The sequence below is a fragment of the Erithacus rubecula genome (genome assembly GCF_903797595.1).
Source record: "Erithacus rubecula genome assembly, chromosome: 4".
Classification (NCBI taxonomy): Eukaryota; Metazoa; Chordata; class Aves; order Passeriformes; family Muscicapidae; genus Erithacus; species Erithacus rubecula.
This window is the reverse complement of record NC_136686.1, coordinates 106,513-350,895: the sequence shown is the minus strand read 5'-3', so window position 1 is coordinate 350,895 and position 244,383 is coordinate 106,513. Positions and strand designations below refer to the sequence as shown.

Here is a 244,383-nt window from a genome sequence, read left to right as displayed (position 1 = left end):
AGATTGTGGTGCATGTGTGAACAGGAGGCAGGCTTCCTCCTCAAATTTATGTTTTTGAGGAATTGTTGCTGAAAGCAGTAACATTCTGGAAAACGCTGCTTATATGGGGGCATACTCATCTTGAGCTTGGTAAATTCATGGATGGAAATGTGGAATCTAAATTAAACACTGTTCATTAACATCTGAGAATCCCATGTAAATACATTTTGTTCATCACACTCTAAGTGATTTTCAGGCCTAGATAGAAATGAGAAGCAGGATACCATCAAGAAAGATAAAGAAATATCCACCAAGGCTAAAATCTTAATAACTAATCAATAATAATGGTTGTATGTGCTGTGTATAAAGGCCACTAGTCACTGTTGAAAACATTAGCCAGACTTTTCCTCCATCTCCTTTTACACCAGCAGCCAGTCAGTCTGTTCATGTTTTACCTGATCCTGTAATTTGGCAGCTCTGGAGAAAGGCTGAAGCCAAATCTGAAATTCAAAGTCAATTCAGCAGGTGGGAAGCAGAAAGTCATTGCTTTCCAATAATCCCCAACACTTAACTTTCTTTTCTGAGAAGTAGGTCAGGCACCAATCTGCATGGTAAGCAGTTATTGTCATGTGGAAAATAACATTTTTCTCTCTGAAATCTGTGTTGGCACCATTTGGATTCACTGCAAATATTACTCTAGTTAATGACAGTTTGCTGTTTTCTTCTGACTAACCTGCATTTCTTTGTGCTGTTCACTTAGTTTATCTATCTCTAGACCATCAGGCATTGATTTTCCATGCAGCCTGGGCTGCCAGAGCTCTGAATTTTTTTTTTTTCTGTCATCTTTGTGAGGGCAGAGCCAGTTTTAGGCACAGGCAGAGGTGGTAATGGCCAGGGAGCAAGAGAAGGACTTTTCCAAAGAATACCCATGACCTCACTTCTTTCAACTCTTGCTAAGCTTAATGTGGCTCTGGAGAAAAGAAGGTGTGTGGGGATCTGGGGGAGTTCAAGGAGAAACTTCCACCACTGGTCCTTGGGATGAACTTCAGGAATTCTAGCAGAAAGGGGAATCAGGTACCACGATGTGATAAACTGGGTCACTGAACTAATCCAGGCCAAAAATAACCTGCAAAATCTCAAAAAGATAAGAGACACAAGCTTGATGTTCCCCATTGCTCCATACAGAGTCAGGAACCAACTTTTGGGTTTCCTTAATCCAATTTTCCCTTGAAAGAAAGTGCAGAGCTGTTCCACCTTGCTGGGGAGAATAGCAAAGAGGTTTCAATTCTTTGTGGATTACATGAAATAAATTCTGCTCAGTGTTTTCTATCCTAGCAAAGAGGGCTGCAGGCAAACAAAACAGAGAGGGGGAGAAAACAACTGATACTTGTGTTCTATTTGATTTTAGATGTTATAATTTCAAATAACTCACAGGGAAAATTTGCAGCAGTGACAACACAAAGCTCTGTTTAGATCTAAAGGATGTGATTAATCTGGGTTTTAAAAGTCTTTTAGAATCGTAATGGACTCGTGGAAGGAGCAGTGGTTGTCTGATGCAGGCAGTTCTGTGCAGTGATGATCTCTGAATTAGTGCTAATTTACAAGCTGAGGCCTGTTTTATGGAAATTAAAATGCAGTGTGTTCAGCAAAGTTAATGTGCCTCTGATAGTAATGTGGCAAATTCCCTCACTGCTCTGCTGTAATATGGCCAGTTACAGATTCTATAACCTCATGTCTCAGGGATTTAGGAAATGTTTAAACTACACATTAAATTAAAAAGGAGGAGTTCACTTCTGATGAAGCCTGGTTAATCATCACTGAATTGATTTGGTACTAAGATTTTGAAATGAGATTTGTTTTCTTATTTTACATCAGAGTGTTGTTTTGTTGAATTTATTAAATGGTTTGTATCTGTTTCTGAAGAATGTAGTTAATAATTAAGATAATGAACCAAATCAATCCTGAGGTACCTTTCCTTGTATTAACATAAACATAAACATCTTTCCTCAGTTTACTGTGGCTAATTAGTGTTTGATAAATTCACACACTATTTTGAATAAATCTCAATTTCAGGGGGGCTGAGCCTGCAGGTAGGATATTCCTTATTATTTCTGGCTTGGTTTCCACCTGTGAAGCTACAGACTTTAGCCAGAGCATCTGAGATCAACCCACTCACAGAAACCCATCAATAAAAATCTAATTTGAAATGACAGGTGAAACATTTGCTCAGCTTTGAACAAGGCATGATGAAGGTGGTTAAGGGTGTTTTCATCAATTCAATTAGCAGTTGAATTCAAGGGAGCAAGTGTTTTCTAATGAGTACTGCATCTCTCTCTTCAAAACCTGGGATTATCTTGTGTGTTTCTCAAGTTCACTTTCACGTTTGCAGTGCATATCTGTGTGTTAACCTATGTTCTATGTTTGGGGTTTTTTTATTCTGTCTTTTCTGATGAAAGGTCTCAAACCTCTAGGAAATCAAAAGATTGCACAGGGATGAGATGGAGGGAGATACCAGGAGAAAATTTCTCTCTTTTTTAAAAATTCATCTTAAGCAGTTCCACAGGGATGGAGTTTTTAAGAACTAGGTACAGGATTTAGCAACACATCATGCTCAGCTAAATCAGAAATTAAATCCAAGAGCCCTGTGCAAACACGTGTAAGCCCATGTGAGGGTAGTGTAACCAAAAATAAATAAAACACCAGGCAGACTGATGTTTGCAGGCAGCCAGTTCATTCCCTACAGTGAAAAATAAATCAACAGCTAATTAAAGCATCCAGAAGGAAAGCATGGCACAAAATTAGGAAGCCTGATAGAAATGGGAGGCTGTTCTGTGATGCTTTAATGGTGTGCTATTAGTTTTCACACACTGCAGTGATCTTTCAGAGTTTGAGTTGTATGCTACCCAGGCAGGTTTCTCTTTCCATGCAGCAAAGACTATGAATTACAAACTGAATTCTCTGGCACTTGGCACTACATTAAAGGAAGGTTTTTCTTTGTTAAAATCACCCTATAAATTCTCTTGTATATATATATATTATTTTTTTTTTCCAATATGCCTCTCTGATCATTTCCCTGCTCTGCCTCTCCTTTTTCCCCAACACAGGTATATCTCATCCAGGTGCTGCAATGTGATCACCCTGATGGAAAAACCATTTGACCAGTTCTCCAAACTCCACTCCAGCTCCAGAAGCAACTCCCATCTCATCCCCTCCCAGAGTAAGGCAGCTATATTCACTAATATTATTCTGCTATTAAGTGGTTCTCTTTTCTGTGCTCAGATAAACCTGTGAGAATATTCCCAGCAGTTCTATTTTTAGAAACACAAAGGCATAGTGACATATTCTACCAAGCCTTTTATTTAGCCCCAGAAGAAAGTGAATCACAGACCATTGTGCAGTCCAAGTTTTATATTTTATTGTTCCTTTTTTAATGGAAGGAGAAAAGGGGAACAGCTTGGGCCTGAAAAAAATATTCCTAAAATTAAAGGGTAAATGGTGTTGACTTGATTAAAGGCACCTTTAATAGGTTTTATTTTCATCATGATGTTTATCACAACTTATGGCAAGTCCATATGTTAAAGCCATGTAGGAATGCTCACAGTGGGCAGAACAGAAATCTCTGCCTGTGGCACCATGATGAACATTTTTACAACATGAAGCACATCACACACCCCCAGCAGAGAAAAAGGCAATAATCTTATGTACTGCCCTGCTCCCAAACCCAGCCCTTTGCTCCTCACAGCATTCTGTTTAATACCTTTTGAAAAATCTGCTGTCATTAGTTGCAACAATTCTGAATATTACTTTCTATCCTTGTGCATGTCCATTCCTGCTTTTCATTTGCTGAATGTTATTTCTTTACAGTTTCCTGGGGTTGTGAGTCCCATGGTTTATTTCTGTCTTCTACAAACCAGCTTTGCCTTATGTAAGAGTTGCCCATGGCTTTAGAAATAGAAATGGAGGGGTTTTTTTCCATATCATATAGATTATAGCAGTCTTCTCTTAGACAGTCCTGGTACAAGCCCTTTTTCAAACTCAAAGAACATAAAGCTGGCCTAAAACACAAGCAGCTTCCTTGAACCAAGCTGAGATTCAGGTGATACACCTGAAAAAGAAAAGGTCTTTGGATTGGACATGAAGTAAATAGCACAAACAACATGGTTTGAACTTCAAGTCCATGAATTTCAGACCCAAAGCTGATATTCCCTCGAGCTCATGAGAAGCATTCTGAAAAAATGCCTTAAGGTTGGTTAATGTAGAGAATCTCTCTCCTGCCTGAGGGCATTTTATTGACTCCAATTTGATTCATTATGGTTTTCTCACAAGGACTGGCTGCTGAGAATAGAAATTTCACTAACAAATACTGGAATGGCTTGAATGGTGGTTTTGATTTGGAGATACTTGCAGGCTTAACCATTAGGTTGTAAAATAAAATATTAACAAGTACCTGTTTATGATTTTTTCCTGTGGTGAGCAGAGCCCTTTGAAAGAAAATCCATTTCTCTTCAGAAACACATAAACCTCAGAAACCCTGTAGTGAATTTCAAAAATAGTGCTAGTCATTTTTCAGATAAATCTACCTCTTATAAAACCCTTTGCAACATTTTCACTGCTAAAGAGCACTTTACAGAGGGTTAATCTGCATTTACTGGGGCTGTCTCTAGGAGCTCCAGTGCTTTATTGCCATAATTCAGTCCTAGCAATATCCTGTCACTGTAGGATCTTTCCCTAAGATTGTGCTAAAACAATTCATTTTATGATGGTTTTTCATGTTAAAATTTTGAGTTGTGTTCTAACAGAACTTCATTAATTTGAGCTTTTTCATGTATCCCAGATTTTATTCTAACAATAAAAATCTAATTATTTCTTTATAGGAAGTTATTACTGAAACTGCCATGCTGTATCAGACCATTAATTCAGCCTGTGTGCTACAAAGCTCCAACTCTGGCTGATGCCAGGTGCTTCAAAAGAAAGAAAAAAAACCTTGTTCTACAATGTAATCACAAAATCAGTTTGAAAAGGTCTGATTAAAAAAAAAAATAAATGTTTAATATTGCTAGAATAATTGGAACTGCTAACAGAAAGGATTTGGTTTCTGTTTTGCAATGATTCCATGAAATTGTACATATTCATGTCTCATTAGGAGAAAAACAATGAAATGTGAGAGTGCTTCATCCAAGTGCTAAATACAGAGAATATTGTAAGAAACAAATGGCAAAAGCTCAGAGTTCTGAGAATCTGCAATTTTGTTATTAGCATGTGTTCATTTAGCTCATATTTAAAATTCAGAAACAGCTGCCCTAAGCAAACCCTTGCACCTATTGGGATTGGTGGGTAAAAAAACAACAAAAAAAAAAGGTTTGTAAACAAGACACATTTGAGTTTTTTATTGTGGTGGTGGTGGGACATTAAACACAACCAGATCAACATTTCTGCTTTTCTGTGTCTCTCACATTACAGGGCATAAAGCATCATGTTAATTAGGAATCCTGCAATTAGCAACCCCTATCACAAAACCCATTATGTGCAATTTAGCACAGAGAGTTTTTCTAATGCTCCTTCAGCCTAGGAGATGTAAACCCTTTGGCAGGGCAAGGTTAATGTGAATTGATGATGTGTGTTGTTAAAACTCTAACCTTTTCAATGATCTAATATGCATTGTCTCTAAAATACAAAGATTATTCAAATCCAAAAATGGGAAGTTTTGACATTTTCAACCACCAAAGTGTTTGAAAATTGAGGCCATTCTCTGCATGAGTAATTTATTTACTAACCCCAAATTAAATTCATCTTAATACAAATTCAGCAAGAACATTACTTCTGCTATTTGTATTGTTATTGCTTTTGTTGGGATTGATTTTGTTTAGTATGATGATCATATATTTTTATTATGCTAGTACCTGAAATTAGATATGGGATCAAGACCTACTCTGAAAACCTCATCTACACTCTAAATAACCGAGGCAAAAATGCAATGATATATTCACCAAATGTCACATTATTGCTGAGATCAGAGATATGTTGTGCAAAAAGGCAATTTTTTTCTTGGGATCATAAAGGGCCAGTTATTTAGAGACCATAAAATGCCAATAAGTGTCTTTTAGGATTTGTTTATTTATTTACTCACTTCTAAAATTAATTATTTGGAGAGCAAATATTTTCGGCAAATCCAATTCCAGAATTCTGCTTACCAATATTCTTCTTTTGCAGGTTTCCCCACTCCTGGATTTTACGTCTCATGGATCTTGAGCACACAAGAGTGAAGGATTTGATTCTCTACCTGAAGCAGCTCCAGGAAACTGCCTAATGTGAGCATTTCCAGCATTTCTTTAATTTGCACATTATTTCTAGTAGCATTTACCAAAAAGATTCAGGATATTTCCATTGCCTGTTTAAAAAAAAAAAAAAAAAAAAAAAAACATAAGTGACACATCTTCTAAAGAAGCATTTTGGGATGGAGCCATTGCAGCATTCATCAAAACTTAAGACAGAGAAATAGTTTATTAGACCTGGCAGGGCATTTTTCAGAAAAAAAACCCCAAGTTTTCCTTCCTTTGCTGCCATTGAAAAGTAGTGATTCACTGAATTTTTGACAGTAAGGAGTAGGTTCTAAGGAATGTAATGTCTAAAAAAAGAAGTAAGCTTTGAAATATTGAAAAGTCTGGTTTTGACAGTTGTTAAATGAAAAGTTCCATTCTTTCAGCCCAGAAATACCCTTTTCAAAATGTATTTAACAGGTGGAAGAAAGTTTTGCAACATAAGACCTAACCCAGAATGTTTCAATAATATCAGTGTCCATTAAAATTGGCATTTTCTCAGTTTTTATTCATTATTGCTTTCTGAACTTTCCCTCCTGGTTAAAAATGGAAAGCCAAAATGGTAACAAACATTGAATTTTCATTTTCTGCACCAGCACAAAGGTTTGTTCACCCCAGCAGCATAAAAGTCAGGGCTGAGAGCAGCACAGGGACCACAATTTGCTCTCTGACTATGTAATTTACCCATCTGTGACTTTGTAATGGAGATTAAATAGAAAATTGTCCATATGCAAAGCAAACAGGAGTTTTCTTATTAATATGAATACAAATTCTGAGTTGAAACTGAGATTCCCAAAGAGGATAAAAATCTTTTTGTCTCACTAGTTAGATGTAATTTTTTATGAACAGCTGACTTGGGTGCTTGGCTCCTTAATTGCCACTGCCAAAAAATCTGCTGAATTTTGGGTAGACTGTTGTGCAAATAAACACAAGAAATGCTCAATATGACTATTAGTGGTACTGCATATTAGTGGTGGTTTTGTTTCAGTTTTTTTGTTTGCTTGTTTTTAGTTAAAAATAGAATTGAAGCTTGAGAGATGGATTTTTGTGTTTGGACTTGGTTGTTTATTAATTCTTATTTATAGTATAAAAAGTCTTTTAGTGCTTTTAGCTGACAAGCTACAACTGAGAATGAAGCTGTATTTTGCTTTTTACAAGGTTTTTGAAAGACAAAGTCTAATTAACAGCTAGCATCTATATTATTTATCCTTTTGCCCCAATAACTGTGGGGCTGAAACTATTGAATGAATTGTCAGTTCTCAAGCGTTATCAAACCATCATTCCTATGAATTAGTAAAACTAAGTAGGAGTAAATAATTAATTCTTAAATTTGTGAAGAAATCTAGGAGGATCAGTTGCCTGCAGAAAATGATTCCTTTTACTTGCTAAAGCAATTTCTTTATGCTAAATTGTAGCTGTAATGTCTTTAAGCTGTAGAATAAACTGGAATATTGCCTGAGCTAGGGAGAAGAGTTCAATTTCATTATAAAATACCCTTGTAAGATTTGTAATCACTGTAAACACATTACCCTAAATGACTAGGCACCATTTTCTGCTCTGAAGAATTCAGTCCAGTCCACACAGGACTAAATTCATGCTTGGTTCTATCACTCAAGTAATTCTAAATCCTAGAAATGAGGAAAGAATCAGATTACATCCAAATTCCTTCCTCATCCCTTAAGTGGAAGCTTTTTAGTCCAGACTAAGTTCTGATTATGAAAATTGTATTATAATTAAGAGTAGGTCAGAATGTCACTGACCTTTCCTGCTAAATGGTTGGAATGAAGGAGGAGAGGTGGGAAACAGCTGCCTTCTTATTTACACTGGAGCTCAAGTGGAATTAAATGTTTCTTGAAACCCTTCTTCAATGAACAGAAACATTTTCTTCCTCCAGATCCATCCAGTAAATGCAGAAGCATCAGCTGATGGAAATATTTGTTCTTGGACCTATTCAAGGCATTTTTTTAAGCCTCACTCAGTTACTTGGATTGAAGAATTGCCTAAATATGAGCCCTTTCCTAAATTCAGGTTAGCACTGTTATAAATAACTCCTTCACCAGACTGTGATTCATCAGAATCTTTGAGTTTTGCTCCATTAAATGGCAAAACAACCAAGTGATGTCACCAATAAGAGGTGGAGCACCAAGAAACACTGTACAGAAATTTGGATAACTTGGAAGAGGGAAAATTATTATGGTCTCAAAACATAAAGCAAGTCTGTGGCAAAAGACAGCTGTTATATTTTTATATTATTTTCTTTTTCACTCAGCTCCAAGTAGGTGATAGGCTGGATAGAGACTGCAGCCTAAATATCATCACACTAATTAGGGCTGCCCATCATTTTCTGACTGTATTCTGTGTAAATGGAAATGATTGTAAATGATGCTCACTCATTTTCAAGCACACAGTAAAAACCAGGACCACAGCATTCACTGACCCCAAAATCGACTGAAAAAAGCTGAGAGCAGAGGGGAGGCTGATGCTCTTTGCATCAAAATTAAACCTGGCTTGAGATCTGGCTGTGCTTCCCAAAGTGCAGAGTGTTTTTATGGTTAGTCACTGATGGAGAGCAGCAGACAAATTCTACCAGGCTGCACCAGTGCAGGGCTGTGCCACTAAAATATTTAATTTAAGGTGGATCCTAGTGCACACTTGCAGTCACATTAACAGCTGATGGAGGTCTCACTGCAAAGTTCAGTGTGGTTTTTGGAAAGGAGAGAACTTAATAAGAACATTTTCTGGTGGAAATCTAAGTGGCAGAGCCCTGCAGCAGGCAGGTCAGGGGGAAATGGCTGTATTTTAAATAACCCTGTGCAGAGTGTTTATCCCCACAAACACCCAGGCAAGTTCTGACCAAATGCCTTTTTTTTGTGTATCTTTATTTCCACCTCCTGCCTACTTCTCTCAAGATCTTTGAACTCATAGGGCCACTCAAGTTTCTCTGCTGCCAAAAATACACTCTCAGCCCTGGAGATTTCCTACACTTGGGACTGGTGCAAGGGAAGGTGCCCTAGGGAATAACTCTGCTGTTTAAAGCTCTGGCAGGTGTTTGGGTTTTCTCCTTTAAGCTGTCTTCTTCAGATGAGAGAATAATTGCTCCTGCTCAGTACAGACAGGTGTATTGGCAGTCCACTGCTAATAACTTAAGGATCTGTCATTCAATTCAAGGAAAATAATTATGGTGGGTTTTCTTTCTTTTCTTCTTTTTTTTTTTCTGTTTTTTTTTTTTTTTTCCCCACTTATTTTTCTTTCAAATAAATATCAGTGTAGGAGGGAAAACTCCAAACAGTAGAGTGAAAAATGAAAGACCACTGTTAAAATAAATCCAGATTTCTAAATCTTATCTCTGCACTGAGCATAGACATCTGTTCCTCTGTGCTGCAACCCCATGTTAACTCCTCACTAGCTGCTTTTGTCACTGTCCTTTTCTTTTTTTCCCTTGCACAAAATTCTGCTACATTTTGTCAGATTGAAACAACACAAATACTACACGAAGTACATCTTGCTGATAAAGACATGTTATTTTCCACTGACTGGAATAAACAATGGTGACATTTTAATGATGGAATCTGAAAAGTCTCTTGTCCTAACCATTCATTACAGTGTCAGCCCATGTAAAATCAGCATGAATGTAACAATTCTAACCATCTGAAAGAATGGCCATTCTGAAATATGGCTTTATGAAAAGCTAATAAAATTCTATTACTGTCCAGCTTTGATTCAGTCATCAGAGTCCATTTAAGAATTCACGTTTTTATTACCTTGCAAAATACTGAAATCTGGGGATTTGGTTTATTGTTTTAATTCTCTCCAGCTGGATGTAACTACCTGTTATATATGTTCACTAGAGCAGCACAGGTCAGTACATAAAAATAAAAGTTATAGCAGTACATAAGGTGGATTACCCTTTTTAAACAGGATGGTGCATCAGGAGCATAAATGGTCTCCTTTTATGAAAAAGGTCAGAGGGAAAACTCCCTTTTATTGCCAGCTCTAATACATTAAAATTACCAGCAAGCCTCTTGGAGGGAATGATACAAGGAGCAGAGTGCAGAATGATGTGTTACCCACAGAATTTGTGTTCTCTTTCAGAATAACCTTGTGTTCAGCTTCTTCCTCAATTGGTCCAAAATTACCTTGGCAGAAGATTCATCATCTCTGACCTTAGGTATGTGCACTGCCAATCTTATTTCTTTTATAAGAATTATAATCCTTGATGGTATTATGCAAAGGGGAGTTTAAAGTGTTTAGATGGTTTGGGGTTTTTTAGGGTATAAAGATACCAACAAATAATTCCTGATTTCTCAAGACCTTTGAAAATGTGTTACTAATGCCACCTGTAAATTTCTTTCTCTTTCTCACATTCCTTTCAGTCTTGCTTCATTTCTTTTTGAGCAAAACATGCTAATATGCAAAACAAAAGTTTATTTACACAAATGTGCTCAGTTTCTTGTTTTACTAAACAAAATATTCAAAGATTTTAGAGGAAAGCATGCAAGTCATGACCAAGCACAATGTGTGCTTGCACAAACAAAGAAAATCAGGGGTGACTTCTAAAGTAATTTTCGCAATGAGTGGAGCAAGTAATAACAGAACATTATGTTAATGCTTGGGCATCCATTATTAATGACTCTGGTAATTCACTTTTTGCTAAATGAGATGCTGCACTGTTCCCTTAGCCCATCTAAATACTTAACCCATTTTCCTCTTCTGTCCAGCACCTACTTTAATCTAATTTCTGACATTACAGCATTAAGAGCCAAAGCATAAACCATAAAAAGTAAACTCAGGATGTTTATTGTCTTCCACTGCCTTAGTTCTGTGCTGATAATAATCTCCTGCACTGAGTTTTTAGGCAAAATAAAACCTTATAAAGGAGCCTGCAGCTGCACTCTGCACCACAAACAACAGTTCAGCTGGTTGTTATGTGCTCCAAGTGATAGGAGAGTTTCCAAGATCATCAGTTTTCCACATTTCAGAAAGAATTGTATCTCTGCATATTTAGTTTGCACGTCCATTAAGTTAATTTAATCCCTCTGCAGATAGAGGTTTCATTACCTCTTTTGCTGGGACCATTTTTTTTTTTTTTTTATAATCCATCAGAACAAAATAAATCCCATTCTGGCTTCTCAGCCTTGGGAAGATTCCCCCTGTGTGGAGTTTATTTGATTTATTTGCCATTATCATATTAAACCCATTATGAATATTGAAAATTACTAATGGTTGCTGTAACTTTTACAGAGGATCAAGGAGATGATGCAAAGATGCCCAAGGTGTCAGGAATGTGCAATCTGGGTCCATGGACCTCTGTAGGAGTCTTTAGGCAAAGACACAGATGTCAGAGTGAGCTGAGGCACAAGGCAGTTCAAATCTCAGAATAATTTTGGCATGTCACTGATTTTCAGCTGCCTAATTATTACAGCAAATCTGGATGTCAAAGTTTGATGCAAAATCACGAAGTGAATCTATAATAAAATGGAGAAATAACTTGCAGCATCAGAATTCCTGCAGTGGTGTCCTGAGCCAGGATAGTCTGAAGTTCCCTGCAATTTCATTGCTTTCTGAGGTTATAGGGGGTCTTAATATTTGTCTGGTTTGAAAAATAACTCGAGTTTAATATGGGATGTAACTTTCCATGGGTCTGGCAACTTCTGTCTCAGGGGAAAAAAAAAAAATAATCTCTCTCTTGGTTAGGATCAATATAAAATAAGATTAATGCCCAGTAGGATCAGGTTATGAATTTGGATCAAACCAGCATCTTTCTCTTACACTGCTTTAATTTATAAATGTTGTAGGTAATTACACTTACTGAAGTATAATAAAAATTAAAATTTATGAATTTGTACTCAGCTCCCAGCAACAGAGAGATTAGAAATCAGTGTAAAATTTACTTGACATGAATACTGAATCAGTACTCCCAGTGGGGTGGATTCTGAATTATCCTGGATATTGTCAGCGTTTTTTTTCCCATTAGTACTCAATTTATTGCACAGAAAGAACAAATATTTTAGTAATAGTTGTGCCCATAGTGTGTAAGACTTCACTTTGCATATCAATTAGAAATGCATTTTCCCTTTCTTTTTTTGTGCTTTGTTTTGTTATGTTTTGCTTTGTTTGAAGCTTATTTGCATTTCTTACTTTCAAGGAAAAAGTAAAAACTGGGTATAAGCACCACACTGTAAAAATTAATGAAAAACAGAGGGAAGGTGATCATCTGGATTCTGATGATGTAATTCAGCCCCTGAAATCTGTTGCTCTTGCTAAACCACATGTGGTGACTCACTGCAATTCACAAAATTAACAGAGTCCCACAAGTGAATCGTGCCCTTGTGTTAAAACACAGCTGCCCTTGTGTTCCACTGGGTGTAATAGTCTGGAATTCTACATTTCCTGTTGCAAATTCAAGGCAAAAAGACTCACAGCTTAAGAAAAAAAAGAATGGTAAAGTGGTTTTGCATTTAAAAAAGAAATTAAAAAAAAAAAAAAGAAATTTAATTTTATGGGCTTCTCCTTACCCTGGGAAAAACTCAGCATTGAGTTCATGGGGTTTTCATCCCCCTGTCCCTCCCTGGTCCTATTTGCCCACCACGAGAAATGAAATAAGGTACAAGGGATTTGTCAAGGTTCATAATGGAGAATAACAAATGATGAACTGCTCTCAGTCTTCTAAGTCCCAGCTTAGTGATTTCTTCCTGAGATTTCAATTCTTCAAGAGTGTTTCAAGCCCTTCTCTAGTTAGGTTGTGATTAAAAATGTATTTTTGTGGTCTCTAAAGGGGAGAAATTGGAGATGGATTCATATTCTGAAATCCCTCTCCAAGCATCATAAACTCAGTAGTGTTGGTACCCAGGCTGCCTGGAAAAATGACATTATGGCAGTTGCATGTACAGAATTGATTTTAGCTCCCTTCCTTAGGATAAAAACTCATTGTTTTGGAATTGGTAAGGAAACCTGCTCTTTTTTCCTCTTTTTCTTTTTTATTCTTTCTCTTGGGAACTGGAAAATAAAAAACCCAACCAAAACAGTGTTTTTAACCAGACAGAACTGCAACAATAGTGAATAGTGTCATCAGTGACTGCCAAAAAAAACACCCCAATTATTTGTCACTCAAGCATAAATTTCCCACTGAATTTCAGATTGATGGCAATTAGTAAACAGAAAAATCTCACTGGCACTTAACAAACAGGAAAGAAAATGAGCACTGCATGTCAGACAATTTCTTCCATCACACTCCTTATCCTTGTTTTCTAATTTCACCCTTGATTTAAGCAGGCAGCAGATTTTTATATGTTAGCTAACATGTAGTTCAGATTTTACAGCTCTGCTTCCTCTAAGCTGTTAACTAAAAAAACCCAAATTGTCTGGATGTTTTCAGGTGCTCAGTCAGCTGCCACAAGGCTGGAGTACAAGTGGTCATATCCCATGAGAAAACCCATCTGACTACAATGCTGAAACACAGGAGGGACCTGTGAGTATTTTATCAGAATGTCTAACTCATAAATCCTCTCATTTGCAGAGTACTGTGAACACATTCATCTTCAAACAGCCTTTCTGGGATAACTAATTCCAGCTCAAAGTAATGGTGGTGCTGTCCTGTCATGATTTAACAACTGGTTTTGCCTTTAGAGCTCACTCAATATGATTACAGGTGTGAGTCAGATCCAGAAACTGGGTCTCCTTAATGGCTGCTAATGGCCCTTTCCAAGAAAACCAATTTTGATCCTGTTTTGCCCCTCTCAGCTGCCACATTTTGACAGCAGTCAGACATCAGGCATCATGACTTTTTGCAGCATGTCAGCCTGGCACTGTGGATGGATTATCCAGGCATTTCCTTCCAGTCCAAGCTGTCTGTGAAGGGGGGAGAGCTCAGCAGAGGGAGCAGTGCTGTGCTTTAAGGAGCAGTGTCACTGGGAGGTGTGATGCTCAGATCTGTAACACCCAGGAGGCTGAGAGGAAAATGCTGAGTGTTCCTGGGGCCAGGCTACAGGAGGGGAAGCTGCAGCACAGGATTGGTGCAGCACAGGGCTCCTGCAGCACAGGGCTCCTGCAGCACAGGATTGGTGCAGCACAGGGCTCCTGCAGCACAGGGCTCCTGCAGCACAGGGTTCCTGCAGCACAGGGCTCCTGCAGCACAGGGATGGTGCAGCACAGGGATGGTGCAGCACAGGATTGGTGCAGCACAGGGTTCCTGCAGCACAGGGATGCTGCAGCACAGGGCTCCTGCAGCACAGGGTTCCTGCAGCACAGGGCTCCTGCAGCACAGGGCTCCTGCAGCACAGGGATGCTGCAGCACAGGGCTCCTGCAGCACAGGGCTCCTGCAGCACAGGGATGCTGCAGCACAGGGTTCCTGCAGCACAGGGCTCCTGCAGCACAGGGCTCCTGCAGCACAGGGATGCTGCAGCACAGGGCTCCTGCAGCACAGGGCTCCTGCAGCACAGGGCTCCTGCAGCACAGGGATGCTGCAGCACAGGGCTCCTGCAGCACAGGGCTCCTGCAGCACAGGGTTCCTGCAGCACAGGGCTCCTGCAGCACAGGGCTCCTGCAGCACAGGGTTGGTGCAGCACAGGGTTCCTGCAGCACAGGGATGCTGCAGCACAGGGCTCCTGCAGCACAGGGCTCCTGCAGCACAGGATTGGTGCAGCACAGGGTTCCTGCAGCACAGGGTTCCTGCAGCACAGGGTTCCTGCAGCACAGGGTTCCTGCAGCACAGGGTTCCTGCAGCACAGGGCTCCTGCAGCACAGGGCTCCTGCAGCACAGGGCTCCTGCAGCACAGGGTTCCTGCAGCACAGGGCTCCTGCAGCACAGGGCTCCTGCAGCACAGGGCTCCTGCAGCACAGGGCTCCTGCAGCACAGGGTTCCTGCAGCACAGGGATGCTACAGCACAGGGTTCCTGCAGCACAGGCTCCTGCAGCACAGGGATTCCTGCAGCACAGGGCTCCTGCAGCACAGGGCTCCTGCAGCACAGGGCTCCTGCAGCACAGGGCTCCTGCAGCACAGGGCTCCTGCAGCACAGGGTTGGTGCAGCACAGGGTTCCTGCAGCACAGGGTTCCTGCAGCACAGGGTTCCTGCAGCACAGGGCTCCTGCAGCACAGGGTTGGTGCAGCACAGGGCTCCTGCAGCACAGGGATGCTGCAGCACAGGGTTCCTGCAGCACAGGGCTCCTGCAGCACAGGGCTCCTGCAGCACAGGGTTGGTGCAGCACAGGGCTCCTGCAGCACAGGGATGCTGCAGCACAGGGCTCCTGCAGCACAGGGCTCCTGCAGCACAGGGATGCTGCAGCACAGGGCTCCTGCAGCACAGGGTTGGTGCAGCACAGGGCTCCTGCAGCACAGGGCTCCTGCAGCACAGGGCTCCTGCAGCACAGGGCTCCTGCAGCACAGGGTTCCTGCAGCACAGGGTTCCTGCAGCACAGGGCTCCTGCAGCACAGGGCTCCTGCAGCACAGGGTTGGTGCAGCACAGGGCTCCTGCAGCACAGGGATGCTGCAGCACAGGGCTCCTGCAGCACAGGGCTCCTGCAGCACAGGGCTCCTGCAGCACAGGGCTCCTGCAGCACAGGGCTCCTGCAGGTGAACTGGGCTGAGGGTGACTCTGGAGCTGAGCTGGGGCTCTGTGAGGTGTGATCTGTCACTGCAGGAGTGTGCCAGCTGCTCCACAGTGAATTCCATCCTGGATGTGCTCTTGAATTCCCATGGCTCACATCTCCAGCTGTGGCTGTGGCAAGAGCCTTTCTTTGTCCAGCTAGGGGATTAGAGCATCTATTAGCTGTGGGTTCTTAGTGCCACCTCCATCCCAAACTGCAATCCCTTTTCCTAAATGGGGCCAAACTGAGGGGCTTATGTGAGCACCAGCCAGTAATCAGATGAGGCTGGTAGTTTAATTAGTGGTATGAGGCACATGAGGCTTGCACAGCTCTGACTGTTCCCTGCTGCCCACTCTGGATTCTCATTTGCAATTCAAGCATCTCCATTCTGGTCTATGACAGTCAATGCATCTCTGTCCTGAGACTTGTTTTCTGTGTCCTGTGTGCCACTTTGGCAGGTCAGATCAGCCTCTGCTGACAGGTCCAATTTATACAAACTTTACCTTCAGGATGTAGAGCAAGACTCTCTTGATTTTTTCTGTTCAGCTTTTTTAATCTAAGTGACTTTTAGTGAGTTTACAGAGCAGTGGGAGGAGTTCAGTTCAGTATTTTTAAATCCCAGGCTTGCAATTCCTTCCTTCCACCTGGCCATCCCCCCACTGTTACCTGATTTGAAATATGGATAGTGCTTACTGTGATACTGGACTGCCTTCAGAGCAGGAGCCTGTGATGAGAAGGTTCTTTATCCCATAGTAATCTGCTCAGCTTCCTGGCCATATAAATCAATCTTTCTGATGTGCTCTCTTTTCTTTTTCCTTTCCTCTCCTTTTGTGGTTGAGCTGAACAGGGATTTTAAAATTATGCCAAGATCATATCTTATTCAAGACATGTTAAACCTATTTCAGGTGTATTCAGTCTTTTGCAGGGTCTCACTAATTATATTTTAGTGGTTCATCTGTGCTGAGATTACTTTGCTATCTTGTTTTATTTCATAATTTATAGTAAATAATTTTTGTTCTGCTCTTCCCTATTTAATTTATCTCTATAAAGAGATTTATGATGTGTTCAGATGTGAAAATAATTGTGGTAGGCCAAATTAATCCCAAATGTAGCTTCACAGAACTGACAGGAATTGTGATAGAGACTTTTGATCCACCTAAATAAATTTGATTTAGACAGCTCTGCTTGAAGAAAACTCCATCAAAATTTCTGCAAAGACAAACACCAGAAAACAGCCTTATGGATTTTGTGGCTGCAAAGGACCATTAATCTAATCTAACCTTCTGGATATTTTATCTGAGGAAATACTTGCAGTCAGGGAAACTGTTTGAACACAGAGATTTTAAGACTGGTTGGTAATGTTTGCCTACAGTTTAAGGCTGTGGGTGCACAATGAAGACAAGTTCTGTTAAACAGATATTTATAAGATACTAAAAATGTTGTAGTCTCAAGATTTCCCTCAGCAATTCATAGTTGCATTTGAATCATGAGATTCTCTAAGGTGCCTCACTTTGATTTGAATGGCATCACCATGACTGCTGAGGAAAATAACTTTAAATTCAGTTTTCAAATATGGAAAAGCCATGATGCCACCCAAATGCAGTTTTCCAAATATGTATATTCCATAACTTGAAGTCAAACCAAAATCAGAATGCTCACCTATGAATAAATCATGGAAATTGTGACTTGGATGAGACTCATCTCTCATATGCAGCAGAAGTCTTCAGCATAAATCAATGGGTAAACTTAAATGTCACTGCAACTCAGCAGAATTACAGGGAATTTATGCATTTTTAAATGTTCTGCACTCACACTCCACTGCAGTAAAATACAGACTCTCCACTGAGGTTACAAAAGCTCTAAGTGTATATATAGGATCCTTTTTTTAAACAAATATATTAAACATCACAAGGGACAAACTCCTTTCCATCTGAGAAAAATACCTAAAGCAAGGATCACCTTTGATAGTACCTCCACACAAAATTGCAAAATTTTGGAACCACAGATATATAAAAACTGTCTTTTCCAAGTATAATTCCTCCATGCTTCCAGGCAAAACAATCTACACCAAGAGAAACTTTTTTTTTTTTTTGTCTGAAATTGTATGGAGAATACAGCTCTGATGAGAAATGCAGTTTTTGTCTTTAGAAAACGTGGTAGTGACTTGCCTGTGGTCTCTAAAATGTCTAAATATTAGATAAAATATCTAAATATTAGAAATGGAAAATCCCCATCACTTGACTCCCTCATTGCTTGCCCACAGCAAAGTTCTCTGATGCTGTAAGCTCCAAATCTTAATGCAGTTCAATCAGACTATTTTTTATTTAACTCAGCTAGTTGCATCTCTGAACAAGAAATTTAATCTGCAGTGACAAGAGAAAATTAAGTTTATTTCCACAAAGAACAAATTCATCCAAGGTACTTGCTTCTTATGATTTCAATCTGCATGATTATGTCTTTGTCAGTCTATAATTAATAGCTTAAACTTCTCTTTGAGTGAAAACCAATTTTTATTTAGGTTTCAATTCCCAGAGAACAGAATTAGTAAGACAAAAAAAAAAAAAAAAATGTCATCAATAAGGTCACAGGCAAGCACGTTAGAAGAAAAGATAAGAATTTAGATTTTTCAATTCCATTTTGCTGCTCACTGTGGTGGCTGAACTGCAAATTATCCCATGTGAGAGTGTGGATGGAACTTTAAATCCTCTGAAACCTTAGAATAAAAGGATGTTTAGAAATAAAGCTTATCATTATTTTTATACTATGTTCCTTTGCTGATCTACATTACTGCAGCCTGTTGCTAGTACACACATCAATAAAATATTTTTTTCTTTTATAGATGTCTACATATTCAGCATTTCAGGATGATCTGGGACTGTGGCCTGTTTTTCTAAAAATAAAGGACTGAGTCACTGCTGACATCAAGAACCAGGAGATATTTGACACAAGGTATTTAATTTACTTTTATATAATATTTTCCATGAAAAGCATCATAAAATCCTATTTTGGTATCCTTTTTAAATCTAAAGAAAGGTAGGAAAGTGTGAGATCAAGATTGAAAGGTGGATCTAGGTTTGTTTAACCTGCAAGTTGCACAAGGTGGGTTTCCCACAGTAAATGGGAACAATGAACAGCAAACAAAAGAGATTCCAAAGCAGAATTCTACAGATGGCTCTATAAATTACAGCCTGACCTGCAAACCTATGATATATTTTAATTTCAGGTGTTTGAAAATCTGATGTTGTAGTTATGAGCCAGGCAGGATGTGAGCCCAGGGACCATCCAAAGATGGAATCTGCTGGTGGGAGTGTAATGGTCATTAGCACAGAGGGATTTTTTTATTCCTCATCTCACTCGAAGCTAAATGGATTTTAAAAATCATCAAGGCTTTCAGGTGCTTCTGCAGGAGGTGGGCTGAAGTGCCTCATTAACACAATGCAATAGAACAGCAAATGAAAGCTTTTGACAAACCTGGACAAACTGTCTGCTCTCTGTTCTGACAGCAATTCATCTAATCATTTTGGTCAGAAAAAAAAAAATTGGCTTCACTTTAAGGTTTTTTTTTCTGGATTACAGTGCAGCAGGAGCAGTAGAGTATTTATTCCCTTTGCTGCCTTAGAACTTGGGGAGCTTGTGCTGGAACTCATCCGTGAACAGACTCCAAAGACTTTTCTGGGGAAGAGCCGTGCACAGATCACTGCTAGCAGCTCTGGGAGGAAACCAATTTGCACTTGAAGATAGCCCACACACAGGAAAAAAAATCACCCTGAGGCAGCTCCTCAGGCCCTGCTAAACTCCCCAAGGGATGCTTGGGGTCTGGGGTTTCAGATTTCAGATCCAGGGCTCCACCGGCAGGCAGAAGAAAGGGAGCTGAATCAACAGCACAGGGTGGAATTGCAGCTGCTGAAGTTAGAAATGCAGCTCAGAGCTTGCTGAATGACAGTGACAGAGCAAGGTAAGAAAGCCAAGAACATTATTGACCTTGTTTCACTGCTAATGAGACGTGCAGAGGTTCTACAAGTGCAGGAATTTAAAGAGTCTGCTATTGATGCATTCTCCCCAGCAATGGAAACAAAACTCTTCAACACATACTGCACTGAGTTCACCCATAATACAAACGGTTCATTATTTCCATTTTTTAGCAGTTTCTTTGAAATCAGAAAACATCTTGAAAAAAAATAAATTTAAAAAATCCCTGGTCTTGCTCTGTAAGTAACAGATCTATCTATGACCTGCTTGGTGCTTCAGGGGTTCTAATGATTAACACAGCACTTTACTGTTGCTTTCCCAAAACTGGAATGAGAGAACTCTGGAAATGTTGAAGAGGCAATCTTGGCATCTGTGAACATATGAAGGTTTGTCCTGTGTGCCTGTGTAGGGGTAAAAGTGCCCAAGATGAGGACAGAGCACAGCTAATTTACACATTGTGACACTTGCTCTCACAACTACTCTGCTTTCATTAACCAGACTGACTTGTTCGAGGCTACTTCAGGTCATTTTTACACTTTATATGACTGCTTCTAATATCTTCCCTTCCCATTCTAGACAGGTAATACTTACCTACCCCTTTTTCCACCTCGAACAGGTGAGCTGTGATTCCTGCAGTGCCAGATTAAGAGCACTGCCAACCCTTCTGCTGCAAGCTGCTGTCCACAAAGCCTAGCTGAAAATTCCTGCACTTCATCTGATTCAACACACAACCTGCTCACTTGGGCTGAATTTCACCCGAATTTCAGCTGCCTCAAGCCAAAAAAACAACTGGCTGAGTCCAGCAGTGCTTTCATCCACCCCAAGAGCTTGCCTGGATTAATGTGAGTCAGAGCATTTATTTCCCTGCTTGTAAACTATGTGCATTCAGAAATAACTGCTTTTATGTCTAATGTGTTTTTAACTTGTATTCAGCACCACAGTGCTGAATTTGCTTTGCTACCTCTGCAACTGCAGCTGCATAATACTGTTTCTCCTCTCTTTGGTGATTTTATTTTTTGAGGCTTTGCTTATAATGATGCCTTGGGTTTAGCTTTTATATTTGCAGAATCTCTGCTGTTTAGTGTGTGACTCTGAAACTTCATATTAGGTGTTAATAAGTTCTCTTCACAGGGTAGGTAGACAAAACAATTCCCTTCTAGCTGGAGAATCAAGGATAACTGGTACACAAAATGCAAAAGCAATGGCAAAATAAAGGGGGACAAGCCAGGGGGGCTGAGATTTCACAGCCTGGGGCTGTGGTTGGATAATTGACCCCAACATGGAGATGGACCAGAACTTATAAAAGTGTAAAAACTCCTGACCAGGATCCATCTGGGATTTGATTTGGGTGTTACATCAGCCTGGCTCAAAGTGAATCCTTTCCATAAATTCCTATTTTATTCCTTTTGCTGTGCCTGTCTCTGTCCAGGCACTGTGAGACAGTGAAAGCAGCAGCTCCAACAATTAACAGCTGCTCAAAGCTCCCAGAAAAAGAGGATTTGAACCCTTGCACCTCTCTGCAGAGCACAAGCACCACTTGTTTCAGGACTTTCAGGAACTACCCCTGGAGTGTTTGCAGCCTGACACTCCTCCTGTCCCCCGGCTCTGTTCTCGTGGCTCCTGGCTTAATGAGGTGCTTAGTTTTTGTAAGAATCCATCAGAGCCATAAACACTCATTGCTCCCGGGCTGGGTATTGATTTGTGACACAGAGGATCTCCACAATTCACTGGTGAGTGATACAGCCAGCTGTAAATAAAGATAGCAAGGGAAATTAATAGTGGCTTGCTAGAGACTTGAGCAAAGAAAATAAGTTGGGGTTTGTTTGGTTTGGGTTTTTTTTCTGTAATTCCTAACAACTGCTGCAGACTAGCTCCATCAAGAGGAATTAGATCCAGACACGTTTGATTTTATATATTTATTTAAAATTTTTTCTTTAAATATTCTACCTGACATGGAATCTATGCCCATTTAGAGAAAATGAACAATTTGTTGGGCAGCTGAGTGAAGAAGAGGTGAGCAAAATTCCCAGGAGAAAAAGGAACAGAAAAATGGCATTACTCAAATGTATTTTATATCTGCAATATATTATAATATTTATTACATGTGTAGCCGCATAATAGTATAAAAAAATATACATAATCCCCATAAATTAGGAAGTTCTGTGGCAGTTTGCGTAACCTGCTGTTCAAAAACACTTTAGCATTTTGAGAATTTTCTCCACTTCTACTCCTTTTCCAACAATTGCCAAACATTTCCTCTCTGTCCATTTTAGAAGCATTGATCAAAAATGGTATAGAAATGTAAATAATCCAGAAACATGTCTGAGAAATTTGGTTTTATGGTGGAGGAGATGGGAAGCTTCAGAGAACAGCTGTTATTTCTAGGGGAGGGGTTTATGACAGAAACAAAAATGAAATAAAATAGAGTAGGTTACCATAACTTCCTTTTTGCTTTGGTTGGTTTCCCCCAGGGGATTCAAAAAGCTCTTTTTGAAAATGTTCCATACTAAGCACCCTGCATTCTCTTCTCTTTGTTGGTTCAGGGAAGTATTTGTAGTATTTTGAGTTGGGAGTGCTTTGTCAAGTCTCTGCTAAGAGTATTTTGAAGCCCATAAAATCTTCATTATTCTGTTCCCTCCAGCCTCAGAGCTGCTGCTGGGGTCTCTTAAACAGCCATGTGAACTTCTCCTTTGTGTCTTGCATGAGAAAGGGAAAAAAAACACAACAACAACAACAAAAAAATTGAATAAGCCAGCAGCCTGTTTCTTATCATGCCAAGCCCGGGGTTTGATATTTCAGTGGGGTGAGAGGAAATGAGGCTTGACCAAGAGTGGGATTTATACTGGTGGTCAGAAACTCCAGGGGCTGTTTGGGTGACCTGGGTGGTTGCTGTCACTCGATTTCCTTTGTGCACAAGGCACAGATTTTCCCCTCAAAATGTTTCTGCAAGAAAGACAAGGACTGAATGAAACTGAATTCCTGCACACAGGGCAGGAATCCTCCTCAATTTAGTGGCAGTCACTCCAAAACTAATCAAACTTTATCTCCTTCCCTACCCATGCTCTGCTTATATTTTAGTAAAATGTGCAAGAATGCCTGACAGAGTCTGAATTTTGCATCCTGCCTCTGACATGTGAAACTGCCAGCAACTGGGATTCACAGAGGACTGGGAAGATGCTCATTTGGAAAGACTGATATGTAAGTTATTTGAACATTTATGACATTTTTGTTCTTTTGGTTGTGGGATGCTTTGTCCTAAAAAATGTTTCTCTGTTTATTTAATGGGAGAAAGCAAAAGTTGTTCTTATTTTCTTCTGAAGAGATTGCCCATGACACACACAAAACAAGTTCCTGCAAAACGAGAATGGCTTATTTGTATTTTCCTTTTTATCCCTGTAAATACACTCATCTATTCATAAATCAATATAAAGCTTCCCTTTAATTATAATACTTAGGACATTAAAAAAATCTGAATAGCTGGGAGGAAAGCAGTCATGTGGAATGTGCCTTGATGCATCTCATGGTAGGATTGGGTTGGGGTTCAGTCTGATGAGCTGTGGAAAAGGAAACTGAGACATGCTGGAAGTTTATTTTAATTTCAGTGCAACATCAACTGGGTTGTTTGGTTGGGTTGTTTTGGGTTTTTTCTTTTAAGAGAAGAAGCCTTGGCTGACCTTGAATAAAATCAATTCATTCAAGTCTAATGACAAAATCAGGATTGCATTTTCCAGCTCCTTTCCAGGGGGAAAATCAGGCATTTGTGCTGGCAACTTGAAGTGTGATCAGTGAATATCTACAAAAGCAAAATCATCTGCACAGATGGTCTGAATACTTGTAATTTTTTGTGTGCTTGAATTTCAACACAATTAATTTTTCTGCAGAAGATTAAGAAAGTAAAAAATGTTCTATCCCATTAAGTCCAGACTATTAAATGTAACAGTGAAGTATAATTAAAGTAGGTTTTGTCACTTGCTAAGTCTCACTTTTCATCCTGCCAGTATGTGCAGGATTCTGTTCTCAGTCAGTTCCTCCAGCTCTTATTTTCCTGACCAGAGTTGCATTAATACTGTCCAGGATCATGGCAGGAAAAGGATGGGAGGTGTCACACACTGCAAGCACCAGCAGTGAAGAGTTCAGAGAGTTTATCACTAATAAAGCAGACAGAAGAGAGGATCTTGAGAATTAATGTTCATTTTTAAATGTGCTCCAATTAGACCAAATGAGAAGTGTTCCCTTATTGAAGTGCACAGCCCAGCCCTCAAGCTCCATAAACCTGTCAGGTAAGACCCTAAGAGAAGAGGGAACCAGTGGATTCTACTGAACATGAAGAAAATCCACAATATTTTTGTGAATGGAGAGCAGAGGTTGTGAGCCTGGAGTACTCAGCCAGAACATCATCTCCAGGTAAGAACTTAATGCTATTTATTACATCTGCAAGCCCTTTCTGCTCTGTAGGTGGAGACATTACAAGGCTTAATTGTATTAAAAGCTTTTAAACCCCTTCAGAAAGAGGAGGGATGTGAACTGAGACATGGCAAAAGGTTATTTTATAATTTAAATAATAATTAAGATAAAAGTGCAATATTCATTAAAAGATGCAGGGTGGGAAATGTTACTTATAGTTTAAAAAGATGGGATGATTAAAAAAGATGAGAGATGTGCGGGTGGGAAAATCACAATGGCAGAACTGAAAGCTCCAAAGTCAGAAACCAATGAGACCCAAAACTGATGATATTTATTATTTTCATTACCCACATAAAAGCATTAGCAGAGCTCATATGAAATTTAAAGCACTAAGGGGCATCATCAATAGAAGGGGAAAATTGAAATTGTCTGGTGGAAAAAACAATGGAGAATCCTGAGGGTGTAAATAAAAGTAAAATTAAAATTAGCGCTTGAAACTAACAGTCTATCGTTCTCTGGTTCTAAGAACTGCTGAAGAAATTCAAAATCCAAATTCAAAATTCAAATAACATCTCCACTGGCTTATCCTTTCCATTTGTTTAGGCTGCCTGTTTCATCAGAGAGTATTAAGAACTTCTGGAGGACTATTTAGAAATTTTGAGTGATTTGGTAGCAATGACAGCCTCCCAAAATTACCTATTTATTTAAAAAAAAAGACAACACACAGAAACAAAGGCTCCCTTTTCATCTGGTTCATAGGTTTAGCTTGGTCATGTCCAGAAACTTCAACTTTCTTCTTCTTGCATATAAATATGAAATGTTAATTAGGTGATCACATTATTTTCCAACAGGACTTGATTTCCATGCACTGCAAACATGTTAAAGAAAGCAGAGAATGAGACAGAGTTGTGGATGGAGAGAAGTAATGACCACCAGGATGAAGCCACTGAATGACTGGAATCTGTTTTCATCCCCAGACTTCTCACATTATGCTAATCACCTAAACCATCCTTCCAAATATGACCAATTTTAATGGATTTCTGGAGCACCAAAAGAAAAATAAACCATGATGTTTGGTCTGATGATGGGACTTCAGTGAAGGTATGACTCTTGTTAGTTACTCTGAAAATAGTAGAATCTAAAATTAGATCCTAAATATCATAGGTGGAGTAGTTAAATGTATTAGATACTTTTTAGAGTTTGTTTCAGTTTTCTTTATAATATAGGGAAAAAAAAATCTCCTTTCACTAGGATGTTATGAGTATAGTTATGTTTACTGTTTTTTAACATATAATCTGAAATGATAGGCCAGAAAAACTAATATTTTCTTTATTGCATTGGACATATTTTGATTAGCACCCATTAATACAGCTGCTTCAAGATCTATGGATCAGAATTATCAGTGTGAATATTTCATCTTGCCCATGACCCATCTCAGTTCTAATCTCAGCATCCTTTGTATTTCACTCTCTTATTGTCCCTTACCATCCCCAGGTTCAGCTGCCAGCCCCTTGCCTTGGCTCTTTCTATCCTGACATGGCTTTTTCCCCCCCTGCAGGAATTCCTGCGACCACAGTGAATTTTATGCCACAAATCAATTCACTCCTCTCTCCCATTTCTTCCTCTTGAAACTAAACAGCTCCAACACTTCCCTGACTTCATCAAATCCTCCCACACTTTGGATTGTAGTTGCCCTTGACTCACTCAGCTCTTCCCTCCCCTATAATTCTCTCCTCCTCCCTCACAGAAAGCATTGTGCCTCTTTCTTAAATATTTGCTTCCTCCAGCCCCTCTTCTTCCCATCCCATGATTTCATCTCCTCCTGCTCATTTGTGTCCCACTATTTTCTGCTTTTCTCCTGAGAAGGCTGTTCTTTTACCATCATGTCAGCATGCGTTAGTTTTCCTATCATGACTAAAAAGCAGCAACAGCCTTTTGTCTCCCACCTATTCTTCCCCTCCTCTTTTGTATTCATCACTGAAATTCCAAAATGCAGTGCACAGGATTAATCTTGAGAGTTATTGTCCTCAGATATATTTCCCCCTGCTGCCTACCCATCTGTCTGGGCCTGCTTGTGTTTACTTTTACAGTTCTTGTTATTCAGAGACATAGAAATGAGTCAATCAAGTGTCTCTTCCCCTTTGCTGTGTGATACTGTGATCACTGGGAGCTCAAGGCAGAAGGTGAACCTAAACTCTCTTTTCATATTCATGGTGCAGAGGAGTCCTGTAGGCTATTTCAGCATTCCTAGAGTGATGCAGAATGCTAACAAGGACTGGAGGCAAAGGCAGGTTTTATCATTTTCTTTTCCCTTCTCCATATCAGGATTTTTTGCAACAAAGAAAATGAGGGCAGGTATAACATGACAGAGAGTCATAGGGAGCCCCATAAGACATGGTTATTAAAAATGGCAAAATCACAAGTAGAGCTATGAACAGCTGATGGAGGAGGAAAAAAAGATAAAGGGTTTGCTTCAGACAGCTAAAAGACAGAGTGTGGTGTCGTTCCACAGTCAGAGGAAATGTGCCTATTTTTAGAAAATAATTATCTGTGCACACAGAAGTGCAGGCAGAATATGGTGAAGGTAGGATGGGCTATACATTTAATCTCTCAGGATCAGGGTGTGTCAGACTAGACACAGAGACAGCAATCTGTCTAAAAAACCACAAAAAACCAAAACTAATGAATAAACAAACAAACCAAACACTCCCCACACCAGACTCACATAATGTATTGTTATTTCGAATATCAAGTTTCATATTAGACCATGAAGATTTGCCATCTTATATTTCAAACACAACTTTACTCTACATTTCTGTATTTATCCTTCTCTGGTATTTTATGCTTCAGTGAGCCATAAAATGAGCCTACTGGAGCATTCTAGACCATAATCTAGATTCTCTTCTGGTGTAAAATTCTTTTGCTTCCCCTGAGGCATAAATGTTTTAGTCTTTAAATTAAGTGCTTCTAATCCATGTTGCAGCAATGTGGGTGAATACAAAGTACAAGGACACAAACAACAACAAAAAAAAACAAACTTGAAGCACTGTTAATATCAAAATATCCTAAAATATTGCTCACTCCGTCCTTTCAATCCTCAGGAAAATCTCATAATATTGCCAAAGGTCCAAGAGAGCAACGTTCACAACTGGAGCTCCATCCACTGAAATCAAGCACACAAGGCAAGTTAACCCCCAAAATAGCAATACAATGCAAGCACATGTATTGCTTTAATATTTTCTTAATGTGGAGCTTGATTATTCTTTTGTCTGATCATTTCCAGACACATTATTATTACTGTAGTTGTAATAATAAGAAGAACAACAAATTGCTGCTATTGTTGTTATCCTTGACTCTTAAATAACAGCAACAGGATGCCTGAAATAGCTGATCTAAATGTGAAATCCTAATTCTGACAAATATAAAGAAATCTCTATGTTTTTCCCATCATTTGTACACTTACATAGCATACAATAAGGAAGGAAGACTTGATATTAATAGTTGTTAGTTTCATTCACATTTTCCTCTTTTTATGCCTCCAATTCCTTCATATTCTACCACTTTTTATCAGAGTAATCAGCTGAAAAAAGTCAGGTCAAAGAATATAGAAGACATGGACCTCCAATTACTATTCCCCAAAAGCTAGGAATTTATTTATAAAGGGGGGAGAAGAAATAGATATATCCTTTTTTCAGCCCTTTTTTTTTTATTTTTTTTTTTTTTTTTTTTTCTTGTTGTGCAATGAATTTATTTCAAAGCCTGAGGCTGGACATTTTTTTAGCAAATTAACAGGCAAGGGCATGAGATTGTGCAGCTCCATAATTAATTTTTTTACTAGCAAACTTCCTGATCTGATTTTGGCCTGTTTGTGTATTTACTGATACAGATGTAACCCAAACCCCACAAATAACCCAGAACAGCAAAACCACACTCTGCACACCTAAAAGAAATAGAGAAATCTGATTTAATAATTCAGTAAAAAAAAAATTGTATTCTTGAGCAGAAAATCTATTGAGATAAAAAGTGTGCTCAGAAATTGCTCCACAAGATACTGCATTAGTTTAGATAACAGCACCTTGCAATGAAAATCCATTTTACAACAGAAGATTTCATCCAAATTTTATTATTTTTGTTTCATTTTAAGGCAAACTCTGACATAACCTTCTGTCACCCAGAGTGTGGAATGAGAAATGAAATTAAAACTTAAACAGGGTGAAATAAAACCTGAAATTCAGAGCCTTTCAAACACTGCACTTAATAATTCCATGTGTATCATGCTTTGGTTTGCTTTAACCCTGTTGAAAATAACCAAAATGATGCACACCACTCTGAATGGTGATCTAAAATGCAATTCCAGTTTTGCAGCTTTCTCTCAGAATGAATCCTCAAGCTCACTATGTTTTTAGATTAAAATGACAACATTTAAAAAAAAAAAAAAAAAGCATAACAACAAAAGTTTCTTGTACAAAATTGGGCCTAATTTACAACTTTCTCTGTTTTTCATTTCTACAACAGGTAAACAAAAGAAAGAAAACAAGAAGGAAAATGATATAGCCATTAAATCAAGAAGTACAAGGTATTTCACTCTCTTTTTAACTCATCTTGAAAACTGGACTGTTTCAGGGGAGAAATAGAATATCAAATAATGAAATCTCCCCCAGTCCCCTCTTCCTTTAAAAAGCCTGGCTGTCTGGAAGACTACAAGGCATAGAAAATGCAATATTTTTTACACCATTACAACCAAATATTTCTAAAATATTTTCCTTGCATTTCAAACAAGTTCTGTTTGTGATGGCACAGAAATTGTAAATTTCTGCTCGTTCACCTCTGTGGTTTTCTGTAACCTCTGCACAGGAGCATTTTGTGTCTCTCACAAGGGATGCAAAGTTCAGGGCAGGCTCTGCCTCTTTGCCAGCCACTATTTCACCTTCTGAGTCTTTTCAAGTGATTGATAAAACATTTTCAAAAAGCACTAAGGAGGTAAAATGTATATTTTTTTTTTTTTTATATGATGTGCACGCAGGTTTTTGGGTTAATTTTTTTTTTTTTGTCTCGTGGTTTCTCAATCCAAATTTAATTTTGAAGGTTTTACTTGAAGCCCTCCTTGCCTATGTGAATAACAGCTGTATTTTCACATAATCATGGTGGTTCTGGGATCAGGGCTTTGAAGGGAGAATCCAAATCAATACTGTAAAATATCCTCCATAAATCAAGAGACCTGAGAGTCTCACAGCATCCAGGCACACAATAATACCTTTTCCTTCCTGTTTAACTGGTTTATGGCAGCCAGGATTCTCTTCCCAAATCATCCCTCAGGGAAAATTCCAACTGCAGTAGCAATAAAAAGGTAACACCTTATCTATTCTCTTTCTGATTTGGAAACCCAACCATGCTTTTTACTTTTATTTATATATATATATAGTGGTAGATTATCTCACACTTTCAAGTTTCCAACATGCTTAAAATGACTTTATTAGAGGGAAGGAATTGCCTCTTAGGGAGTTTTGTGCAGCAGAACAGGATGAAAATGTTTTTTCTGCTCCATTTCCAGGCTCCAAGAGGAGCTCCAGTCATGGGCAGGGGACAGTTCCTCAGACAGGAAGAACCTCCCTTAATTTGGGATATTCCCCAGGCACCAGAGAGGGTTTGGCTCTCTGCAAAGAGCCTGAAATGCTGCAGTGAACACAGCCCTGGCCACATCCATCTTGCACAGCCTGCAGGAGCCCAGTGCCCTCCTAAAAAGGGAGCTCAGAGGAGTTCCCTTCATACCATTCCTTAAAAAGTTACACATTGCTCCTTGGAGTGGTTATTCCCCATGCAAGCAACATCCCCAGGCTGGAACAGCAAGAGAATATCCTCAGGAACAGGGAGGGAGGAAGTGCCAACAAACCACTATTTTGGTTATCAAAAGCCATGCAGTAAGAATGAACAGATTAGGACAAAGCAGAGAAAGTTAATAATTAATGTTGGATATCTTATATCTGATAGACTGAAGTTCTAATTTGAAAAGTGATTTAAAAGCAGCTAGACAGGAACAAAAGCTATTTCAGTTGGTGAAAGGTGATGCTTTTTTTTGCCATATATTCTCTTATAATATCAGCTTGTTCTGTGAGCTGTTTTTTGTGCTGCACTGTGCTTATCTGCAAGTGAGCACTGTCAAGTGATGCTGAGACAGAGCCACAGCAGGTTTAGGAGCTGCCCTGTCAGAGGTTCTGTGGTGTTTCTTCACTCACAGGGCTGAAGGAGGATGGAGAGAACAGCAAACACACAAGGGGGCTGCACACAAAATACAGAATGAGCTGGGACCCCTCTGCCTCTGTCCCCATGGTGATTTTATTTCCAGGAGAAGCCTGTAAAGGTTTTCCTTGGGAAACTCAGAATATTTCAGAATTTTCCCAGCTTTTAGGGCGGCTGTAATTTGCCTGTTTTGTGCTATCCATCAAAGGAGCAGACAGGGAATGCTGAGTCACTTTTACCCTAATTCATCCTGGAACTCCCAAGAATTGTCCTCCTCCTCTTTGGCTGGGACAAAGTAACCAGACAATCCCCGGATGTTTCCTTTATTTCCGTTCGATGTTCTCGCTGCTCCACCAGCCGCAGGAGCCGCAGATCCAGGATTTGTAACATATTTCAAATCAGGATTTGATTTAGCTGTGCCAGAGCGTGCTTTTTGGAGCCAGGTCTGAGACAGAGCTGGCAAAAATCACCTCTGCACACCCCCAGAGGGAGGCACGGGATGTGAGCAGGAGCTCTCTGAACAGCACTCGCGTTTGAAGCAATCACAGAGGAATGCAGCAATCCATGGGGATGGGAAACTGGCTAAACAGCGAGGAAACTGCTCCATTCCATGAGATCCATCCTGTGCTCCCATTCTCCAGTGCCACCTACTGCCACCTGCCAACACTGAGCACGGCTGTATCCGATCCTTCGCCTCTGCACCAAGGTCCGAGTTTAACATTCTATTGCTTTAAGAGCCCGCAAGGCCTTCCGTTGGTCACGTACAATTCCTGGGGGGTGACAGCCGAGCCGAGCCGAGCCGAGCTCAAGCCGAGCTCAGCCGAACACAGCCGAACACAGCGAGCGCTGCTCCGGGGCGGCTGCAGTACCGCGCTGTGCCCACAAGGCGCGGCAGCACTGCCGCGCTTCCCGCGCTCTCAGCCTCCTCCCGCCGGCGGGCGGGGCCGGGCGGTGATGGGGGCGGGGCCGAGGTGATTTAAGTGCCGGCAATTGGCCGGGCCCTCATTCCCTCAGGCTCGGCTCGCTGCGGGCGGTGGCTGCGTTGGAGCTCCGAGCACAGGCACAGGTTGGACTTGTGCTTTCCCCTCTCAAACCCTCTCTCTCTCCTCCCTCTCTCTCTTTCTTCCTTTTCTTTCTTCCTCCACCAAACCCGTCCCATCCCCGGGTCCCTCCGCCCCTTCTCCCCGCTCTGTTCCGGCACCGCGCAATACATCCAGGGCTGCTCTTGAGAGCATCGAGTGCCATTGCAGAATGCTGGAATAATGAGAATTAAACTCTGACAGCTTGGGAAACGCAGTTTTCTGCCCCAGCATTTACATGCTTCTTTTTTTCTTTATCTCTGCAATGCAAATTGATGTTGAGAAGACAGAAGTCCCCTGAGCACCATTTGTTGATCAGTGAAATGTTTTCAGGGGAGAAGTTTGCAGAGAAGCATTTTTCAATTACAGTTTCTTAGTCCCTACCTTGTGATGACTGACAAGCCAGCAGGAATGTTAGCAGAGAATTCATCCTCATGTGGCATTTGAGATGATTAGAGAAATTAGGAGGTGGGATTAATGTGAAATATCAGGCACAGGAACATGCTGTAAAGTTGGAGGATCCAATATCAATACTCGGGAAGGAATTGCAGGCTCTGAATCAGAATTGCAGTGGTCTAAAAGAGAAGGCTGAAAGGGCCAAGCATTAATCTGCAGCATCAGAAAGAACACTCTGGGCCTTCAGAGGAAAATGGAAATGCACTATCAGCCTTTAAATATATATATTTCTATTTATTGTTTTTCTATATGTATACAATTATAATTTTCCTAAAATGAGGTGTATATTGATTTCCTCTCTAGAAGCTGGAGATGTGTGGGCATCCTGATGACTGCAACAGATTTTCAAGAGTTGCCTGAAGCATGCACAGAACTGAACTGACACAGAGGTACAGTGACTTTTCATTTAGAAATTCCACTTATGGAAACTGAGGCTGAAGGTGTGTTTGGAGTCAGACCCACAGGACAGGCTTTTTCTTTTATCACAGCTGTTCCCCTGGTAATACAGACATTTTCTTCACAGGAGATTTAATAGGGTACAATTGTCAGAAGGAATGTTTTGTGCTTTAGTGGAAACACTTGTAATCATCTATCAGCCTCTATTCCTCTCACAAGTGTGAATTTCCAGGTTATTTCTGCATGTGCAAAGGACTCTCTGCTTCCCCTACCAAATGTGTGGTGTCCTTGTAAAACAGGTAAAAGCAGCTGAGTCTCCTGAAAATAGTTCTGGTTTTTCACAGTAAACACTTAATTTCATGGTTATATATCAAGGACAAAATATTATTTTTAGGTTCCAAACTGTTTATTTGCCTATTTGATCAATTTAATTTTGTTCTTCAACATTGTAAATTTTCCTTAGGGGTGTTTGCAGCATTTCCCCCTGCTCTGCTCTCAGGGATGTTTTTAGCAAGGATTGGTTTTCATGCTCAGCAGTTCCCCTTGCCCCTTGCTTTGCTGCTTCACTGGAATGTTCTAACTGGAAAACTGCAATATTTCTGGAGCTTTCAGTGTGCTAAGTGCTCAGCTCAGGGGCCAAGTGGGGGCCAGCTGTGCAACTGCAGCAGCACAAGGAGAAATGAGTGCATGCTGCATTTTATTTGTGGGAAAAGCTGCTCCCTGCATCATCCCTGCCAGGCCATTGGAAAAGCTCTGGTTGTACAGTTGGGCTCTCTTGCTCTTGGAGCAGTGGGGTTTACTTTTTGTCCAGCTGGCAGAATATTTCACAGATCCTGCTTGGGATTTTTCACTTGCCTGAGTTTTCTTCTGTTTTACCCTCAGTTCCATGGTCAGGACTGCAATCCTTCTCTGGTTTCCTTTTGGCAACTCCTTGGTTCCTGTGAAAATGCTCCAAAGTCTTGTTTAACATGCTTTTGTTTCCTGGTTTGCTCTTTTTAAAGTCCCCTAGAATAATACAGTGTATTGCTGATTCACACTGGGGCTCACTGTAATGATCCCTGGGGTGGTTTTTTTCCTTGGGTTGGATTTTGTGGCTTTTTGGTTGGTTGGTTTACTTTTTGACTAGGAAAGCCATCATAAAAGCTAAGAACTTTTGGGGTGGAATTGATAGTCTAGCAAGTTCTGCATTCTATATTTTGGGTTTGAAAGATGAAGAATTCAGTCAGAGAACAGAGATGAGTTGAACAATGTGCAGTTCCCTCCACCCAGGAACGTTCACCATGACAGTGGTGCAAGTTCAGCTGTGCCCATAACCAAGGTGATTCTTCCTGTCCTTCCAGAATTCTGCCCAGTGACAGAGAGACTTTATTCTATTGATGAAGCTGCTTTCAGTGGCAGGACATCACTTTTACCTGCACTGGTGCATAACAGATGTCACTGGCACAGGGAGTGTGGCCCACGTTGGGCACAGTCCCAGCTGAGCCTCCCCAGTCAGGGCTTTATTCAGGGAGGAAACAAAGTCTGAACTGGTTCCACTGCTGCCCCTTGAATCCACCTGTTCTGCAGTGAGTCCAGTGTGGGAGTTAAAGCTCCATTAGTCCAGTGCATCAGCTGCTAGAGCACTGCTGAGCACAAAATCCCAAAGCCAGAGTCATGGTCTGAGAACCACGGCCCTGGGTTTAGCAGGATGGCTGCTAATCAGGAGCTCTAATAAATGACATTTCACCTGTTCACTGTCATTCTCAGCCCAGCACACCATCAATGCTTGAAGTGCTTCATTAGTGCTCCAGCTCTGGTTTGCTTCCCTTTCTCTACAGCAAAGAATGCACGGGAAGAGCTCTTGCCAAGGGCCTGCTCTGCAGAAGTAGCTCCCTGAACTCCCTTCCAAATATTGAATTGCACTGACCTTTTTTGGCTTCTTTTCTTCTCCTCGATGCACTTTCCTTCCATGAGAATAGTTCTGGAGTTCTGTGGCTGTGCTGTCACCCTTCATTCAGTCACTGCTGGATGGAAACAGGCACTCCTTGCAGCTGTCCTTGTAAATCAGGGTGCAAAACAGCAAACAGCAGAGGGGCAAAGGGAGAAACAGGCAGGAGAAAGCTAAGGAGGTAAAGGGAGCTTGGCAAAAGTGTTGGAGAAAAGCAGAGAGGAGAGAAATCCTGCAGGGCCAGAGAAAGGCTCAGAGCACTGAGGGGCAGCTGATGTTCTTGCTGTGCTGGTCAGTGGCACTGGCCATGGGGGGTGGCTTTTTTCCCTCAATTCCTTGGAATTTAGTCCACCTAGTGTGAACTATCTGTCCATCAAATCTTGTTTAATTGTTATTTTGTATTTAATAAGTGCCAAAAGATTTGTTGCTGAATGTTTAGGGGTTTTTCCCCCTTTTAAAGTTGCACACCAGTTTAAAGCAGAGCTAGCCCCACTGAGAGAAATGGGATCTGAGCTTGGAATTTTAGAACTGCAGAAGGTGACTGCTTATGTAGCAGCACAACAAAGCTGGTGCAGGTTTCCTTATCCAGAATTCCCTCTGCTTTCTCCTTTCCAGTTTACTCCAACACTGAGCTTCAAGCAAATCCCAGAGGTTGCATTCTAAGAGCTGTGCAGAGAATTTGGGCAGAGAACTGTGCTTCCATACCCACCTGCATCATCCAAGCAATAGCAGGTAAGATGCTTGTTTCTTGGATTTCATGCCCCAGGAGTGAAATTCCTGATTAGAGCTTGTAGGTTTGTGACCCTTTGGAGTTGCTGAAGATCCAGGTGTGTTGCCTGGTGCCTGGATTAGAATGCCAGTGCCATTTGAAACAGACAGAAATGTGTTATCCAAAAAGTGAGTCTGGGTGCTGCACCTGCCTGGCCCCCCTGCACCTGCTCACCCTTGGAAAGCTCTGCAAGATTTTTTGAGTTAGGGAGACACTGGGGGCTTTGTTTGCAAGGGAAACTACATGGAGGGGGAAAAAAAGCTGGGATGGGGGGACAGAAAGAGGAGCCCTTCTGTGCCTGCTGTCTCTGTTTCAAGCTCTGAGGGTGTCACTCCTGTCCTGAGGGTTCAAAGGGATAATAGAAAAATGGATTTTCATTGCCTTGTGCACAGGAGCTGTGCTAGTCCCAGTTTAAAGAGAGGTGAAAAGGGAGAGAGGGAGCTGAATGCTTACCTTATATCCTGGAGAAATTGTTCATTGCTGTGCAATGCTGCCTCTGTCCTGTGCCAAGATGACTGGGCCCTGGGCTGACAACAAGTTAATTCAAAACCTCTGTTTATTTTCATTCTAATAGTTTTTATTCTGGCTGTTTTTCTTCTGCCAGTGCTTTCTCAGTAATAGTAGATTGTTGTACATAATTCCTGCCATAACTGAAATACACCCTTCCTTCTTTTCCTTGTTTGACAGCCTAAGTAAAACCACAGTGTGTATTTTTTTCTCTATGATATAATATCCTAAGAGCCTCATAACTCTCACACTTGAATAATTTCTATTCTAATTGGAAAACAGAGTGAACTATCTGTGCAAGTCATAAAAGAAAAAGGAATAAGATAAAGGAGTAAAATCAAAGGTAAGAATTTGCTTTTTTCTTGACAGAACTGTGATCTTTCCCAGAAAATGCAGGAGGGAATAACCCCACACAAGCCACTCCCCCTGAAAGAAGCCAAAGCCCCTTGGAGGATTGCAGCTCATCCCTGCTGTCATCTCCAGCAATCTCTGGGCACTGAGATGAGATGATCTTGCAATCTGCTCTGGGACAGCAGGAGGGCAGCCAGATCTGACAGATCCTTCACTTCCAGCTGGACTTTTCCAAGCCTCCAGGACTTCACTCCTGCTTCAAACAAGTTCTCCTATGAACTGCAAGGCTCACTTCTGATTTCCTTCTCATTTCTGGAAAACCATGGAGCTTCTCAGCAACCCTGGTGAGTCCCAGTCTGTTTCCTGGCTCCGCATTGTTATCCTTCCCTCACTGGATGGTGTGCTGGCTTTTCTAAATCCTGGGGGAATAGATGCCTTGGCTGTGCCCTGAGGAACAGGGAATGGAGCACAGGTCTCACAGGAGCAAGAGAGCAGGGAGGGTGCACAAGGTAATCAGCTCCTCCATCCCTCCCCAAACATCCCAGATCATCCTGGCTCTGGGGAAATATCACTTGTACAAAGCCTTGGGGTGATTGTACCAAATTCTAGTACTGGATAACAAAGATAATGATGGGGGGGGGGGAAACAAGAAACCCCCAGCACCTTTTTGCATAACAAACTTGTACAGTTATAACTTGTGAATCTCTTCTTTGTATCTAAGGTTGCCCATTCTCCCTAAAGCAGAGAAACAAAGCAGGCAGCAGTAAAGAAGCTGTCTGGGGTACAAGACACTGCCTCCTGCCAGCAAAGCTATTTAGTGTCCATCTCTATTCCATCCAGCTGTAGCCAATTGCACAGTTATGGTAACAGTGCCCTCCACAGGAATTTGGGAGGGATTATAACACTCAGAGCTAATGCAAAAGATGTTCTAGAAATGAGTGCAACAGCAAACTGGAATGTTATTAAAATGATAAAATACTTGAACTTCAGGGGTACAAAATCTCAGTGTCAAAGCTCTTTCTCTTTTGCAGGCACATTTACATCTAAGGAAAGCACAGGCTGCTTCCAATAGGCTTCTTCACAGCCTGATAGCAAAGGTGAAGTTTGCCTAACTCCATTTGCATCAGGGATATAAAAGCAGATGAAGCAAGTGAAGAATGGGAGAGCTATTCCTAGACTGCAGCAGACACCAGCAATGAATTATGAGAGGGCTCCAGCCTCAGCCTGGCACGGCTGGATTTTTCCTTGGACCTGCCTCAATTAACTGAGCTTTGAGCTTTTATGGTTGTGACTTGGTGTTCTCACTGGGGCAATTGGAAATAATTTCAGTATCCTTAGAAAGGAGTAGAAATATGCAGCTAAAAGTCTCACCTGTGTCCCCTGTAAGTTATCCCAGTTTTGCCCAGCTAGGAGCTGCACTGAAGTCAGGCAGGGGAAATGACACCAGGGAACAGCTGTAAAGGTAAAGGCAGAAAGAGAAGATTTACCAGCAAAGGGCAGGGAAGGGGAAAGGGGTCAGAAAACATTTCTGTGGTCTAATGAACAATAATTTCTGTTTCCCCAGTGAGAAGAACAGACTCCCAGCCAGTCAGGCCTGACTGTCCCCTGCAGCGAGGGCTCAGCACACATGCACAGAGACAAGTGCAGCAGCTGAAAGAAAAAAGAAGAAGCAGAAGAAAAAGGTAATTTCTTTTGTTTCCAAGTGGTTTGCAGTTCTTCAAGCCCTAGCAGCATTTGCTCTTGGTTTGGGCTGGGTGAATGATGAGCCCTGGGCACAGCTGATGCCATTCACTCAGCTGGAAGCCCGGGGTGGCTCAGAGGGGACACAGAAGTGTTTGTGTAGGACAATGCCAGGGGATGCCAAGGGCAGGCAGGTGGCATTTGGAGGGGATTGCTGAGGGGCCTGAAGGGAGCCCAGCAGACAGTTTCCCTGGGAAAGGCCAGGCCCCTGGGCAGAGCAGGCAGGGCTCTGCAGGGGCAGCAGGGAGGGCTCAGCTCTGGGCACTCTCTGTGTCCCCCTGGGCTGGCACAGGCAGCCAGGAAGGGAGGAGAGGCTCCCTGGGGATGAGGCAGAGAGAGCCAGCAGGGGAGCGGCCTCGGGCTGCAGAGGGGCAGCAGAAAGGCAAAGGGACCTGCCTGGCCACTGTGGGCAGCAGGATGGACACTGGGCTGAGCAGGGCAGGGCAGGAGGGGCTCTGAGCTCATCTGCAGGGACACAGGGAGGGCATGTTTGGGAGGGAAGAGCTGAGGGGATGAGTTCACTCACCCTGGCACCACTTGTGTTTGCACCAGGTGGCACCAGAGGGGAAGGTCAGAGCCAGCCCTGCTTGACCTCTGAATTCCTGGATCAGTTTCAGAAGCTGCCAGATGAGGGATTAAAAATACACAAGGATGAAACCAAGAGCAATAATGAGGTAAGTGGGACTCCATTACACTGTTGTCATAGAATTCATACCAGAGTTCTGATGACAACAATGCAGTTCTTCATTTGTGTTAGTCACTGAGTGGGATTTGGGGTCTGTCTGGATTTCCAAGCCCTCATGGTGGCCCTGACACTGCTCAGGTGGCAAAAGCAGAGTCAGAGCTCCTGGCAGGCACAGGGTGTGTTCCCCCAGAGTGGGTTGTGGAGGAATTGTTTGGGACTTGGCTTGTCCCTCTGGGTGATCACAGCCCAGTTGCTGTGATTTGTACAATTCCAACATTTGACTGCCCAAACTGCCCAGCCCAGGGGCTTGAGCTGACAGGGCAGCACAAAGATTGTTCTCTGTGCAGCGCCCAGATTTGGGCTCACTGTCAGCTTTGCTGGTTCCCATGAATTATCCCACAGCCCCCAGCTCCCTGCTCAGTTCCTGCTGCCATAACCTCACAGTGCCTCGTGGAGGGTGGATATTCCCATGCAGAGCTGCTGCTTGAACACCAGCTGTGCCAGGAACCAGCAGAGCTCCCAAGGAACCTCAGCAGCATGGGGACAGGGACAGGTGTGTATTGCAAAGAATTTGCTATTTCAGACCCTCATCCCCAGCCCCAGCCATGTCCCTGGGGGCCCTTGACAGAGTTGCTGGAGTTCAGCTGATGCAGCCCCCTGAGCTGGGCTCCAGGTGATATTCCCAAGCAGGAGAAGGCAGGGCCAGGGGCGCTCCCAGCCCGTGCCAAGGCAGCTCCCCGTGCCCAGGGGAGGACATCTCTCCCTGCAGCAGCTCAGCTCCTTCCAGAGCCTCAGCAGGGGCCTCTGCAGGTTCTTTTCCCTCAGCACAGGCTGCACATCCCTGCCTTCAGCACACCTCCAGCGGGACCCACCTGGGAAAGCTTTCCATCCCTTCTGCACCTCCAGCTGGCTCCCTGGAAACTCCCACCTGCATCCAGACACAACTTCATGCCACCCAAACCTCTGGTTTGAAGGCACCTCTGCAGGCTGTTGGCTGGGATTTAGTACCTGTGAGGGAAGATGGCCTTGGCTTTAGTGCTGCTGCTGCTGCTGCTGGGTGATGGGCTCAGGCTGGAAGGGAAGGGATTTGGGGTGGGCAGGACATACCTGGCAGCTGCCTGGCAGCTCTGGGAGGCTGGAACCAGGAATTGCTGCGTGAGCCCCTGGGCACGCAGCCCCTGCTGCCATCCCCAGGAAAGGGCAGCTGTTCCTTGGGCTGCTTCTGGGCTGTCAGTGGCTGTGGCCAGGCTGCAGCATCTCCAGGAGCCCGTTGAGAGCAGCCCCTGGCCCAGGAGCCACGGGCAGCCCTGGAGCCGTGTCCGTGGCAGCGCCGGCCGGGCCCCCAGCGCCCATCCCGGGCCGTGTGCTGGGCACGGGCAGGACACTGCAGGCACAGCCCCTCCCTGAGAGCCCCAGGGCAGGAGGGGCTGGTGCCTGCCAGGGGCTCCTGGCCTCCTCCTGCCCCCCGTTCCCTGCAGCTGGGACACACACAGACACCAAGGAACATTGCTGGCAGCCAGCAGGAGACACCGAGGCCTCTGCGCAGCTCTGGGCCACAAGAGCAGCCCCAGCTCCAGCAGCTGCCTTCATTTTGGCAACACTCACCTGCAGCAAATGCCACCTGCCCCTCTCCAGAAGAGCTCTGGCCACGCAGCAAGGGAAGCCTCAGGACTCCTCCTGCTCATGTTTCTCCCTGCAAAGAAACATGGCAAGAGCAAATCTGCAGCTGCTGGGTAAACCCTGGAAAGGGGCAGGAAAATCAGGGTTATGGGAAGAGTTTGGTGCTGTCCTGTCAGCTGCCAGCCAGTTCTGCCCTACAGCCAGGGCAGGGGCTGGTGTGTGAAGCAGCTTCAGCAGAAGAGAAGGAGCTGCAGTTCCCTCGCTGGTGCCAAGGATTCCTGCACCTGGGGAGGTTCATACCTGGGATGCAGAGACCGGCTCAGTCAGTTGGAGCAGAGTCCTGGTACTGCCCAGCTTGTGAGCTCAATTCTCCCACGGGCTGTGTCCTCCAGAGTCAGATTCCAGCGAGCTCTCTCAACCCCACTACATCCTGCCATCTGGAAATAAAACAAAAGCTTTCAATAAAAGTTTCAATGAAATGTTTTTCTGCTGCAGAGCTTTTTTGGGTTGCAGAGCAAGGGGGAGGGGGAGCATCTCACCCGGCAGGTGCAGCAGAAGCAGCCCGAGTGGAGCCGTGCCCGGCCCCGGCCGAGCGGCTCCTGCCGCGCTCCAGCCCCGCTCGCTGCGCAGGGTTCCGGGCAGGAGCCCCGGGCTGTGCGGGCACGGGGAACGGGGAGCCGGGCGCTGCTCCCCGCTCGGGGCTGCGGGGCCTCCGCACAGCGCGGGACGGGGGCAGCGGCAGCGGCGGCGTTTGGGGCTCCCGGGGCCGGCACGGCGCTGCCCGTGCCCCGGCCGCTTCCAGCCGCGATGCGGCGTCCGCACGGGGAGATGCCGCCGCCGCTGTCCCGGGCGCGGTTCCCGGCACAGCCCCGGCTCCCCGCGGCCGCGGCGGGATCGTGCCCGGAGTCCCGCGGCCGCCGGGCCGGAGCGGCAGCGGCAGCGCCGGGCTCGGCCCCAGCGCCCGTCCGGGGCGGCTGCTGCTGCTGCTGCTGCTGCTGCTGCCCGCGGCGATCCCGGTCCCGATCCCGGCCCCGATCCCGGCCCGGCCCGGGGAGAGGCGGCACCGCTCGGAACCCCCAGCGACACCGGCAGAAGCCCGAGCCGAGCCCCGGTCCCAGCTGAGCACCGCGGGCTCCGCGCAGCACCGGGAGCGGTCCCTGGGTCGGGCTGGGCGCAGCGATCCGGACGAGCATCCCGCAGCATCCCGCAGCATCCCGCAGCATCCCGCAGCATCCCGGCAGAAGCGATCCCGTATGGAGCGGGGCGGGAGCGGATCGGCCGCTTTTAAAGGGCGCGGGAGGGGCGGGGCCGGGGTGGGCGGGGCCTGCACAGGTGCGCGGGGCGGAAGCTGCACAGGTGTGCGGGGCCCCAGAGCGCATGCGCGGGGCGGGGCTGAGGGGGATTTAAGCGGCGGCGCGAGCCCGGCGGAGCCATTTGCTCGTCGGAGGTCGTGGTGCGCGGGTCGGGCTCTGTCTCTCTTTTTCTCTATATTTATGGTTTTTTTTGCTTTTTTTTCTTTTTCTTGTTTCTCCTCTATTCTTCCCTCCCTTCCTCCCCTCCCCTACCCCCCCCCCCCCCCCCCCCCCCCCCCCCCCCCCCCTCTCCCCCCTAGCCCTCCCCTCCCTCCCCCCCAAATTCTCCCTTCCGTCCCCCCCGGCCCGGCGGCCGGCCCCGCCCGGCGGCCCCGCCCACCCCATACCCCGCCCTATACCTATACACACCCTACCCTATCCTATTCTACCCTACCCTACCCTATTCCTTTTTGCTTCTGCTGTTCCTTCTACCGTTCCTTCTCCCCCAACCCTGGGGTCCCCGGGCTCTCTCCCCGCTGCCCCCCACTCCCATCCTCCGTCCCCATTTTTGTTTTTTTTTTGTTTTTTTTTTTTTCCCCGCACGGCGGGGTTCGGGGTGCCGGATAATAAAGGCCGTCGTGCCCTGAGCCGGCGCCCCCCACGGTCCCTGCAGCCCCACACGGGGACCGCCCGCTCTGCGGGGGTCCCCATTCCGGTCCAATACACGGCCCGACACCGCCGGGGTTCCGGCTTTCCCTACATCACACGGGGGGTCCCGGGGTGGGGGGTTCAGGATGGGACCCTCTCACTAGGAGGGGGTCCCGGGGGGTGGGCGGGGTTAGGCGGGGGGGGGTGGGAGGGCCCCCTCCGGGGGGGGGCCCTGGGGGGGGGGCGGGGGGCGGGGCCCCTCCGGGGGGAGGGGCCGGGGTGGGAGGGGTCGGGGGGGTCCGCCCCCCTTGACCCCTCCCACCCTGGCCCCTCCCCTCGGGACGGGCCCCTCCCCCTGGCCCCACCCCAGGACCCTCCCCCGGACGGGGCCCGGGGGAGGGAGGGAGGGGTGGGGGGGCGGGAGGAGGGGTGGGGCGGGTGGGGGGGGGCGGGAGGGTGGGGGGGAAGCAGAGGGGGTCACGTCACTCTGCACCGCGTATGTACACATAAAAAAAAAAAAAAAAAAAAAAAAAAAATTTAAAAAACCGCGCGTCCCCTCCCGTCACCCCCCCCCCCCCCGTCCCTCCCCCCCTCCCGCCCCCCCCCACCCGCCCCACCCCTCCCCTCCCTCCCCCGGGCCCCGTCCGGGGGAGGGTCCTGGGGTGGGGCCAGGGGGAGGGGCCCGTCCCGAGGGAGGGGCCAGGGTGGGAGGGGCCAAGGGGGGCGGACCCCCCCGACCCCTCCCCCCCCGGCCCCTCCCCCCGGAGGGGCCCCGCCCCCCGCCCCTCCCCAGGGCCCCCCCCCGGAGGGGGCCCTCCCACCCCCCCCCCGCCCAACCCCGCCCACCCCCCGGGACCCCCTCCTAGTGAGAGGGTCCCATCCTGAACCCCCCACCCCGGGACCCCCCGTGTGATGTAGGGAAAGCCGGAACCCCGGCGGTGTCGGGCCGTGTATTGGACCGGAATGGGGACCCCCGCAGAGCGGGCGGTCCCCGTGTGGGGCTGCAGGGACCGTGGGGGGCGCCGGCTCAGGGCACGACGGCCTTTATTATCCGGCACCCCGAACCCCGCCGTGCGGGGGAAAAAAAAAAAAACAAAAAAAAAACAAAAATGGGGACGGAGGATGGGAGTGGGGGGCAGCGGGGAGAGAGCCCGGGGACCCCAGGGTTGGGGGAGAAGGAACGGTAGAAGGAACAGCAGAAGCAAAAAGGAATAGGGTAGGGTAGGGTAGAATAGGATAGGGTAGGGTGTGTATAGGTATGGGGCGGGGTATGGGGTGGGCGGGGCCGCCGGGCGGGGCCGGCCGCCGGGCCGGGGGGGACGGAAGGGAGAATTTGGGGGGGAGGGAGGGGAGGGCTAGGGGGGAGAGGGGGGGGGGGGGGGGGGGGGGGGGGTGTAGGGGGTAGGGGAGGGGAGGAAGGGAGGGAAGAATAGAGGAGAAACAAGAAAAAGAAAAAAAAGCAAAAAAACCATAAATATAGAGAAAAAGAGAGACAGAGCCCGACCCGCGCACCACGACCTCCGACGAGCAAATGGCTCCGCCGGGCTCGCGCCGCCGCTTAAATCCCCCTCAGCCCCGCCCCGCGCATGCGCTCTGGGGCCCCGCACACCTGTGCAGCTTCCGCCTCGCGCACCTGTGCAGGCCCCGCCCACCCCGGCCCCGCCCCTCCCGCGCCCTTTAAAAGCGGCCGATCCGCTCCCGCCCCGCTCCATACGGGATCGCTTCTGCCGGGATGCTGCGGGATGCTGCGGGATGCTGCGGGATGCTGCGGGATGCTGCGGGATGCTCGTCGGGATCGCTGCGCCCAGCCCGACCCAGGGACCGCTCCCGGTGCTGCGCGGAGCCCGCGGTGCTCAGCTGGGACCGGGGCTCGGCTCGGGCTTCTGCCGGTGTCGCTGGGGGTTCCGAGCGGTGCCGCCTCTCCCCGGGCCGGGATCGGGACCGGGATCGCCGCGGGCAGCAGCAGCAGCAGCAGCAGCAGCAGCCGCCCCGGACGGGCGCTGGGGCCGAGCCCGGCGCTGCCGCTGCCGCTCCGGCCCGGCGGCCGCGGGACTCCGGGCACGATCCCGCCGCGGCCGCGGGGAGCCGGGGCTGTGCCGGGAACCGCGCCCGGGACAGCGGCGGCGGCATCTCCCCGTGCGGACGCCGCATCGCGGCTGGAAGCGGCCGGGGCACGGGCAGCGCCGTGCCGGCCCCGGGAGCCCCAAACGCCGCCGCTGCCGCTGCCCCCGTCCCGCGCTGTGCGGAGGCCCCGCAGCCCCGAGCGGGGAGCAGCGCCCGGCTCCCCGTTCCCCGTGCCCGCACAGCCCGGGGCTCCTGCCCGGAACCCTGCGCAGCGAGCGGGGCTGGAGCGCGGCAGGAGCCGCTCGGCCGGGGCCGGGCACGGCTCCACTCGGGCTGCTTCTGCTGCACCTGCCGGGTGAGATGCTCCCCCTCCCCCTTGCTCTGCAACCCAAAAAAGCTCTGTACCGGCCAGACATTTCATTGAAACTTTTATTGAAAGCTTTTGTTTTATTTCCAGATGGCAGGATGTAGTGGGGTTGAGAGAGCTCGCTGGAATCTGACTCTGGAGGACACAGCCCGTGGGAGAATTAAGCTCACAAGCTGGGCAGTACCAGGACTCTGCTCCAACTGACTGAGCCGGTCTCTGCATCCCAGGTATGAACCTCCCCAGGTGCAGGAATCCTTGGCACCAGCGAGGGAACTGCAGCTCCTTCTCTTCTGCTGAAGCTGCTTCACACACCAGCCCCTGCCCTGGCTGTAGGGCAGAACTGGCTGGCAGCTGACAGGACAGCACCAAACTCTTCCCATAACCCTGATTTTCCTGCCCCTTTCCAGGGTTTACCCAGCAGCTGCAGATTTGCTCTTGCCATGTTTCTTTGCAGGGAGAAATATGAGCAGGAGGAGTCCTGAGGCTTCCCTTGCTGCGTGGCCAGAGCTCTTCTGGAGAGGGACAGGTGGCATTTGCTGCAGGTGAGTGTTGCCAAAATGAAGGCAGCTGCTGGAGCTGGGGCTGCTCTTGTGGCCCAGAGCTGCGCAGAGGCCTCGGTGTCTCCTGCTGGCTGCCAGCAATGTTCCTTGGTGTCTGTGTGTGTCCCAGCTGCAGGGAACGGGGGGCAGGAGGAGGCCAGGAGCCCCTGGCAGGCACCAGCCCCTCCTGCCCTGGGGCTCTCAGGGAGGGGCTGTGCCTGCAGTGTCCTGCCCGTGCCCAGCACACGGCCCGGGATGGGCGCTGGGGGCCCGGCCGGCGCTGCCACGGACACGGCTCCAGGGCTGCCCGTGGCTCCTGGGCCAGGGGCTGCTCTCAACGGGCTCCTGGAGATGCTGCAGCCTGGCCACAGCCACTGACAGCCCAGAAGCAGCCCCAGGAACAGCTGCCCTTTCCTGGGGATGGCAGCGGGGGCTGCGTGCCCAGGGGCTCACGCAGCAATTCCTGGTTCCAGCCTCCCAGAGCTGCCAGGCAGCTGCCAGGTATGTCCTGCCCACCCCAAATCCCTTCCCTTCCAGCCTGAGCCCATCACCCAGCAGCAGCAGCAGCAGCACTAAAGCCAAGGCCATCTTCCCTCACAGGTACTAAATCCCAGCCAACAGCCTGCAGAGGTGCCTTCAAACCAGAGGTTTGGGTGGCATGAAGTTGTGTCTGGAAGCAGGTGGGAGTTTCCAGGGAGCCAGCTGGAGGTGCAGAAGGGATGGAAAGCTTTCCCAGGTGGGTCCCGCTGGAGGTGTGCTGAAGGCAGGGATGTGCAGCCTGTGCTGAGGGAAAAGAACCTGCAGAGGCCCCTGCTGAGGCTCTGGAAGGAGCTGAGCTGCTGCAGGGAGAGATGTCCTCCCCTGGGCACGGGGAGCTGCCTTGGCACGGGCTGGGAGCGCCCCTGGCCCTGCCTTCTCCTGCTTGGGAATATCACCTGGAGCCCAGCTCAGGGGGCTGCATCAGCTGAACTCCAGCAACTCTGTCAAGGGCCCCCAGGGACATGGCTGGGGCTGGGGATGAGGGTCTGAAATAGCAAATTCTTTGCAATACACACCTGTCCCTGTCCCCATGCTGCTGAGGTTCCTTGGGAGCTCTGCTGGTTCCTGGCACAGCTGGTGTTCAAGCAGCAGCTCTGCATGGGAATATCCACCCTCCACGAGGCACTGTGAGGTTATGGCAGCAGGAACTGAGCAGGGAGCTGGGGGCTGTGGGATAATTCATGGGAACCAGCAAAGCTGACAGTGAGCCCAAATCTGGGCGCTGCACAGAGAACAATCTTTGTGCTGCCCTGTCAGCTCAAGCCCCTGGGCTGGGCAGTTTGGGCAGTCAAATGTTTGGAATTGTACAAATCACAGCAACTGGGCTGTGATCACCCAGAGGGACAAGCCAAGTCCCAAACAATTCCTCCACAACCCACTCTGGGGGAACACACCCTGTGCCTGCCAGGAGCTCTGACTGTGCTCTTGCCACCTGAGCAGTGTCAGGGCCACCATGAGGGCTTGGAAATCCAGACAGACCCCAAATCCCACTCAGTGACTAACACAAATGAAGAACTGCATTGTTGTCATCAGAACTCTGGTATGAATTCTATGACAACAGTGTAATGGAGTCCCCCTTACCTCATTATTGCTCTTGGTTTCATCCTTGTGTATTTTTAATCCCTCATCTGGCAGCTTCTGAAACTGATCCAGGAATTCAGAGGTCAAGCAGGGCTGGCTCTGACCTTCCCCTCTGGTGCCACCTGGTGCAAACACAAGTGGTGCCAGGGTGAGTGAACTCATCCCCTCAGCTCTTCCCTCCCAAACATGCCTTCCCTGTGTCCCTGCAGATGAGCTCAGAGCCCCTCCTGCCCTGCCCTGCTCAGCCCAGTGTCCATCCTGCTGCCCACAGTGGCCAGGCAGGTCCCTTTGCCTTTCTGCTGCCCCTCTGCAGCCCGAGGCCGCTCCCCTGCTGGCTCTCTCTGCCTCATCCCCAGGGAGCCTCTCCTCCCTTCCTGGCTGCCTGTGCCAGCCCAGGGGGACACAGAGAGTGCCCAGAGCTGAGCCCTCCCTGCTGCCCCTGCAGAGCCCTGCCTGCTCTGCCCAGGGGCCTGGCCTTTCCCAGGGAAACTGTCTGCTGGGCTCCCTTCAGGCCCCTCAGCAATCCCCTCCAAATGCCACCTGCCTGCCCTTGGCATCCCCTGGCATTGTCCTACACAAACACTTCTGTGTCCCCTCTGAGCCACCCCGGGCTTCCAGCTGAGTGAATGGCATCAGCTGTGCCCAGGGCTCATCATTCACCCAGCCCAAACCAAGAGCAAATGCTGCTAGGGCTTGAAGAACTGCAAACAACTTGGAAATAAAAGAAATTACCTTTTTCTTCTGCTTCTTTTTCCTTTCAGCTGCTGCACTTGTCTCTGTGCATGTGTGCTGAGCCCTCGCTGCAGGGGACAGTCAGGCCTGACTGGCTGGGAGTCTGTTCTTCTCACTGGGGAAACAGAAATTATTGTTCATTAGACCACAGAAATGTTTTCTGACCCCTTTCCCCTTCCCTGCCCTTTGCTGGTAAATCTTCTCTTTCTGCCTTTACCTTTACAGCTGTTCCCTGGTGTCATTTCCCCTGCCTGACTTCAGTGCAGCTCCTTGCTGGGCAAAACTGGGATAACTTACAGGGGACACAGGTGAGACTTTTAGCTGGATGTTTCTACTCCTTTCTAAGGATACTGAAATGATTTCCAATTGCCCCAGTGAGAACACCAAGTCACAACCGTAACAAGCTCAAAGCTCAGTTAATTGAGGCAGGTCCAAGGAAAAATCCAGCCGTGCCAGGCTGAGGCTGGAGCCCTCTCAGAATTCATTGCTGGTGTCTGCTGCAGTCTAGGAATAGCTCTCCCATTCTTCACTTGCTTCATCTGCTTTTATATCCCTGATGCAAATGGAGTTAGGCAAACTTCACCTTTGCTATCAGGCTGTGAAGAAGCCTACTGGAAGCAGCCTGTGCTTTCCTTAGATGTAAATGTGCCTGCAAAAGAGAAAGAGCTTTGACACTGAGATTTTGTACCCCTGAAGTTCAAGTATTTTATCATTTTAACAACATTCCAGTTTGCTGTTGCACTCATTTTTAGAACATCTTTTGCATTAGCTCTGAGTGTTATAATCCCTCCCAAATTCCTGTGGAGGGCACTGTTACCATAACTGTGCAATTGGCTACAGCTGGATGGAATAGAGATGGACACTAAATAGCTTTGCTGGCAGGAGGCAGTGTCTTGTACCCCAGACAGCTTCTTTACTGCTGCCTGCTTTGTTTCTCTGCTTTAGGGAGAATGGGCAACCTTAGACACAAAGAAGAGATTCACAAGTTATAACTGTACAAGTTTGTTATGCTAAAAGCTGCTGGGGGTTTCTTGTTTCCCCCCCCCCCCATCATTATCTTTGTTATCCAGTACTAGAATTTGGTACAATCACCCCAAGGCTTTGTACAAGTGATATTTCCCCAGAGCCAGGATGATCTGGGATGTTTGGGGAGGGATGGAGGAGCTGATTACCTTGTGCACCCTCCCTGCTCTCTTGCTCCTGTGAGACCTGTGCTCCATTCCCTGTTCCTCAGGGCACAGCCAAGGCATCTATTCCCCCAGGATTCAGAAAAGCCAGCACACCATGCAGTGAGGGAAGGATAACAATGTGGAGCCAGGAAACAGACTGGGACTCACCAGGGTTGCTGAGAAGCTCCATGGTTTTCCAGAAGGGAGAAGGAAATCAGAAGTGAGCCTTGCAGTGCATAGGAAAACTTGTTTGAAGCAGGAGTGAAGTCCTGGAGGCTTGGAAAAGTCCAGCTGGAAGTGAAGGATCTGTCAGATCTGGCTGCCCTCCTGCTGTCCCAGAGCAGATTGCAAGATCATCTCGTCTCAGTGCCCAGAGATTGCTGGAGATGACAGCAGGGATGAGCTGAATCCTCCAAGGGGCTTTGGCTTCTTTCAGGGGGAGTGGCTTGTGTGGGGTTATTCCCTCCTGCATTTTGATGGGAAGCATCACAGTTAGGTAAAGGAAAATTTCTTACCTTTGATTTCACTCCTTTATCTTATTCCTTTTTCTTTTATGACTTGCACACATAGTTCACCTATGTTCCAATTAGAATAGAAATTATTTGTGAGAGTTATGAGGCTCTTAGGATATTATATCATAGAGAAAAAAATACACACTGTGGTTTTACTTAGGCTGTCAAACAAGGAGAAGGAGGAAGGGTGTATTTCAGTTATGGCAGGAATGATGCACAACAATCTACTATTACTGAGAAAGCACTGGTAGAACAAAAACAGCTAGAATAAAAACTATTAGAATGAAAATAAACAGAGGTTTTGAATTAGCTTGTTGTCAACTTGGGTCTGCATTGGTATTTTCAACTAATGAAAACTATCTTTGCTCACTTTTGTGGATTTCTTCTACATTTCAGCCTCAACTCTCATTTTCTCCTTCTCACCTAATTCACAGACAGTCCCCATAGCAGTGTTTTGTTTCAGGCTCTTTCCTCACTGACAGATCTGCATTGCCACACTGAACACTCACAGCCTCTGCTCTCAATCACTGCCCTCCCAGAGCAATGGAAGCATCCTGGCTTAGATGAAAGGATTGGGAAAAGCAGAAAAGTGAATGACATCAACTCTGCAAATAGGGGCAAGGGGGAGGAGAAAAAAACAAGGGGTGAGATTTTGGGTAGACCAACCTTGCCATTGTCCTTGTAAAGCATTCCCCAGGCAACTTTAACTTGTGCCAGCAGCACTCAAGCAGCCTCTCAGCCCAGGGCCCAGTCATCTTGGCACAGGACAGAGGCAGCATTGCACAGCAATGAACAATTTCTCCAGGATATAAGGTAAGCATTCAGCTCCCTCTCTCCCTTTTCACCTCTCTTTAAACTGGGACTAGCACAGCTCCTGTGCACAAGACAATGAAAATCCTTTTTTCTATTATCCCTTTGAACCCTCAGGACAGGAGTGACACCCTCAGAGCTTGAAACAGAGACAGCAGGCACAGAAGGGCTCCTCTTTCTGTCCCCCCATCCCAGCTTTTTTTCCCCCCTCCATGTAGTTTCCCTTGCAAACAAACCCCCCAGTGCCTCCCTAACTCAAAAAATCTTGCACAGCTTTCCAAGGGTGAGCAGGTGCAGGGGGGCCAGGCAGGTGCAGCACCCAGACTCACTTTTTGGATAACACATTTCTTTCTGCTTCAAATGGGACTGGCATTCTAATCCAGGCACCAGGCAACACACCTGGATCTTCAGCAGCTCCAAAGGGTCACAAACCTACAAGCTCTAATCAGGAATTTCACTCCTTGGGCCTGAAATCCAAGAAACAAGCATCTTAGCTGCTATTGCTTGGATGATGCAGGTGGGTATGGAAGCCCAGTTCTCTGCCCAAATTCTCTGCACAGCTCTTAGAATGCAACCTCTGGGATTTGCTTGAAGCTCAGTGTTGGAGTAAACTGGAAAGGAGAAAGCAGAGGGAATTCTGGATAAGGAAACCTGCACCAGCTTTGTTGTGCTGTTACATAAGCAGTCACCTTCTGCAGTTCTAAAATTCCAAACTCAGATCCCATTTCTCTCAGTGGGGCTAGCTCTGCTTTAAACTGGTGTGCAATTTTTTAAGGGGGAAAAAACCCCTAAACATTCAGCAACAAATCTTTTGGCACCTATTAAATAGAAAATAACAATTCAACAAGATTTGATGAACAGATAGTTCACACTTGGTGGACTAAATTCCAAGGAATTGAGGGAAAAAAATCCACCCCCCATGGCCAGTGCCACTGACCAGCACAGCAAGAACATCAGCTGCCCCTCAGTGCTCTGAGCCTTTCTCTGGCCCTGCAGGATTTCTCTCCTCTCTGCTTTTCTCCAACACTTTTGCCAAGCTCCCTTTACCTCCTTAGCTGTCTCCTGCCTGTTTCTCCCTTTGCCCCTCTCCTGTTTGCTCTTTTGCACCCTGATTTACAAGGACAGCTGCAAGGAGTGCCTGTTTCCATCCAGCAGGGACTGAATGAAGGGTGACAGCACAGCCACAGAACTCCAGAACTATTCTCATGGAAGGAAAGTGCATCGAGGAGAAGAAAAGAAGCCAAAAAAGGTCAGTGCAATTCAATATTTGGAAGGGAGTTCAGGGAGCTGCTTCTGCAGAGCAGGCCCTTGGCAAGAGCTCTTCCTGTGCATTCTTTGCTGTAGAGAAAGGGAAGCAAACCAGAGCTGGAGCACTAATGAAGCACTTCAAGCATTGATGGTGTGCTGGGCTGAGAATGACAGTGAACAGGTGAAATGTCATTTATTAGAGCTCCTGATCAGCAGCCATCCTGCTAAACCCAGGGCCGTGGTTCTCAGACCATGACTCTGGGTTTGGGATTTTGTGCTCAGCAGTGCTCTAGCAGCTGATGCACTGGACTAATGGAGCTTTAACTCCCACACTGGACTCACTCCAGAACAGGTGGATTCAAGGGGCAGCAGTGGAACCAGTTCAGACTTTGTTTCCTCCCTGAATAAAGCCCTGACTGGGGAGGCTCAGCTGGGACTGTGCCCAACGTGGGCCACACTCCCTGTGCCAGTGACATCTGTTATGCACCAGTGCAGGTAAAAGTGATGTCCTGCCACTGAAAGCAGCTTCATCAATAGAATAAAGTCTCTCTGTCACTGGGCAGAATTCTGGAAGGACAGCAAGAATCACCTCGGTTATGGGCACAGCTGAACTTGCACCACTGTCATGGTGAACGTTCCTGGATGGAGGGAACTGCACATTGTTCAACTCATCTCTGTTCTCTGACTAAATTCTTCATCTTTCAAACCCAAAATATAGAATGCAGAACTTGCTAGACTATCAATTCCACCCCAAAAGTTCTTAGGTTCTATGATGGCTTTCCTAGTCAAAAAGTAAACCAACCAACCAAAAAGCCACAAAATCCAACCCAAGGAAAAAAACCACCCCAGGGATCATTACAGTGAGCCCCAGTGTGAATCAGCAATACACTGTATTATTCCAGGGGACTTTAAAAAGAGCAAACCAGGAAACAAAAGCATGTCAAACAAGACTTTTGAGCATTTTCACAGGAACCAAGGAGTTCCCAAAAGGAAACCTGAGAAGGATTGCAGTCCTGACCATGGAACTGAGGGTAAAACAGAAGAAAACTCAGGCAAGTGAAAAATCCCAAGCAGGATCTGTGAAATATTCTGCCAGCTGGACAAAAAGTAAACCCCACTGCTCCAAGAGCAAGAGAGCCCAACTGTACAACCAGAGCTTTTCCAATGGCCTGGCAGGGATGATGCAGGGAGCAGCTTTTCCCACAAATAAAATGCAGCATCCACTCATTTCTCCTTGTGCTGCTGCAGTTGCCCAGCTGGCCCCCACTTGGCCCCTGAGCTGAGCACTTAGCACACTGAAAGCTCCAGAAATATTGCAGTTTTCCAGTTAGAACATTCCAGTGAAGCAGCAAAGCAAGGGGCAAGGGGAACTGCTGAGCATGAAAACCAATCCTTGCTAAAAACATCCCTGAGAGCAGAGCAGGGGGAAATGCTGCAAACACCCCTAAGGAAAATTTACAATGTTGAACAACAAAATTAAATTGATCAAATAGGCAAATAAACAGTTTGGAACCTAAAAATAATATTCTGTCTTTAATATATAAGCATGAAATCAAGTGTTTACTGTGAATAAACCAGAACTATTTTCAGGAGACTCAGCTGCTTTTACCTGTTTTACAAGGACAGCACACATTTGGTAGGGGAAGCAGAGAGTCCTTTGCACATGCAGAAATAACCTGGAAATTCACACTTGTGAGAGGAATAGAGGCTGATAGATGATTACAAGTGTTTCCACTAAAGCACAAAACATTCCTTCTGACAATTGTACCTTATGAAATCTCCTGTGAAGAAAATGTCTGTATTACCAGGGGAACAGCTGTGATAAAAGAAAAAGCCTGTCCTGTGGGTCTGACTCCAAACACACCTTCAGCCTCAGTTTCCATAAGTGGAATTTCTGAATGAAAAGTGACTGTACCTCTGTGTCAGTTCAGTTCTGTGCATGCTTCAGGCAACTCTTGAAAATCTGTTGCAGTCATCAGGATGCCCACACATCTCCAGCTTCCAGAGAGGAAATCAATATACACCTCATGTTAGAAAATTAGAATTGTATACAATATAGAACTATAAATAAATAGAAATATATATATTTAAAGGCTGATAGTGCATTTCCATTTTCCTCTGAAGGCCCAGAGTGTTCTTTCTGATGCTGCAGATTAATGCCTGGCCCTTTCAGCCTTCTCTCTTAGACCACTGCAATTCTGATTCAGAGCCTGCAAATCCTTCCCAAATATTGATATTCGATCCTCCAACTTTACAGCAGGTTCCTGTGCCTGATATTTCACATTAATCCCACCTCCTAATTTCTCTAATCATCTCAAATGCCACGTGAGGATGAATTCACTGCTGGCTTGTCAATAATCACAAGAAACTGTAATTGAAAAATGCTTCTCTGCAACTTCTCCCCCTGAAACATTTCACCTGATCAACAAATGGTGCTCAGGGGACTTCTGTCTTCTCAACATCAATTGCATTTCAGAGATAAAAGAAAAAAAGAAGCATGTAAATTGCTGGGGCAGAAAACTGCCGTTTCCCAAGCTGTCAGAGTTTAATTCTCATTATTCCAGCATTCTGCAATGGCACCTCGATGCTCTCAAGAGCAGCCCTGGCTGTTATTGCGCGGTGCCGGAACAGAGCGGGGAGAAGGGGCGGAGGGACCCGGGGATGGGACGGGTTTGGGGGAGAAAGAAAAGGAAGAAAGGAGGAGGGAGGGAGAGAGGGTTTGAGAGGAGGGAAAGCACAAGTCCAACCTGTGCCTGTGCTCGGAGCTCCAACGCAGCCACCGCCCGCAGCGAGCTGAGCCTGAGGGAATGAGGGCCCGGCCAATTGCCGGCACTTAAATCACCTCGGCCCCGCCCCCATCACCGCCCGGCCCCGCCCCGCCGGCGGAGGAGGCTGAGAGCGCGGGAAGCGCGGCAGTGCTGCCGCCTTGTGGGCACAGCGCGGTACTGCAGCCGCCCCGGAGCAGCGCTCGGCTGTGTTCGGCTGTGTTCGGCTGTGTTCGGCTGAGCTCGGCTCGGCTCGGCTCGGCTCGGCTCGGCTGTCACCCCCAGGAATTGTACGTGACACGGAAGGCCTTGCGGGCTCTTAAAGCAATAGAATGTTAAACTCGAGCCTTGGTGCAGAGGCGAAGGATCGGATACAGCCGTGCTCAGTGTTGGCAGGTGGCAGTAGGTGGCACTGGAGAATGGGAGCACAGGGATGGATCTCATGGAATGGAGCAGTTTCCTCGCTGTTTAGCCAGTTTCCCATCCCCATGGATTGCTGCATTCCCTCTGTGATTGCTTCAAACGCGAGTGCTGTTTCAGAGAGCTCCTGCTCAACATCCCGTGCCTCCCTCTGGGGGTGTGCAGAGGTGATTTTTGCCAGCTCTGTCTCAGACCTGGCTCCAAAAAGCACGCTCTGGCACAGCTAAATCAAATCCTGATTATGAATATGTTACAAATCCTGGATCTGCGGCTCCTGCCGGCTGGTGGAGCAGCGAGAACATCGAACGGAAATAAAGGAAACATCCCGGGGATTGTCTGGTTACTTTGTCCCAGCCAAAGAGGAGGAGACAATTCTTGGGAGTTCCAGGATGAATTAGGGTAGAAAGTGACTCAGCATTCCCTGTCTGCTCCTTTGATGGATAGCACAAAACAGGCAAATTACAGCCGCCCTAAAAGCCTGGGAAAATTCTGAAATATTCTGAGTTTCCCAAGGAAAACCTTTACAGGCTTCTCCTGGAAATAAATCACCATGGGGACAGAGGCAGAGGGGTCCCAGCTCATTCTGTATTTTGTGTGCAGCCCCCTTGTGTGTTTGCTGTTCTCTCCATCCTCCTTCAGCCCTGTGAGTGAAGAAACACCACAGAACCTCTGACAGGGCAGCTCCTAAACCTGCTGTGCTGCTCTGTCTCAGCATCACTTGACAGTGCTCACTTGCAGATAAGCACAGTGCAGCACAAAAAACAGCTCACAGAACAAGCTGATATTATAAGAGAATATATGGCAAAAAAAAGCATCACCTTTCACCAACTGAAATAGCTTTTGTTCCTGTCTAGCTGCTTTTAAATCACTTTTCAAATTAGAACTTCAGTCTATCAGATATAAGATATCCAACATTAATTATTAACTTTCTCTGCTTTGTCCTAATCTGTTCATTCTTACTGCATGGCTTTTGATAACCAAAATAGTGGTTTGTTGGCACTTCCTCCCTCCCTGTTCCTGAGGATATTCTCTTGCTGTTCCAGCCTGGGGATGTTGCTTGCATGGGGAATAACCACTCCAAGGAGCAATGTGTAACTTTTTAAGGAATGGTATGAAGGGAACTCCTCTGAGCTCCCTTTTTAGGAGGGCACTGGGCTCCTGCAGGCTGTGCAAGATGGATGTGGCCAGGGCTGTGTTCACTGCAGCATTTCAGGCTCTTTGCAGAGAGCCAAACCCTCTCTGGTGCCTGGGGAATATCCCAAATTAAGGGAGGTTCTTCCTGTCTGAGGAACTGTCCCCTGCCCATGACTGGAGCTCCTCTTGGAGCCTGGAAATGGAGCAGAAAAAACATTTTCATCCTGTTCTGCTGCACAAAACTCCCTAAGAGGCAATTCCTTCCCTCTAATAAAGTCATTTTAAGCATGTTGGAAACTTGAAAGTGTGAGATAATCTACCACTATATATATATATATAAATAAAAGTAAAAAGCATGGTTGGGTTTCCAAATCAGAAAGAGAATAGATAAGGTGTTACCTTTTTATTGCTACTGCAGTTGGAATTTTCCCTGAGGGATGATTTGGGAAGAGAATCCTGGCTGCCATAAACCAGTTAAACAGGAAGGAAAAGGTATTATTGTGTGCCTGGATGCTGTGAGACTCTCAGGTCTCTTGATTTATGGAGGATATTTTACAGTATTGATTTGGATTCTCCCTTCAAAGCCCTGATCCCAGAACCACCATGATTATGTGAAAATACAGCTGTTATTCACATAGGCAAGGAGGGCTTCAAGTAAAACCTTCAAAATTAAATTTGGATTGAGAAACCACGAGACAAAAAAAAAAAAATTAACCCAAAAACCTGCGTGCACATCATATAAAAAAAAAAAAATATACATTTTACCTCCTTAGTGCTTTTTGAAAATGTTTTATCAATCACTTGAAAAGACTCAGAAGGTGAAATAGTGGCTGGCAAAGAGGCAGAGCCTGCCCTGAACTTTGCATCCCTTGTGAGAGACACAAAATGCTCCTGTGCAGAGGTTACAGAAAACCACAGAGGTGAACGAGCAGAAATTTACAATTTCTGTGCCATCACAAACAGAACTTGTTTGAAATGCAAGGAAAATATTTTAGAAATATTTGGTTGTAATGGTGTAAAAAATATTGCATTTTCTATGCCTTGTAGTCTTCCAGACAGCCAGGCTTTTTAAAGGAAGAGGGGACTGGGGGAGATTTCATTATTTGATATTCTATTTCTCCCCTGAAACAGTCCAGTTTTCAAGATGAGTTAAAAAGAGAGTGAAATACCTTGTACTTCTTGATTTAATGGCTATATCATTTTCCTTCTTGTTTTCTTTCTTTTGTTTACCTGTTGTAGAAATGAAAAACAGAGAAAGTTGTAAATTAGGCCCAATTTTGTACAAGAAACTTTTGTTGTTATGCTTTTTTTTTTTTTTTTTTAAATGTTGTCATTTTAATCTAAAAACATAGTGAGCTTGAGGATTCATTCTGAGAGAAAGCTGCAAAACTGGAATTGCATTTTAGATCACCATTCAGAGTGGTGTGCATCATTTTGGTTATTTTCAACAGGGTTAAAGCAAACCAAAGCATGATACACATGGAATTATTAAGTGCAGTGTTTGAAAGGCTCTGAATTTCAGGTTTTATTTCACCCTGTTTAAGTTTTAATTTCATTTCTCATTCCACACTCTGGGTGACAGAAGGTTATGTCAGAGTTTGCCTTAAAATGAAACAAAAATAAATAAAATTTGGATGAATATCTTCTGTTGTAAAATGGATTTTCATTGCAAGGTGCTGTTATCTAAACTAATGCAGTATCTTGTGGAGCAATTTCTGAGCACACTTTTTATCTCAATAGATTTTCTGCTCAAGAATACAATTTTTTTTTTACTGAATTATTAAATCAGATTTCTCTATTTCTTTTAGGTGTGCAGAGTGTGGTTTTGCTGTTCTGGGTTATTTGTGGGGTTTGGGTTACATCTGTATCAGTAAATACACAAACAGGCCAAAATCAGATCAGGAAGTTTGCTAGTAAAAAAAATTAATTATGGAGCTGCACAATCTCATGCCCTTGCCTGTTAATTTGCTAAAAAAATGTCCAGCCTCAGGCTTTGAAATAAATTCATTGCACAACAAGAAACAAAAAAAAAAAAAAAAATAAAAAAAAAAGGGCTGAAAAAAGGATATATCTATTTCTTCTCCCCCCTTTATAAATAAATTCCTAGCTTTTGGGGAATAGTAATTGGAGGTCCATGTCTTCTATATTCTTTGACCTGACTTTTTTCAGCTGATTACTCTGATAAAAAGTGGTAGAATATGAAGGAATTGGAGGCATAAAAAAGAGGAAAATGTGAATGAAACTAACAACTATTAATATCAAGTCTTCCTTCCTTATTGTATGCTATGTAAGTGTACAAATGATGGGAAAAAACATAGAGATTTTCTTTATATTTGTCAGAATTAGGATTTCACATTTAGATCAGCTATTTCAGGCATCCTGTTGCTGTTATTTAAGAGTCAAGGATAACAACAATAGCAGCAATTTGTTGTTCTTCTTATTATTACAACTACAGTAATAATAATGTGTCTGGAAATGATCAGACAAAAGAATAATCAAGCTCCACATTAAGAAAATATTAAGCAAATACAATGTGCTTGCATTGTATTTGCTATTTTGGGGGTTAACTTGCCTTGTGTGCTTGATTTCAGTGGATGGAGCTCCAGTTGTGAACGTTGCTCTCTTGACCTTGGCAATATTATGAGATTTTCCTGAGGATTGAAAGGACTGGAGTGAGCAATATTTTAGGATATTTTGATATTAACAGTGCTTCAAGTTTTGTTTTTTTTTGTTGTTGTTTGTGTCCTTGTACTTTGTATTCACCCACATTGCTGCAACATGGATTAGAAGCACTTAATTTAAAGACTAAAACATTTATGCCTCAGGGGAAGCAAAAGAATTTTACACCAGAAGAGAATCTAGATTATGGTCTAGAATGCTCCAGTAGGCTCATTTTATGGCTCACTGAAGCATAAAACTACCAGAGAAGGATAAATACAGAAATGTAGAGTAAAGTTGTGTTTGAAATATAAGATGGCAAATCTTCATGGTCTAATATGAAACTTGATATTCGAAATAACAATACATTATGTTGAGTCTGGTGTGGGGAGTGTTTGGTTTTGTTTGTTTATTCATTAGTTTTGGTTTTTTGTGGTTTTTTAGACAGATTGCTGTCTCTGTGTCTAGTCTGACACACCCTGATCCTGAGAGATTAAATGTATAGCCCATCCTACCTTCACCATATTCTGCCTGCACTTCTGTGTGCACAGATAATTATTTTCTAAAAATAGGCACATTTCCTCTGACTGTGGAACGACACACACTCTGTCTTTTAGCTGTCTGAAGCAAACCCTTTATCTTTTTTTCCTCCTCCATCAGCTGTTCATAGCTCTACTTGTGATTTTGCCATTTTTAATAACCATGTCTTATGGGGCTCCCATGACTCTCTGTCATGTTATACCTGCCCTCATTTTCTTTGTTGCAAAAATCCTGATATGGAGAAGGGAAAAGAAAATGATAAAACCTGCCTTTGCTCCAGTCCTTGTTAGCATTCTGCATCACTCTAGGAATGCTGAAATAGCCTACAGGACTCCTCTGCACCATGAATATGAAAAGAGAGTTTAGGTTCACCTTCTGCCTTGAGCTCCCAGTGATCACAGTATCACACAGCAAAGGGGAAGAGACACTTGATTGACTCATTTCTATGTCTCTGAATAACAAGAACTGTAAAAGTAAACACAAGCAGGCCCAGACAGATGGGTAGGCAGCAGGGGGAAATATATCTGAGGACAATAACTCTCAAGATTAATCCTGTGCACTGCATTTTGGAATTTCAGTGATGAATACAAAAGAGGAGGGGAAGAATAGGTGGGGAGACAAAAGGCTGTTGCTGCTTTTTAGTCATGATAGGAAAACTAAAGCATGCTGACATGATGGTAAAAAGAACAAGCCTTCTCAGGAGAAAAGCAGAAAATAGTGGGACACAAATGAGCAGGAGGAGATGAAATCATGGGATGGGAAGAAGAGGGGCTGGAGGAAGCAAATATTTAAGAAAGAGGCACAAATGCTTCTGTGAGGGAGGAGGAGAGAATTATAGGGGAGGGAAGAGCTGAGTGAGTCAAGGGCAACTACAATCCAAAGTGTGGGAGGATTTGATGAAGTCAGGGAAGTGTTGGAGCTGTTTAGTTTCAAGAGGAAGAAATGGGAGAGAGGAGTGAATTGATTTGTGGCATAAAATTCACTGTGGTCACAGGAATTCCTGCAGGGGGGAAAAAGCCATGTCAGGATAGAAAGAGCCAAGGCAAGGGGCTGGCAGCTGAACCTGGGGATGGTAAGGGACAATAAGAGAGTGAAATACAAAGGATGCTGAGATTAGAACTGAGATGGGTCATGGGCAAGATGAAATATTCACACTGATAATTCTGATCCATAGATCTTGAAAGCAGCTGTAATTAATGGGTGCTAATCAAAATATGTCCAATGCAATAAAGAAAATATTAGTTTTTCTGGCCTTATCATTTCAGATTATATGTTAAAAAACAGTAAACATAACTATACTCATAACATCCTAGTGAAAGGAGATTTTTTTTCCCTATATTATAAAGAAAACTGAAACAAACTCTAAAAAGTATCTAATACATTTAACTACTCCACCTATGATATTTAGGATCTAATTTTAGATTCTACTATTTTCAGAGTAACTAACAAGAGTCATACCTTCACTGAAGTCCCATCATCAGACCAAACATCATGGTTTATTTTTCTTTTGGTGCTCCAGAAATCCATTAAAATTGGTCATATTTGGAAGGATGGTTTAGGTGATTAGCATAATGTGAGAAGTCTGGGGATGAAAACAGATTCCAGTCATTCAGTGGCTTCATCCTGGTGGTCATTACTTCTCTCCATCCACAACTCTGTCTCATTCTCTGCTTTCTTTAACATGTTTGCAGTGCATGGAAACTCAAGTCCTGTTGGAAAATAATGTGATCACCTAATTAACATTTCATATTTATATGCAAGAAGAAGAAAGTTGAAGTTTCTGGACATGACCAAAGCTAAACCTATGAACCAGGTGAAAAGGGAGCCTTTGTTTCTGTGTGTTGTCTTTTTTTTAAATAAATAGGTAATTTTGGGAGGCTGTCATTGCTACCAAATCACTCAAAATTTCTAAATAGTCCTCCAGAAGTTCTTAATACTCTCTGATGAAACAGGCAGCCTAAACAAAATGGAAAGGATAAGCCAGTGGAGATGTTATTTGAATTTTGAATTTGGATTTTGAATTTCTTCAGCAGTTCTTAGAACCAGAGAACGATAGACTGTTAGTTTCAAGCGCTAATTTTAATTTTACTTTTATTTACACCCTCAGGATTCTCCATTGTTTTTTCCCACCAGACAATTTCAATTTTCCCTTCTATTGATGATGCCCCTTAGTGGCTTTAAATTTCATATGAGCTCTGCTAATGCTTTATGTGGGTAATGAAAATAATAAATATCATCAGTTTTGGGTCTCATTGGTTTCTGACTTTGGAGCTTTCAGTTCTGCCATTGTGATTTTCCCACCAGCACATCTCTCATCTTTTTTAATCATCCCATCTTTTAAACTATAAGTAACATTTCCCACCCTGCATCTTTTAATGAATATTGCACTTTTATCTTAATTATTATTTAAATTATAAAATAAACCTTTTGCCATGTCTCAGTTCACATCCCTCCTCTTTCTGAAGGGGTTTAAAAGCTTTTAATACAATTAAGCCTTGTAATGTCTCCACCTACAAGAGCAGAAAGGGCTTGCAGATGTAATAAATAGCATTAAGTTCTTACCTGGAGATGATGTTCTGGCTGAGTACTCCAGGCTCACACCTCTGCTCTCCATTCACAAAAATATTGTGGATTTTTCTTCATGTTCAGTAGAATCCACTGGTTCCCTCTTCTCTTAGGGTCTTACCTGACAGGTTTATGGAGCTTGAGGGCTGGGCTGTGCACTTCAATAAGGGAACACTTCTCATTTTGGTCTAAATTGGAGCACATTTAAAAATGAACATTAATTCTCAAAGATCCTCTCTTCTGTCTGCTTTATTAGTGATAAACTCTCTGAACTCTTCACTGCTGGTGCTTGCAGTGTGTGACACCTCCCATCCTTTTCCTGCCATGATCCTGGACAGTATTAATGCAACTCTGGTCAGGAAAATAAGAGCTGGAGGAACTGACTGAGAACAGAATCCTGCACATACTGGCAGGATGAAAAGTGAGACTTAGCAAGTGACAAAACCTACTTTAATTATACTTCACTGTTACATTTAATAGTCTGACTTAATGGGATAGAACATTTTTTTACTTTCTTAATCTTCTGCAGAAAAATTAATTGTGTTGAAATTCAAGCACACAAAAAATTACAAGTATTCAGACCATCTGTGCAGATTGATTTTGCTTTTGTAGATATTCACTGATCACACTTCAAGTTGCCAGCACAAATGCCTGATTTTCCCCCCTGGAAAGGAGCTGGAAAATGCAATCCTGATTTTGTCATTAGACTTGAATGAATTGATTTTATTCAAGGTCAGCCAAGGCTTCTTCTCTTAAAAGAAAAAACCCAAAACAACCCAACCAAACAACCCAGTCTGATGTTGCACTGAAATTAAAATAAACTTCCAGCATGTCTCAGTTTCCTTTTCCACAGCTCATCAGACTGAACCCCAACCCAATCCTACCATGAGATGCATCAAGGCACATTCCACATGACTGCTTTCCTCCCAGCTATTCAGATTTTTTTAATGTCTAAATATTATAATTAAAGGGAAAGCTTTATATTGATTTATGAATAGATGAGTGTATTTACAGGGATAAAAAGAAAAATACAAATAAGCCATTCTCGTTTTGCAGGAACTTGTTTTGTGTGTGTCATGGGCAAATTCTCTTCAGAAGAAAATAAGAACAACTTTTGCTTTCTCCCATTAAATAAACAGAGAAACATTTTTTAGGACAAAGCATCACCACAACCAAAAGAACAAAAAATGTCATAAATGTTCAAATAACTTACATATTCAGTCTTTCCAAATGAGCATCTTCCCAGTCCTCTGTGAATCCCAGTTGCTGGCAGTTTCACATGTCAGAGGCAGGATGCAAAATTCAGACTCTGTCAGGCATTCTTGCACATTTTACTAAAATATAAGCAGAGCATGGGTAGGGAAGGAGATAAAGTTTGATTAGTTTTGGAGTGACTGCCACTAAATTGAGGAGGATTCCTGCCCTGTGTGCAGGAATTCAGTTTCATTCAGTCCTTGTCTTTCTTGCAGAAACATTTTGAGGGGAAAATCTGTGCCTTGTGCACAAAGGAAATCGAGTGACAGCAACCACCCAGGTCACCCAAACAGCCCCTGGAGTTTCTGACCACCAGTATAAACCCACTCTTGTCAAGCCTCATTTCCTCTCACCCCACTGAAATATCAAACCCCGGGCTTGGCATGATAAGAAACAGGCTGCTGGCTTATTCAATTTTTTTGTTGTTGTTGTTGTTTTTTTTCCCTTTCTCATGCAAGACACAAAGGAGAAGTTCACATGGCTGTTTAAGAGACCCCAGCAGCAGCTCTGAGGCTGGAGGGAACAGAATAATGAAGATTTTTATGGGCTTCAAAATACTCTTAGCAGAGACTTGACAAAGCACTCCCAACTCAAAATACTACAAAATACTTCCTGAACCAACAAAGAGAAGAGAATGCAGGGTGCTTAGTATGGAACATTTTCAAAAAGAGCTTTTGAATCCCTGGGGGAAACCAACCAAAGCAAAAAGGAAGTTATGGTAACCTACTCTATTTTATTTCATTTTTGTTTCTGTCATAAACCCCTCCCCTAGAAATAACAGCTGTTCTCTGAAGCTTCCCATCTCCTCCACCATAAAACCAAATTTCTCAGACATGTTTCTGGATTATTTACATTTCTATACCATTTTTGATCAATGCTTCTAAAATGGACAGAGAGGAAATGTTTGGCAATTGTTGGAAAAGGAGTAGAAGTGGAGAAAATTCTCAAAATGCTAAAGTGTTTTTGAACAGCAGGTTACGCAAACTGCCACAGAACTTCCTAATTTATGGGGATTATGTATATTTTTATACTATTATGCGGCTACACATGTAATAAATATTATAATATATTGCAGATATAAAATACATTTGAGTAATGCCATTTTTCTGTTCCTTTTTCTCCTGGGAATTTTGCTCACCTCTTCTTCACTCAGCTGCCCAACAAATTGTTCATTTTCTCTAAATGGGCATAGATTCCATGTCAGGTAGAATATTTAAAGAAAAAATTTTAAATAAATATATAAAATCAAACGTGTCTGGATCTAATTCCTCTTGATGGAGCTAGTCTGCAGCAGTTGTTAGGAATTACAGAAAAAAAAACCCAAACCAAACAAACCCCAACTTATTTTCTTTGCTCAAGTCTCTAGCAAGCCACTATTAATTTCTCTTGCTATCTTTATTTACAGCTGGCTGTATCACTCACCAGTGAATTGTGGAGATCCTCTGTGTCACAAATCAATACCCAGCCCGGGAGCAATGAGTGTTTATGGCTCAGATGGATTCTTACAAAAACTAAGCACCTCATTAAGCCAGGAGCCACGAGAACAGAGCCGGGGGACAGGAGGAGTGTCAGGCTGCAAACACTCCAGGGGTAGTTCCTGAAAGTCCTGAAACAAGTGATGCTTGTGCTCTGCAGAGAGGTGCAAGGGTTCAAATCCTCTTTTCTGGGAGCTTTGAGCAGCTGTTAATTGTTGGAGCTGCTGCTTTCACTGTCTCACAGTGCCTGGACAGAGACAGGCACAGCAAAAGGAATAAAATAGGAATTTATGGAAAGGATTCACTTTGAGCCAGGCTGATGTAACACCCAAATCAAATCCCAGATGGATCCTGGTCAGGAGTTTTTACACTTTTATAAGTTCTGGTCCATCTCCATGTTGGGGTCAATTATCCAACCACAGCCCCAGGCTGTGAAATCTCAGCCCCCCTGGCTTGTCCCCCTTTATTTTGCCATTGCTTTTGCATTTTGTGTACCAGTTATCCTTGATTCTCCAGCTAGAAGGGAATTGTTTTGTCTACCTACCCTGTGAAGAGAACTTATTAACACCTAATATGAAGTTTCAGAGTCACACACTAAACAGCAGAGATTCTGCAAAATATAAAAGCTAAAACCCAAGGCATCATTATAAGCAAAGCCTCAAAAAATAAAATCACCAAAGAGAGGAGAAACAGTATTATGCAGCTGCAGTTGCAGAGGTAGCAAAGCAAATTCAGCACTGTGGTGCTGAATACAAGTTAAAAACACATTAGACATAAAAGCAGTTATTTCTGAATGCACATAGTTTACAAGCAGGGAAATAAATGCTCTGACTCACATTAATCCAGGCAAGCTCTTGGGGTGGATGAAAGCACTGCTGGACTCAGCCAGTTGTTTTTTTGGCTTGAGGCAGCTGAAATTCGGGTGAAATTCAGCCCAAGTGAGCAGGTTGTGTGTTGAATCAGATGAAGTGCAGGAATTTTCAGCTAGGCTTTGTGGACAGCAGCTTGCAGCAGAAGGGTTGGCAGTGCTCTTAATCTGGCACTGCAGGAATCACAGCTCACCTGTTCGAGGTGGAAAAAGGGGTAGGTAAAATATTACCTGTCTAGAATGGGAAGGGAAGATATTAGAAGCAGTCATATAAAGTGTAAAAATGACCTGAAGTAGCCTCGAACAAGTCAGTCTGGTTAATGAAAGCAGAGTAGTTGTGAGAGCAAGTGTCACAATGTGTAAATTAGCTGTGCTCTGTCCTCATCTTGGGCACTTTTACCCCTACACAGGCACACAGGACAAACCTTCATATGTTCACAGATGCCAAGATTGCCTCTTCAACATTTCCAGAGTTCTCTCATTCCAGTTTTGGGAAAGCAACAGTAAAGTGCTGTGTTAATCATTAGAACCCCTGAAGCACCAAGCAGGTCATAGATAGATCTGTTACTTACAGAGCAAGACCAGGGATTTTTTAAATTTATTTTTTTTCAAGATGTTTTTCTGATTTCAAAGAAACTGCTAAAAAATGGAAATAATGAACCGTTGTATTATGGGTGAACTCAGTGCAGTATGTGTTGAAGAGTTTTGTTTCCATTGCTGGGGAGAATGCATCAATAGCAGACTCTTTAAATTCCTGCACTTGTAGAACCTCTGCACGTCTCATTAGCAGTGAAACAAGGTCAATAATGTTCTTGGCTTTCTTACCTTGCTCTGTCACTGTCATTCAGCAAGCTCTGAGCTGCATTTCTAACTTCAGCAGCTGCAATTCCACCCTGTGCTGTTGATTCAGCTCCCTTTCTTCTGCCTGCCGGTGGAGCCCTGGATCTGAAATCTGAAACCCCAGACCCCAAGCATCCCTTGGGGAGTTTAGCAGGGCCTGAGGAGCTGCCTCAGGGTGATTTTTTTTCCTGTGTGTGGGCTATCTTCAAGTGCAAATTGGTTTCCTCCCAGAGCTGCTAGCAGTGATCTGTGCACGGCTCTTCCCCAGAAAAGTCTTTGGAGTCTGTTCACGGATGAGTTCCAGCACAAGCTCCCCAAGTTCTAAGGCAGCAAAGGGAATAAATACTCTACTGCTCCTGCTGCACTGTAATCCAGAAAAAAAAACCTTAAAGTGAAGCCAATTTTTTTTTTTCTGACCAAAATGATTAGATGAATTGCTGTCAGAACAGAGAGCAGACAGTTTGTCCAGGTTTGTCAAAAGCTTTCATTTGCTGTTCTATTGCATTGTGTTAATGAGGCACTTCAGCCCACCTCCTGCAGAAGCACCTGAAAGCCTTGATGATTTTTAAAATCCATTTAGCTTCGAGTGAGATGAGGAATAAAAAAATCCCTCTGTGCTAATGACCATTACACTCCCACCAGCAGATTCCATCTTTGGATGGTCCCTGGGCTCACATCCTGCCTGGCTCATAACTACAACATCAGATTTCAAACACCTGAAATTAAAATATATCATAGGTTGCAGGTCAGGCTGTAATTTATAGAGCCATCTGTAGAATTCTGCTTTGGAATCTCTTTTGTTTGCTGTTCATTGTTCCCATTTACTGTGGGAAACCCAACCTTGTGCAACTTGCAGGTTAAACAAACCTAGATCCACCTTTCAATCTTGATCTCACACTTTCCTACCTTTCTTTAGATTTAAAAAGGATACCAAAATAGGATTTTATGATGCTTTTCATGGAAAATATTATATAAAAGTAAATTAAATACCTTGTGTCAAATATCTCCTGGTTCTTGATGTCAGCAGTGACTCAGTCCTTTATTTTTAGAAAAACAGGCCACAGTCCCAGATCATCCTGAAATGCTGAATATGTAGACATCTATAAAAGAAAAAAATATTTTATTGATGTGTGTACTAGCAACAGGCTGCAGTAATGTAGATCAGCAAAGGAACATAGTATAAAAATAATGATAAGCTTTATTTCTAAACATCCTTTTATTCTAAGGTTTCAGAGGATTTAAAGTTCCATCCACACTCTCACATGGGATAATTTGCAGTTCAGCCACCACAGTGAGCAGCAAAATGGAATTGAAAAATCTAAATTCTTATCTTTTCTTCTAACGTGCTTGCCTGTGACCTTATTGATGACATTTTTTTTTTTTTTTTGTCTTACTAATTCTGTTCTCTGGGAATTGAAACCTAAATAAAAATTGGTTTTCACTCAAAGAGAAGTTTAAGCTATTAATTATAGACTGACAAAGACATAATCATGCAGATTGAAATCATAAGAAGCAAGTACCTTTGGATGAATTTGTTCTTTGTGGAAAATAAACTTAATTTTCTCTTGTCACTGCAGATTAAATTTCTTGTTCAGAGATGCAACTAGCTGAGTTAAATAAAAAATAGTCTGATTGAACTGCATTAAGATTTGGAGCTTACAGCATCAGAGAACTTTGCTGTGGGCAAGCAATGAGGGAGTCAAGTGATGGGGATTTTCCATTTCTAATATTTAGATATTTTATCTAATATTTAGACATTTTAGAGACCACAGGCAAGTCACTACCACGTTTTCTAAAGACAAAAACTGCATTTCTCATCAGAGCTGTATTCTCCATACAATTTCAGACAAAAAAAAATAAAAGTTTCTCTTGGTGTAGATTGTTTTGCCTGGAAGCATGGAGGAATTATACTTGGAAAAGACAGTTTTTATATATCTGTGGTTCCAAAATTTTGCAATTTTGTGTGGAGGTACTATCAAAGGTGATCCTTGCTTTAGGTATTTTTCTCAGATGGAAAGGAGTTTGTCCCTTGTGATGTTTAATATATTTGTTTAAAAAAAGGATCCTATATATACACTTAGAGCTTTTGTAACCTCAGTGGAGAGTCTGTATTTTACTGCAGTGGAGTGTGAGTGCAGAACATTTAAAAATGCATAAATTCCCTGTAATTCTGCTGAGTTGCAGTGACATTTAAGTTTACCCATTGATTTATGCTGAAGACTTCTGCTGCCATATGAGAGATGAGTCTCATCCAAGTCACAATTTCCATGATTTATTCATAGGTGAGCATTCTGATTTTGGTTTGACTTCAAGTTATGGAATATACATATTTGGAAAACTGCATTTGGGTGGCATCATGGCTTTTCCATATTTGAAAACTGAATTTAAAGTTATTTTCCTCAGCAGTCATGGTGATGCCATTCAAATCAAAGTGAGGCACCTTAGAGAATCTCATGATTCAAATGCAACTATGAATTGCTGAGGGAAATCTTGAGACTACAACATTTTTAGTATCTTATAAATATCTGTTTAACAGAACTTGTCTTCATTGTGCACCCACAGCCTTAAACTGTAGGCAAACATTACCAACCAGTCTTAAAATCTCTGTGTTCAAACAGTTTCCCTGACTGCAAGTATTTCCTCAGATAAAATATCCAGAAGGTTAGATTAGATTAATGGTCCTTTGCAGCCACAAAATCCATAAGGCTGTTTTCTGGTGTTTGTCTTTGCAGAAATTTTGATGGAGTTTTCTTCAAGCAGAGCTGTCTAAATCAAATTTATTTAGGTGGATCAAAAGTCTCTATCACAATTCCTGTCAGTTCTGTGAAGCTACATTTGGGATTAATTTGGCCTACCACAATTATTTTCACATCTGAACACATCATAAAATCTCTTTATAGAGATAAATTAAATAGGGAAGAGCAGAACAAAAATTATTTACTATAAATTATGAAATAAAACAAGATAGCAAAGTAATCTCAGCACAGATGAACCACTAAAATATAATTAGTGAGACCCTGCAAAAGACTGAATACACCTGAAATAGGTTTAACATGTCTTGAATAAGATATGATCTTGGCATAATTTTAAAATCCCTGTTCAGCTCAACCACAAAAAGGAGAGGAAAGGAAAAAGAAAAGAGAGCACATCAGAAAGATTGATTTATATGGCCAGGAAGCTGAGCAGATTACTAATGGGATAAAGAACCTTCTCATCACAGGCTCCTGCTCTGAAGGCAGTCCAGTATCACAGTAAGCACTATCCATATTTCAAATCAGGTAACAGTGGGGGGATGGCCAGGTGGAAGGAAGGAATTGCAAGCCTGGGATTTAAAAATACTGAACTGAACTCCTCCCACTGCTCTGTAAACTCACTAAAAGTCACTTAGATTAAAAAAGCTGAACAGAAAAAATCAAGAGAGTCTTGCTCTACATCCTGAAGGTAAAGTTTGTATAAATTGGACCTGTCAGCAGAGGCTGATCTGACCTGCCAAAGTGGCACACAGGACACAGAAAACAAGTCTCAGGACAGAGATGCATTGACTGTCATAGACCAGAATGGAGATGCTTGAATTGCAAATGAGAATCCAGAGTGGGCAGCAGGGAACAGTCAGAGCTGTGCAAGCCTCATGTGCCTCATACCACTAATTAAACTACCAGCCTCTGATTACTGGCTGGTGCTCACATAAGCCCCTCAGTTTGGCCCCATTTAGGAAAAGGGATTGCAGTTTGGGATGGAGGTGGCACTAAGAACCCACAGCTAATAGATGCTCTAATCCCCTAGCTGGACAAAGAAAGGCTCTTGCCACAGCCACAGCTGGAGATGTGAGCCATGGGAATTCAAGAGCACATCCAGGATGGAATTCACTGTGGAGCAGCTGGCACACTCCTGCAGTGACAGATCACACCTCACAGAGCCCCAGCTCAGCTCCAGAGTCACCCTCAGCCCAGTGCACCTGCAGGAGCCCTGTGCTGCAGGAGCCCTGTGCTGCAGGAGCCCTGTGCTGCAGGAGCCCTGTGCTGCAGGAACCCTGTGCTGCAGCATCCCTGTGCTGCAGGAGCCCTGTGCTGCACCAACCCTGTGCTGCAGGAGCCCTGTGCTGCAGGAACCCTGTGCTGCAGGAACCCTGTGCTGCAGGAACCCTGTGCTGCAGGAGCCCTGTGCAGCAGGAGCCCTGTGCTGCAGGAGCCCTGTGCTGCAGGAGCCCTGTGCTGCACCAACCCTGTGCTGCAGGAGCCCTGTGCTGCAGGAGCCCTGTGCTGCAGGAGCCCTGTGCTGCAGGAGCCCTGTGCTGCAGCATCCCTGTGCTGCAGGAGCCCTGTGCTGCACCAACCCTGTGCTGCAGGAGCCCTGTGCTGCAGGAGCCCTGTGCTGCAGGAACCCTGTGCTGCAGCATCCCTGTGCTGCAGGAGCCCTGTGCTGCAGGAACCCTGTGCTGCAGGAGCCCTGTGCTGCAGGAACCCTGTGCTGCAGGAGCCCTGTGCTGCAGGAACCCTGTGCTGCACCAACCCTGTGCTGCAGGAGCCCTGTGCTGCAGGAGCCCTGTGCTGCAGGAGCCCTGTGCTGCAGGAGCCCTGTGCTGCAGGAACCCTGTGCTGCAGGAATCCTGTGCTGCAGGAGCCCTGTGCTGCAGGAACCCTGTGCTGTAGCATCCCTGTGCTGCAGGAACCCTGTGCTGCAGGAGCCCTGTGCTGCAGGAGCCCTGTGCTGCAGGAGCCCTGTGCTGCAGGAGCCCTGTGCTGCAGGAACCCTGTGCTGCAGGAGCCCTGTGCTGCACCAATCCTGTGCTGCAGGAGCCCTGTGCTGCAGGAGCCCTGTGCTGCAGGAACCCTGTGCTGCAGGAGCCCTGTGCTGCAGGAACCCTGTGCTGCAGGAACCCTGGCTGCAGGAACCCTGTGCTGACCAATCCTGTGCTGCAGGAGCCCTGTGCTGCAGGAGCCCTGTGGCTGCAGCATCCCTGTGCTGCAGGAACCCTGTGCTGCACCAAGCCCTGTGCTGCAGGAGCCCTGTGCTGCAGGAGCCCTGTGCTGCAGGAACCCTGTGCTGCAGAGCCCTGTGCTGCAGGAGCCCCTGTGCTGCAGCATCCCTGTGCTGCAGGAGCCCTGTGCTGCAGGAGCCCTGTGCTGCAGGAGCCCTGTGCTGCAGCAATCCCTGTGCTGCAGGAGCCCTGGGTGCTGCAGGAGCCCTGTGCTGCAGGAGCCCTGTGCTGCAGGAGCACTGTGCTGCAGCATCCCTGTGTGCTGCAGGAGCCCTGTGCTGCAGGAGCCCTGTGCTGCAGCAACCTGTGCTGCAGAGCCCTGGATGCAGGAGCCCTGTGCTGCAGGAACCCTGTGCTGCAGGAGCCCTGTGCTGCAGCATCCCTGTGCTGCAGGAACCCTGTGCTGCACCAATCCTGTGCTGCACCATCCCTGTGCTGCACCATCCCTGTGCTGCAGGAGCCCTGTGCTGCAGGAACCCTGTGCTGCAGGAGCCCTGTGCTGCAGGAGCCCTGTGCTGCACCAATCCTGTGCTGCAGGAGCCCTGTGCTGCAGGAGCCCTGTGCTGCACCAATCCTGTGCTGCAGCTTCCCCTCCTGTAGCCTGGCCCCAGGAACACTCAGCATTTTCCTCTCAGCCTCCTGGGTGTTACAGATCTGAGCATCACACCTCCCAGTGACACTGCTCCTTAAAGCACAGCACTGCTCCCTCTGCTGAGCTCTCCCCCCTTCACAGACAGCTTGGACTGGAAGGAAATGCCTGGATAATCCATCCACAGTGCCAGGCTGACATGCTGCAAAAAGTCATGATGCCTGATGTCTGACTGCTGTCAAAATGTGGCAGCTGAGAGGGGCAAAACAGGATCAAAATTGGTTTTCTTGGAAAGGGCCATTAGCAGCCATTAAGGAGACCCAGTTTCTGGATCTGACTCACACCTGTAATCATATTGAGTGAGCTCTAAAGGCAAAACCAGTTGTTAAATCATGACAGGACAGCACCACCATTACTTTGAGCTGGAATTAGTTATCCCAGAAAGGCTGTTTGAAGATGAATGTGTTCACAGTACTCTGCAAATGAGAGGATTTATGAGTTAGACATTCTGATAAAATACTCACAGGTCCCTCCTGTGTTTCAGCATTGTAGTCAGATGGGTTTTCTCATGGGATATGACCACTTGTACTCCAGCCTTGTGGCAGCTGACTGAGCACCTGAAAACATCCAGACAATTTGGGTTTTTTTAGTTAACAGCTTAGAGGAAGCAGAGCTGTAAAATCTGAACTACATGTTAGCTAACATATAAAAATCTGCTGCCTGCTTAAATCAAGGGTGAAATTAGAAAACAAGGATAAGGAGTGTGATGGAAGAAATTGTCTGACATGCAGTGCTCATTTTCTTTCCTGTTTGTTAAGTGCCAGTGAGATTTTTCTGTTTACTAATTGCCATCAATCTGAAATTCAGTGGGAAATTTATGCTTGAGTGACAAATAATTGGGGTGTTTTTTTTGGCAGTCACTGATGACACTATTCACTATTGTTGCAGTTCTGTCTGGTTAAAAACACTGTTTTGGTTGGGTTTTTTATTTTCCAGTTCCCAAGAGAAAGAATAAAAAAGAAAAAGAGGAAAAAAGAGCAGGTTTCCTTACCAATTCCAAAACAATGAGTTTTTATCCTAAGGAAGGGAGCTAAAATCAATTCTGTACATGCAACTGCCATAATGTCATTTTTCCAGGCAGCCTGGGTACCAACACTACTGAGTTTATGGTGCTTGGAGAGGGATTTCAGAATATGAATCCATCTCCAATTTCTCCCCTTTAGAGACCACAAAAATACATTTTTAATCACAACCTAACTAGAGAAGGGCTTGAAACACTCTTGAAGAATTGAAATCTCAGGAAGAAATCACTAAGCTGGGACTTAGAAGACTGAGAGCAGTTCATCATTTGTTATTCTCCATTATGAACCTTGACAAATCCCTTGTACCTTATTTCATTTCTCGTGGTGGGCAAATAGGACCAGGGAGGGACAGGGGGATGAAAACCCCATGAACTCAATGCTGAGTTTTTCCCAGGGTAAGGAGAAGCCCATAAAATTAAATTTCTTTTTTTTTTTTTTAATTTCTTTTTTAAATGCAAAACCACTTTACCATTCTTTTTTTTCTTAAGCTGTGAGTCTTTTTGCCTTGAATTTGCAACAGGAAATGTAGAATTCCAGACTATTACACCCAGTGGAACACAAGGGCAGCTGTGTTTTAACACAAGGGCACGATTCACTTGTGGGACTCTGTTAATTTTGTGAATTGCAGTGAGTCACCACATGTGGTTTAGCAAGAGCAACAGATTTCAGGGGCTGAATTACATCATCAGAATCCAGATGATCACCTTCCCTCTGTTTTTCATTAATTTTTACAGTGTGGTGCTTATACCCAGTTTTTACTTTTTCCTTGAAAGTAAGAAATGCAAATAAGCTTCAAACAAAGCAAAACATAACAAAACAAAGCACAAAAAAAGAAAGGGAAAATGCATTTCTAATTGATATGCAAAGTGAAGTCTTACACACTATGGGCACAACTATTACTAAAATATTTGTTCTTTCTGTGCAATAAATTGAGTACTAATGGGAAAAAAACGCTGACAATATCCAGGATAATTCAGAATCCACCCCACTGGGAGTACTGATTGAGTATTCATGTCAAGTAAATTTTACACTGATTTCTAATCTCTCTGTTGCTGGGAGCTGAGTACAAATTCATAAATTTTAATTTTTATTATACTTCAGTAAGTGTAATTACCTACAACATTTATAAATTAAAGCAGTGTAAGAGAAAGATGCTGGTTTGATCCAAATTCATAACCTGATCCTACTGGGCATTAATCTTATTTTATATTGATCCTAACCAAGAGAGAGATGATTTTTTTTTTTTTCCCCTGAGACAGAAGTTGCCAGACCCATGGAAAGTTACATCCCATATTAAACTCGAGTTATTTTTCAAACCAGACAAATATTAAGACCCCCTATAACCTCAGAAAGCAATGAAATTGCAGGGAACTTCAGACTATCCTGGCTCAGGACACCACTGCAGGAATTCTGATGCTGCAAGTTATTTCTCCATTTTATTATAGATTCACTTCGTGATTTTGCATCAAACTTTGACATCCAGATTTGCTGTAATAATTAGGCAGCTGAAAATCAGTGACATGCCAAAATTATTCTGAGATTTGAACTGCCTTGTGCCTCAGCTCACTCTGACATCTGTGTCTTTGCCTAAAGACTCCTACAGAGGTCCATGGACCCAGATTGCACATTCCTGACACCTTGGGCATCTTTGCATCATCTCCTTGATCCTCTGTAAAAGTTACAGCAACCATTAGTAATTTTCAATATTCATAATGGGTTTAATATGATAATGGCAAATAAATCAAATAAACTCCACACAGGGGGAATCTTCCCAAGGCTGAGAAGCCAGAATGGGATTTATTTTGTTCTGATGGATTATAAAAAAAAAAAAAAATGGTCCCAGCAAAAGAGGTAATGAAACCTCTATCTGCAGAGGGATTAAATTAACTTAATGGACGTGCAAACTAAATATGCAGAGATACAATTCTTTCTGAAATGTGGAAAACTGATGATCTTGGAAACTCTCCTATCACTTGGAGCACATAACAACCAGCTGAACTGTTGTTTGTGGTGCAGAGTGCAGCTGCAGGCTCCTTTATAAGGTTTTATTTTGCCTAAAAACTCAGTGCAGGAGATTATTATCAGCACAGAACTAAGGCAGTGGAAGACAATAAACATCCTGAGTTTACTTTTTATGGTTTATGCTTTGGCTCTTAATGCTGTAATGTCAGAAATTAGATTAAAGTAGGTGCTGGACAGAAGAGGAAAATGGGTTAAGTATTTAGATGGGCTAAGGGAACAGTGCAGCATCTCATTTAGCAAAAAGTGAATTACCAGAGTCATTAATAATGGATGCCCAAGCATTAACATAATGTTCTGTTATTTACTTGCTCCACTCATTGCGAAAATTACTTTAGAAGTCACCCCTGATTTTCTTTGTTTGTGCAAGCACACATTGTGCTTGGTCATGACTTGCATGCTTTCCTCTAAAATCTTTGAATATTTTGTTTAGTAAAACAAGAAACTGAGCACATTTGTGTAAATAAACTTTTGTTTTGCATATTAGCATGTTTGCTCAAAAAGAAATGAAGCAAGACTGAAAGGAATGTGAGAAAGAGAAAGAAATTTACAGGTGGCATTAGTAACACATTTTCAAAGGTCTTGAGAAATCAGGAATTATTTGTTGGTATCTTTATACCCTAAAAAACCCCAAACCATCTAAACACTTTAAACTCCCCTTTGCATAATACCATCAAGGATTATAATTTCTTATAAAAGAAATAAGATTGGCAGTGCACATACCTAAGGTCAGAGATGATGAATCTTCTGCCAAGGTAATTTTGGACCAATTGAGGAAGAAGCTGAACACAAGGTTATTCTGAAAGAGAACACAAATTCTGTGGGTAACACATCATTCTGCACTCTGCTCCTTGTATCATTCCCTCCAAGAGGCTTGCTGGTAATTTTTAATGTATTAGAGCTGGCAATAAAAGGGAGTTTTCCCTCTGACCTTTTTCATAAAAGGAGACCATTTATGCTCCTGATGCACCATCCTGTTTAAAAGGGTAATCCACCTTATGTACTGCTATAACTTTTATTTTTATGTACTGACCTGTGCTGCTCTAGTGAACATATATAACAGGTAGTTACATCCAGCTGGAGAGAATTAAAACAATAAACCAAATCCCCAGATTTCAGTATTTTGCAAGGTAATAAAAACGTGAATTCTTAAATGGACTCTGATGACTCTGAATCAAAGCTGGACAGTAATAGAATTTTATTAGCTTTTCATAAAGCCATATTTCAGAATGGCCATTCTTTCAGATGGTTAGAATTGTTACATTCATGCTGATTTTACATGGGCTGACACTGTAATGAATGGTTAGGACAAGAGACTTTTCAGATTCCAGCATTAAAATGTCACCATTGTTTTATTCCAGTCAGTGGAAAATAACATGTCTTTTATCAGCAAGATGTACTTCGTGTAGTATTTGTGTTGTTTCAATCTGACAAAATGTAGCAGAATTTGTGCAAGGGAAAAAAAGAAAAGGAGCAGTGACAAAAGCAGCTAGTGAGGAGTTAACATGTGGTTGCAGCACAGAGGAACAGATGTCTATGCTCAGTGCAGAGATAAGATTTAGAAATCTGGATTTATTTTAACAGTGGTCTTTCATTTTTCACTCTACTGTTTGGAGTTTTCCCTCCTACACTGATATTTATTTGAAAGAAAAATAAGTGGGGAAAAAAAAAAAAACCAGAAAAAAAAAAAAAGAAGAAAAGAAAGAAAACCCACCATAATTATTTTCCTTGAATTGAATGACAGATCCTTAAGTTATTAGCAGTGGACTGCCAATACACCTGTCTGTACTGAGCAGGAGCAATTATTCTCTCATCTGAAGAAGACAGCTTAAAGGAGAAAACCCAAACACCTGCCAGAGCTTTAAACAGCAGAGTTATTCCCTAGGGCACCTTCCCTTGCACCAGTCCCAAGTGTAGGAAATCTCCAGGGCTGAGAGTGTATTTTTGGCAGCAGAGAAACTTGAGTGGCCCTATGAGTTCAAAGATCTTGAGAGAAGTAGGCAGGAGGTGGAAATAAAGATACACAAAAAAAAGGCATTTGGTCAGAACTTGCCTGGGTGTTTGTGGGGATAAACACTCTGCACAGGGTTATTTAAAATACAGCCATTTCCCCCTGACCTGCCTGCTGCAGGGCTCTGCCACTTAGATTTCCACCAGAAAATGTTCTTATTAAGTTCTCTCCTTTCCAAAAACCACACTGAACTTTGCAGTGAGACCTCCATCAGCTGTTAATGTGACTGCAAGTGTGCACTAGGATCCACCTTAAATTAAATATTTTAGTGGCACAGCCCTGCACTGGTGCAGCCTGGTAGAATTTGTCTGCTGCTCTCCATCAGTGACTAACCATAAAAACACTCTGCACTTTGGGAAGCACAGCCAGATCTCAAGCCAGGTTTAATTTTGATGCAAAGAGCATCAGCCTCCCCTCTGCTCTCAGCTTTTTTTCAGTCGATTTTGGGGTCAGTGAATGCTGTGGTCCTGGTTTTTACTGTGTGCTTGAAAATGAGTGAGCATCATTTACAATCATTTCCATTTACACAGAATACAGTCAGAAAATGATGGGCAGCCCTAATTAGTGTGATGATATTTAGGCTGCAGTCTCTATCCAGCCTATCACCTACTTGGAGCTGAGTGAAAAAGAAAATAATATAAAAATATAACAGCTGTCTTTTGCCACAGACTTGCTTTATGTTTTGAGACCATAATAATTTTCCCTCTTCCAAGTTACCAAATTTCTGTACAGTGTTTCTTGGTGCTCCACCTCTTATTGGTGACATCACTTGGTTGTTTTGCCATTTAATGGAGCAAAACTCAAAGATTCTGATGAATCACAGTCTGGTGAAGGAGTTATTTATAACAGTGCTAACCTGAATTTAGGAAAGGGCTCATATTTAGGCAATTCTTCAATCCAAGTAACTGAGTGAGGCTTAAAAAAATGCCTTGAATAGGTCCAAGAACAAATATTTCCATCAGCTGATGCTTCTGCATTTACTGGATGGATCTGGAGGAAGAAAATGTTTCTGTTCATTGAAGAAGGGTTTCAAGAAACATTTAATTCCACTTGAGCTCCAGTGTAAATAAGAAGGCAGCTGTTTCCCACCTCTCCTCCTTCATTCCAACCATTTAGCAGGAAAGGTCAGTGACATTCTGACCTACTCTTAATTATAATACAATTTTCATAATCAGAACTTAGTCTGGACTAAAAAGCTTCCACTTAAGGGATGGCTGAGGAAGGAATTTGGATGTAATCTGATTCTTTCCTCATTTCTAGGATTTAGAATTACTTGAGTGATAGAACCAAGCATGAATTTAGTCCTGTGTGGACTGGACTGAATTCTTCAGAGCAGAAAATGGTGCCTAGTCATTTAGGGTAATGTGTTTACAGTGATTACAAATCTTACAAGGGTATTTTATAATGAAATTGAACTCTTCTCCCTAGCTCAGGCAATATTCCAGTTTATTCTACAGCTTAAAGACATTACAGCTACAATTTAGCATAAAGAAATTGCTTTAGCAAGTAAAAGGAATCATTTTCTGCAGGCAACTGATCCTCCTAGATTTCTTCACAAATTTAAGAATTAATTATTTACTCCTACTTAGTTTTACTAATTCATAGGAATGATGGTTTGATAACGCTTGAGAACTGACAATTCATTCAATAGTTTCAGCCCCACAGTTATTGGGGCAAAAGGATAAATAATATAGATGCTAGCTGTTAATTAGACTTTGTCTTTCAAAAACCTTGTAAAAAGCAAAATACAGCTTCATTCTCAGTTGTAGCTTGTCAGCTAAAAGCACTAAAAGACTTTTTATACTATAAATAAGAATTAATAAACAACCAAGTCCAAACACAAAAATCCATCTCTCAAGCTTCAATTCTATTTTTAACTAAAAACAAGCAAACAAAAAAACTGAAACAAAACCACCACTAATATGCAGTACCACTAATAGTCATATTGAGCATTTCTTGTGTTTTATTTGCACAACAGTCTACCCAAAATTCAGCAGATTTTTTGGCAGTGGCAATTAAAGGAGCCAAGCACCCAAGTCAGCTGTTCATAAAAAATTACATCTAACTAGTGAGACAAAAAGATTTTTATCCTCTTTGGGAATCTCAGTTTCAACTCAGAATTTGTATTCATATTAATAAGAAAACTCCTGTTTGCTTTGCATATGGACAATTTTCTATTTAATCTCCATTACAAAGTCACAGATGGGTAAATTACATAGTCAGAGAGCAAATTGTGGTCCCTGTGCTGCTCTCAGCCCTGACTTTTATGCTGCTGGGGTGAACAAACCTTTGTGCTGGTGCAGAAAATGAAAATTCAATGTTTGTTACCATTTTGGCTTTCCATTTTTAACCAGGAGGGAAAGTTCAGAAAGCAATAATGAATAAAAACTGAGAAAATGCCAATTTTAATGGACACTGATATTATTGAAACATTCTGGGTTAGGTCTTATGTTTGCAAAACTTTCTTCCACCTGTTAAATACATTTTGAAAAGGGTATTTCTGGGCTGAAAGAATGGAACTTTTCATTTAACAACTGTCAAAACCAGACTTTTCAATATTTCAAAGCTTACTTCTTTTTTTTAGACATTACATTCCTTAGAACCTACTCCTTACTGTCAAAAATTCAGTGAATCACTACTTTTCAATGGCAGCAAAGGAAGGAAAACTTGGGGTTTTTTTTCTGAAAAATGCCCTGCCAGGTCTAATAAACTATTTCTCTGTCTTAAGTTTTGATGAATGCTGCAATGGCTCCATCCCAAAATGCTTCTTTAGAAGATGTGTCACTTATGGTTTTTTTTATTTTTTTTTTTTTTTAAACAGGCAATGGAAAATATCCTGAATCTTTTTGGTAAATGCTACTAGAAATAATGTGCAAATTAAAGAAATGCTGGAAATGCTCACATTAGGCAGTTTCCTGGAGCTGCTTCAGGTAGAGAATCAAATCCTTCACTCTTGTGTGCTCAAGATCCATGAGACGTAAAATCCAGGAGTGGGGAAACCTGCAAAAGAAGAATATTGGTAAGCAGAATTCTGGAATTGGATTTGCCGAAAATATTTGCTCTCCAAATAATTAATTTTAGAAGTGAGTAAATAAATAAACAAATCCTAAAAGACACTTATTGGCATTTTATGGTCTCTAAATAACTGGCCCTTTATGATCCCAAGAAAAAAATTGCCTTTTTGCACAACATATCTCTGATCTCAGCAATAATGTGACATTTGGTGAATATATCATTGCATTTTTGCCTCGGTTATTTAGAGTGTAGATGAGGTTTTCAGAGTAGGTCTTGATCCCATATCTAATTTCAGGTACTAGCATAATAAAAATAATATATGATCATCATACTAAACAAAATCAATCCCAACAAAAGCAATAACAATACAAATAGCAGAAGTAATGTTCTTGCTGAATTTGTATTAAGATGAATTTAATTTGGGGTTAGTAAATAAATTACTCATGCAGAGAATGGCCTCAATTTTCAAACACTTTGGTGGTTGAAAATGTCAAAACTTCCCATTTTTGGATTTGAATAATCTTTGTATTTTAGAGACAATGCATATTAGATCATTGAAAAGGTTAGAGTTTTAACAACACACATCATCAATTCACATTAACCTTGCCCTGCCAAAGGGTTTACATCTCCTAGGCTGAAGGAGCATTAGAAAAACTCTCTGTGCTAAATTGCACATAATGGGTTTTGTGATAGGGGTTGCTAATTGCAGGATTCCTAATTAACATGATGCTTTATGCCCTGTAATGTGAGAGACACAGAAAAGCAGAAATGTTGATCTGGTTGTGTTTAATGTCCCACCACCACCACAATAAAAAACTCAAATGTGTCTTGTTTACAAACCTTTTTTTTTTGTTGTTTTTTTACCCACCAATCCCAATAGGTGCAAGGGTTTGCTTAGGGCAGCTGTTTCTGAATTTTAAATATGAGCTGAATGAACACATGCTAATAACAAAATTGCAGATTCTCAGAACTCTGAGCTTTTGCCATTTGTTTCTTACAATATTCTCTGTATTTAGCACTTGGATGAAGCACTCTCACATTTCATTGTTTTTCTCCTAATGAGACATGAATATGTACAATTTCATGGAATCATTGCAAAACAGAAACCAAATCCTTTCTGTTAGCAGTTCCAATTATTCTAGCAATATTAAACATTTATTTTTTTTTTAATCAGACCTTTTCAAACTGATTTTGTGATTACATTGTAGAACAAGGTTTTTTTTCTTTCTTTTGAAGCACCTGGCATCAGCCAGAGTTGGAGCTTTGTAGCACACAGGCTGAATTAATGGTCTGATACAGCATGGCAGTTTCAGTAATAACTTCCTATAAAGAAATAATTAGATTTTTATTGTTAGAATAAAATCTGGGATACATGAAAAAGCTCAAATTAATGAAGTTCTGTTAGAACACAACTCGAAATTTTAACATGAAAAACCATCATAAAATGAATTGTTTTAGCACAATCTTAGGGAAAGATCCTACAGTGACAGGATATTGCTAGGACTGAATTATGGCAATAAAGCACTGGAGCTCCTAGAGACAGCCCCAGTAAATGCAGATTAACCCTCTGTAAAGTGCTCTTTAGCAGTGAAAATGTTGCAAAGGGTTTTATAAGAGGTAGATTTATCTGAAAAATGACTAGCACTATTTTTGAAATTCACTACAGGGTTTCTGAGGTTTATGTGTTTCTGAAGAGAAATGGATTTTCTTTCAAAGGGCTCTGCTCACCACAGGAAAAAATCATAAACAGGTACTTGTTAAATATTTTATTTTACAACCTAATGGTTAAGCCTGCAAGTATCTCCAAATCAAAACCACCATTCAAGCCATTCCAGTATTTGTTCAGTGAAATTTCTATTCTCAGCAGCCAGTCCTTGTGAGAAAACCATAATGAATCAAATTGGAGTCAATAAAATGCCCTCAGGCAGGAGAGAGATTCTCTACATTAACCAACCTTAAGGCATTTTTTCAGAATGCTTCTCATGAGCTCGAGGGAATATCAGCTTTGGGTCTGAAATTCATGGACTTGAAGTTCAAACCATGTTGTTTGTGCTATTTACTTCATGTCCAATCCAAAGACCTTTCTCTTTTTCAGGTGTATCACCTGAATCTCAGCTTGGTTCAAGGAAGCTGCTTGTGTTTTAGGCCAGCTTTATGTTCTTTGAGTTTGAAAAAGGGCTTGTACCAGGACTGTCTAAGAGAAGACTGCTTATAATCTATATGATATATGGAAAAAAAACCCCTCCATTTCTATTTCTAAAGCCATGGGCAACTCTTACATAAGGCAAAGCTGGTTTGTAGAAGACAGAAATAAACCATGGGACTCACAACCCCAGGAAACTGTAAAGAAATAACATTCAGCAAATGAAAAGCAGGAATGGACATGCACAAGGATAGAAAGTAATATTCAGAATTGTTGCAACTAATGACAGCAGATTTTTCAAAAGGTATTAAACAGAATGCTGTGAGGAGCAAAGGGCTGGGTTTGGGAGCAGGGCAGTACATAAGATTATTGCCTTTTTCTCTGCTGGGGGTGTGTGATGTGCTTCATGTTGTAAAAATGTTCATCATGGTGCCACAGGCAGAGATTTCTGTTCTGCCCACTGTGAGCATTCCTACATGGCTTTAACATATGGACTTGCCATAAGTTGTGATAAACATCATGATGAAAATAAAACCTATTAAAGGTGCCTTTAATCAAGTCAACACCATTTACCCTTTAATTTTAGGAATATTTTTTTCAGGCCCAAGCTGTTCCCCTTTTCTCCTTCCATTAAAAAAGGAACAATAAAATATAAAACTTGGACTGCACAATGGTCTGTGATTCACTTTCTTCTGGGGCTAAATAAAAGGCTTGGTAGAATATGTCACTATGCCTTTGTGTTTCTAAAAATAGAACTGCTGGGAATATTCTCACAGGTTTATCTGAGCACAGAAAAGAGAACCACTTAATAGCAGAATAATATTAGTGAATATAGCTGCCTTACTCTGGGAGGGGATGAGATGGGAGTTGCTTCTGGAGCTGGAGTGGAGTTTGGAGAACTGGTCAAATGGTTTTTCCATCAGGGTGATCACATTGCAGCACCTGGATGAGATATACCTGTGTTGGGGAAAAAGGAGAGGCAGAGCAGGGAAATGATCAGAGAGGCATATTGGAAAAAAAAAAAAAATATATATATATACAAGAGAATTTATAGGGTGATTTTAACAAAGAAAAACCTTCCTTTAATGTAGTGCCAAGTGCCAGAGAATTCAGTTTGTAATTCATAGTCTTTGCTGCATGGAAAGAGAAACCTGCCTGGGTAGCATACAACTCAAACTCTGAAAGATCACTGCAGTGTGTGAAAACTAATAGCACACCATTAAAGCATCACAGAACAGCCTCCCATTTCTATCAGGCTTCCTAATTTTGTGCCATGCTTTCCTTCTGGATGCTTTAATTAGCTGTTGATTTATTTTTCACTGTAGGGAATGAACTGGCTGCCTGCAAACATCAGTCTGCCTGGTGTTTTATTTATTTTTGGTTACACTACCCTCACATGGGCTTACACGTGTTTGCACAGGGCTCTTGGATTTAATTTCTGATTTAGCTGAGCATGATGTGTTGCTAAATCCTGTACCTAGTTCTTAAAAACTCCATCCCTGTGGAACTGCTTAAGATGAATTTTTAAAAAAGAGAGAAATTTTCTCCTGGTATCTCCCTCCATCTCATCCCTGTGCAATCTTTTGATTTCCTAGAGGTTTGAGACCTTTCATCAGAAAAGACAGAATAAAAAAACCCCGAAACATAGAACATAGGTTAACACACAGATATGCACTGCAAACGTGAAAGTGAACTTGAGAAACAACACAAGATAATCCCAGGTTTTGAAGAGAGAGATGCAGTACTCATTAGAAAACACTTGCTCCCTTGAATTCAACTGCTAATTGAATTGATGAAAACACCCTTAACCACCTTCATCATGCCTTGTTCAAAGCTGAGCAAATGTTTCACCTGTCATTTCAAATTAGATTTTTATTGATGGGTTTCTGTGAGTGGGTTGATCTCAGATGCTCTGGCTAAAGTCTGTAGCTTCACAGGTGGAAACCAAGCCAGAAATAATAAGGAATATCCTACCTGCAGGCTCAGCCCCCCTGAAATTGAGATTTTATTCAAAATAGTGTGTGAATTTATCAAACACTAATTAGCCACAGTAAACTGAGGAAAGATGTTTATGTTTATGTTAATACAAGGAAAGGTACCTCAGGATTGATTTGGTTCATTATCTTAATTATTAACTACATTCTTCAGAAACAGATACAAACCATTTAATAAATTCAACAAAACACTCTGATGTAAAATAAGAAAACAAATCTCATTTCAAAATCTTAGTACCAAATCAATTCAGTGATGATTAACCAGGCTGCATCAGAAGTGAACTCCTCCTTTTTAATTTAATGTGTAGTTTAAACATTTCCTAAATCCCTGAGACATGAGGTTATAGAATCTGTAACTGGCCATATTACAGCAGAGCAGTGAGGGAATTTGCCACATTACTATCAGAGGCACATTAACTTTGCTGAACACACTGCATTTTAATTTCCATAAAACAGGCCTCAGCTTGTAAATTAGCACTAATTCAGAGATCATCACTGCACAGAACTGCCTGCATCAGACAACCACTGCTCCTTCCACGAGTCCATTACGATTCTAAAAGACTTTTAAAACCCAGATTAATCACATCCTTTAGATCTAAACAGAGCTTTGTGTTGTCACTGCTGCAAATTTTCCCTGTGAGTTATTTGAAATTATAACATCTAAAATCAAATAAGAACACAAGTATCAGTTGTTTTCTCCCCCTCTCTGTTTTGTTTGCCTGCAGCCCTCTTTGCTAGGATAGAAAACACTGAGCAGAATTTATTTCATGTAATCCACAAAGAATTGAAACCTCTTTGCTATTCTCCCCAGCAAGGTGGAACAGCTCTGCACTTTCTTTCAAGGGAAAATTGGATTAAGGAAACCCAAAAGTTGGTTCCTGACTCTGTATGGAGCAATGGGGAACATCAAGCTTGTGTCTCTTATCTTTTTGAGATTTTGCAGGTTATTTTTGGCCTGGATTAGTTCAGTGACCCAGTTTATCACATCGTGGTACCTGATTCCCCTTTCTGCTAGAATTCCTGAAGTTCATCCCAAGGACCAGTGGTGGAAGTTTCTCCTTGAACTCCCCCAGATCCCCACACACCTTCTTTTCTCCAGAGCCACATTAAGCTTAGCAAGAGTTGAAAGAAGTGAGGTCATGGGTATTCTTTGGAAAAGTCCTTCTCTTGCTCCCTGGCCATTACCACCTCTGCCTGTGCCCAAAACTGGCTCTGCCCTCACAAAGATGACAGAAAAAAAAAAATTCAGAGCTCTGGCAGCCCAGGCTGCATGGAAAATCAATGCCTGATGGTCTAGAGATAGATAAACTAAGTGAACAGCACAAAGAAATGCAGGTTAGTCAGAAGAAAACAGCAAACTGTCATTAACTAGAGTAATATTTGCAGTGAATCCAAATGGTGCCAACACAGATTTCAGAGAGAAAAATGTTATTTTCCACATGACAATAACTGCTTACCATGCAGATTGGTGCCTGACCTACTTCTCAGAAAAGAAAGTTAAGTGTTGGGGATTATTGGAAAGCAATGACTTTCTGCTTCCCACCTGCTGAATTGACTTTGAATTTCAGATTTGGCTTCAGCCTTTCTCCAGAGCTGCCAAATTACAGGATCAGGTAAAACATGAACAGACTGACTGGCTGCTGGTGTAAAAGGAGATGGAGGAAAAGTCTGGCTAATGTTTTCAACAGTGACTAGTGGCCTTTATACACAGCACATACAACCATTATTATTGATTAGTTATTAAGATTTTAGCCTTGGTGGATATTTCTTTATCTTTCTTGATGGTATCCTGCTTCTCATTTCTATCTAGGCCTGAAAATCACTTAGAGTGTGATGAACAAAATGTATTTACATGGGATTCTCAGATGTTAATGAACAGTGTTTAATTTAGATTCCACATTTCCATCCATGAATTTACCAAGCTCAAGATGAGTATGCCCCCATATAAGCAGCGTTTTCCAGAATGTTACTGCTTTCAGCAACAATTCCTCAAAAACATAAATTTGAGGAGGAAGCCTGCCTCCTGTTCACACATGCACCACAATCTTTACAAACCACTTGAACATCACTGAAATCAAGTTCAGTGTTGTAGTTCGGTGCATTTCCTGTCAGATGCCACCAACTCTCAGCGTTTCACCTCTTGGGGAAAATTTCTTGCTGAAATTCTCTCCCTGAGAGAGAGAGATTGGCTGATCAGTTTGAGACCAGCAGAGTGTTTTGCAAGGAGTTACTGTGGATTGCCCAGCTGGAACCTGCTGGCATTTGTGGTTTGGAGTGGATAGGGTAGACCTGGGCAAGCACAGGTACCTGAAAAATGAGTCCATGAATAAATCAGCAAAGCAGCTGACCCAGGCAGCACCCCTGCAATCAACTGAAATCAACTCCATTCATTGAATTAGGCTAACTTGATGCTCTAAAAACCCATTTTAAATACACACCCTTGTGCAGGCACATGAAAAATGTCAGGCAGCCTGCCATTTGAAGACATCTGCAGAAAACCAGAGAGGAAATTTAAATCCAGAGGTAAGATGGGTTTCCAGTTTCTGCTCAAACTGTGCTGTCAGGGGAGAGGAAAGGAGGGAGGGTGAGGGTCAGATGGAGCTGCAAGGATCAGGGAGAGGTCAGGGCAGATGCTGGGGAGACAAGGATGTTTCATTTGGCACAGGGCTGGTGAGCAGACACAGCAACTCTTGTCTGACTCTCAAGGGGAGCATTGTTTGTGCACCATGTGAGGCTGTGAGCTGCTCACCAGCTCATCACAAACCTCACCACACACTGCTGCACATGGGAATTTAGCAAAACACAGAATGGTTTATGAGCCTGAAAGGGGTCAGTGCATTGCACTCCAAACTCTGACACAATTGTTCTGCTGCCCAAAGAGGTGATGGCAAAGAGCAAATTAACATCTCCTGCCAGGAGCATTCTGACATCATCCAGCATTTCATCTTGTTTCTGAACAACAGCGGGGCCAATGTCAGCGTTATTGCTAAACCCAACTCAGAAATTGCTGTCAGCAACCCATTTCTGCAGAAATACAGGGGAATGCTGTTCTCCTATTTCCACTAGCAGATTGGGATTTTCAGCAGACACATTGTAGGATTGAATCTGAAAGATTACAATAACCACCTTGTACTTAGAACAAGAAACAACTTTCTGCTGGCAACGTTTGACATTCCAATGACCACCCTCCTTGCCTAGAAAAGGACATTTAAAAAACAATGAAGTGGTTTTGGAAGAAGCTGTAGAGAAAAAGGAGTTACAAATTATGAGGGGTTTGAGAACTACTAGAAGTTGTGCTAATAATGAGAACTAAAAATTCCCTTATCTTGCAGCTTGAAAAATAGATACAGGAATAAGCCAGAGACTGACCATGAAAAATATGTAGCTAGATTTTTTCTCATATCACTATTTTGTATAGCAAGGAGATAAAGAATAAAGATGATTTAGGTAACACAAAGCTCACAAAAATCTTAATATATTTCCATTCCTAAGGCCAGGTTGGACAGTCTCTGCATGGATCCAGGTATCAGGCCATCCCAAAGTCTTTATTTTGTAAAGTGACTGGATACAATTTCCAGAAGTTAAAATCCTACTAGACATGAGGTATGATATTACCCCCATGTTCAAACATGTTGAAATGTTAATATATTTTTTGAATTAATAGAAATAATGTTCAAATGAATAGAAATTAGAATAAAGAAGAAAAGAAGCACCCAGAGAAATTAGATCCATGGAAATTCATGAACTAAAGTAAAGGGATTTTCTTCTAGAAAATGAGCATATATAATACAAACATATCCTAAGAATATTAATGAATAAAATATGCACTCCAGCAATATCTCTCCTTTCTGTGTGATGTAATGATGGAAAATAACAAAGCTTCAGCCTTTTGAAGGAAATTGGAACAACAGCTCTGGTGTTTGCAGAATGCATTTTAGGGGAAAATGTAGTTATAAATTTCCTTCATTTCCTTAATACCATCCCCAACAAGAAACCTGAGAGGAAGATGCCAACCCTAACCCAAGTGACCCAGAGGGGCTCCAGCTCTGAGCTTGGCATGACACTGATGCCATTCTCACTCTGAAGACTCAGATTTTCCTGCTTGTTTTGTGTATCCCAGCCCATTTTCACTAATTAAACAGATTGGATGTTTTACCCAGGAGAGATAGACACAATAACCTGAATTATTTGACAGAATCAAGAGTTACAGTTTGACTAGAAACTGCATTTGAAGTGGAAATGTAAGTCTGTAATTTGGGAATATGTGAAATTTTAAAGGAAAGGATAGAGTAGGAGTAACTTCTCTGAGATTACACAAAAGGTCAAAAGAGGAAGAGAAAAAGGAGTAAAATGCAGGAATTGAAGGTTCTCACTCACACTATGAACAGGCTGAACACTTTAAGCAGTCCAAATCTGTTTGCATGTAGCTGCCATGTTTAAAATCCAATAAATCAGAATGGTTTCATGAAAGCCAAAGAAATCTCCAGGCACTTTTTAAGTGACTTGTTACAATTGTACCAAAAATGCACAACTGCTTCTTCCAGAAATCTGAGCAAATTGGTTATAACAAGCATAAGGAATGACTTCTTAAAAGTAAACATGTGAAGACAAATTATCCTTTTGTGTATTTTCCCTGATTAAGATTCTTAACATAAGAGAAAAATTGCTTTATGCCTGAAGAAGCCAAGGTTTCTGGATTGTGTTCTGGTTTTACCTTGTAAAGCTGCATGTAGCCTGGAGATGTGAGTCCTGAGGATGGAGGTTTTCATACACATATTTCAGATCCTGGAGGCTGCTCAGCTCAGGCAATCCTGCCTGCAGCACCTAAATGGAGAGTAATATCAGATCATTATTCCACTGTTCTATTGGAAAGAAATTAAAATGAAACGGGAATAAGTGGGGAAGAAAGGTTTTACACCAAAACATCTTTGATCTGATGAGTGGTTCTGATGCTAGAGCAATTCCTGGAATAATAAAGTGAATATATTGCATTGCAAACCTTCACACTGAGTCACCTGCAAGAGGCATGGGTCAGAATCAATGACCCATTCCAGATATTTATTTTCTCTTCAGATACCATAACCTCAAGGTGTGCCTTGCTGAGCCTCCTTCAGACCCTTCTAGTGGTGACAAAGGGAAGGTGACCAAATTCAGCCTGAGCAATAGTAACCCCATTCCTGTAATGCTCACAGTGCTGCCTTAGCCCCGATTCCATTGAGCTCCACATCACCCTCTCATTTGATTCACTCCCTTGACAGGCAGAGGAGGGGAAAATGGAGAGGAATGATGGTTTTTCTGTGTGTAATGCAGAAAAACACCACTCCTTCAGATTGCTCAGATGGAAATCTATCTGAATTTGCAGTCACTGCTGTGTATTCTTCACTGATATATTACAGTAACAGAGTTTTCATTCCTTTAAAGTAGTCAGAAGGTGTTTTTGTCCTGCCACCACCCTCTTTAAAGAGTTGACATCAAATGTTTAATGAGAGCATTGACAGAGCTGAGCTGCTGAACCCTGAACTCACAGCACACTCTTGGCTCTCCCACTGGTGTGTCTGTTTTTGGAAATGATGCAAACTTCATGGATTATTTCTTACTCCCAGCAGCAAATGTCAGTACAGCTTTAGAAACATGCTGCTCACCACCAAGAAATAATATTAATTCCCAAACTGGGCCAAAAATCCCTCAAATTTCTTTATGACCATGTTTGCTAGAAACCACTAATTGTCACTGATCACCCAGGGTACAATTTACTATTCTGTGAATACTCTGTGCATTCAGTGTAATATTCTGTGAATTACTCTGGTTTTTAGAAAGCCATTCTTTTTTTTCTTTTTTTTTTTTTTTTTTTAACTATGTTTTACAAATAGAATCACACAATGTGGGAATAGAATTAAAGATTAATGATGCAGGTTTCCAAACAGTGAGAGAAATCTTAGACTTTCACTGATAGAAATGAGCAGTGATTAATTAATCTTATCCTTCCATGATGACATCTGAAATTCTGTATGGAAATTAATTCCAAGTGGAACTTCACTGTCTAATTTTTTTTTCCAACTTGCAGAAGTTGGAGATGATGCAGCAGTGTTTACAGAGCAGCTTTTTTGCTGTGCCCCAGTCTCAGCAGCTCTGTTTATAGATTTTTTTCATGCACAGACTACTCCCTTAGGTCATGGGGCCCTGCATATAAATTTTGGATGCATATCTTAGCCAAGCATCCCAGCAAATATTAATTAATGTAATATTCTCCTACCCATGAAAGGGGAAAATCATTAACCTTTATAAATAGAGGCATCAAGGGGTGTGAAAATGTGCAACACCCCATTCTAAAAGCATCATTGTAGTGCAGTGCTAAGTGCTGTCAGATCACCCACCTTGTGAAATATTTAGCTTACTTTGTCTTGCAAATGCAAACAGGAAGGGTAAATGAAGACCTAGAAGAAGAATACAAAACTTTTACCCAGATTCTTTTGCAGTTTTCTGCTATTTAGTACAAATAATGCATTAGGAAACAGAAAAGCACCAAGCAGCTGAGCTTTCCTTTTCTCAGAAATACTCCATCTCTGATGTGAAGATGAAGGGAACTTGGACCCTGGAAAAGAGAACAATTACCTGAGAATTTTCACCCAAAATAGCCAATCATGCAAGACAATATTTGTAACTCATTATTCACATTCCTCATTATTTCATCTCTCCCTTTCTCAGTGGAAATCTCTATTTTTCTGTCTGCTGTCACTAATTGGGACAGACAGATTTGGCAGCAAGAGTTTCTCAGTGAGAAATCCAACAAGTGCTTTCTTCTGGCTCTCTTGGCTTTTCTTTTTAAACCCTCATTCCTTTAATTTCTTGACTCCATCCTGAAAGTGAATCTGGAAACAAGTTCTCTCTTGGTGTTGAAATATTTAGCAGTTGTTCTCAGGGTGGGTTATAAATATTGACTCCCTGCTAGGCAGGAAGGGGATTAACAGAACCCTCCACAGTCCAACTGCAACAGGAAAACCCCAAGGTATGATGCTATCATTAAATATAAACCATTTTGAGGAGATGTTTCTGACTCAAGTCTTGTTTTCTCTACACTTACTCTGTGTTCACCTTTGCTGCAGAATCTGACAACGTGGCTTGACTTTTTTTCTTATCACCAGCATGGTATTTAAGTTTAAATAAACTGATACAATTAGAATAATGAAATTCAATTTGTTGAAGCCCATAGGAAAGAGAGATAGAGAAAATTAGCAACATTAATATCTTGATATCTATGTGGATAGAAGAGCAATCTAAATCCTGATTTGAAAGCATTTTATCATCTCAAGCATGTCTAAACCCCAAATTTCTTCTTGGGCTAAAATATTCTGAGTCAGAAACTGCCACTGTAAATATGATGCATTTTGTTCAAAATTCATATTTGATTTCTGATGTCCAGCTGCACAAAGAAACACAGTGACACCATGAAAAGAAAGCACAGCCCTTTCTGAGCTAGTCCAAATCCCCCACACTGAGCTACTTGAGCTGAAAATAGATCCAGCAATCAGAAATTACTTTACTGGAAGAAATATGATGTTTAACATTGCTGGGTTGGGCTGTGGGCCAACTTCCCCAGAATGTAATGAGTGCAACATTAGTCATTTGTTCCTAAAGGAGCTGGGTGAACACACAACTGATATTTTAATATTTACATTCTTTATAGATTATTTTTACTTGTGGGATGACTGAGAGCAGTTTTAAAAGGTTCTAAAATTTCTCAGTATCTTTTGTGAATATGTAACAGGGTGTAAGGACAGTCCTCCCTTGTCAACATGCAAAATAAGATCCAGGAATTTGATTTCTCCTGTTCTGTTTAAGGGTCTTTTTCAATCAGAGCCTATTCCCACAGGGCAAACCCTGCAACCTCTGGATGCTGAAGCTAAGAAACCAAAAACAAATAAACATCACATAGAATATGGGAAACAAGACCCACAAGAAGGAACAACAGAGACATTTCTCACAACAACATTATAATATATTAGCCCCCTGGCCTAAAATCTGGATTTGCACAACTTGCTGCTTCTCTCAAACTGAAGAAATGCCTGGCATCATTTTAAAAACAACTGGTAGGATTAATACTTGCAAGTAAAAGCCTTTTACCATAGATCTATATCATATTTAAGATTTTCACGTGGATGTGTTTTGCAGCTCCTCTGGAGATTACAAATGTTTGGGTGATAAATCATGAGAGGGGGAAAAAAGAAAGGAAAGCTCAAGGAAATGAAGAGATCATGATGCAAAAATAAACTTGGGCTGGGGTGATGGGAACATCTGCTGGGACTTCACTGTGGGCTAGAATTATCCAAGAAAACCAGTAAGAGCATCAGGATTTGTTATGACACACCAGATTTAAGCTGATTAACCAAGTTGGTAAGGTCAACAGTGGTTTGAATTTTTCCTACTCTGAATCTCACGGTACAGAACGTTTAAAAATGATACACTGACATTTAATATGAAATGGAAAAGCATGTGAGATAACCAACAAGCAATGACCTTTGCTCTGATGCAATGAGATCAAATCTCTTGTGGTCCAGCTTTTCATATGGACAGTGTGTGGGAAACCCTTTGAAAGTTAAAAATCAGCTCAGCTGCAGAACCCCCCATATATTCCCTGACTGCTTGAAAATCCTTTTGGCTGAGTCAAGAGTGACTGATAATATTCAGCATGACTTGGTGGAATTTAGATGCATCCAATAAAACAGGAAAAGCTTTTAGGGAGTGCTTGACTGCTGACATCCTCTGCAGCAAAAGCCAAAAGCTTATTGAAGAACACAAAATAAATGAACATGAGTGCTTATTTCTCTAGGGCCAAGTGAAAATATTTAATCACAGTAATCATAGACATTTGCAGACACAGTCAAAAACCATCATCAATGGCACTCCTTTTATATATTAAATAATGAAACACAACACAGTTCATCACCAGCAAACATAAAGAAATATGCCTGGGCCACAAGAGATACTCCATTTTTCTTCTTATCAGAACAAGATCATAAACATGCTTCTGGGATTCTTATTTAGCCTATCCTCAAATATTTTTAGGATAGAGTTCTCCAATCTCCTGATTTCTGTTTTAGGGTGCCCCTCACAGCCTTTTTTTCCCCTAATGTCTAATCCAACTCTTGCTGTGCTTTCATTTTATTAATTCTTGTTCTTTCCTAAGGGAACATGAAGTTCCCATCTTCCCTACAGCTGCCTCTAAAAGGAAATTACTGAGTCTTTCCTCAATTTTCTGTAGACAACTGCTTCTATCTTTTCCCACAAGTCTTGTATTTCAGATGTCCAATGATTTTAATTGCTTTTTTTTTGGACTCCTTGTAATTTGCCTGAGCTCCTTCTCTCCATCTTTCTACAAGTAAAATGTTAGAAATATTCCAGGGGAAGTTTTCCTGGTGCAAAGTGAAACAAAAGGATTACTTCAAATTTCAAGTTTTTCTATTCAGTATCTTATCATCAACTCATATTTGGCTGTAGTAAAACTCTCAGATCCTTTTATAAAAAACCTGCTAATTTAAACTTTCATTACAACTGAAAACTTGTACAAAAGGTCTTTACCAAAAAAATGAACAAACACAAATTGAAAGGACCATTTCATCACTGCTAAACACAAACAAAAAAGGCTCTGTCCCATCATGACTTTCCATAAGTAAAAAAAAATACAACAAAATCAAAAATATATGAGGAAAAGTAAATATTGGAACACATTGTCTTGGAAGATTATCTTAGGAGGTTTTAAGATTTAACTGGACACAGCCTGGGGTTAACTGGTCTGAATTTAGTCCTGACCTCATTCCCATAAAATACAGAAAGATTTCTGAATGTCCTGAGCATCCTTAGTAAACCACAGCCTGGACAATTAAAACTTACATCTAATATTTTATTTTACCTACATTCTTAAACTAAATCACCAGTTTACATGGTTTTAACTCTATATTGTGCCATTTCTGTTGCTGTTTGAAACATCTACTGCAAGAAAGGATTTAGAACTACAGATCTGAAGTCTCATTTCTGATTGCAATTTAACCCACAGTATTTTTATATTAAAGTCTACCTTTGGAGGCAGAAAGGTTTTTTAAAGCTAAACAATTATATAAAGAGCTAACACCTGTATTATTTATACTTTTGACTTAACAACCAAACACTTGTGACCTGCACTGCAGCATTTTTTATCTAACCAAAAACTATTACCTGAACACATGAGAAAAGAGACAACACCCAAGGATCTCCATCTTGCCCCACACCTATTATAGATTTTAAAAACCTCAAATTCAAAACTCTCCATCATATGAAATCACACACTTGTATCTAAAACTGAGACCTAAAAAGAAACCAAGCAATTTTATATGCCCTACCCATTGAATATTCAGCTAACAGACCTTTTCAGGATGAGATGGATATTTAGAAAACACAGCAATAAATGGTTGCAGGGCATTTGTAGATCACCAGGCAAAATACAGAAATAAAGCAGTGATGAAGAAATTGAATTGCAAAGAAATTCCTCGGGGCAGGGGATGAAATCCTACATGAATTAAATACATCAGTATGCTTTCCAGTTAAGGATGAAGGACAAAGGCACAGTGTGCAGAACAAGCAAAAGAAAGGGAAAAAAAGAAAAAAAAAGAAGACCAAGAAACAGAGATTAATTTAAAAGTGCTTGATGTATACTTGACTGTGTGTGAGGAGAGCTCCCCCTGAATATAAATGTATTTTTGAGTGAGAACAGCTCCCTTGAACATGAAGAAATGTGTATAGAAAGCTTTCAGAGGAAGGGCTGATACAATACAGTGCTTCTGATGGGAGCCAGGAGGAGAAAATACACATCTCTAAAAGCAGCCACACTTGGAAAAGGACACCAAATAAAGCCATTATCAAAATGGCCATGATGCCTTTTCCTCCTTTCCTTTCAGTTTTATTGTTCAACTCCCCATCTCTAGAGCCATATCCTACAAAAATCATCTCAGGGTGGGTAACAGAAGGAGAAGAGAAGAGGGAAATTGGATAGGAAGTCAATTAAATACCTGATGCAGCCAATGTCCCAAAACAGAGGGAATTCTGCTGGTGGCTCTGGAAGCAACAAGAGATTCCTCCAGCCCACAAGAATATTTACAGGAATAAATACCTGATAACTTCTTCAAGAAAATGAAGGTAGGAAAGCAGTTTAAGCCACCCTTGGAGTGAAGTTAAAGCCAGGAAGGATTCTGAGAGTTGCAGCAGGCAAGAAGTGATTTCCAGGAAACTCAATCCAATAACAAGAACAAATCTCCTGCAGGAACAGGACTGGAAAAAACAGCATTTGAATTGTCTGAGTCCTTGGAAAAGGGTAACCAAAAAACTGAAGATGTCAAGTGGGCAGTGAATATTCTGATTTCTAAGCATTTCAGCTGAATTCCCTCCACAAGAGGCTATTAAGCAAACAAACAAACCCTAAAAACCCAAAATAAACAAAAAAACCCAAACCAAACCAAAGACACAACATAGAAAAGGGCCAATAATTAGAGAAATCACCAGGCCAGCAAGAACAAAGCCCTGCTCCCAGGGCAGACAGGGACAGCAGAGGAGCACCTGAGCCCCTTGCTAAATTTTTAAAAGGTAAAAAGAAAAAAAGTAAAACTTATCATTCTCAAATTCTTCCTTCTTCCCCGTTTTTCCTGTCTTTTTAGGAAAAAGAGAAAAAATGTGGATACAATACAATGAAAAAATGCAGATACAACTTATTTTCCCATGTCCATATGCAACATTTCTGTTTTGGAAAAAAAATCAGATTTTTTTGTTTTTAATCAACACTTCTAGTGAGACATTAACACACATTTTAGGTTACTAACACTAAAGATGAAATGCATTACTTTCAGAATAAAAAGAGACACTTCTACATTTCTATACACTCAGATGTTCTGAAATACTTCTGATTATAATCAAACACCAACCTAGGAAGAAAATGTGGGAAACATAATTTTCCCATATTTTAAAAGTTCATTAATAACTGGAATTTCCCAAAGGACACTCAGTGGATGAAGAATAAGGTAGTTACATGAAGAAATTAAACAAATTAAACAAATTAAACAAATCCCTGCAGATTTGGCTGTTTTGGGGGAATGTAGGGTCAAAATTGGAGGCTGGGTTAGAGAATGAAAGGAGCATTTTATTACTGCTAAAAAAAAGGTGTCATTCAGTGTGATTAAAAAAAAAAAAAAAATAGAGAAGATAATGAAATCTCATGGTTCAGTAGGAAAGTTTCCTGTGGGACTTTGGGAATTATTCTTCTGCCAAGCTCTCTGTTATTTTGCTATTGGTTAAACAGGTCATGAAATTCCCTGTAACACTTGGGAAATATTAGCTGCAGATCCAAGGAAAGAAGAGTTATTAGTGTTATTTAAAGTATTTATTGCACTGGGAAGGCACAGAGAGAAAGAAAGTTCCTAATTCCTTTTCCCTCTCATATCAGGAAACACTGATTTTTAACTTGGAATCAAATCTGAGCAGAATTATTGGATATTATTTAAAGATGAGGGGAGGAATTAGAAAAACTTGGCTAATTAATCTCTTTTTGAGGTCTCAATCAGGAATGCAAAAGTGAGCATGACTGAATGGATCATGACAGCTTAATGCTGCTGTTTTGTCAATATTATTTTAAGAGTATGATATTCTGGGAGTGCAAAAAACTCAAATAAAAGTACAATGTAAGAGCATTTCATGGAGGTGCATACAACTCATGAGGAAAATAGTCATTAATAAAGAATGCAATTAATAGATTTTAGTGATTCATAAATTACTAAAAGATTAATATTGCATTTGCTCAGTTGCATGTGGGCTTGAGGAAAATAATGATGGTCCCATGACTGCAACCTGCTCGATTTTCCTGAGGAATCAGGAGGGCAGTCCACGAATGAAATTGTAAATATGTTATTTCATTCTGTAGTTTAAAAGCAGCACACTGCTTTGAGAAACAGGAAAAGAGGCTGCTGCTTGCAGAAGTGACAATATTTGAAGTTTTCACAGAGTTAATAAGAAGGTGTAGTATAACAGAGCTATAAACCAGTGACATGAATATCTATTTTTATTATTGTTATACATGATTTAAACTTGGTTGCTGTGCCCCCTCTTTTTGCTCCATCCTGTCATTCCCTCAACTAGGTATTTTTTTATGTAAAATTGCTACTCAAGGAAATTCCTGCCATGTTCCCATAGGAGGTTCGTGGTAGAGAAGGATGCAAGGAGTGTGTTTTTATTCCTCTGCTCTGCTTTATTCTTCCCACAGCAAATAAGGAGGATTAAGGGTGCACATCTTGAATGATGGATGATAATTCTAAGCACAGCAAGTAAATCTTTTGACTGCCTGACTTAGAAGTACTTATTATCCTCATCAGCTCCCCTCCTATCAATACTCCCATGCTGTTATTTCTGTCTAACACACTGAGATAGTCTAGTGCAGACAGAGGCCAGCTTAACAAAAAAAATCTTGCAAAAATACAGGGAAAAAAAAAAAAAAGAAGAAAACATAATCTCATTTGTATTTTTTATGGCTGTGAAATTTCAGAGCACTGCTTTAAAGTTTACTGTGTGTTATTATAGATACTGACCTTCTTGTGCTAATAATTTTTATAGGTAATTTTACAAATGCTGTGCTTGTTGGTAAAATTTTACCAGGCAATTCTGAAAAAAGAGATTGATGAGACAGGCCTGAGTAGGAATGGTAGAGGGATGGCACTCAAACATTTCAAAATTACAGCACAAGAACAATTTTATCCATGAGTTTTTCACTTGTATTCCAAGAATACCTGAAAGTCTACAGAAAACTTTAAGGCAAAGGTGCTTAAAATGATAAAATCTTCTTTAAATTTAAACTTTTGTCCATGAATTTATCATTTGCATGGTAAACAGATTATAAAGACTGTCCCAGAAACACAAAAATTGAAATTTTTTCAGGGGCCTCAGAACATGTTCACCCAACAATGATCAGATATTTCCTAATATATATAAAGTTATATAAACCTGTGCACCCAAACCTCCCACGTGTGCGTCCTATGTGACCACCTGTCCTTTATCCTTAATTATTAACTGTAAATCAATTATCTTAAAGCTGATACAAACTCATGAGGAAAGATTGGAAAAATTGGGAGGCTCTGAGGGGTTTCTGCTGCTGGAGGGAAGAGACTGTCAGGGAGAGAATATTATTTGCAGATGATCCCTGCATTTCCCCTGGCAAACATCAAATTAAGCATTGTGGATAGAAGAGTCTATATAGAATGTCATGTCCAGAAATAGTATTTTTGTATTATCTGCCTTTGAAGCAGAAGCTTTCAAGCTTTGATTCCCATCCCTGTGAAGAAGGGAGGAGTTTTTTCCAGGTCACCACAACCACATGTCTTGTGCCTGAACTCATCTATACTTTTATTTCCTTTAGATCATTCCTCCTCTCTTATGTTCACTTTGTGGCTCAGAAAGCAAAGATTTTAATTTTTCCACTTTAATAGCTTTTGTGCAGTGGGTAATCTGGATATATCAGCCTTGTGTTAGAGCTAGGATTATTTCCAGTAGAAGATGTGGTCAGAGAAATACAGGCAGCTTACTGCTGTCAGCAGATTTCTACAGCAAGCAATTGGTTTGTAACAACCATAAAAGAGAGAAATGGAGCTTTCAGATGAGTCAGGCCTGCCCTAAGCAACATAAATCACAAGAATAATATTTCAAAATCAACAGCACAAAGCTGTCATTGCTTGTCTGCAGGTACTTTGTGCAGCCACACACATCTAGACTCAATTAAGCATCTTTCTCTCTTTTTGATATGTGAATTTAAGAATGTTTTGCAAGCTGGCAGTGTTGAGGCTTTTGGAAAATTCTAGCCTAAGTTGCTACAGAATCCAAAGAGTTCTAGAGAGGCAGAAGAAATAAATTTTATACACCACTGTTTACATGGAACATGAATAATGTGGAAATTTGAGACTGACCTTGTCCTTTCCCTGTAGATCAACACCTATAAATGACCATTTGCACATCCAGTCCCTCTCAGAGCCAAATGCTGTCCATCACTGGAATAAGCTGCAGAACCAACATATCTTGATGCAGATCATCACCTATATGAGAAAGTGGCACATGAAAATCAGTTTTCTCCTTCAACACCAGACAGAAATAATTCCTTATTTCACTGGGACAAAGCAGCTCCATTAATTTCAGTAACTCAGTCTTGTTTTTCCTTCAAATTCCTGTTTACCTTTCTGTGTCAGGACAGAGGGGGTGGCACACACAGACAGGAGCAGTTTTCACAGCCACTGAGATGGGAACAAATGATCCCTGCATAACTGTGGCCTTTCTGCTCATTATTCCCATGTAATTATGAGAGTTTGGAAATTTAATCCAGAGGTAGGACCCTAATTTAGTCACATTTTAAAGTCTAGATCCCTCTGCACAAATGACAGTTTGGCTAACATTAAGCATCACAACTTGGTATTTGCAAGGGAATTTTGTCACAATTTTACATTTTATCCATAACATGATTTATATTCAGTTCCAAGCAGTGATGACCCTTCTCCCCATGGAGTTGGTCAAACAATAATCTCAGTGAAATGGGGCTTTAATTATAGCTGTAGGAATTAATGAAGAGATTATTTTCACCCATGGCTGAGTAAATGGCCTGTGAAAACAACAGCTCTGATATTTGTTTCCCCTCATCCACTCCATAAAATACATAACTTTTATGGGTATTTTAAGTGCTTTATTCTTTCCTTACATTCTTTTTTACACAAGCATTCCAATCTACAGACATTTACTGCCAGGAAATAAGAACTTGAGGAGACATAAACTCATCTTCAAAAGATATAATAATTAAACCTATTTTTCTCTCATCAAAAGGTAATCTTGACTCCAATTAATTCTTCATAGCAAAAAAAAATCTTATTCTCTCCACTTACCTTCCCTCAAACATACAGCAGGAAGACAATTGAGTGAGACACCCTTAGCATTTACTGTGCTTCTCATTTGTGTTACCTGTCATGAAGAAGCAATGGAACTGTGGCACAAGGAAAAACTATTTTAACACAATGTTTTTCTGGCAGGAGAAGGTGACAGCACCTTTAATACTCCCAGCAGCTGGACAAGGAGTTGGTTTAGTGGATGGACTGTGCTGAACCCTGAAGCTTTTCTAGGTGAAAACTGCAAAATAAAGCAGAGTTTCTTTTGAGTCAGAGTTTATTGGAGCTCCTCTCTCCATGCTCAGCCCATTCCCCCACATGCAGAATTAGGTTTGTGTGGGAAATGGAGCCTCTCACACTCCAATATTTTGCCTTTTTTAAAGACAAGTGGATAATGCTGAGGGTTCAGTCATTCTGATCTATCTCTTCTCTGAGACTTGCCTTCTGATGTCATTAATAAACTAGGTTTAAAATATGAGCTTTATATTCTAGTCTGGTTGTCTTCACCAAGGAAACAAAAGTGCCATAATTTGTTTGATTCTCTGCTGATCAAAAAGGTGACACTTCAGTGTGTTGCCTCAACAATATTTCATTACAAGTTCTGGTGTCAACAGTAATAGGGATAAACAAGCAGCAGGGCTAAATCAAGTATTCCCAGACTCAAGCTTTAAAACATAAATTAGGTGAATTTTAAATGATCATTTTACATACCAAAAGACCTGAGGATCAGTGAAAGAACTATAGCTTAAAAAATAACATTGATGTTTCCACTTGGAGCATTCACATTGCTGAAGGAGATTTTTAAGGGAAAGGCATTGGATATAAAATAAGAACATGACTGCAGGGGAAAGAAAGATGAGACAGAAGAGCAACAGTGTTACATATCCAAATACCAGGCCTGAAAAAGATCCCAGGGAAAACCCCTGAAAAGCATCTAAAGCAGAGCTCTGAGATGGGCCAGAGCCATTATCAGAAATGAGATCCTGACCCCCCCTCCCCAAGGAATTTTGCAGATTTAAATGTCTCACTGAGTGCTTGAAAGGTTGCTGTGAGTCTGGTAAAATCAATAGATGACACCAAAATGAATTAAATTTAGGTAATTATAAGCACTTAAAAGTTCTAATTTGCATGATTATACTGACGTACAGTCCAATCAAGAATCCACATGTATTTATAGAAAGATAATGGCCTGTAATGATATAAGGAAAATGAAAAGAATCTCTTCAGATATTACATTTAAACAATTTTGTATCTGTCCAGCCAAGCTGGTGCAGTATAAATAGCATGAATTTATGGTGAGATAACCTTTCCATTAGTCATTATTTCCAAAAGCCTGAAAGCAGGGAGAAGCTGTAGGCTTCAAATCCTTCTGCCTTGTATCACACACAATTCCCCCAAGCCTGTGGGGTGCTGGCAAACCTCTGTTCTCAGCCAGATCAAGGCTGAACAGCAATTATTTGGAGAAACACAGGCAATTGAAGGGATAAGCACCTCTTAGAATCAGGTCTACTATGGATAATGATCCAGAGAACAAAAATAGAGCACAATTTGCTGTAATTAAGCAGTTATAACTGGGAATATATATATGGCTGTTCAGGTTTGGGTTTTATTTCATGCTGGATACATTTTTCCTTCTCCTGAGATGAATCAGCTTATTCCTGGCATTATGTTATTTATGAAAATATTTTTGAGCAATGAAGAACTGAATCTTAGTGCTCAAGTCAAAGTCCAGTCAAGCAACAGTGAAGAGCATTGCTGTTTCCTTTATCCTTAAGTCATTTTTAATAGGGGTTGTAGATACAGATAAACTAGTGTGAATATTTAATATTTCCAGCAATTTCAGCTGCTTTGGAGAAGAGCAGGCTGGGTGTAAAACAATGATTTATGTTCAGTATCACTACCATCGTTTCCTGGTCAGTGCAGGCATTGTCTCCTTCTGCCTTGCATTCTAAAATCCAAAATGGGAAATGTAGTTGATGGCACTTACATCTGGCTCTGTGCCTTGGACAGCAAGCTCAGGGGGAGCCACTTCAGGGGTTCAGAGCTTCACCTCCTGCAAGAACTGCTGCAGTCTGCTGAGCTCCACCTGGCACACAGCACAGGAACCACTGTGGCAATGTGAAAAGACACAAAAACAGATTGATTCATTTGTTTGTTAATTCATTTGTTTATTTGGACTGTCTTTCTGGACTTGAAACAATTTCTGGAGCCAGCAGTGTCCATGTGACCTTACAAGAGCTGATGAGGTCACAGTAGGGAATTAGAAACAAGAACTGCAATTTTACTCCACACTGATGCCTAGATGTGCTACCAGCTCTTACTCCCCCTAGGAAGAGGAGGAAAAAGAGATGGAAAAGATGGAGCAGGCAGGGATTGGAACTAGAGGATTTTTAAGGTCCTTTCTCCAGGGTTTGACCAGCCTTGTATTGCTCTGCTGTATCTCATGGGGTTTATTGTTTTTCCTGTGATCTTCCCAACTTGGGAGCTTCTCACTATCACAGTAACTGCAGCCTTGAGATTAATCTCTACAATCTGAATTATGCATCACTGATGTATAATGTATTACTACTATTTCTTTTTCTTTACATGGGGTTTTCCTTTTGCAAATATTTTTGTCTTTTTACTCCCGTGTTTGCTTTGCTGATCTCAGTAGCAGCACTGAGAGTTTTCTGAGAAACCCTTTGAAAAATCTTTGAATCCTTAACAAGGCAGAAAGATTCATGGGACTGTTCATGATAACCAGCAGTGGCAAATATAGTTTTATTTGGCTTTCTGCTCTGCCTTGCTCTACAGGATTCAAATATTTGGGGATGAGGTGCTGAATGTAATCAGTCCTCTCAGTCCTCTGCTGTTATTTCTGGCCACCTCCAAGCCCATTTGAGAAGCCACCAATGAAGGAATTTAAATGGCTAAAAAGATCTGCAGACCTCAAGAGCAATAGTCATGAGAGCTGTCCCATTTACCTGTTTTCACAGCAGATAAATATGTATAAAGTTTAACCTTTGGTTTATTTATGTAAAGGATATTAAAAGAAAGAGGTGTTACCTTAGAAAAAATAGAATTCTCTACAGAAACTTAGAAGGAAGGGGCAATATTATTTTACAAACCTTTTTTTCTGGGTCGCTGGCAGCTTTCATTTTTGTGGCAATGTCTTCCAGAATTCTGATGAGTTTTTCTTCCTTAGAAAACTTATTGTTCAGGGCTTGTCCAGCAGAGAATTGGAGAGCAGCCAGCAGTTTCTTATACCACATTCTGAAATGAACATCACTCTCTGAATTCTTCAGCAGCCTGAAGGAAAGAGAAGGAAAAAAAAAAATCTGTGTTATCTAAAAAAGAATGTTATTATATGTCAGTTCCAGCAGGAACAATAAACTCCAGACTAATCTACTGTTGGTCACTTTGGGCAGCAGAGAATGAAAAAAAAAATGGTTTTGCTTGTAGGCAATGAGCCTCAAGTCCCATTTGATAAGTAATGAGATTCTAAATGTATTGAATAAACAGAAAACTGTCTTTTTTAATTGTCATACATAGTGCAATGCATGAATTGCTTTTTATTTCTGCAAGAAAAGTTAACAAAGTGAAAAGAAGTTGCATTTTTGAAGTCCAGTGTTAAATATATATCCCTAAATATTTATTTTTTCTCCTGCCAGGGAGGTGCATTTAAAGACTGTTTCAGTCTCAGATGTACCATAAATTCTAGAAACTTTCACTGTTTTAAGCTGAGAAGACATTTCTGAAATTGGCTATACTGCTAAAAAGAGTGAAATGAGCCCATTTTATTTTGTTCTTTCCTGGTAAGTGCTGGTCTAAAAAATAATTCTGCTTTTCACAGGACAGAAATCAAAGAAGCTCTTGACTGTCAAGACATATCACATGAATGAATATGTCATATAAAAAAAAAAAAAAAAAAAAAAAAAAAAAAGCTAGAACAAGAAATCACTTGAAACACTGATATTTAAGGGTGAAAAACTGTAAATACAAATGCACCCAAATTGTTGAACTTTTTGAACTTGCTTGCACTGGAATCAGCTCCTGAGGATCTAAACCATATTCACTCACCTTCTCCATTTTTAGCAGCAGATATTTAGGGAATCCATAAAGGCTTCCTCTCCATGTTTGAGATGGATACAGAGAATATTAAACCAGCTTTTCTTTGCCTAAAATGAAAGGCTTGGGATTTCATATACAGGAAGCAAAATGGCAAAACCAAAATTATTTACTATTTAAACAGAGCTACTCCCTGCATAACATAGATCAATGTAGAAGGTCCATTTTTTGGTTATTCTTGGGGCTGATTGTTTACAGAAAACAACCATCCAATCAGCTAAAAACACTAATCTAAAATATTATTTCTACACCTATAAAACCTCAGTTCTAAAGTACAGCAGTAGTGTCAGTCCTTACACATAATTTACCCATATAGTTCTATTTATTCACCTAAATGGTTCCAACTGCTCCATCTAGAAATGCAAGCAATGTTCTGCTATGTTTTCATTATGTCTGGGGCTAAGTTACTCAACTTTAAACTAGACTTTAGGGCTTTTTACTCTTTTGAGGCACTTAAAGTATATTCCTACTTGCTTAAAAATAAAACTACTACTTCATGTCTGTGTGGTTTAATATATTTTAATTTCTCTAAAGGCTTTCATTCAATTCCTGCATTCTTCTCTCTCTCTGAGTGCATAGCAGTACACCCTGTGCACACTCTGCCAAAAGCTTTTTGAATTCAGAGACACCATAAAAACCAGGTGCCTTCTGTTGTTGGCAAATCTTTGCTAAACCTGACCAGGGAAGTCAAGATGCTTTGTTCTGAAATTGAATTTCATTTTTGTTTTCTGTTTTGCTAAATTGGAGGCAGGACAAATCAGAGAAGAAGGAAATGGTATAAGACTGTCACTCATCATGGCAATAATTGCTATAAAATTATTCTCCTCGGCCCTCTTGACATGTGGATGAGGAGGAAACTGTTGCTATTAATTAATTACTCAGTTAATTAAAGTAAAACCTCTCTTTGCTTTATTACCTTTATCTCCTCAATAGACACACTGGACAGCCAGTCCCAAACTCCAGAAAGGTGTGACTTGTGTTCTAGAAAACAAAGAAAAGGAAACACAAACACAGAAAACAAAGCTCTGTTCCTATGCTGACCTTCCACCTTCATTTCTGTTCTAGAACAAGAAGAGAATGAAAGTTTGTGTTTCCTGAGCAGACTGAGAGAGGTGTGGTCATTTTCTCTGCCTCTTTGTAATAACCAATAAATCTCCCAGATGAAGGAGCAGCAGCTGTTCAGCTGCTTGGAGCATCTGTCCACTTTTCCTCTTCAGTCCTCACATGAAAAACCTGCAGCAAATTCCACATTCTGATAAAACAGAGCTGCTTTTACAGACTCATTTTCCAAAGCATAACCCCTGAACAGAAAATAACTCTGCTTAAAATGAAGTTGTTTTCTATCACACCACTGACTAATTTGCTTGAAGTCTATCATATTTATCTCCCTTTGACAACAAAATATTGTTGCAAACAGATAAAGCGTGGGGGTTAGGCTGGAGGAACACAACCCTGCCATTATTCTCACACCCCTCCAAGTTCTTCATCAACAACACAACACAATTGGAATTCAGACAAATCACTGGATTCAGGAGATTCAATCCAGGCAGCTCCTCCCACTCCCACTGAAAGCCTGAACTGTGGAATGCATGTCCTGCTGACTCCCAAAAAATTACCAGATTAGAGAAAACAAAGGCTGTGCTGCACTGGGCAGGGAAGTGCCAAACCCTGCTGAGGTTGCCTAGCAGAAAAATGCTTTATTTGATATGCAATTTAGTTTGCTGCACACACTTTGCATTAAAAAAAAATGAATCCCAGATAAAACTGGTGTTGTCTGGAGGAGAAAGAGCTTGAAAGTGAAACAGAAATGAAATGAATCTTGAAAATGAGCTGTATCTGGAATTAATTGAAAAGTGTAATGGTACCACTATTGCTACAAGAGATAAATGATGCTTGGTCTAAGGTTTAAGAAAGAACAATCATCCTCATAAGGTCTTCTCCAATTTGTTGAATGGATATGATCACATCAAAATAAATGCTACAAGGATCATCTGATCAAAACAGTCTGTCTCTTTCTGCTCCAGTTGGTAAAAAAAAAAAAATTAAAATAAAAAAACTGTTAGCAAAGTGTGTCTTTCTCCAATCTGCTCCTCTTCATTGAGCAGGCTCAAAAGCAGTAATTTATTAACACTATCACAACAACAACAAAAATACTTCCAGCAGAACACCAACACACCAAAATGTAGTGGTAGTTTCAAAATGCACCTGAGTACAGCAGTACTGACCCTAAATAACTTCAGAATCTCTGTGCAAGGTTCACCAAAGATCCCACCCCAATAAAACACCAATCCAAAGCTACAGACATGAAAAGCCTTCACTCTGAACTGTCATTAAATACCAAGGGTGAGTTCAGCTCAGACAACACCTGGAGGTTGGACTGGTTTTGATTATTAATAAAAGAAATACAACCACTGCCTCTTTCAAAAGAGTGATTTAATTTCCTCTCCAAAAACTGCATTTGGAAATAAGAAAAAAAAAAAAAAAAAAAAAAAAAGGAATATTTTTTTCAACAAAGGTATTGCACAGTACCATTTTCCATTCCATGAGAAACTTGGCATTCAAGGCTGGCATTAATTTTGCAAAGTCTGGTTCCAGCTTTGCCAGTGCCTTCTCCACATGGCTGAGTACATCCCTGTCTGTGCCTCTCCCAAAAGTGCAGATTTTCTCCTCAGAACAAGTGATGTATTGTTGTCAGAATTCCATGCAGATTGAAGCAGCCCCCCAGAGCCAGAGCACTTGCAAACTTTGTGCTGTTTCTGAATTTGGGCTACAGTTATCACAGCAATACAGGGAGGAGAAATTGAAAATGTTTTTCTTCAACTGCCTATTGTTTGGGTAGTTTGTGTCTATCAAAATGCATCTGTGCTTCCCATTAGCTTCACAGCTGAACTAAAAATATCCTTCATGACTATAAAACACAATGCAAGACACAGAATTAATCCTGTATGGTTCTGCATGCACTGGGCAATCCAAATGCACACAAAACCACAGAATTAAATGAGTAACACCACAGCACTTTGGTAACTTTACTCTGTTTGTTGTGAAAAAAAATTTAAAGGGTACAGAGGGGTGGGGAAATAGGATAAGACACTGACATTGCTTTTCAAATATTATGGCACTCAAAAGGACTCGTTCTGCAGAGCTGTTAATTTTCCTGTGTTGTTCACCCAGGTACAAGAATTTGCTTGTTTAACAATGTCTGCATTCAAAGCTGTTATCTCTCGAGCAGAGTCTCAGATTTTCAGAGACAAGGTGCTCAGATGTCAACAGCAGAGGGAGGATGGATGAGATTTGAGATGTTCCAGGCACAAGGGGAGGCAGTGCTCCTTTGAAGGCAGCATCCCTTCTCCCTCTCTGGAATAACCAGATCCCCCATCATCTCCTGACATGTCTGCCTTCTGGATCTTTGCTGTAGCAAGCAGACCAGCTTATCCTATTTCCCCAATATCCATCAAAGGCAGCTTTATTCAAATCAGTGCCTAACAGGAGCAGGGAGGCAAAAGGAGCCTCAGCAGGTGCTGCTGTAGGTGTTTCAGCAGTGCTGGCACCTCAGAGCAATTACAAGATTACCAAGTGCTGCAATTCTCTGATAAGATGATAGCTACCATGTTTTAATTTAATTAAAATAGAAGAGAACATGAAAGATGGTGGTAGGAAAGAAGAACAAGCATAAAGAAGAATATTTTATCTTCATACCTTTCCTAGGTCTGTTTCATTTCTTCCTCTTTTCTTGCCCTCTATTAATTTTTTGCTCCATCTTACACACAGCAATAGTATCTCTTGAAAAGGCAGGAGAGCAGAGCAAGGATGGAAACAACTTTAAGTTTCTCCTTCTTAAACACTGCCCTGGTTCTGATTTTCCTCCCATTTCTCTTCTTTATCACCAGCAAATACTGGCTTTGTAAATAACGAGGTGGGAATTTGAAGCTAAGCCCTTGTAGCAGGGAAAGCTTGCTGTAAGATATTAGTAAGAGCAAACCTTTCTTTTTCAGATGGCCCAGGGGTATTTTCCTAGACAGCTGGCCCAGTTACCATGGAAAACAGAAGAGCTGGAGGGCAGGCACAGGAGGAAAATGAGAGAGACCTACATGAAATTGGCTTGCTGAAATTCATCTCTGCTTCAGACACCTTGCTGGGAGTAGATTTAGAGTTTCATCCAGGTTTAAAAGTCCTGAGCTCTGCTGAGGAACCAGGTCTGAACAGACTTTTGGATAAAGTGAAATCCCTTTTAATGAACCCCTAAGCAAGGAGGTGTTGCTTCTTAAGCTTTTACCAAGGAAATCTTACACCAGCGTCTGCAGATTAAACTGAATTTTAACCTTAGGGTTTAAATCCATAGATTTTCATGTCAGAAGAATTTAAGGCAGATATAAGAATGAAAATCCATCCTGAATTTTATTTGATAGGTAACCTTGGCAAAATTAGTTTATTTCTCTGCGCTTCTGTTTTCCTTTTCAAAAGAGGAAAGATTTATTTCTCACAGGCTCTCCACAGAATGCTGTGTTTGTTTCTGAGCTGTTTTTATGCCAGAGGTAAATGCCATGGCAAAAAGGTCTTTTTAATAACATTGCCCCCTCCTTCCCACCTGGGAAACCATCTCACCAGCACCTTTCAATCATATGGGAGAAAATAACAGCCCCAGGCATCTTTTTTTGCTCATAAGAAAAACAGAATTAAGATTCAGTTGTTGTGATGAAAAGTCCAGGTCTGGTTCCAAGATTCACAATGACATTTGTGGAAGTATTATTGCAGCAAGCAGATGTCATATTTCCAAATGTCCTGAGTCAGGTGAAGAGTGGAGCAGTCACTGCACTGGCAGAATAAATATAGATCAGCATCTGACACACAAAATGCTCCTGGGACTTTGAAGCTCCCTGGCTCTGGCAACAACTGAAGCTTTGAATTGATGCAAAAAAGATGAAGAATGGGGCATCCTTTGACTGAGGCTCCATTTTTATGCTATGACCAAGCTGAGAGACACACAACAAAGAACTGAAGTTTAACAATTTGCCAATGTGTCTTCTCCAAATCGCTTCCTCAAGCTGCCCTACCCACTAAAGTACAGACAGGAGATCTCAGGGCTGTGTGAGTCACTCAGAAGCTGCTGCCTCTGAGAAAAGTTTAATTTAATTAAAGTGCTTCTCCTGATAGAAATCATCCATCACCCCCAATGACTGACACTGTGGAGCAGGTTAAGCAGAAGAATAAATACAGGCTTTTAACACCACACTCAACCAAGAAACATCCAAATCTTGTTTATTGTTTGACCTTCTCCGTGGCCAGAGCTCACAGGATAATTATTGCAAATGGCAGAGCCTTTTTTCCCAGACAGAGCCCACTTCCCTTTGTGCTGAAGCACAAACAAGGTCTTCCTTCAGATGAGGGACTGTTCTTTTCATCCAAGCCAATCAATTGTGGAAATCCCTGCTCAGTCCCTTCTTCATTAGCCAAGATGGCAGCTGCCACACTAAAGCTAATGAACCTAATTAATATCAATTCAGTAAATTACATTTTTTTGCCAGACATCATAATTTTGTACTAATCCAGACATTTATGCCAGTTGAATATCAGCTGACATAACATAATTTCTCATTTAACACTAATTGAAAACTACTGGTTTCTTATTCTAAAGAGCATTTGCTGTCACTTGTGACTTATGGCTTTTTATAAAGCTATCTTTCAAATAATATCATTGAATTTTATGTTTTCTGTCTAGCTGCAGAACCTTTATATGCAAGCATGTACCTGGTGATGTGGGCAGAATGGAATAATCAGGTAATTTCTCTTCAAAGTATTTATTTTAACAACTTTTCTTCATGTTTTCCATTATATAATTGTAAAAGGACTGACTGAAACAAATGAATAGAAGAAAAAAACTCTTCATTTAAGCAGTGTTGAACTCAGCCCCTCTAGCTATTTTTTTTTTTCCTCCTTCTAAACAATTTTGGGTTTGTTCAGCTTGCCTCAGGCTTGGTTTCTACAGATGCTACAGAAGAAAGAGCAGCAGGGTGGGAGAAGGAGCAAGAGGAGCCTGGCCACAGGATGGTGATGGATCCCCAGGACAAGAGGGTCTAAAAAAGACCCAACCCAAGGACAGGCAAGTCCTTTGGCCAGGAATATGAATAAATGTGCCAAGAGCTGCTTCTCCCAGCTCTGAGTGTCACTCTGCCCTGTCCCTTCAACCTTCAACAGAAACTGGAGGGCAATTTCTGGCAAGCACTTCAAGCCCAGCAAATATTTCAAAATTCCTGTGATGGAGATTAATTTTAGGGAAAGAAAAAAAGATTCCACATTATTCTCTATCCTGCATTTATGTACAGAATAGCAGAGATTGGGGTTTTGCCTATGGCACTGCCTGGACAAAATCCTCCTAGGAGTTTGCAGATCTGTGTTACTTACAGAACTAATTATGTCTTTTCTCCTCTTGCTTTTCTGCATCCTTCCTCCTATAAAAATATTTTGTTTGCTATCCTTTATTCCCTCAGTGATCACTCTTTGCCTGCCCAAAGAGCATTTTGTGTCACTTCAATCACTGAGAGCACAGTGAAAAGAACTGGGAACTTTGCAGCAATTTCCTCTTTTCCCAAATCACTGAGGGCTGCTCACACTTCTAGAAGAATTTCTTCTAGAAGATTCTTCTTCTAGAAGAATCTTGGGAATGAAGTGGAAGGAGGCCTTGGGGGAGCAGTTATTTTAATTTCACTGCATGACAGACTGTGAACAATTGCTGGGGGAGGCTGAACATGAAAGCTGAGCACTTATGTAAGGAGAAAAAAAAATAAATTTTAATCTACTTGCGTATAAGCCTTGCTACACAAGCTAGAAAAATCAAGTGTAAGAAGCATAAAACAGGATTTTATTGAGAGATATGTTGGAGGTGGCTTTGCTGTTTACACTGAAATACTTAGGAATCACCCTTTATGTCTAAGGATTTATACTCTGCAAACTACTTATTAGATAAGAAAGGAAATCTCATTTTTGTGGAAGAGGGAGGGTATTGATTTGAAAGGATCATCCACCTCTATATGTACCACTGTTTCTCCAGTCAAGTAAACACTTAATAACTTTGGTTACTATGTTATTATAATACCAATACTACCTCTAATACTGCCAAAAGATATTGGCTTTATTTCCTCATCTGTTTATTCACTGAGGCTTTGATCAAATTTACCAACAAATAATTTCCTATGTGTTTATGCTGCCAGCATTTTATCCCACTAAAAACCCACACTCCACTTCAAAACACTTCTTTTTTAAACTTCTTTTTGAACTTTTTCCCCTTAACAGAAGGTTTTCCCTCAAGTAACAGCCAGCAGTGAACTGCAGCCAGCAAAACACTGCAGAGGTGAGATACCAATGGAATTCCAAAAATTACTATGCCTAAAAAAAAGATGGTCTTAAAATCTGCATTGCAACTTTTTTAAGTGAATTGGAAGCAAGCTGCTGACTTGGTTCAGAATGGATGGGAAGATTTACAGCAATGGGCAGGGGAGAGAAAGCTGAAGGAAAATTCAGCTTTCAGCAGAGATGCCCATGGCTTGCATAACCCATTGGAAAGAAGAATAATCTTAATTCTTTTAGATTCACTGGTCAGTTCCTGTTTAATTCAAGGGTCCAACTCACATCAGCTCAACCAGAAGAGCTCTTGGCCAAGAAAACACTGAGGGGACAATGTGGGACAATATTCCCTTGAATAATTCTCTTAGTTAGGAGGAGGTCACTACAACACCACAGCAAAAAGAGCCCCACAAAGGCTGAGGAAATAAATTTCATTTTATATAATTGTAATTATTAATCATTAAAATAATTAAAAACAGACACACACACGACTATGTTACTTAAGTCCTTTGTCAGTGACTCATCAGATTTTCTTATATTCACATATTTATTTTTTCTAAAAAGCTGTAATTTTTAAGAGCAAGGGAAAAATAACTCTTATGATTAAATGTTTCTCTAATTCTCAGAATTAAGGAAGGACCAAATTAGCACAAAAACAGGAACAGGCATCTTTTGTATTTACATTTATGTCATTTTAATGGCCTGGTGGGGTTTTCAGCCTGCTCTGTACAGCTATTTAGGAAGTTCATTTAATAATTAGCAGGCTCCATAACTTGAACTGTCAGAGAAAGATATGATAATGCAGGAAGAAAGAGAACTGCAGGATGGTCATCTGTTTAATGCTCAGATAATTAAGAGTGTTGGACAAATGAATATCTGCTTGATTTATTCCTTATTTTCAACTCTAAGTTATGATTAACATAGACCAGTTTTGACAGTAAAAAATATATTTGCTTTAGGAAAATATGAAGCAATTGTTCCAGTGCTGGAGCTCTGAGTGAAACAGTGGTAATGATTTTGGAGAAGAAGATATTTTTAAACTTTTATACATTGCTGCATTCTTCTTGTTTCTTATAGTTCTTTCTTTTTTTTTTTTTTTGTGTATACAGAAAAAAAAAATGTTCTAGCCATGAAATCAATAGTCTGATTCACATTGTTTCCAGCGTGCTGGATTCCACTGAACTCCTTTTTAATCTCACATTCTTATTTTTCTACAAGATGTGGACTTGGAAAAGACAGGAGGCTACTTGTCAGTCAACCTGCAGCTCAGAAATGTCAAAAATTGGGAAAGTTCCCCAAAGTTTAAGTGACTTGCAAGACAAGCTACACAAGGACATTTTGTTTTCAGAAAGGTTTTCTCACCAGGTTTCTTACCCCTTAAGTAATTTGCTAAAAGCAGTTTAATTCCAGGGAATGGGGGAAACTGGGACAATTCTCCATGCCTCATGGACATTTGGGGGAAAATGGGGATTTGCACTGGAAACTAAAGAGGAAGAAGACAGCAGACAGTCATTTTTCTCCTGAGTATAAAAAATAGAGTTGAGGAAAAGGCACATGAACTAACCATGTTTCCCTCTCCACTGAACCCTAGATATAATTTCTAATTTTGCAGGAAATCTACCAGCTCTTAGAGCATAGTTAAGAACTCCAGACTGGATATTTTATATCCAGTATAACTGTGCTTAATATTAGTAGAAATTGTCTTAGGCAGGGTTCAGGCACTGTGGAAAAATGGCTCACTAAAGGTGGTTCCTCTTTATTTGAAAGATATGCTCATTAAGCACATTATCCTACTCATTTCAGTAAAACAAACACATTAATAATTCTCTTTTATCTCCCCTAACACTCCCAGAGACCATGCAGGTATGAAAGTATTATTTATGCTCTCCCCAACCCCACACTTCATCAACCAAATGACTACATTTCAAATTGTTTTCTTTCCTTTGCAAAGAAATCTTTGGTTTAAGGGATCTGAACCAGTTAAACTGTAAATAAAAGCTCAGTTCATCCATCATTACTAAAGAGGGGAAAAAAAATAAAAAAGAAAACTACACAAGTTTGATTTTCAGATCACAGGGCAGATGTAGAGACATCAGAAAGTCACATTTTTTCTGAGAGCCTTGAGGTAACAGCACAGCAAACAGAATAATTCAAAAATACAATAAGAGGATCCTTTATGTTGGAGGGTAGGTGGTGAATGGCAATTTCTGCCAGGCCTGGTACATCTCCATAATCATGAAAAAACAATTCAGACTGATATAAAAATGGGTAAGAGATAAATTTTTAACACACATGAGAATCCTGACAACTCCAGGACAACTCAGGGAAATTACAAAATTTGCTATCCTCTTTTCAAAATGAACCAATGTTTGTAAATTTTGGGGAAAAGCTATTTTTTGCTCAAACAAAAAGATGCTGAAAAACCAAGAATCCTCCTTAAGGGAGCAGAACTTCTCCCTCTTCCTCCTGCCCAGGGGCAGGATGCAGGCAGGGATAAGTGGATCTTTTATAAAAGTGCTGAAAGGAAAGGAGAAAAACTTGGTTTTTCTCTTGATTTTGTACCAAAAAGAGGGTTTATCCCCAATGGGATCATGGATAAATGTCACTGTGACAGAAAATGACTGTGGTAGCAATGACAAATGGTCTTACCAGTTAAACTGGGGGTCACTGGGATGCTCTGCAGAGGATTCAGCAGGAGTTCCACCAGAGGACTTCCAAGACTCCACTCAACCTTGAGCACCTTAACAGAAAAATTGTAATAAATATCAATTTTATGCCAAACCAGCCAGAAATAACCCAGTGGTGAGTTTGAACAGAGCAGTGAGACACATGGAGTTTGCTCTGGCAAAAAAATTCAATGCACAAAGAATTACCAGCAGCTGTGAGACACTGACCACACCCTAATTCTGTGCTAACGTGCAGAACAACATCAAATTATCTTCCCCCACTTAAAACTATCACTGCTGTATTGAGTTTTTGATCTGGATTGGAAAATAAACTTATTTTAGATCAGATGCTGAGGAAGGTGAAAGGTCACAGCAGTTTGTGAAGGTTTTGCCTCACAGTAGTGGATTACATGAATAAATTCATAAATGCATGTTCCTCTTACAATGTCTTAACCAAGCTGAAAGTATCAAAAAATATTTTAAGTTATTGATCTGGACTTCCTTGGTTATCAATTTCCTCTTACCTGAGGCAGCTGTGGGAGGTATTCTAATAATTCATCAATTTTCTATTGGCTGGACTGTGAATATCTTGATCTGGAAAATTAGAGCAAAACAAATTGGTATCATTAAGAGCTACCAGAACTCAGAAACTCTCCTGAGCTCTCACTGATAAGATGTAAGAAAAACTGATTTTCTCTCAAAATGGAACAAGAAAAAAAAAATCTATTAATTTGCTTTATTGTAACAAGAAACACACCACAGATTATTTAATTTAATTGACTGTTATAGAGCTACACAGGAGAAAAAATGCCAAAAACTTAATCCTCAAATACCTTATTGAATTTGAACTACCACATACTGTAATTTCCCAAAATATGAAATAAATTACAGACCTCTTGCTGCTCTTTCTTACCTGGAATAGGAAATTTCTGAACCATATGAACTTTTAACAGTCACTGGAAGACTTTATTTGTTCTGAGCAACACAAAAGCTTGACATTTCCCATAAAAAATAATAATAATAAAAAAATTCATTACAGTAATTTATTCCCAAATCAGCTCTTTTGTTTTCTGTCATAACACAATCAAAAAGGCTTTTTAAACAAAAGCAGTTTTGAAATTAAAAACATGGGTTGGGTATTTTTAAGATTTTAATGTGTGAAATTTGGTAAAAAAAAATTAACACCTTCCCCAGAAAGGCTCCAAGTCAGTGAAACAACATTTCTGATGAGAAAATATTTGAGAATTGGCATAAACTACATTCACAACTAATTCTGGCTGGTTTTCTAATGGAGCTCTCATAATAAAAATGATAAAAGAGCAAAACACAGTGTGGCAGCAGTGATGATGCAGAAAAAGGCTGAATAATGTAGATTATAGAAATATTTTTCTTCTAAAAAGAATGAAATTTTGATGTAACCTGGTTGAACTAAACTGGCTCTTAACAGGTTTTCTCTCTTCTAAAAGAAAAGGACACAAAGTATGCAGTGTCTCTTTTAATATTTGAAAGCCAAAGGTTTTTTAAGAATCTCTTTTGAAAATATAGAAATGATTTCTACCCTTTGATGTTTTGTAATTGTGACATTGATCATGAAAGTTTGAAATGCTGTAGAACTCACTGTAACACAGGTAAGAATTAATAAATATCTGAGTTTAACCACAAAATGCCATCTCTCAAGTTTTTAATCCCAAATCTGAATTAGAATTAACTGGAGGCCATCTAATAAAAATGAGGATATTTTGATTAGAAAAAAAAAAAAAAAAAAAAAAAAAAAAAGCAATGTGACCCAGGTCTGGTTTTATTATTTTGTTGTCTGATGTTTTTAATATGGTTTATAATTCTTTATATAACACTGAGAGGGTCTCAATGGGGAGAGGAGGAATGCATTATAAATAAATTATCATCCTGGGCCCAAATTAGATCTTTTGCAAGGTTTATTTTATTTTTTTTTACTTATTTATTCTAGGCAACCTATCAGGAATGAGAATTTAATTCACACAGCTATTTAGAAGAAAATCTATTTGAAGGAGGACTACATTAAAAAAAAAAAAAAATCCCTTCCATATCATCCACACAATGCCATGAGAGAAAAACTCCTATATTTTTTTTTTTTCCTGCTAGGCAAAGAATGAGAAAATTATTTTAATGCCAAACTTTGCAGAAAATTCAGCAGCTAACATTTGATTTATTTAGAGTTGATTTGATCTAAATTAAAACCAGAGTTAAGTTTAAGTTACAGGAGATGTGATTAGGGCACTGTGGTGAAATACTTGCAGGGCAGTTTTGTTCAAACATGGCTCTTGTCATTGTTTTTGAATAAAATTTTGGTCATTTATTGGCCTTGGTGACTAAACTGTTTCCTTAAGCCTGGAAATCTTGAGGCTTAGTTCAGCCTTTTGTACAGAATGGGCAATTAGCACATTTTTTTAACTACCTGACAAATTTTTAATCCCTAGATGTAATACCCATTGCTTTTTTTTTTTAATTTCAGTGTTGTTCAGGGCCACAGATACAAGTACAATATTGAATTTGTATTGACATATTGTACACAGGCACAGCATTTAATTCCATTTGTATTTGAGCAAACATTTAACATCCTCAGAAACACTGGAGTTACAGCAAACTCTTATGAACTCAAATAATTATATGCTTTTCACACTTGCATACACCAGTTTATTTGATACAAGCCAATAAAAGGGTTTAGAAGCAGATCAGAATAAATAAAAAAACCCTTCACATGATTGGAAAATATGTCATCTTGTAGTCTGGGACTTAATTATGGCTGGAAGGATTTTTGTTTTTTCCCCCCCAGTGGATAATCTTGCAAATGTTTGAGTTGAATCAAATCTGATTTTAGTAATCCATAAATTAGTCTTGATGAGAGGACAAAATAATTGATTTTTTGACTCTAACTCAGTGCAAGAGAAATCACTTCAGGCCTAAAAAAAAGAGCTTTATATCTGGATATTAGAGGGGAGCTTTCAGTCCAGGCTTGCTGCAATGAAAATGCAATTATTTTTTTACACATGCTGAAAACTCAAAGTCTTGAAGGGGAGCTCCTCTGTCTTCATCCATTTTTTGAAGGATTTCAACTGATAGAATTCCTGACATACAGGCTCTGATTTTCCCCTCAACAAACAACTTATTGTTTGAAATAATTAAATTTATAGATAATAAAAAAATGTTTTATTGGTGCTTCTTTCAAAAACAAAGCAGGGAGCCAAATTCTTTGCTGATGGATACCTCATGTAATCTCTGCAGTTTAATTGTTCTCCCAGAGTACTCCACAACACAGCCCAGGGCTTCTCCTGTATTTGTTCCAGGTTTACACACATCAGAAACATCACAGCCTCTACAAAAAAATAAACAATATGTAAATGATATTTGAGTTTAGTCCTCAGTTACACATCACATTTTGCAGGAGTTCCAATGTTCCCCTCACAGCTTGTCTCACAATTTGGATTCTCCCAAGTTATCAAACTCTTTTGCTCTCATTAAACTCAATTAAACCATTTTATCTCAACACCCTTTTTACAGTTTTGTCCTCCCCTCTCCACATGATGCCAGTGATTGACAACCACCCATTTTTTAACTTTTAGGTAGATTATTAGATCTCCCTTGAGACTTGAAAATGTTCCTGTACCAGTTGAATTTGGAGCTGGATGAGCAAAGATGACAATAAGGTTTAGAAATAAGGACAGCTTCCACTCTTTGATTTTTTTTTTTTTTTTTTTTTTTTTGCACAAATAGCCAGGCAGGGGCTATTTGTGTAGCTGTACCTTTCAGCTCAATCAGATTCACAAAGAAAACCAAGCACTGCTGAGGTGCCCTGTGCATCTGGGAAACTCTTGGGATTTCAGCATCTGCCAGTGGAAAGCTGGCTGCAAATGAGAAATGGATGAGCATTTCATTTTTTACAGCTTCACTTGAATTTTATTAAGCCCTGTGCTGGAATATATTTATCAGGTAAGTGCAACTGCTCCATTTTCTACATTTTCTGGCAAATGATGATCTCTGAGGAGAACAATGCAGCCTTTCACAAGCTTTCTTTTAAAGCAGACTCATATCATACCACTTATTTCTGCATTTCCCTTCACATTTTAAGTTCTGTTGCATTTTCAGTCCATGAAGTGCATGTTATTAAGTCTGGCAGAAACAAGGAAATCTGAACTAGCAAACTGGAATGAAAATACCAACTGAAAACAAAAAACCTTTTGAGTGTACAGAATATCATGGCATTGATGGATGAAATTAGACAGAAAATATGGAAGAAATGTTTAAAAGACAGGGAAATTTTGTGAGGCACTTGAAATATTTTAAAAACAATTAGACAGGAAGAGGGGAAGAAACTACTACAACAATGATTAAGGTATATTTAGTTTAAAGCTAAGGTAAGCAGGACTTGGTGATTTTTTCCATCCTTTGAGGGCTTCTAAATAAAACACAGTGTGAGTGTATGAAGGTTAGAAAATGGTAAGGACTAAAGTAAAGCACAGAAAGATAACAAATACCAGCAGTAAAAAGGACACTGCATTTTTATAATTATAAAAAAAATAGAAAAGTGACTCTTCATTGTGAGAGGACAGGTGAACCCTTCCCAACCCCACCCATTGCAAAGGTCAGGGCACATTCACTGGATTTTGCTTGGGCTGATTGACTGGCAGAGAAATCTGTTTCATTTACTCACATAATTTAGCATTTCAGTGATGCTCACAGAGATTTTTTATGAGAAATTCTGACTGAAACAACTAAGAATAAGTGTAAGATGTCATGGAGACCATATGGTGAACCATATCCTAGGACAAGAGTAGGAAGAAGTTAAAAAGAAGTTTCCATTTGAAACCTGTATGATCTAGAAGGTGCTTGCCACCCCAGAGACAAACTTATCTGTCACATTAAAATGAAGATTAAACCATGGAAAACATGATTATTTAGATTAAGCTTCCTGACTAGAAAGCACATTTATGCACAGAAGGCATGCAATATTCTACAGAGTTCTCTTCTACTACAGCATTCTGCTGTGCTAACTCCATATTTACTGCCAAGAAAGCTAAAAATGGCTAAAAGCATTAAAAAAAAAAAAAAATTCATCACATTCTTCTGCTTAAAAGGAAGAGTTGTCTGCTCCTAGCAATGCATACACCTCCCTCAAAGTTATCACTAAATTTCATGTATATTAAGCATAAGCTCTATCAGTAACATGTTCTGGTTGCTCTAAACAAACTCAAAGCACTGGCCTGCTAAGAGCACATCATAAATGATGGCACTGCTAACCCTGCCTCTGCTTTCTTTCTGTCACAAGGAAATTCTGAGTGAACAAGTGCACTGGTGTTATTTCCCTGGCTAGTGTGCCATGCAATGTGGATACAGCAATAGAAACTCATTAAAGCTTGGCTTTTTATCAAACTCAATAAGCAAAATCAACAGCAAAAAACACAGGGCACCAAGAAGCTGCTCTGAGTGGGAGGGACCATCTCTCTAAATTCTGCCTTAAGGATAGTTTTATATTTCAGGCAACAGCTGATAACCATCCTACCCTGAAATTAGAGCTAAGAGCATAAAATCTCTTTCCAAATTCCCCCTCCCATCCTCTCCATTGCCTCTTGATTGATTAAAGAAACATGAGCAGTTTTTTAAATTCCTTTTTTGCAAGCACTGGCTTCTAGAGCTCTAAGAATCAAAGCACTTTGTCTGAGTAGTGGGTTCAAGGCTGCAGCTGAATTTATCACTGCAATGTACCATGACTGTGTTTTTCTTTTAACAAAGTTCCACTGCATAGATGCACTGCATGTTGTCATTTGCCTGCAAAGAGGAAGAGAATAAGCAAGAGACACTGAGAACCCTTCCTAAAGGGTGAGCACAGATTCAGGTTCTCCTAAATACACTGCAAAGTGAAATCCCACCAAAGAAAGCATCCACAGTCTGGACTGACTGCAAACTCTTGGTCTCTTTTTTGGAATTGATAAATTGATGCACAGAAATAAAGCAGTATAGAGCTAAGCTGCAGATCTCCTTACTTTAGGATACATTATAAGCTGATCATTTATGGAAAATTAATTTTCATCTGGAAAAAAATGCAAGAGGGTTCTTGAAACAAAAAATATCTGAGGAAGTGTCCTTACCCATGGTTTGATAGTGATGGTAACACAAGTCCTTAAAATAGACAGGAATATGTGAAGAGCATTTATTTTGTATTCTACTCATGTTTTATATGAACTTGGATCTTTCAGGCATGTCTCAGCAATCACAAGAAATCAGAGAGCTGTTTGGTGGATGATAGAAGGGAGGAATTGAGTTGATGAGTTGTCAGTGCCAAACATGAAACAGGAGAGAGTTGAATGAATGTTCAAACCAGCTCAGTTAAAGAGTCTGTGATCCAAAGTCAGTGAGGGTAAGGGGGGGATAAGGTTGGATCCTAGCCAGTGCTACTGTGCTTTGTTCAAAATGATAGAAAACTGAGAAATAGACAACTAAGAGAAGAAGCTTCCGAAAGCCATTTATATGGAAAGTACTTCTCTCCTTCAACCCACTCTGTCAATTTGCATGTATCCATGTGTCTCAGCAGTTAAACCAGTGACCCAGATATTTTTGGAACTAGGCATCTTTAAGGAAGATGTTTCTGTGTTTCTGAAGGTTAACTTGCCAGTTGTCCATGCACCAACAAAATATTATCAATATGAGGACAGATTGTTTTTTTCCTTAAGAGGATTTGTTCTGTGATCCACAACTCCTTTCTGCAGTATTACCATGGTGTAGCCAGATGGAATAAAGGGCACAGGGCTCCCATTCCCACTGAGGAGCTGGGCACAGGCTGAATGTGAAACCCTCCCTGAAGCACCTGAAAAACTGATAGTCTGCACCACACCCTCGTGCAGAGCTGCATCTTCAAAGAACAACCTTCCCTTGCAGAAATGCCACCCAGACACAAACAAAATTGGGCAGAAGGTGTGATCAACAGCCTGGCATGCTCTGACAAACCCCATCACATTCTCTTTCTACTCTAAAGCCTACAAGGCAACACACTGGACACATACTCTTTTCTACATGCATCTTGGATAAATTAGAATTGGATCCTAATAATTTAATCATGATCTGATCTGTCAGGATCTTGGCTTCCACCATTCCCACTACACATAAAAAAAGACATGTATGCAAAGATGTGAAACTGCTAATAGTTCAGACAGAAACATGGGTTACAGGTATTCTTAGGAAATTGCATCCAGAGAAAATAATCAGTTTTAGATTATTAAACATCTCTTGTTAACAATATGGCAGTAAATGTATCAAGTCACAGTATATTTCCCAAGAAAATCCTTAAAGGAGGTTTATTTTTTTTTTTCCAAAGGTACAGCACGAAACTGAGATTGTAAAACTGGTGCAGCTTGTGCTTACCCAAGACAAGCACCAGCTTGATAAAACAAATTGGTTCAAGCATTTCATCTGCATGTGTAATGTTTTTACAGGTCACTTAATGCAGAATACCTCCCAAGTTTTTGGGGGGAATGCAACTGCTGACACAGATTGAGTCCCCTGACAGCTGTTACATCACAGGCAGGAATATCTCCAGCATCAACAGTGTCCTGACAAACAATCAGCAGAGGGGGTGGAACATAAGGCACCACGACAGAATTGATTCAACTGACTTCAAAAACTTCTGCTTCAGAAAGATAGGTTACACGTGGGACTGTGAGTATTTACATAGATTACTGTATAATCTAGAGAGATATTCCAGCCCTCCTTATCTCCATTGTTCACCTCAGTCTGCACAGTAGTTTCAAGTTATGGAGTGCTACATAAGTTATAAGTATTTGACTGATCACCTCTTACCAGAAACTGTCTGAATCTGCTCTAGAGAATAAAATTCTCTTTCCATTAGCCTGAGAAATAGCAAACCTTTCCAGCCAAGGAGACACAACCGGCACACTCAAGAGCTGCAGCTCCATTTTCACTTGGACCCAGAGAGAAACAACAGCACAGCCAGTGACCCAAACACGGACAGTGTGCAGAGAAAACTGAATTAACCAGGATGATCCTGCCCTTTCTCCTCATCTCCTGCACGGGTGATTTTCCCTTACCTGAAAAGCAGCAGCCCCAGTGGCTGCAGAGGGCTGGAAAATGCCCAGGTGCTCAGCAAGGTGTGCATTTCTGGCTGCTGCAGGAGTTGGGATAAAACCACCAGATCCCCCTCTGCTGCTCTCAGAGCCTGCAAAAAAAAAAAAAAAAAAAAAAAAAAAAAAGATCAGAAATGCAGTTAGAAATTAAAACCACCTGAAGCTCTGTGTAGCAACAAACTTTATTGCACAGAGGGGCCAAGTCACACAGTACATTGCTTTTCAGCTAAGTCCATGTTTTCCTTGGGGTAGGATATCATTTTCTGCAGAGCAGCTTTTATAAGAAAAGTGATACTTATATTCTGGATCTGTCAGCCTTAGGTCATATAAAAATGAAGTGTCAAAAGACACACACACATATATATATGATTATTTCACATTCCAAGCACTTTCAATTTTCCTCTCTGCTCCCTTGTTGGTGTTTGTTTGTTTTACTGGTTGAATTTTTTTTTTTACAAAGATGGTACAGCAGTCACTGGGTAAATTATTGGTAGATGCACCTACTAAAAATTCTCTAACTTTCATAACTAGACACACAACACTCCAAGTCACAGCTTCCATTCCTGCCCTTTTTGTGACTCTTCAATTCAGGTGTGTCTATTTTTAACATATCTGCTTTTAAAATAATGTTTAGGCACATCTGTGCACATAGACAAAAATATGAGCACAGGTACACACATGCAGAGTGTGATTACCCCTAGTGCTGATATGAGTTTGGAAAAGGGAAAAAAGCTGTCAGGAATGTCTACATCTGTTTGGAAAACCTACCTCGCCATGCTTTACTGTAATAAAAAATTAAAAAATAATAAAAGAAAAAGATAACTCACAGAGATATTAGATATCTAAATGTCATATTGATAAAATAGTCATCACACCATATTTCACCACAGTGAGAAATGTCTCAGAATAATTTCTGTCTTATGTCATCTGATTTGTCTACAATTCAGATGTCTTTGCCTCATGCATATTGAATCTCAGGTTTTGACACATCAGAAAATAAGAAAATAAATTTCCCTGGAGAGACAAGCTCAGACAACAGTCTTAATTTGATATCAGAGCCTACAAAAGCAAACTCAGAAAGAGCAAACTGATCTCTAGTTCATACAAATAATTACTCAAATCAGGAAGAACATTGGTTTTCTTGATCATATTTGACCAAGCTGGTGATGCATCTAGTTAATAGCATAACAATTGTGACTTTAAACAAAACTAAATATTTCAGAATGAGGTGAGAGGGAACTAGTAGAAGGCAGCAAGTAAAGAGTTTGCTTCCAGACAAGCATTTAATTACCCAGATGTGTAAACAGGGCTCAAAATCCAAGTGTTTACATTCTTTCCAAGGTTGTCTTCCTTCTATTTGCAATGTTTTGGGACATTCTTAGCAAAAAAAAAAAATATCTTAGCCCCACTCTGTCAAGATTGTGTCATTGACAGCTCATAGAAATGAATTCCTTTGGCTCTGTAGGCACCAGAGAAGTTTTTTCCTTGGCAATTTTGAGCTGCCAAGTGTTTAGGAACAGAGCAGCAGCACAAAGATGGGTGTGTTTTTTCCCAAGTGAGTGTTAACTCTCTCCCTTTGGGAGGAGAAACTCAAATCCATGTAGAAGATGAATTTACCTGTGATACCAATCCTGGCTTTAGTAATCCCTTCGTTGGGGTAATGAAGAAACAACTCCAGAATTCATAGCATGTCTGCTGTGACAATAGAGAGATGCCTTTGTGATCGCGTGAAAAAGTCACACTCAAAAAAAGAGATAAAAGTAGGTCTACAACTTCCTTGCCTGCCTGTTTATCTCATGCATTTGGATGACATTCTGCAGGACAGTTCAGCTAAAGGACTTTTTTTTTAATGAGAACTCTAAGCAGAGATTTCAACTTCCAAACCAGACAGTCTGTTGTTCAGATTAAAGCAGCTAAAGCTTGCACTGAGCTCGCAAAGGGAGATAAGAAATCAATCCTCGTATCGTGTTTTCCAAGGAACAGATTTCTGCCTCTGACTTCACTCGGAGCCAATGCCATTTTCTCTTGACATGATTTAAAGATCAGAGATGAAATCAAAGGGTGGGTGGGGTAGGAACGTCTTCAGTTTGGATTTGAACTTTGCTGGCTGTAACAAAAGTTTGTGTAAACATGTACTAAGACATTTAAGAGGGTAAAAATGTTTTGCATGCATATAGGATCTGAAGATGGTTATGCAAATCAGTATCACAGAGTGATACTGCCACTGAAAAGCTGCCTAAAGTCCTCCCTTTTTCTTGACATATGGAAAAAAAGAAGAAATCTTCAGATATCACGGCAATAATGTGTTGGGATACAAACACGCTACAATTGTTTTTAAGAGAAAGTACCTCATGAATGAGAAAGGTTAAAATAATTCTTCTGATACAGATACAACAAAACTTAAAGGCTGACAGATTCCTGTGGATTACCAAGCACCAAAAAATGGAATTGCTTCATTCAAACCCAGAGATGTTACCCTTCCCCCTGGTGATTCATTTACTGGACCAGCTTGGCCTGTAAGAAAGGAGAACAGAAAACAAGAAAGTCTGTAAAAACATCTTGTCTTTCCTCCAAGGACCTGTGACTGACCTTAGCACAGCCTTAACTCCAAACTGGTGACTTGCACTGCTCTCTTCCCTTGATATTCCCACAGAACCCAAAATTGTGTGAATGGATGTTTTAGGATCTACCCTGTGCTGACCCCCTGTAAAACCCATTCATGAATCTCTTAGCCATCAATCTGAATTTAGCCTTGATGAATGTGATGTTGTCATCTGCCTTCACAGCTTTGTGACTGCAGATTTTAAAAGCTCACCACTGACTGTCTAAGGAATTACTTTATTCCATTTTTGATAATTTATTTCCTCCTTTCATTGAATACACCTAAGCCCAAATTCTGTAGGATTTAATGAGGCATTTACCTTGCCTAGCACTGTTGTGATCTTAAAAAAGTTAATTGTACATACACAGACATCCTCTAGTCTTCTCTCCAAAATACAGAATCTCAGCCTTTTTAGCTTCTCTTGGTCAAAGAGCTGCTTAAGCCCTTTGATGGTATTTCTTGGTCCTTTCTGCATCAAAGATACCATAGTTCATAAAAATAATTTTACATTTCATCTGTCACTGTAGAAGTTGAATTCAACAAAAAATACAACAGAAAACTCCTCTCCTTTGTTTAAAAATGAATTAATTGTAAAAACCCTCAATCCACAGAAATCAGCAGAGAAAAATCTTCTTAACAGATACATTATATCCCACAGAGAGTGCTGAATTAAGTTATTTAATCATGGCACAACTAACACACCTTTTGACCTTTAGTGGAGGATTAACTCTCACAATTAACTGCCATTAGCATAATGGCTCTGTCAACACCTGTGTTCCAAATTCCACTCTGATTATACCCAAAATTATTTTATGCAGTGGATAATCCTCATTGGTAGTACAACAAGCACACAGCAGAGAACACTAATAATCATCAGTTCAGAGTGTGTTTTACTCCACCTCCTGTCAAAGCACAACTTTCCACACTTCTTCCCTTGCTTGTAACTTAAAGAAGATTTTTCAAAAGCCATTTCCCAGCTCTATCAGGAGTGTTTGATAACTAAAGGAGGCAGATTTCCACAGAACCTGAAGGTGCTCTTGCTGATACAGAGGTACTGCATTACCTGAAAAACTTATGGTAGGAATGAAAAATCAGTTCATTGCCTCAAAGACATGAGAAGATCTAGTAACAGAAAAGGAAAAACAATCCTTTGCTAAACTGGTAAAATACACTGGCACTGCCATATTGTGATCTGATTTTCCATTTATAGGTGTTATTTCTCAAATCAGTCCATCTAGGCTCCTGCAGAGGAAAACTTTGTTTTTAACAAATGGGATACATTTACTCACGATCTATACAGCAAGAAGCAGCAGGGTCAGGCTGGCACAACTTACAGCAAGAGGGAATCTTTCTGTGAAACTCCTGCACTGTGCTTCAGGCACTCCTGGGTTGGCTCTACAACATCACCTCTTCTTTCTTCACCTTTAATCAACTCCAAATCAGGTTATGGGAAGTCCATCTTGATTAAAAAAAAAAAAAAAAAAAAAAAAAACAAGAAAATAAAGCAAAAAACAGAAGGGTTTTAGCAAAGTATAATCTCCAATACAAGGGGCAATAAATGTTATCTTGGATTAGTACAGAGTGTACAAAGTATGACAAAAAGAAAGGGGGATCATTATTTGAGGATGCTCACAATATGAAATATGTTACTGAAGTGTTTTGTGATAAAGTCCATCCAGGAATCAGTAGAGCTTAATTTTCCTGGGAGAATTTCATCCACTATATTACTCCTTTTATAGAACTGCATAAGATCAAAGCAATTTCTTACTTTTTGCCTCCTTTCTTTTTTTTTTAAAGAGATGATTTTCAAATGGAAAACTCATTAATGCAATTTTTGTAAAGTAAGATTATTTCTGATGTGTAGATTGTCACTGTATGAGATGGAAATCAGATTCCTGATTTATCTTCTGGATGTTCAAGTTAAAAATGTATTGTACAGCATCTACCAATTGTCCATTCTTACACATGCCTGTCAAATTAAGGACAATATTTTAAGAGAAAGGAAACATTCAACCAAAACTACAAAGCTTGAGGTACTTGATAATCTGAGTAGATTTACCTGAAAAATGAGATTGTTCTTCAAAATTCAGCTCGATTTGTATCCAGCTATTAATCAACACCAAAAAAGACTTATCTAAATCTACTTTTTCATAAAAGTATTTGATATGCATCACTCTTCTAAAAGTTAAAAAAATTATTCCTTATAAAACTGCATTTCCAAACTGGATTATCTTTATGGTCTCTTGCAACCCAAGCCTATATTTTATATGAAAATAAATATTTAGAGAATTTCCAGCATGTTGACAAATTGTGATGCTGCTATATGGCTGGGAATAATTGAAAATGAGAAGGGGCAGAATGAGAAATCCTATTTAATTTCTTTCAGTAGATAGAAATTAACAGCCATTTACTGTCTCAACTTCCCTGAATTATTAATAGGGGGAGATATTTTAAGGCATGGTGTTTGACTAAACTCAGCCTAAAAAATCCCCATTTGCCTGTCTGTTAAAACAAAGCTATTTTTAGGCCAGGCTCATTTATCTGTATTATATAGGACAGTCTCCAAAGAGCTGAAAAGTTGGAAAGGGATGGTTGGTAGCACAGGTGAGTTTTTGGACAGAGGAAACAAAGAATAATTAGAATTGCAAATTGAAATAAATTCCTTAAAGTCCTCTGAAGATTTAAGCAACTCCCACAAAGTGACTTTTATAATCAACATAAATGAGTATAAACCTAATTCAGGACTAATTTTTATCACTTCTCGAGCTGTCTGTGGTGTTAGCACAGACTTTTTATTGTGTTTTATTCTGAGAACAGAGTTAGGGAGGATTAAAGAATTATTTTCTGAAGGTTTTTCTTGCAACTGTAGGTGCATTTGCAGGGGAATGGAGGCAGAAAAAGAGCTGGGATAGGAACAAGATAACACTTGGAGGAAAGCAATTGTGTGATATCAAGTCTCTCATTTAGGTAATTGATGTGAATGAGGAAGTGATCAAGGGTGATTCTAAGAGGTTTTCCTGCCATGTGTACTCAGATGACCTTCAATAAATGAGTTGCATCTCTTCAACTAATCTTTTGTTGACAAAGATTTACATCATAATTTGAACTAATTGGCACTTTTGTTAGAAGGGAGAGGAGCAGCTGAGAACAAATGAACATGAAGACTAAATTACCCTTTTGAGCTCTCATTATTGCTAATCACTTTGATATTGTGCTGGAAAACTATGGGAGCCTTTAAAAAAAAAAAAAAATACAACAGTGAGCAGACAGATTCTCCTCTCTGCTACTTGGTTCTGCTGATAAGAATTTTGTTCCAGGAAAATAAAGACTCAAAATCAGTTTGCAAGCAATGATTTTAGAGTAAACAACTCAGTTCAGGCAACTCTAGGAAAATACTTTGAGGAAGTCAGTTTGATAAGCAGGAGTCCCAACACATGTTTGGCTAAGGCTAGAGTGGAGATCCAGCAGCTAATCACGTTATAAACCTGCACACTGCAAGAACACTGTCCAAAGAGTGAAAGATAACACTAGAATTCAGGAAATAATGTAAATAAAGCAAATTTGGAATTTGCTGAACATCTGGTCACTGACAAGTCTTGAGCAACAACAGAAACACGAAAGCTGCCAAATTCCTTAGGACATCTTTAGGGATTGTGTGGTTTCAAAATGATAAAGGTACAAAAAAGATTGCAATATAAAATAAGTAATATGCTTTAAATGAAGAGCTAGGTTTCTTTATATAAAAACACATATATTTCTCATACAATCTGATTAGTATATTTTTAGAGAAGAATAAGATTGGAAAACTCTCAGCAAATAACTACAGACCTTGATTGTGGCAAGAGAAGTTAACACGGTCCTGTCCAAAAGCATGAGAAACTTCACACCTATTGAAACAGATAAGAATTTGTATACATGTTAAAATAAGTTCTTTTTTTAAAATCTACTGTTCAAATTAAATGTAAAGCATTAAACACAAAGAGGAGACAGTGCTACACAGTGGAAATGATTATCTGGGAAGAGAAATTAAAAAAATTTACAAAGAAGACCAAATTGAGAGATTTTTTAGTAGTGTTCCTTTGCCCTAACAGATCAAGAATGCAAGTAGTGCCTGGGAATAACACCCAACTGGCTTTTTACCCCTCCTCTCTTGAACATAAACTTGAAATAAATATAAATAACTTTAAATAGAATTTCTGTGGCTTTAATCAGATGATATAACAGGACAGAAATTAAGAACACTATTAAAAAATGTTTTACATGTATTTTCTTTTTCCTATGCTGAACAAAACTTTTTTTTTCTTTTGATCAAGCATCTGAATAGGAAAAGAGGAGCCACACTCTGTCCTGACCTGATCTTCAGTGACCCCGAGAAAGAGCAACTGGGACAAGTATTTGAACCAGGATGTTTGATGACCCAGGCAAACACCTCAGGGCAGCTGGCTGCTTCCAAGAGCTTATTTCTGTCCTTTCTCCAGCAAATTAAATTCTAGACATAAGAATTTAGAACTCAAATTCACCTCTGAGGAAAGTTTTATTTGGAGAAAGTGTTATTTTCCAAGCTAGAAGCGTTTTGTCAAAGATTTTCTGGTCAGATTTCTTTTATCTCTTGATACACATTTGCAGAGTTGGTTATTTAAAAACTCTAATACCATAATCTTTGCAGTAATACAAGGTGCTCTTGACATTAGCATGGCACAGATCTTTTCTTGGTTCACAAGTATTCTATTGAAATAAGTTCAGTTCCATTCCAGCAGCAAGGGGAGTGTCAGGGCAATTCTCATACAGGCACCTTTGGAGCTAAATGGGATAAGTGCTCCCCAATTAAGTGATCATGTCTCAAACACATTTCATGCTTTCTTTAAAAATACATACACTACAAAAGAGTCAAGTGCCCTTCTTAAGAGCTAACTATGAAAGAAAAGTCATGGAATAAACTGCCCCAGCAATCCTTGAAGTAGAGATTTGATTCTTGCTTTTTTCCTTCCTTCAAGCTAGGTACTCTAAAACACTAAGTTACATAAGAGCAGAACAACCTTGAATTTTCTCTGAAAAGATGGGAAAAGCATCTAGCCCAGGCAAAATTATTTCCTACAACTCTCAGATTAAAAGTTGAAGGAAACACAAGGTTTCAAATATTTCAAATTAAGATGTGCAATCAGATTTTTATTTTGTTTTAAACGGTAATTGCCACCACAAAGAGAAGTAGATCGAGATGTCTCAATAAGCAAAGAGCTACAGCTTAAGGTGGATGCTAATGCAGAAACTAAGGAGTCAGAATAAAAAATTCCCATCACTGCAAAGACTCAGTCTAAATTCAGATGTCTCAGTTCTATTGAAACATATTTAGAGCACTTGAGAAAATTTCCCTTGGATCTTTACCCATCACTGCAGAGACATTCAAGCTACAGCAGCTTCAGACCACGGGTACACTGTGCACTGTGTAGAAAAGTGTTAGAAAAGAGAAGAAAGCTGCTAAAGTGGTGTGGAGAGGGAAGAGCACTCTGTGGTCACCACTAACTGCCCCAATTTGAGCAGAATGAATGTGTGAGAGCAGAAAAACAAAACAAAAAACAAACATTGTGCAAAAGAAAGGGAAGGGCCTTTCAACATGCCAAGGGAACTTTTTATCCCAGGTGTGAAACAATCCCCTAAACCCCTGCTGGCTGTCAGGTCTATTCCAGGAGGTCCTAAAATCAGCAATTTTACCTTTTCCTGTTTCTCCCAGGTTGAATGCAACCCTACTCAAAGATGGTCTTTTCTCAAGGTCAAACAAAACTGAACTTACTCTTTTGCATTTAAGGGGAGCATGCCCAAGCAAGCACTTGTGTATTTTTGGAGGTGCTGTTTGCTCCCAGTAGTTTCATTGTCAGCATAGTTTCCCTTGGAAGAGCCTTTATTTGTAGAGGGAAGTTGACCCTAAAGGAAAATCAGAAAAATTACATATTTTCTGCGTAAATACAATCAACACAAGGAGCTAAAAGGATTATTCCACATTAATAAGGTAATCATTAAGAAAAGAAAAGATCTGCATAAACTGGAGATTAAGAAAACACACTAAAAGATAAATCTGAGTAATAGAGTGAGAGAAGAATGAAATTCAGCATTTTTTAAAATATATGGTCACAGTTAAACAGCAAGAGAAAGTAGAAACTGCATTTAAAAAGCACATTCTGCATTTAAAAAGTATATTAGCCTGTAAAACATAAGAGTTATAAATTCTAGAAGTAAGACATGGCAATAGTAAGAGGCAAAAATCAGCACAAGATTTTTGCTCCCAGTTCCAAATCATCAAATTTCTATTGAAATTGAGAAAGTTTCCTTGAATGTGTTGAGGAGCTGCTGTAGGAAATCAGATGTGTTTCAGCTGAAAATCTCAAGTACTCCAAATTAGCATTAATGTCAAAATTCCAGATCAGTCTTCCAACATTTGCACACCTCCCTCTTGGAAAAATAAAGAAAGCCATTCCCCCCTCTTGATGATTACCAGGAACAGAATTGAGAAGCAATTCTCAGCTGTCTTCCCACGTGCCCCTATTTATAGAGTTCAAGTTTGCTTTCCCTGTCTCATGAACTCTTCCTTACTCATAATTAGTTATTGGGAAACTGAACTGGTTTACCTGCTAAAAATAACTTTGTGACTGAAGCCAACAACACTTGTTACATAAAAACGTTTGACTGAGTTAACTTACAAGAGCCATTAATGCTTTGAAAAGAACAATAAAAAAAAAATCAACATGCATTTTGTGATACAGACACACTGTCTGAAGCTGCAGCAGTGAAGAGAAATTTTCAGTATCATCAAATGCTTGCCAGGTTTCCCCAGGACACATATCCCAATATTTACAGAAGGAAAAGAGCCTGGAAACTCTAAGTTTCACACCCTAAGAGATAAAGTGTGGGCCAAAGGTGACCCAAACTTCCCTTCTGGAGACATGTGAGACCTCAAGAAGAATATCCAGATGGGTTTTAAGGATTTTAATTGATGCCTACCTGAATTTCCCCAGTTGGTGTCACCCTTGGTGGCTGAGCTGTCCAACTATTCCCATAGTTTCTGAGAACTTTCTAGGAAACATTAAATATGATAACACTTAGAGAGGCTCACATTTATACATAAAAACCCATCAAGTTAAAGTCCAGACACTAACTGGTTAGTACAATTGAAAATAGGAATTAAATTCATGAAAATCAGAGAATAAAGGAAGTCTTGTCTTTGGCAGTTCTCTACCTAGATTTCTAATCACCACAACACTACTCACCACCTGAAATGAGGATAGTGATTATATGACCTTAATTAATGCAGAGTCTCTCTGGTTTTTGTTAAATGCTTAATTACAGGCAATGCTTATAGCACAGTCTCTTGCTCACAGTAATGTAAATAATCCCACAGTCATTTGGGATGAAGGTAAAGAGGGAATAAAGGGAAAATTAACAAAAACTTGGAGAACAACTTTTTGACTCACCAGGTGAGGTGGTACCTGTGAGAAGTGAGTGTTGTCAGAGACAGCACATCTTGCTGTGCACCCTGGCTGAACCCCCTACCTGTCACCCAGGTCCTGGGATGCTGTGGGCAGCACAAACAGTGAATTTAGGCTGATGTCTGCACACAAAGGGCTCTCAGGTAAGCTGGAAATACTCAAATCTGCTGCAGGCATGGATGAGATGGGAGGCACTGCAGCCTCTGTTAACACTGAGAGGAGACAGGAATAAATAAAGGTTAGCAATAGGTCATTTATGAAAAACTATATTTATCCTTAACCATCAGTTATAGCTTTGAAATGCTTGCTAATAAAATTTCATTGAAATGACATAACCTACAACTGAAGCCAGTATTTTTTTTTTTTCCTGCAATTACTGGCTTGTATCCATCTTCCCTCTCTGTTTTTGCAGCAGCTTGGGGTTGCCTGATTGCCAGTGTCACAACTCAATGGACTTACATATCCCAGTTTCCTGACAGAATTTTCTTCTTTGATACCTGTTGCCTTTAAACCCACAACGACCCAGAAATATTGAGTCAAAAAATGCATTGAAAAAAAAGTGCAAAGAAGTTATTTATCTTCATTTTATAATAGACAAAATTTAATCATGTAACAACAGAAACACACATGAAATTGAAATAGCTTGACATACACTGAGGTTTGTTTCTGAAAATACTGACAGGAGATTATTGCAGGTATGAAGGACTGGTTACAGTACTACAAATTGTAATGCTGTAATCATCTTCCATATATGAAAAATGAATCATTTTAGAGATCAACAGGTTAAAAAAAATAGTACTTCTCCTCTCTACCATTGGCTTTAATTGCCTTGTTTATTTATCCTCTTGAATATTTTCACCCATTGCAATAATTTTGAAACAATCTTTGGCTCTAATGATTTTTTTTTCCCTAGAACATGGTTTTATTCTCATTCCCAGTCTGCCTGGATGTGCAGTCACTTAGTAACTGCAAACTAAAAGTTTTATTTGCAGTGAATTATTTTATACTTCAAAAACTTACCCATAGGGATACACAAGGAACCTTCTGTAGAGGTCCAGAAGAGGACATCAGTTGATTATTGTCTGAACCAGTGCTCTACCTGAAAAGTACCACAATTTTTATTAAGGAAATGAGTGGTATTTGAGAGATTCCTTGTCTGCAATCTGGAAAGTGGTTGGCAGGTAAATGTCAAGTGTAAAACAAACCTCTTATTTATGAAAATTGGCCTATTGAAGGCAATGATTCCTGAATATAACCTTGTCAGCATTTTCTGCAAAAAAAAGGTAAAAAAGTAGCTCAGCATTTGTACAGTTTGAACACAACCTATATTATAGGTATATATATTATAAAACAATATTTCAGATTTTGTCTCCAGAACAAGAAGCTAAGCCACAGATAGAAGGGAATACTCCATGAACAGAGCATTTCCAAATAATGAAGTCAGAAGAAAACACACAAGGGAGTATTTCACATAGCAAAAATTTACATGTGCCAGACAAGGAAGTGATTAAGATACAAGATGCTCTGCCCATTGACCATGTTTGCAGAGAAATGATTTTCATGGTTTACTCAAATCACAAAATTGATGTCAGATATGATGTAAAAGCCAGACAAGCAAACAAAACCTCTTAATTTGCCATATCAGCATGAGAGGGGTGAAGGCAGCAATGGAACAACTGGGGGACAATCAGCTCAGCTGCCACCAAAGGAGACAAATACCCTTCAGCATTATTAATCTAATTATTATGTAGAATCAAGGCATTTTCAGGAACAGAAGCCCTCAGGTTTAAGCAAATGTCCAAGTATGATCTGGTCTGCAGGTCCAAGATTTTTTTTCAACACTAAATTTTTATTCTTGCTGGCTCTCAGTTATAAACCAGTCCATGGTTCTGTGCCAGAACCAACCCTTTCCCAACTCCCATCCTTCAGTCATTAGGACCAGCAGCAATTAACTGAATTGAAGGGAAACATCTTGGGTAGTGTGTAAACATCCATTACTCACAAAACTTGGTCAGCATTTTCCCACTGTTTTAATGAGCTGCTGAATAGGATGTGGTAGGCTGAAATTATAACACCCATTCATGAAGCCAGGGAAATTTTAGTGCTTTTTTTATACCTTCTAATAAATCTCAGAGAAAGGACTGATGTTTGACTGATTTGCCATGGATTCCTACAGCAGATTGATGGTTTCAGCTACATCCAAACCTCTTTTCTAGAAAGGTGTCCCAGGGATAAGCAGATTGCTGCTCCTTGTGCATGGGGCCTGAAGGAAGGAATTGTACCCCAGTGAGAAACAGGACAAGGCTCACAATCCTCAAAGTGTTCATCAACACACCTGCAGGGAAGGAATAGAGATTATGCCTTACACAAACCCACTTTTTCTGCCCAGTCCAGTATTACAATTCCCATATTTTATTGCCAAATCTTCCCACAGAACAGGGACTCTGCTGTTGCTGCACCAGCAGATGATGTCAGTTCAATACATGTTAAAAACTCTGAACTAGACACATTTTCTCCAGGTAAAACATGACAAAAATCTGGTTGAACAGATCTTTGAATGAAGGTTTATGACCCTTTTGACAGATTAAAAATAATTTGGAGAAAAGGAGCTTGATTTTTTCCTTTTCAACTTATTTTGAGAGAGTATAAAAAGAAACAGCAAGGTCCTGAATACAGTTTAGGACATATACACACACAAAAAACACCAAACCAAAAATTTCATAAAAAAAACACTTAACCTTTAGGTAAAATACTCAGCAGCATTGATTAGATCCCTATTGTAATAAGAAAGAGGCAAGTTTTTTTAAACACTCATTTAAAAAGCCTCTGGTTATAGGGACAGTATAACAGGATGCAAAAAAGCAACAGCTTAGAGGTGAGGAGCTGTGCTCTGCTTTGGAAATAGTGCAGGCAACACATAGAAAATTGAAATGAAAAAGATTTTTCCATATTGTGAAACAAAGTTTTTTCCCAAAACAAAAATATAATGGGTTTGTGCTGAGAAAGGAAGAAAAATAATTTTTCAGCTCCAAAGGAAACCCAAAGAAAAAAAAATTAAAAAATCATTTTTACACTTTTATCCTTATTTTTAAAAACACACTTGGGTCTGTGCCAGCCTGCAGCCTTCTCATACTCTGGATTGCAGGAAAGCTCAATGCTACATCTCTATTAACATGAGTAATCTTTATTTTCTGTGAGCAAATGATGCTGCAGAAAGGTGCTCATGTCTAGGAATCTCTAGAGTACCTCCCATTTAATAAGAAATAAAATATTTTGAGCACTAAAACTTGAATATAATCTTCTAAGGACTTCACAGAGAGGAAAAAGAACCTGATCCAGACTTAGGCATAATGTGGATAAGTATTGCTTGAATTGTTCTACAGAGATAACACTTATTAGAGGCTGTTATTGGAACACTAAATCAAGGCTAGATATTTTGAATAGAGTCCTTGACTTGCTTAGTCCATGGTGAATGACTAAAAAAAAACCTCTGAAAATCTGTTATTAAAGAGCAAGGTTAAAAGCAATTTCTAAACAACTTAAGTAAGGCTTTAATTTTAATAGTATCCTTTATCTTTTTCTATTCTAATGGATAAAAACAAAACTTTTCTATGATACTCAGGGTAATAACCATCTCTTGGGGAACAGGAAACAGAAATTAGCTGGAGAAACTGATTGCTGCTCTTGCTGTTAAAATTCCATCCTGTTTGCTTGGAGACAAACATGAACACATATGAGAGACAGAAGGGAATAGTACAAATGGGAAATCCAGTCTGTCTCATCCTCAGCTGTCAATTCTGGCTTCATCTGCAAATGTGCTGCTGGATAAAGGAAATTAAATTATTTTGGCTTCCAGAGAGCTGGAAAGATTTAAAAGCACTGAGCTAAGGCTAGGATTTTCCTTTAATTTTGGGTCACAACCTTACAGATTTTTGATTTTTGCATGCCTGCCATCCTAGACAGCTAAGCACAAGGAAGTAAAAAAAAAAAAAAAAAAAGGAGAAGCAAATGAGGTGGGAAAAGAAAAGGAAAGGTGAATGTGGCAGGAATTTACAACTCACCACTTCTTTGGTTTTTACTTCCAGCTCCAGCAGGTGAAGATAAGATCTGGATTCCTCTCAAGGTTTGTGTCTCTAGATCACAGGATGGGAGGCCCCAGGGCACTGTCCTGATGGTGAGACCTGGGAAAACAGGGACAAAGGAAAACTTGCGATGCCCAAAAATAAGATGCAGAATGGTTTCCCCCACCTCTGGGAGTTCAGACTTAGGCTCCTGCAGATGAATTTTGGTTTTTGCACTCACACTTGGTTTTTCTCAGACATGTTCTACCATCAGCTTTGACATACTAGCCTAACTTCAAATATGTTGCTGACTTTAGTCTATTTAGTTTATTTATTAGATGCAGTTGTAAAGCATGCAGCATGTTAAAACATACATGAAAAATATATCACTGCATGCAAAAAGACAATTGGAAACTTGCTTACCTTGAATGCAGGCTCCTCCACAGAATGACTGATGGTCTGGCAAGTTCTGACTTGTAATCAGCAAACTGCAGTTTCTAATATTGCACTACCAAAAGGATTCTGGAATTGTTATGAAATCAGGGTGTGCCAAAACCAGAAATCTTCACACTTGAAGATTCTGTGGCATAAATAAATGGGTACAAGGAAGCAGGGAGTAAATACTAATTCCTTCAGTGTTACTCAATAAATGAAATTTTCCTTGAGAGAGCTGCTGATTCCATGGAGCTCAAATCTGGAAACACCTGTAATGAGAGGAGTGATTTAAATCCATCCCAATTACATTTTCTGAACAGTGTGTGGAATAAAATGTTTCTAAGGTAGATGTTTATTAGTAGCTATTGATTGTTTTTAACATGAGCAATTAGTTACCATTAAGGGTGTAAAAAAAAAAAAAGCACATGGGAAAAAAGAAAATATCCAAGAAAGAAAAGTCCTACAAACTGAATTTACCTTGTTCTCCCTTCTGCACCTGCATGTCCACTCTCCTGGCAGCTTCCAAATTAAATTGCTGATTCCTTTCTTTGCACTCCACACTTTTCTTATGACAGTCTATCATTAGGGAAGATACTATTTACACAAAAAAAAAATCACACAGAGCTAAAGCTTACAGAGGTAAGAAGGAAAGTTATTGAGGTAAGGTGGAAAAGTCATACAGAAAAATAATTTTTCAGGCTTCCATTCAGTTCATTATTTTCCCTTGCCTCCACATGGAAAGTTGTGATTCAAAACTACCATGACCACCACCAGCTGCACTCAGTTCTTTCACTCTGCTGTTCATTCTCCATATTTGAGTCTCCAGGTTATTTTGTGAAAATACTGTGTTATTTACACTTTTAGATCACTTCAATTTCAACATATAATAATTACCTCATAATCCCCCTTAGCATGGACACACGTGCAAATATGTGTTTCCTGATAATACATCTTGAATTAGCATTAAAAATAACACTCTACCTTTGCCTGGTGTTCCCACACTTTGCAGAGAACTCTGTAGAGACAAAAGCAGAGAAAAGAAAGTAAACAGTCATTTCAGAAAAGAGCAGGTGGAAGTTAAAATGGTTTAGGAGCAGCACTCCTAGAAAATACAATGAAAAAGGGAAAGGATGCAGATTTACCTTAGAGTTATGATGACACAGGGCAGGACTGGGATGCAGAGCTTCCTCCAGCACTTAAGCAACCCAAGACCTGGTTTCTGGCAGTATTTGGGTACATAATGTACAGAAAAGCACTTACCAGAGAGGATCCCAGGGGCAGCAGAGACAAGAATCCTCTCCCTCCCTTTGCAAACCTCACACCAGCAGAGGGGAAAGCCCAAGGAGGGGGTCCTGGCACCTTATAAAGGTGAGGAGCACAACCTGCCTCAGGTGTTCTCCATTTCACCTATTCCCTGCCCATCAGTGGGAGCAGCTGTGCCCTGCTCAGCCTCAGACACAGCAGGGCAGGGGCAATATTGAGTCAGAGGGGTCTCTGATGTGCTCCCTGGGTCACAGTGACAGGGCCCAGGGCATGGCTTCAACCTGTGCCAGGGGAGGGTCAGGAGAAGCTTTCCCACCTGGAGGGGGAAACAGGGAAGATCTGCCCAGGGATGGGCACAGCCCCAAGCTGGCAGAGCTCTGGCAGCATTGGGATGACTCTGTCCTGTGCAGGGACAGGAGCTGGGCTTGGATGATGCTGGTGGGTCCCTTCAGCTCAGCATCTCCATGATGATCTGAGTCTATGATCACAATTGCATTGACCAAAACACCAAAATTAATAGCAAATCTTGACCAGAGAGACTGCAAGGTTAATTCTGCATTTCAGTATTGCACTGTTTGAACCCACAGCTGCCCTTTAAAGTCATTAATCCCTTAGCAGTGTGCTGAGAATTCTTTGTGTTACTGCACATGTATTCAGCATGATGTTTCTTAAAAATTACAATGCTTGCAGAGGTGGCAGAAAAAATACAACTCTGTACATACATTGTCCCCCTGGCACCCAGCTTGGAGCTGCCAGCATTGTCTGGTGAAGATGAACAGAAGTGGTCAAATACTTACTTAAGGGGAGAAAGCAGCATCCAGGCTGAGAATTATGTTTTCACAATCTTCATAGTGCAGTGAGACAAATGGGAACAGAGACCTTTGTTCCATTCCCTCCAATTTCGGAAAGTAAACAACCTTTTGGCACAATACTTATAATTTCCACATAGTACAGCATGCTTAATATATAGTGGATTAGTGCCTGTTCTGGCAGGATTTGATCTCCTAGGACTTTTTTGTGAGTTGCTGTGAGAAAGAAATTAAAAAAAAAAAAAAGAGAGATAAAAAACATTAATTGTGCATCAGGCCTAGAGCCTCCCCTGAATGGATTTTAAAATGCCAGGGTTAGGTTGGTTAGAGACTGTAAAAAAATCACACTTACAAAGAGATTCAATCAGTTGAGGAGAAACCAGCACTGGTGCCAGTTCATAATCTCTTAACCAAGGTACAGGAATGCACAGGGAGGAGGTAATAAACACAATTTAATTCAAGACAAAACATTGAAAACAAGTTTCCTTGTTGGATTTTTTTCAGCACTTCAGATATAACAGGTAGCCTCAAAAATGTCACTGAATTTGTGGGGCAGTTTACATATTTATCTGAAAAAAGCCACTCTTCCTCTACACAAAATATTTTTTGCTGATGAACATAATAGAAACCATTCAAGCAATATGGTAAAATACACTAATATTGCAGCATTTAATAATTTCTTCAGATGCCAAAATTCACATAAAAAGTGACCCTACCATTCAATAAGAGTTAAAATCAAAAAGAGGTTTGGGGGAGTTGGTACTCCATCAAATAACTGGCTGCTGAGTGCTGGTCAGTTTTCTTTGTATAAATGAACAGGTAAAACAGGAGAGGGGAATTGCATTGCTCCCTCCATGTGAGGAAGAACATGGAAATTATTTTAGGAGAGCCTGTAAATATTGGAGAGAGTGGAGTTGGAAATTTTGGCATGCTGGAGAATGAGCCACACTAATAGGAAGTGATTTGTCTCTTTGAGCACTGCACCTATTTCCCTGCTGAAATTCAGAGAGGATGGGGCTGAAATGGACCAAGGGATTTGTAAACCCAACATAAGAGGCAATTTACACATTGGGATCACAGGGCTGACCTGAACACTAAAAGAAAAAATACAAGAAATTTTTATTACCTAAAAAAAATAAAAAGTTTTTAACAAATTAGTCCTGATAGATTTCTTCTGCTCTAATTCCTTTCTAGAAAAGTTCTGTTACTTTCCTCTCTGTCGTTTAACTGGACCCAGCTCTTTGTCTGTCTCTGAAGAAAGATTCTGGATTGACAAAATGCTTGTCTCAAGGACAAGACACTGTGACTTCCTTTTTCTCTACAGTATTGCAGTGTTTTTAAAGTATTTCAGCTAAAATCAGGAGTGTATGATGCTGGTATTCTTTTGCATAAATAGAAGGGACATTTTCAATCTGAAAATGAAATAAAATAAAATAAAATAAAATAAAATAAAATAAAATAAAATAAAATAAAATAAAATAAAATAAAATAAAATAGAATGAAGAGTTCAGAGCACTGCAAAGGAACTTCTGAGGGGACCTGAAGCCAAGTGATTTATAATCATTGTGAGCTTTGTGATTCTGAGGATTTATCCTCACTGGTGTCTCCTGCCCATTTCTGTGAGAGCTGGAAAACAGCCACATTCCTCCTAAAAACAGATCCTGTGTGGGAGGCTGCAGAATCTGACACCTGTGGATTGACTTTGTTAAAACTGTGGAATCTTATCATAAATTTTTATATTTAAATATTGTCATATTAAAAAAAAAAATTCTAGATTAAATACTTCGGGGAATAAAAAAAAAAAAAATTGGATCCCCATAAATATACTTTAAATATCAAGTACTCTATGTTCAGGAAAATAAATAAATAAATAAAAATTCATGGGCTTTCTGCATGGTTAAATCATTTCATTAAACCTTAAAATACATTCTCTGAACAAGCTGAAGCTCCCCTATAAATATTCTCCATGTTTCTGTACTGATAAATGTTCCTTTTAGTGCACTATAGCATGTCAATGCACCCATAAAACCATTTCTCTAACTCATGCATTACATGCCTGAAAAAAAAACTCTCTGGATGGAGAAAAATGAAACAAAAAAAAACCCTAAACCCACCCACAGTTTATATATTTTTTATACAAACATATAAATACTCTTCCATAAAGAGAATTGGTGTCTTGAGGAATGGATCAATTTCTGTTTAATATGCAATTCTGTTTATAGATAAACTATCAAAGTATTAATATATATAGAATCTACTTTACCATATAATTTATTTTTATGGTATCTACTTCTAAGGAGCATTTTGCAGATGAAAAAGAGTAAGTACATTAAATTGTGTAATACTGAATATTACACATGCTGACTTCTTCCACACCATGTCTCTGCTGGGATATTATCATGTAAAGTTTTCTTTTTCCATGTGTATGGCATTGATTTTTGTGCCAAAGAAGGGAATATGGAGATTTGTTTCTTACAAAAAATTTATGTCTCCTGAAATTCCAAAAGAACTACACTCAACAGCTTGTAAATTTTTTTTCCCCCCTTCTACATATTTAAATACAGCAGAACCTTAGAAGAATATTTTGGTGTTTCAAAAATTTATATGATAGAAAAAAAGCTATTTCACTCCAGAACTTCTACACTCTCTATAAAAAATTTACAAAGTCCTCTCTACAGTAACAGCACATTTTGAATGGATTTCAAAATGAAGTGCATATAAATGTTCATCAGGGCAATCAGAATTGCTGCTGATTTGACAGCACATGTTGGCTGAGAATTCCATTTCAAAACTTACATTTCAACCCTAACAGCACCAATCCCATCTTTATGCCAGACATCTCAATTATCTTTTTTAAATTTTTGTTTTATAGAGTCATTATCGACCTCAAAATTAATTTTCCACTTATTTAGCATTATTACTAATAAGATTAATAATGATAGTGGGCTTTATTGAGTGTCCCTGAGTAGAAAAGACCTTATTAAAAAAAATAAACTGCAGAGAAATTGAGCTCTGAACCCACATGTATTTGTTGGATGGTATGAATATTTGAAAAATGGACTTCCTTCCCCTTTATAAAAAGTTAATGTCTTCAAGAAATTGCTTACTCAATGGAAAAATCTTTAGCAAAAGCAAATTTAGGAATGCTTCATTTAGGTCTGAGGAATATCTGCACAGCATCAGTTGCCCAGGGTGGATTGCAAAATCTCATTAATGTTGAGGTTATGGCTTTTATTGAATTTAGAATCCTCTTTCTTTAGGCCCTACAAGGAAACTCTTCCCTTGGAGATGATGCTTACAAAGGAGAATTCAGCATGTATTTATATTTTCATGTATGTGTCTGTATATTTACAGGCATTTCTATATATGTATGTATATGTATAAAATTTGTATGCAAATGCATGTTTTCTGGCTATTCAAAATAGAAATGGAGCAAGAATATCCAGGGAGATTAAAATCTGAACTTAAATATAGGTGACAGAGTTCTGAAGCAAAATATTCATTTTGTACTGTAACATATATTTCAAAGGAATCCATAATTTTGCATAATGAGTTACAACTCTGGAAGGGATGCACTGGAATATCTCCATGCTACATCAGTATTTTTGCAGATCCATATAATCCAAGAAATTACTAATTCCAGGTATTATTTTGCCAACACAACAACTCTGGTTTTATTTACAAGTTCCTTGACACTTAGTCACCTTTGATATTTGAAATCTGTAGCACTTTCTTCCTAACTCAAACCAAGTTTCATTATGGGAATTTACACCCTTCCAAAGTCAGATTAAGCAGGCTTAATTAAAAGTCTTCCTTAATTGCATTTAAGACAGATGAATAATTAGATAGCATTCATGTAGAAGTTAATGCTTTTCTGGTGTAACAAATTGAGAACAAATACCTCATTTTGCAGCAGATATTCCACTTGACCTCTGTGGTTCAGAATAACAGAGATAAGGTTCTGCCTAGGAACCAGGAAAAAAAAAAGGAAACAACATCAAGTTAGTAAGAATTAGATAAAGAGAACAGGTTTGGGGGTTTTTGGTGTGGTTTTTTTGACACTCTAGACATTCTTTGTTGTTTGTTTTGCTCCATCCCTTTATTCTTGCCTTTTAAATTCTACTCTAATATAGCACACTGATCTTCTATTAAGGTTCTTCCTCTTCTGAAGCCTTAGAAGAAATTTCCTCCCACTCTTCCATCCCCATTGCAGTCTGGTAGCTGGAAGTCCCAGAAGTATTTTGATTTTTTCAGGGCTTCAAAGCAAATCAACTATTTACAATTTAGAAACTCTGTGTGTCCTCATGTATTTTAGTTGAGCAATCAGAATTTGGAGCTTTTTCACAGCTCAAAAATGCATCAGAGCACATGAGCTTGCCTTGTCTTTTTCCATGCAGGTGGGAATGTTTATTAGCATGGTTAGTCAAAACATAGGCTACAGAATCATTTCCTAAATTACAATACTAATTCCAAAAATTAGCATATTTCCCATCAGTTTATTGTACCCTGGAGAATTTTCAGTATAAAGTAGCCATAATTTTACATCATTAATAGCAAACCAATCCAGCAAGTTGTAATAATGACTGAAATACCTCTATTAATGCTTCCCTGAGTCTTTGTCTGCCAGGTAACTAATAATACCCATATCTTATCACACAGACACACTTCACACTAGTGCATCATTATAGCTGTGCATAAATACAGCAAACCTAACCACCCCATGAGCATTTAGTGCTGCTTTCATGTCTGGGATATTTTTTCAGCTTTTAGCAACTCAATATGGTGCAAGAGTTTGGAAATGGAAATAAGAAAAGCACAAACAAGAGTCAGTTTCTGTCCTGCAGACATCCTCTGTGTTCCTGAATTTCACACATCTGTCATGTCTAAATTACAAATACATGTCTTCTACTGATCTCTTTATAGCAAATTTTGGAAATTTGGGCCATGCTCTTAGGAAGCCAGATGGGTCCTCAGCAGCACCAGGATCCCACCTCAAACGAGTCTCTGCCCCTCTGTTCTCCTCCATCTGCCAAATGACAGGTGTGTCATCTCAGTTTATTATTGTTGGCAAAATACTTTATAACACAGTGCTGAAAAACATGGAAAAGTGTCAACAGCTTCCTTATCTGCAAATGGTTGGGAATCTTTGGGAAATACAAAACCTTTAATGAAAACTTCAGTAATATGAAAAGGAGACAATTGAGAAAAACTGCACAGATCCAAAAAAACATTGATTTTTTTGCTAAGCAACAACTAAGGTCTGAAAATAAAAAATTGGAAATATTGAACCAATTGGTACAGCTGGATTCAGGTTGTTGCCTTGTGAACAATTTCATGGCTTCCCAAAATGCAGTTGCTGCAGTTTGGGATAAAACAACAAATAAATGGTTATCTTTGCTTGCCACTTGCTTCTTTATTCCTTGTAACCTCTCCTAAAAGCACCAGTAGTTTAAATTCTAAGTGCAGAGAAGACAGAATAATACAAAACCTGTTGTTGGCTCCTACTTCTGTGGGAATTGATGGGGTTGGTGCAGCTGTTTTCTAGTAAAACAAATAATAATTGCTTAGTTGTATCATTGACCATTAAATTCTGAAAGAGAACCACAAGGACACAAAGAAACTGCCCATGTTCCCACACCTTGAGATTATTTCTGCATATTCTTCAAACCCAAACAGTTATCCTGGTTCTGAATGCAGCACTGCAGAGTGGCTTGCAGTGTCTGACACCCAAAAATCACAAACATCAAGAGAGGTGAGCCTTGATTCTCAAAGAACCCTAGGATTTCACCCTGGGCAGCTCACACAGAGGTGGCAGGAGCAGAGTCCAGCTTTTCCTTTCATCTTGTTTTAACGAGGTGAAATAATTAAAAAAAATATATTTCAGGTTTGTGGCAAACATCTCTTTGCATTTCAGAAAGTCCTTTGGGATTAATGGAGAATAAACAGTGGGTTTTGCAAAGTTGTAAAAGACAATAAAGACAATAGCTCAGTACCTGGCAAAGTGTACCAAGTAGCCTTAGGAGGAATATAAAGGAGCCCCAGGGGATCTTTGTTTTTTTCCTCTGAAAGGATTTGTTAGCTCAGAACAAGAACAGTCCAATTGTGGCAGCACAATTCCCAAACAAACAGCAGCAGGCAGGAGCAGGAGCACAGGGGGAACTGCTCTACCTTAAAAATGCAGGCTGGAGCAGGTGTGGAGATGGAGTTATGAAAATTGAAATACACGTAGGTTGTGAATTTGAAACATTTAGCCCATTATTTCTTTGGACAAAGTAACTCCTCGGGGGTGGAGGGGAGCAGAAACAAAGCCAAGTTGTCCTGAGTCTCATGCCAGTCAATGTAAAATGTTACTAGAATTCAGGAAAGCCTGCGTGGGTGATGAATTCAGAATCAATTTTACAGAGGGAAAATCTGCTGGAAGAAAAATAAACTCCTACAGTTTTCTGCAAAAAGTTTTCCCAGCTTTTCTTTTATAAAAGCTCTGAAGCTGTCATGTACCACTGCTGGTGATTAATGATTCTGGGATAGCTGATGTGTGGGTGATGAATTAGTAATCAGCTTTAGGCTTACACAGACTTTCATTCTCTTTCCATGTCCTGCACCTTTGCGAGTACAAATTGCTTCCAAAAATGTCTGTGAGATGTGATGGTTTCAATGTGTTGGGAAGAAAGGTGGAAGCCAATTTTCCCCAAATCCAAAGGGATGAAGCCTAAGCCTGCAGCATGAGGCTCCCTAAAGAACAGGAAGATTCTGTGCTGCCTTTGCTGGGGAAATGTTGGGGGTCTTTGTTCACTCTTAGTTGGTTCCCATCCTTCCTCTCAGGGGCTCACTAACTTTTACACTTTATTACTCTCATTATATAGATTTAAATGGAATATATATATGACCTGCCAACAATGCAGTGCCTGCCAGTGAAATAAAAAGCCACATTATCCTTTCAGAATATTATGAATGTGTACTGCTTTCCTTAGTGCAGCCAACAGGGATTGGAATGGAGGTGCACAGGTAGGAAAGGCAGGGATGGAAAACAAGTGATAAAAAACCACTTTGAGCTCAACAAAGTTATCCAGAGAGTATCAGTGACAGAATTCTCTTAAAGTGAAAGGAAATTAGCTCAGGTAAGAAATGTTCTCGTTGAGACTGAAAATTAGCTGAACACCTCTAAACAAAGGGCACTACAGCTCTGCAGTAGAGATGAGGTCTGCTCTTGTGGCACAGGGATTACTGTGGGATTCAAACACATTTGTTTTGAAAGGTGTTTGACAAATATGTTGTACAGAAAGTTCTGTTATTATTTCTTGTTAAACCCTTTAATCTGTCACAGTCACAGTACTGCTTTAGCTCTAAATTCTAACTGCTCATTTTCAAATAAGTAATTCCCTACCTTAGTTGGTATGTGTTGAATAACAAGAAAAAAAAACCCCAACAAACAGTGAGTTCTGTTTAATAACATGAGTGATCTGGGAGATGAAGGTGAAGAAAAAATTAGATTTGCCACTGGTTGCAAATGAAGAAAACATTGAAAATAATAGTGCAGACAGAGCAAGATCAAGAGAATAAAAGTAATTTCTAGAATACTACAACCAGCTTGGACAAATGAAAACTATTTCCTCGGGGAGGGAGAGATGTATATCCCAGAGTAGTGTGAAGATGTAACAAACCCATGGTGAGACATGAGCTGCTGCAAGAGCTGCAATGAGAAAGGGCAGATCCATGGAGCAGTTCATCTTTATAAGGCTTTGATTGCAAAGTATTTCTCTCAGGATGTTTTTTTTTAACTAGAGTACAAGTTCAAAGAACAGATCTCAGTAGGGTTGCTGGGCAGTGATTGATTCTTCAGGAGTGATTTATTGTTAACTAAAACTTGGTTAAGAACACACTAACGAGGACACGAGGCAATTGTGCAAATATTTAAGGGAGAAGACATGAAGGTTCAAGAGGAATTATTGAGAGCATTGAGCAAGAGCAGAAGCTGAAGTCAGGAGAGCTAATTAAGGAGCAGAAATTGCAAGCCTCATGTAATGAAATGTTTTCTTACACAGGGAGATGACATGCTGCAGAATAATTGAAAGAAAAGCACAGGGAGATTGTACAGTTGGAGAAATTAAAATAGGCATATGCAGACTTTTGTAGCTAATTAAGAAATTGAGAGAAAAAATAGCGCAGAATGAAGACACAGATCACTGTTCCTTTACACAATTTTATATTCACTTACTATCTGGGCCCAGGCAAGGAGAGAAAAGAATTTCTATGTGGCAAAAAGACAGAACAACAGCCTTGCTTGTGTTTCTTTCCTCAAAGGATAATTTCCTTTCATGCCCTCTAACAGGCAGCAATGCTCTTAAACCTGAGTGATTTCAAAAGGAAAGTGAAATGGGGATTTGTTTTAAGAATTTGTTCTCCTTTGTACTTTATTCAAAAGGAGAAATGCTGGGATCTGTGTTTGTAAGGGTCAAAACAAGATCATTCTTATCTCAGCCAGTGCCATAGACTCTGTGACTAAACATTCATCTGAAAATTAAGTGTTCCAAGCACAACAATAACACAGGGCTGAAAGCAATGGAGTTGAGTTTCTTTATGGGCTTGGTGGTAATTCTGAAGTAAAATCTACAGAGACTTGTTTATGAAATCAACTCTCTGCATTCTGCACCAACATTTCTTTCCACAGCAAAATACAGTTTAAAGGAAATGTCAAGGAAATGAATTTTTGGGGAAAGAGAAGTAGTTATTTATAGAGGAGGAAAGATGTCATTAGTTAATCCAAGTTAGTTGATCATTAGTTATGACTGTCAAAATTGTTGAAAATGAAAAATGGGAAAAAGAGAACAGCAGCTGGAACTATCAAATGTTCAGAGCCATCAATCTGTTCCTCTCTAGGACAAAAGGTGATCTGCATGTCTAACACTAACAGAAACTGATGACATGATTTAAATTTGAGGCAAAACTCACCTAAAAAAGAAATTTTATGTCGCTTAGGAAGACAAATTAGGAAGTTTTAAAATGTTTTACAATGTTATCTTTAAAATGGATATTTTAAAAATCATGTGAGCAGGCTCGATATTCATATTAGATGCTAAATCACTAAATAGTTGAATATGTGGCAAATGTTGCAGCAGTTTTGTCTATTGTAATCTAACAATGAATTCTTGTGTTAGGAGAGTTGTGGATCATTAGCAATGATCAAGGGAGAAAAGTCATTAGGATAACATATTTCTTGTGGAAGAATTAATTGAATTTCATCCATTATTTCCCAGCTCAACTGCTATATTTAAAATTAAATTATATAGGATGTAATCTATCTGTGTGGGTTTCTGTAAGCAAATATCAACTTTTTTTTGGTTTTGGAAAATAAAACTGGAGTGGAAAATGGAACACAGTCATAATAGATACAGGCTGTATATTTGAAGTTTTCAGTATTGAATTACAGATATGGAAATAAGTAAATCCAGAGTATTATTTTCTCTCCCTCATCCTACCTAATTCTTACATATTTTTATGACTTTCTGCTTGACTTTAGAAGAAAACAACATTTCTAAAGTAAATTCCTTTTTTAACATAAATACAGGCAATTGAAACTGAGTTCCTTTAAAAACCATCTGTCTTTATCAAGGTCAAGTAGCTTGGTCAGTCTCTGAGAAAATAGTTGTACTTGAAGAAAGTTTCTAAATTCAATTTGAGGCAACTTCCAAATTCAGATTTTTTTTATTGGCAGATCAAAATCTCTCAGGAATTTTGTGGGTTTTTTGTCCCTAAGCATATCAAGAGAACCTACAGCATTTTATTGGGAGCTTGGTTTTATACCTTTACAGCTTTACAGATTTTTATAGCTTGGATTTATTTGCAAGCAAACACAATAAAAGATTTAAGACAGCAATTTAAATTGGGAGTAACTTCTTCTGAAGGAAGTAAAAATCCTTTATTTTTGGGCTAATGAAGTGACTACAGAATTAAAAACAAATAGAACTCAATTTAAAACTTGAGGCTTTTTCTGTTTGCTTGATCACAAGTGCATTCAAGCTGTAAAGGTTTTGCACAGCTAAGTGCAAAATTTCTTTCCCAAGGTACCCTTTGATTTTCCTTCTGGCCTGGACTATGGACAGAAATCAATGAGTTTTTTAAATCCTGTATTAATAGCAAAGAGGGGGGTCTGCTGGATTTGCCCAAAACCTGGGGGATTTTCACCAACAACCAGAACTGCAATGACTACTTGGAATTCAGGTAGCTGCACATCGAATTACCTCTAACAGTCTGACTGTGATTGCTACTACTCATGAAAAGTGGCTTTATTTTAGTTCCAGGGCAGCAGTTCTCCTCTTGAGTTTTCTTGTCTGAATTGTTAAACTGTTCTCTTTTTTAATTTTCTCCTTGACCCTCTCCTCCCACTCACCTCTTTCCACACGTATTTAGCTACATTCGAAGGGATAGTGAGGAAACAGTTTGCAGTCCATCTCATAGAGGCCAAACTCTGCTGCAAAGTGCCCTCCTTAAATTTTGGGAGGAATCAGCAGACAGAGGAAGGGTGGTTGGCTGAAGGCAACTTAGGATCCTGGTGCTTGGGCTGGTACTTAAGGCTGCATTTCATTCCCCCTCCTGATTTTTAAGAGATGCTCTTAGTGGTAATAAAAGATGCTTGCAATCCTCAATTGAAGATTTAGTACAGTCCTAGATGGGCTTTCAAGTGGGCAGTGTAATTATAAATCCTGCATTAACAATGTGGCAACCTGTCCTAGGAAAATACCCTTTAGTTCCACTGCCCTGTAATGTCTCTCTTATTTTGGCCATTGATCCTATCTATCTAAATCCCACGGGTATTTTAAATCAGATGTGCTTTGGGGAACTTAGCAATAGCAATATTAATCACTCCCATAGTGCTGACAGTATGGAATGGTTTGAGTGGGGCATCCTTTGATGCTCTATGGTGTTAATGACAGCAATAATGAGCTTTGCAATTGACCCCATCATTTGCCTTCAAGGATCATTTCAGATAACAAAAACTGGAGGTTTGTTGTGTAAGAACTCCTTGTTCACACACACCAGCATTGGTTTCTTCCCAATAGAGAAGTTATTTATTGCTAGGAGACAACAGTTTCTTCTATCCCAGGGATGTGTTGTTGATAATGTTGTAGAAAGCCCCATATTTCCAGACACATACTGTGAATAATCAAAATCTGAGAAATCACTTCATTCTGAGCCAGGTGTAAAATTACAACAGGAGATAGAAATGCAAGTGCCTGTGTAATCCTCTGGTTTCATTGGTCTGAAATGTTTTAAGTTCTCCTTTTTGCCTGCATTCCTATTTGCATCCTGGCAGATTAAACTTCCTGTCCAATATGCTAATAACATGATTAAAATCACTGATATTTTGATATGCCCCCTTTTGTGCTTTCTGACTGTATACTGTGCAACCAACACGAGGGTTTGTGCTTAATTAGAAGCCAAGCATTAAGTGACATGTGCTGGCAGGATGCCTGTCCCATACTTTTTCATTTTTATGTTTCTGGTATGTTCTTTCCAAGCCTCAAGTAATGCAATGTGTTTTCTCAGTAGTTGTAATGCTGCTTTAGGAATAACTTTACAGCTCCCCAGAAGTTATCAGGAAATTCTCCTCCCACCAGCACAGGCTGATGACTGTGCTTGGTTATTAGATTGTCTCTGATCTCGAGTTCTATAGAAGATGGAATATCTGGAATATCATTCAGTAACCTGAACTGGAAAATTAAAGAGATTGCAGCTGGATGATGGGGGAGATTGCTGCAGGAAATGCTCCTGGCTCCTCTTTAGTGATGTAGAAACAATCAGTTCTCCCCAATATCAGCACTGGTCCTTAGGGGTTAAAATCAATAGGAGCTTACTGTCTAAAATCCAGTTTCTGTGCCTTGCTCTGGAAAGTGGAATATCAGATTAAGGTGAGTTAGAGTGGATTGAGGCTTAAGGGTTTTTCCATCAGAATGCAAATATTAAAGATAGACAATTTTATCTTGTCTTTGTGTTATTTAACTTTTATTTTCCGATTCCATTTTAAGCTGAATTCTAATTATTCTTGTTATTCCACATCAATTTAGCCCAGAGAATACTAAGAATATAACATGTTTCTGTGTCTGCTGAAAGCCCAGATTTGATTTGGTACTTTTTATTTGTTTTCTTTGCTAGAACATGGACATTTCATATTTATGACCTCCTAGATGGCTCTGCCCCAAGTGCACAGGCTGAATTTTATCCTCTGCCAGACCCTGATGGGGCCAGCAAAGGAAAACAAGAACAACTCCACAAGGCTCTGACCCTACTTACAATGAACTTAGAATAAAGCAACAATGAAGCATTTGGAGAGATGTTGCAATGAGGATGACCAAAAAGAAAGGATGTATCATAAACTGAGCCACAAATGAGAACAACTATCTGCTTTGTATCTTTCTCCCAAGTGAAACAGTGTTTTTTATGCCCCTCTCTTCAGGAAAGCAGCTGAATTTGTCACAGCACCACATTTCCATGTTAGCCAAATGAGACCAAGCACCATAACCCAGCAGATATGCACAGTAGCATGGAAAACATTAATTCAATGGATGTTGTTATTCAAATTAACAGTTGAAAATTCGTTATCACTGTCCTCAATGACAATGCAAGAATAAATAGCCAGGTTCTTTTCATATTAATATTCCCTCAGATCACAGCTATGTGTGATTATTTCACACACCACTGAAGTGCTCATGCCTCTGGGGTGGAAGGAAACATTTGTATGGAAAAACATTTATGGCAGAATGGGAAATGGTATAAACTGTGTTCATTTGTAAGGGCAGATGAGAGTGAAACAGTAGGTGGGCTTGGAGATTATAATTACATCTCAAAGTGATTTTCAAATGCCCTTTCAGCAGTCTGTAAAGTAGAAGGCATGGAAATTATTAGCACCCCACCCTGTTTCATAGCTGAGATATGATGAGGCTTAGGTTAGTCAGCAAAGTCTGAGTGCTTATCTTAGTTTCTCAATCCTGGAGTTCTAATATTTCTCTTTTCCCACATCTGTTAATTCCAAAAGTTGCCTGCTCACACTGATGACTTCCAGTGTGCTGTAAGAAACTCTGTACTCCCTGAGCAGAATTGCTGCTCACAGCTGAGACAAATTCCACTCCCTACACTAGTGCAGTGGAATAACAAGGAGCTGGACTTTATTTTTTGTCCTTTCCTTCTGTTTTTTAGCTATCAGAGTGGAATGAATCTAAATAATCTGTCTAAAGAAATTCCTTTACATTTGAAATATATATAAAGCAAAGGAACATAAATGTTATATCATAACATTCATTGTGAATGGACCACTGGGAGGAGGTTTAATTGTGGTTCACAAGTATTCACTGCCATGACAAGAAATTCTGTGAAGAATTAATGTCCTTAATCCAAACAGATGCTCAATCTCTCTCCCTGGGAAGTGCTAAGCACAGTGGGGACATATGGTCCCACTGAACTTGGCCATTTCCAACCTTTAGCAGCTCCATCTGTGATGCATTTTTTGTCCAAGGCTGGTAAACTGAGGTAGAAGTTGCCCCAAGGAAAAAAAAAACTACTAAAAATATAAGTCAGGTGTCTCTTAAGTTAGTTACTATCCAAAACATTGTGTACAGAAATTTAGTAGCCTTTTTTATGAGTTCATAAGTTTTTATTAAAGCCAAATGGCTGGAAGGGAGCTGTGTATTAATTTCCTTCTTTGTTCCTGACTGAGAAAAATCTGAAATGTGCTTCTCTTGGGTATTTGTGATTTTAGATTTTGTACTTCTATTGCTTATGACTGCCTACAGCAAATTATCAACCTTGCAAAACTGCTTTTTTTGTGTTTGATTTTTACTCATGTGTGTGAGACTGAAGATGTGAAAGTCCAGGAGGGCTGACAATAAAATGAGTTACAGCAAATGTTTTGGAGCTGCTTTTAGCAAACAAATCCTTCTTTTCTCTTGTGCCTGTATTTGGATTTTGGAATTTGTGGCAGAGCAGCCCCAGCCAGCTGGATGGGAGGGAGGGGGGAACTGCACCAGCAGCCATGGCCACTCTCCCTTGGATTAATTAATTACCAACCCTAGAGCTGTGCCATGGCTGCCTGGGAAGATGCAACTGTCCCTCCTTGGTGATTAAAATGCCATTAGACTCCTGTAGGTCAGCAGGGCTTCTCCTTTTGGGGGCAGGAGCAGCTGAATTCCAGCCCAAGCTGTCCCATGATTCTAAGGCAGAATCTCTTTTCATAAACTAGATAAGGTCAAATATATTTCTGTGGTACATTCACTAAGTTGTGAATTTGGTGAATAGCTTCCTATTCTGTCTAGAAGTTGAAAGCAATTATCACAAAATTGGATTAATCATCATCCTGAATGCTGCAGTGAAGTGCTTTACCTGTCAAATAGATTAACAAGCTTGTATGTTTTTTCTGTTTCACTCTCTATTATTTCAGATTGTATATAGAGACACAGAGTTTTTTTTCTGTTTCACACTATATTATTTCAGATTGTATATAGAGACACAGAGGTTTTTTTTCTGCTTCACTCTATATTATTTCAGATTGCATATAGAGCCACTGAGGTTTTTTTTCTGTTTCACTCTATATTATTTCAGATTGTATATAGAGACACAGAGGTTTTTTCTGTTTCACTCTATTTTATTTCAGATTGCATATAGAGCCACTGAGGTTTTTTTTCTGTTTCACTCTATATTATTTCAGATTGTATATAGAGACACAGAGCTCCAAGGCCATTTACTGAAGCTTGTTGTAAGAACTAAGGAGCATTTTGGGAGCTGTTAACACCCAACTGAGCAGTGTCCAGTTAAATGAAGAAAAGTGGTACCCACTGGGAGACAGAATAATTTAAATGTTCTCAAGATGATTCAATTATTTGCCCACTGATGTTTCTTTATCCCATTTCCCAGGGTACATTTTGCCTCAGCTGCCCTTGAGAACAGGCACTCACCTGCTGAGCACATATTTTACCATTCCCAACCATCACATGCTAAGGGCTTGTAGCAACATGCAGGAAGTTTTTATGACAGCAATGAGGGGCTTGGTTTTGTTAATATTAAATATTAAACTGTAAAAATATTGAATTCTGTACATATCAGTGTGTTGGGTCTCATTCTTTGCTTTAGCAGCAGGAGGTTCAAGTCTAAGCTAAGGAAAGGTACCAATATTTGCACATGATTTTTTATTATTTTAGGAACTACTGCTTTTTCTCAAAAGTATTTTTTCAGGTAAGAAAATGACAGTGGGCACGAAAGAGGAACAGCTCAATCATAACTCACTGTTTGCCATTTTAAAGGGAACATTCTATGTATAATTTTTCCTGTTCCCTTGGAAAGGTACAATGGAAAGAAATTTTGTTCAATGCAAATAAAAATGTCTATTCCACATGCTCATATCCTAAAAATTAGCATGATCTCTCATATATATATTGGACTATTTTTCTCACTCAATAATTAATCATAAATTTGATATTAGCTCCAAGTGACAGGAACTGAATTTTAAAAATATCCAAAAATGTTCAGTATTGATGAATGGTTGCTAAATAATCATAGAATAATAGAATCACAGAATGGCCTGGGTTGGAAGGGATTTAAAGATCATCTCACTCCAGCCCCAGGCCATGGCCAGGGACACTTGGGAGGTTGATCAGAGCCCCATCTAACTGGCCTTGAGCACTTCCAGGGATGAGCAGCCCACAAACCTTCTCTGCAAACCTGTGCCAAGGCCTCACCACCCTGTCAGTAAAGAATTTCTCCTTCATCCCAATTAAACTTACCTTCCTTCAGCCTTGTCCAATCTCCACGTGCCTTCTGCTGGGAAGGTCTCCCAGGAGCCTTTATTCAGCATACCCCTTCCACAAAAGTCCCTCTGGCTCCAGAAAATCATTGAGAATGTGCCACTCTGGCAATCATTGGCTGTCACAAAGCCAGAAATGCAACTTTATTAAAGCAGGGACAATCTCTCCAGGACATCACTAATAGTACCAGACGTGGACAAAGAGGGATGCAGGCTCCATCCTGGCACCATCTTTGGATGAGAGAGGAACGTTCCGGTATCCTGCAAAGAGGATTAATACCCTTTTATTAGTGTATTAGCCACAAATACCATGGAATGGTTTTATGATCAACCATGCAAACAAGGCTTTTATCCCAGTGATATGTAAACCTGGGCAAAGCTTGCATTGTAACACCCAAGGTGATGTGATAGTGCCCACAGAATGGTCTTGTAGCAGCTGTGCACTGCCCAGCTGAGGCAGAAAAAAAAATGAAGTGTAAGATCTTCTGCCATGACATCTTAAAAAGTTGATTTTGTGTGAGTAATTCACTTTATCAAAGGTAAGTCATGCCATCAGAATCTATGTGTTCATCTATAGTTCTGCATTTCTAACATAATTCACTGACCTGCTTGGAAAACAAAACCATCTCTTCTTCAAAACCCCAGCCTCTAGTGCTTTATCTGACTAAATGTCCATTATTTCATAATAATAAGCAATGTCACTTTTGATAAAACATGTTCTGCATTCTGTCTAGGTGTATATAACTCCCTGAAAGGGCCTCTAAGATCACCAAGTCCATGCTTTGGCTGATCACCCCCTTGTGAAGCAGAGAGGGGCACTAAGTGACACACTCAGCTGTTGCTTGAACACCTCCAGGGATGGTGAGAATTTCCCATTCTGAGCAGCAAATATTAAATCTGCTTTCACACACTTTACATGGCAGATTTTTAAGGCATGGATACAATATGTGGAAGGTTTGGTTGATTTCCTATCCAAAGATACACTTCAAGGACTAAGGTTAATTTCTGTAGCCCCTATCTACAGAATATTCTAACAAGTGTCCTGAGAGAAGTAAAACTTCTTTGTTTAATTGAAATTACTCCAATTTGCATTAAATAATTAACTACTCATGGATCCAATGATAACAGAGGGAATCATTGAGTTCCTGTCCTGTATTAGTAATTCTCCATGGCAGATTCATTGGCACCAGGACTGCCTTTAACCACCCAGGTAGAGAATTTTCTCAATTTCTGCCCCTCTGAGCACAGCTATAGAATCACTACATGGAAAATCAAATTGTACTAGAGCTGGACAGCAAGCACTCCTCCCCAGTTCAGTCTACAAATAGTTGGGAATCTGCTGCTGGGGAAAGGAATGTGGATATAGATTTGAATCCTTTCAAAAGAAAGGATTTTTTTCAACTCAATGTTAAGCAGTGCAATAAATTTTGCAATTATTTATCACTTCACCTCTTGGAAACATTTTATTTATGGCCTCTGGGGATCCTGATGGCAAATTACTTTTTTTAATGTTGTGTTAAGTGGGGATTGGGGCAATTTGTTTGGAATAATTTATAGTTTTTGTACCTAGACTCATTCCCTAGCATTTCAAATTACTCTAATGAAAATATTTCCTCAAAAATCTACTGACTTTTCCAAAATACGAATCTTTCATTTGTCACCAAAATTAGTCCTATAGAGACATGAAGCCACACTGAAAATTTCTATGTAAAAAAGCCTCAATCAATAATTTTACAAGCACTTGTAAGAAGCAGTGCCTGATATCCAAATTTGTCTCAGACATTCTGAGTTCTTTCATTATCCAGAAGCATGCAATAAAAGGAAAGCAAAAGAATATCAGTGTAAAAATTTATGTTGTAGAAAAGCAATTGAGTTCTAAGAGTAATCTCTTTGTTCTTCTGTAATTCCTCAACCTCAAATAAGAATCACAAACAGCTTTATGACTTCCAAGCACAAGGGGGAAAAAAAAGCCATTTAAAATCCTGTTAAGCTTAATAAAAAAGGCACAGTGCCTGTTGCCAGCTCCAATGTTTTGCCTTCCCATCTTTATTCACTAATAAAAGCTGTTTGTTTTGTCAGAAATAGCTTTGGAAAGCCAGTGTAGTAAACAACCATTTTACATAAGCCTTTCTCCTTGGCCTGTTGACTTCTGTGTCTGCTCTTCATTACAAAGGTTCCAGGAATTCTACTGGCTTTACTAAAGAAACTCCAGCAGTAAAATTGCCAGCAATATTTTGCCTAATTTATAACCAATTGTTCTCCAACCTGGAAAGTTGCAGATAGGTTACCTGAGGGAGTTTGGGTGGTTTATTTTGTTTTAATTTGGTGTTAGGTTTTGAACTTATCTGAGGAGGAAGTGCACAAAACTGTTGAATTAAAACAGCTCCTGAGCAGTTTCCCAGTGGGAAGAATCACCTGCCATTAATATTGTTTTGATTTCAGCATCATGGATTTGCATTCAGAGAATACAATCATTTCAAAAAGCAGAGAGTACCTTTTATTTGTTTATCCTCTAGAAAGCAGGCATGATGCTGTACCCCCTCAATGCTGCAGCAACAATAAAAGATTTGTTTTTTGAGCTGTTATAGGAGGTTCATTTAAAAGCATTACCTGTATTAAGGCACAGCACAGGTAAGGTGTACTGGCCCAGGAATTCCCTGTTAACCAGAGACACCTCATCCTCCACACAGAAACGTATCAGTGCCAGCTCTGGGACTTGGATGGTGAAATTGAATGTTTCATTCCATTTAGGGGACAAAGCTATTGGTAAGAGAGAATAAACAGGATTAAAATAGGATTTTTTATCCACTCAATAACTGAGTTATTGTACTTGCTATCAATAGTCTGAGCTGGTAAAGAGTCATTTTTTTTTCCTTAGATATCTCTGGCTATTTAAATAAATAATGAGACTCCCACTGGCTGAAGTGGTGCAAAAGCCTAAGGCAGTTGGTGTCATTCCTTAGGAGAGCAAAATGGCACAAGGAGAGCCAGGGCAAGAACTTCTGCTCAACCTAAATGTTCCTATAGCTACACCAATTTCATCCTTTGGCCAAAGTTTCTCCTTTCACAGTGTTGGAAATAAATAAATTCAGGTAGTGAAACGTTCACTTGACTAGAAATCCAAAAAGAGAATGGGGTTACTTCATCTTTAGCAGTGTTCATACAGAGAAAAGAATTTTAGGGGATGGTTTACAACAGAAGCCATCTAAAATAAGAAAAAGGAAGAAGACAGAGAGAAAAAGGGAGATCACACAGAACTTTTAGTCTGAGACATCAAGAAGATCTATATTATAAAGATAAGGGAGTGCTCACAGACAGCTACAAAGAGGACACACTTCACCTGTCAAGCAATTAAGGGATTACTCCTACAAGAGACTTCAAGTGACAAAGTTACAGCAACTGCTCAAGAAAAAAAAATTTCATCTTCCTTTAGAAAGGGAGAGTGCTCCCAACTAGGAGTTTGTGCTTCCTTCATCTACCAGCCCAGAAAAATGGAACACAGCATGAACTTTTGCCACAGATTTTGAGCCAGGAGATGCTAGGCTAGAGAGAAATTACTGCATTTTCTATAAGAGCTCCTGGGGATGCAAAGTTGGTGATTCCTTTTAAATTTGTTGTCACACTTTGTTCACAGTCAGGAGAATCAGACTGTTGCTCACCATTGCTTCTTACAACACTGGATTTCTTTCTTGTTTGATCCTCTGGCACACCATAGATTTCTATATTCACCAAGGGATCAGCTTTGTTGGTCTTTGACATGCTGCTGGGTGGTAACTGATGGCCACTGATCAGCTGGAAAATTCAAATTGTATTGAAATTACTGTAAGAATGACCTATTCACCACAGCCATTTAGTAGCTATAATAGAAATAACTTTCCTAAGAACTTACTTGAAGTGTATAACCAGCCATAAACTGGTGTATTAAACACTTATTAAACACAATGCAATCAAGATTATGGTGCTTGCTATCTAATTTAATGTTTTGATAATTTTTTTAGAAATATTGTGGTTTAAGAACATTTTAAACTAGATCAGATTGCTCCAAGGCCAGTCCAAAGTGACCTTGAATGGTTATAAGGATGGGACACATATAGTTTTTCTGGGCTGCTTGTGCCCTTGAATATTTCTATTTCTGCTTCAGGGGCTCTGTGCCTCTTGCTGATGGGAATTGTGGCACAGCAGGTTAAGGATAATGAATTCAGCAAAATCAGGCTCTATGTGATTTTTCTGCTCTTCATTCATTCTGAGAGATTTGCCCCCTAGATGTTTTTTATCTTTGCTTTCATCTGGTCAGTGATTCCAGCTTCATACAAATTAAGGTTAAAATAAATCATGTATTTTCCTGGCTGCCTGCAATCATCCAGCAATGTCTGTTCACATTTGGTATGCTCACTGTCAGGACACCAAAATGTTCTTGATTAGGTGAGTGCACTAAGCATTTTATAATTGTCTCTAACTATTGTTTATCTCCACTATTTATTACTCTGAAAGAAACAAAATAGCAATTACAACTAATTAGATGCTAATTAAATAGCATTCATGCAAGTGGTATTCTGTGTAATCAGAAATATTACTTTTTCATTGGGAAAAGTGAGTTTTCCAATTAGTGAACAATTATAACAAATCTACTTGGCCTCAAAAAGGGCTTTTCTAACCATTTATTTGTAAATTGCATGCATTTCTAGTATTTTTGGGAAGTAAATCACATTATAATTTGAGAGAAGTTGAAATAATTCACAGACTTATCAATTCATCCCTCCTTTCATACTTATTTACACCATTTTAGGATTATAAATAGTCTTTTATGTATGCAAGGAACTTAATGAGACAAAAGCATCATAAAGCTTCTTATCTTATGTTTAAAAATTTCCCTTTGTCAATTAATATTGTAATAGTATATGTGGTGTAATAGATATTGAAAGAAATAACATCCAAAATGCACATTTGATTTCTGTGTGTTCAGTTCAGTCTCCACAAGCAAAATTGACCAGCCCCTTTGTCAGCTACATTAATTCTATTTCTCTATGCAGCATCATGAAAAATCATGTATTTACAGACTCTTAGAGGCTCTGAACCTGAAATATGAATATGAAAAGATATTTTTAGCAAACATCAGTGAACTAGAGATGGGAAAGCACCCAAGCAGCAGTTGATTCTATATGAGAGTTTCACCATCTTGCTGAAAACATCAGTTCCCAACAAGCAAGAATGGGAATTAAATGGGAAGAAATGCAAAAACTAGATAACAGCAGCATCTGAAGTAGATAGAATTTTTATGGAACACAGCATCACTTGAGTAATCTTACCCTTATGGTCAGGGACATTGGTTTGCCATACCCTCCCACATTTCGGGGTGTAAAGGAGGAATTGCTGTCCCTCAGGAATTCAGGTTTCAGCACGTAGCCACAAGCACCATTGTCCAGGAATTTCCCATCTTGCAATTCCATGGGTAATCCCCGTGTCTGGAAGTTTAAGGCCACTGTAAAATTGCATCAATAATAAAATATCACACTTCTCATCAGCAGGATATTGTCATTCATGAGATAAAGCCAGCATTGAAATAGATCTGTTGAATAAAATGTTTCCTATTCCAGTACATTGGATTTTCCTGTCACATGCAAAATAGAAAATGCAGATGTCAAATCAGCAATGAATTATGACACTGTGAACCTCTGACACGTGTTAAACAGAGAATAATAAGAAGTCATTTGCTTAAAATGGTGATTTGGTAAGAATGATAAAGGCTTGAGGCAGTTCAATGACTCCTCACAATAATTCATGAAGAGGAACTTATTGCATGTTCCTATGAGATAAGATGGATGTATTGAGTGTACATAATGTAAAACTCCTTCATGCAAGTAGAAAACACACAAAATTGTTTTCACTGCAAAAATTATTTGTTCCTTCAGTGCTTTGATGATCCTTCCAAAGCTTTCTGTACTAACAAGACCAGGAGTGAAGCAGCTGGAACAATGGACCTGATATTTGCACTACACATGTTTTTGGTGGGGTCACTTCTGGATTGCACTTAATGAGACTATTGCTAAATTTACCAAGCTTTATAGGCAGCTAAGCAGGAAAATCTGATGTAACAACAGCAACATCTGATGTAACAACAACAAAAGCAAAGGAGAATACTTCATGTTTTATCATATTAAGAAAATTACTTTTGCAACACAAGTGAAGGGCAATGTTATTATGGGTTCATATCTTCAAACATCAGCACTGTGTTTTCACTTAATTTAATTTAACCTTAGAACAAGTTAAAAACACATGGAACAGTAGGTTTAATTTACCTGGTGGTTTCTTTGTATTGCAAGTTTTAACATGATGAAGCAAATGTGAGATTTTGTGTCATATTCTCTGAAAAGTGAAACTGTTTGCAGGGTTCATAGCTGCCTGGGGCCTCCCAGGGCACTGCTTTATGGTGCATTGATGCAGTTTTTCTTTTTAATCAGGTGCAGTTACAGCCCTAACATTCCTGAGAAATGGCAGGGATCATAAACTAAAAGCTGTGCCTAGCAGCATCTTTCTGCAAAAAAACCCCTGAATTTCTACCCAGTGTTTCATTTCAGCTTGGCTGAATTCAGGAGCAGAACTGTCAATATCACCCTTTGTACTGTTGTTTTATGAAACAGCAGAAATTGAATGTGTGAAGGGAGATTTAAACCAACAGCTTCTTTTGGAAAGAAGCCTAAATGAGCTTGCCATGAAACCATCTGAGCAGAACATAATTTTAATGCATGGTTTTCAGGGGGAAATAAAGGCATTCTGAAGTTGAACCCTGTGCACATGAAACTTCCTCCTCAGTCTTTTCATTAAGCACCAAAAGCCTTTGAATATTGATATAAAAAAACAAAGTTTCATCAGCTATATTACAACCATAAGGTTTAATGTATTTTCCCATTTAAATGGGAAGATTTTAAAAAGGATAAGGACACATTTGGGACCAATTTTTCTTAAAATGAGTTACTATATTGCATTTTATGCCATTTAAAAATGCATCTCAGTATGTATTAATTTTATGCCATTTCAAAAAATATCATTGTCATTTTACCAATTTTACACCTGAAACTTTTCCAAAATGATTTTAAAAATTTATTGAACTTGTGTTTCTTGGCAGAACAGTGAATATTATCAACTTCCCATTCTTATTTTAGTCTGAGTCACTGACAGGTTTTAGAACAAGATCAGCAAGGACTTCAGAAACAATTGTGTTCCTGCAATTTTTCCCCCTATCTTCCTTTAAAATTTATTAGACTTCACATAAATTATTTACTGTTCTATTGGTTGTCTGCAGTGAAGACAGCTGGAAAAACTGATAAAATGGAATTTCAATGTTTCTTTGCTTTTAAGTGAAATTCCAGTATCTATCACACATAGCACAAACTGCCTAAAAAGAAGCAGAGTAGCCCCAGAGCTTTTTCACAAAACATTTCAGCAGCAGAAACATGAAACCTTCATTCAAAACAACTCCCAGCCTTTGGAGCCATTCCAAAGGAAAGCTGAGTGAATTTGGGGAGATTCATATGTTGAATTGCATTGTCCCACCTATTTACACATGAATTAGATTTACCTCTTGAATTAGCTTCACTCTGTGAAGATTAAATCAATCAAGTTCAAGGGACAACAGTAAAAAAAACCCAAAATAACCACCAAAAAACTCCCCACTTGGTTTCTTTTCCCTTGGTTGCTGCAGAGATAAAATCAGAACTAGTTAGAGAGCTCTTTATCATTGCCCTTTACCATATTTTGTAATATTATTGCACACAAGATTGAGCCACACAACAGATGTGACAAAATTGCCAAGCAACATTTCAGTGTCATAGGCCAAAACAAAAACTGCACTAAGAGAAAAGCCCATCATGCAACTTTCACAGCAGTATATCAATTTTATACACTCTCCAAAAAGCACATATGGGATCTTCTGAAACAAAATTCTGTACCTGCCACTCTGTGGATTTCTGCTGTAACTTATGGCATGGTTTGGTCATTGGTGTTTCATACTGCATGGAAATGCTATATTCAAAAAGATATTTTAGCCTTTCTATTTTTATTTTCACCAAGGCTTGCTTTTGTTTCAGCTTTTTTTGTTGTTTTTCTCAGTCAATATGAAACAACTGATATCAAATCATTTAAATAACTGTCCTCAATTTTCTTTGCCTGCAGAAATCTTTTCATTTTTGCTAAATAAAAAGGAGACATGGATATGCCAAACCAGTTCTTTCCAGTGCCTCACTGCAGCTGTATGCAGAAGGCATACTAATTTTCCCAGACTATGAAAGTGGAGGTTTTCCTCCATAAAACCTTTTTTTTTTTTTTTTTTTCACAAAACCTCCTGTTCTTATGAGTCTCAATTCCCAGAGTATGGAGAGGGAGCACAGAGTGATATCCAAAAGCTATTTGGTGGAAACTCTGTACTTTCTACTGAGGTTTTTTTAACTTGCCTTCCTCTGGAAATTAGGTTGACACAATTACATGTCTCATCCTAAGCCCCAACAAATCTGGAGAGTGTTGGACTGTTGCATCTTGCTTTAGCTGTGTGCCAGGCTGCTCCAAGTTAATATGTTCCAAGCAATTTAGAGAAAATTAAGGGAGTTAAGAAGGGGAAGAGGTGGCATAGGAGAAAATAGGAGAAACCTGGGAGTGTTTTGAAGAGTTTTAGGGAAGTGGTAGAAGGGATCTGGAGGGGTCACCTCTGTGCATGGGGTGCAGAGCACAAGGGCAGGGAGACAGGATGGGTGTGTGGACTGTGCAGACACAGGGCAGACACAAAAAAATCAAAAACCTGTGTTAAATCAGTGGAAAGCCATTGGAAGATTCCCTGAGATCCACTCCCTGTGGAAGTTGCAGCTGCATTTCTGCCAACAGTTATCTAAAGCAGATTAGGGAATCAAGAATAGATCTAACAGAGCCTGGAAATAATAGATGTGGAGAATTGTTTTGGATCAGCCTATTCCCATGTGAAAAATGGAGAGGTTTTTAAGTGAAGATGCAAATGAAGTGGCCAACAGGACAGATATAACCACTTCCTGCATATTTTTAATTCTTCCAGGAAGGGGCCCAAACCCCCTCTGTACCAAAAGTCTTATGTTGTGCATACTAATGTTTAGAATGACTTCTCAATAAAGTAAACTCTGAATAAACAATAGTGTGGTAATTTTGGAAGTCTTCAGCCCTGTCTGTGATCTACCACATGGATATTCTTTGCAGAGATAAGTGTGGAGATGTACAGACTAGAAAGCAAACTAGTAAATTGCAGTATGATAAGCCTGGGAGATTATTTCAATTTTAAATTAAGGACCTCTGGCAATTGTTTCCTCTAAGCATGACACAAACCTCCCAGATTTTAATGGCAATATACAATGTAGATAGCAACTCACTGACACAATGTATAGGTGGAATATATAAATAGAAATTTACCTGGGGCTGAAGAAGATGTTGGAAGACAGACATAGAAAAATGTGCTGTAACTGAGAATCTTTTAAACTGAAGAACAAACAGATGAAGGTACAATTGTCTCTAAAGCCATTAAAAAGGACAAAATTCTTACAGGTGAGAGGTTTTTCAAAGCCTGCTGGGTGCACAAGTCATGCCATGCTTATTTTTAACAAATTCAAATAAATAACTTCCAACAAGGAGAAGCAGAATTATCTTTATTTTGTTGCTCAGGAAAAAAATGTGTTTTGCACTGGAAGTTAAGCTGCTAAATGTATGTTGCATCAATATAAAGGCTGGAGGCTCCCAGCAGCAGCTAAGTGTTGAGCTGAGTAAAAAAAAGTCACAGAGTGCCACTGAAAACCCACAGATCAAACTTCCACTGCTGAGGAATGGAAGCTTTAAAATGCTCAATTGGGATTAGTGGGGTTTTTTTAATATCCAATTCAAAAAGGTGGTTTAAAGAAATTAATAAAATGTAATGAATTGAATATCTGAGATAAAAAACAGCTATTTAAAACAAAGTGATAGCTGTGATTACTAGGGATGAAAAACTGATGGGATATGTGGGTTGAAGGAAAATTTTATATAACAAAAAATTAAAATAATGCCAGTGGAGGAAAATATGTAACCTACATAACACCAAAATATTATAGGAAGCCAGAAACTTTTGTGAAGCCTAGAATGCAATAGTCTCTGCAAAGATACATACCCATTTGACACCCTATATTCCAGAAATCTTGAGGATTATAATTTGAAGAGCTCATTCTTGATCCCTTGGGGTAAATTCTTGTAATAAACCTTGTAGTATGTGAAATAAACTCTTTAACTGAGAAACAGAAGAATAAAATCTTGGTAAGAAAACCTTGGTTGTTCAAGAGTTTCTATTTGAATAAATAATAAAACTGCAATAATTTGACCCAGCATTTTTAACACTCTATTGTATCAATCTTTTAACATTAATATATGGACAACTGAACTATGCCTAAAATCCTATTTTGAAACCTTAATATTTTGTGTGTATTTCAATCTGACAGTATTTCTGTATATAGTGCAGACTTTTGTAAGAAATTCTTTAACCAAAAATCATTCCTTTACTGAAATATTCTGTTTTTTCACCTTTTTGTAGGGTAAACATATGATTCCTACACTAAAGCCCACTCTGTTCTCATGGGAAACTAAAACATAGAACAGGAAACTGCACAAAAGATTCCTCATTCTATAACAGCTCAAAATGGAAAAAAAAAAAAATCATCTCTAGATGATCTTGGCTTGTTTTCTGCTTGGAGGTTTGAATAAAATGAGAGCCCATTTTTAAAAGCCACTTAAATTATTATTTTGTATAAGCCTCAGTAGATGTTATATATGTTATATATAGATGTTATATAGATGTTATAGATGTTGTTTTTCCTTCTGCTGGCAGTGTTCTCTCCTTTCTCATATGTGGGCACAGACCACAGCTGGCTTCTATCTGCACAAATTCCTTTTTTAGTAATTAAACAAAAATCTACATTTCCAGGGCTGTCTCTCTGATCTATTCCATTCTCATCTCATTTTGGGTTTGGTTAGGGCTTTTCTGTGTTTGAATTTGGTTTGGTTTGTTGGTGTTTTTTTGGAAGAGGAGGGGAAGGAGGAGTTCTAGAACCACTTTTCTTAACCCTTCCAATGCCTAAGCAGTGAACCAACCATAGCACCAAAGGAACTTTGAATGGATTGAAAATAAAGTACCTGAAGTTCTTGCAAGTTTTCGTGCTGCAACCTCTCCAATTGAATTATTTTCATGGCACTGCTGATGCATCAGAGAATGGTCAAAGCTCACAAACTTTTGTGATTTGGTATAAATCACGAGGTCTGACAATGCAAGGGCAATCTGCACCCTCTTCACCTAATAGTCATCAGATGAATAAAAAAAGTCACAATAATGCATATTTCGTTGTTATTATTGATAATTCAGAGAAACAATCATTCTGGATGCATAAAGCATGAGGAAAATATATCACAGTTGAGGAATTTAGTAAATATGACCTTTAATAGTGAGATTTGATCCACTGAGAGAGAATGGAGGTTATTGTGTCCCTGTTTATCATAGTAATCACAAGGGAAGTGGAGAGATGTTTCCTAGCAGAATGTTCTTCTGAACAGCTTTGTAGTTTTCCTGCTTCTAAGACTGGTTGGAAAATATATTGTTTTTCAGGGCTTTTAACATTACTCCTTAAAAATATACCTCCAACATTTTATTTATAAAGACATAAAGTACTAATAAAGACCCGGAGCATAAACTCATTTATAAAATGTAGAATAACAGGAAAATATTACACTGTGCCAAGCAAATTAATCAAAGGCATATTCCTCTAAGCATTTCATTTTTTAACAAGTTTTTTTAAGGATCAACTGCTTAATTGTGAAATGCTGCTTGAATTATTTTTATTTTTAACTTAATAACTAACTACTTGTGGCTTGCAGTGCAGACTTTTTTTACTTAATTCCACAATATTACTTCAACTCGTGAAGAAGAAGGAAAAATGTTTCAGCACAACTAGGAGTGTGCACCTCATTCAATGCAAAAAATCCAGAACAGAAGAAAATAAGGGAATCTATCTCAAAAATAGCCTGGTAGACTTGGGGAAGAAATAGTTGATTCTGCCTCCTGTCATCAGGAACTGCTGTAATGTGGTTCCAGGAGAGCCATGGCACCAACAAAACACGTGGGGAACTTCATCTGAAATCTGCTGTGGTACTGAGCACCTGGGACAAGCAGGTTTGCAAGAGGAAAATGCCACTGAAGCTCCAGATGGGAGCACAGAGAGGGGTTGCTTTTTTAGATGGGTAATAAAATGTGGTGCAGTCTGACTTTTAAGAACAGGAAAACTCTGAAACCTTGAGCTACAGCTCGCAATTTCCAAAGGCACCCATCTTGGCCATTTCAGCTTCCCTTTGAGATTGAACCTGTGTTGATAAATAAATCACGGTGTTCCCTGCAGTGGCTGGAATCAGAAGGTACCTTTGTTCTCTTGTGAGGAGGGGTTGAGAGCTGGGAGCCCCTTCTCCTCTTGCTGGGGGTCCTGGTGAGCCGCAGGGGGGTGGTGTCCTCGCTGTCCTCGTCAGACGGCGCGTCCGACTCGGACATTTCCTCCACCTCGCCGTGGTAGCCATCCTCCACCCTCAGCAGGCTCTCCTCCACTGTGCCCACCTTCTTGTTTTTGATCAGCACTTTGAATCTCAGTGCCTGTGGGAAACAGGTTCAGCAGGAGGTTTTCATCTCTTGGTGTTATTCAAGCCATCTGCAAAGTTGTGGATTGAGTATAATGAAGTGAGCTCACAAAGCGATGCTGAAACTATGAAAAGATAAAAGCAGCAAGTACCAGCCAAAGGTGAAATGAATATTTTATTTGCTATGACTAAATGTGGTTATATATGTATTGATACACACTTAAAGGTGTGTCTGATATTAAATTGGAATGTTTGGATCTCTCACTGAGGCTGCAGGAAATTTGTTGTTTATAATGTGTGTTATTTTATAGATCCTTATGCTGACCTTACCTGGACAGGGAAACAACACTTTGGTGATTTTGCCTAAGCAGTTTCTCTGCTTTTAAATGGACATGGTATCAACCTCCATAATATATAATGTATAATGTATATAATGTATAATCATTGAATTATATTGATTCCAGCAGCATAGCTTTCACCTATGCAACAAAATCCTATGAGAACATAAACACCCTGAGGTAGGATTTTTTGTTTTGTTCTGTTTTCTACAAAGATAACATTTTAAAATGATGGGTCTTTTTAGAAACAGTTACAAAAAATACTCCAATGATATGAAAATTTGTTCTTTTTTGGCCAGAAGCAAATTCCAATGGTAGTTACCCCAAATACCCAAACTTCAAACAACTTCACAAAAACTTATAACAAATGTCTGGTTAAAAAATCAGTGACTCTGTGAAATCTTAGTAGTTTAATTTGTAACCAGCACTGCTAAACCTGTAACACCTTTTTCTCTACATGTCCAAGTCTTCTAAGAGAGATGAAAAGCCTTGTAATGAGCTAAAAGCCTGAAAATTCCTTACAACTTCTCTTTACTAGTTTTATTATAAAAGGCAAAATATGTTAAAAATACATTTGCTGTTTATTCTGTATAAATTGTAAGCATAGTAAAAAATTTATACATGTGAAACATAATAGGACTTGCCTAGAGCACAGTGGGACTTCAAGGCTGGCATAAGCAAAAGCCTCAAAGTACAATCAACTGGAACAAATATTTACATAATTAAATGAACAAAACTTTTTTTTTCTTGTACATTCTGATTAATGTGATGTGCAACACAAATCAGCTGAAGCAATGCCAAGTTTCCAAAACAAAAATCACAAGCATTTTGGATTAGGCAAATCCACCTATTGACCACTGCAATTCATGTAAAAATTCAGTCCCAAAAATGTAAGGAATAAACCCTGGATTTGAGAAATAAATATTAAAAAAAAAGAATAGTTTCTCCTGTCTAAATTTAGCTTGTTATTCTCTCTTCTCCTCTCCTGACCAGCTGTAGGTGCCTAGTTAGAGGAATATCAAGTCCTGAAAATCTTGTTAAGTAACAAGGTTAAAATCTCTTCTGAGTTTTACATAATATTCTATTTCAAGATAAGTACTCACTACAGCCTATAGATTCCAGAAATTTCATTTTTGAGGTCATCATCAGGACCTAGCACATTCTCATATCTTTCTTCTTATTTTTGTAAAGAAGAGATGCCATAGACTGATTGAAAGGCCAAAGAGTGACTAGAAATGTTTTGATTTGTTAACAAGCAAAGATATTTCTGGTGCAAAGACTTGGTCAAGACATTTGCATATGTGACTTGTTGGCCAAAATAAATAGGAATTAATCTCATAACTGAAGCACCAAAATCAGATATGCTAAAGCAGGCTTGATCTTGAATTTCTCAGTGAAAACACTGTGTAGAGAAAACTCCTTTGTATACTGAATAGAAAAAAGTGAAGAAAAGTGTTGAGAATGAGTTTTGGCTTATGGGGTTAGCTGGTTTCCCCCATAATAGCAGGATTTAAAATGTCCACAGCCCACAAAGTTGTACTGGAGACCTCCTGTTGCTCTTTCTCCTGGAGGTCATTAAACAGATCTTTTTATTTGGACACCATAGGTTTAACCACCACAGGGAAGCCTTGGCAATGCTTCTGAACCAGCACATACACTAATTGATCTTGCAGCTGTATGGGAAACATGAAAGACAACTTGTAAAATCACACTAGCTGCCACTTCACTTGCAGTTAATCACACATCAATATCTCATTCCAAGTGTGTGACAGGAAACTTGCAAATAATAAACATTTCCTAACCATCTGATATATGTAGCCTGTCAGCAGTGTAAGGCAGTTCAATGCACTGCAATGCAAAATAATTGAGGAACAAACCTTCATCAAAGCATCAGTGTGTTTACATTCCTTTCTCTATTATATTGGATGCCTACATGTTTCTTTCAATTGCTGTCAAATTTCTTAGAGAGGAAGGGCACAGGAGGGTAGGTAAAGCTTTATCTCTTCTAGCACCCTGATATTTTCTACCTTCATCTACAAACTGCTGCCTAAGAGAGTTGATTCCTTCCCTTTCTATCAGCACATCACAGGAGTGCTGGTGCAGCCAGCAGGGATGTCTGGCACCAGTCAGTGGTGACAAATCTGATTTCATGCAGGGACTGACTCCAAGCTCCTGATATTCCAGTGAATGTCAGAGGAAGGTCAGCAAGTCTCAAGAAACACCACCATGGACAAGACCAGGAGCAGAGAGTTCCATCAGGGCTCTTGCTCTGGGGGGAAAAACATCTGCTTGGGAAAGAAGAATAGAGAGGTGAAGCTCAAGGGCAGGCTCAGTGTGAAAGAAAGAAACAGAGCCAAGGCTTCTCTTTGCTCCATATGCAGAGGAAGAACTGTGTGTTGTGATGCTGCAGAACACAGGAATTGCAGGGGATTAACAATGTCACTGTAGTCAGCTGGAAGTGTGAATATATGACTGAAGGCAAAGAATTAAAAAAAACCTTTACTCCTGAAATGTTCTGGGGTTTGTTTTTCAGTGTTGAGAAGAGCAGAGGGAAGGGTTCAGTGATCCTTCACTTTTATTTTCTGGTCCTTCAGTTGATTTTCTCTTAGAATTACAGTGGTAGGACCATCATGGAAAGGTGGTTGGGAATCACCTGAGAGTGGGTTTGGTTTGTTCCTCATTTTAACCTCCTTCCATACACACACAGTCAGCTCAGCTCAAGATCTACTTCAAGAAGGAAGTAGAAGATTGATCATGTAAGGGAAAATAATTTCCATGAAAGCCTTCAAAACTCCAAACCTAAATGAACCTGTAATTGGCAAATGTTTCTCTGAAGTGTTTGGAGAAACTTTGTGGTTTCCCACTTGATGTACACACAAGAGAACTATTTAATTCTGATCTTGAAGAACACTGAGATGACTTTTTCCCTTTTTTTTTCTCTTATGCTCCATCTTGGAAAAAGTAGAGCAGTAAATTATATAGGTGACAGCTTTTTTTTTTTTTTTACTGAGAATCCTTCCCACAAAGATCATTTTAAATTCATCATTTATGGTTCCATAGCATCTCTTCTGTACAGCTTAAGTAAAGCAGTCTGAAGACTAAATTCCAAATTTGGATTTCTCGAATGATAATGAATTTATCCAGGCCTTGAAAATTCACAAGGTCCCAAATTTTAAAGAAGTGATGTCACTAAACTCCTTTTGAACATGAATCAAAAGTGGTGCTTCAAAAAGATGACAGCCAAAACAAAATTTACAAATTCAGTCATAGCTACATATTTTCATTGCTAAGTAAAATCCTTTTGATTTCTCTTACATGCTTGATCAGAACAAGTAGGAGAAATGGAGATGATCCTAAGTTTATGTTCATTCTCAAGATAACAATTTATTAAATTCCAACTTTTCTAACCAGTGGTGTTATTTAGGTAATCCTTACACCTTGCACAGATGTGAAATTTGTCTCACAATACTTTAATAGGTTAAAAGTTCAGGAGAATGAACCTCACCTGACAACATTTTCACACTTATAAACTCAGCAACCCATTTTCAGGCAAAACTCTGCAGAGCTGACTCTAAACTATGGAAATATGATTTTCCTATATCACAGTAACCATATGGTAAGGGACATATACCATAGAAAGTGATATTTTGAAATGTGGGATTCAGTGATTCCAAGTTCCCTGATTTTGTGCTTGCTTCAGAGGACATGTGATTCCAAAATTATATTTGAAATTGTGATGTAAAACAATATATTACTACAATAAAAAAAATTAAAAGGCAGAGAAATGTGAATATTAAATAAATTTACAATAACATTGTTATGGAAATATAAGAGTATGTTAATACTTTAGCACATCTTCTGGACAGATCACTTCAAAAAGAATTTTCTTAGACAAATCCTGCAAAGAGTGGAAGAGTGGAAATTTGTTTGTTTTAGTTTGCAATAAAATGTTCAATACCCATCTAATTACCTTTTCTGACTGCATATCCCAGCTGAGAAACACTGGCTTAGGGAGAGACACACTGAGAAAGAGAATTGATTTACAGTAGCACAAGACAAAGAAAAAGCTTCATCATCACTGTTACTGACCCAAAATGTAGATTCAGATTTCCATTTCAATTACATGTTTAAATGTCAGGGATTTCCTTCAGTTTAAGAGGCAAAAAAATAAATCAGCAGGTAACAGATACACCAACATGTGGCATCTTTCCACGTGGCATTTTAGTGCTGTTCAAATATTTTTTTGTTACTCCCTGAAATCTATTCCAGACACCAGATGTGATCCATAAATTCAGTTCCAGAGGAATTAAAAAAAAAAAAAAACATTAAGTACCCCACCATTTTTTTTCTATTTCTTTCATAGAGAAAATGAAAACTTATTACCTCAGGAGAAGGCAGTCGAGTAATATTTGTGTCCCCACCAACTGGCAAATAAAGAAGTTTTTCACCTAGAACACTTTTCAGGCACTCTGCCATTGCTTCCTGCTGCTTAGGGCTGCAGTGGTTCTCCAAAGACAGTATGAGTGGGTAGGCAGATGACTGGAAATATAATTTTAGGGTTTTATTATTAATAAAGAAAAAAAAGATGAAGAATTGCTTTTGCAAAATCTCTAGCAAAAGTCCCCTTGGCAATTTGTATCTACTTTCGTTTTCAAAATATTCAGAATATAGATCAGTGGTTCCAGGTTAGTAACACAACATTTGTGGAAAAAACACAATTGAAGAAGAAAAAATGCACCTTCAGAAAGCTAAAGCAGAGCTAGACATATGCAGAGGTGTTAAGAAATGCTTTGTTTTGGTTTCAAAAGGTAAAATCAGGTTCTAAAATTAAAGCTGACAGCATAAAGCAGGATTAAATGTCCTTTGCTTTAGTTTATGACAGATTTTTACTTTTTCAAGCTGATGGTCTTCCCAAAGCCTGCTCAGAAATGATTGCCTTTACATGAACAAGCTATGCATATTTTTGTCTTTCATAATATCCCAAACTTTCTTATTTTTATTATTTATTATTATTAATATTCACACACGTGGATATATTCACACACATAATGCTGGCCTGATTCTGATTTATCTTAATAGGCATTCAGCACTTCCTTTGAGCAAGAGTTTTGTCAGATGCCTTTACAAAAGCCTGAGACAATGGCAAAAAAACTTGAGATTTCAGTGCTTTTCCAGAGATAGGAACATTGCCCTGATGAGTCACCTGAGCAAAAAAATCAGTAGCTGCAAACATTTATCAGGGTCAACATTCAAAATAAAAAGAGAGGAAATGGAAAAGAGAGTCTCAAACTCATCTGTTATCTAATACTTTTGTCTGTTTGATAAATTCATACATAGGATATAAGACAGATTTAAGGCAGCAGAAGAATAAGTGATGCAAAAACCTTTAAAAAATAAAAACAAAAACATCAGACCTATTCTGAACCAGTTCTTCAATTTATATTCATTCCTTGTTGAAATGATCTCAGGTGAGAATTATACCTAACAAGCTGAATCCATTGCACTAAATGTGGTTTATATTCATTATCAGGAAAACTTATTATGATTCCTTTAAAAATTTTTTAAAATACATTAGGAATTAACAGCACAATTGCTCTGTAATTAATTTAACAATTGGCACAGGCTCTGTTTGTTATTTTTTTTTTACCCAGGAGAATCTATAAGGGCTTGGTTAAAGCCACCATCACATTTTAAGCACTTTATATCTACTCATATATATCTGTACATACCATAAATGCATATTTGTCAATCACATGAATGACAGAACGAAATGGAATTCTGCTTGTTAAGGTGTGACCATGATACACCATGGGCTCATTGTTGCCATCCCAGCAGTCAATCTCCAGGCAACGACATCCTTTTAAGAGAGCACTTCAGTAGAACAAGAGAAACAATTTTACAGCCAAGAGAAACCACATTTTTTTAGTATAAACATGATGATTACTTACAGAAAAACCCACCTCATTTTCATCCTAAATAACAAGAAACTCTACTGATGTGTATGTATATAAGATAGACACACTTTCTGTTGTTTTATTTTAGGTGTGTTATGTGATAAACTTTATTAGAGCATTAAAGAATATGGGATTACCTGAATTATCATCCTTAAAAAGGTAAAAATGAGGGTCAAAGATTTCAAGAAAGGAATTTTGGAATAAAGGCAAATTGCCACTTCAAATAAAAGAATACATGTTTCAAATGGTCTTTTGTGCTACTATTCCAAACTTGCTGGTAATTTTGAGAGTCATTTAAAAATCCATTGCCCTCCAGAACATATTTCTAGCAGGGAGAGCTAAAGTTTCTCAGACACCTTGACTTTACTGCTTTAATTTTAACATGATAGTGGCATCCCTTAAATTCTTGGGTTTGTTATATTTGACTGGCAACTAAGTGAAACATTTCTTATAAACTGTTTCACTTAATTACCAATCTGTCTTTTACATGCTGCTCTTCACACATTAACAATATGTCAAATATGCCTCTAGCAGATTTTAGCATTTTCCTCACACAAATAGTAGATAAAGAGGAAGAGAGGGGGGTCATACCCCCTTTGCAGTTACTTTCAGCAATGCAGCATTAACATCATGGAATTTTAAACACTGTTAGAAATTCAGTATTGTTTCTGCTGCTTGCAAGTCACTCTAGAACATTAAGAAAAGACTTCAGGTATATGAAGGTTCCAACTGCTTCCTCTTCAATAAAGTGGTACAAATAATAGGAATTTTGGACACATCTCTTCCTAATTCTTAATACATCCTGCCCTCTCAGTGTTGCCTTTATTACACAATCCATTTTCTTCTTCTCTGCCTTGGCAATAAGGTCACCATCCTCTTCAAGTCACACATTATATAGTTTTTGTTGTTCCTAAACTGCCCCCATTGCAAAATTCACTGAACACAAATGTCATTGACACAGACATACTCCAACACACACTCTATATATTGAACAGATTAGAATTTTACATTTCTTTCAGGGAGTTATTTTTGCATGGTGTGTTGAGATTAAAAACTGATTTAATCATGTACTGTACACCACAGCATAGATTTCATTTGCTGCAAGGTTGGTTTTCTGAGATGTAAGTGAAAAAATAGATTGTTTCCAGACTGTGAACAGATGGTTTGGCAAATATATTGAAAAGTGTACACACAAAATAAAATACCACTCTCACATTTTCAACTTGTATCTTTGATGGCTTTGTCCCTTATTGCCAATTAGGATTGTATGCGACTTAGTAGTCATTAAAAAAAAAAAACCAAAAAAAAAAAGAGTGTTTCAAATATTAAAAAACTATGTCTAAATACCTGGTATATCCCCATAAGTGACTGGGTCCCATGAGTTGGTCAGATAACAAGTAGGTGTTGTGAGAAGATGAAATGTAATAGTCACATAATGGCAGGGTCATATCTTGATAGACTGCCTTGTGCTGGAATTTAAATACTGAACATTCTTCTGAGTTCATGTACCTCACAAATCCTTCAAATGACAGCTGCCTTTTCTTTCTCACTGGACAGAAACAAAAGGGAAAATATCTCTGTCATGCAGCCACTCTGATGGTTCTGTCTATGCACTTTCTGAAATTTTTAATACCCAGTTTTGAACACTGCTAAAAGTGATATAGCACAACACTTTTCTGCAATTTTAAAATCCATAACAAATGTATAAACAGCACAAACATAGATACAAATGACTCTGGAGCTGAATTGCTGTGGTTCAAACTTCTGAGTGGAAATAAATGTGTTTTGACAGTTCTATTCTACTATGGACAGCAGTAAGAGAAGTTTTCAGTAGTCTTGATTAAATATAAAGTAAAACATTCAGACAATGCCAGACAACGGACTAAGAGAATCTTCCATCTTAAGAGAACCAGGATTGTTCACTAAAAATTCAGTCAGAAATTCTCAATATAATTCTGCAGAAACTTCTAGCACCACATGTCTTCCCCAGGGGTGGAAAATTCCAGAGAAATATGGATAAAATCAATAGTTAGAAGTATTTGAAATAAAAATAGCCTCTTAACAAAAGGAATAACTGCCCACATAGATGAATTGCAAATCCAGCTTATTACACTGCTGAAAAATGAACTGAGGCCATACCAGTGGTAGTCATCCCATTTGTTTTGGTTTTGACTGATTTAATGGCAGAGAGCCATTACACACGTTTTGAATGCAGTCATTTTGCAAATGATATCATCTCCAAAGTCAGCTCCACTTCAAAACATAGTTTGAATTAGTGAGGCATTTTGTCCAGTTGTTACTCTAAAATAATTTTATTTTCACCATAGCAATGAACAAGCAGCAAATAATCCAGGATGACTTTATGCTAACAGCAATTTAGAAGTCAAGGTGTGTAAACTTGGGGACTGGAAATAACTGCAGAAAACTCCCTTTTCTGCCCTGATAAATCTTACTACAGATGTAAGAATCAGAATGTCTAAGTTAGAATTGCAGTTATTGATCTTCAGTGTGTGACAGACTGAAAGTTTGACACCTGAATGTGGATTTACAGAAAATAATTCTTTCTCAATTACAGAGGTCTTTGAAGTAGAAAACTTGCAATGTTTTACAGTGATAAACAGAAGACTATCCAGACATCAAACTTCCTTCCTGTCCCAAATATTTGCTCTGCTTGGTATTAGTCCTCTCCCCTTTTTTCATACATTTATGAGAACTGCTGCTCTTGTCATAGACAAAATTAACAACAATATTCTCAAGAGAAGTTAATGTTTAGGCAAACAAATCCCCCAAAAATGAACACCTAGCATTATTTTTTAGTCATGTGGAAGCTCGTGGACTTCAGTAAAACATTCAGCTCATGTCTCCAATCAATGGACTAAAACTCATTGTGTTTTTACAGAGCTTGTTACATTTCTGAGGAATAGCCAGCCCAGTCACACAATTTCCTGCCCATTTACAGACATTTTCTGCTTCTACATTAAAGGAAATGGGAATTCATCTCCATAACTATTCCACAGTGAAAAGACTTTCATCAAGGCCTGACATTTCTGCCCTGGAGGAATCTCAGTCTTTTTCTCCATTAGGACCCTCTAGCAGCAGTTAGTGTGCACATACATAACCATTGGTTGTAGAAAAAGAGGGCAGGAAAAGATTTCTGTCTTCTCATTGTCTCTTTTTGTTCACAAAGGTCTAGGACTTTTTTTCTTGCCCTTCTCTTTTGGATAGTGTGGAATTCATTTGATTAGCAATATTATTTTATATTGTATGAGTTTTTAAAATCTGATTTAAGAAAAAATTATTTTTCTCGTGCCATACATACAAATAGTGTCATATCAGAGAGGAATTATGGATAGAATCTGATTATTTGAAAGACTCAGATTACATTATACATTATCTTTAGAGTTGATTACATTCTGCTTTCTTATTTCTTATTTATCTCACTCTATGAAATTGGACTACATCAGAATGAAACATTCATGCTCTAAGGGAACAGTAAAGAGAGAAGTATTTCCTTGGAGCAAAAAAACCCCAAAAAGCTCCTCATGACTGTGTATATTAGGAATAAACTGAAAATAGATTTTTGCTTCACAAGTACATTCTGGATTACTCAAAGTCCTTATCTGACAGATGCACCAGGCTTACATTGTTATTTACAAAGCAAGCTCTTTTTTTTTAAGACAGGATGGCATTTTTGCCCTGTTTTTGTATTGCCTAGCAGGAAAATAGACAGAAGTAGAGTCTTTGAATGGCACTGCATTATAAATAATAATGGGATGCACCTTCTTATCCTCACTCTGCCTCTAATTCTATCCATATTAATGAATAGTATTTTAAAAAATATATATATACACTCAGCTTTTTTTAAAAAAGCATTTAGTTGGCATGGTTTTTTTTAATCCCATTTAATGAGTTGAGGCTTCTATTCAAAGTAATAGCAAAATGGGCAGGTAATGGCATGTTTGGAAAGAGCAAAATTGATGTTTGGGTCTTAATAGGACACAACTCTCAGAACTGGAACCTTGCAATCAATGTGTTTGAGTGGGAGTTTGAATTCACTCAAAGGAGCAGGAACAATACAGAGATGATTTTGTTCCACAAGATTATTTCCAATTACAAGACAAGCAAATTTGTCACAGGTGAAGAAACAAACAAGAATTTGGCTCAGCATCTGAAATTTAAGCCAGACATAAATTAAACCTACAGAAACTTCAGTAGATATTTACAAAGATGTTTTCTAATGGACTGAAGATTTTTCCTTGTTTAACTGTGTTATAGCTTTTTAAGTTTCCCATCAAAACAGGTAACAGAAAATAAAATGAACCCTTTGAAGAAAAAAATAATAAATAGAGGAAAGTATGAGGTTTTGCAAAGCACAATCTTTGAGAGAAACTCATTAAATAAGAGCTAGATATCCATAGTTAAACTGTGCATACCTTCATCAATGGGTTCATGCTTCATAATAATTTCTAGGACAGTTGTTTCATCAGCTTCAGTTTGAAATTGCTCTTTTACCAGAAATTTCAGGAGCTGGCCAACAGGTAGAATTTTGCCATCTGTTGAGTAAGACTTGAATAGATTTTCATATTCAGGTCTGTGTACAAGAGCTCTATAAATTGCTCTGAAGTCATCCATGCTAACTACATCTTCTGTGTGTTTGTCAAGGGTTTTCTGGGGAAAAAAAAAGCCACCAAAATCCTCAGGAAGCAAACAGATTGCACTCTTCAACTTTTAGATTACACTTTTTTTGTGCTTAATAGAAAGTAAAATGGACCATATGACACAATTAACATCGAAATAAGTACAATAAATTTAGATCTAATGCATTTTTAATATTAAAACACATTGTAGGAAATCTCTCAAATGCTATGCCTTAAAATAAATGTGCAGCATAAAAGTTATCAAATGGAAAATGCATTTAGTATAATACCTCTCCAACTGCTACTTGCACCATATTGCAAATACTGTCAGTCAAATTTGCATACAAAAACAGCAACCAGTAATCTTGAAAATGAAATAAGGATGGCCAAATTATCAAGAGTTACAAGTCTTTCAACACTTCAAATAAGACACAATATTAAAGTTTGAAGGCAAGATGTTTTGTAATAACCTATGACATAATGTTCTATTCTTAACAAGCCAGAATGTTTAAATTAGATTAATTATTCACACTTCCAGAATTATTAAACTGTAAGCTTGTTTTCGTAGAGCTTTCCAAATGTTAGCATAGTAATTAATTTCAGGGTTTCAGTAGAAAAGCCACTAGAAAAGTTAAAAGGCCAAAAGCATTTGAGTAGAATAATACTTTTTCACCATCTTTGCCTTTTACATTTTTCTCAGGTTTAAAAATTCTGTTTTTCCTTTAAAATTTTCCCCACAAATTAAGTTACTGCATATGAAATACAAATGTTTCTACCATTTTATCCTGAATTATTCTCAAAAGTTACCAAGTTAAGAGATATCTGCTGCCAAAATTGCTCACAAAGATCCAGGAAATTGCTGACTTGATCTCTGGCTGCTCTTGGAGCAAGATTTTGGATTATTGCTAAATTAGATTGGTTTTGAAGCCATACCATAAAACCTAAAAGTTTAAATGTCCATTGCCAGTTCCTTCCTATGCAGTGCAGTTCCTACTGTACTTCTGAATAAATACTGCAAATTTGCTCATAACCATTAAGGAAGAGAAGAAAAAAACAACATCTTTTGGAAATAAACAGTCTATCAGGACTTGGAAGATATTCACTTAGTTACTGGCACAAAGAGAAGCTAGGCAAAAAAAAAACAAAATAAAGTTTCTATTTTAGTTACCTAATGTTGAAATACAGGCAATAATACCATACAATAGAGCTCTTCAAATTAAAGTGATAAAAATCATGTCACTATAAAAAGATATTCTTCTAAAATTTCTTCACTGGAGGAGGAAAATTCTTTTCTGATTTTGAACACCACACTAGCACTACATACATTTCCTAAAAAAATTAATTGAAAAATATCAGCAAATGTATGACGTGTGTAACTGAACTTCTAAACCATTAATAGCTAAATGTACATAGACCTTACCTTGAAAATATGTTTAAAATGATCTTCATCAAAACTTAAATTCATTTTCTCAAACAGCCTCATGCAACCCTCGAAATCAATATTCCCAGTCTTGAAATCATTCTGGATGAGATTCCAAAACCACGTATGACACCTGATGTTAAGGAAGATTCTGGCCCATGAAATTGCTTTTTAATGGGGGGATGAAGGGAGAGAAGATTGATTTTGTTAAACTTAAGAAGATTTCCTTTCCTCATCCTCTAGAACATCCTTGTCTGAGAATGCAGCAATCCCAAGGTGTGCATAGAGATTTCAGGGACTCAGAAGGGATGGAGGAGGCTGTGAAGGACATGGAGGGGTGCTCAGGGTGCAGAAATGGCTGCAGGGAGAGGAGAGGGATGTGGGGAAGCCAAAGGGCTTCAGCAGTGACAGGGAGTGCCAAGAAACAGCAAGGAATGGGTGTTCGCAGCACTGTGCCCGCCATGACACCATCACCACAGAAATGGCGGCCCCAGGCCCTCAGTGCCACCCTGGGGCTCCTGAGGGGAGGGAGACATGGCGGGGAGTGCCATGAAACACCAAGGAATGGGTGTTCGCAGCACTGTGCCCACCATGACACAATCACCAACCTTAGCCCACAGAAATGGCGGCTCCAGGCCCTCAGTGCCATCCCAGGGCTCCTGACGGGAGGGAGACATGGCGGGGAGTGCCATGAAACACCAAGGAATGGGTGTTTGCAGCACTGTGCCCACCATGACACCATCACCACAGAAATGGCGGCTCCAGGCCCTCAGTGCCACCCTGGGGCTCCTGACGGGAGGGAGACATGGCGGGGAGTGCCATGAAACACCAAGGAATGGGTGTTCGCAGCACTGTGCCCACCATGACACCATCACCACAGAAATGGCGGCTCCAGGCCCTCAGTGCAATCCCAGGGCTCCTGAGGGGAGGGAGACATGGCGGGGAGTGCCAAGGGCAGGGCAGGAGGAGGGGAAGGTGCCTGAGGGAAAGGATATCTGTTCTCATCCATGGCGCCGCTGCATCCCTGCTGCAGCCCCCTCACGGCAGCGGCATGGCCAGCACCTCCCTCAGGCTCCGGTGCCGCAGGGCCCTGCTGGAATGGCGCGGAACGTTCGCTGCCTCAGCTCACGGTGCCGCTCTGGTGATGTCACAAAATGAGAGTGCCCAGCACAGGCTCCATCACCTGCCGCCATTTTGTGCCTTTCCTTCCTGCACAAAGCCGAGCCATGTCTCCCGCCCTCAGGAGCCCTCAGGCCGCCGCCGTGTGAGGCAGCGCAGGCCCGTGTCCTCCCGCCATTTTGGGCGGCTTGTCCGAGGTGACAAAGTGGTGAGGCAGGAGATGGTGTTGTCACCAAAAAACCAGCCTGGGCAGGTCCTGCTCTGAGACACCTCAGCCTTCAAATCACCAGGATTTGAAAAATCTTTGGAAATCAGGCTGGACTTTAGCCCCGACTCCATTTCCCACTCATTTTACCAGGAGTGTTCTGCAAACAAGCTGCTCCAAAGTTCTCGGTTTCCATGTAGCTGTCAGACTCAAAATGTGACAGACCAAAGGCACTTTGCCACTGATTTTGTGAAACTTGTGGATGCTGAGGACACTGAGTTTTGTATTGACATTCTGGAAAGCATTCAGGTTTTGTCAGAGAATATATGAGGAGAAAATCTGTCGAGGAATTCCCTGTTATTCACACTTCTATGGATTAAAGTATGGAATGATCTCTGTCTGAACACCAAGGTCTCCAGTGCTGAAGTGCCTCCATGATAAAGAAATGCTATCATATCATATGATGGCCTAAATAAAAAAAAGACAAAATAGAGTTGTTTAATTGATTTATTTCTGGGTCACTGAGGAGAGCACAGAGACTTCCAGCAGTCAATCACCACTTTAAAAATAATTCAGGTCTGCAGTGACTGGAAATAATTTTTATTTTTTTTCCACTTTCTTCATGGACTTTTCAAGTACTTTGCCAGTGATGGTCAAAATGTCAAAGGCAGCACAGTGCTACAGGTAAGATACTGAGCAAATTCTTACTTTGCTTTTTAATTTTAATGAAAATTATATTAATGTAACTTCTCACTGTCTCATTGTCTTGGTTTTTAAATGTCATAAAGAACTCCACATGGTTATGGTTTTGGGGGATAAAAAACATTGTGCTAAAATGGACATCTCCAGATGACTCTTTGGAAGAAAAATGAAGATTTTGCACACTTAGTGCTGTCTGATTTGGGAGTTCCTTCCTCTATGTGTCTGGATATAATAATTAAGTTCCCAGAGAAAGCAATGCATTCTCTTCTCACCCCACAGCCATGGGTTTTGGCACCAGGAGAAGGTCACCTACTCCATCAATTCAGAACAGCTTCACTCAGAGATACAATTAGCTTTCAAAATAAAATGGGAATTTTGTTAAAATTCTGCTCATCCATTTTCAGCATGCAGACTCATTGGAATCACCAAGTTGGTACAAATGTGCCTGAGCCAAATTGGCTCAAATTTTTTATTTCTGATACTAATTTTGAATCTGTCTTTAACTGTTGCTGTAAAGAAAATTATCATTTTTACTATGCCAGTAGCATTAGAGTTTAGCTTGCACTTCATTGTCTGCTTACAGCTGCATTAAAATGAGAAGACACTATTTGGACTGAATATTTAATGTTCACATTGTAAAGTTTATTTCTTGTTTTTCCAGTACTACAGCAGGTGGAAGACCTATCAAAATGACAACACTTAGTGAAACAAGCATAATGATTTATTTTTTTATATGTGGAATTAAAAGCTCATTTATTTTTTTGTTTCAGAATAGATAGAAATCTGTAACAGGCAATAAAGACTCCAGTTATCTGTTGGCAGAAAACAAAGTCTATCAATATTCCCAGTCATTGGAAGAAATTCATGTTTTCCTCTTTATCTTCTCCAAAAATTCTTCTTTTGCTTCATTAATGGAAAGAAAAAGACAATTTTTATAAAACAAAACCTTATTTGTATGTTTTCCAGCCTGTAGTCTGTACTAAAATCTCCACTTACTCTCCATTCCATTCCAAACTGGGAAAAGAAAACATGATTTTAAATCAGAGGAAACCAAAATAAAGGAAATCCAAAGAATTTTCTGCCTCACTCTCACTGAGCTCAAACACATTAAATGCTGCATTTATAGTAAGACTAAATTCAAGGATTATTTTCCCTTCTACAGTAAAAATGGTTTAAAATGTTTCAATAAATCTGAAAAAGCAGATTTATTACATGCCAAGTGCAAGGTATTTTCTAGTTCTGTAAGTCAGTATGCCATCCCTGCCCAAACAGTGAATTTTATAGTCCTTTGTAATGAAAGCTTCAGAGTTATAAAAAATGTGGAATGGTTTCAAAATGTCACTAAATCAAAAAAATGACTATTTTGAGTCAAAGTGTTGTATCCTGGCATTCTCCAAAATTATGAGACATGTTTATTATAGAAAAACTTGATAATTGGCACCATAAAAAACTGAGGGAATAAGAGACATTAATAGTAATAACAGTAATAATAATAGTAATAATTATCATTTACCCATGCCATATTAGATCATTACTGGAGTGAATTATCCTTGAATGGAAAAAAAGAACTACTACACACCCTTAAATTAATGCCCATAAAATATCTTGATTTTTTTTTAGCTCCCTGGGATTTTAATAAGATCTGCAGAGCTTGCAGGTGAGACCTGTCCAGGGGCTGCCTCTTGGAAACTGAGGTAGAGATTCACATAATTACATGTGCAAAACAAACATGATGCCAAATAAAATTCTCTGAGAGTTGATGGCTGGAGAAAAAAAAAAAAAAAAGCCAGTTCACTGAAGATATTAATTTTATTTAAGAACTACATTTCACACAAGACTTCCCATTTTCAACTTACTTTAATTACATAGTCATTAGAGACAGATATGAGAAGCACAGTTATTTGAAGAATTTATTATTCATTCTTGTATTGTTAAGTAAGAAGTCACCTTCTTGTTCAGCAGTTTTTCAAGTCCATAAAATAAAAGTGATTGCTGCAGGTATTGTATTACATACACTCAGTACCACTGCTTTCCATATCAACATCTACCTGCAAATTTATTCTGTTGTTCTTTCTTCAGTAATTAACATTATCTGCTAATATATTCTTGCTCAGACCAGTTCCTTCAGTAATTATCATCCAGTGTTGTATAGATTCACTGAACAGCTAGAGTTGATTCCCTCTCTTTCTATCAAAAGGTCATTTTAAAGACAACATGCTTTCTATCATCTGTAATTCTGCAAGAACCAAGCTGTTGTTTCAGCCCCTGGGCTGTAGTTCCATATGCCTCAATCCATTACAAAATATGGATTTATCTGAAGCCAGTGAAAAGCATAATTAACATTTTGGTATTTGGTTTGCAATAACTTATTATATGTTATCAAAGTTAAAGGCTGTCAAATATGTGATACAGATTATGGGACAAACTGTGCTTAAAATGCAGGTTCTTTCCAAACAACCTGTTATTTCCCATAAACTATTCATGGGGAGAAAGAGAAAATGGAAATGCATAGGCTTGATTTTGCCTTCAGCTTTTTGCCTCCTCTGTTTAAGTCCCAGTTCAACAAAGTACTTAATTGTCTGATTAATTATAACCACGTGACTATTTCCACTGAGAGAATTAGTATGATATGGGCACCATGGTCGAATTTGATCATACAAAAAATCAAAGACTTGATAAAGAAGGTACAGAGATCAACAGAAATGTTCCCTACTTCTGTTTGTGAACTTTAGACCTGCCTAGACAAGGTTGCTACAGACCAAATTTGCTCCAATCTATTTTATAACTCAATTCACATTATTCTGATGCAATTCTTTTGTCCTAAAAACACACATGGATTCATTTTCTTTAAATTACTAGTACTAGATCCAGAAATGTTGTTAAAAGGCAAGAAGCTTCAGTGAATTAAATGCTAAGCATTTATTCCAGCTCTAGACAGCCCAGTGAAGCACCTTGTCCATTTAAGCTCTGAGCAGGAGCAAGACATAAAAAGAATTTAAAAAAAAAAAACCCCACTTTGCATACTGCTTTTGTGGATTCAGTACAACTGAGCAGAGTAAAAGTCTGTTCAATTTCTGTGAGGTGGTGGGAAAATAAAAACATGAAGCACTGATCTGATGAGATTCTACAAGAGTGGGGATACTGATGTGTTTTCAGCTAACACAGGGGGAGATTAGAAATGAGGTGCAGAATGAAGGTCAAAAAAAAAACCCCTGGACTTTTGCTTACCATAAAGCTTGGAATTTCAGGTTGTCCAGTATTTTTTTTTTTAAGCAAGATTTATAATATGAATTTTCTAACTAAAGGCAATTTCTGTCAATCCTCTGAACACACAGAACCAGACTAGAAGAAGTGAAAGCTTTTGCAAATTTCCCTCTGTAGGAGATCAGGTAATTCCAATATCTACTATTCCTACTGATTTTGGCACAATATTTTTATGAGCAGAAAGTTGAAGCAGAAACAAAAATAGCTCAATATATTTATCATTAAATTCTGCACTCAAAAGTGACTTTGATGCTTCTGTTCCTGTTTCATTAAGCTCCTCATAGGCAGCATAATCCTGATAATTTCAATTCCCTAGAAGAATATTCTCTATTTCATTTGCTTCTAAAAGACCAAATTATTAACCATGTCATATTGTAAAATTGCCATCTAAAGACTTGATGATGTGCTGAGTAGAAAGGAAATTGCCAGGGGCTGTAAGCTCTGGGTCAAAGGACAGTTGTTTGTAGCTCATTAGTATGATGTGGTAAAATCTGAAATTATATTAAATGTTTGTTTAAGGTGTAATTAGTGCAGAATTTATGCATTTTCAAGTATTCCATGCAGATCTGCAGCCTCATATCAACAGTGGCCTTATCCAGAAGCAGGGAAACAATTCAAAAGCCAAAATATATTGCTCAGCATGTTCAGTTTGGGTTTTTTTATTTTCCTTTTTGCTATTTCTCTCTTTACTCAGCTGTACTCAGCCAATTTCTGATTTCACAGGAGAGCTGAATTCAGCCTGTCCTGCTCCCATTCTGCCTTTTGAAAATTGGAATACAACCCAAATAATGCTCATGACTTGGGGCCAGGTAGGTTTTATATACATTATATAAAACAAAGAGCATGTGTATGCATATATATATACACACTTGGAGATTAAATACAGCAAATAAAATTAGGAAACCTAAAAATCACAAAAGGTCTAAGCTCTAATTCACATACAGGATGCAAGTTGCAGTCACTTAATGTTTAATGCTGTATCACTGAAGATTTCATCCATGGAGATTCCAGGTAATCCTCACAAGATAAAAAGGTTGTACTGAAAGTCATATTTGGGGAATTATTAAAAAATAAGTATATCTAAGCCAAGATGAACCTCAGTGCACTGGGTATATCTGTATTATGCTACATATTTCAGGAGAGTAAAATTTCTCCTTTGAAAGAAAATGTAATAATCAGTTGACAGCAAAACTTTTTCCCTGGTTGCCAAATAGATTTACAAATCTGCAGTTTAAAATAGTGACTTAGCTACTGTATCTAATATAATTATAACATTGAAGCTTTATACACAGCATTCATTGGTATCTGCATAATTTTGAAATCCAGCAAATACTGTGTTTTTTACTAGAACAGCCTTGGATTTAATTTTGTTATTTATATAAAAAGAGTACTTAAATGCCTTGATGCAGTTGCATCTACATGACAGAGCAGGCAGAAAATCTCTGCTTTGTTTTTAGTACTCCTTTGATAGCAAGCTGCACAGCCAAGAGAAGCAGAAATAAAGTGAATTACAAGGCATAGGGGTAAAAAGCTTGTGAAGGATAAAAGAGGGATGGCTAGGGAGAAGAAATTAAAAAAAAGGGGAGACAGAAAACAACTGCAGGAAAATGGATTTGGTAGCAGTAGACTTGCCCATAGATCCTGAAGAGTATTCTGCATTTGAGCTTTGAAAATATTCTGCTGATCCCATATAATGCTGAAAAACAGTTTATAATAACCTCCAATTCACTATAACCTCCCATCTTATGGATATCTCCATATGTCAATTTGCTATGGCATTTTCCTTGGTTTATCCAAGTGACAGACTCTGCACTCTGCCTCTAAATAATCCACTCTTATGCATAAAGAAATATTGGTATTGTTCAAGGTTTCAGAACTCTTGTTTTGATCCATTTGCTCCTTTAAAATGGTGTCTTTTCTATTCAAAGGAAAATATGTTGAAAGCACAGCAGTGAGATGTTTACCTTGATTTATTTGTACTTTCTGATACTCTCTAAGTGCTCAATCACACATTAGTTATTTTCTGCTTGTTTGGCTGGCATGTTGGCTAGCTGGGTTTGCACAAATGTTCTTTTTCTTCATTACCTTGTTTCATTCCCTCAAATTTAGGATGCAGTTTACACTTGGTCTTCTTTTTGACATAAAAGGCAGAATAATTTCATTTTGAGGTGGGTCATTTTTAAAATAGATTAAAGAGAAGGCTATTGCTGCACAGCACAACACAACTTAACATCCCTGACTTCATCAGCAAACTATCCCCATTCCCTACATGTGCCTGTTGAAATTTTCTCTTTTTTCTTGAATGGTCACTGCAAATTTTCATTTCTGGCATCAGTTAAATGGAATATTGTGGGTAGAAAAGAAATGCAATTAAACCACTAGACTTTGAGCAGCACACACTCTCAGCTTTCAAGTTACTGGATGTTGGCTTCCAGTCTCAAGAAGATGGAATATGCTTCAGGAAATCGATTTGGTTCTCATTTCAGCCAAGAGACCTTGCTATTGCTGCATATCCTGCTCCTTCTTCAAAAAGATTTATTACAAAAGATGCAGAAATTCTGATGAGCTTGCCTGAAAATTGAGATTCCTTGCAGGCAAACTCTGTACTGTGTAACCTTGCTATTGCACTAGTGTCTTATCACAAAAATCCCTTAACATTGCTGCAGATCTCCACTGTGTTTATAGGGTCTCACACAGGGAAAGAGCTGTGGGGTTGGATTTATACAGCTGAAAAAAGTCTCCACTAAGGTTTGGGGAAAGGCTCAGAACTCTTAAATTAGGAATATATTAAAAGCAATTCCTCTCATCATGGTTTGTCTTCACCAACTGGCAACCAGTGGCCTTTATTTCATCTGCTCATCTGCAATTAAGGATTGCTCCTGCTTGTGTTTTGGCACACAGAAAGCCACCTTCCCCTAAAATAGCAAACAAATGTTTCTAAGAAGTTGGTTGTCTCACATGATTGATTTTGATTCTCCTCTGAGGTTAGAATATTGCACATTGACTTCCTTTGGCATTGTGAACCAGAAAGGACAGGGAGAAGTGAGAAAATCCTGAGATATCCAGAAAATCATCTCATTTTTTTCTGCTTGCTGATAGTTGAGAGACAAGAATTTTCATCTTGAACAGGACATGAATAATTAAATCATGAATTTAAACTAAAGGCTGAAAAGATCCTAAACTTGCTCATTTTTAGGGAGGAAGATTGTCATCATTCCAAGTGATGCTATGCCAGAAGTAAATCCTTTGTCACCAAATCTTTGCAACTATAACCTTCAAAATGTTGAATGCTCACTTATTATGGACAGACACATCAAATCATAACAACAATAATCTATTTCCTGTCCTTAAGGTTGCCAAAGTCCATATAAAATGTATGAATGTTTTTCATCACCTTTTCAGTTTGTCTCTTCCCAAGGGTTCCCACACAGTTTTTTCTAGCACTGCTGTCCAAGTGGTGAATGGATCTCCTCTATTTAAAAGTGACATCATGCTGTTCTGAGCACTGAACAGGAGCTTGAAGCAGAACCTCACCCTTGTTTTTGTCTTCCCTGCCCCTCTTAGAGCACCTCAGTGCCATCAATCAAAGTGGGTTTAGTTTGTGGAACTTTGCTCACCAACAATTATTCAAAATGCAATTTCATTTCAAGATCTAAACACAGAGAAAATCCAAAATAAAGGTGATAGGAAACCAAAATTAGTTATATGAATAAATTATATTTGCAACCCAACCATTAGCTGTTCACATTTGGATTTTTTAAAAAGTTTTCCTTTACTCCTGACTTTTTTGCAAAGTCCCCAGAGGTGTTGCAGAGCAGTGATGTATTTACCTGTTTGAAATCTTGTTTGTTGTGATTAGGGATCAAGAACTCACTTGTTGATAAACATGCTCTGTCTCCCTTATCATAACTCATCTGATCAGAAGGATCATTTCTGCTTGAGTGAAACTATCTCCATTTTATTCTAACATAAATCATGTTGAGGTTGAACTCAGACATCTTAAAAGCATTCTACTTCTCCTCCCTGAGTATCTGACTCACTCTGACTGTATCCCAGTAATTGATTGTCTTCTCTAATTTCTTTATGACATCTCATATTTAATTAATGAGAGATTTTCTCCATTTTCCAAGGAAATATGGCACAGATTCCCTGGTATCATCAGCCCTTGTCCCAAAACACATTATACTGTACTAGAACTGCATTCACTCTTTCACCCCCATGATTTACAGCTCATTCTCCTAAAATTTATAATTAACCCTTCTGAAGGGGCCTCCCACATCCCAACAGCTTTGCTCCAGTTCTACTACATCCACCCCTTCAAATGAAAGACATGATTAAATTATATTTGAAAAATAAGTTCTGCTGTCCTTGACAAACTGTGCTTTGATGAGACTGCCAGAAAACTCTTCTGCAGGGTTCTACCTTCTGTTCCTGAACCAGCTCAAAAATTAGCTGCAGACCGGAATGTTTTTGGCAGAAAGGTGAATAGCTGTATTATTACAGATTTTAATATTTCCTATTTCAAGCTATTTTGTCCTGATTTTGAAACTTTGACATAGATGTAGATGTATCTGACTGCTGTCTCAAACTAAATAATATTGAGGAGTGAAAAGCTATTTTAGTTTCTCCTTGTTATCTCAGCAACTTTATACAGAAATACTTTACATTTTTTTAAAGAGCTGGAACTAAACTTACAGGGGTAACTTTCTGAGACAAAGAAAATTCACACAAGCTGATGGATTAGATGGGATGTAGAACATGATGGATTTTGCCCCATGGCTACAGTAGAGCTGCTAGTAATTCTTCCCTGATGAAATTACTATAAATACACTGAAAATTGGCTTTGGAGAGACAGTGCTAAATCAGGAAAAGTGAAACAAATGTTATGGGTTTTGTAATAGGTATAAGTGGCTCTGACTTGGGATTGAAGAGTGCTGACAAGCCAATTTGCAAACACAGATGTGTGGGCAGACACACCCCATGTAACCTGAACAATTCTGCCATGCCATTCTGAACAGAATTATTCTGGGGGAAAGTATTGGATAGAGCAGCAAGGCACAGTGAAATTGAGGTCTAAAATTAGATCATCTGATTCCTTTTTGAAGGTGGCTGGCAAAAAAAAAGCTGGTGTGCTGAATAGTTTGCCTCAAATTTGTTAGCAAAGGCTTGGCAGTAGTTACTTGCTTAATGCAGGTGTTCACTGAAATATTCTATTGCCTTGCCAATATAACTCAGGGGTTTTTTTTTAATTTTTTGTGTGTTCTGTAAGACCCTCAGAGTTATTTAACACTGCTGTGTATCCTTGCAATCTAAGTAACAACAAATTCTCCCTCTCAAACCATCTTAATTCAGCTGACATTCCTGCACAACACTCATTGTTTGTTATAATTCATGTAGGCCTGTCTTCACACCCTAAAAAAAGTAAAAAATAACAAATACAGCTTATGTCCACCAAAAGTTTCTAACTGACTTGTTAGATACAAAAGTTTTAACAACAGCTGTTGTTAATTTGAGGTTGAGGTGCAAGGGTGAAAGGACAAACAGCAGTTCAGATTAATTGCAATGATCTCATCAGCATAAAAAAGAACAAAATTCAGTCTTTTGTCTAACACAGTATTTTAAACATAAATCATATTATAAAAGGAAATAGGAATTTATATATCAGAATAAAGAAGCCCCCACTTTTCCTGTATGAGTTAGCCTAGTTATAACTCTACAATAATTATTAAAAGTAACTAGCAATTGGTATAGAAGGTGTCTCACCTTGGTTTGTTTAGAGTTTGGTGTGCCCAGCTGTGGAGTCCTCTTGCTTTCCATAGGTGAGAGAAGCTTCAGCCTTAGAACAGCAAATGGAATGGAAAAAAAGAGCTGCTTAAATTTCAGCTATGGCACAAATCATTCTTTTTAGAAGAGCTGAGTTCAAGGTTAGGGCAATAGCCATCAATTCAATCTTTCCTGAAAGCTACTTATGGAGAATGATGGAAATCTTGGTTTTAAATCACATGCTGCCCTTGAAAATTGGTGTGGTGGGGATGCATCCTGTCAATCCTTGAATTTGGTTCTTGACCAGCACAATTCACTCTGAAGTATCCAAATAAAATCCCATTGCCTTCCAAACATAATACAGAAAGATATTTTAAAAAATATTCTCCCATTATTTTTATATCAATCACTTAGCACACCAGCTTGAACTCTGAAGTAGACTGCATAGACTACACAATGAAGGATATGGATTTACAAACATTTTCCAAATTATTTGCTAATTTCTTTTTGGTGTGTTCTGCTCCACAAGTTTGATTCTTATGTGGTTTATACAAAATAATGCATTGATATTAAATTACAAATTAATGCCTTCCTGTAATCCCTAAATAGGAGGTACTATTTAAAATACATTAATATTCAGTGTGTTCCAAAAATACAGATAAATTAGGTACCAACAAACAGTATTTTTCATTTTCTTACCCTCTATACTCCCACAGAAAAATGAGCTCAAAAATCTGGATCTGTGGAACTTCAGGTCAAGAAAGCAGAAAGCAGAGTGGAAGCAACCAACATATTATTTGTGCTAAAAAATGTTGAATTCTTTACATGAAGATTAAATTTAGCTAGAAAGATATTGATACAGCATTTGGTGCTGCATAAAAAGTTATTATAAACACTATTTTGAAAAACATTAAAAAAACTTTTAATTACCAATCACAATGTATAAAACTAATGAATATAAGGATATATTATTAATCTGCTACACAGATGTCTATCAAGTGTAAATAGAGAGGAATTTTTTTTTTGAGTTTTCTCTCTTCTCTGGTTTTTCTACCTCATGCACAGTTGCTTTTTCCATTTGTCTTTTATTGCTCTGGGCTGTGTTTCTGCAGATTATGTCAAATCTGAGGCCTATTTAAGTTGTTTCCATTTAGATGCATAAAAATAAATAATTTCCAATTATATTTCCATACACACTCACCTCTTTTTCATTTAGCAGAAATGCTCAGCAAAGGACCCTTATGATGAAAAGTTCTTGAAGAGAGACAGAACTTTGGGCCAAGCTCTTTATCTGCTAAGTGAGGATGGAAGAGTCTCCTCCTTTTAAGTTTTTGCCACCAATTGGGGTTAGGATGCAGCTGGTGCCCTGCAAATTACAGGTCCTTCTTTCACCTGGAGAAACTTTAGGGCTGAATTCATCACAAGGGTCAGATACCAGGCTGATTAATTAGTTAATTAATCACTGCAGAAGCATCAGTCACTGAAAGGGTGAAAGATTTCTAATAGGTAATTATCTCTGGAAAAAAAATAAAATAATGGAGGAAGATTAACTCACTAATAATCATTTCAGACCTGGATTAGATTTGATTGAGAATCCAACCATTATAAAGACTCACCCCTCTCTGCTCAACTGATTTTTCAGGCTCACTGTAGTGATAAGCCTAAAATAGGTTCATTTTTGGATCCTTTTAAAGTCTTCATGCACTAAAGTCATCAAATTTGTGTCCCTACTTCAAAGTGTTGAGTGCAGGGGGAGCTGCAGGTTGAGATCTGGGTGGTGGGAAACATAACAGCCCCCCTAAAAAAAACCCAAAAAACCTCTCCAGCAAATCCATGGAGATATTTTGGGAAGATATATTAACAAAACAAACCCAGTTTAGGGCATGATTTACTTTAATAGAAGAGTTTTAAAAGATAAAAATAAAACTCAGTGTTTGGTTTGGTTTGGTTTTTTTTTTTTTCCTCCATGTTCTGTTGTCCCCAGATGCACTCAAAAATTATTATCTATAAATTAAAGTGTCTTATTTTGGGAATAGGGAATAAGATTCTTTGTGGAGTGGAAGACTCTGGCAGTTTATTATCTGAGATGGTACTCTTTTTTTGAGGCTAAATAAAATAATTTCAGTGTATATTTTGGGAAAGGAAAGGAAAAGGTGCTAAGCAGGGAAAAAAAAAAATAATGCAAAGGTGAGGAAAACAGGAAAGATGAAAAAAGCCAGAGTCAGAAAGAGAATAAATTATTCTGTGGAATGACAAATCTGATTCCCTGTATCCTGCCTTGCAAATACAAGAGAAAAAAAGAAATAAATAAATTAATTAATAAAGAGAAAAAGCAGCAAAAGTGGCTCTGCTCTATTTAAAAGCATTCAAATTCAACATGGGTGTGATGAGTAAAATTAAAAAGTGACCTTAAAAAAAATCTCTTGACCACAAGTTTGATTTCTATAATTTGTTTTTGTAGGGGCAGCCCAAATCACAAACATAAATAGCATTCAGTATTTACTGACTTTTTCCAGCACTGAAAATAATCCCTCTATGATATATTAGAAGACCTTTTGTAGAAAGCTAATGCATTGTATATGTTTGAGTCTTTTAGCCATTAAATGTGCCATTTGACAACATAAATGCTTTGCTTCTGAGACCCACAAAAATGTCTTTTCCAAAGGAGAATAGAGCTGTAGATGAAACGTTTTTATTAGAGATGAGGGTATTGTAAAATGAAGTGCTAGAACTGCATTGGCAGCTGAAGGGGTTTTAAAAGCACAGTTTTAAAAGCTTTTTCTCCTATTCTACCCTATCTTATCTTCTAAGGACATAAATTAAATGAATTAGCAATTGTACTGTGCCAGCACAGCACAGTAATTTTTTAGCAGAGTACAAAAGAATACAAAATATCAGAATTCAATGCTCAGTGTCTAAGAAATGTTGTGCAAATAATAATTCTTGTGAACTCTTGGGGTGGAGATAGACATCTCTGTTTCTCTCTCAATACAAGCAGGAGACAAAGCTCAAAGCCAGTGGTTTGAGATTTCAGGCTTTGAGGAAGGCTAAGACAATATTTAATAATTGAATAATTTAATTTAGTGTTCAGCAGACAGAGCTGTGTCCCTCTGGCTGTATCAGGAGCATCCCTGCCCTGAGGAATATTTAAATTATTTGTGAGATCTCTCAGCTGTTGTACCACACACAAGGCTGGCTGTTGTTGCTTTAGTGGTGGCAAAACTCAAGTGCTAAAACCATAATCCTAAACTATCCAGTGTGTCCATTAGCTTAAGCCAAGAATCCAGGAGAGGTGTGTGTTTCAACTAAATCTTTATTTCTTTTATTTTTCCCAGGACACATTTTGTCCTTGATGACAACTGCTTTGATCTTAGAGAGGCTAAAGGAGACAATCACTGTTGTTTTATTAAGAAAAAAACCCAAAACAACAAATAAAGCTCAACCAGTCACACAGTGGTGACACAGAAATGATCTTTTTGCTGTTTGTTGACTGGTGTTTGGTTTACTTAGTAAACTAGAAAAAAAAAAGTTTTATGGTTCCCCATACTGTGTATCAATGCTGCACATATAAAGCTGTCCAAAAATGTAGGTATGTGGGTAAAGGAGCAATATTTTTAAGAAGATTCATTCTTTTCTCTCCAGTGCAGGGAAATTTTAAATCACTTTGTACCTAACCCATCTCAGAGAACTCATCCCTCAGTGGTTTGCTGACCTTAACACTGAAAATGAGCTCTCTGAATCAGATTTACACAGTCCCTTGCCTTCAACCAGAATGTGTCTGCAATAACCACAGATCACACAGCAGAAGCAGCTCTGAGAATCCAATTTTCCATTCATGATCCTTGTAACTCAGTGGAAGTAATTTTGTATTTTGGTAGATTAGCCATGAAATCAAGAATTAAGCAGGTAGAGGCATCAAACGTTGTGTTTGTTTATGGCACTAAGCAAAGCACACAAATATAGCACATCTTATCTAAATTACCTCCATTATTATTCACTTTATTAATAAAATGGCATTTTTGCAGTGACTGTTATGTAATTATTACAATTTGCTGCTGAGAACAGACTAAAGGCTGATTTAAGCAGTCTCAGGATAAGAAATTGAGGTGTCAGATAGCAAATGCTGGGGGTTTGCAAGTTATCTCAAAGTCAAGTATAAGAGGAATAGAAATTCCAAAATTAGCTCTCCAGCATGCAAGAAGAGCTGAAAGGAACTGTACATTCTTATTTACTGTCATAAATTGTGGAAAAGGGATTTTTAATAGCACAACATGGCATTAGAAATTATCTCAAGTGGTTTCTTTGAGTTGTGAGTGGAGTAAAAATACCAAATGAATTCAGTTTACTTCATTTGGTGTGTCTTGTTCTCTGCTGTGTCCTCCCAGCTATCTTAGCCAACAAGTAATTTTAGTATGTTCTTTCTGTGAGCTGTGGAGAGCAGTCCAAAAACCAACTTCAGTGAAGTTCAAAGGACCAATTAGCTCTTTTTCCTCTATCAGAATTTCTTCTCTTTCAGGGATTATTTTTCCAGAGATAAACCAAGTTGCTGTCCTGCATGCTTTTACCCAGGTTTTTTTGTCACCTGCTAATTCATCATGTTTTCCTGCACAAAACCAAGAGAATTATCAGAAATACTTTGTATATAGAATAAATGTTCTCTTCAGCTTTCTGTCTCTTGAACAGTTTTTCCTGAAGTGCTGATCAGTATTCTAAGTCAGACCAACCATTAATTCTCTCACAGAAAATATGGATCAGGCCTTTCAGGGAGCAGATGAAACAAGCTGATTGTTGCCAGAGCTTTGATAAATTTTGCTTAATTGGACCTGGCAAAGGCACAACAAACACTGTGCAGTGGACTTAATATAGCACCTACTCTCCTAAAACTTTGGAAAGCAGTTGGTGTGCCATACAAAAACTTCTGCTCCCTTCATTTAAAGTGCTGCAGTAATTTATTTGAGAGAGACACAATGAAATTCAATGTTGGGGATTTGGTGGGGTTTTTTTAAGGGCAAAAAATAACCCAGAAAAAACCCACAAACAACAGAACCAAAACCTTAAACTCCAGCTAAGTTTCTTTTTACCCTTTTCAGCCTTTTAATAAATAGAGCTTGTAGGAACAATCTGTTCTGGAGGAATGACCCTGCATGCATATAATCTCAATTAACCATTGGAAAGCAGAAGAATCCTGCAGGGTTTTTTTGAAGAAAACATTAGAAAGATGTAGATGATGTTATTTATTTCTTTATAAAGTTAGAGCAGCAAGGTCTCTGAGCTGGTTTCATTCCTGTTTGGGTCCAGGTGAGTGTGTAAGGTGCCGCTGAGGATGGTCCTGGCTGGCTACTTTTGCTTTTCTTTTGCAAATGGTGATCCACAAGCACTCCTTACCAAGAATCCAAACAATATCATTCATATTCAGGAAGGGATGAATATGTTTTCTTTCATATTATTTTCAGTAGTTTTCCAGCCAGTGCTTGTCAGAAAGGTTACAGCAGTGTGCAAAATTCTGGCTAGCTGGATTAGCAAGTGTGGGATCTGCAGAACAATAAGCACCTTTGTTTGGGGTTTTTGCAAAGTCTGGAGGTGCTGGCATTGTGCCTGGTTCAATGTAGCTATTAGAGTATTTTCATTGACTTTAATTGGAGCTGGATTAGGGCCTAATCATTAAAAAAAAAAAAAAAATCTTCACCCTGCAGCGAGCAAGGGTCACATTTGACCTCAAAATTTCAGTAAGAGGCACTGGCACACTAAAACTAGAACATAAAAGATGGAAAAAAATCATATTTTCCTGTCAAACGAGGGATGATCAATAACTATATGTAATATGGTGACCATATGCCTCAAATTTGTCCTGATCTTGAAATTTCTTTCCACATAAGATCTGTCCAAAATTTTGATTTTTGGCAGCTGCCAGAAAACAGTGGAAGAGGCTGTTTGTCTGCCTTTAGCTGGTGTGGGATTTGCTGTTGGCAAGCACAGATGACAAACACTTCAGTTCTGTGAGCAAATGTCTTTGCCATTGTTTTTATTGAGCTGTGGGATGTTTTTCCTGCTCTGGGGCAAGATATGGTGACAACTCAGTGTAATAAATGAATAAAATATCAGAGAATATTTTATGTGCATGTGTACATATCTATATTTTAATGTATAAAAGCAGCATACAGGAGTAAGTGGGTTTTTAGGAAAGATTTTACAGTTCACAAAGCCAATGTTGTATCACTGTTATAGATTTTAGTGGAAGCACAGCTCAACTGAAAGAAAGAAAGAAAGATTAGCAATGCAGGAAACCCTAAATACTGTAATAATATTAATTCTTCTGTAATTAATTTATTTTGGGGGAGATGAATTTTTTGTCAATCCTGTTAGTTTGGTTTGGGTTTTGTAACATATAATATATTGTGAGTTATTGCTTCTTGTTGCATTCAAAACAAGAATTTTATTGCCTTCATATCTGCCATTTGGGAGGCAGGAGAAGAATAATCTCTGTTATTTTTATCTGTTAGTTACCAATATGAGATAAGAGGTTGATGAGATATGGTGAAAAAACTCCTATTAATTTATCAATGCCACAGAATGGGAATGGCTGGAAGGGACCCACAGTGGCCACTTGGTCCCCCCTCTTGTCCACTCTGAAGAACCTAAATAATATTCATGACAAGAAGGAGTTTCTTTAGCACCCACTGATTGTGTTTCTTCTTTGGTAAGCCTGGCAAATTGTATGAAAAGCAGTTTTTCAGTGCTATGACAGCAAGAAATGGAGGTTGCTCCAAAGAAAATTTTTCTTTTTTTTTTTTCATTGTTTTGTTTTGTTTTGTTTTATGTTTTTCTTCACTGTGAGGGAAAATTTCCCAAGCTATTCTGCTTCACATACTGATGGATAAATGTGTCAAAACTGCTGGAAGCAAGTGCTGTAGGGCATGTGTTTTAAGAGACTCTTGCTTCATTTATGTGCTTCTAAGTTTTCTATTTTTATTCCTGGTTAGCATACTTCACCAGGCCTGTCACACCAGCTCAGAGGCTGAACTGAACTCTTCCCTTTTAGTGGTTCTCTCTTCTGAAATAGCTGTAAAGTGTATTAGTTTGTTCTTTTTTAAAATCCCTGCTGGATGCATAGCTACACATCCAGTTTAATTCACTATGACTACAGCACATCTTTGCCATCCTAAAAATTGTCTCTTGCTGGTGATGCCAGTTGAAACTTCTTTGCTAGTTGAATAACAGAGACAAAATTTTTTTTATCTCTGCTCCTCTGTTTCTTCAGTTCTGTTAGGTTTTATACTGTTTTGTTTGAGGAGTAGTTAAAAAGGTTCAAAACATGCCCGTGTGGTTTTCATGGAGGAGAATGCAATCACAGAAAAAATGATTGTGAGACAAGAAAATGGAATAAACTCATGGCCATTTCTCATCTTAGAGCCCAAAACAACCTTGGAGAAGGAATCAAACAGTTGGGCAAATATTGTACAGTCAATTTTCAAACCCTGCTCAGAGCTGGGCTTTATACAGAGCTTTCAAGAGTAAAAAATGAAGAAAGTGAATGCCAGGAGCCATCAAGCTGTGGAAGACAGGGCTGGAAAGCACAGCTGTAGAGAAAAAGACTTTTCAGGGAATTGGGAACTTGCAGTCTCCAGAGGGTGGGAAAGAAAGCAAGCCCACAAAAAGCATTAGGAAGAGAGAGGAACAGGAGATCAGTCCCAAGAAGGGTTATGAATGCAAGGGAATTGATTGATGGAAGTAAAAATTAATTATGCCAAATGAGAGCATTGTTTTAATTGCTTTTAGCAGAAGGCAAGCAGGGTACTCCAGGCCTTCAAGTACTTCAACACTCTTTTCTTAAAAGATGGATAATATGGATCATTTAGTGCTGTGTTCATAAAGCCATTGCTAGACTTTGAACTTTCAAATTTAGGGAATACAAGGGGAATATAATAAATCTGCCCTGTGTGGTTATGGGTATAACTTTCTCCAAACATAAATTTTAGCCACTTGTGCACCCATCAGGTTGCTCTCTCCAAACCCACATAATAACTATCATAGAATCAACTCCTCTGTTCCATTCATCATTCAAAACAAAATTGTGGTTTGTGGATGCAATTTCATGTCACAGCTTTGTTTGTTAACCAGAGTATACTAAACCTACTTTTTTCATGTGAAAATCTGCAATATTATTCAATTTAATATAGAGCCCTGAGAAACACATGCTTATTTCTTCTCTGAAGATGTCTGTGCCTGTCATCTTGCTTCTAGTGCATAGGCAAAAAAAAATCACATTGTCTCCAAAGAATTAGTACTAGAAAGATGCACCCCCAGCATTCCCAGCAGCAGCAGAATTCAGGCTGGATGTTGTCTGGATCAAGTGTCCCCTACATAGAATTAAAAAGACATTCAGAGAAGGGGTTTTTCCCCTTTATTTTCAGAAGATTCTGAAACTGGGGAACTAAATGCAAGGAATTTGTTGGTATGGGATAAACTGGTGTCAATCACACAGCAGGGGCAAGGCAGTGAACAAAATTGCTGGTGGGTTTTACAGCACCTGGTTGGTATTTTTAACATATATTTTGTACCTCATTTCAACTGCTGATCTGGTGCAATCCATTGCTGTGGGCAAAGTTTAAAAAAAAATTGAGCTACTGCACTGAATTCTCATAGAAGTGATTTAAATACACCAGTGCTGTCTCTCTATCTGTTAGCTATAGGTAATCATTATCTTTTTGACACTAAATGTTGTGACAGAATGAATCCTTGAGTGATGTTCTGATTGCAGACCACATCAGGAATAATAAATGTACACCACTCTTTTGTGGGTGTTTTCTCACGAGTGTTCAAATGTTCCCATGTTTGGGTTTGGCACACTTGATTTCCTGCATTTTGGAAAAGTAAAAATGGTTTTAATGATGGTGTAATGTGGTGCCTGGGTATTGCTCAGGGAAGTTCAGATTCCAGTCACCAGTGCTAAGATCTGCTCATGAATTCTGCTGGCTGAGATATTTCACAAAACACAGAATCACCAACCAGGGCTTAGACACTTTAACTGAAAATTATAACTTTTGTATATCAAATTTATAGAAATCTCTTTAATCCTATTTGCTTTTTCCCTGCCTGATTTATGCATTTATGCCTGTTTTATGTACAAAAAAACCCCTATTTCCCAAAATTCATGTTTCCATTTTCTAGTAGCTTTAGCCTGAAAACATAATAGCAGCATCTATGTATTTCTTGGTTTTAGTCTCACATTTTATCACAGGCTAGAAAATGCATTAACAAATGAAAACCTTGACTGATTATACAACAGAGATTCAATCACAGACAGACTGTAATGGATTCAGTTTTGCCTATAACACATCACGTAGACTTTTATTAAAATAACCTGTGACTCCTCTTGGAGGAACACCCTTAGAAATCCTAAACCTAGCCACAAATCCATGCCAGGAGTCCCCTAAAGCTCCAGCCTTCCTACAGCTTTCCATTCCCCCCTACAACTGAGAGGAAAATCCCTTTGCTTTTACTGGCACCAGTTCTCCAGCTTGCCTTGCCTGGTTTAACCTCTCCTCTGTCACTCTGCAGGGCTCTGTTTGCTGGGGAGGGAAAATTGCTCACAGTGATATGAATAAAACTGGAAACAGGGATAAGTTTAGGGAATTGATAGGCTGAGGATTTGTGATCACTTCTGAATGTAACTAAGCCAAACACCTCTTACAGTAAGGAAATTGCAATTTCTTGTTGCCAGGAAGTCCTAAAGTTAATTTCGATGGGGTTGGTTTATGTTGGAATGTTAGCACAAAGCTGAGTCAATCCTGTTAGTGTGCTGTTTCTGAAATAGAGTTTAAAACTGGGCCAGTTACATGCTAAAGGAAACAGAGCCAGATCCAACAGATCTCTCTTTGTGATGCCTTGTGCTCCATCAGTACATGGAGGATATCAAAGCAATTGAAACACGATGAATTATTATCAGTTCCAAGAGACAAGTGGAAGTATTGGATTCAAAAAGTAATTCTGGAGCTGTGGCAGGCACCTTAACTACTAATCTGCAGGCAGTTATTTAAGTTTTTGGGTCTAGTGGGTGGCCCTCACTGAGCTGGCTGGTGGAAGCTGACCAAGTTTTTGTCAGTTCTACCAGTAGGTCACTTGCCTGTTTAAAAAAATAATAATTATAATTAACAATGCCTATACCCAGCACTCTTTGAAGGACATGTTTGCATTTAACTTCAGTCTCAGAGAGTTACTTGGCTTGTGTGTAGTTAACATGACTCATTTAATCCAAAAATAGGATTTGCACACACGTTCTGCAAATCTGCTAAGAGCCTACATTAGTTCTGCACTCAGTCCTGTTCACAGCAATTCTTCCTGGGTGCATATCCCAGTCTGCTCTTTCCTATTTTCCACTTGTTCATATCTCATCTTTTTCTGTTCAGCTGATTAAAGAGATGTGCTCAGTCACACACTGCAGCTTTCATAACAAGGGAAAGGTCATGGTTTCCAGATTTTTCTGCTACATACTGATTTTTCTTCTGCAACACTTTTGTATCGTGACAGGAAAATTAAATTTAAGAACACCTACAAAAGTCAGGTCCCCTGGTGTACTAGAAAAAAAAAAGATTTAGTAGTCCAAAAGGGTCTTTTTAAAGCTGTAGATAAATGAACCTGTGATAAATCAGTTCAGGTAGAACAAGTCATGCAAAATATAACATGTGGAAGACCAAATTGCAGCCTCTGCTGGCTGGATTACCTCTCATCTTGGAATCATTTCACTATGTGTCTTAAAATGGGCAGTTCAAAGTTATTAATTTAATTTTTTGCAGTTAAATATTAAATACACCTTTCCAAAGAGGGAGCAAAAGTGCAGGAGGGCAGAATCTCCTCGAGTTATCACTGATACTAAAGAATTTTCCTGAGAAGTACATCTTTAATTTTAATTTTAAAATTCTCAAGTACTTTTCTTTCAACCCATCATCAGAAAACCACCTGTATTTTTTGGATATTGTAGAAATTGTAACTTTTTCCAGGTGTGGAGAGTCATCATGACTGCTGCAGGTTGTTAGTTTATATCTGCTCTGTATTATACAATTGCAACACCCAGGCACTGGGGAGAGGGATCCTGGACATGGATTTCTTGTTCTTCCAGCCTGGCAAAAATAAAACCAGTCATAAACTGAGCAACACATGTATCTTACCTTAAAATCATATTTTTGCTCTATATTTTGTAAATCACATTTACAGTCTTTGGTCAGATATATCCTACTGGGCTGGTATGTCCCAGAATTAAATGGAGTAGGAATTTAGCAGCATTTAGCAGAGAATGCTAGAATTCTTTAGTTTACTTATCAGTGATGTACTTTACAAATAGCACCATAATTTTTACCCTACAACTTCAATTCCCAAAGGCTTTAGGCAACCTGAGTAAAATAGGAAATTTCCATGCAGGTAAATCAATACACCATTCCTTTAAAACATGGAAATAAAATGCCTGATAGTAAAGAAAAATCCAAGATCCTCCATGGGTAAAAAGTGTGTTTCATACATATTGTGAGAAATAGAAACAATACAAGGAAAACGAACAAACTCAAATTGCAAATGGGTCAGATAAATCAGTAAATTGTATATAAACTACATAAACTGTATAATTGCTCCTGAAATTCTGCTCCAAAGTGTCCTTGTTGATGTATCCTGGAATGCTGGAATGATGGAAATACATTAGAGAGTGCAGAGCACAATTTCACTCACAAATTTGCTGGTGTTTCCTATGCTTAAATCCTCTAATTAGCAATTTATGACATCACCTGATTTAAACCATTTTGGCTGACATTTTCTGCACTCCTTGCCACAGGCAGAGGAGGCTGTGGCTCAATTTCCCTTTGTAAATAGGAAGCCATAAAGGCCATTTAAATCACAAAAGTGCCAGGAACTAGTTTAATTAATACTGGTTAGGCACTTTGATATTGCAGTGTTGGTTAAAAAAGTCCATGTGGGAGTGAAAAAATTTTGTTTTCAGAACATGGTTTGAATCTATGTGAGGCCTGGGGCTGTGCACTGAACCAAATGTTAAAAAATCCTTAGGCAACCATCCATTCTGTGCATGACTGATCTGGAGGCTAGAGAAGAAATTAATATGTGATTGTGTAATTAGACCGTGGAATAATTAATATACACAAGGGAAGGATAACTTCAAATACAGGTAATTGCAATTCCATTTTTTCCCCCTGTAGTTAATTTTATTCTCTTTCACTCTAGCTTTTCTCCATGTGATATATGGTATAAAGGAGAAAAGTGCAGGACTGCTAGCTGATTTTTTCCCCTTTATTAAATGTTAATGTGATATCTACAACAAAGAATGTGATTGCCCATATGTTATTCTTCAAGTCTGGCTTTGCTTGGTCTTTAAAGTAAAGAAAACTTCACAGTCATCCAGCCAAAAAAAAAAAAAAATAAAAAAGAAGAATTCTGAATTATGCCTGAACTTTGAATTTTCTATCCCTGTGTGCAGTCATGAATTATTTCTAGTTCACCAGGAAGGATGTCTGCTGCAAACACAGAGATGTGAGGGGATTGCCTTACAACACTGCTGCACCTTAGCCTGGTTTCTGCAGAATTAAGATCTGCAGAGTTAGGAATTAGTTGTGTTGAGACTGGACCAGAGGATAAACTTTTAGATTTATTATTAATTCTATGATAAATATGGATATTGGTGGCTACAGCTGCTCTCATTTTCCTGGTCACCTTTTTCTCTCCTTACAGGGCTGGAAATAGGACTCCACTGAGGTTGTAATTTCAGCTTCCTGTCCTGCCTAGCCCAGCTCAGAAAAAGAACAATTTGTAGTTTTTCTTTCCATTAAAGGCATCAACATAACACTTATGGAATCAACAATGAATTTCTCATTTTCTCAGGTTCTGGATTGGAAAATCCAGCAGATACCCACCAGCAACTGAGAAAGAATCAGACAACTCTGAGGTTCTTATTTCCATTCCTCTCTAGTCAAAAGTAAACATTATGGTAATTCATATTTCTGGCTGAGGGAGCATTTATTTAGTAGCCTCAAAAATGTTGAAAGTAATAAGTGTAATTTAAAATCTCTAATGTAATAGAACAACAAGAGCAAGAAACAGTCTTCATGATTTTGAAGGGACTTTCTTTCAAACAAGGTATTCTTTGATAAACCCAAATTTAATTCCTGTTTTTTGTTGAGGAAATTCAGGAGCATGTTTTTTAATCAGATTTAACTATGTAGAATTCAAGGTATATTACTCATCCACAAAGTATTGCCATCCTGTTCTTTGATATTGTATTACAGATTACCTTCTCTGTCTAATTCCATGTTTTCTGCATTGCAAATTGCATATGGCTGGCTACCTCTTTTTCCTTGAAAGTCAGTCCTGTCCCAGCAGTGTGCTCCACTATTTATTCTGAGTAGGTTTTAATATTTGATTTAATATTTGGATTTAATGTTGTTTTCTTTCCTGAACACAAAGGTTAGCTAGAATGATCCTCCATCTCCTCATCCTCAATTTTTCATGAGCTTCCTGCACTGCAAACTAAAGAATTGCTGTAACATGTCAAAAAGTGAAGCCATTCTGTAAGGATTAAGGTCAGCAAAGTCTATGTGCCAGTGATATAAATGTTGATATTCTTTGTGCCTCCTGATCCTCGTCGTTTGCCTCATTGGCTTCAGCAGATCTTTGCACTTGTGTTTTGGTGCAGACTATAATGTCAAATTAAATAAGGCCTGTGGGATCCTCAAACACAGAAATAATCATTGGGAAAATACAACTGAGAAGAAGTCTTAGGAAAAACCAGATAAATATTGAGTAAAAAAGGATTGGGGCATCTGCCAAGCTGTCATTGTGCTGTAAAATCAGCATTTTGCAATGCCAAGCCAGCAATCAGCCAAATTTCCTCAGAATGTGATGCAGGCTGCACACTTCACTCAAACCTCCTTGAGGATTCTGGCTAAGAGCATAAAAATGAAAATGATCTGAAATTCGGGGTCAAAGCAGGATGTGAACCCAAGTAAGTGATACACATTGTTTAGCAATTTATAAGAGTGGAACAGAGCTGAGCAGGATTCCATTTTTATCTAGAGTATGCAAGTGAAAAACTTGGGCAATTTCATTTGCAGTGAAATACTTGCTTATCATGGACTGCTGTGGAAAAATATCTGACTAGAAAAGAGACCTGGACTGTTCTCAGCCTACTTTAGAATGACAAATGCTTATTGTCATTATTTATTCCAAATTACTGAGTGGAACCTCATGTTAGTTCATGTGAGTCCCTGCTGCTGTTGTCCCAAATCCATAGTAAGTAATGCATCTCATTGAACACACTCCATTTTTTCTGGGGGAACTCACAGCTCTAAATGTGGCAGCAAATGAACATCAGACAAGTGTTTAGTAGCTAGGAATAAAAATGTAATTCATGCAATAAAATGTCAGGCTGCTGCTTCTTCGTGTCACTAAGACTTTATTTCACAAAGGTTTATTCCTGCTCTCAGCCATATGACTGGATTTGCAATTAAGGTCTTTGTTTAATTTCTTTAAAACATGACTCCTGTTTATACATCTTCTCCAATTCCTTTTTAAAATGTAATTGCTTTAAAGTCTCAGAGGAGATGAATAGCTGCCTGAACTGATATGTTTTAATACTAAGTACAGTGATTTAAAGTGCTAAAGAAAAAACAGAACAAAGCAATCCACACAATTCTAATCTGAGAGCTGCTTTCCTTTATTTTTTTATCTGCAGCACTTTCTTTAGTGTCTGAAATTCAGCTGTAGGTTTACAATTCCATCAGACCACACTGCTTGTGTTTACAGGGATGATGTGAAAACTCAAATAAGAGTTTCCTGCCTTGGAAACCACCATTCCCCCACCTTACCTTAGGGTGAAGACACTTTCTGCATTTTACTGTTCCACATAAAAATCCTGTTTGTCATTGTCACATGAGTGTGTGTGCATATATAACATATGAGTGAAATTATTTTAACCATTCTGGTCTTCAAATGCTGGTTTTCAGATCCATACTGCCCTAAATTTGTTTCTTCATATGTCCAGCATCTGAGTTTAGCCAAAGCATGGTCACAAGTTCTACTCTCTTTCAATGTGGTTTTTTTTTCTTTATAATTCCTTCTCTTGCAGTCTGCAGCTCCTTTCAGCCTCATATCTGTCCTGTCACTGTCTCTTCACTTGTCATCTGAGTTCTTGTCCATGGCACTGCATTTTTATGTTTCCTGCATGTTCCCATATCCCACACAGCCCCTGAGCCAGCTGCCTCTTCCAGTTCCATCACCACAACCTCTTCACTTCCCTTTTCCTTGAGGGATGCTTTTGGAATACAAGTGCATTTCCCTGGTCACACTTTTCCTGTCAGATTTCCACATTCAGAGTTTTCCAAGCTTGGGACCTGACTCAGTGATTCACATCACACACCTCAAAATTTCTGCAAAATTGTTGATATATTACATACAACCAATGCAACAATGATAACAGTGCTGAAAACCTGCAGCATCTTATGAAATAATCTAAATTGAGTGTAATCAGTTCGGTGGAACTTGTGCAGTTGATTTGGGGATTATGGTTACACAAGTCTGATTTCCCAATAGGAATAATATTTTCAGTGTAAGAGAAAAATGTATTTTAAAGGAGAAATATGATTTCCTTTTATAATAACAACAATAATAAGGCTTGAGGCTTTCTGTATTATTTATTTGCACCAAAAAAAATTACTTTCTGTTGGATCATGTTTTAACTTTGTATTAAATACCCTAAACAGATCTCAGCATGACAGAAAATGAAAATGAAATGAAATGTGGGGGTAAAAGAGAAAAATAGAAAGTAGTCCAGGAGTTTTGAACATCATTCTGAATGAGAAAATAAAAAGGAACAACTAACATTCTGTGTTTCTGATCATGTTCATCAATATCCTTTGGGGTTCATGAGTTGTTACATCTTGAATAGCTGGTGATCCTTTTGGTCTGGACAAAAATCCTGTGCAATTACCAGGAAAACCAAAATTCCCTCAGCAATTTAGGTACTTCTTCTCCTGTCTTTCTTTTCTGCCTTCACTCCTGACTCACTTTTTGGTCAATCTTTTTTCCTTACAGACTAGTGTAGCCTTTGTTGGAAAGTGTAGCAAGGAAACAGTTATTTTATAATTTTATAACAGTTTATTTATAATCTGCAGTTATCTTTCCTTCTTATTGATGGAGCTGCAAGGCATCATTTACATACAGGACAGCTGATCCAGGCTGGGGAAAAAAATCCTACAGCAAAACAAACAGGTACAGTTGTGACAAAAGAAAAAAAATCAGAGGAACAGAAAATATTATAAAAGCATATAGGTTGCCTAAAAACATGGACATTTTCATTCTTTCAAGACTCCTAACTTCTGCTGGGCCTGTTCACAGAATTAACTTAGGAATTATTTAAGTACATTTGGGGTCTTCAGGAGTTCTCTCCTGACAGGGAGTGAAGCCACTGTGTCCTCCCTGTCCCAGCTGAGCCCTGTGTGACACATGGTGGGTGCCAGAGGGATCATTTTCAGCTCCAAAGCATCTGGAAATGCAGCTCAGCCCCTCCTCTGACCCACAGACTTGTTTGTTAGGGGATCATCTTTGGGCCACGTGCCTTCTTCTGTGTTTCCCTCACATGACCCCCAGAGGGATCTGTCAGATAGGAATTCTTATCTTCAGCCCATAATCCCTTTAAAATCTTTCCCAGCTCATGGCACTCCATTCAAAGGAAGCTAATGGCTGGGTTAGGTTAGTTGGCTTTGTTATTTTTATACAGTTATTTTTGAACTTCAGGCAAGGTTTTCAAAAACATCTTGCAGACAAAAATTCAAAAACCCTCATCAAAAAATTACTCACATATTCTGTTCTATGCAGGTCAAATTGTTCCCTATAAGATATGTCTATAATAATTAGTTTTAAGTACATATGAAAGGCAAAGCCATGAACAGCTCTGTATTTCAGAGTTCAATTGCAATTCTGTAATTGCAAACTACCATATCAATTTTATTCCAGGTAAGGTTATACAGAGTTACCTGAATATGTCCCTGCAGCCAGTCAAGGGTCAACTGCATTTGAGATCACTAATAATGATGATCTTTAGTCCTTTATAAGGACTTGGAAAATGGGTCAATATTTAAATATGGGAGAGGAGGCTGTCCCATATGACTGGGCTCTACAATGATATTCTCTATCTGTGAGATTCAACAACTCCAAATATTCCATAATTGTAAACAGAATTTCAGGTAGCTGCTAGGTTGATCAGCAAACCCAATTGTGACAAAAATATCCTAATCCAGAGAAGAGTGCCAAATGCTGTTTGGACATTGGCCATAGTCCATACCATTGTTCTGGTATTTTTTGTTCAGTGAGAACTGACACACAGTCATTAAAAACAATCAAACCTTTTCCACACAACAAGCAGAAGAGGGGCATCATTCCCTTTTGGCACCAGGGGATAATCAAGCACAGTCCTAAAGATCTCTGTGCCTCTCTCAGACTGTGCTGAAATAAGTGTTTTCTTTGCTGTGCCATTTTTTAGAACATTTTCACAGGGCACAGACTTGTGCCAGTGGATGTGGGTACCACAGAAGCTGTGATTCCTGGTGAGCATCTTCTGAAGGTTTCCAAATGAAACTTCCAACTCCAGAGAGCTACAGAGGGAAATGGAGCTCAGGAATTCATTTCTTTTTGCACTAGAAATGTGAAACAGTGGCAGGAGCAACACAGGAATGTCACATTAATGATAAATGTGAATATGAGAAGTTCAGCTTCGTTGGGCTCTTCACCTTTCATTCTTTTAAGAGTGGGTGAGAAAATAAAGAGGTTTGCAGTAGTTTGTTCCAGTCAAGCAATTCTCTGCTACATCAAACCATATTAATGAAAGTTCAAAAACCCTTATATCTCTTCAATAAATAAGCAAATGGTGTGTATTCAATGGTACAGTAATAAAAACACTAATTATTTAATATTGGGAAATAATAGACCTGCTTGCAGTAGCCCCATGTTAATTAGAAGGCTTTTTTTCCCAGTGCAGTTTTATTTTAATGAATAACACTCTGCTGTTTCAACAGGGAAGGCTTCCTTTTTTGGATTTCATAACTCTCCAGGGCACCCTAGGCAGTGAATCAGTTATGCCCAACATGCAAACACTGAGAAAGCAGGAGACTCATTCAAGTTATTTTGGTGTCTTCTCTTTGATTTATGTGGAGTAATTTCTGTAAAATGTCCTATAGGAAGAGCTCAAAACTTTTCTACACATTGCCTGCAAAATTAGACTTACTCTGGGAAAACATCTATGTCATGCTCAGTGTTGCAGTGCAATATTAATTTGGTTTGGGAAACTATAGAAGAGATTTTATGGCTAAGAATGTCTGAAGAAAAGAAAGGAAAGTCATTATGGCATTTGGTACATATTCTCTAAGGCTTTGGCTGCACATTAGTAAAGCTGGATAATACCACCATTATGAAGATACTTTTGCCAATCTTCTGAGTAAATTAAAGATAAAAAAAAATCCTATATTACAGTATTGGTATTGAAGTTCTTGTTATTTCCCTTCCAGTAATCTAAGCAATGGGGTAATGATAATATAAACACATCTCCTGGATTCCTGCACACTTCTGGGAAACTCTCTCCTTGTTTCATGAAATATTAAAAGTTATTGCCTCCACTAACACCATGGATTGCACATTAACAGTTTTCTGGTCAGCCCCCCAAAAACCTGAAGCCACAAGCCACCTATATTTAATGACAGTCATGGGTGTGTGTATATGTTTGGGGTTTTTAATTTTGCATTCAGTCCTCACTTTTTTTTTTTTCTCTGAGATAGTGAACAGCAGCTGGGAACTGTTTCCTTCTACAACTCTCTGTTTGGTTGGGAAAGCAGGGGTACAGAGAGAGGAGGTTGAAACAGAAGAACATATAAGAATTAAATAAGAATTTAACAGAGGTATGGCATGAGTCTCTCAGTGACAGGACCAATCTCATTGGGCAGAGTCTGTGCCATTGTGGGATCTGAATAAAAGGAGCTCTTAAAAATGTAAGGTTAGGGTGTTTTTTCTCAAATGATGAATTGTAGTGTCAATTGGAATTTACTCATAGAGAAAGGATAACATAATTTCAAAAGAATATTACAGGGAAATCTTCCATAACAATCAAGTCAAATACATGTATTATGAGTGACTGCTGGAGGTATTGGTATTATTAAAGTTATTACAGTTATTATTAAGATTGCCAGGCACTATCTGCCAAGCTTTTTCTGCAAGTGCTAGAATTTGCCATACCAGATGGATATCTCTGGGTCTGGATGGGAGGTACAAGGAAAATGATAAATAATTTCTCCCAGTTATGCTGACTGGGAAATGGAAATGCAGAGTGTGAATGCTTGTGAAACTGTGCTGCTTGTCATCAACCCAACCTCCCTCCAAAGGAGTCTGACCAGCTCCACACACAAATAGAGGCAGAAATAAAGAAATGAAGAATAAAAACGATGGAAAGCAGGTTGCCTAATGTGAGAGCCGGAGAGATGGGCAAACTCAGCTTGGAGTAATTAGCTTAATTTGTTACCAGCCAAACCACATTAGGATAACGAGAAACAAGGCATCTTAAAAGGCCTTCATCCCACCCTTCCTCCCTTTCTTTCCCGTTTCTCTGCCTCCTGTCCCCCAGTGGGGCAGGGTTGGGGTCAGCTCATCACTCTTTATCTGCAGCCTCTGCCATGGATATCTCTGCTGTGTTCCCAAACCCAGACAGGTGAGTCTTTGTGCCTTTTGTCACCTAGATATTCTGAAATTAAATTATTTTCGCCGTGGGAATGTGAAGGATTTGCAGAATATCCTCTGAGTGGTCCTTTTAGAAAGGTTTTAGCCTATTGAACAGAAGTGTGCCTTTTGCAAAGTGAATTTTTACACAATGGTTTTCAGCAGCTGCTCTCAAGCCTCTCTGATGTTTTGTGTGAACTCTGCCTGCAGAACTTTGTGCCTCATTTTCCCTAACTTGACATTCTCTGTATTTGTTGAATAATTGGTGGAAATATATCATGGTTAAAAAATGTTTACTGCTCTGTTCTAATGGGAATAGCAATAAAAGGGGAAGGGCAAAAATGTCATATTGCACAAAAAGCAGCACAACTGCACCCTTCAGAGATGCCTTACAACAAACTATGGAATTCATGCTGTTGAGAAACTATCTGGCTTCCTTTGGGTATTTTTACTGCTTCTTTCTGGTTTTTTTTCATGTAGTGGATGTTTGTATGAAAACAAGAGGTCAAGTTCTGCTCTGGAACCAGCATAAATTTGAGATTTAACAGTTACAGTAAACAAATAGCAGTGTAAGCAAAAGAAATCCCACATTGGCTTTCTCAGTGTGTTTTATGGCCAATGACCTAGATGCTGGAAGGAATTTTACCCAAATTGCACTGCACTCAGACCTTTGGAATTACTGTGCTTCAGCCTGTTTTTGAATTGAGAATACCTTAATTTTTTATCTTTTATTTTATTATTTTCTCTTTTTTTCCCACTTAAAATTTAGAGGGCACCTCATTGCTTAGTTGATGGCCAGTGAGTGTTTTGCCTGCCAGTGCAATTAAATGTGTTGTGGTGTATTTTTGCCCAGAAATTCTGTCTGATAGCAGATAAACCAGCTCATTTGCTTGTGCCTTAGTTTGCTCCCCTTGGGAATGATTTAGCAGAGGTTATGGGGGAATTTGGTGCCATATGGGAAGTCCTTTGTTGGAAGGGGCCACTTAACTCCTCCAACATCTAGCCAAAGCATCAGAGTAAACAATTCAAATTGGAACAATGTGCTGTTTCCAGAGTGTGACTTTAAAGAAAAAGTGATGAGATGATGATGTTGTTGCTATGGTTACAGATCCACTTAAAGAAGTGAATGCACTAAAGACTGTTATGAACATTAAGTAAATATTAAGCATCAGTTTCAAACACAGGTGTGGAGGAGTCAGTATCTCACCTGGAAAACACAAAATGTCCTGGTTATGTCTCAGGCCCACGGAGCCAGGGATTGCTACCTGGCACATTTGGTCATGTAGATGCAGGATATTTCAGCAAAAGTTGGAACTATTGATGATTAAAGTTTCATTTCTATAATCATAGGAGGGGCAAGCAATTTATAAAGGATAAATTCTAATACATGGCAGGTGGTTTTCTGTCAGAAATGTGTTTGCTCTCCAAGAGTTTGTACCTAAAAGACTCGAGCTTTGGGAGATACTCAGCATATGGCAGTTAAGGAAAGGCTCTTTTTAAAATTGTGCTGCCACTCTATCTAAATATAATCCTAAAGGAAGAGAGGGAGAGAAAAAATACTGAAATCCAGGACTGTAATTATGCTTACCAACCTACTTCATTTATCAAAGCCCATTAGAAAACGAGCAGAGAATTTAACTCAGGGAGCCTGTACCACTTTCAATCACCAGCCCACTAAATTACAGGAGCAGGGAAATGCACTGAGATCAAAGACTCTGCACCATTTGATTTTCTTGCACGAGTGAGTGGTTACTGGGCACACAGATGATCACCAGTGCTGGTAACTGGGGCAGTACTGGGGCCATTCATGTGGCACCAGGGGATGCTCTGCAGGCTTGTTCAGCAACACCAGGCTGCTGTCTAGATAAGCAAAGGTCTTATCAATGAGTTTGCCTCCTAACCCCATCAGCTAAAAATGCTGGGGCTCATTTATTTTAGTTTGTCTCTTTACAATATGTATCATATTTAGAAATTGATATCAAGACTCCTGAGTGTATTCAGAGCCGTTCCTAATTTCTGATCTATTCAAGGCATCTTTCACAATTTGGATTATATTGCTATCAGCAGCTTGCTATTATTGCAGGGCGTATTTGTTACAGATCAATCAACTTTACACGTCAGCTATGTGAACAGGAAGGCCAGATCATTTGACAGTAAATTAATTTCATATCAATTTTAAAAGAAATGACAGAAAATACTGTCTTGAGCTATGAGAGGGATCCAAGCCTATTAGCCCTGCTGTTTTCTTCCAATAGGTTTTGTACAATTCTGCTTTTTTATATACACTCCTGAGTAAGTTCTATATGTACAGAGGGAAAGGAGGCTGGGAGGAGGAAAGGAAAGGAAGAAAAAAGTAAAAAAAATCCATGTTAAGGCTTTGTCTCCTGACCTTTTGAAGGGTTTGACACATAGCTCACATACCTGTAAACATTTCCTGCAATAAATATAAATTATTACTGCAAATATTTCCTGTGCATCACTGACTTGGCTGCTGGGCTTTCAGAAATCTCAATTCCATCTTTGGCCTGTCAAAAAAAACAACAAAACTGTGCAGCTTTCCTAATTTATGCTGGACTGCAAATTTCAAACCAGCCTTGTGTTTTCACCTCAGACTTTAACTTTGCTTTTTTGGCCCATAAAGATGGAGATTTTGCTGGTCACACAGGCACTCTGTGTGAAAATCTGCGTGCCCAACCCAAGTTTTTTAGCAAAAGAGAATTTTAAGGCAAAGAGCAGAGGAGAAGAGGCAGTTGAGCTTAATTAATGTCAGAGTTTGTACAATCCACTGGATGTGTAAAGGACTCTATAATTGCTGGGTGTTATTACTAGTCCTGACTGAGTAATTCATGTTGAATTATGTGTTTGCCAAGTGTCAACTCTCTGTTTGTGAACTGTCATTGAAATGCACCATTTTTTTTCCCCAGGATTTGTTCACAGCTCCTCTCAGAATAGCTTCTGTCAGTAATTCTTAGTAATTCTGCTGCTTATTCATGAGCCATTCATCATAAGTGTCTGATAGTTGCAATTTGAGCTGTTTTGACTGCCCAGTTAGGTGTTGGATCTGCTTCCCTTCAGACATTTGATGGCTGTGACTTTGAACTCTGGAGTGCAGATACTCACCCAGGACAGAATTCAATTTGGATTCCATGAATTCTGGTTAACTTGTGTTTTAACATTCATGTTATGGTGCTGACTAGAGTCAATCACTTTGAGAATAATGCATTATTTTGAAAGTGATGGAAATATTGAATAAATTACAGCCCCTGTTCCAAATTATTTACTGTCTAGACAAAACAACTGATCTCTCTAGCTTGCTTGAGTGCAGAAGAATAAATTTAGTGCCAGTAAGGTGATCTGAAATTAGAAATGGAAATGCAGTGTTTTCACAAGGAAGCCTCTAGACCTATTTATCAAATAGCTGCAGATTGCTGTATTTCAGAAGAATAAACCCCAGCCCCTCATGTTAGCTGGACAAAACTGCATGGAAACACACTGAACCCTTTCTGAAGGGAAGGGAAATTAAGATGTAAATCTGAAATACCAAAGGGGTGGGTGCTAATTTCTAGAGCATTTCCCTAATCCTGTCTGAGTGCTGCTCCATGCTGAATGCACCCAATGTTTTATTCACTGCTATTGTCTGCAAGGCAAAAGTAGTTTAAAACTGTGTACACTCTCATTTTTAAAATGACTTAGTCTCTGAATTCCCTAAAAATTCAAAAGTAATGCCTCTGTGAAGGCTACATTTTTATTAAATGAAGGTGTTTATGTTTAAGGAAATAAAATAATTGAACAAGTTGCTACTTGCTGGTGTCTAAGCAACAAACAGACAAGGATTTTATGACAAATCCACAAAGAACTGGTTGCACTAAATTCCCTTTATTCTGGTTCAACTACACTTGGTATAAATTAAATATATATATATAAAATAAATCCTGTGCAGGGAAAAAAAAAGAAAAATAACTAAATTGAAGTGAGGGTAAAAATCTTTGTCAATATATGCTTGTCTATGGAATGGAACTGTCCCATCAGCCTTAGTGTAATTGAAATTGTCTTCACCTAATGTTTTTCAAAACTGTGCACATTCTTCACTATGTTCTTAATGAATCTCTTTGAATGATTTAATCTTTCTGTCTTGAATGTGGAGTGACAGAATGTTTTGGAAAATTGCTGTGCTTACCTATGCCAGACAAGGATGGCTCCTGCTCTTGTAGAAGGTTCCAGGGAAGGTAGAGAGAATATCCTGATTTAAATTACCCCTGAAATGACCAGGCATCATCTTTAGTAAGAATGCAAGTATTATTTCACTGCAGTTCTTTGTACAAAGGAGACACAGAAGGCAGAAAACTCTTGCTGTATGTGATGGTGGAAAAAACAGGTTTTAATAAAAACAAGGAGAAAGTTACTGTGTTAATTCTACTGAGAGGTTAATTGCAAAAACAGGGATTTGAATGGAAGGATTTTGTGTGATGGCAGAACTTACTGAGAAAGGTGCAGTTCCCCCATAACCTGAAAGTTTTACTCATATGTTGTGGAATTTAAAGATTTCTAGAGTACTTGTGAACCTAAAATAGAGATAGACAGGTTTGATGCAAATTCAGCTTCAACCTAATCTTGCACTCTTGGAAATGAGTGACAAAACACCTCCTGACTTCAGTGGCAATAAAACCACCAACCATTGAAAACACATTGATCCATATTCTACTGGATAGCTCATTTTGTTCCTTTTTTAATGAGAATGTAGAGGAGGATTTTTTAAGTATTGTACCATCTTAGAAAAATGAATAGATTTTTCATTTTAAAAATCCATGTGTCTTTAAATCTCTGAAGTTTCAAGAAAGCAAAATAATATAAAATACCAAACTAAAAGAGTTCATGGCCTTATTCTGTCATGATTTTTATCCAGTGCATATTATTTGACTTTGCTGGGGTTGCCCAGACATATGTTAGGATAATTATAGGGGAAAGAATCTAATTGTGCTGTACAGAGCTGGTTTAAGCTGACAGATAACAGGTTGTTCTATATAAAACATGTGCATACATAGAGCAACAACTTGTTAACTATCTCATTACATCCTGATAGTGTTGGGAGGATGTAAATGAGAGCCCCAATTATTGCCTTGCAGTGGTAATGAAGCTTTAGAGCCTTTATTCACATGCATCTCTATTTGTGCAGCTGACAGTGGCTCTGCTCAGGGAAGCACATGCAATGGTTTGGTGCTGAGCTCCAAGCTGCTGCTGCTCCCAATTCCAAAATTCTGAGTGCTGAAGATGCATCTGTGTGAGAGGGAGGGCTCTGGTGACAGAAGGAAAAACAGAACAGATGAGATATTTCAGAGTGAAGGATAACTGGGGAAGAGGGGACTTGAGGCAAAGGAAAAGAAACCATGGGATATGAAATAAGGAACAGTGTCTGAGACAGGAGAAAAGCTGTAGAGAGCAACATCAGCCTCAACCACTGATCCATTGCTCCCTTTAAAAGGTTTCTTATACATCTGCATTCCACAGGTATGTCAGTCCAACAAACAGATGAACAAAGATGAATTCTCAGCAAATACATCCAGCTCTTCTGTGTGGTGTGCATTCCCAAGTGCACAGCATCTTTGTGAGGATTAAAAGGTTCATTTGCTCTTGTGCAACTCACTGTGCTGTAGAACAAGAGGCAGCAGATAATTCTCACATGTGTGGTGAATTCTGGCGTTGGTAAGGAAGGCACACCTTGAAATTCTCTGTAGGATCTGCTGAGAATTTTAATGCAGCTGAGGAAATAACAGGGAATTGAGAGAAAGTGGGACACTCAGATTGCTGCCTTGCTTTGTCAATTCTTTTGAAAATCCAACCTGGAGAGTATATCAATCAATGTTATAGAGAGCAGCTCTGGGAAAGGAGTATGCATTCTGGATCTAACATTTAAACCCAAAAATATTCCTTATTAAAACAACTCCAGCAATATTCAGCAATTGCACCATGAAATCATAATAACACAATTTGTCACCAATTGGTGTCTCAGGGCTTTTGTATGACATTCAAAGAAGGAAGGTTTTAATAAGGAGCAAGGTACAACAGAGTATAATATTATAGTTATATTGCATGTTTGCTCTCTTAAACTTGTGGGGTTTTCTATTCTTTAACATCATTTTATCTGTGGTTATCAGACAGGAGACTTCCAAGAGATCAGTGTATTGCAGTGGATTTGCCTGCTCTTCTTTGGTTATCAAGCCAGGAAATAGAGTCATGGACAGATGATTAAATGCAATCCCAAAGCTTTGGGAGAGATCAAGGAAGACATTTGGTTCAGGCAGGACTCATATTTAGTGCAGATCAGGTCGTTGGAGGAGGAAAAGATGAGAGGGACATTGGCAGTGGGGTACAGTGTTATTTAGGTTTGAAACTGCTGAGTTGAGAAGCAAGGATGGAAATGGAGAGAGGTACAAATCACTGCACTTGAGGCCTTTTAGATCACAGTGAGCAGCTGAGAATTGAAAGGAAACTGGCTGCTCTCTGGAATTATATTGCTGCAGTTTGCCTTGAAAGCTCTTTTGTGAGTCACTCCATCTCTGTAAATAGTCATTATTGGAATGGTTTGAACCATTGGTGCTTCTGACAACATTCAACTTTGTCCAAGTCTTTGGAATCAAAACTTTTTTTGCCAATTGGGATGGTTTAAAAAAATAGGGATGTTCCTTTGTGTGTTAATGTTTTACAAATTGAGCTTTAAATTAATGAAAAGCTAACATGGTTTTATGTAGGCTTGTGGAGCAAACCAGAATACTCAGTGTTATGGAGTTTATTTCAGAGTAGTTGATGAAACTACTCCAGAGTAATTTCATTTCTGGCTAGGAACAAACCAGAAAACTTTGTTCAATATTTAAGAATATCACCATCACTCTTCACTTGTTATGTACATTAAAAATTTGCCTTGGATTTTAGCTTTATTTTGATTAATGTTTTAATGTGTATTTAGTAAAACTGGCTTTCATCTGCTCATTCTCTGCATGGGTTTTACAAGGAGTTTGTGCATCTACTACATTTACTAACATCTCCCTCAGCAATGCAAACATCCAGCTTTTTCCAGTCATATTGGTGAATTAAATGCTAATGATGGATATTGGCCAGGATATCAACAAGAAAATATATATGGAACTGCTATGTTAACTAGCATTATGGAGCAATCTAATGCTAATTAAAATTGTTTGTTGCTGTTCTACAGTATTAAATTTTAATTGGAGTGCATAGATCTCTCTCTTGACTAGTGCAAAATTAAATAATTAATTAATATCCTGGTTGAATTCCAGATATTCTGTCATCTCAGTGTTTTCAATAACTTCAGCCAGCTTTGGAACATGCTGCAGACTGATACCAAAAACCCCTTTAACAAAATGTCAAGGTAAATTCATTTATGCTAAATGAATTAATCACCTTGTTCTTTGCATTCTAAACTTGCTTTTTTGTAATCTATCCTGCTCAATAATTTCTGAGGCCCTAATCAGGGCTACTCATCTCCTGGGATGTATTGAATCACCCAGGAAATTGTCTGTTGTTTAACAATTAACCAAGCTCGTTTGCACTTCTAGCAATAAACATTTAGGACCTTTGAACTGATATTTGCCTCTGAGCTTTTGAAAACTTACATCTGTGTAACAAGTCAGTTGGCCACTAGAAAATTCACATTTATTGCAGATATCTAGGGGGAAAAGTGAAGAAATTGCTTTCTTTTGCAGGTGTTGCCAACCAGCCAAGGTATTGCTTAGCCTTTAAGGGCTTGTCACTGTAAATGTACTCTATAAAAAGGACATTTTTTTCTATTTGTTTTTTGTCTTTGATTCCCTGAAACATTCATAGCATTTTCCTTAACCCCAAACCAGAAATGTTGCAATTGTGTATGTGTGTGCTTGGGCATCCATTCCAAGGGAGCATCCTCTGCAAATGGAATTATGCTGCTCTAGTCAGTGACTCTTAAGCTGACCTGGCTGACTGAAAATATTGAGTGTTTTTTTTTTTTTATTTCTGGCACTTGCAGGGTGAGGAGCCCTAAGAAAGGAAGCTGCTGGGAATCCAGCTGATTTTGGTATTGCAGTGTCCACCTTGCATGAGGGGATTCCACTTTGTTCTTCACCCCAGAGGGAGGAATCTGGCAAGAACCAAGAGGAGACTGCAAATAATGACTCCATGGGAGCTCAGAGTTACAAAAAAATGTCTGGAGTGTGGAAAAATCTTCCCACAGGGTGATGAATTGGTGCATGTTGATTTCTGAAATGATAATGTTGATGGAACTCTTTCTGAACTGGCAGAAACCACTCTGACTTTAAGCTCCTTGTCCTTCAGATGATACTGCAAGGTAGTCTGTGACCTTTTAGGATATTTATGATGTGAACTGAACTGCCTTGAAAATTATAATCCTTCAGCTGTCAGTACATCTTTGCAAAGTTCAATAGATTCATAAATAATGGAAGTTAATACTCTACTACAAGACTTATGTAAATGATAAAGGCAGATATATATTGGCTGGAAATAAAAACACAGTACATTTTTTCCATTAGTATTACTTCAGGTTCAGATGTGAAAATATTCCCAGAGTCATATTCAGAAGCCAATTTTTACTCCTGATTCTAGTAGCTTATCTTTTCCTTTTAAGAGGGCTCATTCTTGCATTTTCCAGTGTGCTGATTTAGTCCTTTTGGCTCTTACCCAAATTCAGAAGTTAAATCAAGCTTTGATGCTGCAGTAACATTTCCAGCCTCCTCTTTATCTCCATTGTATTGCAAATATTTATCCTTTGCTCTCATGCAGCCTCCCACTCAGAGGAGTCTGCCAATCTTTTTAAAAGCTTAGGTCAGGAGATTCTTCTCAGCACAGCCAAGCTTTCTTGGAAGCAAGGAAAGGTCACACAACAATAAGAGTAACATCAACATTTTGGCTCCAGGCCTTCATACCTGAATGGTTATGACTTGTGCTGGATAATCATTGCTCCAGTAATAAATGCTTATGGTGAAGGCTGTAATTTAACTTTCCAAAACCAGTGGTGATTTTCCTAGGGGAGCATTGTCTTGTGCAGGATGCAAAAGCTCTTTTTGCATGAATTAAGGAGCAGTTATTATCAAGTTTTATCCTTCCCAGAGCTGGGAGCTGAGCCCCAGTGAGATTAAGGATCATATCAAATAATATTTCCAGCAGCAGCAGAGCAGCACATCAGCCTTGCCCCTGGCAGGTGCTGGGCAGCAGACTCTTGCTTTTAAGAGCTGGCTTTGTTTATTTAGTGTTTTTTTTTTCAAGTATTGACTGAAGGGAGGGGTAATTCCAGCCCACTTTTCTTTGATGGTGTGGGTTTTTAGGGGGAGCTTCACCCCAGAGCTGCTCCCCTGCAGTTCACGGAGGAAGGGACAGGGGAGAGGACAGGGACACTATTCTGTCCCCTTATTCCTTGCAGGGACAGGGGGCTCAGAGAACACACAGCTCTCAGAGGTGTCTTGTGCTCGTGGAGGTTTTGGCTTCTCATCTTAAAACTTTCTCCATTGGTATTTTTTTCTAAGCAGGGAGTTGTCTGAGCATCACCCAAAATCTCCTTATGCACTTCATTGCACTGCCAATTCCAAGGCATTGCCTGTATCAGACACTTGAAAAAACAATTTCCTATGCCAGACTTAGCCAATTTAGAAAATTCTTTAGGCTTTAAATGTTCAATTTTATCCACAGCAAAAATCTCCTCTGCTTTTGACCACCCACACTAGTGAGATAGGAGCAAGCTTTCCTGCTTGAAGGTTTTCCAGGAATTGCCATAGTTTCTTACACCCCAAATTTTAATTAGGGATTAATCAACCTGGTTAATCCTGTAATATTTTAAAATACAACAGTACAACTATCAGGTTTGTGCTTTTCTGCAGGGGATATCCATCCCAGTCTCATGGCTCACTTTTGAGAAGACTTATTATTCAAAGAAGTATATTAAAAAAACCTGTAATGGTCATTATATATCCATAAGGAGCATAATATGTGAGGAACACAAAATACTATGAGTCTTTATTCCAAGTGGAACAGAATGCATTCCTTTTTTTTTATTCAAGTTTTTGTTTCTTCATTTAAATACCTGTCACTGCTTCACATTTGCTCAGGGCAGCAAACAGAAAACCTCTTTGCAACCATAATTTTCAAAAGCTCTTGGCTTTCCATTCCTGCAGGATTATCAGGTGGATTTCTCCTTGGCAGAGTTCGTGAGAACTCTTCTCTTTGCAGGAGGAACTTGAAGTTTTCAGTCTCTTTTTGGAGGGTGTGTGGATGGATTCATGTTTTGAAGGAGATGTCCTGGAACTAACACAGACTGAATTAAACCCTTGGCTCTTGGGTGTTAGTTTAGCCTGGATTGCCTAAACCTTTGATTTCACCTAACTCCAGGCATCATCCCGTTAATTCTGCAAGATTTTGCTTTGGTTTTAACTATTATTCATGATTTTTTATCTGTTCTTCCAGCATGTCCACGGAGTGTTGTATTTCCAAATTCATTGTATGACAAAAAGATTTGTTTCATCTCACTACCAGTGGCTTCTTGATGTCTTTTTCCTTTTCAGATTCACTGTTCCATTATCAGAAATTTCTGTATTTGGTTCACCAAACTCTTTGCACCTACAGCTTGAACTCCAGCAGAGGCATTCTGGAAAGGTCATTAGTGTGAACAAATTAAAATGTGTGAGCTTCTAGGGGTTAAATCAAAATCTTACATCTATTTTACTCATTTTTCCAACCCAAACAGCATGAGAACAACTGACTTGTGTTTCAGGTATTTTCCTCTTAATTCAAGGGCAGCAGTTCAATCAGGTCACTGTGCAAACCATTGCAGCTCCAGAATCTGCATCAGCTCATAGGTGGCAATTAGAGAGGTTTAGATGCACAGCTTTTCATCTTGGCAATCCCACCTGGTATATCCAAAACTCCTTGGCCAAGTGAAATATCAGGTTCAAAAGTGCCTTTGATGTGAAGACAAAAGGCCTGATTCTTCTTTTGGACAAAAGTAAGTCTGTTGAAAACTGTTGGAATTAAAAAAAAAATAAACTCGCTCTTAATTTCACTTTTTTTTTCTATGAATTCGTTTTACTTAGTGTCACAGATTAAAATAAACTCTCAAGCAAACAGTAGAAACAATCAAAGAAACAACTGCCACAGTACTTCCCTCCAGAAATTGCTTCTGTCTAGAAATAACTCTGCTAGTTTGCATTAATTTGTTTCAATTATTTAGTCTTAAACCCACATATTTAAATATAATTATCTGCTGAAAAACCTCGCAGTACAATCAACATTAGTCACCAAGAGCTGCTTTTTCTTTTTTTTTTCCTCTCAATGAATAATATTCAGGAATTGTTATTTCAGGAGAAGGCAAAGATGACTAAATTAATTTCAATAATTTCATATTAAGGAGAAATCCTTCACCCTGCACAATAGCAAAACACTCTTAAAACCAAAGAAAATACAGCAAATAAAAGAAAAAAAAATAGCTCTAAGCTGTTCCAACTTAAACCCCAGAGTGCCACTGGCAGCACCTGGATTGTACAATAGGCTTATCTTGTTCAGCATTTCTATTTTTGAAATTGGGATCCAGCATCTTGACACCCACCTGTGCAAGAATGTTTGAGCCATTTAAAGTATTTAAATTTTGAGTATTTAAATGAGACTGTGCACAGAGGGTTTGGAAACTGGAACTCGGATCATTAGCAGACCACAGCATCATCTAATTCTCAGTGCCATTATCAACACCATCCTCCTAAAAGTCTGCACACAGTAAAAATTCCTGTATGACTGATGTGGGGAAATGATGTTGTGGCTGTGAGAAATTGGCAAACATTTTTATGGATCCCAGCCATGTTCCATCCCCATGTCTGAGGAAATTACCATTATCCAGGGTCGTTATGTCATTAAGGCTAAATTGGTATCTAATGTCTGGGACCTTTTGACTTTCTCTTTTTGCTGAGCTACACGAGAGCTGATAAATATTCAGTCTTGATAAAATACCTGAATGGAAGAGAGTGTGCTGCCCTTAGATAACAAAAAAGACTGGTTCTGACACGCCTGAACGTTTTGTTTTGCTGACAACTCAGAGTGTTGCAAAATCCAGCAAGGAGTAAATTGCTTGAATGCTTCCAATAAAATTAATTGAATTTTCTGTGTCTTAGAAAACCACTTATTGTTGCTGCCAAGCGTGGTTCCAGTGGCTAAGCAGCAAAGTCTGTTTTTCTTAGACACAAAATAAAACTGGACTATTTTAAAGTATCTTTTAAAGTATCTTTAACTCAAAAGCAAAAGAAAGGGGACATCACATGGGCAGCTGCTTGATTCTGGAAAGAGTGAATGGAAAACAGAAGAGGGGCAATGTATTTAAACTTAATTAGGAGTCATTTGCACTTCTAAGTCAACAATTTGAAAGTCAGTTCACCCGTCATTCACCTGCAAATCTTGGGGATTTTTTTCTTCTGAACCAGTAGATCACATTTTACTTTCAGAATAGCACTGAAAAAATGGAGACATTAAAGCATAACCTGACAGAAATGAGTCAGTGGTTACACAATTACATTTGACCACCAGTGGCAATGTGCCAGAAAAATCAATATTTCAAAACATTTCAAAATAAAATAAAAGAAATTCGCATTTACAATATAAAATTGAAACTGCAAAGATATTCCAGCAGGAAGGGCAACTGGAAATGTTTCAGGCTGTGGAGCCAGCCTAGGGCTGCACTTGTGTTTGCTCTGCTTGTTTGCCTGCTTTTAGCAGCCTGGATGTGAAATCTTGCTCAATAAATGCAAATGTGTGTGTTTGCAGGGCTGGGAGGGAGGAGCCACTCTGACCTGCTACCTTTACCTCATATTTTGGGAGCAAAGTGCAGTGAGGTGAAACGGGCAAACCCAGGTTGGGGGAAACAATTCTGAATGAAGGCAAACATGCAGAGACTTCTGAAGGGATGGGATGGAATGGAATATAAAAGAAAATAATAGAAAAGAAATAGAATAGAGCAGAATAGAATAAGAATTAGAATAAAATAGAATAATAATAAGAATAGAATAGAGCAGAATAGAATAAGAACAGAACAGAGCAGAATAAGAATAGAATAGAAACAGAATAAGAATGGAATAGAGTAGAATGGAATAGAATATTTTGCAGAAATATCACAGACATGGAAGTATCTCTGCTGAAATGCTCAGGGCCAGAGTGAGGGCTGTCACACACATGGGATATTTGGGATATTTCCTCTCTGGCAAACAGAAGCTGGAGCAACCATCAGAGGTGTTCCTTGTTGCCCTGGCTTTGAACAAGTCCAAACAAAACTCCCAATTTGTCAAACACAGCGTAGAAAGTGGTAACAAGCTATAGTTTGATGCTTCTCCAGTAAATACTTGTTATTTTGACTGTGTTTTGTTACATCCTGGGAATCAGCCCGTGTGAAACTCACACAACCACAGGGAGCAGCAGCAGCAGCAGCTTCCCTGGGTGAAAGGGGAGAAAATTGGGTGAAATCTCCAGTTTTCCTGGGAAGCAAGAGCTCACTATGTTTTTATTAACCCCAATTAAAAGCCTAATTAAAGGGAGGGGCCACAAGGCAGCGACAAAGCTGGTGACAGCTTTATTAGCATAAGGTTTTCCAAATTATTTTGGTGCTTGTTTTCCTGTTCAGTGTGGGATAAGAGCCTTAAACTGTAATAATAAACTCTTTTAGGGCCTCAAAAGCACAGGGATCCCACAGTGCACCAAGGGCAAAAATGCATCTGCCAACTTTCTATTTTTACCTCTTTTAAGCTACTTTAATGCCACTTCACTTGGGAAAGGAAACAAAGTCCCTTTTGCTGTTAATAATACACTATTCTGATCTTTGGATCCCTTTTGTTTTGTTTCCTAATTACCTCAATGTCATGCATGCCTAATAAATTGGATAAAGGGTATTGATTACACCTCTGGTTTTTATAGTTAAGCACACAGTCAGTTAATGTGCATTGTGTGTTTATGAAAATAATCAGTTATTAAAACTGAAAGGAGGCAGGCAAAATGGAACTGAAGAGCATTTCAGCAGATGAGCCCCTATCTTGTGTATATTCACAAGATTTTCCCAGGGCTGGGTTTGAAAACAGCAAGAATTGGAGGGGTTCATGTTTTACCTGTTCTTTACCTGTTCATACAACAAAATATTTGCATTTTTCTCATCTTTAAGATATGCAATGATTCTGAGAGAAATCATCCTTCTGGTCTGAAGGATCTCTGAAATGTTGTGAGGCACTAGAAAAGGATTTTTTTTCTCCAGACTAGTTTAAAAATGGTGATATTTTTTCTCTAGTTAAGGGACTATGTCTAGAATCCTTTTAAATATTAGCAAATTTTGCAGGCCAGAAGGATTGTATTTTCTAATTGAAAGCAAATGGAAAGGAGCAGTAAAGGTCATTTTTTTCTTCAGGTTTTATTTAAGCAGATAGGGAAAAGGCAAGCTGAAACTGTGAATTGTTTTTTTCAAACTCACTTTCCAGTTTCCTGACTCAAACATAAATGCACAGTGAGTTCTGCACCCATTAACAGGAAATGCTGAATGAGGGATTCACCTGATTCAAACTGAGGTGTGGAGGACATTTATAAGAAAAATAACCATGCTTTCTATGATGAATTTTATTCTTTTGAGAATAAACAACTACAGAAAATTCCAGGTTGCTCCTAAAAAATCCACAGCTGACATTCCTGTAGTGGTGCTGTGCAGGGGACTGTATCTCCCATTTCCAGTCTGGCTGGATTTTGACATTATTAATTTCTATCTACAGATTGCAGACAGTGCATTATTAGAAGGAAATCTAACAGAGGAGACCATGATATTTAAGATTATGAAGAGAAGGAGCAAAGCACAGGTAAAGTAGGAGGTGAAAGTAAAACCAAATTGCAAACCTATTTTCTGTTGCTGGAGTTTTCTTTTTGTTTGCTTTGGAGGTGTTTTTTTTTGTTTGTTTGGTTTTTTTTAAATGGAACAGAGATATTTTTTCCAAGTTCAGCCAGAATATCAGATCTGCCTCTGCAGCTCTTCCTCCTCCTCCCCACCAGCCCCTGTGATCTCTGAGCCATCCCCCAGGGAAAAACACCCTCAGCTAACTCACACAGCCCTAAAAAAGAGCATTTCCACCAGGTGGGAGGCACAGGAGCTGTTCTGCCCTCCAGCAAGTCTCCAGGGTGCTTGGCAGGCAGAGAAGGACAAGCCAAGTCACTCGGATTTTCAGAGCTGGGGACACAGCTCTGGCCTTGGCTCTGCCTGCAAGGACTTGAGGGCATCTCTAAACATCTTCCTTCCCATGTTCCTTACCAAAAAACTCACAATCTGGCCATTAAATCAAAACTGAACCCACACATTTCCTCCCATCAGGGACCTCTACGTTGTTCTTTATTCCTTTGTAGCCAAACAAGAGGGTGATGAATGAGGTGCTGTGGCATGGGAACAGGGGCTGGAATCTGGCAGATATGGGAATCCTCCACACACAAAAAAATCCTAAAACCAGGATGAATGCAATTATTGTCAACTTGGGAGAAGTCTGTTTTGAAGATCATGTCATAGGAGTGTGTTTAACCCACCTCCTCCTTATCTGGAACAGGTCTGGTTCATGATACTACATTATAGTGCAGTTTTCACTCCAAAGAATTGCAAATTACTTTACAAATGATGTGCAGAGCCTGCCTAACCATTTTAAAGCAATTGCTGATAGGGAGAAGCTCTACCAGCACTAAGAGCAGTCAGAGGATATGCAGCTGGTGGAAAACTGAAGCTGTGCCTGGAGTGACCAAGGTGCATTTGTTAATCTGCATGGTGTGATCCAGAAAAAATGATGATTGACATTTTGTAATACACAGCTAAACGGGAGACAGCCCCAAAATTACTACAAGGTGCATTTCTCAGCTTTCAAAGTCTCATCTGAAAAGAGAACCTGGTGAGAGATTCACTGTCTGTAATCCAGAGCAGTGAGAGGCTCAGTGGAACTCACAAGACTGGAAGCATTTGGGTATTTTAAATGTGATGCTTAAAAGACTAAACCATCCCCTCTGGGAACAGAGTTAATGTTTCAATTGCTACATTCTCCGAGAGCAAACCGAGTTGTTTTCTGAGAGAGGGAGGAAAGGGGACCTGATTTCCAATTTTTTTTTCCTGCTGTACAAAACGTGTGCTGGTTCTTGTGTCTCACCTACCCTTGGTGGCCAAAGGGGTTAGTGCAGGGTGGAATTTGGATATTGCTCTCCCGTGCCTGCAGCAACCACCACATTTGCTGAAAATACCAATTACAACTCCCTGATTAAAATTAGATATATGCTAATTTGTCAGCCACAACCAACTTTTCCTCAGTTCTTTCATCACTCAAACTCCACAGCCCACACACTTTTAATTCTTTTCCACAGTGCAGCACATTTACAGAGATCCTTGCTGAAGAGTGTCTGCAGTGCAGCTTCATTACCATCCACTCACAGTACCTGCAGAAAAATGACAACAATTCTCCTCTGTACACTGTCTGCTGCAAGGGGGAAAATAAATATAAATAATAGATTCTAATAGCCACAGCTGTTGATAAATGAGAGGATTTATACAAACAGGGTCTAGTGGAACAGGCACATTTCTCTCCAAGACTGACTTGCTGCACGATTTTGATAGAAGCACTTTGTCACTTTTTTTTTGAAATATTAACTGATGTGACTCTTGCCACTCAATGTAAATAAAATGCTTTGAGAGCATGAATACAAATGGATGTATAAATGTTGATATATTATTTTCTGGCTAAATCCATACTCTGCCAACAGAGAAGGGAGATGGATTTTTGCTTTTTTTGCACATCTGTGCCACCAGTGGAAGTTTTGCAAGCCAGATTAGGTCCCTGGGGACATAAGTGCATTCCTACTGCTCCCAGTGTGTTTGTACAGTTGCAAAGTGGCTTCAACCACTCAGCAATTCAGCTCATGGGGGTAGAAAAAAGAACAGCCACCCAAAATATGAGAAATCAGGAGATAAATGATTCATAAAACACAGAAAGAGTTTTCAGGGGTGGGGAGAGCTACTGGCTTCCACCAGCAGAGTATTGCTGCTAATTCTGCCTGTTAAAAAATTGTTCTCAAAATAGCAAGAGGCTTCACTTAATTAAATGTTAGCAGCTCCCTGCATAATTTATATTTCATTTTGGTCAAAAGTCATCTGAGAACCCCAGGATTCTTTTCAATAAAGACAGAAAAACAAGTTGGAGGTGTATATTTGCACATGATATATTGAAAGAAATCACTTGAAGGCTTAAATGCACTTTTTAATTTTGAGGTGTACAGCTTTTAAAATATTTTTAGAGGCTGCATGACTCAGGAGAATAGTAACAGCATCTGTGTACTGCTTTTTTTTTTTTTTTTTATTTCCTAGTATTCCCATCCAGCCTGGGGTCATTTTCCTGCCAAGAGTTAGACAGCAAGGACTTGGCATCAGCTCTCACTGAGGCTTTTACACTGCTCCTATCAAAGCAGGAATTCTCATATTGTCAAAATTCAAGCATATGTTAAACCCCAAAAGATCAGGATCTCCATCAGCACTGGTTACTGCTGACTAAATACAGGAAAAACAAAAATAGTAGAAGTAATCGGGCAATTTAAAAACAACTTTGCAGCAGAAATCAGACTGAATTTCTGTAGTGCTGTATCCCCTTATAAATAACTATTCCACCTATAAATGAGTGAAATATGCTGTTGACAAACTAAGGATCCATTCACACCCATGCTGATGAGAGTTTGTAATTAATATTACACCAGTTACAGATTTCCTATCCACACTTCAACAACACTTTTTGTCACAGCACTGACATTAAATGTTCAAATTAAGATGAACAGCTTTAAGACCTATTATTTTTTTTTCTCTCTCTTTAAAGAAAGCCTATTGGCAAACATTTTAGAAGGCTTATGGCAATTCCTTCTTTGGAATTTCTGTTCAGTCTTATCAGCATTTTGGATAGAGATTTGCTACTACAGGTGGCTGTTTTCAGGATTGCAGAGCAGCCTTTCCCAAATGAATCTCACCCCACTTGAGAGAAAAATGGCATTTCCTACAAACTTGGCAAAGGTTGTTCTTTGCCAAGCTGCATTCTTTTTCATGAAAAAAAAATAAAAATCTAAACACTTACTGAAAGGGTGAGCATCACTCAGGAAAACAAAATATGAACACGTACTTAAAGGGTTGGCAGTTGTAAATTTTTTTTAAATTTCTGTGGTTACTTAGCATTTTGGAGCAAATGCAGTCATGAGAATAGAACTAAATGTCAGATTAAACAGTACTTGTAACCCCAAATAAAAGTCTACTAATAATGCACTCACAAAATTCAACACTATCAGACAAAAAAAACAAAAAACCAACCAACCAACCAACCAAAAAGCCCAAGAAATTTCTATTTTTATACATGATGAATCAGAAAGGTCACAAGCCCAAATTTAAAAACCATGCCTTGCAGGCATGAAGGGTAAAATGCTGAAGATGAGATGCAGTTTATCAGAAAATATTGTACCTTGCATGTCACAGGAATGTACTCTTAACATGATAAAGCAAATGCAGGAGAGATTTACCACCTGTTTTTACCCTTTTACTTCTCCATTAGATGTTCACTCATCCATTTCTCACTGGGCAATTTGAAAATCATCTCTCTGTCACTTCCATGCTCTTGTCCTGCTCTTCCATGCTGAGCTGATCCATTTACTGGAGCTGAAGGAGCAGAAGTGCCTCTCCTCAGTTCCTGAGCACAGGTACTAAATTTAAAAGAAAGCTAATAAATAGAGGGCAGAAAGGGAAAAAAAAAAGCATTTGTGGGTGGAGAAGATCATTGGGCAGAGATGAAGTTTTGATCATGTTGGTGCCAAGGAGAAAAGGGACTGGAGACAACAGGCATGAATGGAAATCTGAGAAGTACAAAGAGAGAAATTGAAGTTTTAATAGCTGTGCATTAAAGGTCAAACCCTACAGACTATTTAGAGTTTGGTTCTTTCATTTATAATTGTTTAACATTGATGTAACTCTGCTGAAAACTTCAGCAACCTTCATCATTTGACTGATTGCTTTTGGGTTTTTTTTAATAAAGCAAATCATTCTTATTTCAAACCATCAGATCTGCTGATACTCTGAATTCATGAATGCTTCATAAACAGGAAGTCAGCAAGTGAAAAAGAGCATTTATTGGGGGAAAAAAAGGTATTTAGGACAAAAGGTGTTGGACATCTATTTATCTTGACTGCTCAGACTACAGAGAGAGAGGGAGAGGGTTGAACCCCTCCAAGATTCTTGCAGTTTTCTCAAATTAGTGAGACAGGGGTAGCTGAGAAAATTCCTGGACAGAGCATATAAGCTCTAATTCCCTCTTAATTATGATGACTGACTGTCAGCAGAGTAAAATTGCAATGGCTCTGCTGGATCAAGGAGGTGATGTGACTTTGGTTATTGCAAAGCAGGAGATTGTAGCCTATCAGATAGAAAAAAGTGGAAAATTACCAGCCTAATAAGTAGCCAAGCAACAGAACCAGACATTGCTATGTAAATTCAGCTTTAATACACTCTGGTTTCCTTTCTAAGTTTACAGAGCTGAGGTGACATTATCCAGGCTTTTGACAAAAGGGTCCTGCACCACTCTCATCTTCAGAGATCCCACACCAGTCAGCAGCTTCCCCACCAGACACCCTTAGTCTTTCCTTTCTTAACAGCCTAAAAAGAGCTGAGCTCATTTAACATTGCCACAAATATCAGGCTGACACTCCTCAGTCAGAGCAAACAGACCCCAGTCAACTTTTCACAGGCAGATCACTCTGTGCACAGTCACTGCACACAGACCCCAGTCAGCTTTTCACAGGCAGATCACTCTGTGCACACACACTGCACACAGACCCCAGTCAGCTTTTCACAGGGCAGATCACTCTGTGCACAGTCACTGCACACAGACCCCAGTCAGCTTTTCACAGGGCAGATCACTCTGTGCACAGTCACTGCACACAGACCCCAGTCAACTTTTCACAGGGCAGATCACTCTGTGCACAGTCACTGCACGCAGACCCCAGTCAACTTTTCACAGGGCAGATCACTCTGTGCACAGTCACTGCACACAGACCCCAGTCAGCTTTTCACAGGCAGATCACTCTGTGCACACACACTGCACACAGACCCCAGTCAGCTTTTCACAGGGCAGATCACTCTGTGCACAGTCACTGCACACAGACCCCAGTCAGCTTTTCACAGGGCAGATCACTCTGTGCACAGTCACTGCACACAGACCCCAGTCAGCTTTTCACAGGCAGATCACTCTGTGCACACACACTGCACACAGACCCCAGTCAGCTTTTCACAGGGCAGATCACTCTGTGCACACACTGCACACAGACCCCAGTCAGCTTTTCACAGGGCAGATCACTCTGTGCACAGTCACTGCACACAGACCCCAGTCAGCTTTTCACAGGGCAGATCACTCTGTGCACACACACTGCACACAGACCCCAGTCAGCTTTTCACAGGGCAGATCACTCTGTGCACACACACTGCACACAGACCCCAGTCAGCTTTTCACAGGCAGATCACTGTGTGCACACACTGCACACAGACCCCAGTCAGCTTTTCACAGGCAGATCACTGTGCACACACACTGCACACAGACCCCAGTCAGCTTTTCACAGGGCAGATCACTCTGTGCACACACACTGCACACAGACCCCAGTCAGCTTTTCACAGGCAGATCACTCTGTGCACAGTCACTGCACACAGACCCCAGTCAGCTTTTCACAGGGCAGATCACTCTGTGCACACACACTGCACACAGACCCCAGTCAGCTTTTCACAGGGCAGATCACTCTGTGCACACACTGCACACAGACCCCAGTCAGCTTTTCACAGGGCAGATCACTCTGTGCACACACACTGCACACAGACCCCAGTCAGCTTTTCACAGGGCAGATCACTCTGTGCACACACACTGCACACAGACCCCAGTCAGCTTTTCACAGGCAGATCACTCTGTGCACAGTCACTGCACACAGACCCCAGTCAGCTTTTCACAGGGCAGATCACTCTGTGCACAGTCACTGCACACAGACCCCAGTCAGCTTTTCACAGGGCAGATCACTGTGTGCACACACACTGCACACAGACCCCAGTCAGCTTTTCACAGGCAGATCACTGTGTGCACACACACTGCACACAGACCCCAGTCAGCTTTTCACAGGCAGATCACTGTGTGCACACACACTGCACACAGACCCCAGTCAGCTTTTCACAGGCAGATCACTCTGTGCACAGTCACTGCACACAGACCCCAGTCAGCTTTTCACAGGGCAGATCACTCTGTGCACAGTCACTGCACACAGACCCCAGTCAGCTTTTCACAGGGCAGATCACTGTGTGCACACACACTGCACACAGACCCCAGTCAGCTTTTCACAGGCAGATCACTGTGTGCACACACACTGCACACAGACCCCAGTCAGCTTTTCACAGGCAGATCACTGTGTGCACACACACTGCACACAGACCCCAGTCAGCTTTTCACAGGCAGATCACTCTGTGCACAGTCACTGCACACAGACCCCAGTCAGCTTTTCACAGGGCAGATCACTCTGTGCACACACACTGCACACAGACCCCAGTCAGCTTTTCACAGGCAGATCACTCTGTGCACACACACTGCACACAGACCCCAGTCAGCTTTTCACAGGGCACAGCAGCTGCTTCATCCCTCCTTCCTCCTCATCACCTGCCTGACTTCTTCCCTCCTTGCTCCCAAACCCTGTCTGACTTCATCCCTCCTTCCTCCTCCTCCTCACCAGCCTGCCTTCATCCCTCCTTCCTCCTCATCACCTGCCTGACTTCATCCCTCCTTCCTCCCCAAACCCTGCCTGACTTCATCCCTCCTTCCTGCTCCTCACCTGCCTGACTTCATCCCTCCTTCCTCCTCCTCACCTGCCTGACTTCATCCCTCCCTCCTCCTCCTCACCAGCCCAGTGCACCCAGAGCAAGCAGGATTTCTCCCTCTCCCCAGCCCCTTTAGCAGCCACTCCAGCACAGAGTTTTAGAGGAAGATGCTAAGTGAGAACAGAGGGAAATTACAAGGTGGTGAGAGGGTAAGAATGGAGAGGAGCTTAATTAAATTAACTGAGGGAATATTTACACTTCCAGTTTCTGAGATTGGCAATTCTGTAGAATAATCTCCCCGAGGAAGTAATGAAAGCCTCATCATGAGCCATTTGAAATGATTTCTCTGGATTCCCTGTGGCCACAAGTATCTGTGGAAGTTTCCCCATAACTTTGCATGCTGCCAAGTATTTCTTGCCTTGTCAAATCCTAGGAAACTTTAGGTACAAACAAGACCTTTATGGGTCAAGATCCTTTGTATTCTCTCACTGTGCATCTTAGCAGAGGCATTTCTAGGTTGAAAATGGAATATTTTGGAGGATTGGAGTTGGCATTGCTGCAGGGACAGAGCCCAAAGGGATGCTCTGCCGAAGGGACAGGTCACAATTTCCATTAATAATTATCTAAATGGCCTCCAGCACCTGGTGCTGCCACTGTGGAGAAACTTTTTCAAGGGTTTGTTCTCCCATCTGTGTAGCAGCTGGGATGAGTAACAAGGTCTAAATATGCAGGCTTTGCTTAGTACATAAGCTTACTCACCTCAGACTAGTTAATTCTGTTCCTTCTGTGCAGAATTAATTCCTTTTGCTTACCATGATAATTTCATTGTCTTCCTAAGCATATTGGTTCTTTAGCAGAAAAAGGATTAAAATGGAAATGAGAATAAAGGGTGGAGAGCATTTCACTAAGAGAAGGACAGTAACTGGCCCCACTCTAGTTTTTCCTAGTATTTCTATTAGAGACAATATTATGCCTCACTTTCAATTGGAAAATAATGTAGAAAGTTTCCATGAAAAACATCTGCTGCATTCCACCCCAGCCCTGGCAGTCATTCAGCAATAGATTAAATCACTCCCTCCATATATGCCAGCAAATTTAGTCTCCTTCTGCTAAAGTTGTTATTGACCATGGGCTCATTTTGTGAAAGTCAATTTCTAACTTTTTCCAATTTGACTACTCTTTAGCAGTAAATAGTTTTTTTTTTTTCTTTCTTTCCCTGTCATTTGCACCTTGAATGCAAAGGTTGTTTCAGACACAGAGTGCTTTGGAAAATCAGGCCACCAGCCTTTCCCAAAAATAACAGAGCATCTATTTTAACCTTGCCTTGTGATGGTGAGGCAGACAGCATTGTTCAGAACTTTTTGTTTTATCACAAAGGTTTTATTACAACATGAGCAAAGGTAGTCAGGATCCCAGCTGACTACTTTTTATATTTTCTATTTTGAGGGCAGCTCATTAAAGCTCAAGATGCCTGTAAAGCTCACCTGTGCTGTGTGCAATAACTCCCATTATTGCACAGAGACCTGCCTTCAGTGCAGAAAAATCAGCTGCAGAGTGTTACATGGACCATAACTCATCCACCATTAGCATCTCCAGGCAAATTTTGCATTTGCCGATTTCTGCACTGTGGAAATTGCCCCTTGGATGTAATTTACAGGCCTCCTACTGGTACTGAAAGATTCTTATGTTGGAGAAACAGAATGATTACTTCTTTCTTATGTCAATTCATGGAGTTGTGTGGATTTTTTATACAGAATACATATTGCACTCAGGTGAACCTGCTCCTTTGGGAGTGTCTGAACATCCAGGGCAGAGATTTTTTCATCCTTTTATTTCTTTCATCCTGTTCATACAGACCCAGGTGCAGGGCAAACACAAATTCAAATTACTTGCTACACGAGAATAAGCAATTAATTTACAGTATAGACCATTAATGCCTACTAAAACATTGTGCTTTTAGAATAATTTGTTCCCCTCAGATTTTTTTAATTAGTTTTACCAAGCTGAACCCCTCACATTGGTTTTCCTCCCATTTGCTTGACTTGGAGCTCACATTTCTCATTAAGCATCTGGCAGACAGTTTGAGGCTCAGAACATCATTCTCTTCACCCCATGGGAGCAGAGGTAGCTGAAGGATCACAAAAACAGCTCCTGTGGAAAAAGCTCTTAAATCTGATTAACCAGGGCCCTGGACCAGGAATTGTGACTATAACAATGCAAAGTGGAGGTAAAAAATAACATTAATATTTGCAATGGTTCCCCAGTGTTATTATTCATTATTACTGTGTTTGCAGAGACCAGTTGAGATAAATAACTAAACTTTTTCAAATCCATGCAACACAATCTGAATCTGCAGATTCTCCCTCAAAAAATGCAAGGTCAGCAGTGACCTTGTTTTCACCTCTTCATGATCTGGACATTTTTGGCCTTTCAGTTGTTATGGCCCATACAATTTGTCCATCATTATTAACAGCAGTGGGAATACAAAAGAGCTAGGGAAGCTCCAAGGCAGACAGCACAGTCCTAAAATTAATAACTTAGATGAAAACATCTTAGCAGGCCAAGAGTGAGAGCCCAGACTGCTGATAGTGTGCAGAAACAGAAACAGAGAAGAAATATCTGTGCTGTGCCCTGGCCAACACAGAAGCAGAGTTTACTGGGGAAAAGCTGTTCAGCAAGGTAAAGAGAAAATGGGGAATTTCTAAAAACAGCTGTAGAGGAGAGAGCTCTGTGCCCTCTTTTCACTGGGGATTCACATCACAAACAGGCTGCCCTGTAATATATGATCTTCAATAATCTCACTCACATAAACATGTGCACTAAAGCTCAGCAGTGACTGGAGCTTGTTCCCCAATAAAACAGGAAGGTTTAGGGCCCACAGTCTGCAGTCAATTTCCAGACTCTGCGAAGGTGAAGTGAGACCTGAATATTTTTTCTCCTTCCTGAATTATTCCTGGCTCAGATGTCCTGAATACAGATTAGAAGAATTACCTGATTGTGTTAACCTAGGGAAAGAGTTGAATAAAACACCATGATCATATTTCAGTAAAATAGTCTCCCATTAGAGAGCAAAATCTCCCTCCATCTCCCTCTCCCTCCTGCATTTATATGCAGCATGCAATGCCTTTTATAAGCCATTTTTGGGGTATTTGAAGGCAGCTGGATGTGGGGGAGGATGGAGTCACCAGCAGAGCCATCCCAGCCCTCCTGGAGCCCCAGACACAAAACTTGCCCGAGTGAGTGTTGGCTCTGTCCCGTTTGAAATGCAAATCACCCCAGGGAAACCCGGGCACCCCGAAACTCAGCTTACCTGCCTTCCAGCAAAGGACAGCCGCTTATCAAACATCAAAGCAGCCCGTCCCTCGAACATGCCCCCATCACATGCAAATGCATCCTGATGTCTCTAATTAGATGATAACCAGCCCCTGACATGCCAAACCTCACCGCTCCTGCTCCCAAAAAAATGCAAACCCGCTTTTCTGGCACCTCCTCCTCCCTCTGGCCCCGCTGGAGATGCTCAGGGATGGAGAATCCCCCCCCAGGGCTGCCTGCTCTGTTTACTGCAGGGTTTACAGGCTCCACACTCTGCTGGTGAGCAAGAAATTAATTCACACTTCCAGCTCCTTCTGCACTGCTTTACAGGGAGGTAATCACGCCATGGTGGTTATCTGTCTGTCTGGAAAATGCCAGTGGTGGGAAACACTTCAACTTGGAGAGGCAGCACATCATCATCCCTGTGCTGTACAGGAAAATAGGAATTTGCTGCCTGCACGCAGATCTAAAGTGGGAAAGCAAAAAATACAGGTTGAACCGGGAAAGAAAAGCTTTCTTCACCTGATAGAAATCCACGTGTGTGGCTGGGGAGTGGAGCAGCACTTGCATTTCCACAAACCCTACAGGAGGAGAGAGTGCAGAGCAGGGGATGGGGGATGCTGGTGACAAACCAGCCCCTCCTGCTGCTCCTGAATCATTCCTGTCCTGCTCCTGCTCTCTCTGAGGACACTTGGTGACATGCTGCAGGCTGTACCAGCATGAGTTATGTGCACAAGAAATGGAAAATCTGACCCATCTCTCTCTCTGCTGCCTTATTGTGTCACAATGGGAGGTTGCTGGGGTCCTTGTCTGGGTGTTTCTGTGCTTTTTATAAATTGTGCTCTCTTAAATTATTCCTCAGTAAGCACTGGAGTTTTTATTTGGGCCTCTTTAAGTTAATATTAAAATCAATATGAATGTTTTTGAGCTCATTAGCGAGAATTAATTTAATCCATTTGGATTTTCTGCAAACACATATGGCAACTTTTTTCTGGGTTTTGTTTTTTTTTTCCACAATCTCTGGATGGCACAACAGCAGAGGAAGGTTTTGTGCCTAACAGAACACTGGGGTTTTTATTCTGAGGTTAAATTGATTTTTGGTTCTAGTTGGGTTAATATATGGCTGAATTTATTTTTATTCTAGCAACATGCATGAACACTTGCTGACAGGGTTAGAATTTGGGTCCATTTGTGTAGCTGGGGGTGTGTGATAAAGATGAAGCATTTGGGGTTTGTTTTCTAGATGTTCAGCAACTCATTTCCAGCTGCATTTGTTTGAGCCAAAGAGAAAAACTTATTTTTCAACAGGAGTGAATTTATTAGCCACATTTTTTTTTTCTCATCTATGTCTTGAAACATGAATGTTTGTACTCCACAGGAGCCTGAGGCTTTACTTGTCAATAAATTATTTGCAATATCCTGATTTATTGTGGTGTTTTGGGGCCATTTCTTTCTGCCTGAATGGCACCAATTAGGGTCAATAAGGTAGATTTCATTTCTGGTCACTTGGGCCTATAAAAGATAAATATAAAATACAGCTCTGGAATTATCAGACAAACAGACCTTTAATTTTAATTCTTGCATCAAGCAGGAAATATTACACATGAATATCAAAATGCTGTGCTTTTTTTCCACAGAAATCTGATCCAAATGGGTTTGAGGTGTCTTCACCTGTCCTGTGTTAATCATTCAGAGACAGTGGCTTAAAATTCATTACATTATCCTGGGTGAGAGGATATTGGGGTGTGTAAATGATTTGGCACAGCTTTAGAAAATTAACCTCAAATGTCAGGTGAAAAATGCCTGATTTAGTCTCCACTTGGTCACCACCAGGTGATTCTGGAGATTCAGAGGATCACAGACTGGAGCTGAAAAACAAAAAGAAATAAAATATATTTTGCAATTGGCACTAAAGGCTGAGTTTCCCCTGTAATTTAGGGGACTGTGGTTGGCTTTGATCTGCTCTGTAATTGCTCTTCTCTGGTTCCTGGCAAGCTTGAAAATCAGGCAGTTTATTTTGGTAGCTAGGTATGGACACAGGAGCCCAGCTGCTGCATTTTCAGATATTTTCCTGGCTGGTGAATCACTGCTGGGCAGCAGCACCAACACCATACTGAAAATCAGCAGCTTTTAGCCAAATCAGAGCTTCACAAGCATCCTGTCTTGCAATATTGATTTCCATCTCTTTATGGATGAGATTCTTCCAGCATTATTGCCTGATTTGTATACTTAGAAAAGGAGAAAACTACATTTCCCTCTCAGAAAAACAGCTTTGTGGCCTGCTCAAAATCCATTTAGAGACTGCAGGGTGGGAGCAGAGGTGGTTTTTAGCCCTTTAGCTTGTATTTTATGGCTGTGTGGTCAAGTCCTGGGCTCCAGAAGCTGCCAGAAACATCTGGTTCATCTGGGGCTTGTTTAGAAATTAATAAAAAATTTTGTTCAATCATTTTGGGCTCCTCCACAGCACTGGGTGCACCCAGAATCTTTATTTTCCGACAGAAACAAGCTGTTCATTAGCCAAGACTTTCATTTCCCCTGGGACATGATGCTGGGCTGGGTTTGTTTGTGTGTTTGCAGCATTTGAAATACGTGACAAGCTCCTGGTTTTCCTCTTCATTCTCTGTTACTTCTTAAACACAGCTGTTAAATGTTACAAATGTTTTCTTCAGCTGCCCCTAACAGATCTTTTTTGGTGAACAAATGATTTGTTACTTTCATCTGAGATTCGCTGCAGGTTCTGGCACATAGAGAATCTGTTGCAAATAAAAAAAAAAAAAAACATTCTTGTGTTCTGTGTTGTCTGTGGAAGGACCTGGCTTTTCACTTAACAAGTATTTATCCAATATTTCCTGTCTTGGAAAGGCTGCAGTGCCTCAGAAGTGACACCAAAGGAAGTGGTGAATTATCTCAATCTTATTTTGTTCTTTTTTTCCTAATCCTGCCTATACCTGTGAAACCCATTTATTTATAGATTCCCCTCTATTCCCAGCATAACCAAGCTCTCCTTCTGCATCAAACTCTCTCACTCCTGGCAATCACAGTGAAAGCAGCTGATCATTTCTCATCTTTTCCTTGGAACCTTTTCCTTCCTTCCTCTAGTTTCCCTAGGAACTGGCTCTAACAACTGATGTATGCAATATATATAATAATACAGCACATGTCCAAAACTCAGCCAGGCCTCTCTCAGGTCTGAACTCAACAGGCTTGGCTTGGCTTTGTTAGCTTGGTTTAGGTTTTGTTTTTTTGTTTTTTGGGGTTTTTTTTGTCTGCTTTGAGGGAGTGGTTACAAGAGACAATGTCTTTCTTTCTTTCTTTCTCTTTCTTTCTTTCTTTCTTTCTCTCTTTCTCTCTTTCTCTCTTTCTCTCTTTCTCTCTTTCTCTCTTTCTCTCTTTCTTTCTTTCTTTCTTTCTTTCTTTCTTTCTTTCTTTCTTTCTTTCTTTCTTTCTTTCTTTCTCTTTCTCTTTTCCTCTCCTCTTTCTTTCCTCTTTCTTTTTCTTTTCTGTCCCTTGTGCTGGATGCAGCCCCTTCTCTTCCATCAAGATATTCTGCTGTGAGCATTTCTATGGCACCACAGTTATTACAGCACTGGAAATCTGACTTTCTCCTTTCTTTACCTTTTATTTTTCCCTCCTGGTGTGGCTGGGTGGGATTGTCCTGTCCCCAGCAACCCCACTCCTGGTTTTCATTGAGCTTTTCATTTCTGAGCTTTTGCAATCCCCTCTGCTGTTGTTTTAGTTACAGGCTCTGTTTCAAAGCCCTTCCCCCTGCTCCTGCCGAGGAATTCTGGTTTTCTTTCACTGTCGTTTCCCAAGATTCAGGATTACTTCATTTCTTTCTGTTCCAGAGTGCTCCTGGTTTGCTCTCCAGCTTTTTCCCAGCCTGAGCTCACAGAGATTTTCTTAAACTCTTCCTAGGATGACAACAGCATCCTTTTGTTTCTTTTTAATTGAAAAATTAAAAAGTTACAGGTTTAATGTTGCCAGTAGGATGGAATTCACACGAGCTGCAATGCCACGAGGAGAGCCAAACAAACAGGGTTTATCTGGAGAAATGAAACACTGACCTGGCAGAGGACACAGATCTCAGTGCAGAAAATGAAATCATCAGCTCTGGGGGGAAAAATGGAAAGGCAGGAGCCAGTTGTGAAGGAAGGCTGGGTACAAGAGAGAGAAGAATGGTGCCACAAGGACATTAAACATAGAAAATGAGTGGGCAGGGAGGGAGAAAAGAAGTGATAGTCAGAGCAGACTGAGGGAGGGAAGGTTTGTTATTCTCAGCAGCAATGTGGGTGCAGAAATGATCCAGGGCAGGAGATGAAAGCAGCTCCTGGGTCAGCAGGAGCAAAAATGAGGGAACAGGGGCTGAGTTTGGGGGAAAGGCAAAGAAAGCAGGAGGAAGGTGGTTGAAGGAGGATGGATGGGACACAGGAAGGTAAAAAAGGGAGTTGGGAAAGGAAGGCAAAATGGGAAATTAAAAGCTGGTGGGAGGAGCAGAGCAGCAAGGCAGGAAGGAAATAGAATCAGGAAATCATGGAATTGTTTGGATTGGGAAAGACAAGGTATTCTACACGTGCAGAAATCTGCATTGAATACTTGAGATGAAAATGCCTCAAGACAGAAAATATACCTTGAGAAAAATAAAAGCATAAGGATAAAAGGAAACTACTACAAATCAAGGTGGTTTAACCTTTGCTACAAGCTGGGAAAAAAAAAAAAAAAAAAAAAAAAAAAAAAGAGAGATGGATTAACAGCAATATTCAAGCAGGGAGTTACAGCTGTGTGTGATGTGTGAACCACTAAGAGTTTAATGAAAGATAACCTTGTTTTCAGCAATACAATCCTGCCTCCCCTGGAGAGGAGAAACCCACAAAAATCAAAAGGAAGGTTGGAAACCATTGGAAACCATTGGAATGGCTGGGATTCCACAAAGGGCAGTGGGTTTGTGGCTATAACAAAAAAAAACAAAAAAACAAAAAAACAAAAAACAAAACATTTCCTCAGAGCCTGGACACTCCCCAGCTCAGCACTTGGTGACAGAGGAACATTTTGAGTTTCTCCTTCACAAACTCCTTCCTCTCTTATATTATTTCTATATATATATGTGATTGTCCTCCTTTTTTTTTTTTGTATGAGAGATGCTTTTTCTGTCACTAATCTGGCATTTTCTTCAAAGCAATTTAATTTAACATGCAGCAGGCTACAAACAAAAGATGACATGGAGGGGAAAAAAAAAAAAAAAAAGACCAGAAGGAGTGGAAAGGGGAGATCACTGTGAAGTAGAAACTAAAATAGTTCAAAGCATATTAAATTCTCCTGAAATGGAGGATATGGTTGAAGTAGGTTCAATAAAATAACACAATTTTTCTTTAAAAAGGAGACAGGGCTGATGAAAAGAAAGATGAATTAAGGTAACTGTGAGTCCTGCAGGACCTGAAGCACCAGATTACAGCTTCTGAAAATGAAACCAGCTGATGCCACAGAAGCTCAGCAGAAAATGAAGGAGAAGAACAGGTCTGAACAGTCAGAGGTGAAGTCTAAAAGCTGCCACCAACCAGTGTGAGCTGTCAGGAAGAAACTGACTGGAAGAAAAGACACAGTTAAATTCACAGGAATAAAAACACCTTGTAAAAGCTTCCCATGAGTGGATACAGCTGTCTTTAAAAGAAAAGTTGTCTATGTAACTCTGCTGGAAGAAGACACCTTCCTTTGTCAGGAAAATCCAGTCCCAGAGCCTGAAACACTCATTTCAGCTGGACACAGTTTTGCAAGCCAAGTTTCAGTAACTTTGTTTTTTTTTTTTTTTTTTTCACTTAAATAACTATTCAGCACGAGTAGGTAAAACTCATGTCATGCAGTGAACAAAATATTCTTACTGTGAGCGAAATGTAAATCAGATGTAAAGGAAACAAATGTGAAAGAACAAAACTCTGTCGTGCCTCCCACTGGGAGAGCTGGAGCTATGGAAGAACAGCAGTTCATGAGGATAAAATGAAAGAGATGGGCACAGAAAAGCTGAAGTACACAAAAATACAACAATGCAATAATAGAATTTCTAGTAAATAGACCAGGCCAGAAAGAACCTGCTAAGATGATAAAAGGTGAGTGCTGTTAACAACAAAACAAGCCTTGAAACAGATACCAGCCCATATCTAAATATAGTCAAGGGAATTTTAGATCAGCAAGTTAAAATATGGCTTGGATTTGCTCATAGTGCTGGGAAAATTACAGGCTAAAAATAGAGACTTTTCTTGTTGTGGTGCTGTAACACTATTAGAGAACATCACTGGTAATCTTCTGTCTAGTCCATAAAGAGTGACACACACATTACACCAACTGTGGTGATGACAGAAAATGGCCCCTGATTTGATTAAGGTGTTAAATGGCTTGCAAAAAACAGTCTCACTTCAAGCTCTTGATGGCCCAGGTATCCACATCAGAATGGTTTTATGGAACATGTCATCCACATTGATTATTTCACCCTGCTCTGGAAAAAGACTGCTGCAAGTTTATTGGGAATAGCTTGAAATTCATTATACAGTGGGTATTTAGCATAAACATGCTGCAGATTCTTACTAGCCCCACTGAAAAAAAAAAAAAAAAAAAAAAAAGTGGGGGGGAAATGAGTGCACATGAGGAAAGGTATGAAAAAAGACCACATAAAAGACCATATAAATAAATCCCTGTCAGCCACAGGGCCCTGGATATCTCACATAATGCAAACCACAGGTGAAGCTCATCCAGATATGCCACAGGAAGCTCGTTCTCATTTGTTCAAGCAATTAGTGAGAAACAAAGGCAATTCCCTGGAGAAACTCAGGTCATCTTGTGCTTCTGCCAGGGCAGAAAAGCTCCTTCATCTCCCCCAGTTTGAAACAGAGAGTGAAGAAAAGCAGATGCTGGAGTCCAGCAGGTACTGATGGAACAGAGAACCCAGGTGAGAGACAGGGATTTATTTGTGTTTTACTGTATATGATTTTTAACTAGGTGATGAAATTGAGAGGGTTATTTGAAAGATGGAATACCCTGGCTTAAGTCAAATGTAGCTGGCAACAGGCAGTGAGGGGAAAAGTAGGATATTGAGATCACTCACAAATTCTTTGCTTCTTAATACTATTTTAAACTAATCCTGGCAATAAACATGGTTTTAAAATGCCATTTTTAGTGTTGTGGCAAAGTCACAGGCAAGCATTGTTACAAAAGGTTTGAGGGTTTCCTGAGCAAGAAGGGTGTGACATGGCGTGAAAAGGGAGAGAAGAATGTTCCAGAAAAGTGGCTGCTCATCTTGGAAAGCTTCAATCCATCTTTAATCCTTTTTGAGACATTGAATATCACAGGATGAGTGAAAGAAGCCTGGATGTCCCCAGTGTGGCATCCATCCCTTGAGACAGCTGGAAGATGCATCCTGGTACAGGCATGCAGTGAATGAGGCTCTGGAAAGAGGATTGCAATAAAAAAAAGTGTCCTCTGTCCAAAATTGCCCTGAATGGGCAAGAATGATTCTGGCAACATGGTGCTGGTTCAGAAAATAACAAACCCTTTTGCTTTCCTGGTGGTGTCTGCCAAGGAAAGGCAGATCTCACTCTGGCTTTGAAGTTTGCTTTGTGTTAGTCTGGCTGGATGTTTCAGAGAAAATGGATTCAGTGCCATAAAGGAAACAAAAATTGTACACAACACAGCTAGACCTGGAAATCATTAATTGCAGATTATAAAAAAAAAAAAGTTTTGAAATGAGAACAACTGCTTTTCCTGTCAAGCACAGATTGCAAAATTTCCTCTGCTGCCTGAGTGTTTGGCTGTGAATGACCCAAAACCTGCTCAGCACTAACCCAGAGCAGGATTCCTGTGCCACTGGTACCACTGAGCCCAGAACACCTCCCAGACAGGAGCCAGTGTCAGGCTCTCTCTCCTACCAACAGCTTTTCCCTCCCTCTTATTTCCTCTGACCCGGGCTAATTGCTGCTTTCATCTGCACAGAGATATCCTGACTCCAGAGAGGATCAATTAGTGGATTTGTTGATTTTTTTCCCCCCTCCTCACCACGGAGGAATGTAGCCTGAAGGAGTGGTTCCTCTCTTCTCACCCCATGTGCTGCATCTATTATCAAGTGACCTCAGGATGTGTTAGATCAGCTCATTGATCTGATAGGAAACCAATTATTTGAGGGGATTGGGGATTTATTTTCCGTCAGATCAGCAAGCTGATGTAATTCACCACTCAATCAATGTTCTCTCCACGCTGGTTTTAATTAATCTCGTTTAAAGGGATTCATTGTTTTGTGGGCAGGGCTCCTTTGCCCCAGGAATTGTAAGTGTTTTGATTATGAACGCGTTATTATTTTCTTGAAACATCAATAGTCTTCCTCCTGCCTAAGTACTCCCTGGCCCTGGGGGAGTTGCTGGGAAAGGTTCTGTCATGTGGAGGTGAAAGAGGAAGGGAAGGAGCTTGGGTCAGTGTGGACAAACATGGGAACAAGAAAAATCTCCATGGAACTGGGATTTTAGTGTCAACTCTTTCGGAGGAAAAAAACTTAAAAAATCATTGGTCAGATGGGAGCATTCTGATGGATTTCTTGTAAATCACACTGACCAGTTTCACATTTGGAATCATTAGTTCATCTTTATAGTAAAAAAAAAAAGAATGATGTGAAAGGTGTGATATGCAGTGCCTTGAATTATGCATGCAGTTTTTATGGTGATATAAACTCCTTTCAAAGAGAAGTTTTACTCCTTTTAGTGATAAACCTTTTTTTTTTTTTTTTCTTTCAAAATGTTGTTCCTGAGTCCCTCCTTTAAGAGCATCCAAGCACTTTTCTGCCTGTAGAAAATATGTACCATTACTGAACTCTGCAAAAAAAAGTGTGATTGGTTTTGATCAAACTTTTAGACCAACTTTGAAACAAAAGTTTTAACTGTGGAACCTACAGCAGCCTTCAGATAGAAAAACTGGGGCAGACGTGCCTTTGTTCCACAAAATGGTAAAATTTTGGGCTCAGAAATCCCTGGGAGTTGAGGGTGCTCAGCAGCTGGCAGGATGAGCATCTGCAAACACATTTTATTTGCAAACACATTTATTTGTACTCAGCACGAAATCCTGGAGTGCCTGAGCTGAATGAGGGTGAGGGCAGCCACTCATGGCACCACCTACAGCCCCAAAATCCCATTTGCAAAATGAAGTGAGGGGGAGGATGGAACAGTCTCAGCCTCAGAACTGCCCATAGCTTGGAGCAAAAGCCTTTTTCCGGGAATAGAGTGGCCTGGTTTGGAATGCCCTGTTCCCTGTGTGCTCATGGTGATGACTCTGTGACTTAGTCACAAACCAAACTGGTCAGGCTTTCCCAGGTGTGGCGAATTTATCCTTGCCTGAGAATTCAGCCAGCTCTGGGCATCTCTCAGGTAGCATGGTCCTATTTTTACCAGGATGGCAGCAATT

General features: G+C 39.8%; 2 protein-coding genes and 1 long non-coding RNA gene across 3 annotated transcripts; 1 reads left to right on the top strand and 2 right to left on the bottom strand.

Annotated features, from left to right (window-relative positions):
• The first annotated feature begins 32,328 nt into the window (after positions 1–32,328).
• LOC306800823 lies at positions 32,329–39,010 on the top strand. Its single transcript, XR_013773928.1, has 4 exons — positions 32,329–32,414; positions 34,964–35,080; positions 36,012–37,657; positions 38,803–39,010. It is a non-coding gene; the product is annotated as an uncharacterized lncRNA (long non-coding RNA).
• A 21,133-nt stretch (positions 39,011–60,143) lies between these two features.
• On the bottom strand, positions 60,144–154,005 carry PIK3C2G (phosphatidylinositol-4-phosphate 3-kinase catalytic subunit type 2 gamma; the record flags this gene model as incomplete). The annotated part of the gene is given in 20 exon segments (XM_079303089.1): positions 60,144–60,247; positions 74,932–75,007; positions 79,122–79,140; positions 79,142–79,219; positions 82,222–82,256; positions 82,262–82,334; positions 88,086–88,195; positions 98,303–98,356; positions 98,360–98,395; positions 98,399–98,463; positions 100,037–100,043; positions 100,046–100,135; positions 102,405–102,585; positions 103,735–103,757; positions 104,321–104,385; positions 113,392–113,482; positions 113,933–113,974; positions 129,910–129,928; positions 129,930–130,040; positions 153,935–154,005. Coding segments are annotated over 20 exon segments (1,350 nt in total).
• Positions 154,006–154,118: 113 nt separating this feature from the next.
• PLCZ1 (phospholipase C zeta 1) lies at positions 154,119–180,019 on the bottom strand. The gene is made up of 13 exons (XM_079303088.1): positions 179,947–180,019; positions 178,952–179,075; positions 177,328–177,562; positions 174,242–174,443; positions 172,670–172,811; positions 171,312–171,479; positions 166,394–166,618; positions 165,121–165,277; positions 164,105–164,221; positions 159,261–159,433; positions 157,614–157,746; positions 156,565–156,714; positions 154,119–154,215 (listed from the first exon to the last, which is right to left on the bottom strand). The coding sequence occupies exons 1-13, from the start codon at positions 179,958–179,960 to the stop codon at positions 154,133–154,135; spliced, it is 1,923 nt and encodes a 640-aa protein (XP_079159214.1). The 5' UTR covers positions 179,961–180,019; the 3' UTR covers positions 154,119–154,132.
• Between the last annotated feature and the right edge of the window lie 64,364 nt (positions 180,020–244,383).

Coding starts and splice junctions, on each gene's coding strand:
- PLCZ1 (XM_079303088.1), bottom strand. Junction 156,715..157,613: donor CAGTGTTGTAAGAAGCAATG/GTGAGCAACAGT, acceptor TCTTACCAATAG/CTTTGTCCCCTAAATGGAAT. Junction 154,216..156,564: donor TGTGCTGTGCCTTAATACAG/GTAATGCTTTTA, acceptor TCCTCTTTGCAG/GATACCGGAACGTTCCTCTC.